The sequence below is a fragment of the Mesoplodon bidens genome (assembly GCF_964165515.1).
Source record: "Mesoplodon bidens genome assembly, chromosome: 17".
Taxonomy (NCBI): Eukaryota; Metazoa; Chordata; class Mammalia; order Artiodactyla; family Ziphiidae; genus Mesoplodon; species Mesoplodon bidens.
Window position 1 is genome coordinate 14094919 of NC_138174.1, and position 241882 is coordinate 14336800.

Genomic DNA, 241882 nt, shown 5'->3' on the forward strand with positions numbered 1-241882 from the left:
GTGTGTGTGTGCATGTGTGTGTGTATATATGTGTACACATGACAATAATAAGGTCTGACAAGTGCTCAATTCGGTAGCTGATCTTTCTTTAACAAGAACAAAACTCAAGTGACAACTCCTCTATATAGCTTTCCATCAATGTCAAGATAAAATAACTTCTTCCTACTGTATTCCTAACTGGATCCTTTACAAACTTCTATAATTGTAGTTCCACGTATTAACATGTCTGTCTCCCCATTCGACTGCTTCTTGAGGGTTGGACCTTTTGTTTGTAGTGTATTCTCTCGTTTATAGACATATCTCTCGTCACTTAAAAATGTAAGCTAGGGAGGGAGGGAGGGAGGGAGAAAACTGTATGCAGCGTGTTTCAAAAGCAGTACAGTTCTTAATACTTTATTTAATAGGCATTCATAATTTATATTTTCTGATTTCCTAGAGAACTTGACAGCCCCAATTTAAAAAAATATATATGCACCTAGCTATAACCAGAGATCATTAAAATGCAACATTGTATTCAATTGTTTAACTGGGTCAAAACAATTCTTTCTTCCATCTCATTTCTTGCCAAGCTGTCCAACACCTTTCTTTACTAATTGAATAGCTCAAAACCACTTGCCAGAGGCAGAAAAAAAAAAATCTAGTGAATGAAAATGTCTGCATCAGCGACCTGACACTCAGCAAAGCTCCTGGGAATCGGTCCTTGAGAGCCTAATCGTGTCCAGAAGCAGCCCCTGACCCGTGGGAAATCCTGCTGACAATCTCCAGTCGCAGAGGAGGGCGGGACACGGAGAGAAATTCCCAAGATTCGGAGCTCAGGAGAGAAGGAAGTACTCATCCTGGCTACCAGCTCTGGGGTCCTGCAGTTTGGGGTGAATGTTTCTTATTGGTGTTTGTGAAAGTTTCAGGTGGTGTAACTAACACTCAGGTTTTTCTCTTTCCTGCACAGTGCCTTGTGGTACATCTTTTCAACGCTCCTCCTACTGGCAGCGCTCTTCCTCCAGCACCTGATTGGACACACATAGGTCTGAACTGTTGCACAGGGAGATGTAATTTAAAGTAACCACATCCAATCAGATGAGTGTTGTGAACCTTTATTAAAAATATCAGTCCATGAAGAGCTGTGGGGAGTCCTTCTTCATGAGGTGACGGTCTGACCAAATAGATCTTCAGGGCCTGTGACAGCTCAGGTTTAGAGGTTTTATATATATTATCCAAGGAAGCTAATCGTCAGAGAAGGCTAGAGCCATTGGGGACAAAAAATTTCCAATTCAGAGTCAGATGCAGACTCTTAACATTATGTAAAAGATGTTCTTATTGATTCCTTAATACATAACCGAGCACCAGACTTCAAAATGTGAAAATATTGAGTGAAAATAAAAATCACATTTACTGAGCACTCGCTTTTTGCTAGGCATTGTGTTGAGGGTTTCTCATTAGCTAAGTATTATTATCACCTCCAGTTAACAGATGAGGAAACAGAGGTTTAGAGATTACCCTTCTTGTCCAGCTAGTAAGTGGCAAAAATGGGTCTCCAGCCCAAGACTGTTTTACAGTGACATATTCTGTTACTAGTCCATGGCTTTAAACTCCAAGCATAGCTAGGGATTAAGACCAAAATACAGAATGATTTAATCCAGAAAAGAAGCAAAGAAGCAAAACCAGGAAACAGGAAAGGTCAGAGCCCTCTTTTCCAGGACCCCGAGAGTTGGCTGGTGGGATTCCAGCCAGACCAAAGATGAATGGTCTGGAGAAAACTGCCCAGTCTGCCCTGGTCTGGTGTCTATCTAAGACCCATGGAGGAAAAAATACAATGGGTGACAGCTGGCATATGCTCAGGATGGAAGATCAAAGGCACGGTGGAAGCCACACAGAATTCTGTATCATCATTTTTACCTTGAGACTAAAACTGTCCTAATGAAATCAGAATTTTATTCTCAAATCCTTCTGGTATAACTCTTATCTCTCGGAAATCAATTATGGAGAGACTGAAAGTCTCCAATATATAAAGGAACTACTAGCCACCCCTACTGGACGCCTATTTATCTGGTACTATTTACGGCTCACTCCCGTTCTTCTTCTCAGCCTAGATTCCTACCAAAAGGTCAATCCCCTACGTTTCTAATTCATAACCCTTTACTAAATTGTGTGGCAGCTCTTTTCAAGAATCATCAACTGAGCCACTTTGGGTTCTTTTTATTTGAAAATAGATTTACAAGTGTATCTTTCTTTGGAAACAAGGTGTGTTCCTGTTTTAAGTCAGAATATTGTAGTTCCATTCATGTATTAAATGTATTAGAGGAGCATGCATGCCATTTAAATGATTACCCATCATTACATGTTGTGGAAATGTAGATTTTCTTTTCTACTAAAAAGAAATGAGGAAGCCACACCTATGTTACTAAATATTGCTGAAAAGACAATGCAGACCACTTCTTGAAGAAGAATAAGAAAATACCTGTTTTCTATTCTTTCATCTGTAATAATATTCACTTCCATTTCAAACTCAAGGTGCCTCATTTCCTCAGTAGGACATGCCTGATACTCTCCAAAGCCAATAACCTTGACGGTGGTGAGGGTGGTACCAGGATGGGACTCTCCACAACAGATAAAAGTAGTGAACCAGATGTATATGTATGAATAGGGTTAGTCTGGATGCTTGCTGTATCCTTCGTTATGGCTTTCTCTTTTAGCGTCTCAACTTATTTTTCAAATGCAAATGAATAGCCCCGAGACACACCTCCTGAATAATAATCTCTGACAGTAGACCCAAGCAACTGCCCTTTTAATGAGCAGTATAGTAGGGGAAAAGTTGAGTGATCATTTTCATGCCTAGGAAGTTATTGGTGATCTTTTAATGCATAAATTATATCTTGCATTGCCTCCAAGACACCACAGAGTGACGTAAAAGAAACCCAATCCTTGCAATATAAACAAATAGATTTCTAATCTGTGTTTACTTGAGCAGAGCAGACCCATGGATTTTGTATTTGGTAGAATTTCTCCATATGGAGTTAATTCACAGCACAGTCTCCAAACGAGTTTGCTGGGAAACTTCCTTTGACTCCCATTTTAAGGACTTTTGCATCCCACCTTTGACCCCTGCTGTGCTTTCTGTAGAAGACCCCGAGGAAAAGTTCTGGAGAAACTCCTTCCAGATGTACTGTGCAATTATTTGTGCTTATTCTTGTCTTAAATGTTTTCTTCTTAAAGACCCTTAGGAGCCATCCAATAAGGAGGATTTAGGGTTTAGATTTCAAAGGACATCAGATTTATGTCTTTTTGGGTAATCAAGGTGTCACATCATTTTCCAAGGAATCACCAAGTCTACACCAACTGATATTCTTAGACACAACTACAAACAAACCCATGTGCCAACAGAAAGCCCGTGGCTGAAGGTCCTCAGAAACAATATAGCTGTTACATTGATTCAGTCGTGCAGCCAGTATTTATTGAACACTAACAATGAGACAAAGGCAGTGCTAAGTAAGAAGGTCAAAAACATTGTCCCTGTGACGACAGCAGTCAAATGATACACATGAGGCGATGAATTCACTGCAACTTTGGTAATAGGAGGGTCTACAGAGAAGCTCACCTCATCTGAGGCAGGAGGAATCAGCAGGGGTTGTCTTTATGTGTGGCCTCAATTACGCATAGGGTTTAGCTAGGCTGAGAGAGGTACAGAATGATGTTCTAGGCAGGCAGGACAGGAGGGCAAATGCTACAAGGCATTGGATGTCTTGCTCTGTTGCAGAAACCAAAAGGAAGACAATGCAGTCCAGCACAATAGATGAAAGGAGAAGAATGACAGGAGACGGGGTGGTTAGAGACATACAGACTAGGTCAAACAAGAGAAGCAAGAAGTCACCGAGGCAGGGGAATGACTGGATCTGTGGTTTTACACATTGATTATGTCACCAGGCAGGAAAATGGGTTTAGAGGAGAGCAAGTGAGGACATGGGAAGATGCCTTCAGGGTGTGCAGATAAGAAGGGGTATATTTGTCTGCAACGTATTAATCTCCTAACGTCTAATAAATATTGGCTGCAACATAGTTTTTAAATGTGATACATAAATATACCTATACGTACGTACATATGTGTGTATGTTATATAACAGTATAATGTGTAACAACATGCAAATATATGTAGTTCTTTGAAATCTCTACCCTAGAGGTGACGACTTAACATGCAATCCACCCTCATTAGACATCCACTCACCAGAGAAAGCAGCAACAAATATCTTCAAATATTACTATTCACCCTTCACCGGAGAGTTGGGTCATTGGCAGAGGAATGCCAGAAAGAGTATGTCACTGGTGAAAGGCGTGACATTCAAGATTTTTGAATTGACTTTGGTCAGCTCTACAATCACTTCTACCTTGGCATGAACAGTGTTCTGAGAGTCTCAGGAGCCCAGCAGGCTCTCTCACCCTTGGGAGCGGTAACTTAGGTCTTGGTAACCAGACACTCGGTTCTCTGTCCCACTACTTAGCAGAGGGCTCTGCTCCAAAAGAAGGTGAGTTGAATCCTGCTGCTAGAATATTGTCACATCTCCTCAAGTGAGCGTTTCATGCTGGGTACTTCTCAAAGTGCCTTATGCACAAATAAGTGGAACAGACGGTAGGAAGGTTTTTGTGCTTACTTGTAAACAAATGTTTGTATACGGGGCGGAATCTCATCAGAGTCTTGCTTTCATCGTAACATCCCATCTGGTGGTCAATGTGAGGAAGAGATACTTACAGCTCTCCTAATCTCTATACCTAGCGATGTTTACAACAAGAACCTGAATGTGGGATTGGCTAAATTGGCTCAGATCCGTTCACAGTAGCTGGATTAAGACAGTATCAGTGGACAGATGTATATGTATAACTGATTCACTTTGTTATAAAGCAGAAACTAACACACCATTGTGAAGCAGTTATACTCCAATAAAGTTGTAAAAAAAAAAAAAGCAGGCTATGCAGTTAGTAAAGGTCTATAGGAGTGAGTGAATGAGTGAATCTCCATTTGCCCCAAACCTAGTAGCTTCTTTGCCAATTGAAAGGACAGATGAATGAGGGAATAAAAGGTTTCTGCTCCAAAAAAAAAAAAAAAAAAAAAAGACAGTATCAGTGGAAATGGAAAAGAGAGGAACTACCTAAGGGGTAGAATTGATGTGGAAAAGGGAGAGGAAGGTATCTAGGATGACCAAGGTTTCTGACATGAGCAACTTGGTTCACGGTCGTGTGATGCACAAAGAACACTGGGGACAGAGCTGGTCTAGGAGCAAGATTACACATTCAGTTTGGGACAGTGGGTTTGACATATCTGTGGGTTTGCTAAATGGAGATGTTGCATATGCAGCTGGGTATAAGATCTTTGGGGCTGACTAGATACCCTTGGGAGCCTTTGGGAAATGGATGTAATTGAAGCCATGGGAATATGAGATTGCCCAAGAAGGTAAAGGGGGAGAAGGGAGGAAGGCCCTGAAGGGCTCCACCACGGAAAGTCTGTGAACCGGAGCACATAAGTCAATCATGATTTTGTTACTCTAGCAAATATATGGCATTTTCCCATAGTTTTGGAACGGATAGAAAAATTCCTTTTCATGTAAGAAGTGCCTTAATTTGAAAAAATACTTTTTTGAGCCAAGTGAAGAAGAGAACCCTGGAGTATGCTTCAGTAGTTCACAATGAAATAGGAACACAGAACCACTACGCAGCAGAGAAAAAGAATTTAGTTTGCTCTTTAAAGAAAAGAAGAGGCCAGAGGAGGCAGCCCACTGAAGAGACCAGGTTGGTGTGTTTACTGGAACTTCACAGTGGGAGGCAGCTAAAGGCAGGTAGTCTGCTGTTCCATTGATAGCTGTTTGCAATGTGGCATTGTAAATCTCTCCTCCAGCTTCACCTGCCGAATCTTCAGTAAAACCTAAAAAAACTCATAAATGCTTACTGCGAGCAATTTTTTTTATAGAAACCAAAGAAAAACCTGAGTTTTATGCCAGGGGCAAAGAAATAAAGGACTAAGGCAGCATATAGGTATATAAGAGGTAGCCTCTAAAAACATCCCCCCCCCAGGGATTTGCAGAAATGTGGGGGCTGGCTTTGACCTCTAATAGGCTATGGAACTGAAAAGCTTATTTTCCATATATTTTGACAGATAGGTATATCTGTCCTCTCATAGCTGGGTTATACATTTTAAAATAATCTCTTTGTATTATTTTAAAATTATTTTTGAATAGGTAATATAGTCATAAGTTTAACAATACGAAGGGCACTTAAAGTAAGTCTCCCTCCCATCCCTGTATCTTATCCAGAGGCAACTATCATGGTCTGTTTCTTACTTATCCTTCTAGAGATATTTCACTGGTATAAAGCAAATACACGTATATTCTTTAAAAATGTTCGCAGAAATTTTAACATATTGTATAAATTCTTCTGCATCTTGCTCTTCTCTCTTAGTAGACCCTGAAGATCTCTCTGTATCAGTACAGAAATGCTGCCTTTTAAATGGCCGTACAGCTTTCTACCTATGGAGGTACCATCATTTATTTAGGGAATTCCCTACTGATGGTCATCTAAGTTGTCTCCAGACTTTTGCTATTTCTGAAAATGCCTCAATGGAAAGTTTGTCCATACACCGTTTTGCACGTACTACAAATTGAAATAATTCTTCTTGCCAAAAGAGCTGAAAGCTCACTGCTCATCATGACCAAGGCCAGGACCTGGCGGAGGCAGGTGCCGAAGAGAACACAGGTAAAGGTTCAGAAGGCTCAGCTTAGAACCTCAGGCAACTGCCGCAGCAAAATCAAAGCCAGCATGTTTCAGGGCAATTGGAGGAAAGTAAAACATTGTAGGGAGATAAACTCGTAAAGACTTAGGACTAGAGGTCTGAGTTTTGGAAGGAGGCATTCTAGAGCATATCCGACCTCACAGGACAAAGCAATGTGGATCACAAACAAGACAAACTGAAGTAGCAAGAACACTCCCTTTGAGCTTCCATGGAAAACGGTGATCAAGAGTCCTTCCATGGATTATTTTGGGTTATCCTCATAAAACTCTATTAAGAAGGTAAGATTATTATTCAGATTCTGCAAATGGGAAACTAAGGGTAAGAAACTTGCACAAGTTCACACAAAGAAGACATGATGGAATCAGATTCAAACTTGGGAAATCTGAGCTGGAAGGTCTTAATCAGTGATGTTTGCGTGAAGCTTTAGCCAAACAATGTAATGTAAATCCATTGCTGATAACTAGCCCTAATCCATCCATCTCTTTCTGTTAGCTTTTCCCTTAATCCCAAGCCTTCCTTAAAGACCTGGTGTTTGTCAGTAAAGTGGCTTGGAAACTAACAACTAAAAATTCGCCTCAAGCAAATAATAATTCATTCCAAGTAAGTGCAGAAAAACAGACAGCCCGTATAAAAAGTATCTCCTACTGAAGCTTATTTCTATGTGTGCTACAAGTTAAGCATTCATTTTTTTAAAAAAATATTATGATTGATATTATAGGCTAATGTATGCTAATAGAACTGTAACAAAGAGTACTCGTTTTAAGAATTTAAATGCATGGAAAAACTTAAGGGTCATAGTAAAAGATAATATATGTCAAAGGTAGAGCTCTCACAGTGTATGACGCATATTAAGTGATCAGTAAACACTTTTTAAATGAATAAATAATTAAAAGAAAAATACCAGGATATCAAAAGCCCTAAGAAAACATTGTGGGCGAGCCAAACTAAACATCTCAGAGAATCCTATGTATTAATAGGAGACACAGCATAATTTTCAAAATATGACGAGCAACAGTTCCTCCCCATATCCCAGGGAAATGGCAATTGTGAAAATTGTTAAGAAAATAAATAGAAGGCAAGTTGCCAGATCCAATTGCTGGTGGAAGTAATTTAGCCTCAGCATTGCCATAGATGGCCTCATAGCATGACATTCTCCCCCTGCTCTCGTTCACATTAGAAAGCTTCTTATTTTTCATCACTGCCATTTATTTTCAGATCTGAACGTTTACTTTAATGATCACTTGAGTGCACAAAACTAGAATAGAGAATATTGTCCTTTTTCCACAACAGGTGAACTCCTCCAGGGAAAAAATCAATTATTTTCTCATTGACCCCCATTGGTAGGTGTTAGTGCAGTGACCCAGATCGTGGCGACCTCTTGCTCTGCTCTGGGGAATTAGTCCAATTCTGTTCCCTCAAAAATTGCTCTTGAGGTGACAGGCAGTTTCTTCTTGATCCTGTGGGCTTGCTGGAAGCTGGTGGAACAATCCAGTGGTCTCATTTCCATGAAGGCTCTCTGGGGAGACCCGCTCCACGTTATGAGAGAAAGCCTGAATCAAAGAGGGGTACCTGCACATTTGATGTTCTGACAAATTCACTCTATCTCCAAGGGCTGCAAAAACAGTTCTTTTTCTTTTAATTAATTAATTTTTTGGTTGAAGTACAGTTGATTTACAATGTCGTGTCGGTTTCAGGTGTACAGCATAGCGATTCAGTTATACATATATATATATATTCTTTTTCAGATCCTTTTCCCTTATATGTTATTACAAAAAATTGAGTATAGTTCCCTGTGCTATACAGTAGGTCTTTGTCGATTGTCTATTTTATATTCGGTTGGCCAAAAAGTTCGTGTGGGTTTTTTCCATAAGATATTATGGAAAAACCTGAACAAACATTTTGGCCAACCCAATATACAGTACTGTGTATATGTTAATCTCAACTTCCGAACTTATGCCTCCTCTCACCTGCAAAAACAGTTTTTGTAAAGAGCACTTTGGTATTAACAAAAATGCTGAATGAATTTTGTCTTCCACCTTCCCTTCATAGCTAGCCTTCTTCTTGTTTTTTTTTTTTTTTTTTTTTTTTTTTTTGCAGTACGCAGGCCTCTCACTGTTGTGGCCTCTCCCGTTGTGGAGCACAGGCTCCGGACGCGCAGGCTCAGCGGCCATGGCTCACGGGCCCAGCCGCTCCGCGGCACGTGGGATCCTCCCGGACCGGGGCACAAACCTGTGTCCCCTGCATCGGCAGGCAGACTCTCAACCACTGTGCCACCAGGGAAGCCCTCTTCTTGTTTTTGTAACTTTGTAATAACGCATGAATGATACACAAAAACCTGACCGTGTTTAATGTATATAATTTGATGAGTTTGGACATATGTATACATCCATGATACCATCACCACAATCAAGGTAATAAACATATCCATCACCTTCAAATGCTTCCCTATGTCTCTTTGTGTGTGTGTGCTAAGAACACTCAACATGAGATCTACAATATGAACAAAATGTTATTACCTTTTTAAATAAATTTACTTATTCATTTATTTTTGGCTGTACTCGGTCTTTGTTGCTGTGCGCGGGCTTTCTTTAATTGTGGCGAGCGGAGGCTACTCTTTGTTGTGGTGTGCAGTCTTCTCATTGCGGTGGCTTCTCTTGTTGCGGAGCACGGGCCCTAGGCACGAGGGCTTCAGTAGTTGTGGCATGCAGCCTCAGTAGTTGTGGCTCGCGGGCTCAGTAGTTGTGGCACATGGAATTAGCTGCTCCACGGCATGTGGGATCTTCCTGGACCAGGGCTCGAACCCGTGTCCCCTGCACTGGCAGCTGGATTCTTAACCACTGTGCCACCAGGGAAGTCTCTGAACAAAATTTTAAGTGCACAGTACCTTATTGTTAACTGCAGGCACCGTGTTGTAGAGCAGGTCTCCAGCTGACTCATCTTGTATAGCTGTGACTTTATACCCATTGAACAGAAATTCCCCATTTTCTACCCACACCCACAGCTAAGTTTCTTGAAAGAGCATACTTTTCTTCTTCTTTATCTCTTACGCAGTCTTCTACACCTAACAATTTAAGTTCCACCCCACCACTCTACTACAACTGCTCTTTCCTGTGGTCATTATTAAACTTCTCATTATTAAGTCAAATAAATATGCCTTGGCTCTCCCAAAGTATTTGCCATAAACACTATTGAGAACTCCTCCCTCCCTCTTGAAATTCTCTTCTCTTTCATGGGTATCTGTAACAATATCTTCTTTTGAATTTTCTCCTACCTCTGACTGCTCCTTCAACAGGGATCCTGATTTCAGTGTTCTTATCCTTTCAATGATGATGTTCCCTAAGGTTTCTTCTGCATCCATTTCTTAGTAATGCCCCAAAACTCACTGATATTGTCCAAATCTATTATCTACAGACTCAAAATATCTCCTGAGCCGGAAGCCTTAATTTTCAGCTACCCACAAGGCATCTCCACCTGGATATCTCACAGGCATCTCACACACAAGTCTTATCTTCATGTTCTTTCATATCCCGTCTGTGTGTGTGGCACTCCCATCCACCCAACTGCCCCCACTAGAGACCTGTACCACCTCTCCTCCCATCCTTCCCACTCTCTGTATCCCGAGGATCTACTGATTCTATCCCCGTCCTTTCTAAGCTGCCCCATCCTCTCCACCTCCACTAACTTTGCCTACCTAGGTTGGGGCCCTAACACTTCTCGCCTGGATGACATTACCCTATTTGTTTGTCTCCTTTTCCCAGGCACTTGGACCACTGTAGGTGTTCAACAACTCTTTGTTTGTGGGATGAATGCATTGTGACAATTCCTCTCCCCACCTCTGCCACTCGGTGACTCACCATGCTTGCTCCAGGCACCTTTCTAAAACACATAGGTAGTCATGCTGCATCTCCCCCTATGCCAAATCCTTCCACTGCCTCCAGGATCAATTTTGATCCTCTTAGCATGGCACACAAAGCACTTTTTGCCCTTTTCGTGCCTCATCTCCTACCATCCCCCAGTGCACACTCAGTGCAGCCCTGTGAGAAAACCCACAGCACCAGTACTCTTCAAGAACCTTCCCCCAGCCCCTGTCTCTTTTTATTAAAGTACAATTAACATACAATAAGCATACAATGAAGTGCATGTATCAATCGATTCTGGCAAGTGTATACATCCATGTAACCACCACCCTCATCAATATACAAAACATTCCCATCATCTCAGGAAGTTCCCTGTGTCCTCACCAGTTAATCACCTCAAATAAATCACTGTCCTGGTATCTGTCACCATATATTAGTTTTGCTTCTGTGTCTGGCTTATTTTGTTCAGCATAATGTCTGTGAGATTCGTCGATGTTGTCATGTATCCTAGAAATTCATTCTTTTTCATTGATGAGTAGTATTCCATTGTTTAAATATATCATAATTTCTTTATGCATTGGTGGACATTGGAGTTGTTCTCAGTGTCAGATTATTATGAACTCCAAACATTTTAATGCCATTTTTTGTGGACATTTTTTTTTTTGCATGAACACCTAGGAGAGGAATTCCTACGGCTAACTTAAGAAAAACTGCCTAAATGTTTCCAACCACACATCTCCATACTTGGCAATATTTGGTGTTGTCATTTTTTGTTTTTTATTTTAGTCATTCTAGCGTATGTTAAGTGGTGTTTCACTGTGGCTCCGAGTCTCATATTCTATTTTTTTTTTTTATAAATCTATTTTATTTATTTATTTGGCTGCGTTGGGTCTTTCTTCGTTTCTGTGCAAGGGCTTTCTCTAGTTGCGGAGAGCGGGGGCCACTCTTCATCGCGCTGTGCGGGCCTCTCACTGTCACGGCCTCTCCTGTTGCGGAGCACAGGCTCCAGACGCGCAGGCTCAGTAGTTGTGGCTCACGGGCCCAGTCGCTCCGCGAGCATGTGGGATCTTCCCAGACCAGGGCTCGAACCCGTGTCCTCTGCATTGGCAGGCAGATTCTCAACCACTGCGCCACCAGGGAAGCCCCCGAGTCTCATATTCTTGACTATTGATGTTGAGCACCTTTTCAATGTGATTATTGGCATTTGTGTACCTTCTTTTGTAAAATATTCCACTTATTTTAACCATTCAAAAAATTGAGTTGTTTGTCTTTTTATTATTTCTTTGAAAGAGTTATTCAGAATATAAGTTCTTTGCCAGATATGTAATTTTCGAGTCTTTGGCTTACCTTTTTGTTTTCTTAATGATGTCTCTGAAGTGCAGAAAATCATCATTTATCATCTTTCTTTTCCTTATGCCCTTTAAATTTATCTTTAATAAATAAATTAAGGTAAAGGATTCCAGTTTACCTGGGAGAAGCTTCCTCCTTATCTTTGAGAGTCAATTGACATAATGGGACATGTAATCACTGATGTTCTTCGTTTTCCCCCACAAGCTTAGGAGCAACTTGAGAGCAGGGGTTGTACTTTATAGAGTGCTTTATATATAGTAGTAGAATGCCTAGCAAGTAGCAGAAGCTCAAGAACTATTTGTTACCCAAATCTGTTGAAAATTGGAGGAGTCAATTCAATTTCATCAATTAACTTCTTTATGCATCATCTTCTGTTCCTAAAAACAAGGAAAACTCCCCACTTACCTCAAAAGCATATACAAGCAATGAAAGCTTTATGAGGTTGTGAATGGAGCTTTTTTGGTCCCTTATGTGTACATCAGTAAGCAGCCTGTGAATATATACTTTTCATAGATTTTATATTATTGTTATTATTAATATTATTTGATGAATCCTGATTTTCACTTGAAAAGCTGTATACGTAATTCTTTATTTTTTAGTATAATTCTTTTTTTTTTTTTTTTTTTTTTTGCGGTACACGGGCCTCTCACTGTTGTGGCCTCTCCCGTTGCGGAGCACAGGCTCCGGACGCGCAGGCTCAGCGGCCATGGCTCACGGGCCCAGCCGCTCTGTGGCACGTGGGATCTTCCCGGACCGGGGCACGAACCCGTGTCCCCTGCATCGGCGGGCGGACTCTCAACCACTGCGCCACCAGGGAAGCCCTAGTATAATTCTTAATACATCAGATGCTCCTCATCAAATGCTGGGACATCTGGAACCAAAGAAAAATATGACCAGTCAGAATAGAGATCCAAGGGTTTGCCAGTTGACTTGATCATGTCAGAGTGATCAGCTTTTTATCCTGGTGAGGTTCACTAATGTCTAAAACCCTAAGGATTACATAAAAATGACAATGTTATCATTAAATCTGTCCAAGAAATTAGACCTTCATGAATTCCATTGAGAACTCCAACTTGATAATGAGAGCTAAGAAGTCATAACACTATTCTGACAGGAAGGCACAATTAAAGAAATTTGAAAAGCACCAGCAATACATGAACATGATGGGCTAATTGAGGAAGCAAAGTGCAATCTTCTCCTCCTGGCAGGAAGCCACAGAATGGAGAAGCCCCTGCTCAGTGGACAATGAGACACAATCAAACGGCATTCAGTGCATGATGAATTAAGCATCTGAGAGCAGAGTGACTTTTCCCATAGCAACAAAGCCTCAGAAAGCCCAGAATGTTATTGGCCAGAGTCTTGTATTGTTCTTCCAGGGCTACATCAATCCTCACCCTGGATGATTAAAAGTGTCAGAAGCAAGTGTGATATTCGGATATTCAAGTTAAATGATAAATGTGCATAGAATGAATAGAAAATATAGTTACATGTGTAAAATAGCCAGAATGTTCAATTTCCATATATGAAAAGTATATAATTTAGAAACTAATTGAAATGGAAGTTTTAAGGATTTGATGCTTACTCAGCATCGCCTAATAAAAGAATGTATCCATTATCCAATCTTTGCTTTTGAAAGAGTTGGTTCTGTTAGGGCGTTGTGAAAGGGTCCAAATCTTTCTCTCTAGTCAAGGCTTTATGCTGGTAACAGGAGTGTGAAAGAATCTTTCTCAATGGCCAAGATCCCTGAAAGAACAGAGGTATGAAACTGCCCCTGGCGCAGAAGCACCAAAGAAATGCAGCACCTTGTAGAAAGTGGAGAAGCAGCACATCACTGTCAGCTTGTGACCACTCTGTCATCATCCATGGAGACTGAACCATAACCTGGTTTTCGTTGCCTTCAACCACTTCTAAATATTGTCCATATTCTCAAACTTCACCCAAAATAGACTTGAGATTCTTCTCTCATGAGGATTTGATCATGATTGAAGTGCAATGAACAGGCAGTTAGAATTCTGGTTGCACAGAATTTAAGTTGAAAGCAGGAATTATGTCTTACCTGTAGTACCTTGTGTGCCGAGAATAACTCCTGGTTGGATGACTAGTGGGTGAATGAATAGGAGGCCTAAAAATGAAATGGAAACTTTACAGGACTGTTGGAGTTGAAAGGCTACATTTAGGAAATTAAAAAAGCAAACCCCATAACTGAATTAACACTCTATGACACATTGAGCTACTGATCAAAGAGAGAATTTATTCACAGAGCTTTTCAAATACAAACAAAATAGCACGTTTTTATTTTTAACAAAATGAATATTGGAATAAATGTGGTACAGCACAGTACAATAATGGACGAAAGAAAACAAGATCTAGTGACTGGAAAATGTCTCTCATTACTCTCACATCTGCAACTGACTTCTCTCCTACAGTGGACAGAAAGTTGCCCCTTTACTTCATAAGAATACCATAGCAGAAGCTACTCAGAGAAATATTGCATATTTTTTGAATAATATTGAAATACAAAGGCTTAATTCTAAAGATCTGCATAAACACTGAAAACACGTTGAGGGCATAAAGAGTTTATGCAGAGTATACAAAATACTGATAGAGTGGCTTATTGGTCCATTTATTAGGTTTAATGTATACTTGATAAAGTGATAATATGGTATTTTAAATGTGTATTAAAAAAGAAAACAGAGGAGTAATGCACTGCTAAACCTCTCATACAGACTGTGCAACAATTTAAATGTCTGTGTATGGGCATGTGTGTGGATGCTTACATCTGTATGTGCTCATGTGCTTTCAGAAGTGCCATGACTTCCTGGGAACGTCTGTGCGTTACCCTGCTTCCCAACCTAATACTGTTTCTACTAGCCCTTTTGATTCTCTGAGTCATCATCCTTAAAAAAGAAAACACCTTGTTTGCTGCATATATAGATTTGTTTTGTGTATGTGTGTGTTCTACATCAACAATACTCTGTGGAATAGAAACACCCAACACCCTGCAATATTTTTAGCCTTTGGTCCATTTTTCTCTATCATTCCATGCTCTACATTTCTTGCACAAATCTTGCACAATCCTTCCACATGGTATACTGTTTTTAATTCCACTGGGTTTCATTTCATTAGTGTTGTATGGTTTAGAACCACTATTCCGCCTTTTGAGAATAGCTGGATGCTTCAGTCCCTCCCAGCCCCTTCAGCCCATCTTCTCCTCTGTTTGCTCTTGGTGGCTCCATCTCAGTATGGGTACTGTTTCTGTTTCTTGCCTGAGAAGCAAGCCAGCCATGTGCATAGCAGCATGGCGGTGGCAGCACCTGCTCCCGTGCAGTAGTAGGCCCAACCGATTTCACACTTACCTAGGGATACAAGAGAAGGAGAGAAAGCAGGCACAGATCAGGATGATTTTACAGGAGGTTCTGTTATTTCTCCCAGGGTGTGTGTTCCTGGTGTACCAAAGTGAAACTGAAATACTCATTAGAAATGTGACACTCACTCAAATGGAATGCTAACAAGGGCTGAAACTTATCCCATGACAGAAGAGAGCTGGAATAGTTGGGTGCATTTCAGAAGGGTCTCAAGGCCTATGTCTCCTGCTAGCTAGTGACAGAAAACTTTTCTCCCCAACTGCGATGCTCACTCCCATGGCTGAAGGAAAGGAGGAATAATAGCAATCAGGATAGGAGGGATGAAGGTATTAGTTCTGATTTAAATCACCCAAACTCATATGCATAATGAGGTACCTTAGAAAAAAATTCAAAATATAGGTAAGTCCTAAATATAGATATAGTTTCTGCAAAAGGGCCACTCTAAGGAGGAGATCCCTTTGAAGAATAATGCTAAAGTGAAAGAATCTACCGAAAAACTCCTGGAACTACTAAGTGACAACAGAAATGTTGCAGGATACAAGGGTAATATATAAAATTCAATTGCTTCCTATATACCAGTAATGAACAAGTGGAATCTGAAAGTAAAAACACAATACTATTTATATTAGCATCCCGCAAAATGAAATAAGTAAAAATCTGACAAAATAGTATAAGATCTTTATGAGGAAAACTATAAAACTGATGAATGAAATCAAAGAACTAAATAAATGAAGAGATATTCCATGTTCATGGATAGGAAGGCTCAATATTGTCAAGATGTCAGTTCCTCCCAATTTGATCTACAGATTCAATGTAATTCTAATCAAAATTCCAGAAAGTTATTTTGTGGATGTCAGCAAACTTATTCTAAAGTTTATATGGAGAAACAAAAGACCCAGAATAACCAACACAATACTGAAGGAGAAGAACAAAGTTAGAGGACTGACACTACCTGAATTCAGGACTTACTATAAATCTCCAGTAGTCAAGACAGTGTGATATTGGTGAAAAAATAGACAAATAGACTAATGCAATAGAATAGAGGGCCCAGAAGCAGACCCACATAAATATAGTTAACTGATCTTTAACAAAGGAACAAAGGCAGTACAATGAAGCAAAGACAGTATTTTCAATAAATGGCGCTGGAACAACTGGACATCCACATGCAAAAAAAGGAAATTGGACACAGACCTTACATCCTTCAGAAAAATCAACTAAAAATGGAGCACAGGCTGAAATGTAAAACGTAGAACTATGAAAATCCTAGAAGATAACATAAGAGAAAATCTAGATGACCTTGGGTATGGTAATGACTCTAGATATAATACAATCCATGAAAGAACTAACTGATAAGCTGAACTTTATTAAAATTTAAAAAAACTTCTGCTCTGTGACAGTGTCACAAACTGCAGACGGAGAGAAAAATGTGCAAAAGACACATCTGATAAAGGACTGTTATCCAAAATATACAAACACTTAAAACTCAACAATAAGAAAACAAACCTGATTAAAAAATGGGCCAAACACCTCAGACCACAGACACCTTACCAAAGAAGTTATACAGATGGCAGATAAGCATATGAAAAGACACTCCACATCATGTCATCAGGGAACTGCAAATTAAAATGACAATGATATGCCACTACATACCTATTAGAATGGCCAACATCTGGAACATGGACACCACCAAATGTTGGCGAGGATGTGGAGCAACAGGAACTCTCATACATTGGTGGTAAGAATGTGAAATGTTACAACCATTTGAGAAGACAGTATGGTGGTTTCTTAGAAAACTAAACATACTCTTACCATACAATCCAGCAGTTGCATTCCTTGGTGTTTACCTAAAGGAGCTGAAAACCTGTGTCCACACAAATATCTGCACCTGGATATTTATAGCAGTTTTATCCATAACTGCCAAAACTTTGAAGCAATGGAGGTGCCTTTCAGAGTCAGGACTCAAATCTGGGTGCCAGGTTCTAAGACTAAGAACTCACTGACCCAAAATATCCTACTTGAATTAGTGGAATAGGTTTCCTCATTCATTAATCCTTTTTTTAAAACAACATTCAAGGTATTCTTTTTGCATGTACAGTAAGGAAGTCCTCTATATCTCTCATTCAACATTGTCTTTTCTGCCCTAATTGAATCCCCTTTTTAGTCAGTCTTAAGAAAATCAGAAATCGGACAATGCTCCAACAACAACCATTTTCTCCCTTTTCTTTTGTTTTTGTTTATCCATTACATTAGCTAAAACACATACAACCAGATGCTTGGATTTCACAGTCATTGAACATACAAACCATAGTTTGAAAACCATATGTTTTTTTTACATGTCAGTCATTTTTACCTTGTTCATTAATAACTTCTCTATTGAAAACTACAAAGACTGTTAGGTATAGCATGCAATTTGACTTCCTATCTTCACTGAAGTCTACTGAAGCGGTAGTTAGCATGTGCCCCATTTACAGATAAGAAGGTGAGGTGAGGCAAAGCTTGAGTCATTGGCTTGTAGTCACCATAAGTCAATAGCAACAAAGTTAGACCAAGAGCCTCCACATCTTAAAAGTACTCTAGGGCACTACCTATGTACCAGACAATAGGATATGTTCAGCCTTCAACTTTGATTTCTCCCTCTCCATATCCAATAATAAATAATAACAATTAAGAAATAGCAAACACAGATTGATTACTATTTGCTCTGAATTGTAGAAGAGCTTTTATGGAGTAAATATTAATACATTTAATCCTCATAAGAACACGATGTGGTAGGTACCTGAGTATCATCCCCACCATTCGCATGGGGACACTAAGGCCAAGGAAAGTTCAGTAACCTGCCCAAGGACTCACCTGTATAGCAAGTGACGAGTCCCTTGGGTCTCTCTCCACAATTTATTCTGTGTGCCTCCACTCCTCAAGTGCCTACAGCAACCCCCGGCAGTCTTACCTGCTGTCATTGCTTTCCTGTCTCCCTGCTTTTATTTATAGTATCATCAACAGCAAAGAGGGCAGCTATCTTTTCAACAATCAATCATGTTAAATCGCTCTCTTACTTAAAATCCTTTAATGATTTCTCAAACATGCAATCTCCTTCCAAAGGCCTGTGAGCCCCTGAATGAGCTGGCATCTGTCTACTTCTCAGACCTCATGACCACCTTCCCTCTTGTCTTCTTTCTGGCCATACTGGCTGTCTTCTCTGGACCACATCAGGCTTGTTATTGGCTCCAGTGCTTCTCACTCATTATTCCTTCCACCCAAAAAATTCTACTTCCAGATCATTAGAGAGCTGGAGCTTTCTCAGATGGAATCTACCTGCCCCACCCCCAACTTGTCTCATCAAAGTCACTCTATTCCTTCACCTCAATTTATTGCCTGTGTAGCACTTGCCATGGTTTGTAAATATTGTGTGTGCGTGTGTTTAACTTCAGTCTATCCCACTAGAATGAAAGTTTCAATTTGGGGAGACCTTTGTATATTTTGTTCCCTCCTGTACCCCTACAACAGTGCCTGGCTCACAGTAGGCACTCAGTAAATAAATGCTGAATGAAAGACAAGGTAAAAGAAAGAGAGAAAGAAAGGAAACAAAGTAGGCAGACAGCTAGTCTTTCAAAAATAAAGTATGGGATTTTAAGAGTAACTCCAGTCTTATTTGACACAGAACTTCTGGAGAGAAGTTCCCAAACCAACTGTGCATTTATAGCTTTGTACAGAGTGTGTTCAGTTTAAAAGGACAATAGATCCTGAAAGAGCACATCTCCACCCCAGGCTGGGTCTCACTGGCACAACGACCTCCATTAATACTGACAGATAGAATCAGTCTTTTCAAGGGTAACAGAGTCTCCTTCATGGACCAGATTTTCTGATAACCATAGGCTAATGTGGCTGTGAGCCTTGGGAATAATCTCCATTTTGAATTATTCTTTAGCTGGACTAAACAAATCTAGGAGGGAGAATTAATAGGTAGCTAAGAGATGGCAGGTGGTTTAGAACCAAAAAGTCAGCAAAATCTGTGGTCAGTCCATTCAGTATAAGGCTCATAACACAGAACACAATCAGTTGTTCATTAATAATAAGGTGTTGATCTCCCATGACCTAACATGAAAAGTGGAGTACATAATTCTTTATTAATTATTGGACACTCACTCAAGAAAAAGTAGTTGGTGAGGCTATTTAATAATAGTGTATGTGGTCTCCCCTGGTGGTGCAGTGGTTGAGAATCTGCCTGCCAATGCAGGGGACACGGATTCGAGTCCTGGTCTGGGAGGATCCCACATGCCGTGGAGCAACTAGGCCCGTGAGCCACAATTACTGAGCCGGTGCGTCTGGAGCCTGTGTTCCGCAACAAGAGAGGCCGCGATAGTGAGAGGCCCACGCACCGCGATGAAGAGTGACCCCTGCTTGCCACAACTAGAGAAAGCCCACACACAGAAATGAAGACCCAACACAGCAAAAATAAATAAATTAATTAATAAACTCCTACCCCCAACATCTTCTTTAAAAAAAATAATAATAATAGTGTATGTAACAGTAGCCACGTGTGTTAAATAAAGATTAAAAAAAAAAAAGCCACTAAAGCATTGACTATCAGAGAACCCAGGAAAGACAGTGTAACTTTTTCTCTCCTCTAGAAAAGTCAATAAAATATCGTAAGTTTAAATCTCAGGGGCTCTGAACTGGCAGGGTTGCTGTAGCAGATGGTGTAGTTGCTCCACCCAATTCCTTTGGATCCCTTTGCTGGTTCTGGGCTCTCATCCATCAGCTACTGATTGTACTTTGCTCCTAACAGCTTATACTTGCAACCCTCTTCACGGGACCCGTGAGTTGGGGGGCCACTTTGCTCCAACTCTCAGAAAGTTGAAGTACCCCTGGCAGGACTGGTAGCCAATGACGGGCTGGTGCAGGAGTCTGAAAGCCCTCTTTCTTGCCTCTAGGTGGGACAAACTCTGCTGTGGCGTGAATGTTCCAGAGCTCGTAAGAGTCCAGACTGAGGCTGGGACCTCACCTGAAATTGCACCCTTGCTTCGTGTCTATGCTTTCACTATCTTGCTTTCCCACTTCCTACTGATTTCTCCTCGGCTCATTTCCTTGATTCCCTTGGACAGGAATCCTCATCTCAGGGTCTCGGCTCTGGGGAACCCAATTTCAGAGAAGAGCAAATGAACACAGTCTTTCTTGTTTTTCTTTAACATAAGGGTTTGTGAAGTTTCTTCAGTTGTTAGAGGCTTAACCCACCCACCTACCCACCCACGCCCTGCCATTCCCTGAAACACCCAGAGCCAGGATAGAGCCTTCAGCACACCCTCACTATGCTACCATCTTCCCGGGGCCAATCCAACTCCTTGCCTTGGTAAGTGTGTATGTGTCATTTCTAATAACTGTTATGTTTCTGGAGCCTTTCTTGTTTGTGTCATAAAACATGTAGTCAACTCAGCAGACCAACCATCCATCATATGAAAATGGAAAGGTAGGACACCAAATAAAGGTACTTAAAAAGTGTACTATCATAGAAAATGTTTGAGGATGTTACACAATCTTGCTGCTAATTACATGTGCTAGTTTATGTGTGTGATTTATACATTTTGTGGTTTAAATTTAGCAACTGGCTAAGATCCAAAATGAGCAACTAATGATCAGTGTGATTTAAAAGAAAATTATTCCTCCATTTCAGATATGAAGATGTTGGTTTGCTAAGTAATTGATAAAGTAAATCATTATTAAATCAATAAGGATTTATTCTGGTATTTTGGATTGTATAGAAATATGGCCACCCCATCAATCTAACTTCAAAAAAATATACAAAAGCATATACCACACACACACATATCTTCAGAGAAACAAAAAATGGTCAAGATCAGTGTAGTAAGATCAAGATGTGTCAATAAACTTTAGGTAAATCTAAAGAAACACTAAGTCATCCTTCCCCTGATTCTTGATTCCCTTCTTCCCACCCTCTCTCCCTCCCTCAATTCTTTCATAAATTCAACAAATTTAAAAAAATTTATTGGAGTATAGTTGATTTACAATGTTGTGTTAGTTTCAGGTGTACAGCAAAGTGAATCAGTTATACATATATCCACTCTTTTTTTTTTTTTTTTTAGGATTCTTTTTCCATGTAGGCCATTACAGAGTACTGAGTAGAGTTCCCTGTGCTATACAGCAGGTTATTATTAGTTATCTATTTTATATATAGTAGTGTGTACATGTCAGTCCCAATCTCCCACAACAAATATTTCTTAACCGCCCACTCTAACTAGGAATCACTGGATGCTAGGGACCTACTTTGGAAAAAGATAAATACAGCCCCTGCTATCAAGGAGCCATCGTCTAGTCAAGGGTGTATTAAACAATAATTACTTAGATATTTATATAATGATAGTTGTGATATGTGCTTTGAAGAAAAAACATCCAGGATGCTAAGACAGCAAACCCCAAGGACTTTTATACAGTGAGGTCCGTGAAGGAGAGCCTTAAGTTAGAAGCGAAATTTAAGCTGAGACCTGGCAGATGAGCAGGGGCTAACCAAGCCTGAATGTGGGAGGCCAGGGAAGAGTCTATTTGCACCAGGGGGATGGGAAATGTAATGGAGAAACGTAAGCAGATTTGGGTCTCGTGAAAGTATCATTCAAATAAGAGATGGATGCCACTGTGCATGTAAGCAAGAGATGGGGTTGGGTGTGACCACCTCCAGAGTTTGAGAGCTGGAAGCCTGAAGACCTTCTCTTCAAGCGTTCATCTACACTGGTGTATAGACATGTGAGATAGTCAACATCCATCGGTAAGTCTTGAGCACCTACTCTTTGTGTTGCAATGTTACAGGAGACCAATGAGGGGACAAGACAGATAGCGTCTTTGGTTGTACAAAGCTTATGTTCTAGTAAGACCGATTCTTGAGTATCACTCACATCAGTTGCATTATTTTGAAACCATTCCTTGTATATTTTACACATGTCTGTTAGAAATTCAGTTAACAAAATTAACTAGATATCAAAGGGAATTTTTTTCATGAAACTATAAATGTAAATGTACCTCGAATTTCTTCAAAGGAGAAGAAAGATTTTTCTTCTTCCTGAGCACGATTCCTTCCATTGTTAAAACCCACACGCTCAATAATAAGAAATTAGCACTGTGTTTTACAGTAATAGGAGAAAAAATCTTTCTGAGTACCTTAGGCGACTAGAAAAGAGCAGATGTTTAAGTTAATATGTTTTAAACCTTACTGTAGTCCATGAGTAGTAACGGAACCAAAGGAAACCAGGAAATACGGGACCATTCTTCCCTGGCCTCTCACTTCCCCTGTCGTGGCCAAAAATTCTTGTTATTTTAATGCAAACCGAAAGCATTTTGCTAGAGGGCAAGTTTTGTCGGTGATCCTTTCAGGAAATTAGAGAAGCACATCTGTTAAACTTTCTCTTTTGCTCTCTGTAATGCTCCATCAAACAGGACTCCAAGCACACTGGGTTGGCCAACTGCTGCTTTCAACGACGGGGAATGCCACTCTTGACAGATAAAATAGAGGTTAATGGGACAGAAAGCAGCAAACCACAGCCACCTGCAAAATCAATGGGAAAAGGTTCTGTGGCTGCATTCCAGGGCGGCCCCAGGGAGAAGATGGGTGGGAGAGGTGTGGCTGATTCTTTAGGGTGCCTCAAATTAGTTTTTAGTGCATCTTCTGTTAGTAACAGAGACAAAAGAAAAGGTACAGAGAACCCAGCTTTACTACAAATACCAATGAAATTCCAGTGATCAGTTCATCTTTTGAGGACACTGATTGTATTCATTCACTCATTTGATTACTCTTTCAGAGCCTACCATGTGACTGCCTGTCTCATTCCTGTATCCCAAAGCTCAGTACAATGATGCCTGGACCACAGCAGACAATTGATATATATTTGTGGTGTGAATGGCTATCAGACACTATACCTGTGCTGAGAACAGAGATCTGAAATTAATAATTATATAATAGCTGTCATGGACAGCCTGTGAGCCAGGTGCTAAACAGTTTAGAAGTGGCATCTCATTTAACCATTTTTGCCTATGATGCTTTCAAGAAATTAGAGAAGCAAATCTGTTTATACTTTCCCAACATCCTTCCCATTTTGAAGATGAAGACACTGAGTTAACATGCAAGGTAAGTCACTGGCCCAGTATCTCAAAAAAAATGATGAAGCATGAACTTGAACTTGAGTCAGTTCCAAAACTTTTTCGTGTGCTCAGATATGTTTTAGGAAGATCTGTATCACACTGTCCCTATTTGTCTCTGCTAGAACTTACATGCCACAAAGAAATAAGATATATTTTGAGTGAAGTAAGTCAGAAAGAGAAAGACAAATATCGTATATTAATGCATATATGTGGAACCTAGAAAAATGGTACAGATGAACCAATCTGCAGGGCAGAAATAGAGACACAGATGTAGAGAACAAACGTATGGACACCAAGGAGGGAAACTGATGGGGGGTGGTGGTGGTGGGATGAATTGGGAGATTGGGATTTTCAATCCCTGGTCGGGGAACTAAGATCCTGCCAGCTGTGTTGCATGGCCAAAAATAAATAAATAAATAAATAAATAAAAATAAAACCAGTGGGAGAATTTTATACTTGTAAGTACAGAGAGCAAGAACTCAATACGTTGGTAAAATATGGCATGCAACATGAGAAATCTGCATAATGACAATTTTTGTTGTGTTATTAAAACATGACAGCCCATGAAACAAACAGCCTGTGGATTTAATCCACCTAAATAAGGAGGACATTTTAGCATGGATCATGAAATGCTGTGAAACGGCAACGGGGAGGGATATGTGTGCAGGACACCCAGGAAACTGAGCACGGGGCTCTGTCTTCTCCAGGATGTTCCCTGGGGGAGACCAGAGCAGCACGTGAGCACAGAGGACCGATTTTCCTCCACAAAATTCCTTGGGCCTGGGAAGATGGAGGGGTTATACACTCTTTCCTTCCTACCGAAGGAAAAGGGTTTTCCAACTGATATATAGAAGGATTTCACACAAGCTAAGCATGTGCTCCAGAAGAGGAAGACCATAGGGATTTTTTGTGCGATCAAAGTCGTCCCCAGGCAGCTCCAGCCGTGGGTGCTTGAGGCAAGACAGGAAGGCGGGAGGAATCAGGACTACAGTAAAGGGATTAAACCTGAACAGGACAGAGGCATTTTTACATTCAAGCCTCGTCAAGAGCCAGTGCCTCAACCTCCATTTCTGTGTCCTTCTGACTTCATTCTTTCTTCACTCCTTCTGACACCTAGCAATCATCACAGATTTTAGAGTCAAAGGTATACTGGAAAAGGATCATCTAGATCAAGGGTTGGCAACCTTTTTCTCAAAAGGGCCAGAGAGTAAGTATTTTAGGTCAAAAGCAGTCATAGACACAGAGTAAACACACGAGCATAAATGTGTTCCAATAAAACTTTATTTAAAAACAGGCAGAACAGATTTGTCTCATAGTTTGTGGATTCTTGATCTGATGAGGACCCTGTGGCCCGGGAGACTAAAGTGACTTTCCCAGATCTTTTGAACGTGTTCTCTTCAGTAGGAGAGTCTTTCTCTTTGTTTATAATGGAACATTTCCCAGTTCCCAATCTAAAGCAGGGTGCTGATGCTGGGTTATTCTTAACCAAAAATCTAGGCCTATTTGGGTAATAAGTCTCTGCACTACACAATTACCTGCTTGCACATTTAAAGTTAATTTCACACAGCTAAAGCAATAATTACAAAGTTGTGAGGGGAAAAAAAGTAAAGCAACAACCTCTTTTAACAGCAAACCAGTACATTTAGACATATGGACTCCATGTCCATTTAAGTAAATCACTAGTGTGAAAACAGCTCTAGATACAAATGGGCAGGGTTAGATGAATGGATAAACAAAATGTGGTCCATCCACAATGGAATGTTATTTAGCCTTAAAAAGGGGTGAATGCTACAAGACGGATGAACCTTGAAGACATTATGCTAAGTGCAAGAAGCCAGACACAAAAGGACAAATATTGTATGACTCTACTTACATGAGGTACCTAGAAGAGGCAAATTCATAGAGACAGAAAGCAGCAGAGTGGTTACCAGGGGCTGGAGGTAGGAGATAATGGAGAGCTATTATTTAATGGGTATAGATGCTATTTGGGATGATGAAAAAGCTCTGGTAACAGATAGTGCTGATGGTTGCACAACACTGTGAATGTACTTAATGCCACTGAATTGTATACTTTAAAATGATTAAAATGGTAAATGTTATGCTACGTATATTTTATCACAATTTCACAGAAAAGGAGCAGTGTTATGTGGGATAGAGAACAGAGCTGAGATGGGTCCATCAGAGAAACTGGAGGCTCTGAGAACTAGAACTCCAGGTGACTTTGCTGGGTGTGGCTGCCTGGGAACCGATGCTTTTTCACTTCCACTCACACCTGGGCTCCCAGGGGTTTCCCTTGTGCACCACACCAAACTCGCTCATTGCTTCCTTTCATGTCAGATCCATCCAGGGTCCTTCCTCCTAAACTCTACACGAAATCAGGGCCCTGCATCCTCTTATCCTGAAACCCCTGTCAGAATCTCATAACCACAAAAATGGTGGCAGAGATGCCTTGCCTACACGGCATTCCCACAAAACAGAGGAATAGCAAGAGAAATAAAAATATCCCAGTGCCTTCAGAAAAGTGATTAAATTTCAGTTTAAGTTCCGAAAAGTAGGGTGAATGGAGCAGCATCTGAATTCTTATGATCACACCAATCAAATGGACCTCTGTTCCATGGTCCGGTGGATAGTTCTGTTACTATACATTTGCACGATTTACCCATAAAGACAGTTTACGCCTTGTCCAGTCTGGCCGCCTGAGTCTCTGCTGGCGCGGTTGTTTATTAGTTCTTGCCTCTTAGAACCAGATCCACCCTCAAAGTTTCCCTAGAGATAATGCCGCTGATCAGATGATAAGGCACACACATTGGCTCCAAACACAGAATGTGTACCACTGGCCTTTGTGTTCATGCTGTGAACTGACACAGAATCCCAACTCCATGTGGAGGTGGCTGAGATAACCAGCGGTGCCTTATTCAGTGCCTGGCGATAAAGATTATCCTTTGGTTTCTTTCTATAGCTGCCATTTATAAAGGCTGAAACTACCTGAAATGCAGCTCCTTTGACTCACGGACGGCCCCAAAGAGAGTGTGAAAGGACCCAGGCTGTCTCTAATTGCTGCTTCCCAGTGTGGCCTGTGCCTGCTGCCAGTCTTCCAACAATCCCACGTGAAGAGGTGCCGGTTCCCAGGCGGATGGCATTTTATCTACCCTCCCGTTTGCACCTGTCACGCTTTCATCGGCCACCAAGCAGCCTCTGAATATAGTCTCTGTATCCAGTGAAATGGAAATGTGTGGCCGCAAGGGCTGGGTAGCTGCCCTCAGCCCAGAAGGTTCCCTTGATGATAGCTCCTTGCTTGTAAGGTTGCTCTTGGGAACGGACTTAATCCAGTTTGGTCAAGCACAACCTTGAGACTCTGGGAAATTACAACACCCACTGAAAAAGCAAGAGGGATGGTAAGGCGTAGCTACTCTCCAACAGCCCCATTTCCAAGTTATAAGGAAAGCAAGTCTCAGACCACATCCTGCTACACATACCGACACTTGTTAAACAAACACTTATCAAACAGCAGGCACGAATCAGCTCAGCAACCTGTTCTGAGAGCTAGTCACATCCTAGCTCCCTATCGTTTTAAGTGATGGGGCTACCATCTTGCATGAAAGACACACTGGAGGCAAATGAAGCGAGGTCCCGGGAAGAATTCTGTTCCTTCTGGCAACAAATAACCCCAAATCCTCTGAACCAAAGACTAGAAACGGAGTCCTTATTAGGGATGATCAAGCCTTGACTGCCATTCCTCAGGACAGAATGCACACAGCTGGAATGCTGTCCTCATTGTTAAAAATACTAAAATATGTATCGCTGTACTGGTGCATAAACAGCCACTGCCCCAAGTTCTCCACATGCCCCACTGGCCCCTTGCTCCTCTGAGAACCCTAGGGAATCCTATGTCCCAGGAGTAAAAAAGCTAGTGCTTGGCTGAGCAGGGCCCCTTGGGAGCCTGCTCCAGTATTTGTTTTGGTTTGGATTAGTCAGAGCCCATGACATACTGGTTGTTAAATACTTTAAATATCTTTCAGACTTACAGTAATGGCTATATGCCTGGATGGCTGTTTAAATCCTTTCCTGTAAGTACAGGGAGTATCTCTAGCTCTTTAAGCCAATCCATAATCTTGAATATCTTTAATTTCACCGATGACAGTCCATTTTTAACATTTATCATGCTAATAAGTAAAACACCAATTCCACCATTAAAATCTAATTCCACCATTAAAACATCAGTTTTAATAATAAAACACCAATTCCATTATTAAAATCCATTTCTGACCATGGCTATAATAATCGTGAGCCTTCTGGTGTTGGTCGAGATATGGGTAATAGTAGCCTTGAGTTTCCAGTCTGGATCCTGAACCTGAGCTGTGACTTCCTATAACTCACACACACATCTCAGTCTGTCTATTCTAAAGTATTTTAAAATGAATGACAGGCATCGTAACAGTGGTCTTAAGAACTCTGAAGAATCTGAGATTTTATTCTACTTGTAAGCTAACAAGTTAGCCTGCCCCACTTTCATGGATGCTGGCAAAAGCTAGGAGACTTCTGGATCGGAGATGGAGGACTGGATTATTATCTTCAGCACAGCAACCAGCATGAGCTTCACATCTGGTGAAGAATCCATCCCACAGGGGCTGACGCAGTAAACTCAGTAAGTTTGTGTCACCGTTAAGGAATCCTAAGCTTACGGATCCCCAATTTTTTTTATAACAGGCTGCAAGCAAATCCACCCACACTTCGCCCCAGAGGGAGACATTATTATAGGAAACAATAAATAAAACCTGTCCGCTGCTCCAGCAGGAGTCATTGTCTTCCAAGGCTGCTCACTATACAAACATCTTTGAAAAGACAGTTCAGAACAACATGCTCCCCAGGCATGGTGGAGGATTGCCCACTAAAGAACCTGGTTAGGATTCTAAGTGGAAGCGTATTCCATTCCTTAGGAAGGTTGAATGCTCATTTTCACAGATACGATTTCAAATTAGAATTGGTGTATGGGAGTATTTATTTGCAATAATGCCTATTGCAAGTAGATATGTTTCTCCCTATAACCTCTCTCTGACAAACACTTTGGTAGATAATGAAATCAAGTCAAAGGAACCCAATGGCTTTCCAGCTTCCTGGGGAGATTTGAGGATTGTTGGGGGACTAGGTCTAGAATTCAGGTTTCAAAGTTTCCAATGTCAGACTTCCAAATGCTGCTTACCACAGGCTCTGAGTCTTCATGTGCCAGGAATCCACTTGAATAATAAATAAAAACTATGAATACTCTTTCCAGAAAAAAGCACATATGTGCAAGCATATAAACTTTGCACAGTTTTCAGTGGGGTAACAAATTCCCTGAAGCCTGTTGATGGATGGACTTTGGGTTTCTTGAATGGTCTGGAGACCTCAAGTTAAAACTCATCCATAGAACAAGGGTTACTGTAACATTGAACTCAATTACCAGTGTCATCAAAACACCTAGTTGCTAACCCAGGCGGCTTACATACTAAGATATCATGTAGCAGCTATCCAAAGCATGACCCCCCAAATCAAGAGGTTGAAAAAAAACCCTGTCCAGAACATACAAAAATCAGTGCTTCGAAGAGGCACAGTGTTGGGCTTCCCTGGTGGCACGGTGGTTGAGAGTCCGCCTGCCGATGCACGGGACGCGGGTTCGTGCCCCGGTCCAGGAGGATCCCACATGCCGCGGAGCGGCTGGGCCCGTGAGCCATGGCCACTGAGCCTGCGTGTCCGGAGCCTGTGCTCCGCAACGGGAGAGGCCACAGCAGTGAGAGGCCCAAGTACCGGGAAAAAAAAAAAAAAAACAGAAAGAACTCAAAGTTTTTTTCAGTCTTGGTTATTTAGTAAAAGGGCAAATCACTCAACAAATGTCCATGGCTCTTGGGGATGACTCCGTATGACAGCACAGCCACTAATGATTTTTTTTTGTCTTGTTTATCTTTTATATATTCTGGCTAAAGCAATGGAAAAGTATATGATACATCCTCAAACTTTTTCAACATGATTAAAACAGGAAACGTGTTGGTGTTTAAGGCAGCAAGGAGGAACTGATATTTATTTGTACGTCTTCATGTGCAAAAGCATCTTCCACTACCGCCTTCAATCCTTTTAACAGGCAGATGAAGCAGGTACTGTTATCTTCTTTTAGAGACTGAAGGACTGAAGTTCTGAGAGCTCAAATAACTTGCCCAGAATCAAACAGGTCTCGGAGAGTAAAACTGAGATTCAAATCCAGTCCATGTTTTTTCCTTTAAGAGGAAAATTCATTTATCTGGAATAACTCATTTGTACAGAAATTTCTGAAAAGCTCTGATAAATGAGTTTTACTCTACAAATTCTCTATATTAATTAGTTTTTGTCGACATTCTACCAGGTTAAAAATCAGGTGAAAAGTCACATCAGCTCTTTGATTACTTTGTTACATTTTTGGTTTTCTTCTAAAACCACTTTTGATGGATTATTAATCAATAATGTTTACCAGTGACCCTTTCCTCACAGGAGACCTGTTAAGAGGTCTATCTTCTATTTCTATTACAGAACAAAGGCAAAAACACACAGGAAGGTCACTAACATAGGAGTTAACACAGTAATGTGAATTCTCAATTCTGGGGCAGAAATATTGCTCCCAAGATTAAGAGCCACGATATAAAAATTTGAAAGAACTCTCTTCTAACGTTCATATAGATACATCTCCCAGGAACATTAGTGAAACGTCTTTCCTCAGTGTTACTATTCCGAAGGAAGAGATAATTAGATAAGAGGATGGTCTAAGACAAATCTGTGTGAAATCTCTCAACTGTAATGTCCTTGAGGGCAGGGAGCTGGTAGGAGACTTCCCAAAGGGGTTGTATTACATTATCAGAAGGAATTATCAGCTTGGGATGTTGGGGGTGGGCAGTAGATTCTTCTTTTTAATTAATAGATTTATCCCTAAATCCTTAATGATCAGAAACACTTAATAAATCTACATATTTATTCAAGATGATGTTCATGTAGCCAATTGGTCTTAATTGCTGTTTCTCAGTCATTGTTAACATAATGGATTAAACAAAGTTCATTGCTGAGAGAGGATCTAAAACATCAAAACCCGTTAAATTTAGTGTTAGTGCATTTCTACCCCCCGATTAATATTCAAACAAAACATGCTAGGAAATAGTAAAGAGCACATAATACAAAAGAAAAACGAGAATGAACCAGTTCAATCTCCTAAACTTCCTTCAGTAAACTGAGTCTAAAATGGCACACCACTCAGGTATATCATTTTTTGTTCTTATAAAAGGATAACATTGAAAACAAATGAAGAAGGATCTTTAAAAGACAGACTAACATATTCTTCCCAGTCGTTTGGTGGCCATATCTTAGTATTTCTTAATGTCTCAATATTAAGATATGGCCACCAAACGACTGGGAAGAATGTTATTTCTCATCCTGCAGGTTTTCTAAGTACATTTCCTTTTTTCCACTAGCATTGAATTCCACTGCTGCAAATCATTGCAAGTCACTTTAGGTTTTTACAAGGCACTGATACAACAATGGGCAAGATCCTGCTCTGAAATAACCAGACCAAAAAAGACTTTAGGAAGGAAAGATTTAAAGCAATTTCTTTTTTCATCTACCAGGGCTTTTGGTTTTTTAAACTATGACCTTGAACTTGATTACTTTCTAGGAGATGGTTAAGCCATTAGTCCCTTAGAGAGTAATGTCGTGATTCTCACCAGGATATCAGTGGCCAAGTAGATACAGAAACATGATGGCAGCTGCCTTTTTAGTGGTCAAAAATGAGCCATAGGGTTTCTTCCTTTTCATCTTCTCTCTTCCTTCCTTTTCTCTCTCAGCCTCCCTCTCTCTCTTCTTTTAACCATATAGTGGACAGCAGATATGTGACATGCAGGTAAGAATCATATCTACCTAATTCATAATTTTATTCTAAGTATCTGGCACAATTTTTGGAACCTAGAATGTGCTTAATAAATATTTGTGGAATAAATAAATATGTCTATTAAATACTGCTATGAGCCAAACACTGAGATAGGCACCAAAGTTGCAAAAATCCTGTCCCATAGGAACCTGCAAAGATGTGTTTAGGGAAGCAGATAGAATTGGATCTATGATTACACAGAATGGGGTGCTTTTTCCTAAAGCAGGGTCAGAGGCATTTACTCAGCTATAACTTAAAGTGGAAATGTTCACGCTGTAATGTCATTGTCATGGTCCCAGGAATGGGCGGGTTGAATTTATGTCCCTGAAATGAATTGATTCTTCTCCCTACTCTCTGAAATGAACACAGAAAATCCTTCATCTCCTGAAAGTGAGGCCCCTAGGAAAGCTGAGTGACCAACAAAGCTGATTGTTTTTTCCTTGGAGGTGCCCAGACACTTTGCTCCGTCACTTCATCACCAGCCAAGTTGGACTTCCTCTGCCTGTGGCACTTCCCCAGCATCCTTTCCAGCATCACCTTCCAGAATGTTCTCATGGGTCCCCCCAGGCCTACCAGTTTAGGTCTTGGTTTAATTCACAGCAGCTGCCCGGCTTCCCTCTGTCACCCTCCTGCACTAGAGCCGAGTGAAGGAATACAGGCTCATGCGGGACCTTCTAAGTGACTTCCAGTGATTAGCACGTAAGTGTCAAAAGTTTGGAACCAGTTCCAGATAATAGCCTCGGAGGAGGTGGGAAATCAGCACTGCTTTAAAGACTTTACCTTTGGCTAAATCTCAATGTGTATTCAACACCTTACCTCTAACCAGTCTCCCAAATAGCAGTCTCAAAATAGTATCATCAATGACCTTTAAGCAATGACCAGAAACGCATCAAGTGTTAGGGGTCTCTTCCCAAACCGAGCAACAGATGCTGCCTGCTGCTCTTTGGAAGCACCTAGCAGGCCAGCCCGGCTCCCGCACAGCTCAGACGGCTGCAGCCCCTGGGCAAAGCCTCCGCTTGGTCTGCATGAAGCAGCCTCAAAAGTCCACGTAAGTCACAGGAGTCTATTCACTTCTCACCAAAGGGAAGCTTATTTTATTCAATATCACAGAAGCTGAGAGGAGCTTCTCCTGTTACTGTCTGCAAAAATAGAAGCTTCTCTGTGGACATCAGGAAAACTGGGTCACTCCGCTTCAGAAACACCCACAAACGCCAAACTTGAGAAAGCTCAAAAAAGAAAATTTCTACTTTCGTTCCCATTTTGGCCCACTGACCCCCCCCATAGCTTGCCAATCATTTTTTTTTTTCAAGTGCAGTTTGATTTGAGAAGAGAGAAAACACGAGTCAGGAGTCAAAGAGCTCAAGGAGACATGCCCAGAGAGATGTGCAATGGTCATTGCTCAGATCAGAGGAGAAGAGATTTCTTCACTGGCGTGAAAATTTGTAAGAAACAGACTCTCCTCTTTTCTGACACTGAGAGGTTCTGAGTTTTCCGAGTTTATGGTACTGTTCTTGAGAAGCTAAGAGCATAATTTCAAGGACAGGAAACATGATGGCTTCTTAATCAAATGAAATAGCAAAGTGAAAGCAATAATCACTCAAATTTACTTGGCAAATGAGCAAGACAAATTAATTGAAACTCTACTTTTGATCATAAGGATATAGTTAGAAAAGTCTTTGGTGGATGAAAATATCTCTGAGGCAGGAATTAAATCAACTGGACAACCTGATGACAAAGCCCTTATGCTTAATGTATAAATCCCAACTTGCTGGCATGGAATATAAAGGAAGAATAGAGATGATCAGCAAATATTCATTAAAAAAATGGTCCTGTACAAACAATGTGAATAATAATAGCAAACATCTACTGGGCTTTTATTACGTGAAGATGCTATGCTACACTGTGTATTATTCTTATCACTTGTACTGTTTTGCTCTCTTAAAAATTAATAAAGAGAACCATTATGGTTACCACTTGCACAGCATAAACCATTACTGTTCCTTTGTCCACAACCATGGACTTCATGACAGAAGGAGCACAAAGCACCAAAGTCTGACAAAAATAGAGACTGAGATGCCTTTTCTCCTCTTAGCCTCATCTTCCACTTACAAATGTCACTACTTCTCAGTAAATCTGGTTCTGTAAAACTCTGAACACATCCATGCTGGGCCACAAGAAGCCAATTCGTACATGGTGTTGCCTGACAGCAGCTATTCATTCAAGATGGGCACGTGACAAATTGGTCCAACTAGACCGAGGAGAGAGACTTTTATTCCATTACTGGGGGAGAAGCTCGCCCTCGCCTATTTGACATGAACAAGGATGCTTGGAGCCACAAGTGCCAAATGCAGTCCTCTTCCGACCAAGGGGAGAACTAGCCTCAGGATGAAGGACTTTGAGATGGACAACATCTTTGAGCCCCTGGCTCAGTCAAGTCTGAAGTTCACCTTGGCTCTGGCCTTCCTGTAATGAGGGATCTTAAATGTCTTCTTTGTTTAAGCCAGTTGGCATCAGATTTTCGTAACCTAAAGTTAAAGCCTCCTAATTTATATAAAACAAAATGAATGAATGTTTGTTAAACTAAATTCTAGCAAGATACAAAAAATTAATTTTTCTATATAAATTAAGGCTTTTTTAAAAAAGTATGGTCGCTGACCACTTATACCTGAATCACCGGGGATCCTTGTTTGAAACACAAATGAGAGAAGCATAAGATCCAAGGCATAGAAACTAAAAATCTATACTCTCAACCAGTCTACCTCTGATTCCAATGCTAAAGGTTGAGAACGACTGTCAAGGCAAGCTATACAATTTCAGTGGGGGAATTTAGAAATTCATTATGCAGCCTGTTTTAAATTCTTGTTTCCTTGTTTTTAAAATGTGTGTATTCAAACCTGCTCCTTGCTTCCTCATAAATAAGTGTGATCGAAAGGTAAGCAGAGTAACACTCTTTGATTTGTGAAAGTGGATATTTTTGCAAAATTGCTTCAAGGCTCAGGACTGGATAAAATATGAAAATGCTTGAGAAATAATCAATAGCCTGATAAAACTGCTTTTGATGAATGTAAAACAAATTCTCCCCCAAGTGCCTTTCTAAGGAAAGCAGGCATTTAAAAAAGTGGATTCTATTAGGCTCGCACCACGTTATGTTACTACCACAAATGTGAGTTTTTTATGTAGTCCCTTCCTTGCCTGAACAGTACTCATATTTTTGGACTCAGTTTAAATGCTCTTTCCCTGGGAGGCCCTTCCTAGCCCCCCAAGGATTCCTACCTCCTCTGGTGTGTAATCAGGCTCCTTCCTGGCTCTTCTCCCTGACCTGCCTGCAACCTACCTCCCTGTCACCCAAAAACACACCCACATTCACTCTTTACCTACCGAAATCCTCTACAGCCTTGAAGTCTCAGCTAAAAATAATACCTCCTTAAGAAGCACCCAGGTGAGGTCAGGGCCCCTCGAATGGTGAAATAGAAACTAAATGAAATACCAATCGGGCTGCTTTTGGCTGCAAGTAAGAGAAGGCCTGACTCAATCTTTACCCTGTAAGGAAATGAATTACTGTGTGTCAGCAAGGCTGGAAATTCTAGGGATGCCTGCCCACAGGCTGGTTTCTCTGCCCGCCTCTGCCCTGCAGCCTGCTCCTTCCTGCTATTCCACCTTGTCAGGGGTGGCTGCCAGAGGGAGGGAGACCATGGCTTCTGATGCCTCTTCCTTAGGCATGTGATTCCATCTTTCTCAGAAGCCTCTGGAAACACCTCCAGTCTCACTCGCCCAATTGAGCTTAAGCTTTCCATGCTAGTGTTAAGAGGTGGGATGACCAAGCTTAATTAATGGTGCTTTTCACACCTTATGTCACAACATGACACAACAAGAAAATGGTAGTATTTACAAAGGATCCTAGGATAACTGGATGGGGCTGCTCGGTGCAAAGTCTTGGACTGTCCTATATCCTGACCGACTGAAGGAATCAATAAATGAGCACAAATGGAATGAGGACATTTCTGGCACATCAGGGGGACGCTTTGCTTGAGGTCAGGGGTCTCAAACTACAGCTCCACTACCCGTTTGTGTAAATAAAGTTTTACTGGGACACAGCCACACCCATTCATATAGGAACTGTCTTATCATGTACTTGGCCATATGGCTTGCAAAGCTGAAAATATTCATGATCTGACTCTGGCTCTTTATAGAAACATTTGCCACACTTTGGCTTAGACTGACCGACTAGAGTGGAATAATATGGGCAAGACAACCACAATGCCCATTACAGCGCCTGATCCTTTTTAACACACTTTCCATATATATATATATGTGTGCGTGTGTATATACACACACACACACACACACACACACACATATATTTATATATTTAAGTATATGTGCCTTTCCTGTTAGTTTTTAAGTTCCATGAGGGGCATAAATAGTGTCTTTTAATTTATTTATTTATTTTTGCTGTGTTGGGTCTTCGTTTCTGTGCGAGGGCTTTCTCTAGTTGTGGCGAGCGAGGGCCACTCTCCATCGCGGTGCGCGGGCCTCTCACTATCGCGGCCTCTCTTGTCGCGGAGCACAGGCTCCAGACGCGCAGGCTCAGTAGTTGTGGCTCACGGGCCCAGTTGCTCTGCAATAGTGTCTTTTTAAATTCGTTCCTGATGCCATGTCCCCAGCACCTTGCACAAGGCCTGGCACGTCGAAAGCACCCTATAAATATTCCTTTGCTGAATAATTGAATGAATGCACTCCTTAAATAATCTGCCAAAGTGGGAACAAAAGCAGCAATGATTTCTTTTGGGATATGCTCTAAAGCAGCGGTCCCCAACCTTTTTGGCACCAGGGGCTGGGTTCCTGAAAATTGTTCCTCGGATGGGGGGCGGGGAATGGTTCAGACGATAATGTGAGCAACGGGGAGCGATGGGGAGCGGTAGATGAAGCTTCACTCACTGGCCCGCCGCCCACCTCGTGCTGTGCGGCCCGGTTCCTAGCAGGCTGGGGACCCCCGCTCTAAAGACAGCAATCACAGATCAGTAACGGCACGCCACGAAGTTGACCCACATTCCACTATAAGGAGGCCGTGAACCTTAATAACATCAACACCGCCCAACTCTCGGGAGGAAAGATTCATCCACACGCTGTCTATGGAGAGGAGGAGAAACAAGCTCAGATTCTCAGAAGTGGCGGAGACGGTACGGCCATGGCTAGCAGCGCGTACGCCGCTAACACCGGGCTACAGAGTCATCCTTACAGAGAACGCTTGCCCTCCCAGGCACAGGGCGGCTCCCAACCCAGCCCTAGGCTCTTCCAGTTTGCTCCGTAATCTCTGACTCCACTCACTCCCTGAAGTTCAGCTCTCATCAGTGTTCCAGAGGACAGTAATACTTTAGTAAAGACAGAAACCACAGGAAGTTCGGTGGGAGAGGTGTGGTGACATCTCTAAGCCACGGTTTCCCTTTAGGTCTTCTTTAGGAAGAAAAGATCACAGAGTCTGAAAAATTAATAGTAACCTGGAGAAATGGAACTCGATAAACCCAAAATACTTCTTCAGTGGATCCAAAACTCATTTTATCTGTAGATAATGCCAGTTTTGATTTTTTTTCTCATCATCCAGTCTAAGAGAAATTTAAAACTAAAAAGGCCAAAATTAAAACAACGCTGTAATTTTAAGGTTGCTAAAATGGCTTTAGTGAGTTTATAACATAAGAAAATTATCATCACTAGCAAAGAAAGAGGCAAGTGTTTTGTTTTTAACGTTAATTTTGACATTCAAAGTTTTAATCCTCAATGCTGAGAAGCTGTAAAATCCTGGGGTGCAGTAGCGAAAACTGCGAAAACAGGATCTGAGTTTCATTATAACCTGCTAATTAATATGGCAAAACACAACAGCAAGACACCAGCAAGAACAGGATTCTAACCAAGTTGAGGCCTGTGTGAAACAGCAAAGAATCCCTCAAATACCAGAGAAAGAAAAATGCCAAATGCTGTATTTCAATATCTCCCCTGGACACAGTTTGCTTTCCAAAAAAAAAAAAAGGATAGGCTAGCGGTTAACTTTGTGCCAGCATTTTCCCCTTCTCTGCATTTACAACAATCACAAACTAATCTAGCCTTGGGATAGCTTCGCCTTCCATGAGGGAAAATGGGCAGAGGGAAATCTCTTATTTCTTATCCATGCAAACTGGGTGGTATTTCAGGCACCATCTCCTCTACCCAAAGAGCCAGTAGTGTTTTGAGGGAAGCAGGTGTTTGTCATCCACTGAGTCAAACAAAAATTGCTTCATTTTCAAATTCACAGACTTTTTATATGATATCACATCTGCCCATTTTTCTCAGTATCCAACAGAATGTTTTTCTTATAAGTTCTTTTATTTATTTATGTTTTGCTGCATCACGCGGCATGCGGGATATTAGTTCCTCGACCAGGGATGAACCCATGCCGCCTGCAGTGGGAGCACGGAGTCTTAATCGCTGGACTGCCAGAGAAGTGCCTTTTTTTTTTTTTAATAAGTTCTAACAAAAGGTTTTTAAATGAATTGGGATATAGTAATACTGCCATTAGACCAGTTCCCTCAAAATTTTTCTACTTAGAGAGAAATATTTAATGTGAAAAGCAGATAGATGTTTAAGTTAGTAACTCACTATGCGCTTATTGTCAAAAACTTTTAATCTGTCTATCCATATATTAGGGAAAAATATGTTGGCTATCATTTGGCGGTATCATGGGCTCATAATCTTCGGTCTAGTTAACACCAATTCTAGAAAAACATCCTAAGAAAATAATTCAGTCAAAAGAAGACTTATATTCATTAAACTACTCCTTACAATATGTTTACGTAACACAAACCGAGTAGACAAAATACCCAACTAGAAAGAAATAAGCAAGTGGTTAAGTAAATGTAGGTTTCTCAACCAACTGAAATATTAGCTAACCATTACAAATTATAATGGTGCAAACCATGTCGTATTATGCAAAACATTTTTATAGGTCGCCAAGTAAGTAGAATACATTCCCTGCACAACTGAGAAATATCTGAAATTTTCTGATTAGTACACAGAAAAAATCATGAGCCCTTCATCAAGGTGTGAACTGTGGCCTACTTAACCACAGACCCTATTTCCTGGGTCTCTATGGTCCCCTGATGAGCTTTCTGCATCCCTCCCCTGTGCTTTGCTGAACTGTAATCCTTGCCTGCCAGATAATCCACAGGCATCACTTTAAGACCCAGCTCCATTCCCATCTCTTTCACAAAGTTGTGTATTACCCTGGAGTGAAACTGCTTAGATTCCTTAGCACTGACTGTCATTTTCTTGATCATAGTATTTGCTTTATCTTCTCAGATAGACAGTGAATTCCATAGAGAGAGTTATTTTTAGTGCATGAAATGACTCAAACATATGATTTTGAATGAATGAATGAATGAATATTAACTCCTCATAGCAAGGACCATTTCTTTTCTTTGTATCTACAGTACTTCCCATAGTACAGGCCAACAGTAGATTATACATAGCTCTTTACTAAACAGTTGAATAAATGAATGTATGTGTATTGTTACACATGACTGCTGGCTCCAATCCCGGGATGCGTTTTTCTTCCCCATCCCTTTTCCACCTTCTCCTTCTATGAAAGATCAGAGAAGGTTCTCTTCTAAAAGGAGTACTATCCATGAAGAGAACTTACCCAGGTCATACTGGCCAGAAATGTAGCCACAAGTCTGCCGGACTTCCTCACTGTCCCAGCCCAGGGGGTACAGGGCACAGCCAGCACCGATCAACAAGCCTGCAAAGAGAAAAGACAACAGGACTTTAGCAATGCCCCTCTGCAGCCCTAGATAAAGGTACAAGGGAGAAAAAATCAATATAGGCAATATGACAATGGAACATGGGGTCTGCTTTGGGGAAAGCACCATCCAAGCTCCCTTTAGTGATCTAAGTACAGTTTAATTCCAAGAACAATTCCAAGTCTGCTTAAAAGGGGGTGGGAGGTGGGAAGAACAACCTTGACAGACAGCTCAGTTTGGTTACAACTTCTCCTTTTAAAGCACTAAAAGCCTTGCAAATCCTGTTTAGGGAGTACAATCCAGAAGCCCTTTTAATCACTCTTGTAAAAAGCCAACCCATGGGGCTTCCCTGGTGGCGCAGTAGTTGAGAATCTGCCTGCCAATGCAGGGGACACGGGTTCAAGCCCTGGTCTGGGAAGATCCCACATGCCGTGGAGCAACTGGGCCCGTAAGCCACAACTACTGAGCCTGCGCGTCTGGAGCCTGTGCTCCGCAACAAGAGAGGCCGCGACAGTGAGAGGCCCGCGCACTGCGATGAAGAGTGGACCCCACTCACCGCAAATAGAGAAAGCCCTTGCACAGAAACGAAGACCCAACACAGCCCAAAATAAATAAATTTATTAAAAAAAAAAAAAGCCAACCCGTTCTACCCTCAATCCATGCAAACAAGTAATTCGAGTGCCCGCAAAAGGGCCTCACTGGTTATGCATCATCATTCATTAGATTGCTTTTTCCAATTTAAGAATCAAAATAGAATGCTTCAGCATCATCAAATTTTACCAGGGGCAGAGAGAGCATAAAGATTTTCATGAACCACTTCAGCACATTGATTGAACTCGTGCACCATGCTACGGTTACCATGCTCCCTTGAGAAGTTGAGAATCACCAAGTGTCCACGCATCTTGGAAATACTCAAGAACACAGATGCTTACTGTGACTTCAGTTCTTCTTGCAGCGAAGACCAAAAGGTTTGAGGATTCAACTAAAGCAAGTGACGGTTTTATTTTAAGTCAAGGTATCATGGTAGCTCACCCTGAGCGGACAGCTTTCGATTGGTGAGTCTTTAGTTTTGCATCAAAACCTATCAATAATATGGCTTTATGAGAAGCTGAATGAGACTGACGCACTGACCAATCAAATCTGAGGGCTAATCTGAAAGTACCATCTTGTCACATCAGTCAGCGAGTATTAACATCTCCCGTAAATCCACAAGTGTGCTGAGCCAGTGGGACCAATGCATACACAGTCTGATTGTCTGCAGGATTGTGGGTTAAAAGGCGCTAAATAAGGGAGGCCCCTAAATTAGAAAACCTGTTAATGTGGTGACGTATATAGGCCGAACAGTAGTGTCCCCAAAGGCATCTAAGGGAGATCTTCAGTATTTCTGGATTGAGTCTCTTCCTGTCTCCCTTTTTTTTTTTTTTTTTTTTTGCGGTACTTGGGCCTCTCACTGTTGTGGCCTCTCCCGTTGCAGAGCACAGGCTCCGGATGCGCAGGCTCAGCGGCCATGGCTCACGGGCCCAGCTGCTCCGCGGCACGTGGGATCTTCCCAGACTGGGGCACGAACCCGTGTCCCCTGCCTCGGCAGGCGGACTCTCAACCACTGCGCCACCAGGGAAGCCCCTGTCTCCCTTTTGCTTCTCCCTTGCCCTTGGTGGATGACTTGAGTAGTTGTAACCTGTACAAATTGTCTGTTTCCTCACAGGCATCTAAGGAGGAGCTGCTTTCCACCCCACTCCCCCAACCTCTATGCCAGCTGTGTGGAGAGACGTCCCCCAGAAACTGACATGTTTTCCACCCTGTTGCCCCTCTCTCTGATCCATCCCTTAGACCACAGTAAAATGAGCATCTAATGCAGAACGGCTGTGATCCGAGGGAATGCCTGCAAAGAATCACTGCAGCTGCGAATCACAAATTCCAGGGTACCTGTATGCAACGGTGTAAATATGAATTGTATGGAGGCTGAAGAATAATTCAAAAAGCAATAATACGAGGTTTGCTGACTAAGCAAATATCCCAGTGACCAGTTTCCTTAGGCTTTTTGCCTTAGGATAAAATTTATAGCATTCTGAAGACAATTCCAAACTAGTGTTATACACCGTCAGATAAAGAGAGAATTAATGAGGATGCCAGAGTTTGTGTAAACTGAATTCCATGAATGTTGAATAAATAATGTGGCATCATTTCCATGATACTCAGTTCTTAAATTAATAAGTAACACCACTTTTTGAGATCTGGTGAGCAGTTTTTAAGTGATGACACATGAAGAAAGCCCGTTAGATATAAAATGTTCAAGGGTAAGTAAAATGAAAAACAGTAAAATTTAAACCATCAGTACTCCCTTTATCTGATAGGCAAACAAATGATAAACAGTCTCAATTGCTAATGTTCTTACAGTATGGCAGAAAAATATGTGCATGTGTTCATGAAAGAAGCTGCTTTTTTTTTGTTTTGTTTTCTGTTTTGTTTTTGTTTTTATCAGAATTTATTCTTAACTTCTGAAAAGAATTGCTTTTATTTACAGTTATCCAATGCAGGTTGTTGTGTCTATATGAATTTCTTTTAAAATTTTATTTATTTATTTATTTAATACAGCAGGTTCTTATTAGTTATCTATTTTATACATATTAGTGTATATATGTCAATCCCAATCTCCCAATTCATTCCCCTCCCCGCCCAAGAAGCCGCTTTCATCCAGTATAAGGATCCCAGCATTTTGCGAGACTAAACAGAGAGGAACTTTTAAGTGCCTATTATGGAGCAAACAGGTCTGTGATTCTCTAAGTGGTACAACACTTGGTAGTCAGGGTTCTTTTGTGTAATAGAATATTGGGCTATCTTTGTAACAGTATGAAATATGGAGTCAACCATATAAATTAGAAATAACTACACATAGGAAATCTGTGTTAGGTGTAAGAATTAAAAAAAGAAAAATACCATGAACATATGCTCACATTAAAAAAGTATTCAGTGGAGGGCAACTAGCTTATCTGGATTTTAGTATTCCTATTTATGTAGCTGTTGTTTTGTCATCTGCTAATGTTTGCTAACAGTAAAGATACTGCAGATTCTGAAGATGTGGGGAACATTTCTGGGAGAAAGGTGCATGTTGCAAACTCCTCAGGCTAAGTGATTGTTGTAGTGATTAGGTTCTGTAAGTAAATATCTGGCCTCCCCACTACCTTGCTACTATTATACATTAAGGTGAAAGCAAGTCTCAGGCCGAACTCAGCCAACTACGAAACAACTGTTTATGAGCAGGCTGGCACAAAAAGCGATCAGATGACCAATACTCTAAACTCAGTGAAACCCTCCCCCCAACTCCATCAGACAGTCACTCTAACAAATACCTTCAAAACACAATGAATACAACAATTATTCAGATAGCAGGATCAGGGACACTTCAGGTCAGATGAGACACTATCTTCCAGTTGATGGAATGGGAGGGGGGGCAGGAGTCGAGTTCTAGACCTGCCCTGCCCCACGCAGTAGCCACGAGCTACATGTAGCTATTTAAGTTTAAATTTAAGTTAGGGAATTCCCTGCTGCTCCCGTGGTTAAGACTGGTGCTTTTACTGCCAGCGCCTGGGTTCGATCCCTGGTCGGGGAACTAAGATCCTGTAAGCCATACGGTGCAGCCAAAAAAAAAAAAAAAAAAAAGAAAGAAAATTAAGTTAATTAAAATTAAATAAAAATAAAATTCAGTTCTTCAATGGCACTAGCCACATTTCAAATGCCTAGTAACCACATGGCACTAGCGGCTACCATATTAGACAGTGCAAATACAGACCATTTTCATAATCACAGAAAGTGCTATTGGAGAGGGCTGCTCTAGACCTAAGACACCACTTCAAAAGGATGGGAAAAAACTTGTCACTCTAAAATGTCCCTTTGGAATGTGGATTATTTCTAAGTAAAAACAATCAAGGCCCAAAAGATTCAGGAAGAAAGTCTGACCTTTCCCTTAACTGCCTAAAAGAATGGAGACAGAGGGCCTGTTCCAGGAATAGAGCTATCACCAGAGATATTTGCAAAGAATACGGGTAAGTGTGGTGGAGGAAACTCTACACGGGGATTAAAGATCAGAGTCCACTCTATGTCCCACTGTCTCTGCCCAGCCCAGTAAACATTTATTTACCAAACACTTGCTTCTCCATCTCCATGTAAATTGCCTTCCTCCCCTCTGAAGCCCCAAAGGACTAACCCCCAACATTCTCTTTGTCTTAGCTGAAGATGATATTTAAAGTCAGTGACGGTTTTGCCATTTCAGGGAATCACCCAGTTTTTCCTGAGTCTCTCCCCATGTACACGTTATTAAACGTTTGTTTGATTTTCCTCCTCTTAATCTATCTCATGTCAAGTCAATTTAATTCTTAGGCCAGCCAGAAGAACCTAGAAGGGTAATGGAAAATTTCTTCCTCCCCGACACTGGGCTGGCCAGATTCTTACACCTATGCCTGATACTGCTTGTTAACAATCAAAATCATCCTTACTCTTTTAGATTCTCCCTTTGTGGGTGGGGGTGATGGGTGGCTAGAAGCCAGGAAACTACATTTCAAAAACTCTCCTGCTAGCAGAAGTTCTGGCTCATAGTCTGTCAATGAACAGGTAAAAGGGAGGAATAAACCATATTCCCCATTGGCAGCTGCAGCCAGATGACATGCTCTTCTGCAGACAGTAGACATGATATTTGGGGTGTGGCTTCCTGGCATCCCTCTAAGCCTCAACTCTCTAAGGGCAGATCATCAGCTGTCCTCATTTTTTTTTTGGATAATTTTTGATTAAAAAAATATTTTATTTCTTTATTTTTGGTTGTGTTGGGTCTTCGTTGCTGCGTATGGGCTTTCTCTAGTTGCGGCAAGCGGGGCTACTTTTCGTTGTGGTGTGCAGGCTTCTCATTGCGGTGGCTTCTCTTGTTGCAGAGCACAGGCTCTAGGAACGCAGGCTTCAGTAGTTCTGGCACGTGGGCTCAGTAGTTGTGCCTCACGGGCTCTAGAGTGCAGGGTCAGTAGTTGTGGTGCACAGGCTCCAGGCATGTGGGATCTTCCCAGACCAGAGCTCGAACCCGTGTCCCCCTGCACTGGCAGGTGGATTCCTAACCACTGCACCACCAGGGAAGTCCTGCCCTCACTTTTGATCCCTGCACTTCCTGAGCTCTTGAATTCTTCAAAGCAGCTTCTCTGACCTTCACTTCCCCAGACCTCCTAGTAGGTCTGTGAAACTTTAAATCCCTGGGTTACATTCCCTGCTGCTTGAAATACCTAGAGTGTAGTTTCTTTTATTGGCCAGTCCCTGGCTGGTACGTGCCCTACTTGTGCAAGGGCAGAGGGGCTGATACGAATCTTTCTATCTGTCCATTACTTAAACATCCATTTTCTCAATTAAAAATGTTCTCTAATTCAATTTATGCCAATTACTAAACCTTGGGGTAAGTAAAGTGATATTAAAAGGCTTTGTGTTAACTTCCTCTGTGGTGTGATCTCTGGTTAGGGAACATGCTAATTAACTTCTAGAGTGTGGATTTCAAAAGAGGATACATCAAATGTTAACTAACTGCCTTTATATTGGCATCAACTAGAATTGTATCGTCTATACTGAGTTACTAATATTGTAAAGTTAGAGAAAATTAGGATTGGCATATATACACTACCCTGTGTAAAACAGATAGCTAGCGGTAACCTACTGTATAGCCCAAGGAGCTCAGCCCGGTGCTCTGTGGTGAGCTAGGTGGGTGGGATAGGGGTGGAGATGGGGGTGGGAGGGAGGTCCAAGAGGGAGGGGATATATGTGTACACATAACTGATTCACTTCTTTGTACAGCAGAAACTAACGCAACATTGTAAAGCAATTATACTCCAAAAAAAAAAACCCCATAAAAATGAGAACATCCTTTTAATGGAAGAAATCTGCCACTGTTCAGTTTTAGCAGTGTTAAGTCTTAGACCATGTTGTGGAAATCAATGTTTGATGGAAACATAGTTTGAAAATCCCTGAATTAGATACCACTTAGATATGATACTGTGTGCTGAAATGAGGCTCAGAAAATTTTCTGGAACGTGAAGTGGTTGCCCAAATGAAATCTTCGGGACTTAATGAGTTTTTATGGCTCTAGCTGACTAATTTGCTCCTGGGGAGTAAACGGTTCAATTAAAATCTCTGGCTCACAAACTTTTATATTATCTACGTGGATTTTCTCTATTACATTTATAAACCCTGTGGTTACCTCATGGGGCTTAATTACGTGGTATTTTAACCGAATTCCCATTTCACTGCCATTACAGACATCATGAAAAAAAGTCACACTCTGTGAAAATCTGTGCATATAGGAATGGAAGTGAGGAAAGATGCTGTGAATCGGAGGAAACAACCTGAGGAAGGTGGTAACAGAGGTGGGTGGTTGGAGGAGACGTGAACTCATTTGCAGCTACAGGCTCATTTGCAATTAAGAAGAAGTCTATTCTTGCAATCCTAAAGACTTTGCAACTTTTAAAGGGTCATGAGTCAATCACAAATTAGCGTAAATTAGTTCAGTCTTTAGTTTTCACAGGGCACCTCGCTGGAATCAGTTATAGGACAGCATAGACCATTGGAAAGGTCACCATGTAGGAAAGAGGTCTTGGGGATTTAGAAAGACACTGCTTCCTAAAAAAGGAAAAAAATAATCATCCAAACAAATGACTCAATAGTTTATAAATTAAAACACACGCACACACATTTGAATCATGCATTGACTATTAGGCCATTTTAACCTGAGTCCTCTAGGGTTTTGGCCTCACCCTGTTCAAGATAACTAAAATGTCTGAAGAGCCAGGTTAGTGGAATGACCTCGAAGGAGAAGCCTGTGTTAATGGAGAAGAGCGAGCCCGGATAAATGCAGAGAGGTGGATGCTGGGAGCTGCGCTGTGATACTGTATTATCAAAGGGGTCTGCCTTTAGCCCCATATGGGCTCCTGGGCCTCAATCTTAGGACACACTCTGCCTGCCCGTAAACTGCCTTGGGGAGAGAGAGGGTCCTAGTGGAAACGCTATTCATTTTCGCACCACGCTGGAGATACCGGTCATGATACTAATTATTTTTTTAGAATTTGAGTGTGAAGTCTGAAGTTTGTAAAGAGCTCTGTGGTCAAAGTAAGAACCCGAGGCTGGGAATTTTCCCTTCTGCAAACCATTTTCTATTCAGTCAGTACTCCACACTTAGCCAACGGAATATTAACATAACAATTCGGCTCCTGCCAAGAAGGCAAAACAAACCTCCAGTCAGCCAATGCCAATTGCTCCCCGCAGGTGGTAAGAATAGAGTCCTCAAGTTAAACTCATAAAGTCTTATTTTTTTTCCAGGCCACTCTTGAAAGAATTTATGTGATCTCACTTTTTTTCCATGACTATCGCTCCAATCGTTTCCACGGTTTGTTATTTTTTTTAATAGCCTGACTTTTTCCACCTATTGCCCCTGGAGTGGTCACATAAGCCTTTCCCATCAATTCATCTTTTATGTTTTTGGGGATACTTTTATCCGTCCTCCAGTTCCTTTATCTTCCTTTCTGTGGAAAGCACCGAGGGAAATTGTTTTCTTTACTTTTCTCATGAAAGCTGCTTGGTCTTGTAGCCCGTTATCTGGACTTTTCTTTGGAAGAGGCTGGCGTATCTCCAAGTCACCACATGTTAATTTATGTACACGATATTCATCCATTTTCAGCCCTCGATAACCGTCCTTTTACAAAATAGAACAGCAAAATAAATCCAGTAGTGGGGAGGGCACAAGGGCAAGGGCCAGTATTATAACTCTTCGGACTTTGAATGCACTATGAGAAGGAAACTACTGAAGTATTCTAGAAGAAAGAGGCTTGGTTAGGCTCTTGGAAGCCATACCTCCTTTCACAGTGCTTTCTGAAGACTGAGACACAGAGGATGCAGGAGGCTTGTCCAAGGACACAGAGCCCAAATCCACCCCAGGGCCCCCAGGGCCCAGCCCACGGCTCTTTTCCACCTATCGCGATCCCAATGCGTGGTCCCAGGATTCCTCCTGAACCACTAACTCCCAGTTTCCTTACCCTCAGGCCTGTAGAGTGATTTGCCCTGGGTGTGGGAAATCACGTCGCTGTCCACCTGACTGTGTAATTCTCCCAGAGGCCCTGGGTGAACTGACACCAGTGACATTGGTGAAGGGACTGCGTGCCCAGCAGTATATAGACAGAGTTGCCTGGTAAAGAGGCTCCTGCAATACACCATCTCCTGCAAGAATCAGAGTAGATTTGGGGGTTGTGTCCTGTTTGAATGGAGACAACAGTGAAACCAAGCTGCCCCAGGTCTGCGTGGATCCTGTGAGGAACTATGCTGTTTACCGCATTAATACACAATGAAGCTATGCATCTGGGGACTCAGGGAAGGGGGCTGGCTGAGTCGGGAACTATCAGAGTATCAGTAACAAAATTCCTTTGGAAGAAATAAGGGGCAGGATTGTGGGCTGAGGAGAAAGGGACCAGAGAATGAATCTTTTCATAGGGCTGCAAAAAACATTAACATATTGATTTTATTTATAGCCAAAGAGTCTGGAGAAAGGGCATGGCTAGGTTTTAACTGACTTGGAAGAAGCCTGCCGCAGAGAAAGGGCAGATGGCTTGGGAGCCAGAGGCCCTTCAGGGTGGAGCCAGGCTCTGCCCTGGTTGATGGTTGATATTCATATGTGAAAGGGGGAGGGTGCCCTGCAGATCACTGGGGAAAAGCGCACAGAGAGGGCAATATCTCCCTCCCTATTTCTGATATCCTGATATCATAAAGTTACCCAAGAGAGTGGAGAACTCAGGTAGAGGAGTCTTCTAAAAGAGTGATGAGATGCCTGGGGCTTTTACTTCAGCTTTCCTATGTTAAATTCCATTTTAAAAACCTGTTTCAGTTCTAACACAACAAGATTTAGAAGGAAGAGTAAAACCTCTCGTCCCACTAGTGTCTTTAACCAATAACATCAAGTGCACAAGGATGGACGGATTCTGTGTTCCAAACCCCATTCATTCATTTTTACTGGACTTAATAAAAAAGTATCAGGGTAAGACATGATTTATCTTCCTATTTATTTCTAAGGTCCTTAAGTATTTAATCAGGGACCCCATGACAACACTAAAGTAGAATGTCGGACACATTTTTGAAACGTAGTAAACTCTACAGGTGATGAAATGAATGGTTAGTGAAAGGCTTTCTACAAGTTGACATCGCGGAGGCCTCTGTGCAGTCGGCAGCCTGCCACGGTGAGCCACTTGAAGCCTCAAAGCTTCAGCAGATGGGAAGAGTGATTAAAATACTTCTGAAAATGTAATGCAGAGGCTATCAAATGAAAATCCTGTGTAGTACTGAAAACAAGCCTATAATGCACCGATAGGCCACTTTTTCTTTGAGTTCCAGATATTCTGATGGCAGATATTCCTTATACTTGGCTTCCAAACAAAAAAATTAAAGCATGAGGCTGCCTGGATTTTTATCTTGACAAACTACCGCAGCAGAGGCTAGACATAAATCTAGGTTTTTACAACTGACGCTAAAGCCACAGTGAGAATCTGATACGGCACAGGTTTCACAAAGACCAGTACAATATCGTGGGATGATTCAGAGCACAGCCTTGGAAGTCTGACCAGTTCTCTTTTGGTTTCGGGATCCTGAGTAACTTCCTTGCCTTTCTCTCGAGTATGTTTCCTCATTAGTAAAATAGGAATAGAATCCATATCATAGAGCTGTTTATAAATAAGGGTTATTTTATATACATATGCATACACACATATACATACATGCATACATACGTGTGTGCATAGGCCCACATATACACAAACTCTATATATGATTGTATATATCTAGCTTATATTATTATTTGAATATAATATGTACAAATTATATATGCACATATATATCTTTTGACTAGAATATATAAGACACTTGTAACAGGTTTCTACTAGCTTTCTGGCTTAGCATATATACTATTCTCACTACTTATGTACTCATAAGGCATGTTTTTCACCACTAAAAAATTAGGGAGTATGAAGATACCATAAGATCATTGATGGATGCCATCCATGAGATGGTACAGGCGGCTGATGCACTTAAAACAGACAGTTCTTGAAAGATATTTTTTTCCTTCATCCACTGTCTGAGACATCAGGAAAGAAAAACCAAATCTATTTTCTTCAGGTCTTTTTAAAATACCATCAATTCCACTAAAAAACAGTAAAGCCATCTGGAATAGCTGACAGACAACAATTTGGAAGCAATGTCTTCAAGACAGCTATAATGATTTTCCTTTTCTGTTTTCCTTCCCTCTTGAAATGTCAAGGATAACCCAAACTTTTTACTTTTCCATCTGTGATTTACTGATCGGTCCCAAACAAATTTTGAAAGGACTCGAGAATTTGTTTCCAGTTAGTCCAATACTGGTTTTTAAAATTTTAATTCGATTTTTAAAGTACCATATTTTGTCATGTGTTTTTTCGATATTTAAAAATATAAAACATTTTAAAACATACATTAAAATGTGATCACAAAGGTCTTTCACAATGAGAAAAAAATACTCTAAGTGTTTAAAATACTATCGTAAGCAGTCACAAAGAAATCACTGGGATCTTTTTCAAATAGGTTATCCTAAGAAACTTATTAAAATCAATGAAAAAAGAAGTCCCAAATGGATAAATGCTGCTTCTCACATAACAAAACTAGCAGAAGATAGAGTCAGGAATTCTCATTCTTACCCTGCTGATCTAGCTAGTTACCTGAAAATGAATTTTACGCAGACACTTTAAAACTGAACACCAGATGTATCCCCAAGGTCTAATGAGATCTATTTAGAAATATATTTCTATATATTATATATATTTGGTAGAGAAAACAATACTAATTGATGTCTGTTTCATTAATTGAGCTGGTGGGCTTTTGGGTCTGTGCAAAGCATGGTGCTTACACTGTGGAAAAATTAAACACCTGAAGAAGGTCCATTCATTCTAGCATCTGCAAGAGAGAGAAGTAACACAGAAATATTTCAGGCTTGTACTTGTGTGTTGCTAGCAGCAAACCCAACAGTTAACAGAGAAATCAGTTAATTTGGGGTGGGAAGCAAGAGAAAGTGGCCTTTGAAAGATGAACGGGGTGTTGATAAGTACATGGAGTCATGCCAGGTAAAGAAAGGGGGCCTGGAGATGGACAGGTACAAGGCAGGCTTGAGGAAAATGAAACTAGACTAAGTTGGGAACCAAGGGAGTGGAGGAGAGTAATGGCCAAGGGGCTGGGATGTGGTCAGTGACCCCTGAGGACGTTGGTAACTCTGGGCCAAGGAAGTTGATCTTTCTTCAGGCAGCAAAAGGACCTTAATGGTTTTGAACTGGGTTCTCAAACGTAAGCACTGAAAGGGACCCTCCAGATGACCTAATCTAGTGCTTCTCAAAATCTGCCATCAGAATATTCCTAAGGACCGAGAGAAGTGAATTTCATACCTTACAGAGTCAGGTGTCCTACTTGAATCAGTCCTCCCCTGAAATAGGTCTTCTTTTTTCGACTTGAGAAATTACTGTGGGGTTTTCCATTCTACTCCACAGATAGCCTTATTTTTTTGTGCAAAAATGCTTTCTCCAAAATGGAGTTGGAGTAAAATGGATGCTCCCATAAGATATTCGGGGTTCATCCTGTGGCTTCACATATGCATAGCAAAGCACCCCTTTCTCTCTCTTTTTAAAAAATTTTTATCTTATACTGGAGTATAGTTGATTAACAATGTTGTGTTAGTTTCAGGTGTACAGCAAAGTGATTCATCTATCCATATACACGTATCTATTCTTTTTCGAATTCTTTTCCCACTGAGGTTGTTACAGAGTATTGAGCAGAGTTCCCTGTGCTATATGGTAGGTCCTTGTTGGTTATCTATTTTAAATATAGCCGTGCGTACGTGTCAATCCCAAAGACCTTTTCTCTTTCAGTGTACAGTATGCAGAGCTCAGTTTTGGAAGAATGAATCTATGAGTCCAGGCTGCAGCTCAAAAAGATGAAGTTAGTTGGTAAAGGAATCAGAAATGAAATGCTCAAAGTCATAGTTGGTAAAGGAATCAGAAACGGAATGACATCGTTTGGCCCTCTGTTCAAGGCTTATTCTGCAACATCACATTGTCACACAAAAAAGTACCAGTGCTGATGGGCACAGGGCACATCACATTCAAAAAGGTTCAGAGGTCACCTAGTGCCACCCCATGAGTGAGAGGGAGACTTCTCCAGTTGGTCCCATGGACCCCATCACACCCCACCGTGCCAGCCACTGCTCCCCATAGACTGCAAACAGAGCAGTCTCTGGTGAAAGAGATGATTTCGACGAGGCTTCCTCCAAGGGAACTATTTCCAACATCGAAATTTCCAGCTTATTTATGAAGGGAGAACAGAGCCTGAGATAAATGCCTCCCTTCCCAAGTGGAACTGAGTAGCTGCTAATCAAAGGCTGTCAAGCATGATTTGTACCACCCAGGGCTTCATGGAAGGCACAAAAAGAAAGAGCGTAACACCATGTTTATCTCCCTCTCATTGCTGGTTCTGGCAATAGTATTACAGTCAGACAGGCTGAGTCAAAACAATTTTCTAAAAATATGGATCAGCTGAGACCATTTAAAGCCTCCTTTTATGGAGTTAATGTTAGGACTTTCCCCTCGGGCTGTTCTGTGTATTTTTTCCCAGAGCCTGCTCCTCCAGCAGCATCTAGCCATCTAAAATACACAATTCTTTCTCCTTGCCAGGGGATCCCAGCCTCCCAAAGACTGATGAGCAAGTCTGCATCCTTCCCAGGAGCCTGGGTAACTATTCCAGAGGGCTCCATCGTTCAGGGTGGGATGTGGTATAAGCCTCCGTCAGAGTTTCCGGTGAGGAATAATTGGTTTTGTTGGTGGACCTGGTGCTGCCCCGCAGGTGGGACTGGCAGTGAATCTGTCTCAATCCTTCCAAGGATGAGCTTCTACTTTCCCAATTTTTATGAAAGGAGAGAGTTCGACTCTAGAGGGTGAACTGAATGCCATGATATTATATGGACGTTCAATTTCAGGGGGAAACAAAAGCAACCCCTCATCTGTATTAAGCTTTTCACCGAACTCTGTTTTGTTTTGTATTTTTAATAAATGTATTTATTTATGGCTGCGTTGGGTCTTCGTTGCTGTGCATGGGCTTTCTCTAGTTGCGGCGAGCGGGGGCTACTCTTCGTTGCGGTGCACGGGCTTCTCATTGCGGTGGCTTCTCTTGTTGCGGAGCACGGGCTCTAGGCACGCGGGCTTCAGTAGTTGTGGCACGCGGGCTCTAGAGCAAAGAGCTCAGCAGTACTGGCGCACCGTCTTAGTTGCTCCGCGGCATGTGGGATCTTCCCGGACCAGGGCTCGAAGCTGTGTCCCCTGCATTGGCAGGAGGATTCTTTTTTTTTTTTGAAGCACATTCTCTGCATTCAAAGACCTTATTCTTTTTTTTAAAAATTATTTATTTATTTTTGCTGTGTTGGGTCTTCATTTCTGCGCGAGGGCTTTCTGTAGCTGTGGCAAGCGGGGGCCACTCTTCATCGCGGTGCACGGGCCTCTCACTATCGCGGCCTCTCTTGTTGGGGAGCACAGGCTCCAGACGCGCAAGCTCAGTACTTGTGGCTCACAGGCCTAGTTGCTCCGCGGCATGTGGGATCTTCCTGGACCAGGGCTCGAACCTGTGTCCCCTGCATTGGCAGGAGGATTCTTAACCACTGCGCCACCAGGGAAGCCTCCAACTCTGTTTGAAGGGCTGCTGGTGACAAGACTAAGGGGACACTGAAGGAGGTTTGTTTTCAGTGTAGATCCCATTTCATTTCTATTAAAACCAATAAACAAAGGAAATGCAACTGCTTTCAAACAAGCTTTGTAAACAGACTGTTTGCAGAATTTATGCTTCTTAAAGCTGTTTGCTATCAAGGAATGGGATCTGACTTGAGAAAGGAACCCCATGTATATCTAGTTCCACCTTCTCATGCTGTGGCCCTCGAAGCCCTGGGGGGCTCTCCGTGGTGTCTAAAGAGCATGCGCTCAGGTGGGAAGGGGCGAGGAGACCTCAGGGTGGAAAGCATGAAGGTCCCAGGCTCCACTACTGCTCCCACCAGGGCAGCGTTGCTCTGATCTGCACTCATGCTGGGGTTCTCCGTGATATTTTATATGCGCGGAAGGTGTTTTTGAAACTACCCTACTCTAGTATTATCGGTTGAATTATGTCCCCCTTTTCCAAAGAGATATATTGAGGTCCTAACCCCCAGTACCTCAAAGTGTGACCTCAGTTGGAACTAGGGTCATTGCAGATGTAATTAGTTGAGATGAGGTCATCCTGGAGGAGAGGGGGCCCCTAATCCAATATTGGTGTCCTTACAAGAAAACAGCCATTAGAAGACGCCCAGACACAGAGGGAAGACGGTCCGGTGAAGACGGCGGTGGCGTCTGGAGTGGTGCTGCCACAAGCCAGTGAACGCCTGGGGCCACCAGAAGCTAGAAGAGGCAAGGAAGAACTCTTCCCTGAAGCTTTAGAGGGGCCTAACCCAGCCAACGCCTCGATTTCCGACTTCCAGCCTCCAGAACTGCAACAGAATACATTTCTCTCGTTTTAAGCCACTCAGTATGTGGTCCTTTCTCACAGCAGCCCCAGGAAGCCACTATACCTGGGTCAAACATATTCTCTTCTCTCACTGTTTAATTTTTTTACCCTCTTAGGCAATAAGTTGATAAAGGAAAGGGCATTAAAAGAAAAAAGTGGAAAGTTATTTTCTCAGTTTACTAACCATCTCCTGCCCCTCACCCTGCCCCCATCCTTATGTCTCTTAAGAAAAGTCATCCGAGAAGAGACATACACAGAGGCTCTGATTTCTCCAGGCACAGCGCTGAGGTTGAAAGAGGCTGCCTGCACTCAGAGGCCACAGGTAACACCATAAATCTCTGCCTTACTTACCACTGGGTCAGAGAACGAAGGTCGATCACGGATCCTCATCTTTATAACCTGGAGGAAGCATAACTCACAGAGCAGACACAGTTAACCATGCGTGCCTGACATGTGAGATGCAAGCTGTGGGATCATAATTTATATTTAAATAGCTTCTTTCACCAAAAGGCTGAAAGACATTTACAGACTTTTACTTAATTAATCCTCGTAAGCCATCCATGAAGAAGGTAAAGTAAGGTCGTATATTCCCCTTTCCTCTGGCCTCTCAAGGTCTGGCCACTTTTTCTCCTCTTTATTCTAGGTTTCAGGATTGCTGAGCTGCCCTTCTCCCAAATGCAGGCTTTTATTTTGAAGCTGATGTTCCTATTTCCATATAACCCTATTTCTGGGAGCTCCTGCTTAGAAGAAAATTAGCCCCATTTCCTGCCCCCCCTTTTTTGGGGGGGTGCTCTGAAAGGTCCAATCTATTTTGAAATTACCATTTATTTCAAGCTTTAACTCCCGAAGTATCTTGAGGTCTGGGAGACTAAGTGTTCACGAATGTGTGCATGCACGTGTAGGGAGAGAAAGAGAAGCAACAGCCTTGCCAAGTGGCATTAGGATGCCATAAAAAGTGTTTTCGGGGTGGAGACAGGATCTCAGCATCTCAGCAGACACCACATCGTATACACATCTTTCGTAACTCTTTTGGGTCCGTTTTCAGATTGTGTTCCATTTGAACTCCTCCTGCCGTTGCCATGGCTGGGAAATGTGGAGGAGAAATACTCAAGGAAGCTGAAGAAGAAAGGACTTTTTAGCCTCAACGCTCTTCCAAACAGGGCTGCTCTTCCTTCGCCTGTTTTCCTATTGATCCTCTGACTAAGCAATTGCAACTCCTGAGCACCCTCCTGGATGTTAGGCCAAGATTCCAGAAAGCTTCGTAAGTTTCTTTGAGCTCTTTGGAAAAAGAAATTGTTAAAAAGAAAACAACAGGGCTTCCCTGGTGGCGCAGTGGTTGAGAGTCCGCCTGCCGATGCAGGGGACACAGGTTCGTGCCCCGGTCCGGGAAGATCCCACATGCCGTGGAGCAACTAAGCCCGCGAGCCATGGCTGCTGAGACTGCGCGTCCGGAGCCTGTGCTCCGCAACGGGAGAGGCCCGCGTACTGCAAAAAAAAAAAAGAAAGAAAAGAAAACAACAGTGCCATGAAACACTTGGTTCTCTGGGAGGCTCTGCCTTTCATTTACCTTCATGAGAAACATGAATACCCGTATTTCTCGATGTGCTAAGGGCTAAGGCTCTTCTGCACAGGGTAGAACAACAGGGAGCCATAAAGCCGCTTCAGTCTGTACTCACCCGTATCTGAGGTGACCCTGTGAACGGCTGCATTGAACCGACTTGGAATCTTTGCTGGTACTAGTTTGCCTGCTTGGATATTGTGGATCGACAGGATTTAGCCAAGTACCACCAGCCTCTAATACAGCAGCGCACTTTGTACAATCATTTGACGTGTGTGTGGCCAACCCACCTCACAACTGGAAGTCTTTCCTCGAGCCAGTAATTAGTGCAAGGATTCAAGTTTTTAAAACCCTATGGTTTCTCAGACGCTATAAAAATTCCAACCCCGGGCTTTCAAAGTTTCAGCACAAGTGTCTGCAAGCCAAAAGAGCTTAACACTCAATCTGGTTTATTCTGCTGCTTATATTAAAATCTGTTACTAACCACATTTTTATAGTCCTTGCAGCCATCTTGTTGAGAAAGAGTACAGAAGTCACAGTCTAAAGCGGTTTTGATATACTAATTTCTGCTCAAAATAATCTGAAGGATTCAGAGGGAAACTAAGTCTAGCCTCTTTGAGCAGAAGGATGTTAAAACAGAAGGTTCTAAGACAGCAAGAAAATCATATTAATTAGCAGTTATTAGAAGAGGAAAGTGATGCTAGGAAGGAGACAATTAGAAGGGGGGGAGCACAAGTTCTTTCTAGACTCGTATCAAAAATATTTATGGGGCTTCCCTGGTGGCGCAGTGGTTGGGAGTCCGCCTGCCGATGCAGGGAACACGGGTTCGTGCCCCAGTCTGGGAGGATCCCACATGCCGCGGAGCGGCTGGGCCTGTGAGCCATGGCCGCTGAGCCTGTGCATCCGGAGCCTGTGCTCCTCAACGGGAGAGGCCACAACAGTGAGAGGCCCGCATACCGCAAAAAAAAAAAAAAAAAATATATATATATATATATATATATATATACATATATATATACATATATATATATATTTATGTAGGTATGTCTTAATTGCAAGTTTATGATAGCAGAATTGGGAAAGCAGGGCAGGAATTATTAATTCTTCTGTGTGGAAGTGGGAGAAGCATGGTGCCTGGAAGGATAGTGTCCTATAAGATCAAGCTGCAGAAAAGAAAGAAATTCATTGAGAGGTCAATATGTTATGGCATATGCCTAATGCTGACTGTTGTGTCTTGGGCAAGATGAATTCCATTGTTATCAACACCCAAAAGGAGGTGGAGGGGCTCTGGAGATCAGAGGGCTCTGACTGTCAGGGTTAAAGCAAGGGAGCACATACATACAATATGATCCAGGAAAGCAAATCTAAGTGAAGGGGAAATTAATAATAGTCATATTTAAAAAGAGGGATGGCGATAACGTGTACTTCAGCATGATAGCTTTTTCTTCAGTTGGTATTTTCTGTTAGCATTCACTTGTAAAAAAAAAAAAAGTTGACCTGAATGCCATCAAAATGTAAAGTAAATATTCAGTTTCTCAGTAACACTAGCCACATTTCACATCTCCAATAGCAACACAGGGCTAGTGTCTACTGCATAGACAGCACAGATATAAGACATTTTCATCATTTGCAGACAATCCTGTTGGACAGTGCTGCATTAGAGGGAACACCTTTTAGATCTTTTACACTGTTACAAGAATGGCTGACATTAGTAAGGCCATTCTGTATCTTCCCAGCACCAAAATGCCAGTCAGCATCAATCACTGTGTTTACTCTCATCTTTCTTGATTTCTTCTCATTATTATGTCTCAGTTTCACCTATTTTCAAGCTTAACCACTAATGAAAGAGATGAGGGTGAAATATTATAGAAAAAGATCACTTAAACATAAATCAAGCCATCTTATAATGAATATACAGAAAACTAGTTTGGATTATTCCTTTGTAGAGCTATGTGACATTAAATTCTGGTCTCACAACTATGTTGAGTGTAACTGAAAATATTCATAGCAGACAAACTGAGTATTCTGAGTATTCTAAGTCCGACAGTTATAGAGTCCCCAAAGCCCTCTCAAATGTGAGTGATTTTACAACATTTATTTGGACTTTGAAAAAAGTGCACACAAGTGCCAAAGTCACTTGCATGAACCCTCTTATATAAATAACGATGAAAGTGGAAACTAGAAACGAAGAAAACAAAGTTCAGTTTGTTACTCTTTCTGTTTCTCTCCTTTAAAACTGAGAACATCACTGTTTGCACTGAAGAGGAGAAATTCATCAGCTTCATCAGGATACAGATTAGGGACACTTGGAGTCAACAGGGGGAAATGACCTCACCCTCTCATGCTGTCAGGTTCAAAAAGGTTTGGAGAGGGCTGTGTTCTCCATCTGTGCCTATTCGTACCAGGGGTTACATTACACTGGTCCTGAAGCAGAAAGATTAGCAATATGAACATTTCTGAACTTTTGGGAGATATACACACTCAGCCTTTTGTTTCTGGTTTTTTAAAATTTAGGTTTCACAAAAGAATCATGAACTCTATTGCTCAATCATTCTCATACCTTTCATGATTTGCCAATGTTCTGCCCTGCCCCCGTGAGCCATCAATCTGTTTCTTATCATTTTTATATTGCTATGAACAATTCACCAACATGGTTTGGTTAGGGTGTGGGACTACAAGACATAATTGAATTCCATAAGGCCAATTACTTCTCCTCCAGCAATACCTTTAACCCTGTCATCAAAATTAGGGGGCATCGGGCTTCCCTGGTGACGCAGTGGTTGAGAGTCTGCCTGCCGATGCAGGGGACATGGGTTCGTGCCCCGGTCCGGGAAGATCCCACATGCCGTGGAGCGGCTGGGCCCTTGAGCCATGGCCGCTGAGCCTGCGCGTCCGGAGCCTGTGCTCCGCAACGGGAGAGGCCACAACAGTGAGAGGCCCGCAAAAAAAAAAAAAAAAAAAAAAATTAGGGGCATCAATCAGGAGAACCACTTGGAAAACAAGGAAGGATCTGGGCATACACTTAAAAAAAAAATCAACCCAAATGAAAAGCTAAATGAGAAATGGATTATTCAGATAACAGGTTTCTTAGTGATATTATTGATATATATAGACTTCTGCTGTCCAATATGGTAGCCACTAGCCACTAGCACTTGAAATGTGGCTGGTCCAAACTGAAATATGTTGAAAGTGTAAAAGACACACTAATGACAAAGACTTAGTATGAAAAAAAGAAAAGGGAAATACCTCATGAATCATTTTGATATTGATTACATGTGGAAATAATATTTTGCTATATTGGGTCACTTAAAATATATTATTAAAGCTAATTTCATGCTTCTTCTTGCTTTTAAAAATATAGCTCTTAGAAAATGTTAAATGACCTATGTGGCCACATTGTATTTCTGTTGATGACATAGATATAGATCATGATCACAGGCTCTATTTGTGATACAAAAGAGCTTAGAAAATGCTGACTCATGAAAAGCAATTCGAAAAGTCATTCTAAAAGCAAGGCAAAAGAATCCTCTGGCAACAAAAGCAGAAGAGTTGCTGGAATTGGAGAAGACATTGTAAATATCCCCACTGTTGAGAGCAACACAAAGGCCTGGCCAGCAGCTGAAGCTACTGCAATCTAGTAGTATCAAAAAGACATCAAACGCAGATTTCAAAATCCCTGCCTTGTCTTTTGAACTGACTGTGGGAAAGTAGCTCTCGCAGTCCGAGCAGCTGGGGCTGTGACTCCTGAGGTACTCAGATCCTCACTTTGATTTTCTCTTGATCAAAGATGGCACCTCATTATTGAAACAGAGCCAAAGGCTCCTGGGAAGAATTCTCCCAGTAGGGTACACAACGACCCAGGGAGACAGCAAGATAATTTGATAATTACATCCCAGGGTTTCCTGAATAATATTTAAATCCCCAGATATTGAGAAGTAACAAAAAATAGGGATCAGTAGAGTATGAGACCTGGGAGAAGCCATACTTTTATCAAGTGGCAATTCAAGTCACTCACAGAGTTGGACAATGAAGGCTTTGCCAGTTTAGACAAGGGAACATCCAAGCAGCTCTCCTTTTCTTCCTTTATTTCCAAGTTTACACCCCTGCACTCTATAAACTCTTGTGTTCTATAAATACGCAAGAAGGGAAGTTAATGAGCGCCAGCTTTCTCATCCAAAAAGAATTTTTCCCCTGCTTCCTCTCCCATCCTTCCAGGCTTAGAGATGACCATTACTCCCCTGTCACAAAGTTTGTAATTTACTTTCAGTTACTGCATAATTATCAGTGTGATACTGTGCATACACCACCAGTTGGTTTAAACATTCCCGTCCAGGAGTCATTAGCTAACATGTTATGAAGAATGTCCAAGCCAGGATGGCAAGTGACATTCAATGAGAAAGCGCCACAGTCTAGAGGCAGCTAAGACGAACCCTGCTGTTATCTGCAAATCAATCAAAGGCAGAAACCAACCCTGCCAACTGCAAATACATATCAACGATAGGTTTTTACTGGTGAAAGTAATGTTTTGTTAATTAGCATGATGGGTGTAATAATAGGATCTCATTAGCTGACCCTTTGGATTTTTCAAAGTATGTGCATGAGCAAAAATAAGCCAGCTGTACCCCCTCTGCTGCATGAGGTTATAAGTATTTAGCCTGGCCAGTATCCTGTTAGGCCTGAATCTTGCACCTCCTAGATGCATGGTGCCTGTGGTTGGATCCCTAGTTGGGAAGGATTAGAAGGATTAGAAGGTTAGAAGGATTTCTGACTTACGATGCCAAGTAGAAGGGCTGGAATCCTGCCGTGTAAATGCTGTTGTTTTTGTCCCAAGTAAACCTTTCATAAAAGAGAAGGTCAGCACACCTAGACATACAGAAAGCTGAGACTTTGTGGAGCTTCAAGGACAGTGTCTGATCTGCCTTGTGTCTGTTTTCCTAAAGGCTGTTTATCAAATAAGTGTGCGACAGAATTTTGTCTGAAATTTACATGTTTGTAACCTAGTGGCCAAGTCATAAGGGAGTGGCTTTCTCTCACCTACTTGCAATTTCTGAGTTGCTATTATTTATCTAACAAACTGAACCTCAGTGTTATGCATGGCCCAACTGGCTTGGTCAGCAGACAGCAGCCCCAGTCTTCACCCTGATGCAACAAATGAGCCTTCTTTCAGCCCTTGAGTGTATAATCCTTCCTGCCTTGAGTGGCTATGAAGTCCCCTCTGAGTTCTTTACTTGGCCCATTCTGATTCACCCTTCAGGTCTCAGCATAAATCACTAGCTCTCAGACTTGACTGCACATCAGAATCAGCTTCTAAATAATCCCACAGCCCAGGTCGCACCCCATACAGATTAAATCAGCACATGTGGAGCTGGGAGCCAGCCATCAATATTTTTTAAGGATTCCCTGGCTGATTCCACTGGGTAGCCATTTGGGAACCATGGACTTCAATGTTATTTTCTTCAGTGAAGACTTTGCTAATCACTCCACCTAATTTACGTCCCTCTGTCATTTCATTTCCTCTGTCTCAGAGCTCTCTGTACATTTTCTCATTTTATAATTAGCTGTGCCATTTGTGTTTTGACACCACCTGCCTCCTAGACTGTATGCTCTATGAGGGCCAACAACTTGGCTGTTTTTCTTATCTCAGTATCTCTACAGGGCCTGCTACATAGAAGGTGTTCAGGATATACTTGTGCAAAATAAGTGAATAAGTGAATTCAGTATTTATCTTCTCACTGATACTTTCTCCCCCAATAAAAACTAGTCAACTAACCAAATATTTGAGTGCTAACTGAATGATCAGTTTTCTAACAGGTACTTTGGAATGATGGGAGGGAACTTGTAATCTATTTGTAGGCAGGATTAGTGCATATGAAATCATCAGAGAACTGGATAAGGCTGACTATATAAAAAGCAAGGGCTTAAAGCAACAGTGAGTGCAAGGCGATGAGTAGCCCATGCATATGGGCATTTGTCCTCCTAGACTCATGTGAATGAACTTGGGCATCGACAGTCAAATTATAAGCCATATAGTGCAGACTGTCTCTATTCATCCCTACTGTGCATTCTGTCTCTCAGATTTTTGAATTCCACCACCTGGCAAATTCTCCCAATCTTCATGCAGCACTCACCTAATTCAGTAGCCTTTTGTTTATCCGAATTGGAAAACTAGATGCACTCGCAAAACTTGAAAAAAAATCACCGTCTTGAAAACTGATTGTCATCTTTATTTAATTTTGATCAAGCCCTGGGATAATATTTAAATGATTTGCCTGATGAATCATAGGGCTGTGCTAGAAGAAACAGATTTGTTTGTGCACTCTAAAATATTTATTCTGCTCTAAAATATTCTCCTCACATTCTATCTTCCACCCAAATTCTTGACGATGTAAACATTTTCTAGGCTGTCTCTACAAACCACAATTCCTACATCTAGCATGGATAGATCACTTCTAAGCAGAAACTCAGATTGGGGAGAGGGGGCCATGAATGTTCTTGCTAATTTCAAGAACCAACATATAAGTAAACAGACTAAAAGAGGCCCTTATGCCTCATACATACGCAGGTGCCACAAATTAAGGTAATGTTCGTGGGCCACAGCAGAGAGTGAGGATGAAAACATTTTAGGGAGCTCCAGGGTGAAGGAAATCATGTGGTAAAAGTATTAAAGGATATGCAAGATTAGTCCAAGCTGCCTGGGGGCAGGGACAGCCCTTTTTCTCTAAGCTAAATTTGATTTAAGGCAAGACTCATCCTATTAAAGCAAAGGATGGAATTTGTCCAAACTATTTTTGCAACAGGTAACATTAAAGAGGCCTCGTGGGTGTGACTGACATTAATTTATTATTCTGTATTGTAAGTGAGTTCCCCAGGGTTCAGGATGAATGGGAAATGACAATAGAGCATTCAGCGCAATTTCCCTCTGTGGTCCAGCTCAGTCTTGTGTCTTAAAAGACAACAGATACTCTTTCCCATCAGGGCTTGAGACTGTTATGTAAAACGTTGTCCAGTTGGGTGCCTTTTCTTTTCAATAAACAGTACACCATTTGAGGAAGAATTGTGTCAGGATATTACCAGAGTGTGACTTTTAATATCTCCAAGGCTGGTTTTTGTGCACAGTTAAGATTATCTAGAAGTTATTTTCTTAAAAATAACTATTCCCGAAGTTTCTAAATCCACTTCGTAAAATCTTTTATTCTCTTTTGAAATTTGGCAAAAATTAACAATGGCTTTTAAGTGATCTTTGATCAACAATTGGTCCTGTTTATTAACTTAATCAAATCCCTTAAACATTTTAAACTACATTTACAAATTTACTACCTTTGATTTCCTTCATGGCCTCAATTATTAGAGTACAAACTCTACCACACACATAAACAGTTCTTATAAATATAACAAATTAAACCTTAAACTTAGTGGATCTTAAGTTATCTCAAATGGTTCAATACTGTTTATAAACTTATTAATATTTTGACTTAAAACCACAAGCCTGAATAGTCAATTATCCATTTTAAATTTAATAGCAGGGCTCAGTGCAGATACTCAAACACTTAAGATGCCATATACATTCAGATTTCTTAATACAAAAACATTTACTATTATGGGGTGATTTTTAAAAACATCACACATTTAATTTTAAGTCTTCTTATGAAAACAACCAAATCACCTCAGACAAGTGTGTGGTCACGCTGACATGTAGATGTTTGAGATTATATTTCTCCACTAGGAGTGACTGAATATCACCCACAGGTTTTAGCCTAGAGGTATACTCTGGGACTGCAAGAGATCCAGGGTAGTTTTTCTCACTACCATCATCAACATGCCGGGGAAATTCTGTTTTGACAGTCAATAGGCAACATGGATCTCAAGACCATGATCTCCGTAGATGGTCTTATAGCCCAGGTCTCTAGACTAAAGTCATATCTTCATTTAATTTTCCTCTTCTAACAGAATTTTGCAGCCTACATTAAGCTTAGAGCTAATATCCTTCGCTGTTTCAAATGTATTTATTTGGGTTTCATAGGTATTTCGTTTCTTCATTGGATCCCACAGATCTCCTCCCTTTAAAAAAATTCTGTACTGACCAAGGAGTTAATGATTTTCCTAGTCTCTCCAATATGGTTGTAGATCTTCTGCCTGAGAATTTCTAGGACAGAATCTGGTTCTTCCAGACCAAGCCCCTAAGTACTCCATATTCTGGATACAGCTCAGCACGAAGTTTACCTTGATGCAGACTAAGGCATTACTATACAGCATGCAAGTTTTCCTTTTTCCAGGTCTTCAGCTATAAAACATCTTCACTAACTTCTGATCCTTCCCAGGTAAGTGTCAATTGGAGCATATGTGAAACAACTCAGAAACTGAAAACTGGAAGAATCAAGTCTGTCATCAAAACTTAGCATTTGCTAAGGAAAATGACCCAAAAAAGCTTTAGAAAATATCTGCTTGATTGAAAAAAAGGTGTTGAGCTGCAAATACAATATAATGAGGTATGAAAGTGACGCTTTTCTACATAATAAATATTTGTTTGAAAAGGTGTTTCACCTTAATATTCACTGACCCATCCGTATATAGAAATACACAAGACATATACCTGACCCATCCATAAACAGAAATACACAGAACATATACCTTTGCACATGATTATTAATAATAACTGATTTTTGACCCATCAATTAAAAAAAATTTTAAGAACCACTTTACAGAAGTTGCAGTTTAATTAATCATCAATGACTATATAACAAACCAGTTATTAGAGTCAGGTAAACAGTACTGGATTCGGAAAGAAACAGGGGCATTTCTTTTCTGAGAACTCACGGAAGGTGGCAGATGACTGTCTGGGACACAGTGTCCAGGACTGCGCTTTCTTTCTGCATAATAACCAAGTGTGGAAGTGGATGGCAGAGACTACTTATTATCTTTGTACCTGCCATAGTATAAATCAGGACGTTTGCATGCAGCTATCTCAAATCTCTCTTGAAATACAACTGGAAATTAAATAAGCAAACATGACATACATGCAATCCTAAGAATGTCAAAAACTACTGAATAAACTATTCAATTATGCTGAGAAATAGCTGAGTTTTAGGTAAACTTATTTACAAGTCAGTTACATAAATTGAAATTGCTTTTTATTTATAACAATATCTTCATGGTCTAACAAGTAGACTAAAATAAAGTACCCTAACACAGGCAGAAATCTCACCCCAGACTATCAGACCAGAAGGCCAGGGAATTATGCCGTAGTAATGAAGATATCTTTTCATACTCAAATTAAAAACAATGTTACAAAGTTCCTGGTATAATCACTTCAATTAATTATAATTTATTTGATCCCTTTTACAGATCTTCCAGAATTCATGCTTGCCTATAGCCAATTATAAATGCCCAGAGACTTTTCAGTTCTCATTAAAGGAAACTAAAATGCTCTAATAAATAATGTACCCTCCCACAGTTTGGGTCCATTCTATTTTTGTTATGGTGCTGTCCTGTATCTTGCACCAAACACACAATAAACACTTGTTTCTTAAACTGATGCCAGATTGAACTTCTGTGGCTTGAGTCATTGAAAAATCAAAAATCAAGTTCAAATAGAAGTAGACCATGACAGACAACCAGTTGCCTTGTCAAAAGACACTCTCCCTGTCAACTTCCAAAAAAGCAAGCCAGTCTAGTTTGGAGCTTCCAATGACATGACCAGAAACAAAATATTCAGAGAATATTTTTAATAGTAATGGAAAGGGTGAGAAGTTTGTGTTATGATTTTTTTTTGAATTGGCTAAATTGGTCGACTTTAAGAAAACAAGGACTTCTAATTTGTCTTACTCCACCCAAATTAACCTTAATGTTTTGTAAAGAGCCACCACAACAATGAAGGATAGTGTACCATAGCTGGAAAGTGGCCTAATGCACCCTAAAATATGAAGAATTTGTAATTCGAAGCAGGTGACTTTGACAACATCACTTAGATCTATAATCAAAATGGTTTTTTTTTTTTTTTTTTTTTTTTTTTTTTGTGGTACGAGGGCCTCTCACTGCTGTGGCCTCTCCCGTTGCGGAGGACAGGCTCTGGATGCGCAGGCTCAGCGGTCATGGCTCACGGGCCCAGCCACTCCGCGGCATGTGGGATCTTCCCGGACTGGGGCATGAACCCGCGTCCCCTGCATCGGCAGGCGGACTCTCAACCACTGCGCCACCAGGGAAGCCCCTCAAAATGGTTTTTGATTCATAATTCTAAGTGGGTTTTCTCTTCAAGACGTATCTCCTTAGTTTATCTGACCTGACATCTAAATACTTTATAGTTCAAATTGAGAATCACTGAGATGTTATACATGACTGGCATTGGTGGACATTTTTTTTAATCACAGCGTTCTTAAGCCCTGATGAGCTTTGGAGACTCATATATGTCTTTGGACCAAGCTGTTCTGACTAAGTGCCTTCCACCAAACGCAATCAAACATGACAGTTCTACATACATAATAGCTCTTTACATTTCCTAAAGTAACCATTAAGTTACTTGGATAAAACTTACCAGAATGGTCTTTGGGTAATGGTCTTTAAAACTGGTACTTGGTAGGGAAGAGATAATGTGACCAAAAAAAAAAAGAAAAACAACCCAGAAAAATCAAAATAATTCATTCTGTAACAATAGGCTCCTTTTGGCATTAGTCATCTTCTAGAAAAAGAATAATTCAACATTGCTCAATGCTAGTCAACAGTACAGCAGGATCCCTAAGCCAGGTTGTAGATAGTTTGTCATTTTTGTTCCAGATAAAATAATCCTGTCCTGGAGCTTACTCAGTACCAAGTGCCAAAAAAATGTTTACGAGGGGAGCTTCTATTTAAGATAAAAATTCTTAAAAGATTTTATAGATTGGAAATCACTGTTCAGATACTCAAGTATTTTATCTATAAGTTTATGTGCTAAACTTGTCTACCTACCTGAATTACACATCAGTTTGGTTAACAAGGACATCATCTGAAGAAAAAAATTTCTAGCTGTGATTAAGAAAAAAAAAAAAAGTCAAGAAACAAAGTCTTTCACAACAGTTCAAAAATCCTGAGGCCAAATTTATTCATTCACTTGGCTTTCAAGCAGGCAACTGCTTTGTCCCCAGCAGTATTATTCAAGCTTACTTAAGAATGCAGAAGAGCTTGGAGAGCTCAAAATTCTATTCCCATTGCCATGGTGAAAACCACAGAGTATGAAGATAACAGCCCCCAGCACAAGTAGGGTGGTCTCCTATATTCCCTTGGAACCCCGCCACTGCACTTAAAAACAAATACTACAGCTTAGAAATGAACTCTCTGTTTAGGATCTAGAAAATATCACTTTAAATATCATTTAAGGGAAACAGAACTTTCCCACCTCTCATCAGCAGCAATGATACAAAACTAACAAAAAAAAACCAGCATGAAAGATAAGAATTTTCCTGTATCTGGAAAAAATGTACGAATAACATTCACAAATAGATACTTCTCACATCTTGGGGAAGGGCTGCTCCTTGTAGAATAACCTAAACCCAAGTATTTTGTACAGAACTACCCAGAGGACACTCCCACTGGGATGATCAATCAGTGCACAGTGGCTTTGGGATGTTTTCCAAGAGCAACGTCTCCGAAGAATGTTAACATTTCATTACTTCCTTCTTTTCTGAAGGTTATTGAATCAGGAAGTCATTGTCCCCGATTAATCTTTGAAGGGAAAAAAAATGGCAGGAATCGACAATAACTTCCCCACAGCACAGCACAGCTGCTTGGCTTCTAATCCCATGCCATATTTCACATATTTCACATTAAACCAAAGAATTATAAATAAGTGGTGTATCATAGGGAAACTTTCCCAGGTGAATGTCTCTGTCAGAAGGATATTTGAATAAAAGGCTAAATTTATTTTTCGTAAGGTTATGTTGCCTATAATAAACATATTTCTGCATGGGCGGTATGACATGTAAGTGTGAATAATCTGTGTACTCTGCACCCTAGGGGCAATTAGTTGCTCTAACTTGGAATATACACTTCAACTCTAGGTAGCTTGTGTTTCTTCGAAAGGCCACATTCCAGGGTGGTTGCTACAGATTTACTGTCATTAGTTTTTCCTCTATATTAACCTTAGAAAGTTTTATAATTGGCAAAATGAATGTAAGAGGTGGGAGGTTTGTTAGTGAAATTATTGGTGCTTTAAGGTAGGTGGATTGGCTAGAATAGAAAGACATTCTTCATTCTTAGGTGCACATGCTAGAAGAATCTAGAAAAATCTGATTAGCTATGGAGGATAAACTCTGAATTGGCTCCTGAGACTTGATTCCAAAACAGTGCTGTATCTAGGAAGGATTCATAGCACTTCAGTTGCCTGATTCCATCTCTCAAGTTAACTGAAGTCCTGGCCCTAGAATAGTGATGTGTTTATCTCAAGGAGACTCACTCCTTCACATAAGCTGTGATGGAAACACCTAAAAGGACAGAGAGCTGGGATTTTGATAAGCTTCAGAAAAGACACTATCATGTTAGGACCTGATGACTGATAAATACACGTGTGAAAAATTTTGTTCTAATTATGCTTCCATATTTGTAGTGGGATGGTCACAGAGGGAAGCTGTAACTCTCACCTACCTCTAAATCCTAGCAAACACTGCTAGCTGTTTCCAAAACTGTTTCTTTTTCTGGGGCACACACGCACTTCAACTACGTTTGCCAGCCTGTCTTCAGTTGAATGTGGGCATAAACCGAAGTCTAGTCAAAGGAATGTGAGAGGAAGTGATGTGGGCCATTTCATATCATGGCTTTTAAAAAGTTAATGCGGGCCTCCCTGGTGGCGCAGTGGTTGAGAGTCCGCCTGCCGATGCAGGGGATACGGGTTCGTGCCCCGGTCTGGGAGGATCCCATATGCCGCGGAGCGGCTGGGCCCGTGAGCCATGGCCGCTGGGCCTGCGCATCCGGAGCCTGTGCTCCGCAACGGGAGAGGCCACAACAGTGAGAGGCCCGCATACCGCAAAAAGAAAAAAAAAAAAAAGTTAATGCAGCACCTCCGTGCTCTTTTCCCCTTTGTGTCAGGTGGATATAGGGGTAGTTGAGGTTCAGGGAATGGTATACACCCAGGAGCCTGGGTCCTTGAGTCATCATAGGGAAGCTGACTAGTGATATCTACTTGGACTGTAATGGGAGCTAGGAATAAACTTTTATTGCATTTTGGCCATTATACATTCTTGGGTCTGTTAATACAGTTTAGTCTATGTAACTGAATCAGGAGACTGTCAATATTTACCAAAAGAACCTAATAATTGTGCACGACCAGACCGAATTAGAACATTGGACTCATTTTTTGCCGTTTTGTGTTAAAACCTGTTACTAAACTTTTGCATAGGAAACGTTAACAAAAGGCATAATAAAGCCAATCATTAGTCTTACGTCTGCTTAAACACCTAAATAGCACAATCCCTTGGCAGTTCAGGGTATTGTCCATGCCTGTTGGCATTTAGACCCTTGGGAGTGTCAGACAGTTTGGGGTAAATTAAACTGAAAGAAATCAGGAGGTTAACTTATTTCAAAACTTAAATAAGTTCCAAGAACCAGGCCAAATCAATGCCTTTGGCTTTACAGTGGGCATGATATTTTTCTTAAAACACTTATAATTCAAGGGGTCACTAAGATTTTAAAGTCTGGGCTTCTCCCTCTTCCTAACCCTTAGGTAGCAAGCACATGATCAGGTCGTTTGGTGAAAAGCACATACCTCAGCCCCTGGGACAGGCCAACTTGGCCTGGTTTAACTTGGCCTGTACTGTTTTGTAATAGCAATCCGAGATGGAAAACATCTGGAAAAATACCATGACTGAGCTGCTGGGACCAAAGACCAACATGAAATGTTCTATTGTTAATTTCTAGGAACTGACACAGAGTGTAGAATGAAATAATTCAGTTGGGCATGAATCCTGTCGGATTTCTGAAAGGCTTGTATATGACTGTATTGCCGCGCCAGATAGTAGAAAGAGAAGTAGTTCAGCAAAGTTGAGGAAAAATAAATCCTGCCGTATGTGTGTATGCGTGTACGTGTGTGCACTCGGTGTGTGCACACACATGTCAGACAACTCAAATCTGTAATCAATATGTTCCTGGTGGAGTCCTCTGATGGCAGGGACAACGTGCCATAAAAATACTGAAAAAATACAAAAACCAGCTGAAGAAACACTTAAGTCCAGAATTGTGCTTGGAAGAAGCATCCTGCTTCCCCACTGAACTGAATTCCAGAGACAATGGCTGTCTGGTTTATCCTTGCTCTCCACAGCAGCTGGTCAGGGTCTGGTACATAGTTTGCAATGACCAAAAGTCTACTGGGTGAAGAATAAATGAACTTATAAGTGAATGGGAGAATAAATAAAATAAGCAGCCAAGCTCTATAGTCTAAGGGCTGAATTTGACTCTTCTCAAGCGTTTCCCATTGGCAGTCAATTTATCTCCTTGACCTTTTGTAAATACACTAAGGAAAGAGGAGAGAAAAGAAAACGATACTTACCTAGCTTGAGTGGATATTTGATACTTAGGTATTTACAGAATAAGGACTAGAAAGACTTTTCAGATGTCACCTCTCTATTTTTCTGCCCATGGGAAGTGTTTAGTGGGAAAGAAATGGATGTCGGAGGTTGAAGAAATGTCCAATGGATGAGATTATGAAGGTTCACCAGGTAATATCCGAAAGCAGTGCACTGAGTAAACATAAACCACAGTGGGAATGGTAAAAAAACAAAAATTAATACGAGCTAAAGTCTTTGCTAGGATTATGAATATTGAAAAAAATCTCAGGGAAAAATCTGAACAATTAGAATCAGGTTCTAGGACTCCCACAAAGAATCTGCCCTAGAGCATAAACCCCAAGGGGCTGTTATCTTTATCTGTTTTGTTCACTGATGTATCCCAAGGGTCTAGGACAATGCATGGCACATTATAGATGCTCAGCATCTATCTGTTGAATGAATGAATAAACCTTAAAATGTTAAAATGCAAAAAAGGGGGAGAAGGCATTAAAGGCTATTGTGTTAGTTACATTACTTGGCCAGTTCACTTATTCTACATCTCAGCTGAAAGCAGAGGTCATCAATACTGTCCAACTGGGGTGCTACATAATGATACCTATGACTGAACGATTTAAAGGACAAAAAGATGGAGAACAGAAGGTTTTGTCTGTTCTCCCACCTTGAGCTTCTTTTCCCTACAACCTCTTAATACTTGGGCAATAAAGTCAAAAGTTTGAAACTGAAGAACAGTAAAATCAGATTCATCTATTTAACATGTGATGCATTATTTAGTTACAAGAAAGAAGAGAAAGTGCCAGCTTTCTCTCTTTTACAGCTCGTGTGAACGTAAGTCAAATACAGGGAAGTCGTAAAGCCACTGTGCAGGTTTTTAAACTTTTATAACTCCGGTGTCAGGAGCGTTAGAAATCATTTGTAAATGACGTGCAAATCAAATTTTCTTCCTCAAGTTTTTAAAACCTCAGTTCTGTTAGTCCCAACACCTATTTTTATCTTGTCGCCTATAATAGGCATATAAACATTTGTCACGTGCGGGCATTGAAATGATGAATACATTTTGGATAATCACATAAGGTTTTTTTCATAAAGGTGAAAACACTTTTGTTTTAAAGTGTCATTTGCAGATTTCTTCTGTCCTTGCCTAAATACTTAGGTTATTACAAATTTAGAAAAGCCCAAGGATGTATGGAGACTCCTCTCAACTCCAGGAAGAAACAAAGGTAGAACAGGCAAAGTTGCTTTTTTTTTTTTTTTTTCTTTTTGCGGTACGCGGGCCTCTCACTGTTGTGGCCTCTCCTGTTGCGGGGCACAGGCTCCGGATGCGCAGGCCCAGCGGCCATGGCTCACGGGCCCAGCCGCTCCGCGGCATATGGGATCCTCCCAGACCGGGGCACGAACCCGTATCCCCTGCATCGACAGGCGGACTCTCAACCACTGCGCCACCAGGGAGGCCCAGGCAAAGTTGCTTTTATTATACTTTTTATCAGTGTCTTTTCTCTCCAGCGAGATCACCCTGGCTTCTTCATACCCTCATGAGAATGAGACTGGGCTTTACCCTAAAGACGGACTACTCAGCCTTTCTCCCAAAGGCAGTGTCTGTTGGCAGCCGTGGTGCGGAATCTGTGGCGATCCCTCGACACTGACTTGCAGGCGGATCCACAAGGCTAAATTAGGTCCTAGCCGCTGCGTCATATTAAATGAGGTAAGGGTTGCATGGGAGAATCCACGGGAGGCCTCCATTCCTAAAAGCATGAACTGGAAGCCAAAGTGGGAGTTTTTGTTTTGCTTTTTTAAGATACATCTTTCTGTGCCCCTCTGTCATTTAATCCACAGCATCTCTAACTTTCCTCCCCCTCGAAAGGGCCAAGAGAAGGCGGGAAGGAGTCATCTCAATGACGAAGTTTCCTTCAGCAAAATTCTTCCTTGTTAGCCATTCTGCAAAAGTTCCTTAGCTGAATGAACCATTCTCTCCAGACCGCATCTTTAGTCCTCTCTCTTTTCCCCTCCCCCTTCCTTTCTTTTTAACCTTTCAGCTCAGAATTAAGTCTTTGTGATATTCAGCACATCAATGAACTCTCGTCCTGCCCCTCCCCGGGGGCGGGTTGGCTCCTGGGCCAGGGCAGGGGCGACTCTGAGGGCTGCATTCCAATTCAGTGTGGAGGCGACCAGGAACCCAGCCCAGCCGTCAAACGGACCCTGTGTCTGAGTATGATTCATAACACAAACATGTTTAGAAAGCAAAAGAAAGGAAGAAAAAGGCATGGGATTTGGAGTCATTGAGTCAGTATTGTTGGAACATTTAGAGCATTATGTGGGGAGAGAAAGAGGATTTATTCTTGTGTCCTGGAGGCACCCAATCCACAGGCAGACCTACTTCAAAAGAAGGCCAGTGACATTATACAACAGCTTCCAAAATAAGCTCAAGTTAAAACCAAACCAAACCAAACCCACAACTACTCTTCCCACCCCACTAGCCCACTTCTAACCTGTCATGGCAAAATAAATACATGAATGAGTGAACGAATGAAGGAAATAAACAAGACCTTTTCTTCCTTTTTTTTTTTTTTTTAACAAGTCCTTTTCGACATATGGCCAGCTTTGTCTATAATTTTTTTTCTCTTTTGGATAATGTAGGGAGGGGCAAAAGCTGAATTAGCTGCTTATGTTTTTTTTATGACATTTGGAAAAAAAATGCTGCAGGGATATTTAAACAGTCAGTGAACTTAAAGAACAAATTAATTTAGGTGTTCTTATTTATCCACATGGAGTATAATAGATTCAAAACTAAATAATTGATTGGCTAGAAATATGCTCTGATTCCTAAAATAAAATTTTTAAGGAAAAGATTAAAGCTTTTTAAGGATGCAGTAGAACTGGCCATGTCTTATTTTTGTATTACCCCCTTATTTTTAATAAATTTATGTACATTTTAATTTTATCCAGCAATCTCCTTATAATGGACATGGCCGAATATAAAAAACGGTAGAAGCTAATACCACTTTGAATGTGTGCAGTCACTGATGCCTACTGTATGTTTTAAATGATCAACGTCTCAAGACGCTCATTAAGGCAGAATGCCTTAAAGCTCCAAATAGCAGCTGTGCATTTTCTTCAGTTATCAAATAAAATATCTGATCTAGTCACAGAAATCTCATAATAGTGCCTTATCTTTGGGAAATTAAAGGGCTTTGCCTTTCCTATTTCATACCCTCAGTAATCTCTGGCATTAACATAAAATATCCACTGTGGCCAAGAAGCCCTGAGGACTTTCCGGCAAATAAACAGTCATATTTATCCTCAGTTGCCTGGGAGAGTAAAGGTGGAAAATGGATTCCAATATTTAATGATGCTGCCCAATGACCAAAACAAGGATTCCAGATTCGCTGTTTCTGAAATGTTTCAGCAGTGCTACTCTACCCGCTGCCCCCCCTTTTTTTTAAGTAATAGTTAGGGGATGGATTAAGTGCAGTTTGCCAACAGGTGTACATTTTAAATGTTAGGCTGGAAATCCACCCACTTAGTTTATTAAAATAGTCCCACAAAACGCAGGAGACTCTGCACTCCCTTATGTACGGACCTCAATCTTCCTTACAAAAGAGAACAAACACTTTTAAATGTGGAATAAATGATATAGAATAAGGGGCTGTTTCTCTACTCTGGGACGTCTTGCTTCTTGTAAAGTACAAGCATAATTTCACCTCCTCTCTTCAGTGAGTTTAGACTGATGTCATTGGTGGGGCCACAGTGGTCTGAGGTCAAAGTCTTTTATACTGTTGAACAAAGAAAGAGAGGCGCATTTTCAGGCAGCTTTGGATGAAACGGTTTCAAAATTAATTTGGTATTCCCACCCTCTTCTCTAAAAAACAAAGTGAAAAAAATATTATAGTTCTTATTTAATAAAATGCATTAAAAAATTCTAAGTAAAAAACTTTACAACCAATAAATTCCACATTCACTGTATGTGAAATAAGAGTTGAGTTAGTATTCTCAAATTAATTAAAATGTTTTAACTTCTACTAAAGTTGGTATATTCTTAATCATCTGGTCAAAGTTAAGTTCATAATTCCTCCTAAATCCTAATTTTTATTGAAATTTTTAATCATTACGAGTGCTGCACATACCAGACCCAAATTTTAAAAAACAATACATTCCCCTGCCGACAAGGAATTCAGAAATGATTTTTCTTTGTGTCTTAAGGGTCTTTCCCCAATTTGAAGCTTGCCAGTACAGATGAGAATCAACAAAAACATTTTCTAAAGATATTTTTAAAACCCAAGTACTTTTTATAACTGTTAGTAACTGTTAATATTTCTTTCACAGAAGTCAAAACGGAGGAGGAATGATTTTCAATAAAGTGACCGAAGGCACAAACAGGTTTTATAGAGAAAACACACAGCTTAATAGCCTGTGTGTCTCTAGAAGGGCTGGATCACCAGCTGCGTTTGCACCTGCTCAGTTGCCCCCGGCCTTTATATTATCAGGCGAGCCTCCTTCAAATTAGGCTCTCCGGAGTCTGTACCCACTGTCTCTGGCATCTCCCTTCCTAACTAATGCAAACCATACCCTCAGAAACAGGGATTATTTCCCAAAGACTTTGGAGTGTCTGAAGATTAACGGTCTGGGTTACGATGCAATCTTCGACATACAGAGTATGCCTGAGCCTATCAAAGTGTAATCTGTACCTCAACTTGAACCCCATTAGGGGGGTTTGATTAATGCACCATTCACCCTTTGTGTCTTATTTCTACAGGTAGCAATTAATGTTGCTAGTATTGTGAGGGGGAAAACAAGACTTTGCCATTTAACAGAACTGTTCTAAAGGAAGCACAGAGAATGTTCACATACAGAAACTGGGACCCACCTCACCAATTTTCTGAACACGTTGAAGTTACAGGATTCCTTTTATACTGAAGTATATAACCCAAGACCCCTCAAAGAACTGGCTTGTGAAAATCAAGAGAGGTGAGCTCTGTGATTTTTTTTGGGGGGGGGGAAGAAAACGCCTTAGGACTTTCACCAAGGCAGGAAAAGGGGTCTTGTCAAAAGTTAGAAAACTTTCAAAAGCCTATTTGAAAGTCTTGAAAAAATTGTATTTTCACTTTCATTGTAAGAGATACCTACGGGACCTACTGTATAGCTCAAGGAACTATAATCAATAACTTGTAATAATCTACAAGGGAAAAGAATCTGAAAAAGTGTGTGTGTGTGTGTGTGTGTGTGTGTGTTATAACTGAACCACTTTGCTGTACACCTGAAACTAACACAGCATTGGAAATCAACTATACATCAATAAAAAGAAGGGAAATAAATCTGGTGAGAGGTGGAAAAAGAGGATCTTCCTGGTGTGTGGCTGCAAATAACAACTGTAGGCAAGATAAAAATGACTATGAATTCTACAGTCTTCTGTCCCGTAGGTCTGACTTTACCTGTCCTGGAAAGAACTTACCTCCTTTCCTACAGTGCTGTCCTTATAAACAGCAATACCTTGTCTTTAAATTCTCAAAACCAAGAAATAGTTTGGAAACAGAACTGAAAAGGAGTTGTGCTTTATCATTTCTGTTTTGCCAGGAGGACATTCTTATTCCTGGAGGTAGCAATATCTAATATTTGTGTATCAGATCACAAAGAAAACCGAAATTACAAAAGGGGATGCCCATCTACTTTCCTATTATGTCCCCGACAGACAGGCTGTCAATCATGGAGAAAAGCCAAAAGACTGAAAGTAAAACTTCAAAATGCACCAAAGTGATGCTTGGATATCATATTTGCTTATTGGTTTAAAATTCAATTACAAAGATGTTTTTCAAATATTTTGCAAACTATAACTAATAATTTAAAATTACTCTATCCATTTTACTAAATGTTGAATTCATAAACCTCTAAGCCTTAAGTTCGTAACATACTAATCACACACATACTGTGATGAAATAGATTCCAGCTTTATGACTGATCCTACATACTGAAAGAATTTAAAAACCATTCTCAGTGTCATTTAGATGATTTCATTGGGTGAATGACAGTCCACTGTTCCAATGTTTGTTTTACAAGGTACGAAATCAGATGTTTCATACCAATAATTGTCATCATTTCCAAATGAACATTTACTTGGCAACATCCCTTGTTAATGGACTGACAAGTTCAAGGTTCCAAGTTCATTGTCACTGAGAAACAGTGGAGAAATGAATGGGGCCATCTTGGAAACTCACAGCTGTCATCTGTTTCTACTTACGCAAAGCAGTCCAATAAAAGGACCTTGGAGCAGGGAGGATGATGAAGCATTCAAAGGTGGCTTCAGAATGCTGTAGTTTGAAGGTGGGCTATATGAACAAAGCCACTTATATAACATATTTGAATTCTGTTCCCTTACCTGGCAAAATACACACCCACAAACCCAACCTGAGGAATATGCTCATGAAGGACAATCAGGCAGACTGGCTGTCTTAAATCTTGGCTAGCACAGTGACAGAAAGAAAGAAGTAAGCATAGACAATTGGTTTGGGTGTTTTGTTATTTATTTATTTATTTATTTATGCTTAAATCTTCAGGAGATAACCTTGTTTCATGTCCCAGTTAGCAGACTGTGTCAGAGATGATCATGGGTCAGTAACTTCTGGGCAAGTACCAAGACAAGTTATGAAAGAAGTTATGCTGCTCTCATGATCTACACAAAAAGCAGCAGACTACAAGGTCTGTTTTAACGTTAGGTATTATTAATTTAAAAAAAATGATGCTGCTGTATCTCATTTCAAGAAAATACAGTGGGTGACAGCCACAAGTTCCCTACAAAAATAAGCGTTTAATCCCAAAGCTCTCATTCCAGGTCCCTTCCCTCAGCAAGTTATTTTAGGTCAGGAGCCTCTTTTGTGTGGCCTTTACTGGAATCAAGAATCAGTAAAAGGATGCTCTGTGTGCATAATTCTCCACAGGTCTCTTACAGTACCTAGAGCATCTCAGACCTTACACACGCGTATACCTGGCTGGAATATCAGCACTTCAATATGCCAAATGACTTTAGTTAAGTCTTGCCTCAGGAATATTTGAAGATTATTTGAAACACAATATTTGTGTTTGATAGACTTTTCAAACACACAGTGCAATGAAATAGTCAAAGCTATACGGACTGTAGAGCATTAAGGACTTCTACATTATTATACAATCATCACCACTATTCATCTCGAGGACTTTTTCTTCATCCCAAACTGAAACTCTGTCCCCATTAAAAGATAACTCCCCATTCCCCCAGCCACCTCACCCCTGGTAACCAGTATTCTGCTTTCTGTCTCTGTGAATTTGACTAATCTAGGTAACTCATTATAAGTGAAATTAGGTTGGCTTAATTTTAAAAGGCTTAAGTAGAATAATACTTATCTCAAAAAATAAACACATCAAACTAATTAAGTTGGCTTTTATTTATGTGTAGCCCTCTTTTTGTTGGCTCAGGTATCTTTAAAATAGAAAAAAAAAGTCCTCACTTTTTGCTCTAAAATGATTACAAATCCATTTAGTTTATTTTGTATATCAAGATAACTCATTTGTCCCTCAGCTCCTATCATATACCAGATACTATGCTAGGCAGGCCAGGAGGATAAAATGGTGATCAAGACAGACTATATAGTTCCTAGCTTCATATAGCTTATGGTATAGTGGGAAAAACAGACAGTTAACAGAGAATTAGAAAGCTCTAATAAAGGTTCTGATAGGAGAAATGCAGCGTGCTTCCAGATACACAGAGAAGAAGCATCAAACTCAGGCTGGGAAAAGGAAGGCTTCTAGGGAAAAGTAATGTATAAGCTGAGACATGAAAGATAAGTAAAAATTAGGAGGTGGGAAAGAGTGATTCCAGGCACAGGAAAGAGTATCTGTGAAAAGGACCTCGAAGAATTTCAATGGAGAATGAGTCACGTATGAGAAAGAGACTCGAGAGAGATGAGATAAAGCGGGGGCGGAGCACACGGGACCTTCTGTAAGTCATGCTGATTGTCTGCATGCTTTTTCCAAAGCAATGAGGAGTTGTAAAAGGAATCTATGCAGTATTGTGACATGATTCTATTTCAGAATGCTCACTCTGGCTAGAACTGGATTAGAAGTGGGAGAAACTGGACCAGGTAAAACCAGTTGGGAAATTATGGTAGCAATCCAAGGATGGCACTGGCATGAGCTATAGCAAAGGCAATGGGAGGGAAGTGAAATCTCCTTTATGTTGAATTCCTGTAAACCAGTATAAACACACACACACACACATTTTAAAGAGCATATGCAAAATAGTTATATGAAACCACGGCTATTGCTAAAGGGGCTCATGAATTAAAATGAAAATATAACTGAAAATTATGTGAAAGTAGATAATAAAATCAAAGAGCTTTTAAAAATGATTTGACCTTAGATGTGGAAATTCAATGAAAATTAGAAAAACTGCATTTCCATCTTAGAGTCTCAATCCCACAATTTGGAGGAATAAAGTTTGAGAAAGTGTAAATAAATGAAAGTTGTCAAAATGAGAAGCACCAAGTATCAACAGTTATGGAGAGACTTCCAACTAAAGCTGTCAACAACTACCCCATGAGCTCAGCCTCATGGCCTCATCGCGCTGATAATAATAATGTGGACTGCGTAGGAAACATCCAGTGTGACTGTGAAGTACAAGGGCACATGAGTCAGGGAAATTGCAAAGTGGAGCTCCAGAAAAATTAACTTGTTAATGTGCCAGGCATATATAGGCAGTGAGATGAAATCCAATTTAAAGTTATGGGGATTTTTGCAAAGTTAAAAGAATGTTATTGCAATTTTTCAAAATGATGAAAATGTCCTGTATGAAATGTATAATTTCAGAGGTCTGGAATCGTTGTGGCTATATCTCATTTCTGTCTGCAATAAATTAATATGAAACTTAGAGAGAGGGCACTGCACGTTTTTAGAATATTTCCCAGACCTCTTAACAGTAATAGGGCAAAGTATCTTAGCATTTTTTGACTACTAAAGTTACAATTTTATTTTGTACCCTTAAATTGTTTTAGATAGATTTATTAAGTATAAATGACATACAATAAGTTCCACATACTTAAAATGTGCAATCTGATAAAATTAGGCATGTGTATATACCCATGGCCACAATCAAGATAATGAACTCCCCAAAGTTTCCTTGTGCCCCTCTTTAACCCCCTCTCTCTTTCCCCTGCCAGCATCTCTTCTTCCACAGACAACCACTGACTGGCTTCCAGTCATTACAGGTAAGTTTGCATTCTCTAGAGTTTTATATAAATGGAAACAGGCAGTATGTACTCTTTGGCTTCTTTCACTCAGCATAATTATTTTGAGATTCATCCATGCTTTTGCATATATCAGCAGTTCGTTCATTTTGTCTAGTAATCTTCCCTTGTATGGATATACTACAATTTGCTTATCAAATGTTTTATAACATTTGTGTTGCTTTCATTGTTTTATACTGTTACAAACAAAGCTGCTATAGGCATTTGTGTACAAATCTATGTATGGACTTATATTTCCTTTACTTATGGGAAAATACCTGAGAGTGGAATGGCTGGTCATATGAAAGGTGTATGTTTAAATTTTGAAGTAAGTGCCAAACTCTTTTGCAGAGTGGCTTTACCATTTTTCTTTCCCAGCAGCAGTGTATGAAAATTTCAGTTCATTCACATTCTCACCCACATTTTGTATGGTCCTTCTTTCTAATTTTAACCATTCTAATAGTTGCATGGTGGCATCTCATTGTGGTTTTGACTTGCATTTCATTTGATTTTCAACTATTCTTTCTCTACTGAATTGCCTTTGCACCTTTGTCAAAAATTGGTTGCCCATGTAGGTGCTTGTTGCTAATATTCACCATAAAAAGATACAATTAATTTTTGTATAGCGATCTTACATCCTGCAACTTTGTTAAGTTTACTTATTAGTTCAAGAAGCTTTTTAGGGGATTTGTTCAGATTTTCTATACGGACATACATTATATCTGAGAATAAAGACTTTTTCTTTCATCCTCTCTAATCTGGATGCTCTGTATTACTTTTTCTTACTTTATTGCACTAGTTAGAACTTCTAGTTCAGTGTTGGATGAAAGGGGGAGACAGGACATCCTTGCCTTGCTCCTGATCTTCAGGGAAAGCATTCAGTCTTTCATCATAAAGAATGATGTTAGCTATAGATTTTCCATCGATGCCATTAGGCTGTAGAAGTTCCATTCTATTTCTAGTTTGCTGAGAGTTTTTATCAGGTATGGATGTTGGATTTTGTCAAATGCTTTACTGCATCTATTGAAATAATCATATACTTTAATTTTTTTAAGTTTTAAAAATATAGTGATTTATATTGGGTTGATTTTTTAACTTTATATTTTATATTGGAGTACAGTTGATTAACAATGCTGTGCTAGCTTCAGGTGTACAACAAAGTGACTCAGTTATACGTGTACATGTATCTATTCTTTTTCAAATTCTCCTCCCAATTAGGTTGTTACAGAATATTGAGGAGAGTTCCCTGCACTATACAGTAGGTCCCTGTTGTTTATCCATTTTATTTATTTATTTTTATACATCTTTATTGGAGTATAATTGCTTCACAATACTGTGTTAGTTTCTGTTGTACAACAAAGTGAATCAGCCATATGCATACATATATCCCCATTTCCCCTCCCTCTGAAGCCTCCCTCCCAGCCTCACTATCCCACCCCTCTAGGTCATTGCAAAGCACCGAGCTGATCTCCCTGCGCTATGTGGCTGCTTCCCACTAGCTATCTTACATTTGGTGGTGTATGTATGTTGATGCTACTCTCCCTTCGCCCCAACTTCCTCCTTCCCGCAACCCCCTCTCCAGTGTCCTCAAGTCCATTCTCTATGTCTATGTCTTTATTCCTGCCCTGCCACTAGGTTCCTCAGTACCATTTTTTTTAGATTCCATATATATATGCATTATCATACAGTATTTGTTTTTCTCTTTCTGACTTACTTCACTTTATATGACAGACTCTAGGTCCATCCAGCTCACTACAAATCACTCAGTTTCATTTCTTTTTATGGCTGAGTAATATTCCATTGTATATATGTGCCACATCTTCTTTATCCGTTCATCTGTTGATGGACACTTAGGTTGCTTCCATGTCCTGGCTATTGTAAAGAGTGCTGCAATGAACATTGTGGTACATGACTCTTTTTGAATTATGGTTTCCTCAGGGTATATGCCCAGTAGTGGGATTGCTGGGTCATATGGTAGTTCTATTGTTAGTTTTTTAAGAAACCTCCATACTGTTCTCCATAGTGGCTGTTATCAATTTACATTCCCACCAACAGTGCAAGAGGGTTCCCTTTTCTCCACACCCTCTCCAGCATTTATTGTTTCTAGATGTTTTGATAATGGCCATTCTGACCAGTGTGAGGTGATACCTCATTGTAGTTTTGATTTGCATTTCTCTAATAATTAGTGACATTGAGCATCTTTACATGTGCCTCTTGGCCATCTGTATGTCTTCTTTGGTGAAATGTCTATTTACGTCTTCTGCCCATTTTTTAATTCGGTTGCTTGTGTTTTTGATACTGAGCTCCATGAACTGTTTGTATATTTTGGAGATTAATCCTTTGCCTGTTGCTTCATTTGCAAATATTTTCTCCCATTCTGAGGGTTGTCTTTTCATCTTGTTTATGGTTTCCTTTGCTGTGCAAAAGCTTTTAAGTTTCATTAGGTCCAATTTGTTTATTTTTGTTTTTATTTCCATTACTCTAGGAGGTGAGTCAAAAAAAATCTTGCTGTGGTTTATGTCTAAGAGTGTTTTTTGTATGTTTTCCTCTAAGAGTTTTATGGTGTCTTTCATTTAGGTCTTTAATCCATTTGGAGTTTATTTTTGTGTATGGTGTTAGGTAGTGTTCTAACTTCATTCTTTTACATGTAGCTGTCCAGTTTTTCCAGCACCACTTATTGAAGAGGCTGTCTTTTCTCCATTGTATGTTCTTGCCTCCTTTGTCATAAATTAGGTGACTATATGTGCATGGGTTTATCGCTGGGTTTTCTATCCTGTACTATTGATCTATATTTCTCTTTTTGTGCCAGTACCATACTGTCTTGATTACTTTAGCTTCGTAGTATAGTTTGAAGTTGGGGAGCCTGATTCCTCCAGCTTTGTTTTTCTTTCTCAAGATTGCTCTGGCTATTGGGGGTCATTTGTGTTTCCATATGAATTGCAAATTTTTTTGTTTCTAATTCTGTGAAGAATGCCATTGGCAGTTTGATAGGGATTGCACTGAATCTGTAGATTGCTTTGGGTAGTATAGTCATTTTCACAATATTGATTCTTCCAATCCAAGAACATGGTATATTTCTCCATCTGATTATGTCATCTTTGATTTCTTTCATCAGCATTTGACAGTTTTCTGAGTACAAGTTTTTCACCTCCTTAGGTAGGTTTATTCCCAGGTATTTTATTCTTTTTGCTGCGATGGTAAATGGGATTGTTTCCTAAATTTTTCTTTCTGATTTTTCGTTGTTATTATACAGGAATGCCAGAGATTTCTGTGCATTAATTTTGTATCCTGCAACCTTGCCAAATTCATTGATTAGTTCTAGTAGTTTTCTGGTGGCATCTTTAGGATTTTCTATGTATAGTATCATGTCATCTGCAAACAGTGACAGTTTTACTTCTTCTTTTCCAAATTGTATGCATTTTATTTCTTTTTCTTCTCTGACTGCTGTGGCTAGGCTTCCAAAACTATGTTGAATAAGAGTGGCAAGAGTGGACATCCTTGTCTTGTTCCTGATCTTAGTGGAAATGCTTTCAGTTTTTCACCATTGAGTATGAGGTTTGCTGTGGGTTTGTCATATATGGCCTTTATTATGTTGAGGTAGGTTCTCTCTATGCCCATTTTTCTGGAGAGTTTTTTTTTTAACATTAATGGGTGTTGAAATTTGTCAAAAGCTTTTTCTGCATCTATTGAGATGGTCATATGGTTTTTATTCCTTAATTTTTTAATATTGTGCATCACACTGATTGACTTGCATATATTGAAGAATCCTTGCATCCCTGGGATAAATCCCACTTGACCATGGTGTATGATCTTCTTAATATGTTGTTGGATTCTGTTTGCTAGAATTTTGTTCAAGATTTTTGCACCTATATTCATCAGGGATATTGGTCTATAATTTTCTTTTTTGTGATATCTTTTTCTGGTTTTGGTATCAGGGTGATGGTGGCTTCACAGAATGAATTTGGAAGTGTTCTTCGTTCTGCAATTTTTTTGGAAGAGTTTGAGAAGGATCAGTGTTAGTGCTTCTCTAAATGTTTGATAGAATTTGCCTGTGAAGCCATCTGGTCCTATACTTTTGTTTATTGGAAGATTTTTAATTACAGTTTCAATCTCATTACTTGTGATAGGTCTGTTTATATTTTCTAATTCTTCCTGGTTTGGTCTTGGAAAATTGTACCTTTCCAAGAATTTGACCATTTCTTTGTGGTTGCCCATTTTATTGACATATAATTGTTTGTAGTAGTCTCTTATAATCCTTTGTATTTCTGCGGTGTCAGTTGTGATTTCTCTTTTTTCATTTCTAATTTTATTGATTTGCATCCTCTCCCTTTTTTTCTTGATGAGTCTGGCTAAGGGTTTATCAATTTTGTTTATCTTCTCAAAGAATCAGTTTTTAGCTTTATTGATCTTTGCTATTGTTTTCTTCATTTCTATTTCATTTATTTCTGCTCTGATCTTTATGATTTCTTTCCTTCTATTGACTTTGGGTTTTCGTTGTTCTTCTTTCTCTAATTGCTTTAGGTGTAGGGTTAGACTGTTATTTGAGATTTTTCTTGTTTCTTGAGGTAAGTTGGAATTGCTATAAATTTCCCTCTTAGAACTTCTTTTGCTGAGTCCCATAGGTTTTGGGTCGTGGTGTTTTCATTGTCATTTGCTTCTATGTATTTTTTTTATTTCTTCTTTGATTTCTTCAGTGATCTCTTGGTTATTTAGTAGCGCACTGCTTAGCCTCCATGTATTTCTGGTTTTTACAGTCTTTTTCCTGTAATTGATTTCCAATCTCATAGCATTGTGGTCAGAAAAGATGCTTGATATGATTTCAATTTTCTTAAATTTTCCAAGACTTAATTTATGACTCAAGATGTGATCTATCCTGGAGAATGTTCTGTGTGTACTTGAGAAGAAAGTGTATTCTGCCACTTTCGGGTGGAATGTTCTATAAATATCAATTAAATCTATCTGGTGTATTGTCATTTAAAGCTTGTGTTTCCTTATTTATTTTCTGTTTGGATAATCTTTCCATTGGTGTAAGTGGGGTGTTAAAGTCCCCTACTATTATTGTGTTACTGTCAATTTCTCCTTTCACGGTTGTTAGCATTTGCCTTACGCATTGGGGTGCTCCTATGTTGGGTGCATAAACATTTATAATTGTTATATATTCTTGGATTGATCCCTTGATCATTATGTAGTGTCCTTCTTTATCTCTTGTAACTGTCTTATTTTAAATATAGCAGTGTGTACATGTCAATTCCAAACTCCCTAACTATCCCTCCCCCCACCCTTCCCCCGCACCCCAGTAATACATTGGTTGACTTTTGAATGTTATATCAGGCCTGCATTACTAGAATAAATCCATGGTTGTGACAGATTAAACATTTTACATATTGTTGGATAGGATTGGCTGAAATTTTTAAAGAACTTTGGCATTTATGTTCATGAGAGCCAGTGAACTTCATTCTTTTTTTGTAACATCTTTGTCAGTTTTATAGATAAGACTGGCCTAGTAGTAAGAATACTTCCTGGGAAGTCCTGTCTCCTATTCAATTTTCTGAAAGAGATTTGTAGAATTAATATTATTCCTAAATGGTTGGTAGAATTCAGAGTTTACAGAGAAGGTATTTGTCTACAAATTCATTTAAAAAATAGATACAGGGCTATCATCTTCACTGTTTTTCCTTTGGTTGTATGTGTTTTTTGAAGGATTTTTCCATTTCATCTAAGTGTCAAATTCATTGGCTTGCAGTGATTCGTAATGTTCCCTTATTCTTTTAATATCTATAGAATCTTTAGTGATATCACCTCTCTCATTCCGGATATTTGTAATTAGTGTCTTCTCTCCTTTTTTTCCCTGATCAGTGTGGCTAGAGCTTTGTTAATTTTATTGATCTCCTCAAAGAAACAGTTTTGGATTTCTGCAGTTTTCTCTATTGTTTTGTCTGTTTTGAATTTCATTGATTTCCACTCTGATATTTATTATTTCCCTTCTTTACTTTGGATTTCATTTACTCTTTTTTTTTTAACTTTTAAAGTGGAAGTGGAGGTCACTGATTTGAGTCATTTCTAATAGAGTAATACTCTATTACAGCAAGTTTCCCTCTAAATACTGGTCTAGCAGCATCCCACAAATTTTAATGTGTTTGTCTTTATTTTCATTCAGTTCAAAATACTTCCCTTTTTATTTCTTCTTGAATCAAGGGTTATTTAGAAATGTCTTATTTATTTTCTAAATAACTGCTAATTTTCAGGTATCTTTTTATTATCAATATTTATTTCTAAGTTAATTCCATTCTGGTCAAGCAACATATATCATATGAACTTCTAAAAGTTTATTGAGACTCATTTGATAGTTTGGAATATGATCTTGGTAAGTATTCCTTTTGCACTTGAAAAAACTGTGTATTCTGCTGTCATTGGGTAGAGTGTTCTGAAAATGTCAATCAGATCAAGTTAGTTGACAGTGTTGTTCAAGTCTTCCATATCCTTACTGGCTTTCTTTCTAAGTGTTCTATCAATTATTGAGAGGGGGTATTGAAATTTCTGACTACAGTTGTGGATTTGTCTGTTTCTCCATGCAGTTCTACCATGTATTTTTGCCTCATGTATTTTGAAGTTCTATTATTAAGTGCATGAATATTTAGGACTGTTGGGTCATCCTGATGAACTGATGCTTCTATCATTAGGAAATGATCTTCCTGCTCCCTGATAACATTCTCTGCTCTGAAATCTACTTTGTCGGCTATTAATATAGTCACTCCAGTCTCCCTTTGATTAGTGTTAGCATAGTGTATCTTTTTCCATCTTTTAATTTTTAACCTATTTGGGTCTTTATATTGGGCTGGCCAAAAAGTTCATTCGGGTTGGTCTGTACGATCTTCAAGTAAATATATAAAGCATATTTCTTGTAGGCACCATATAATTGCATTTTATTTTTAGGCAATCTAATCATCTTTGTCTTGCGTTTGGGGTGTTTATTTTTTATTTATTTAGTTTTTAAGCAGGTTTGTGTACACGTTTTGTGGTTTTTTTTTTTAATTTATTTTTGGCTGTTTTGGGTCTTCGTCGCTGCGTGCAGGCTTTCCCTAGTTGCAGTGAGGGGGGCTGCTCTTTGTTGCAGTGCACAGGCTTCTCATTGAGGTGGCTTCTCTTGTTACAGAGCAGGGGCTCTAGGTGTGCAGGCTTCAGTAGTTGCGGCCTGTGGGCTCAGTAGCTCTGGCTCACGGGCTCTAGAGCGCAGGCTCAGTAGCTGTGGTGTATGGTCTTAGTTGCTCCGCGGCAACTAAGATCTTCCTGGACCAGGGATTGAACCCGTGTCCCCTGAATTGGCAGGTGGATTCTTAACCACTGCGCCACCAGGGAAGCCCGTGTTTGGGGTGTTTAAAACATTTGCATATAATGTGATTATTGATATTAATTTTTCTATATCTCTTTATGACAAAGCTCCTCAAAAAAATGGTTATAGGCTCACTGTCTCCAAAACTCTTCTCCCATTCACTTTTGAACGTGCTTCAGTCTGGCTCTCATTCCTACCACTAGAACAACTCTGTCTTGCTAAATTCGGTCAGTTCTCAATCTCATTACACTTGATCTTTCTGTAGCATGTGACACAGGTGATCACTGTCTCCTTGAGATATGTTTCTTTACCTGATATACAGGAGGCCATACCCTCCCTTGCACTCACTGGACAACACTGACTCAGGAGTCCACGTTTTCTGCTCTGACCTACTGTTTCTCTACCAAGCATTTACAGTGTAAGTGATTCCAATGTCTTTTTCCCCTTTGCGTATTATATAGTGGTCAACTTGACACAACTGTTTTAGTCATTTTGGCACAAAGTTAAATATTTTCTAAGCATGGAGACTGTAATATACCATTATTGAAAGGCCATATGAAAATAAAGCATACAATGATGCTCCTGGTGCATGTGTATAACTTTCTAAAGGACAATTTGGTAATATGCCTCAAAAGTTTTGAAAAGTGTTTGTCTTAATACAGCAATTCTACTTTTAGAAACATATCCCAAGGAAATCTTTACAGTTCTAGAAAGAACCAAAATGCCCCCAAACAGGAGATTGGTGGAATTAATTTTGAAAGTTCAGTGTATTGGTATTGCAGTGGTTTTCAAAGTGTGGTCTGTGGACCACTGGCAGGAGATTCATAAGGTCAGATCTGCTTTCATAATAACTCAATGTTTTTGAGCCATTTTCACTGTGCTGATATTTGTACTGACAGTGCAAAAACAAAAGAGGCTAAAATTGTAGGTTCCTTAGCATAAGTCAAGATAGTCACATCAAACTGTGCTAGTCTTCACCACCATATATTTGTAACTGAAGAAAAATGCCAGTGTCACTTAAGAATATCCTTGTTTGAAATTAAGAGATAATTGACATAAAACATTCATTTGTTTTAGGTGTACAATGTAATGATTTGATATATGTATATGCTGTGAAATGATCACCACAATAAGTTAATATCCATCACCACCCATAGCTTATTTTTTTCTTGTGATGAGAACTTTTAAGATTTACTTTCTTAGCAACTTTCAAGTATGCAATATAGTATTGTAAACTATAGCCACCATGCTGTATGTTAGTTACATCCCCAGGATCTAAAACTGGAAATGTGTACCTTTGTACCTTTGACCACCTTCATCCGTATCACCCACTCCTCATCCCCATAACTGGAAATCAAAAATATCCTTGATGTACAAATAACAAATGCTGGAGAGGGTGTGGAGAAAAGGGAACCCTCCTTCACTGTTGGTGGGAATACAAGTTGGTGCAGCTACTATGGAAAATAGTACTGAGGTTCCTCAGTAAACTAAAAATACAATTACCTTATGATCCAACAATCCCACTCCTGGCCATATACCTGGACGAAACTATAATTCAAAAAGATCATGCACCCCTATGTTCACAGCAGCACTATTCACAACAGCCAAGACATGGAAACAACCTAAATATCCATCGACAGATGAATGGATAAAGAAGATGTGGTACCTATATATTGTACAATGAAATACTACTCATGGCAATGAAATAATGCCATCTGCAGCAACATGGATGCAACTAGAGATTATCATACTAAGTGAAGTAAGCCAGAAAGAGAAAGACAAATACCATATGACATCAATTATATGTGGAATCTAAAATATGGCACAAATGAACCTATCTACAAAACAGAAACACACTCACAGACAAAGAGAACAGACCTGTGGTTGCCAAGGGGTGGGGGGAAGGGAGAAGGACGGACTGGGAATTTGGGGTTCGTAGATGCAAACTATTACATTTAGAATGGATAAACACCAAGATCCTACCGTATAGCACAGGGAACTATATACAGTCTCCTGGAATAAACCATAATGGAAAAGAATATTAAAAAAGAATGTATATATGTGTAAAACTGAGTCACTTTGCTGTACAACACAACATTGTAAATCAACTATACTTCAGTAAAAAATTTTTTTAAAAATGAAAAGATACCCAAATTTCTCACTGTTAAAAAGAAAGACTATCCTTGATGAAGAAGTAAAAATTATTAAATTTGTTAAACATCAATTCCTGAGCGTGTGCCTTTTTAATATTCTATGGGACAAACCAGGAAGTATGTACACAGAAATATACTAGTTTTCTTGAGGTAAAATGCTTGTGTAATTGATTGCTTTGAGTTTCAAGCTGAACTAGACTTATTTTTCAGGATACATCATGTTTACTTGAAACAACAAATAACAAAGTATTGGTCTGAGTAGACTGTTTAGAAGACATCCCACAGTCTGTGACTGTGACAGTAATAGGTAAACTGGATATTTTGCAAAAAGCCCTGTTGTTCTTAATGGCATCGAAACCATCCTTGGGCTATACCACTGTCACCAACGTGAACAATAGTGGTGAGTATTGGTGCATCTAAGGATCAAAAACTGTGCTGATGGGCTTCCCTGGTGGCGCAGTGGTTGAGAGTCCGCCTGCCGATGCAGGGGACACGGGTTCGTGCCCCGGTCCGGGAAGATCCCACATGCCGCGGAGCGGCTGGGCCCATGAGCCATGGCCACTGAGCCTGCGCGTCCGGAGCCTGTGCTCCGCAACGGGAGAGGCCGCAACAGTGAGAGGCCCCGTACCACAAAAATAATAATAATAATAATAATAATACCACTTTAATCAAAACTTTGCAAATGCTAAAAGGGTGTGAGTGGGTGTTGACTGGCTACAAAGGCAACAGAAGGCGTAAAGTCGCAAAAGCCCTGGGTTGGGCCCCAGGAGATGGAACTGATCCAGGATCCACTGCTGATGAGTTGTGTGTCTTTGCCCAAGTGCCTTTATCTTTCTGGACCTCAGCTGCTCAGTGGGTGTGTAACATTGGGAAGGTTAGGCTTAAACATCTCAGAGGTCTCTTCGAGCTCTGAAATTCTATTTGTAATTTCTTTTCTTGTGTTGTGAATTTTTGCCTTGTCACCCCCTCCTGGACGTCTCTGCATCACTGATGCGCCTGACAACAGTCTCCTTCTGAAAAGTCTTTCCTTGGCTTTTATTGTGAGGGCAACTCAGGGTCTCATTCCAGGGACTTCCATCCTCAGTCGTGACCCTCAGGGTTCAGTTCCTGAACTGCCTCTCTTTCTCTCCTTTCTCCACTTAAATAGCTGAGCAGTTCTAGTGTCTTCTACTAGTACCTCTACTTCGGTAACTAACAAATCTCTCTCTCTAGTCCTAATGATGTCACATCGCACAAGGAAAATGAATTCTGGGAATGGATTTGGAGATTTAACAATACTTAGAGACGTTCTTTAACTCAGAGCTTTGTAAAAACCTGTTGAAAATAACTTTTCCAATTTCACAAATTAAAAAACGTAAGACAAGAGAGATCAGATTAATTATCCATCCAGCTATCAAAATTAACAGGAAAGTGCCCAGTCCTAGTGCAGAGCAGATTTCAACAAACTTTTGTTAAAGTATTCTTTGGAATCCCTCCCAGGTGGGGTATTAAAAGAGACAAATAATTTAAGTACTCAGGGGTCGGTAGTTACCCAGTACTTGCTCTTTATAATTTACTTGGCAACCCTTTCCAAAGAGTTATTCCATTGTCCATGTAAGTACATATTTGGTACAACCCACTTACTTGCTGCAGAATAAAACAAACAAAAAGTGGTGCAGTTAGAACAACCTGGCCTCTTCAAAAGGCAGCTCAGGGTCCTTCAAGAAGACCCACTACCTTAGAGGACATCAAAGCTCATTTGGGATGGAAATAGCTTCTCCAAAATGGGTCTGCAAAGATGGCAAAGTACTGCAGAACAGCTTTAGATTTAGGCTTTACTCTATGGTACTTTAAGTATAACAGATGGGTCTTCATAATTAGCATCACATTTGCATTTTTCTCTCCACAAAAAAAAAAGAGCTAATAATCTTGGAAGGAGAATTAAAAAGCATCATTCCATCGTTGTTTTATTGATCTTACTTATAATTTGTAAGTCAAGTCCTCTTTATGGTCCCCATTATTTCCAACCCTCTCCTAGGAGATAAGCAAATTTGCAAATGAGGAAATGAGCAGATAGTTCCTCAGGACCACAAACTCGAAAATGACTTTCGGACTAGAACTAACTGGAAGGCCCTGATAAAGTGGAAGAAATATGGAGACTCAGATACAACGCTAAGCCCGTCAATGTGATTTCCTCCAAAAGAATAGGCCTATTTATCTTTGTGTACATTTCTGTGAGACTCGCATCGTCTCTGTGCTATATAACTCCCATCGCTCAGAACCATTTAGTTTAAAGGGGCTGTTAAATAAATGAAATCACTGAACAAACTGCCCTCCCAGGCAAGTTCTCCCGGTCTATGGCTCTAGACAGCAAGTGACATGCACTAAGGTGGGGCATGGAGGCTGAACAGATGCCATCTTCAGCAGCAGAGCATGGAGGTGTGGGAAGAGACACTGGGACATTGAGTATGCTGGGAGAAAGCGTACCCCAGGGGAGCAGGGCCCGTGTAAACAAAGATTGTATCCCATCCCGTGTATAACAGGTAGCATCTTGATAATCCTCATAACTTCCCTGTGAAGCTGATCTCATCCTCATTTTGTAGATAAAAAAACTAAGAGAAAAGAAACATCTTGCCCAAAGTCCTTTAGTAAAGTCGCAAAGCCAGGATTTTCATCTAGGTCCTATTCAACAGCAAACTTCGCTATCATAACTCATGCACCATTTTGACCTGCCAACTCCATGTAATAATTTTGCTTTGGTAATGACTTGGCCTTGATTCGTTCATACACAAACCTCCGTAATCAATAGCATAACTTTGCAAGTCACCTGAATAGGAATCGGGAGTGTAATCAATGACCATGAAATAGAGAAGAGAAAACCCGTCCACAGGGAAACTAAACCTTTGACCTTAAGCTCTTGAGGGCTGACTTCTAACCAATTCAATTAATTAGCCACAGACTATTAAGTAAACAAATTAGGGTCCAAATCCTCTCAAACCACAAATCTGAGCTGACCCTTCTAGGCATACAGAGTTAACGTGCACTGATTTTGTGTGTGCCCTCACTGAGCACACTGCAGGCCTTCTGAGTATCCCCAAACACATGAAGCTATAAGGGAAAATTATAATCATATTTTGAAGTTCTCTTGCAATAATAATGCCTATGCTTTGCTACACCTTTTTTTTTTTTTTTTTTTTTTTTGCATTGGAAGATGATACATCTAACTCAGGAATCAGTTTAAAAGAATCAGTTTTTCATCAGACTCATTATTCCTCCCAGAGGCAAAATTAGACCTTAAATTCTTGAGTTGGAAGGATCCCATGGAAGACAGTGTGTCCTAAACAAGAAGCAATAGCACCACACACATGACTGCTAAGATCTGTAAACCAAGCACCCTGTAAAGGACACCCCTGCCACAACCTGTTGCTACTGGGCTTCGGGCCTCTTCAACAGCACACTGAGCCCGTTCACACAAGGCTCAGTCCCTCCGATCACTTCTCACTTGAACCAGTCATTTAAGGGCTAGGTTCTCGCAAAGCAGGAGAAGGAAAGAGAAGGAAGCAAGGAGTTGTATCCTCCACCTGGTAACAGTATGGGGGCCACTGCCCTTTTGCACCTTCCGTAAACTCTTCTTTTTTTTCTAAAAATAAAAATATTTTATTGAAGTATAGTTGATTTACAATGTTGTGTTAATTTTTTTTTTACATCTTTATTGGAGTATAATTGCTTTACAATGGTGTGTTAGTTTCTGCTGTATAACAAAGTGAATCAGTTATACATATACATCTGTTCCCATATCCCCTCCCTCTTGGGTCTCCCTCCCTCCCACCCTCCCTCTCCCACCCCTCTAGGTGGTCACAAAGCACCGAGCTGATCTCCCTGTGCTATGCGGCTGCTTCCCACTAGCTATCTATTTTACGTTTGGTAGTGTATACATGTCCATGCCTCTCTCTCACTTTATCACAGTAAACTCTTGATAATTTTGAAAGGACTGCAAAGTGAGAAACAGAAAAGATAAGGGGAAGGAAGAAAGGAGGGGACGGGAACCCATCTGGGCTGCTCTTCTATTCCCCCTCCCTCCCCCTGACCTCTTCCCTTTTATCTTCACTGTAATTCCTTGTACCACCTTATTCCCCAATCCTAGTCTCCTCCACTGTAGCCACGCCCCGGGGCACAGCAATCGCACCAGCCTTGTGGGTGTCTTTCCCACATCTCTGGAATGGTAAGAAGGCATAGATCTCAAAGCTACAGAATTGCAGTGAGAGCAGACTGGTTGGCGGCATTGAACATAAAAGTCTGTCTTTTCATAGAAACAGTGCTCTCTGAGATGACTTAAGTTTGATAAAACTGCTATTCTGGGTATATTTTGAGCTAAGTAGGCTTTCAGGGGCTGGCTTTAGATCTTCAACATCATATAACATAATATTCTGAGTCCCAATGCTTCTGTGTAGGAGCTGCCCCTGTACTGCATTGGGCATATTTATTCACTGGGTAGAAAAAGGAGGAAACACGCAAAATAGAGAAGTGCACTTGGCAGAGGCAGGGACATGCTAGCTAAAGAGCGTGGCACATGGGATACGTTCTGTAATTATGAAGAGTAAGACCAGGCATTACATGCACTAGAAATGCATCATTTGTTCCAACATCCCTACTTTTATTTTCTGTAAACAATGTACAGTTTTATGTAAAAGAAAAAAAATTGCTCTCATAATGTCTGGTGGCTGCTCTAGATTCAGTTCTGAAAAAACCCTATTAAGAGAAATCACATGGCTGTAATTCTTTTTAATGGAATTTTTCAAACCATCATTCATGAGAGAACTCTAAATCCAGAAAGGTGATGGATTCTAATCTCCTCGTGTTAATCTGACAAGATCATTCGGAAATATTTAAACTGCCTGGAACAGAAATCACTTACTGGAAGGCTATCATAAATTGCTTAATGAGTTTATTTCAGGACAAAAAAGAAGAGTAATGCTCCGTTTTTTAAAGGAAAAAAACCTAATAGGATTAGATTTGCAATGAAAGGAGCTTGAGAGGAACTCGGCCAATTGGAGCTGGCAAAACTGTGTGAGCAGATGCATTAGGAATCATCTGATCTGGGAGACACTGATCCCAAAGCTGTCATACCTCCTCAAACTGCCTCAGCCATGTGGATGCAAAAATGGAATTTTATTTCTAGTTTGCAGTTTCATGGAGGCAAGGGAGGTACCACTTACCTCACAGTCAGAGGGAGAAGCTTTTCAATGGCATCTGATGTCTCTCCCTCTCACAGAAACAGAAGTCCAGCTCAACTGGCAACTGACCTACTGGACCGAATGACCACTGATATTCCTTAGTATATTTCATGATAGTTACATTTAAATATGCATTAACCCATATGTGTTTGAAATGGACTTTAATGGCAAACCCAAGAAACTAATACCTAATTCTAAATCAGACAAGCTCATACAATTTTTTTTACTTTTATATAAGGGGCTAGAGCTATAATCAATTTTTCCTGATCTATCATAGTCAAGACTGCAAATGGAAATGGTATTAGGAATCATGGAAAAGTAATGTTGATGGGAAAAGCATTTTTTCAAAGTTGTAAGCAGTATGGTTTTGCCATTTAAAAAATATCATGACTGTGAAATATTCAACATTCACTTCAAGGTTTAGAATTAAAAGTGAACCTAAATATATGCAACACACTGCCCTACCTTTAATTTACATGGTGGAGCTGATTTTCAGAACAGAATATAAGACGGATATATAGATAATGATTCAAGTATCCAAGCAGCTAAGCTTACTGTAGACACCATTAGAAGCCACACTGAAATCTAAATGGGATTATGCCAACCAAGAGATGGTAACTATAGCTGTGATTTAATTACCAAGTCCACCCAAGACAAATGGTTAAGGGTTCAATGACTCTGAGGTGAAAAAAACCAAGAGGAATTTCAAATTAAAATGGAATAACTTTACCATCAGATCTACCATCCCTGTTTCTTTACTGTGATACCTCACTTATCCACAAATATTTATCTGGCAATCTCACACATTTGGAACATAACTAAAAAGCAATTAATCAAACCATAAAATTCAAGCAAAAAAACTCTTAACTGTGTCTTGAAGGAGACACTCTTACACCATTTACTTTATAGATTATTTGCACATAGCAGAAGAATTAAGGTCGTTCTTATGTGTGATTCATTTAGAAAAGTTCATATTTTCTTTGGCTAGTCCACTGAACAAGTCATGAAAGTACTAATTCATTTTAGAAAAGTATCCAATTAAAAGGCTTAAAACAATATCTACATGTATGTGTGTGTGTGTGTGTGTGTGTGTGCATGTATGGGTAGGTGGGTATCCATCTATCTATTGAGAGAGAGGCTTAGATGAAAAGAACTTCAAGCTGATATTGCCTGAATTCAATTTTCCATTAGTTACATACTTCTTAAATTTAGCATAGTGTCTAGAATATAGAAGTAATAATAAAAAAGAAAACAAATCTTCTTTATTGGTTATGGATTAAGTCCCACTCTGCTAAGCTTTTTTCAAACATTATTTCTAATTCTCAAAATGGCAGAGAAAGGTAGGTCTTGCCATGTCCCTTTTATCAGTGAGGAAGCTGGGCTCAGGAAAGGTAGATCACTTGCCCCAAGTTTAGAATGAAAGGGCCAGAGTCTGGACAGAAACACAGGACTGACTTATTCCAAAGTCCATGCTCTTTTCACGGTACTAATACTTGCTCCAGAAGCACTAAGTGGATGGCTTCTTGATTTGAACCACTAAATAGTGGGGTTTTGATAGATCTGATCTAAATGAATGCCATTTTTGTAGGTGAAAAGTAGTCAAATATTGGCAATTTCATGTGGCCATAGCTAATAAGTATACGTTTCAAAGCATTACGGACCACTTGGTGACGTGTTTATCTTCCTCATGTTATGTTTTACTTAGGTCAATTGTAAAATTAAATTAGATTATAAGCATACAGTAACTGGAGAGTGGGGTCCCTGTAATGAAAAGTATGGTTAATAGTCTCATGGAAATCACTGTAATGAAAAAAAGTTGATATTTGAAAGATCCTATATTAGAACTCTGAATTACCACAGTTTCACCATGAAGAGTTTAATATTTGATAGTATTTTATTTCTATCACCCAGAAGAGAGCTGGTTGTTGACTTCTGATCATCCAGGAAATCTACACCAAAGCTGAAGTGGAAATTGAAAGGTTTTTCTCCCAGTCATGAGTTCCATTTTGTTTGTTTATTATTTAGCAAGGGGGGAGGAGTAGTCACAAATAGTCTGTAGAGCCAATGGAAGAAATTATTATGCTTCTTTGTATCTCCGGTAAAAAAAAAAAATTACGTTATTCTGCAGCAACTAAGATACTGGGTGATTAACAATGGCAAAAAGAAAAACATCAAATGGCACTATGATTCTGTTATGAGTAAATACCTTTCTAAGCTGGGTATATGCTTTTTGATTTATGAAGATCAAGGTTTATCATAATTGATAATCTCTTCTGAGAAACAACCTGCATTCAACCTAATTACATAACCTAGCCAAGGAGAGAAAAGAAGCCACTATACCAAACATTGGTACTATTTGTAGATGACTAAATGAGGTTGTTTTGTACTGAAACGTATGTTATTCAGAAGATTAAAGTAGTACATTTTGCAAGTACACAAGTTGTTTACAGCAAAGCATGTTATTATAATGGTGGCTTGATTGTTTACATGTTCTATTAGCATATGTCTCTACTGCTAACGTTCTCTTTCCAGTAAGTCTCATAAAGTAGAGTTAAGGTAGGGCTTCCCTGGTGGTGCAGTGGTGAAGAATCCACCTGCCAATGCAAGGGACATGGGTTCAAGCCCTGGTCCGGGAAGATCCCACATGCCGCGGAGTAACTAAGCCTGCGAGCCACAACTACTGAGCCCACAAGCCACAACTACTAAGCCCGCGAGCCACAACTACTGAAGCCCGCGTGCCTACAGCCCGTGCCTGGCAACAAGAGAAGCCACCGCAATGAGAAGCCAGCGCACCGCAACAAAGAGTAGCCCCCGCTCGCCACAACTAGAGAGAGCCCGTGCGCAGCAACGAAGACCCAATGCAGCCAAAAATAAATAAATAAAATAAATGAATTTATTAAAAAAAAGAGTTAAGCTAAGTTTAGGTTTAATTTTCCTGTTTGTTTTCAGCTTTATCAGGTTACACCCTTCACTAACATTTCTAAATATTTAAGTATATTCAAACAGTTCTGTTAAATTTTGGGAGAAAAATCTTATTTAAGCACAACAATAAAACAACAGAAAGCAGAAGCACAGCTACAGGAAATGTGTGTGTGTGTGTGTGTGTGTGTGTGTGCGTGCGCGCGCGCGTGCGCACATTGCTCTCTCTTGAGAATAGATGACCTTAAGAAATATTTTTGGATCAGGGCCATGAACTGAATAAACATGGACTTCATACAGACCCAAGAGGACCCCTGCATAGTAAAGGAACAAAAGCTTTCTATAGAGAATGTGGTATGTACAGCTACATCAAGTTAAAAAAAGAGTGTAAAACAGACAGTGTAAAACAGGTCAATAGCATGACACCAGCTGGTCCCACTCCCCACCAGGCTGCAGGGGCAAGTGAGGCAATCCGCGGAATATCTGAGGTTTAATCCAAACAGAGCTTCACAGAAAAAAAAAAAAAATCAATACGGCGAGTTGCATCGAAAAATAATCTTCCGTCACCCAGATTATCGAGTACTAATCAAACTGATAGTTAATGTTTGGCTTTCAAAACGAACCCTTACATACTAAGCCAGTTAACCCAGGTTTTGATGTGCATCGTCAAGCTCAGAAAGACAGGCTTCCCTTAGAGAAGAGCAAGGGAGTCATACCTTTTGGCTAATGCAAACATAAAACCACTACTGCCAACATTACAATAATGTCTTAAAACCTGAAGCTGGGCGGTGAGCGAGACGCTCCTTCATCTGTTTACAAACACTGGAGCTGTCTCCCACGTCTGCTGGAGTGCGGGGCAACAGGAGGACTTTGCCCAGATCTTTGATACAGTCCACTAGGACGCTACCCAGACGTGGCCATCTCCCACTGCCTCAAATACTGGAGTTAAGATGCTGAAGACTGTAATTCTAGCTAAAGGAAGAGCAGCAGGAATAATGGCCAGTGCAGGCTAAGTTAAAAACAGAGATACCCGCTCATTTTACTAAATGGAAAGGCCATTCAAGTATAAGAGAGGGCATCCTAGTCCTTTTCACTTACACTGCCTCCCCTTGCCTAGCCGGCCCTCTTCTCTGTTGTTCCAACCCACCCTCCGGCTTTGTCCATCTGTCCTCGTTTCCTCTGCCCAGAGAGTGTAACCTTATTGCTACGCTGCAGAAAGGCAGTAAATGCACGCGCCAAAGGCAGGCTTGGGAAAACAGAGAGACCAGCAACAAAGAAGTCTCCCTGGAATCCTGACCTTTCGAAAGGTCAGGTGCCCTTTTTATGGGCACGTAGGAAAAAGAGAAGCCTTGACTTACCTACACACACCGGGCAAAGGAACATACAAGGCCGTTCTTTTTTAGACTTTACCCTGGGAGTCAGGTCATTCTTCCACCTAATATAATACATTTTCACTGGCTTTACTTGAAGAACTCCATTTAACTGCTAACCCTGTGGTTATGGCTTAAGACAAGGCTGGTTTCTTCAAATAAAATATCTAAGCAACCTATCATATGAGTGCAGTAAAAAAAAAAAAGCAGCATCAGGCTAATAAAGAAAGATTAAGCTACATCAGTTTCGGGTTTCCGAAGTATTTTTATTGTAAGCCTGGAAGTAAATAATGATGTGCATTTAAACTTATGTCGTGCCTTTCAATACAGAACCTCTTATCTTGAAAAGCACATAGAAACGTTTATGTATCATATTCTTTATAGTGCTGAAATTTTAAAAAATCTTATGTTAATGGTTTTATTTCATTTCCGTTAAAAGGCGTGGCATTGGCAACGCAAGTACAAGTTGACATACAAAGAAGTTACATGAAAATCAAGGCACACAGGTGGTGATGGAGTGTGTCTACTTCTGCTTCATCATTTGCTACCTGATCTGAAGTGAGTCCCTTGCCATCCGGGGGAGGCTGCCCATTCACTCATTCTTTAATTCAACAGATGGACAAGACAGATGGACTAATGTGACGTCTTCACCATAAATGGAGAAAGACCTCAACAAGCAAGTCATGTGTGTGATATACTTAAAGAAAGAATTCTTAAAGAAAATAAGAATCTAACCTTCTCTTCAATACACTTGAAAGTCAACCATCAGAGAGAATTGGGAAAAAGCCAAAGTCAAGACCAGAGGTTTTTTTTTTTTTTTTTTTTTTTTTTGCGGTACGCGGGCCTCTCACTGCTGTGGCCTCTCCCGTTGCGGAGCACAGGCTCCGGATGCACAGGCTCAGCGGCCATGGCTCACAGGCCCAGCCGCTCCGCGGCATGTGGGATCTTCCCGGACCAGGGCACGAACTCGTGTCCCCTGCATCGGCAGGCGGACTCTCAACCACTGCGCCACCAGGGAAGCACCAGTCTTCAGTTTTTTAATACCTAAATCATTTAATAAAATTCACTGAGCAGTCAGAGGACACACAATTCTCCACCTGTAGCTGCTACAACCTGGTGGGCAGCAAACCCTAACCCAACCTGAGTGAGTCATCGAAGAACACAGGAAATGGAGAAGTTGAAATTTCCTCAGCACACTCTGAAATAACTGAATATAAAGACACCCTCTGCTCTCATCAAACAAGAAAAAGTGTGCCTTTGCTGTCACATACCATCAATATTTTCACTGTGGAATTAATTAAATCATTTGGATGACAAAGCCCATTTTCCATTTTGTTAAAAATAATAACCATTATTTTAAACTTCCAGACAGAGTAGACAGGCTAGTCACAGCAGCAACGACTCCTGCTTAGAAGCCTAAGGAAGAGAAATGGTTTATGAGAACAATAACCCGATTTTATTTCACTAGGGATCAAGGCTTTCAAGTCTCTCGTTACTTCTCACGGTAGATGTAATGTATTTATCAAATGTTACGAAGCGTTTACTTCATCTGCTCTAGTCATCAGTGGCAAATAAGATTACCATGTGAGAGAGAAGAAAAAAGAAGTGTTTTTTTTCCCTAACCACAGGATCAATGTTGCTGCTTAAATGAACAAAAGACATATGAAAAACAAAATAAATCATAGACATTTGATTACATTTATGAGGAGCCATGGCATGTGTGCATGCCCACGTTCCTGCCTCTAAAAAACAATGACAGGGTAAAAGTCATCATCTCCTAGACACTCTACAGAAGACACAAATATATTCAAGGTAATCAACTGTTGATTATCAGAGCTTCGATTGCCAGAGGCTGAACGCGGTAAAAGCGGGATTGCATTACTCAGCATGGTTAATGAGGAAAAAAGAACAGTCTATTTGGGAACAAGAGGAGGATACAAGCTTCCTGAGGGCAAAAAAGTCATTGCTAACATATTTGGACTCACATCTAGACAAGTGTCAGCTTCTTTTAAAGTTTATGTTATCCGGCCTGAGCCAAGTCTTCCTGTGGGTAACTTTCAGAGTGGCAGAAAATTGAGCCCTTGGAGATAAACTTAACCTTCCAAATTTCAGAGGGCTGTTTAGAAAACGACTAACTCAAGGATTTGACTTTACTCCCCAATCTACAAAAAGCTGATTTTGGAGAGGAAAAATACAAGTTTTCGTTTTTAATAAAATGGGAAGATCAAGGGATCAACGTATTCCCTTACATGACACTATTTGACCGAAGACTCTAGAACAAGTCCAGAGATGTAAAGAGTTGTGGGAGGGATGTGAATTATCTAGCGTATCATTCTCTTTGGGTTTATCTCCACATTTTGAAAACAAACATAATAATGCCAACCCTAACTGACTCCTTCAGAAGTAGAGGAAGGGAGAACACATCTCAACTCATTTTATGAGACTATTAATACCCTGACGCCAAAAAAGCCAAAGACATCACAAGAAAAGAAAAAAGACCAAGAGACTCAAAGACCAATGGAAAAAAATTCTTACCAAAATATTACAACATTGAATCTAAAAATATATCATTAGGACACTATATCATGACCAAGTGGGGTTTATCCCAGGAATGCAAGGCGACTGATGCAATTCACCAAGGTAATTCAATGAGGTGAAAAGAGACTTTTCAACAAATGGAGCTGTATTAACTGGATATCCGTATGGAAAAAAAAAACACAGTTTTACATTAAAAAATTAAGTCATATTACATTAAAAAATTAAGTCAAAATGGCACGTGAACCTAAATATAAGAACTAAAATCTGAGAAGAAAATATACAAGGAAGTATTTGTATCATTGGGTTTGGTAAAGATTTCTAAAACAAAGATTTCTTAAGCACAAATAGTTGAAGAAAAAATTGCTAAAATGGACTTCAGCAAGGTTAAAACTTTATTATTTGAAAGATACAGTTAAGAAAAAATTACTAGCCACAGACTGGGAGAAGATTTTTGCAAACAATGTCCAAGAAAGAGCTTCTATCCAGAATATATAAAGAACTCTTGGGCTTCCCTGGTGGCGCAGTGGTTAAGAATCCGCCTGCCAATGCAGGGCACACGGGTTCGAGCCCTGGTCCAGGAAGATCCCACATGTTGTGGAGCAACGAAGCCTGTGCACCACAACTACTGAACCTGCGCTCTAGAGCCCGCAAGTCACAACTACTGAGCCCACAACTACTGAAGCCGGCACGCTTACAGCCTGTGCTCCTCAACAAGAGAAGCCACCACGATGAGAAGCCTGCGCACCACATCGAAGAGTAGACCCTGCTCACCGCAATTAGGGAAAGCCCGCGCGCAGCAACGAAGACCCAGTGCAGCCAAAAATAAACAAATAATAAATACATTTTAAAAAAAGAACTCTTACAATTCAAGAAGACGAACAATCCAATTAAAAGTGAGCAAAATATCTGAGCAGACATCACAAAAGAAGGTATATAAGTGGACAATAAGTACATGAAAATATTTTTCACATCACCAGTCATCAGGGAAATGTAAATTAAAACCACAAGAGATATGACTATCCACCTACTAGACTGGCAGTAATTTAAAAGATGGACAGTAAAATAGATAGCTAGTGGGAAGCAGCTGCATAGCACGGGGAGATCAGCTTGGTGCTTTGTGACCATCTAGAGGGGTGGGATAGGGCGGGTGGGAGGGAGATGCAAGAGGGAAGAGATATGGGAACATATGTATATGTATAACTGATTCACTTTGTTACAAAACAGAAACTAACATACCACTGTAAAGCAATTATACTCCAAAAAAGATGTTAAAGAAAAAGATGGACAATATCAAGTGCTGGAAAGGATGCAGAGCAGGTGGAATTTGCATAGACTCCTGGTGAGAATAAAAAATGGTACCGATACTTTGGAAAACAGTGCGGCAATATCTTATAAAACTAAAGATATACTTGCCATACGATCCAGCAAATCCACTCCTAGGAATGTATCCAAGATAAATGAAAACTTCAGTATGTACAAAGGCAAAACCACAGCGACAAAAAGAAATCAGTAGTAGAGGGTGAAAGTCGACTATAAAGGAACTTTTTTCAGATGAGGGACTTTGTTCTGTATTTTGATAGTGGTGATGGTAAAATTGTTTGGTAAACCATTTTGGTGCATTACCAAAATTCATCAAGCCATACCCTCAACATGGGTGAATTTTATTGCATGAAATACAGTAATAAATAAAATTGAAAATGATATAAATGTTTTTCTTTATCCATTGCCTTTTGGTAAAAAATGACACAGTCCCAGGGAACACCACAGAAGAACACAGTGAAGAGAAGATTTTGAGAAGAGCGTGATCGAGAATCCAGATCCTAAAATAAGTCCAGCCCAAGCAAACTACCTTCCAAACCTATGAATATTATCCAGTAGCATTTTATTTTGTAGAAAAAAATGTTCATCGGGGGAGAAAGAAAACGGTAATAACAGCTGTTTCTGGATACATTAAATTACATAATGGAGAAATAGCTCAGTCCTATAACAGATTTCCAGTGTCAGTCTGCATTAGTAAACCCTGTGGAACTGGGGAGGAAAGATTGAGAGGATGGAGAGGAGAATGCAGTGTCATGTAGGAGAGAGAACAGCTGGGAAATAAACCAGGAGAAAGTACCAGGCGAAAGAAGTGAAGGGAAAAGCAGAGGAAGAGTTGGATAATGGCAAAGGAAAAGGACAAAGAAAATTAAGGGCTGTGAGAATGAACATCAAGGTAAATGAAAGCAAGCAGAGTTGGAAACCAACTATTGATAGAATGAGTCAAGAGAGAAGGAAAATATGGAAACTACCCATAAGGAAGGAGAGAAATGAAGTAAAGGAGGGTGAAGCAGAGACGCTTTGGATGGGAATGTGAGACAGGAGCCTGCCAGTGTGTTATGTTGTTGGAAAATTAAAATATGTTAAGGAAATACCAGAGAAATAACTTGAAGAAGTGCTTTCCAGATGTTCTCAACATAATTTTTGTCCCTCTTCTATGAAATGTAACCTTCCTGGAGCCTTTCAAAATCTTGTCTGGCTCCCTTAAACTTAAATAACTCAAGGCAAGATTTCTCTTCCAAGGACATTTTAATTTACAGGTTTTTTTGTTTGTTTGTTTATAATTCTTTTCAAAGATTTCAGTATGCTTATGAAGTGACTTCCAACTGTGAAGCAGAAGGACCAGAGGAAGGTATATTATAAAGACAGACCTGTACTCTGCCTGGTTCCAGGATTGTCAGAAACTGTGTGAGTTGGACACGTCCCTTAATTTTTCTGTGTGTGTATGTGTGGGTGTGGGTGTATTTTAACAGAGCAATCTCTCCCTTGCAGTTCCATTTATTTGACTCTTCTTTCTTCCTTACCCCTTCCTTTATTCCTTCCTTCCCTCAGTCCTTTCTTTGTGGCTTTTTCTTTTTCCCTCTCTCCTTCCTTTCTTTTGCTGTCTTCCAACAAATATTGAGAGCATATGTTATGCTGAGTGCTGTGCCAGCTACTGGGGACACAAAGCCACAAGGGGTTGAGTTCTACTCAGGATTTGGACTGGCTTGGAGATAGCTAATTCATCAGTCACTTTCAGTGTTTCAACATTAAGAAGAAGCATCTTTTGGCCGTTCTATCCTCCAATATTACTTTTTTATAGTATAAAAGCAAGACTTTCTTTCCTATGGGAATTGTAAGGCTTTTTGAATACAGCATTTTTCTAGTTATACGCAATTATTTCTCTCCCTATTTCCTAAATGTCATGTCTTCACTATTCAGTTTGAAATGAAAAAACTCAGCCTGACAAGACAGCCTGAGGCTGTAAACAACGATTCTGTGAATTTAAGTATAACCATTTGTGGCAACAACAAAAGCTCCAACAACCCAAAACATTAATACTTTTAGAAAAATGTGCCTCATTTTAGCAAAGAATTGGATGTGCCAGGGATCATTCAAAGGGGGTTTGAAAATACACTAACTGGTGCTGGTATATCAGCATACCTTTCAACTCTGTTAGACTCCCACAATTATTGGAAAGAATGCGGTGTAGGAGGTTCTAGTTTTTAAAGAAAATATACCTTTATATATCTCAATCTCTCTTCTTCTTAACTTATTTTACGCTATTCAATGAATCTCTTGAGCACCTATTGAAATGTCTCTTTTCATGCTATGTCTAATTGATTTCTGCAAGCTAGCAGGCATTTCCACCCAAACATCACATGGGATGCTTGGTAGCCTACGTGACACAACTCTGGAAGACACGGCAGGCTCAGGAAATAGCAGAGCTCACAGCTACCTTCACACAAGTCAAGGCTCAAGGATTCCATGGCTGATTGTTTAAAGTAAGATTATGAAAAGTTTCTGACCAAATCGATAAGCAACTCCTGTCCTTTCCTTTGGGAGAAAGATCACATCCCTGCTTGCCTCAGAGTTTCTCTAGCTTCTCCTAGCGCTTTCCAGCGATGGCTCAAAAGGAGACACGTGAACAGGAACGCTGGTGCCAATGTTAAAAGTGCAGGCTTGCAAAACATCATGCATGCTGGTTTCAACTTGCAGAAGAGAAAACAACACAAACAGCAGCTAGCCCAAGAGTCACAGCATCTTTCAGCAATGCTAAATGATGATTTCTCAAAGAGCAAGAGCTGGTGCTTTTAAGTTCCTTGGTACAGAACCCAGGACAACATTTGTGGGCACTTAACAGTATTTGCTGGCAAAACAAATACAAACAGCGCTGGTTATTTTGAAAGTCGTGCTCTTAAGTGATTTAGACTATTAACAGTGCTCCTCGTAGGAGTTAGCTCCCTTGGAGTAGACATCTCGTTTGCTCTTTGGAAATATTAATGGGGAGAAAAGACTCTCTTTGTGGTCCTGTCAGTGCTTTAAAACCAAATGTCCTCATCCGTACGTGTTCACGGCTACTTGTGCAAAGGCAGGTGGCGGGGGGAGCAGAACCCCATGGCCAACAGCCCGTCTGGAGAACCCGAACATCATCACAAGTCACTGCCCCTCGGGCTAGCTCTTCCTTACAGCTGAGGTCTGTACTCAGAGATGCTAAGGCTAGTCCAGGCCCAGAAGGAAAAAACAACTGCTCCTTCGTTAGTTATACAGAGGGTAAGGACCAGAGGACAGCAGAGGTGAAGGAATAGTTGCAAAAGCCATGATAAAAGTCTACCTGGAGGGCTTCCCTGGTGGCGCAGTGGTAGAGAGTCCGCCTGTCGATGCAGGGGACACGGGTTCGTGCCCCGGTCCGGGAAGATCCCACATGCCGCGGAGCGGCTGGGCCGGTGAGCCTATGGCCGCTGAGCCTGCGCGTCTGGAGCCTGTGGTCCGCGACGGGAGAGGCCACAACAGTGAGAGGTCCGCGTACCGCAAAAAAAAAAAAAAAAAAAAAAGTCTACCTGGAAACTTGCTGCTGAAAGATGTGTATTGAAAAAGTCTCAAACCAGCGTACAATGGTACATCCAGCTGGAATTTCTTCTTCCCTTAAGAAAAGCTTACTTACAGGCATTTATCACGTCATCAACTAGTACTGTGTTTTCAATCCCCGAGTTTTCTTTAAGCGTTAGTTAGAAACCTCTCACAAGAACAGACAGAAGAGAGGTCCCGGATTTGTAGGAAAAAAAAAAAAAAAACAACACCCTGGAGTGGAGTTTGTCATCTGGGTATTACGCAGTCAGTCCTGCAACTCAGGTCGGTGATCAGCAGAGGCAGCGCTGACGCTTTGGGTTTCCTGCCTCCGGGGCCCAGGGAACTTGAAGCCGGTCTTCTCTCACTGCATCCTACACTCTCTATGGATGGAGCAGATGCTCAGTGGCTGATCCCTTTCCCCTCATTATCTCCCTCTTCAGAAAGCCTGGGGGTGATGCTGCGCTAATAAGAGGAAGAAGAGTTGACTCAAAGCTCAGAGACACTCCTCCAAGAATTCATTTGCTACAGCGGTCCCCGACATTTTTGGCACCAGGGACCGGTTTCCTGGAAGACAATTTTTGCACGGATGGGGTAGGCGGTCGGGTATGGTTCAGGCGGTAATGCGAGCGATGGGGAGCGGCTGTAAATACAGATGAAGCTTCGCTCGCTCGTCTGACGCCCACCTCCTGCTGTTCGGCCCGGTTCCTAACAGGCTGCCGACCGATAGCAGTCCGCGGCCCGGGGGTTGGGTGCTGCTGATTTACTATCAAAATGTCACAGCAAAACAGCGCGCCCGGGCTTCCCTGGTGGCGCAGTGGTTAAGAATCTGCCTGCCAATGCAGGGCACCCGGGTTCGAGCCCTGGTGTGGGAAGATCCCACATGCTGCGGAGCAACTAAGCCCGTGCGCCACAACTACTGAGCCTGTGCTCTAGAGCCCGTGAGCCACAACTACTGAGCCCGCGTGCTGCAATTACTGAAGCCTGCGCGCCTAGAGCCCATGCCCCGCAACAAGAGAAGCCACAGCAATGAGAAGCCCGCGCACCACAACAAAGAGTAGTCCTTGCTCTCCACAACTAGAGAAAGCCTACGCACAGCAACGAAGACCCAACCCAGCCAAAAATAAATAAAATAAATAAATTTAAAAAAAAAACAAACAGTGCTCCCTGGGGGAAGCTTCTTTTGGACTCCACCAAAAATCCCTTTGCATTGGTTGTCTTTATGTTTGTCTTTTTTTTTTTTTCCCTAACACGTGTTCTACTCTATCTCAAACACTGTGTCTTTGGGAAAGTTTAGTGAATTGAAAAGATCCATCTTTTGCTCCCACTCACATAATTGTCAGTCATATTTAAAGTCATCCCCCTCATTTCCAAATTCTACCAATTCTATCCATACACAGCTGCACATCATTCAGGACTTTTAGAGAAAGGGAACAAACCTGTATTAAGTAAAAAATAGATGCCACACACTAGGCCACGCACTTTTCATTTCTGTCTCCCTCTATGAAGTGGGGCGTGGATACAACTGTCACCAATGTGCAGGTAAGTAAATAAATGCAGGTAAGCCTCCCACGTAGTAAATGGCGGAGCCAAGCATGAAACCTGAGTTCGTGTGATTCCAAGTTCCAGTGGGTGTGCCTTCCTCTGCTTCCTGTGACCCTCAGAAAGCCTCAGGAATTGACGTTTTGTGAGGACGAGGTGAGAGTCGTCTCTGAAAGGTTTGGAATCATTCTCCAGGTTAGGGCTGGGGATGTTATCATGGTTATTTATCCTCAAGGAAAAACTAAGTGACACTAAGCCAGGCTGCAAGAATGTGAGCTATTAGTGGCTAATGCCCTCTGGTTCTCCAAGAAGGGTCCATGAGCTTTGAGCCTGTTCAGGAAGGGAAAGGAACTCCCAGGGGAGCTTTACATGGTCCACAAATGCATCCACCCATAAAGCCACCTAAGGCAGTGAAAGGAAATGGGTGGCATCACTACTGTCAACTCGGGTTGAGAGACGCTATCAAGAGTGGAGGATTGAAAAGCTTCTGGGCTATGACAAGAGTACAGAATCAGCTAGCCAAGCCTCACTGCCCTCCCTCCATTTACGCTCCTGGTATGCGTCCGGCCAAATGATTTCAAACTCAGTGACTTCAATCCCTCTACCATCATCCCTACAACGTTTCCCCAACCACAGAACGATTTTGTTCATTGGTAATTTACATGCTGTCAGAACTGGGGAGACCAAGATCCAAGAGCTAGAGTGTATCCTACTATGTTTACTCCACTGGCGCTGATGTAATTAGTGGAAACTGAGCAACAAGAGCCTTGGGGGGTTACCTATACTGACTATAAAACTATTCAACATAAAAACTATGCAATATGAAATAAGCTAATTGACCCAGACTTTCCTGTTAACACATACCTTGCATACAAATATTAATTTGGGGTAGGGGTGAGAGTCATAGTATTTTGATCTCTAGGTGGGCGCCTGTGGTAGTCCATGAGTTGCCGTGTAGGTGCAGAGACTCAACTGTTGGGTGAGAAGGGTCTGATGATTTCAGCTGGAGACTTTCAGTCAGGCAAATTAGGAGGGAGCTTGGCAGGGAGGCGTGGAACCACAGAGTTCTTATTCTTTGAAGTGGGGAATTCCCTTGCAGTCCTTGGTTTCCTGAACGGTTCTGTTGTAGCACACCCATGGCCATGTGCAAATGAACAAATCTCGATTCATGGATCCCAGATACAATAAGCCCATCTGGCTATAGGTTTTCTAGATATGCACATTGAGCACCCCTAATACGTGGATGCTGACTGGACATGGGGGCCCTCACTGTGATGAGGTAGCCCTCCGCTGTTGCAGTTGACAAAAGTACCTCCAGAATTGCGATTTGGAGTCATAATTCATATGGTCATGAACTCTACACAGGTAAAATATGCCAGGCACAAAGGGAATTATGAACTAGGGAGCTGTTCAAAAAAAGGTGAGTTTTCAAGTAGGTCAGTGATTTACATTCCTTTCTTATAAGCTCAGTGATGAAGCAGTTCATGGATTAGGTCTCAAAGGAATGAGGCACTAAAAACAATCTCCAGTACAGCATGGGAACACTAGTAAGAATAGGCGGATTATATCAAACTAGAAGTGATATTTTGGGGCCAATTAAATCTTTCCAGTAGTAATTTTTATACAAATCAGTGAATTGAGGGACTGATGCTAGCAAACACACTCTATATAAAAGAGCAAAGGATAAACATCATTTCACACCTGACCCAGACCAATAAAGTGAAAATAAAGATGGAAGTCAAATGAAATTGAAGATAAACTCATAACCCTAATAGTTGCTAAAGACTATTCATATTGAATTTTGGATGAACTGTACTAGTTGACGCCACGTGAAAAAATGGATGTAAAAAAAAATGTTTTAACCCCAAACTGCTACAAAAAATATAAAGAAGCCCAAATCTGAAGTTCTTTAATTTTATTCAGTGAAATGTAGTAATTAAAGGCATAGCTAAATATGATTTTATCTCTGTAATATTTGAAAGACGGAATGTAAATAAATTCAAACATCAGGAAAAAAACAGTCTTTTGTCAGATCTAATGTCTTGATTTGGGTTTTAAATATTTGGTCACTCCAAAAAAATATATGACCTATTTCCAGAGAACTGGAAATAATGAACTTGTTTCTCTCCTTAATCGATAACATACAATGGCTGGGGGGCAGGGAACATGGCCATAACTATTATTCAAGCTAATTATCCTGGGATGAGATCTCAGACTCACATACTGAAGGAGTCCTTCAGATAATTCAGTGTATATTATATCTAAGAAGACTGTCTTCTAATAGGGGTATTTACTACCTAACGAAGAACAAAGAGCCAGCCATCTTCGGGCATGGCTGCCGTCAAACAACATAAATCAGGGATCACGATTGATTTACTAATTTGAGTAGTTAGGACAGATTTGGTTGCTATGGCAATAAAGGAAGGGTTGTTGAAGATTTGATCAACTGAGAGATTCCTTATTCTCATGGGATTTCATATAAATTGGAAACCACAAAGAGAAAACGCCCACCAGGTTATTGACTATAGCTGAAGATAATACTTTACAAACACTTCACCTCTGAAGCATTCAAATGGCTTTACCAATACTAATTTTTAAGATGACCCAAGACAGCTAGCAGCATCCCCAGTCTCTCATTAACAGCATGTTCAGTGAGGGGGTTCCCAGGCACTACATGAGTGAGAACTCAAAAATTCTAGGGTCTTCCTGTCTCTGTGGCCTCTAAAGAACTCACTCTCCTAATTTAGGAACTACTTTCCCAACATATTCAAGGGCTTCAAATAGCCATTACCCGATTACTGCAATTTTAGGTTAAAGAAAATGAGAGTCCACTGTGCTTAGATCATATTCCCCTACACTGCTGCCCGTCACTCTGGCATCCAATTCCAGCAGGGACGGTTAGAAGCTGCATACATCGTGTATAAGGATGCTCCTCCAGAAAAGACAAACTGGGGAATCACTTCATAATCCATTATTATTATTATTATTATTATTATTATTTGGCCGTACCACGTGGCATGCAGGATCTTAGTTCCCCGACCAGGGATCGAACCCACACCCCCTGAGGTAGAAGCATGGAGTCTTAACCACTGGACCACCAGGGAAGTCCTCACTTCATAATCCTTGTCTGAAGATATCTGAAATGTTCATCTATAGGGGAAAAAAGGTCAAATCTATCCTACATGGTTTCAAAAGGCAGAATTTCAGGGTGGCCTCAAAGAGCTGAGGCAGCGCCTTGTAAAGATCCTGGTTGGAATGAATATGAACAAGAAGAAGAAAAGAATCACCTGCATGGAGAGAGTTCCTTTCACAGAAAAATGGTCCAGCAGAGGCCAGTAACGACCTACTGAGATGTGTGCTGGGAAGATGGCCTCCCATCGCTCAGACAACTGGGCTCCCGAGCTCGGTGGTGGCTTCCTCTAAGGTCCTGTGACTGTGATGGTGCGATGCTGCTGTGAAGGAAGTGCATCCCTTCCCTGGAGCACCGCCCCCCGTGCTCCCTGGAAAGGTTTTCCCTCTTAAATGCCAGCCTTTCGATCAAAGGGGGCTCTCTTTTGTGGAGAAAGACCACCACACTACTCTCTGTTGCTCAGCTCTCTCCCTTTCACCAGGAAGAGAGGTCTGGAGACGTTATTTAAGAAGCCCGAATATGTTCAGCTGAAATATCTGTATCTGAGTTTGACTGATTGATTTTCCTAAAGTTCGCGAAGTTGCCACCTAATTCACACTCCCAGATTGAGAAAAATGGAACACTCAGTCCCAAAGACAAAGCAAGAGGGGAAAAGAAGATCTCCTGATTCAGACTCACCTCTACCTGATATTGGCATAAATTCAAGTTGGCAAATATTAATTATACACTGGGCACATGCCCAGAACTGATGTGAGAAAAGCAGGGATGACATTTCTCTGTATCTGTGCCTTATGGGCTTACACAGAAGACTTGAAGTACCTTACGAGTAGGATGGATACATAGTGCCTATTTCACAGAGAAATAAGACATAGAATACTCAAGATCTTCCTCCCCCATAAGGTGCTTATTTAGGGGAGTCATCTAATTAAGTAGCTGGGGGCCCAGGCTTTGGAATCAGATGGTCTGGGCTGAAATAACTCTCAGTCAATGACAAATGGTGTGACCGTAGGGGATTTGGAATTTATTCTCATTTTATAGCATTTACCAAAGTAGTTAAAGCCCTTGCTCTTCACTCACATCTCCGTATAAAATAAATAATCAATGAGGTTACAAAAGACTCCACGGTTCATCAGCAAACACGTTTTCTGACCAAACCTCTTAAGCATTTATGGTATGATGATACTGCAGAATAAATTACCTTTGTTGTTCTTACGTAGGTTTTTCTAAGTAACTTTCTAGGAAGCATCTATTAAATATACAAGGACTGGGCTTCCCTGATGGTGCAGTGGTTGAGAGTCCGCCTGCCGATGCAGGGGACATGGGTTTGTGCCCCGGTCCGGGAAGATCCCATGTGCCGCGGAGCGGCTGGGCCCGTGCGCCACAACTACTGAGCCTGCGCTCCGCAATGGGAGAGGCCACAGCAGTGAGAGGCCCAAGTACTGCAAAAAAAAAAAAAAAAAGAAAGAAAAACATATATATACACAAGGGCTAAACACAGCAATTTTGCTCTATCTGTATTCATTTATTTGCTTCATTCTGTAAGTCCTCCATTACTTTTTATAAACTGATCTTTGTTACTTAGGGACAAAACAAGGAAGACAACATAGAGGTCTGCCCTACTAGAAGAACAAAAGGCGAATATGGATAAAAGTAGACGAAGAGCCAGCACAACTTTGATACTTATTTACAGAAGGAATCTGGGTCTATTCTTCATCCTCTCCTTTGTGCCCCTACTGTAAACCCTTAACTGCTTTAATTCGTCTATGACTCCTACCTTTCTTCTAGATCCTAAGTTTCCTGAGTTTGGGTACCCTGTCTTATTTGTGTTTTTATTCCTAAGGTTTAGGAATAAACTAAAGTTTAGTACAGGGTTAAGGAGCCCTCTTGCTTATAACATTAATGCAATGCTCATTCCTCTTGGTTCATACTCCTTCATTCGATGTCATTAAGGTCCTTCTCAAGGGCTACCGTCCCTGCAGTTGCTGAAATAGCACCCAACTGCTGTCTTTTCTACCAATCTACATAAATCCAAATCTTCACAGTTACCTTCAACACTGCAAACTTAGTATTCGCAGCTCTGTGCAAGCCTCTGTATTACTGATATTCCTTTGTCACTTTTCTCCTACAGCCTTTCTGAAGATTCTTTACTCCTTGATTCATTCCTCTTACTTATCCTTTTATTTTTTTATAATAGACAAAGAACATTAAACAGTTCCCTTTATAGCTGCTGTACAGTAAGCATGCATTCCTGCCTGGCCTTAATCATTTGATTCGAAACAGTGAGCTGGTGAGGGCGGTAGGGACTGGGGCTTAGCTCTTGTCATCAGACAGGTCATCTTGTATCGAGGGGTTCCTGAAAAAAAAATTCTGGTTGGTTTCTTGAACTGAGCCAAGATACATGCAGTATCTTGACGTTTCTGTCACCAGCATGATACTTCCATGATGTATCTCTTCATCCTTGGCTATGTCCTAAATACAATGTCATGGTTTGCACTCTGAAGTTTATCAGGATTATTCATAGTCCCCAGGAAGTTATCCCAATACAGCTTCCTAATCAAAAGTATCCAACATTACCCCCTTTTACATTCTCATTACCCACTACTTAGGACTTCTTTACACTTGATAAAAATTCTCAGAGGAAGCCATGTGTTAGATTCTTTTTTCTTCCATCAAAAACTCAATCCTGGGGCTTCCCTGGTGGCACAGTGGTTGAGAACCTGCCTGCCAATGCAGGGGACACGGGTTTGAGCCCTGGTCTGGGAGGATCCCACGTGCCGTGGAGCAACTAGGCCCGTGAGCCACAATTACTGGGTCTGCGCGTCTGGAGCCTGTGCTCCGCAACGAGAGGCCGCGATAGTGAAAGGCCCACGCACCGCGATGAAGAGTGGTCCCCAGTTGCCGCAACTAGAGAAAGCCCTCGCACAGAAACGAAGACCCAACACAGCCAAAAATAAATAAATAAATAAATAATTTTTAAAAAAGCAACAAACAGTGAGAGAGAGAGACATTAAAAAAAAAACAAAAAAACTCAATCCTGACTTCATAAGGGAATTCATGTTATGAAGCATCCTCTTTTCACCGTTTGTACAGTTGAAAGATGCCAAGATACAAGAAGAAAAACCCATAACAGGGTCAAAATTCAACATTCTCTTCAAGTTAATGCTGAAGTATTGTTTCCTGCGCTGGAAATGTTTTAACTAATTTTGTCTGCCTTGGGCTAGCAACCCTGTGTAAAGCCTAGAGCAGCAATAGCTATTCTAGGAGAAAAATCATATTTATAAAGATTTAACGCTAGGGTACTAGTCGCTGCAGGAGACATTTCTCAACTCTCTTGCCAGGAGAGCCGTCCTCAAAGCATTTCAAGTCGGGCTCTGTCTTTTGTCTCCTGGCCTCTGGACAGCTGCCTTCCCCCCTCTCCCCACTGCTCTCTCACTCCCGCCCTCTGTGCTACCAGCAGCCAGGAAGTAACTGAGTGTCCAAAATACTCCTGGGATTCAGATTCTCACGGTCTCTCAGTTCCTAGCAGTCCTGGCCAGACCACTTCTCTATCATATGCAAACCACCGACCACCACCCTCTCCCCCTCCTTATAACATGGCTCATGGTCCTCTGGTTCTTTCCTCCTTCAATACAACTGATGTCTTTCTTCACTGTGTTTCACTCATACAAAATGTGGGACACATCAGGTTCCCAGGATGCTTGTCTACAGTTGGGAATGACCCCTAAAATGCCCCCTACGATGGCCCTGCTTCCTTGTTAGCCTTGGGAGCAAGCCAATGGGTAAGTGCTCAGGATGGAAAATAAATTAGGGGAAAGTCGTCAAAAGAGTATAAGAAACCCTGTCTTTGCAAGACCACGCAGGCTAATGGAGTGACCGTGTACTAGACACGTGTGGTTTCTGATTGACCAAGTGAGCTCCATCTACCTCCCCACCAAAGTGAAACAGAATCAAAGTAATAATTAAAGACACCTCGCAAAGTATTTGCTGAGTATCTGCTGTGTGCTAGGCACTAGGGAAACCAACGATGAAAATGCCATACAATGACTCTTTCTACAAGGCTCTTACAACCAGCTGTGGTCTCAGACACAGACACTCACAATCACAATGCGATGGCATCGTTACTACAACAGAAACACATGCAAAGCGTTATGAGAGCACGGATAGCCAGCAATTAATTATGCCTCGAGGAAGAGTCACAGGGAATATTCAGAAAGTACTTCAAGAGGCAATATTTTCTGGTTTTTTGTTTCTTATAAATTTATTTATTTTATTTATTTATTTTTGGCTGTGCTGGGTCTTCGTTGCTGCGTGCGGGCTTTCTCTAGTTGCGGCGAGCGGGGGCTACTCTTCATTGCGGTGCTCGGGTTTCTCATTGCGGTGGCCTCTCTTGTTGCACAGCACAGGCTCTAGGCACGCGGGCTTAAGTAGTTGTGGCGCATGGGCTCAGTAGTTGCGGCTCGCAGGCTCTAGAGCGCAGGCTCAGTAGCTGTGATGCATGGGCTTTGTTGTTCGTGGCATGTGGAACCTTCCTGGACCAGGGCTCGAACCCGTGACCCCTGCATTGGCAGGCAGATTCTTAACCACTGCGCCACCAGGGAAGTCCCGCAAGAGGCAATATTTATCTCCCAGACTTAAAGTGAAATGGCATTTGGCGTTAAATAATCAAGCTACCCATTTCATCTCTCGACTCACTTTTAAAATACATATAATCCAAGTCAAAATAGGCTAGCTAAAATGAAAAATTCCTTTGGTAAATTCTGACTAAACTAAATGGGCAAGGTGCACTCTTTTTCAGTATCTCTCATATGAAATATAATGTTTTGTGCCAGGCACATTCAAATAAGTGCAAAGGAAAACCATCTAATATGTGTAATTTGTTAAGAAATCTCCTGTTAAATTTAGAGAATAACAAGATTCAATTTAATTTAATATTTTGCAATTTATTCTGTTTATATTCTAGTTTTTCACACTGTCAACTTTTTAATCACCATTGTGTGTCAGCTTTTTTCTATGATAATTAAACACTGGCTGCTAAGAACTAACTAAAGAGGAAACTTCTTTTAATTACAAACACAGACTTTAAGAAGTTCCGATAAATCAAAATGAAAATTTCTTTTCTTTTGGGATTTAACAGATTGCATTTCAGGTACACACACATTTCTAACTTACTAAGGGGAGGCGTGGGCACACCCGCAAATTCATGTTCCATGATATGGAGGACAGATTTTATAATAAATAGTTAAAAAGATAGACAGACATGATAAATAATACGAAAAAGTTTGATACTTGGTTCAACAACTTTCTAAACCTGAAAGCTAATCTTAAAAAGCATCTGAGTGAAAAAATACTGATTTCAAACCAAGTGTAATAATTACTCAGGTTTTAGGTAATGCTTTTCAATGTATAAAATATTATTACATAATAAGAGGAAACATTTCAATTAGGATCCAAAACAGGAATCTGATCATCACTGTAAATGCTCTCTTTTCCCTCGCTCTCCACTTCAGACCTTCAGACATTTGCTCAATAAATATTCATCGTGTATCTACAATGAGCCAAGCAGTATTCTAGGCGCCACGATCTATGAGTGAAAAAAGAGTCCTCCCGAAAGGACTCAGAGACCAGCCAAGGAGACACCAACAACTACAGTGCAGGTTTGGTAGAAGTAGAGGCTGGATGCTGGGGGAATGTCCAATCAGAGTGAGGAAGAAAGTCTTCTGGAGGAAATGATCCCTGTGCTGAATTTTGAAAGATGGAGGAATGAGGAAGCATTGGCCAGAAGGAAGAGAGAAGCCTATTTCAGGCAAAGGAGGCAGGAATTTCTATTATTTCCACTTTTCCACCTTGAAGACATCACTGAAATCCGTTCCTTCCTCTCCACCCTCACTGCCACTGCTTTGTTTCAAATCCTCAACATTTTCTCCTGAAAGACATTAATACACGCATTTCCTAGAGGCTTTGGGTACCATGGTAAGCTGGGCAGAAAGGAGAGGGATGTCACTTGACCACGGCAGACAGCAACGATGCCGTAGCAGCCCCGTTATCCACACACAGCGCATCCGGGAGGTTCTACAGAAATGGTCACGAGATAGTCCCGGTGCCACAGGTACTCTGCGCCTCTTTGCCTCCCAGCCTCAGCTCTGAACCCCCTGCATATAGATCTATCAAGAACACATACTGATCTCCTAAGTTGGATTTTAGCTGGCTTTATGTTATGTATTGTTAGTTATACATGTATTGTACCATGTGTATTACATGTATCATTGGAGACCAGGATGGTCAACCTTAGAAATCAACCAAGGCACTATAATTCACTTTTAAGGCATTAGAAAATGTCTTGTAGTGCAAAACTTCAAACTAATATAAACATGATTATCATTCCCATTCATGGTTATCCTAGAAAAATACAAAGTTTTTTCAATAAAAAGGGACTTTTTCTAAAAAATTTTTCAGCAACGCATCATCAAATGATCCTTATCCTTGTGGTGTGGATGGGATACATGGAAGGCACTTATTCTTTTCCACCTGGTCTCATAGGAAGGGAGTAAATAATCCAGACAGGTGAGGTGGTACTCCCAAACCACACAGCCAACTGGTGACAGGGCTGGTCTGAAACCTGACTCCCGGGTCTTCTGGTTCTCAATCCACTTTTCTTTCGCCTCATCTCACTGGTCCTGGACTTTTAATAGTTTATAAACGTGCCTTCTTCCTGTGGCTGAGTGCATCCTTTTTCAAATATATCCTATGCAGTCACTGGAGAAAAGAATCAGATTATAAAAACTAAAATCGCTGATTGGTTGAACCCAATTTAAAGCACCTTCCCCTCTTCAGTTAGTAGCATCCTTACAGCTTCCACCTCCGTTTTGCTTTCTTAAGGGCTCCTCCTCCCCCCAGAAGACTGTAAGGAAGACTGTGAGAGTCCCCCCGCTGCAGAAACAAATCTTCCTCCTTTCTCACTCTCCCAGCGTCTTTGTTGTTACAGGACTCCTGCTTTAAACTCTGATAAACACCACATGGCTCCCACTTGTTTTATTTATTTCCTGGGGAATATGTCAAGGCTCCGCAGTGAGGGCAGGAACTTCTTTTTTTCTCTTAATGAACTTGCAAGGTTTCTTCTCTTCTTTTATGAACCGTAGTCCTCTGCACTGGTCGCAGCTCTTTCTGCAACTGTAGCTAAAATCTCTTGAAGGTACTGGCACTCCAGCGATAAGTTCTCATTATGTGAGTGGTAATTACAGAATGAAGGGGACAGCGGAAGGCAGAGGATGGCGTGCGAGTGAGGAACAGACGTTCTCATGGAGCTCTCCTCTCAAACGTGAGCTCTAAAATTGGCCCAGGTCCTCTCTGCATCTACACCAGCAAGGTTCTGATGCCACCTCAGCTGTCTCCTTCAAACAGGTGTGCTCTAAGAACTATAGGTCTTCAGGGCAATGCCCAACTCTTCCAGAATAAGGACAGGGAGACACAAGATCAAATACACACAGACTCACGAACACACACAAACTGAACGCAAAATGCCACACTGAGACATGTATTATTAAACTTGCGGGCAACCATCACTGAGTTCCTTAGAAACTCCAGAGTGGGAGAATGAAAGCCGATACTAGTTCAGCTGAAGGATGTGGCATTTTTGTTCCCCCATGATGCTATTCACACTTCATTTCTTCCAATATAAATGTGTCCAGTTTCACTTTTTCTATAAGGTTAATCTACAAGATTTTACAGAGTTGAGCTTCCTAAAGTCTCCTTTCTTTCAGGGGCACTGACGGCAGTCTCCCCACAATGTCATCCATAGAAGTCCTTCTTGGGTCACTTTCCATGAACCTGTCACACACCGATTTTCAGTACGAAATAATCTTTCACTGGACAGGCGTAGAAAGTAAAACTCAAAACAACTGTATTACTTAGAACTGATGAGAGCCAAATACCATGTCCAGCTACAGAGTATATGCCATTGACATTATTTCTAAACTGGAAGCCGTTCACAAGTGCTACTGGGCTACAAAAAAAAAAAAAAAAAAAAAAAAAAACACTGAATGGTTGCAAACGCCAAGCACAGGCGCTCACATTGAATCAAGATGGCGGTTCCAAACGGAAATGGTATTTACATGAGGATGTAAATATCAATAGGTAACTCCTTGGCCAGTTGTTTGCTGATACAAATTCTCACAGATTTATAATTAGATATCCAACTTAGCACCCTGGCAAAGAGCAACTTTAAAGCTTAATAAAACCATCAATGCTACTTCAGAATCTCTTTGGATTCTTTTTGTATGACTAAGGAGTACGTTAAGTCCAATTTCTTTCTTCCTCGGCTCTTCCAGAGAAACAAAAAGAGAAATGGGGAGAAAAAATTTTTTTTCCAAAACTTGATGACCATCTAGTAGATTTCCACTTACACAAAATGTCCTCAATATGTTAGGACAGAGTTTGGAGAGAGGGTAACTACTGAACACACAGTCATTGATTGGAGGGTAAGGGTGGATAGTTTATCTTCCTGAATAACATTGCAATTGCAACATCAGAGGTATTCTGCCACAAGCCTACAGATATTTTATGGGTATGCCTTTTCTTTTCTTTTTTTTTTTTTGGCTGTGTTGGGTCTTCATTGCTGCACATGGGCTTTTCTCTAGTTGTGGCGAGCAGGGGATACTCTTCGTTGCGGTGTGCGGGCTTCTCACTGTGGTGGCTTCTCTTGTTGTGGAGCACGGGCTCTAGGCGCGCGGGCTTCAGTAGTTGTGGCGCACGGGCTTAGTTCCTCCGCAGCATGGGATCATCTTGGACCAGGGATCGAACCCGTGTCCCCTGTATTGGCAGGCGGATTCTTAACCACTGTGCCACTAGGGAAGTCCCCAGGGTATGCCTTTTTTACGACCTGTGTTAAACGTTCTGTATCGTGTGGTCTGAGAAAATACAATAAAAACTTTTAAGTAATATCACTTTAGAAAGAAAAGGAATAAATTGTCTACTTGTAGTAATACAGCTTTTCTATTTTATGGGCTTGTTTAAAATAACAATACAGGGGCTTCCCTGGTGGTGCAGTGGTTGGGAGTCCGCCTGCCGATGCAGGGGACACGGGTTCGTGCCCTGGTCCGGGAGGATCCCACATGCTGCGCAGCGGCTGGGCCCGTGAGCCATGGCTGCTGGGCCTGCGCGTCCGGAGCCTGTGCTCCGCAACGGGAGAGGCCACAACAGCAAGAGGCCTGCGTACCGTGCAAAAAATAAATAAATAAATAAAAAATAACAATACAAATTATTTTTCAGTTTCATGGTGAGAATTTCACTTGCCTTTATTTTTCCATTTTTCTTGGTCTAAGTCAATGTTCCAATTTTTCACGTAAGAAGGAACTTGGCAAGACAAGTGAGTAACAACTTTTTATTTTTATTTATACTTGGTCTTTATCTCATAATTTAAAATGTCATGTTATTATTTGCCCCTCATTTGTTTAAACAGGATCTCTTTTCAAAAGAAGAAGAAAATAGTGTTTCTTCGCCCTCTTTCTTACTCTTCTGGAGTCAAATTAACAAGTCAGTCTGAGTTAAATTTAAAGGATGCTCGTAGGGTTGATTTAATGCCATGGCACGCTAAACCTGAGCTGGCAGTGAACAAATAAATAAGCGCTTTTTAAACTCTGCTGGTGCTAAGTACTGGACAAAGGGAGCTGTCAGATGATGTCGCAGCCCACAGGGACAGACCAGTGGCAGGGCCAGGCAAGCACTGCAGACAGTGAAGTATCTCACACCACACAAGGCTAGAGGAGCAGGTGGAAAGGAGAAGCCTCGGGCAGGAGAGACCCCAGCAAGTAAGGGAGGGCCTCCTAGATGGAAGATGGTGGAACTCAGCCTTCCATGAAGGAATTTGTTTCATAGGTCAATGGTTCTTACATTTTAGGTTGAAATTGTTAAAAACAGAGTCCAACTCTGCTCTCCCAGCGAATGTTACACAATACGCCTCAGATGTGACCCAGAAATCTGTGTTTGTGATAAGCTTCCCATCTGATCTGGATTCATGTGGTCCCAGGACCACCCTTGGAGAACCACCAAGTAGACAGATGGGCGAGTTAATCTGGGTGGGGGGCGGCCGACCAGGCAGGAGGAACCATCTGTGAAGCTACAAAGTAGGGCAGTGTGCATGGCCACTGAGGGACCGGGAAATCATGAAGGCCTTGCTTGCCATGTGGAATGACTTGAACCTGATCGTGAGTGTGCTGGAGAATCCATTTCCAGTGTTAAAAAAAATGAGAAATAAGAACAGATGTGCTCAATAATTTAATGATAGTAATAAAGCTGAGAATCAATCCTTTCAATCTGATTAGCTGATCCATTTTGAGAGCCATGAAAAAATGAGAAATACCTCTTCTGCTGTTGTTTTTCATGCAGACATTAATGTCAGAATACAATGGTTTCATATGCCCACCAAAATTTGGGGGGGTGCCATGGTGGTAGCATCCCTCCTAACAGATGATGCCAAGTGGCCCATGGATACAGCAGACACCATCTACAGCAGCATGCAAGGGGGCTTCCAAGACAGCACCCACCTTCCAGTTGGCACCGTGACATATTCTGAGACAGCCCTGCCTCCCAGGGGAGACCACCGGCGGCGGGGAGATGTCAGTTAACATCACAGGGGGACGCCCACATGAAGTGGCAGCAATGGGCTATCATGATCAGAGTATAAATGAAGCAACACCAGTCCCTGGTCCAGTAAAAACGTCAGAGGACTCATCCCACACCACCTAGGGAGAGCCCAGACAATGACAAGTGACAGTGATGCCTGGAATAAAGGGCTGAGTTCACGGCATCCTTGAATAAAGCAGCTACCTCATAAAAAAAGCATCCCACGATGGAGGAAATGAAAAATCATGTAGGTGACAGTGTGTGCTTATATCTGTGTCCTGACTATATATTACCGGTGATTTTTAAAATTATTTCATCCAAACTAAAAAAAATTAATTACCTTTTCCCATAAAATAATTATTTACTATTCCTATTAATGAATTACAGTAAAAATATATGATCAATAATGTATTTAACCTAATGGATCATCTATCCTGTTTTTTTAGTCTGTATAAGAACATCTACTTTTATTTAAACATATATTAATTAAAAATAAAAATCTGAACTACAAAATAAAAGATAAGCTCTATTTTTTTGTTTCTATAAATTTATCTATTTATTTATTTATTCTTGGCTGTGTTGGGTCTTCGTTGCTGCACGTGTGCTTTCTTTAGTTGCAGTGAGCAGGGGCTACTCTTCCTTGCAGTGCGCGGGCTTCTCATTGCGGTGGCTTCTCTTGTTGTGGAGCATGGGCTCTAGGTGCGCGGGCTTCAGTAGTTGTGGCACACGGGCTTAGTTGCTCTATGGCATGTGGGATCTTCCTGGACCAGGGCTCGAACACGTGTCCCCTGCATTGGCAGGTGGATTCCTAACCACTGATCCACCAGGGAAGCCCAAATAAGCTCTATTTTAAATTCAATTATTCAGACACTCGAACCCGTGTCCCCTGCATTGGCAGGTGGATTCCTAACCACTGATCCACCAGGGAAGCCCCAATAAGCTCTATTTTAAATTCAATTATTCAGACACTATTTGAATAAAGGTTTGCAACTAAAATAAGATACCATGTGCCAAAGAGATATTTGGTCTTTAGCATAACTTCTAAATTCTCACTAAAGATCTAGTAAGAATTCGGCTAAGTAGCCTAAAGAGATTCTGCTGAAGGTAATGAAAACCGAATTGAGGGCAAAGTGCATTCTTATTGTGTTTTTTCAAGTTTCCAATACAATTTGTATCAACTGTAGCAACACTAGAAAAATGTCTGGTTAAAAAACTTTTCAATATATTTCAGGTATGAAGAATCTATAAACCATATTTGCAATGCGACACCAACAATAATATTTAATAATGTATGTACTCAATATTATAGAACCTGTAAGGAGCCTCCTCCTTCCAAGATGATGGCAAACAAAGGCTCCCAAGCTTAGAAGTAGTGTCCTTCATATCTAACGAAACACGCAGTCTTTGGGCCTCATTAAATGTGAGGTCTGCTGTTTCAGTGCAAAGGAGGGTGTTTGTGGTTACATACAGTGACTGTCTGATAAGCTGCTGACAATATCTGCAAATAGTAACAGATCAAACAAGGGTAGGAAAAGAGAAGTTGTGACACTTTAAAACTTCATTCTTGGACTTCCCTGGTGGTGCAGTGGTTAAGAATCCGCCTGCCAATGCAGGGGACACGGGTTCAAGCCCTGGTCTGGGAAGATCCCACATGCCACAGAGCAACTGGGCCCGTATGTCACAACTACTGAGCCTGCGCTCTAGAGCCCGCGAGCCACAACTACTGAAACAAACAAACAAACAAACCTTCATTCTCATTTCCCTTTGCCCCCGAGCACGCATTTTATGCTTTCAGAACCTTGTTTTCTCATGTTCAGCCCACCCAACTCTCCCCAACCTCCTCTGACGTCGTCACCACCACCAGGTCCCCGCTGGCCTGGCCCCTGCTTCTGAGCTGTGACACTCATCATGCCCAGATTCCTCCTCCATGACTCTGAAGCTTTTCTGTTCCATCTCAGTCGGGCTCTCTCCTTTGCCTAAACCACTGCTGTATATACAGTCAGCACCACATCGCTTGGTTTATGATAGCACTTCATGTGCCTCTGCCTCCCTCTCTAAGTAGGTTTCACGGGAAGGGACTTATTCCCAAGTATTTTTGGAATTCTGTTAGCATCTCTACCATGCAAACTATAGAATACCATGTTTAGCAGTAGGACTTGACCTGCAAGTGTGCTCTTTTTCTCAGGAGGTTTTGTGAAGGGGAACACGCCTCTGTTACTGAATCCCCCAGCTACAAATCGTAGGATGCTGTCAAGAAGGAAAAGAGTCTTCTGTTTATAAACCAAGGGCACCATCACAGGACATGGGAGTCCATCCCCAGATGACACGTTGCCTCTTGTTTGCTGATACACCTGCTCCCTAGTGAAGTGGGAAGAAAGTGTGACTTTTGAGAGGAAAAAAAAAGACCCAAGGATTTCTCGGTTCTAGTTCCAGCTTTTCTCATGGTTTATGAGAAGCCCCTTAGCATGGTGTCATGGAATCAACAGGTAGCTAATAAGTAATGAGGGTCTCACTGAGCACGAATCATCTGTCTATTGATTTCCCTGAAAGTTGGTAGCGGATAAACTTATACAAAAAGAATGTGGATGGAAGTATGGAGTTAACAAGCCAATCAATGCCAATTTAACAGCATTGAACTGGAGACCAATGTCCAATTTTGAGAGGAATTAAACTAAGAAAATGTTTCAAAATGAGGACCGTCTTCCCATTTATGAAATCGAACTAAAGCATGATCAGTGTTTACTGAGCACTTACTATATGCGCAGCACCATTCTAAGGAGGAACAGGGAAGAAGGCCTTTAAAAAGTGAGTGTCCTGGGCTTCCCTGGTGGCGCAGTGGTTGAGAGTCTGCCTGCCGATGCAGGGGACACGGGTTCGTGCCCCGGTCTGGGAAGATCCCACATGCCGCGGAGCAGCTGGGCCCGTGAGCCATGGCCACTGAGCCTGCGTGTCTGGAGCCTGTGCTCCGCAACGGGAGAGGCCACAACAGTGAGAGGCCCACGTACCGCAAAGAAAAAAAAAGTGAGTATCCTGTCCTACAAGGAGTTTTCACCCTGTGATTAATGGAAGTTCTGAGAAGTGATATCTGAATGAAATTTAGAATACTCACAGAAGGCATTGTGGAAGTAATTGGATATATATATATATTTTTTAAATATTTATTTATTTATTTATTTATTTTTGGCTGTGTTGGGTCTTCGTTTCTGTGCGAGGGCTTTCTCTAGTTGTGGCAAGTGGGGGCCACTCCTCATCGCGGTGCACGGGCCTCTCACTATTGCGGCCTCTCTTGTTGTGGAGCACAGGCTCCAGACGCGCAGGCTCAGTAATTGTGGCTCACGGGGCTAGTTGCTCCGCGGCATGTGGGATCTTCCCAGACCAGGGCTCGAACCCGTGTCCCCTGCATTGGCAGGCAGATTCTCAACCACTGTGCCACCAGGGAAGCCCGTAATTGGATATTGATTGGATTTTTCTTTAGAAAAGCAGAACTAAACTGTAAACATTTTCTGAGCCTCTGTGGGGTGCCAGGCACCATACCAAATACTGGAAATGTAATAATGAACAAATAACAACTGAAAGAAGTCACGGACTAGGAAGGGAACTAGACCTATGAACACACAAGTGTTAACTATACAACTTGTACACTAACAGTACATTACATGTACTTTGGATGGATATTTTGTCTTTTTAAAAATCTAGCTCCATTACCTGGGTTTTAAGATGAACCCACCTAGAATGGTCATGAACAGAGGAACAGCAAGACAACACAAATGCCTTTTTGCAGTGAGAGGTAGGACATAACAATTCAGAAAACATCTCTTGAGTGCTGGGAAAATCTTTGCAGAAGTTGACCCAAAAGTACTTTATCTCAATTCATGATCCCTTCCCCAGAGGAGTTCGATCAGCCACAAGGTCAGGCAGGGACTGCAGTTTCCAGAGCTGTCTCAGGGTCACTGCAAAGCTACTGTGTGATCACAATGTGAAATAGAAAAACAAAGACAGAAATTAAAAGGAAGGACAAGGTAGGAATAAATAACAGAGACATCATCAGCAGTAATCAGCGCTCTGTGTAGCTGGGTCAGTAAACATATATTAAGGGCAGATCAACATTGACAAGCCCCTGTGACTGACATGAACACACTTGAGATGCAAGTGCCAGGGCAAGGCAGAGACAAAAACCCATTAACATGGATCCAAGCTCATTTATGACCTATTTCACGGTCCGATTTTTTTAAACTTACAGGATAAAATTAGCCTTTTCCCATGTTATTGGAAACTCTGCAAACAAGTTAATTTGACAAACTGGAAAATATAGATAAAAAATAAAAATAAAGAGTAACTCCACCCATAATTCCACAAGCATTGAAAACTCCCATTAATATTTTGGCACCGATTCTTCCAAAGGTGCCAGTTGTAAGAAGGTCTTGAGAAAGTCAAGAGTATTAGTGAAGACCAAGAAGAAGAAAACCTGAAGCTGGACTTGAACTATGAGAGATATGTAACGTTAACCTCCTGGATGAAGATTTTTATGCATATTTAAGTGAAAGTGCTCACCACCCAAAATACATGATAATTCCATTGGAATTTTATACTAGCATCTTGATACAGAAGCATCTCTATCCGGCTATTTATATTAATATTAATATGTATGTTTCATACAGAGCATCCACTTACTGTAACTCTTTTCAACTGGCCCTGTCATTTGTCCACTGTTATCCAAGATACAGGGTCCCTTCTGGCACTCTTAAGAGGGAGGGATACCAAGGTGAACCGCCATTCACTGTTACCCCCAAAAGGATTTGTCTAATTAGCAGCTTGTGAATAGGTCTTAGAGAAAATGCCACAACAGGAACATCTCTTGTGTGGACAGAGTCCTTGCCTCTCACATGGGCTCCTTGGTTTAAGAGCCCAACCTTTTTCACTAGACAAAAATCCCTGTAGAAAGATTAGCCACTGGAGATGGTAAATCATAGCAGAATGAGGCAACTATGCAAACACAAAGAGACTACAAGCTTATCTCTTACCAATATTGCTGAAAGAACAAATCTTGAAATCATAGAACTTGAAATTATTTTTAAAGGTCAGAAAAAGGTACATGTTGCAACGTCATTTTAGTATGAAAAAAGTGGAATTAACTGAATATTCATAAACAATGAATGAATTATGACATAGCTATAGGGACAAAGCATTATTTAGCTATTAAAATATATTTCTTAGTGTGAATATTTCAATTTAATGTATTATATATTTATATGTCCATATGCAGATAATTATATGCAAATTATTGAGCACTGTGCACTGGTTTTCTCTCTTATTCTAGTTTACTTTAAGTTTGTCTAACCAACGTATTCGTCTTGGAATAAGAAAATTGTCAAAAATGTCCAAAAAGAGAGGAAAATGTTAATTTTATGATAGTAATTGAAAACCTCAAACAATTATATAAGGGACAATTAAAATACTGTATTTTCGTTTATAGTAAAAAAGGACTAAAGGAAACTACTTTAAAATATTTGTTCACTAATCATTCAGCCCCTATTAATTTAGCACCTACCTCATACCAAGCACTGTTCTATTCCTTGAGTATAAAGTGGTAAATAAAACATACAAGATTGTTGCTTTCCTGGAGTCTACATTCTAAATGAATAAAATACAATGACCAAATACTTAAAGAAGCAAGATCTTTTCAGATACTGGTAAGTACCATGATGAATGTGATGGAAGGTAAGTGGGAGGGATGGTGCTACTTTAGACCATGCACTTAGGGATTGCTGTTTTGAGGAAAGAGATCTGGGATGGAACCAAAAGAGTAGGAGAAAGCAGCCAGCACGTGAGGATGTAAGGACAGGGAGGAAAAAGTAACAATGAGGATAAAGACCCCTAAATTAAATGAGCTTGTCGGGGCCAGAAAACAGAAAGCAAAAAACGGGGAGATGGGTACAAGATGCATTCAGAGGAACAGGTAACAGTCAGATCATGCAAGGCCAGAGGAATGAGCTTGTATTTTATTTGCGTTAATGAGAATTTATTTTAAGATTTTAAAGAGAGGTGTGACATCATCTGAGTACTTTTTGGGAGAAGAAGAGACATCAAACATGACTCCAAAGTTTCGAGCTATGGCTACATGGCGGTGCCATACTGTGATGACCACTAAGAGGGGCACACATTTTAGAGGAATAGAATGTGGATCCAGAGGATCAAAAGCTGGTTCTGGCCATGTTTTGTTGGACATACCATGTGGAGTGCCTAGTAGGCAATTGGCTGTCTGAAGCTCGGTGGACAGGATTGGTGAAAAACTTGGGAATTACTGGCATGTAGAAAAATTTAAAGCATGGCTCCAGGGACTTCCCTGGAGGGCAGTGGTTAGGACTCTGCGCTTTCACTACTGAGGGCCCGGATTCAATACCTGGTTGGTCAGGTAACTAAGATCCCGCAAGCTGTGCAGCTCAGCCATCAAACAAACAAACAAACAAACAAACAAAAAAGCATGGTGCTGAATGGAATCACATATTCCAGAAGAACCAATCCTGCTCAAACTAACAGGTCAAGCAGAAGGAGATGTGAAAAATAGCTGGTGAGTTGGAAGATTAGGAGGCCATGATATCTTGGAAGATGAGCCAAAAGTATTTCAAAAAGGAGAAATCGTCAACATGTCAAAAGCTGCACAGAGATTTAGTAAATTGGGACAAAGAATTGGCCACTGGATTTGCAACACAGAGGTCATACATGACCCAGACAATGGCAGTTTTGGCAGAGTGATGGAGCAGTATGAGGAAAGAGAATAGGAGGGGAAAATAAAGACAGCAAATATAGAAAATTCAATTGTGTGAAAGCTGGTAAAGTAGTAGCACTTGGAAGGGAATGCAGAGTTTCATTTAAGAAGGGAGGTACAGGGCTTCCCTGGTGGCGCAGTGGTTATGAGTCCACCTGCCAATACAGAGGACACGGGTTCGAGCCCTGGTCTGGGAAGATCCCACATGCTGTGGAGCAACGAAGCCCGTGCGCCACAACTACTGATCCTGAGCTCTAGAGCCCACAAGCCACAACTACTGAGCCCACGTGCCACAACGACTGAAGCCTGCATACCTAGAGCCCACGCTCCACAACAAGAGAAGCCAAGGCAATGAGAAGCCCGTGTACCGCAATGAAGAGTAGACCCGGCTCACCACAACTAGAGAAAGCCCGTGCACAGCAACGAAGACCCCAACGCAGCCAAAAGTAAATAAATAAAATAAATAAATAAATTTAAATCAATAAAAAAAGGGAGGTACAAAAGCCTTATAAGTGAAAGAGAATGGATTAGATACAGGACTCAAGTGGAAGGTCATCCTACAGCCATTGTAACAAATGGGGAGTCAGAGAATACGGGACAGATGCAGGTAGCCTGGTAAACATTATAGAGGATGGGTGGGGGAACTTCCAAGTTTATCTTTCCAATTTTAACCGTAGTTACTCTGATGGGTTGGATTATTGGTGAATTTTACTTTAGAACACATTTTTGAATTTTCCAAAGTTTCTGTAATGAATATATACTACACTCATAACAAAAACACACATTGATAAATCAAAAAAAGTTTTTAGCTTGATTTGATTTATTTTAAAATGAGTTATAACTGACATATAATATTATATTCATTTCAGGTACATAACATAGTGACCTGATATTTTTATACATTATGAAATGAACATCACAATAAAACAAATATTGAATGAAACTTAAAACCACACTGGAAACATCTGAAAACTTTAAAAATTGTAATGTTACACGAGAGATTTATTTGAACATACATTAAAAAGACAGCAAAATTTTGTGGCATAATCTCTGCCCTGTTTTAGCTCTCCAGCTGTCGAAAACACTTCCCATCTCGTCTATTTCTTTCTAGGGGTTGTGTTTGGGGCAAGGGCTCCAGCAGCTGTACCATTGTGTCTTTGGAACTCAACCAGAAAATGGAACTTTTCTTTGCCCCTAACTCAAGTCTAACATTAAAATGTCACATACACAAAAACAATAGGTCTAGATTATCCCAAACTCCTGTGTTCCTGGTCACAAATTTTTAACAAAACTACATCCTGCTGCTTTCCATTCAATTCTGCCTCAGGCGAAAATATTTTATGTTGTCATGAAATACACAGCTTATTGGCACAGATTCTATTTCCTTTTACTTTTTTATTTTTTTTTGATGAAATACTGATGCAGTTTTCTTCGTTGGTTTCAGAATCCACATAGACTCCATTTAGGGTTTTACAAAAGCACCAAAAATCAGTGCGGAGAGGAAAAAGATGGAGCCTCCAATAGAAAAAGCTTATTGACTGAGAAACAGGAAGTAGCTAAAGACAGTCAGTCATCACTTGTGAGTATCTGTCGCCCTATTCCCGCCATGGAAGAAAACGTCTTGAGACACACTGAGCCCAGTTTGCCGTTAACATTTGTGAGATGTTTAAGGTAGTTTAAAATCTGGCATTCCATAAGGAAGAAGGGTATTACTGATCACAGCCACAAGAATTACTAGTTATCTTCTTAGTTCAATAATACGTTATTTTTCTCAGTTTAAACAGATTCACTTGATGGAGTACACTTACACAGGTACTTTGTTTTAGTTCTACTTTCCAAAGGTAGTTTTCTAAATTTCTCTTTAGTTTACTGCAGTTGTAAGAAAATTTAATGAAAGGAAACCCTGGCTGGTCAGAAAAATCATTTCTTCAACAAACTCAGGATCGTGAATTATAAACAGGGTGGATTCTCTTGGGGAAAATCAGCCACTGATGGAAAATTCACACTGTGCCTTCCTCTCTTGCCTTCCCTCTCCTCTTATGCTCCTCCTCCCTCCCCCCTTCCTATACTGAGATGATTTATTTTCCTTTTTGGATTGTTTTCAATGAACATGAATTTCTTCTAAAAGATCCAAGCATCACAGAAGGAGGCTGTAGCCAGTTATGAGGGTTTTACATACCAGCCTTCATCTCATCCACATTTATAATAAACTACTTTTGGGAATATCTCTCATTATATGCAGAAGGGTGAATATCAAAATGAGGAGGTGCAGGCCTGTATGTGGTAGGCGAGTTCCCTAGAGATCTGTGTATGTGACTGCCTACCATCACCTTCAGAATGACTGAGGGGACTTTTTTCTTCCCTTCCTTGCATCGCAAGAGAGAACTTACTGATATTTACAGTGATGAAAACAAATGACCAAACCTGGCAGTTTTCATCTAGAGTCAATTCACAATTATCCACCCGTAAGCCTGTGGATTTTCCACGGCCAATTTTCAACTCCAGAAAGGTTTCTACTGATATGTCCTATCCTTCAGGGTCATTAGTCAGTTACTGCTCAGGGAATACCAACGACATCTAATATCAGATTAAGCAAACTATGAGGGAAAATAAATCAGCAGGAAAATTCATACTGCATACAAAGCACAGATAGGAATGTTTTTGGTATACAACATCCTTTGTATTATCAACACCACCACTTTCTAACTGAACAATGGCATTTTAAAACTCTGACAATTTTATTTGTGTATCAGATTCAGAGAAATGGGTTCAGCTATTTTTCAAGTATCTTAAAATTAATTATCTAATTTATAAATGATTCAAGGAAAATCTGTTCTTCTCTCACCTGATAGCCATCTTTTATTCATTTCATTAGCAGCACCATGGGACAATGGGAAAGAAATAGGGAAAGAAAGATAAAAACCTGTTCACTTTGCTACTTAATAGGTTCCTGGAAGAATTCTGGTAAATTCAAGACCAGACTAGAAAGTAGACTAAAATAAGATTTCTCCATGTTCTACCTCGGAATTTCAATTATTTATATGTTCCTTGGTTTCTGCCACTGTGAATAATCAAGAGCTAGCCAACGGGAAGGCAGCGATGAAATTCAGTACATTTTCAAAGAACAGAACAAATCAGGATAGAACTAAAGGAAAATGAGGAATAGCTCCAACTTTTCAAAATCTAGAAATCGTAGTGAAAGAAATTTAGTTAGCTTTGACCCCCTATAACATTTACACCTGCATCACCAGTTTGGCACTTAGCACACTGGCTTGGGCCATTACTGTTGTTAGTAATAATACCAATCTTTTACAAAGGTCTAGGCTGTGAAAGGCTGTGCACCTTTCAAACAATGTTTCTAATCCTGACAACATTCCTCCAAGATAAGTATTATCATTCAAATTTTATCGATAAGAAAGCAAAGGTTCAGGGGTAAGTAACCTGCTCAAGGCCATCAAAGTCCCTTGGGTCAGTGGTGCACGAGGGTTGGACTCAAGACTGGTTGACCCTCAAGCCCTCTCCACACAGCTTTTTCAGTGTCAGGGGGGACTGGTTACAGGTCTTATTCTCCTTCCTAACAAGGCTGTAAGCATCTGATGGAGGGTGGGGTTGGAATCCTTAGTGGGACACGGACCTGGACGTTCCATATCTTTGCATCACTCACTGTCTCCTGGGCAGTGCTCAATAAGTGCTATTGATTGTGGCTCCATCTTGGTAGGGGATTTTTACTTGTTCTGGTGTCATTTTTGTTTCTACAGAAAGGCCAGCTGCAGCAATGCAGTTGCTATGTGTGGGGATAGTCGTGATTCTGCTACCAATGGTATAGGCTGTGTCAGCTAACGTAATATTTTTAAAAACTGTACACAGCCCTGTGCTATCGGTTACAGACAGGCAATATACATACCAATCCATCGCAGCACCCCCTAGAAGCAGGTGCAGGGGTACAAACGGTATCATCCCAAGCAGTCACTGAGTATCACTGCCAACACAATGACACCGGTCAGGGTGCCTTGCTCCACTCTAAAGATAGTCAGGAAGAGAGGCATTGCAACCTGTCACTACTAGTGGAAGTGTAATCTCTTGAAAAGCAGGGGTCATTCTGAGCCCCTTTTATAGAATAGAAAGAAATGCAGCATATCAGGGTCTCTCATTTCAAAAGAGAAAACAGTGTAGCTCCTGGATTGCTTTGCTTCATTAATTTATAACAAGTGGGTAGCCATAAAGAAAAGGTTGAAAATGTGTCTCTGCTTCTGAAAGATCACTAAAAGTTGTTTGAATATTCTTGTTAATTCACTCAGTGGTACTTAATCAGCAAGCGACGAAGACTGCAGTACAAACGCTGTCATCTTCTGAGGCAGCTACAGCTTCCACGGGGGTCACCACTGAACTCATTGCATGCATATTTACCCTTTTCATCCAAAGGGAGATGATGAAATTTGACGTGTTTCTGAGAAACTAAGCATACAATCTTGGAAGCTTTTGGAAACTATCACACAGACAAAAAGGGCCCCTCCAGGGAGACTTTCTTCCAACAATTGTTAAAAATGATAAATGGACCATCAGTCCATTCGAGCCATACCACGTGCCTTTCTTATGTTATTCAAGAAACAAATGGAGGGGCTTCCCTGGTGGCGCAGTGGTTGAGAGTCCGCCTGCCGATGCAGGGGACACGGGTTCGTGCCCCGGTCTGGGAAGATCCCACATGCCGCGGAGCGGCTGGGCCCGTGAGCCATGGCCGCTGAGCCTGTGCTCCGCAAGGGGAGAGGCCACAACAGTGAGAGGCCCACGTAACAAAAAAAAAAAAAAAAAAAAAAGAAACAAATGGAGATGGAATAGCGATTCCTCAGTTCTCAAAAACTTGGTAGTGCCTTTGGGGCTTGGTTTTCAGTGGGCAAAAGAGCGATCTCTCCATTTTTAGTAGACAAAGGGCCGTGCTTCAGGCTGGAGCTCTCCGGTCCTGCTCCAGCTGTACCACTGGCTTCCTCAGAGACCTTGGGTAAAGCTCTTAACCTTCTCGCATTTTAGTGTGTCCAACTGTGAAATAAGAAAGATAATGACGGGCTTCCCTGGTGGCGCAGTGGTTGAGAGTCCGCCTGCCGATGCAGGGGACGCCGGTTCGAGCCCTGGTCCGGGAAGATCCCACATGCCGCAGAGCAACTAAGCCCGTGCGCCACAAATACTGAGCCCACATTGCCACCACTACTGAAGCCTGAGCGTCTAGAGCCTGTGCTCTGCCACAGGAGAAGCCACTGCAATGAGAAGCCCGTGCACCGCAACGAAGACCCAATGCAGCCCCAAATAAATTAAATAAATAAAAATTTTAAAAAACAGTGTGTAGATATTTATCATAGTGCAAGTTTTCAAAAATATGTTATCACCAATACTCACTACTTAGACTCAACACATGTGACTCTGTAGATATCACTTTAGATTCTGTGTGCTTCGTCATGAATGTGGAAGATGTGGATAAAAACTTCCTTACTGGAAACGTGTTCAGTTTATGGAGCTCCTGTGCCTTCCTTTATCTGCTGGGTTACTTTCCTTTCCCCCATCTCTCATGCCCAATATTATTTAAAGACTCCCATCTCTCCTTTCCTATAAAGACAGATCTGCCAGGAAATTGTTCAGTCCTGGGGTTTTTGGTTTTTTTTTTTTTTGCTGTAGAGGGTTTTGTGGTATCTCGTCAAGCGGTTGTGGTTGGTGATTACATCACAACCTGTGTGCCAGACTCATTGAACAATGGCGTTAGAACCTAAATGCTAACCGTGAGGAGGTCTAGGGCACTGCTGTGCAGCCCAGAGGAACTGCTCTGCAAGGCTGATAGTTTCTTCTATCTCTAGTGTTAAAGTAACTCCCTGATGGAGCGCTGACCTGGAAGACAGGGACCTGGGTTCTAGTCCCAGGCTAACCCTGAGCAGGAACACGACCTTGAACAAGGTACTTCAGTTCCCTAAGCTGCTGATGTGCCTTCAGAAGTGTTGAACTTGTGCTATACAGTAGGTTCCTTGTTGGTTATCTATTTTAAATATAGTGGTGTGTATATGTCACCTGAAACTAACACAACATTGTTATCAACTATACTCCATTATAAAACAAAAAAGGTTAAACTTGATCTCTCAGCTACCTATTATTTTTAAATATGGGCACGTGTGTGTGTGTGTGTGTGTGTGAGAGAGAGAGTATGCACTATAGTATGAGTCCATGACTTCTCATAATCATGTTTTTTGTAAAGATACATTAAAGGATTAGAGAAAACTGCTGTGGTTTCTTTAAATGACTGATCCTGGTTTTCTATTCAAACTTTGGAGAGCTAAAGTGTAAACTTCTATTTAGAATCCACCAAAAAAACAAAAAACTGTCTACATAAATGAGAAAAGGTGACAGACATGAAATTAAAAGCAAGCATCAATTTAAATAAAACTCCAAACTGCTATTCCTGTACCAGAAGTTGAAAACAGCAAATACAGGAATGATAGCTAACAAAAAAATAAAGTAATGGAATAAAGAGGATCCTGTGGGGAAGCTGACCTCTCCTTCTACCGCTCTCCTTCCTGTTCATTGATCCCCAAAGACACAGGAATTGTTTAGGCCTTTTTAATGTCCTGAATAGAGAGAACAGAGCTGCAATAAGAGTACAAACCAAGAGGGAAATGAGCCCATACACGCCTGATAGGAGAACAAAGCAAGGCGGACAAAATCATAGTCTCAAAAGAGTAGATGGATGAATCACTTTATAAAATGTCCCAAAGAGAAACTATTCTAGTTTTTGCCAGTGGCAGGGTATTTCTCAGGTGTATCAGTCTCTGTGTTAACTCCAACTCCACTCTGGAAAAAGAATGATGCTGGATGCAATGAATACTGATGTGCTGAAGTGTTTAGGAAAAGGATATGACTCCGGTAAATAAGCAGTCACTAATGCTAGAATTACAGCTACATCTGTGGCCACATAAGTAGCTGGAAAGCTCAGCATCTGTCACAAAATTGCAACTACGATATGTGAACCGCTGACACTAACAATTAAAACAATAACACCACGAAGCCTCAAAGAAGCTTAATTATTCATTTAATTTGGAAAGTAAAGCTGGAGAGGACAGCCGCTAAAGATCCAGCTTTTCTTTACTCCTTCCTCCGTGTTTGGTTCTCGAAAGTTTTCTATTGTTCATGTGATCCTCTTCTGTATTTAATGAATCCTGATCTTCCTGGAGGTCCTACCACAAAGTTCCGTGTTCAGTCCCCATACTTCCAATTACAACAGGCGTGTGAGCAAATTACTAGCTCTCTGAAATGGACAATCAACTCCAATTTCACTAGAATAGGGCCATTCTGGTATTTAATACCCTCAAATAGTGTCATTAAAATAAAGATAGTGACTGCTGTGTGCCTCTAAATGTAGTCAACAAAAATCCTGAGTCTTAACCATGGCACATTGAAACTACTCAAACTTTACAGTCAAGAAGAGGGGGATAGCACAGGGAGATCAGCTCGGTGCTTTGTGTCCACCTAGAGGGGTGGGATAGGGAGGGTGGGAGTGAGACGCAAGAGGGAAGAGATATGGGGATATATGTATATGTATAGCTGATTCACTTTGTTATATAGCAGAAACTAACACAACACTGTAAAACGATTATACTCCAATAAAGATGTTAAAAAAAAAAGAAACAGAAGAAGAAGAGGGGGGCTTCCCTGGTGGTGCAGTGGTTAAGAATCCGCCTGCCAATTCAGGGGACACGGGTTCAAGGCCTGGTCCGGGAAGATCCCACATGCCGCGGAGCAGCTAAGCCCGTGCACCACAGCTACCGAGCCTGAGCTCTAGAGCCCGCGCACCACAACTCCTGAAGCCTGAGCTCTAGAGACCATGCTCCGCAGCAAGAGAAGCCACCGCAATGAGAAGCCCGCATGCCGCAACGAAGAGTAGCCCCCACGCACCGCAACGAACAGTAGCCCGCGCTCACCACAACTAGAGAAAGCCAGTGCACAGCAACGAAGACCGAACGCAGCCAAAAATATACAAATAAAATAAATAAATTTTTTAAAAAAGAGGAAAAGTGATGAGCAAAAATTACAATACAGTTTGCTATGCAGTAATGCCATGGAGGTGTTAGAGATTTTGAGCCATAAGCAAGGAGGGGGAAGGGGGGACTTCTGATCAAAGAAGAGATCAAAGAAAGATTTAGGGCAGAGATGGCATTTGAAGTCATTCTTAGTCTGGGCGAAGAGGGGAAGTGACATTTCTGACAGCTGGGTTAACATGAAGGGTAACTCAGAGGCAAAAAAGAGCTGAGGCAGCTTGGGAGATGGGGAGTGGCTGCAGCTAGCTGAAGTCATAAATATAAGGCCTGAAAGGGAAGTAGAGGATGGGTTATATATGGCACTTGTCTAAAGAGTCTGGATTTTATTGGGAAGTCAAGAAATAATTCAAGTAACATTTTAAAACTGGGGAGCCACAGGTCACCGTGGTTCTTTAAGAATCATCTGTCTGATGAGGATGGGCAGGCTCAATTTTGAAGGAAATCCCTGGTGTTCACTTGGTGTGTGTATGGGGGGCTGCACAATCATCATCTAAGAAGAACTTGGTGAGGACGTGGAGTGGAGGCAGTGGGAAAGAAGAGTGATACACTTCTTCCTAGAGTGCAGTGATCCAATACAACTTTCCGTGATGACAGAAACAGTCTATATCTGCCTTGTTCAATGTGGTATTCACAGCCACCCCCATGCCCAATCGGGATTTGAAATGTGGCTAGTGTGACAGAGGAATTGAATTTTTAATTTTATTTAATTTTAAATAGCTCTGTGTGTCTTGCGACTACTGTATTGGACAGCACAGTTTTCAAGTAATAAACACTGCACAGGTAAGAAGTCAAAAAACTAGAGAGAAATAATACTAAAAATGTTTAAGGAACAGAAGGTAGAAATTTACACGCTTTTTGTAACTTCCCCCCCAATTTTTTTTAACTTCCCCCAAATTTTGATCTGAGTCAAGTGCCTGTTAAAATACATTAAGCTGTGACCTTTTAGAAAGCAAGAATAGTTTTCTGTTCATCTTTCTGTCTCCTAGTCCTTGGTACAGACCTGAGTACTGTAAGTACTCAATAAGCAACTCTGAATGACTACATGAGTGAGTTAATGAGTATGTATGTATGCAGTTTAGAGCTCACCTTTCAAAGAGCTGAGTTTAGGCAAATGTCTTAATGGGTGAAGGTGGCAACTATGGGCTATCTCTATAGCTTCATTCCCTGATTGCTCCAAAATTCAAGATTCTAGAGTATATGGACAGAACAGTCCAGAGAACTGAAGTTTCATTTTCTTAGTGAAATTGCTAGTGTTAACTTTTCTCAAGAGCTTTAAAAAAGCCAAAAGGATTCATATGAATGGTAGAAACTTAACACCATCATGCATTTAGTTTAAGACTTTTAGAAAACTATTTTCTGCTTCTTTTTTCTTTCTTTTCTTTTTTTTTTTTTTTTTTGCGGTACATGGGCCTCTCACTGCTGTGGTCTCTCCCATTGCGGAGCACAGGCTCCAGACGCACAGGCTCAGCGGCCATGGCTCACGGGCACAGCCGCTCCGCGGCATGTGGGATCTTCCCGGACCGGGGCACGAACCTGTGTCCCCTGCATCGGCAGGCGGACTCTCAACCACTGCGCCATCAGGGAAGCCCTATTTTCTGCTTCTTAAAGCAATATATATTTCTTATAGAAACTTTGGAATATATTTAAATAATAAAGGAGAAAATAAAATTATCTACAATTCTATAACCAGAGGTACTCACTGCCGAGGTATTATTGTTATCAAACCGAACTTGGTTCTGCTCACCCACTCTCAGCAAAGCTAATATAATGACACAGGATTGCGGTGAAGGAAAGTGCAGCATTTATTGCAGGGCACCAAGGAAGAGTCTGAGCAGCTAATGCTCAAAAGACCTGAACTCCCCAAAGGCTTTCAGGGAAAGGTTTTTAAAGACAGGGTGAGGGAGAGGGTTGTGGGGTGCATGATCAACTTGTAGACATTCTTCTGATTGATTGGTTGTGAGGTAACTGGGATTCAACATCATCAACGTTCTGGTTCCAACCAGCCTGGGGTCTAAATACTAGTGGTCAGCATAGAGTTAATTTTTTCCAGCTGGTGGCGCTTTCAATATCTTCATTATAACTCAAGCATATGGCTTAGGATATTATCTGTAGCCCTTGAGGAGGAACTAAAGGTTCTTGACTTGGTTTAACAACTAAACTATTATTATTTTGTCTTGCTTGACTGTTTTCCATGGTTTCTGCATTTTCTCACTTCTCTGATTAAATTTGTTCTTCGGAACTCCTGGAAGGCCTAGAAGGTTAGTTTTTCTACAAACAGGAGGCAGGTGGAGGACATGGGGCAGTCTATCCCGAGGAAGCACCACTGGGTCCTGCTCAGTTACAATCCCTCCTTCTATTTGACACTGTTCAGTCTTGAGGGGGAACAGGTACAGAACAAGAAAGGGAATAAAGTTTTGGATAGAGAAGTTAATCATAAACGTGGCATGGGAACTTGATTTTAGGGCGACTCGGTCTTATTATTGTATTTCTTTTATGTCTTTTTTTCTGTACAAAATATATATATAAATATGTATATATACATATATAAACCTCTTCTCTAAAAGAAGTAAATCTTTATACCATGAGCTATGTCAACATTCTTCTAATTTTCATAGCTACATAATATTCCATCATGTTAACATGCCATGATTTATGTAACCATACCTTTACTGCTGGTCACATACATTGTTTCCAATCTTCTAGAATGCCATTTGGAAATTTATATTGTGACTTAAAATATCTATAAACTTGACTGGTAACTCCACTTCTAGGAAAATATCTTAAGGAAAAGAACTTCAATGGGCATCAAAGTGTTATTTATAATAGTGTAAGACTGCTAAAAGACTTCAATATCAACTAACAAAAGTTAGTAAATTATGTTACAATGAATATTATAAAACTTATGAAAGTTGTTTATGAAAGATTTGAAGACAGAAAATACTTACAAAAGTAAACAAAAAACCCCATATAGTATCAAATTACATAGATAATATAATTACCAGTTTTTAAACCAAAACCTATACATAAAGAGGGGGATAAAAGCCTGGGAAACATATAGCAAAATATAGGCAAACCTTGGAGATACTGTGGGTTCAGTTCCAGACCACCACGATAAAGCAAATATCACAATAAAGAGAGTCCTATGAGTTTTTTGATTTCCTAGTGCACATAAAAGTTAAGTTTACACTATACTGTAGTCTATTAAGTGTGCAGTAGCAGTAGGTCTAAAAAACAATGTCCATACCTTAATTAAAAAACACTTTATTGCTAAAAATTGCTAACCATCATCTGAGCCTGCAGTGAGCTGTGGTTGTAACAGTGAAGATCACTGATCACTGATCACTGTAACAAATATAATAAAGATGGAAATGTTTGAAATATTATGAGAATTACCAAAATGTGATGTGGAGACATGAAGTGACAAACGTTGGAAAAATGGCAAGAACAGACTTGCTTGACACAGGGTTGCTACAAACCTTCAGTTTGTAAAAAAACAAAAAACAAACAAACAAAAAACCAATCAGTATCTGTGAAGGGCAATAAAGCAAAGCACAGTGAAATGAGGTATGCCCGTATTAGCAATGATTGTCCTTGGCTGAGAGACTAGAAAGCAATTTTATTTGCTTCCACCCCCAATGTTTCCACATAGTAAAAGTTCTATAATAGACACAATTTTCTCTTCAGGAGTCCACAGAGCATAGTAGTTAAGACCACAGGGTGCTCTGATGCCCTCACTAACGTCCTCAAGGAAGACATCATGGCCCATGGTGACGTTTTTAGGAAGCTGCGAGTACTCCTATATAGAAAAGCAAGCGAGCATAATTTCTAAGCAAGCAGAGACTTAACAGGGAGTTTGAACACAGTGCCCGTTCTCAGTCCTCTTCAGAGAGGGGCACAAGGATGTGGTGAGCTTACTTAAAACCTCAGACAACAGTTACTGAATGTTAACTTCATCCACTTCTCATTAGGAAGAAAAATCATTACGTTACTGTGTCAGAGAGCCTCAGGTCTCCTGTAGGGGGTTCAGCCAACGGTGCCCCATATACAGGACAGATACACCAGGCGGCTGGCGTTTGTTTGTAGACCACAGTGCTGAACCAACCACCCATGTGAAAAGGCAGTAAGTACAGCTAAAGTGCGCTGGCCCCAAATGTTGTTACCGCTTGCAGGACTATTACCAGTACGAGCTGTCTTTTAGTGCTGTCTGTAGCAAGGCCCTACGCTAAGCAGTTCACATTATTTTTCAACATTCATTTCCCCTTTGGCAGATGAGGAAATGTTAATTAAGGGTAAGCTGTGACAAAGCGAGAGAGAGGCATGGACATGTATACACTACCAAACGTAAGGTAGCTAGCTAGTGGGAAGCAGCCGCATAGCACAGGGAGATCAGCTCGGTGCTTTGTGACCATCTAGAGGGGTGGGATAGGGAGAGTGGGAGGGAGGGAGACGCAAGAGGGAAGAGATGTAGGAACATATGTATATGTATAACTGATTCACTTTGTTATAAAGCAGAAACTAACACACCATTGTAAAGCAATTATACTCCAATAAAGATGTAAAAAAAAAAAAAAGAACTTGTTAATATCCCCCATTCTATATATGGGAAAATTGAAAGGCAAAGAGAATAAGTAAACTGCCTGAGATCCCTTTACTTTAAGAAGCCTCAAAGGTGGGAGTTCACCCCCGTCAGTCTGGCTCCAGAGCCTGACTCCACGTCCTCTTCTCTTCTTCAAAGCATGGCTTCACTGTGCTTTTAACCTCTGCTCCGAATATCATTTACATAATCAGCATGAAGTTTGTATAGTTATTTATATTGTAGAGCATTTCTAGCTAATGTGAACAGTTATCCCAATAGCATTACACCGAAAGAAAAATAATTCAACAAAACCCCTTTCCATAGCTAGAGATCACTAAACTATGGATTCTCTGGAGTACTCAGTTTGAAGTGGGTTATATAGTCATTTAAAATTTAATTGGAATAAAATTTGCCAAACTTATTGGATTGTAGTCCTCACAGGAGAATAGAAGTGTCCCATGCCAAAAGACAAACTGTTTCTCTGACTGAGATTATACATGTCCTTTTTCTAATGAATTAGCTCAGAATTTTCCTTTTTTTTTTTTTTTTTTTTTGCGGTACGCGGGCCTCTCACTGTTGTGGCCTCTCCCGTTGCGGAGCACAGGCTCCGGACGTGCAGGCTCAGCGGCCATGGCTCACGGGCCCAGCCGCTCCATGGCATGTGGGATCTTCCCGGACCAGGGCACGAACCTGTGTCCCCTGCATCGGCAGGCGGACTCTCAACCACTGCACCACCAGGGAAGCCCAGAATTTTCCATTTTTATTAACCAATTGTTTGTATCACTGATCACATGATCTGGAAATAAGAAAGTGACTATGTAACTGTGCACTGTCTGTACCTTCATGTCACTCCATTCCACATGTCATCCTGAGGCATTTAGTTAGAACACGAAATGACCGCATGCACCCTGTTCTCCTATCCCAAATTGTTCGTGTTCTGCACACTCATATCTGTCGGTGGAAGCGAGCGATGGAAAACAGCTGAGCTCAGTCACCTTTCAGGCTTAAAAGAAAAACAGGTGTTCAGAAAGGGACACTGTGGATCAAACAGGGGGAAGGTCCAGTCTCCAAGTCCATCCATTGTACATGCCTCAGGGCCTTGGGACGCATTTTATTAACATGAAAATACATCTCAAGTCAGTGGATCTATTCAGATTTCAGGTGGTGGGGCTCCCAGGACCTATGCTAAGTTTATATTCCCAGTTTACAACCACTTGTACTCTGACCTGTGATTTCATTTAATAGGATTCAGTGAATCTGATCACTCATGTATGGAATTTTTCTTATCATTTGTTTTATGATAAGCATACCTTTCATTTGGATTGTAATTACAGTTCTCAAAGCATTCATTGAGTGATCATAACATTGCAGTGACAGGCATAAAAAGAAATGATGCCCATTTTAGAGGCTAAGAGTGAAGAGACAAGAGTTGTGGTACAATATTGAGAAAGGACACATGTCCTTTCAACAGCCATATTGGGATTTGTTTATAAGTCAGTCCATGAGTCAAACATTACAGATTGCTTACTGACTGCCAAAACCTGCTGGGCATCCAGTTAGTGTTGATTATGTGCCTACTAAGGGCCACGCACGGAGCTTGGGCTGGGATGTAACTCAAGAGCTTGGGATGTAACTCAAGGATTGGTTGTGTAACTAACTCTCCAGGTTACGCTATTGCCCAGCCAAGGTCGGGACCAGAAGAGCTGTGGAAAGAGTTCAGGCTTCAGGAACCCAGGTGACCTGGAGTTGAAATTCTGGCTCAACTGCTTACCAACCAGGTAACTTTGGGAGTCATTTTACGTTTCTGAGCTTCAGTTTCTTCATCCAGAGCCAACGGAAACAACCTCTCAGAGCAAGTGTACAGGTAAAATGAGATAATGGATACACATAGTCTGGCACGAGGTAGGGATTCAATTAAGAGTAACTCTATAGGGCTTCCCTGGTGGTGCAGTGATTAAGAATCCACTTGCCCATGCAGGGGACACGGGTTCGAGCCGTGGTCCGGCAAGATCCCACATGCTGTGGAGCAACTAAGTCCGTGCGCCACAACTACTGAGCCTCTGCTCTAGAGCCCGTGAGCCACAACTACTGAAGCCTGTGTGCCTAGAGCCCGTGCTCCACAGCAAGAGAAGCCACCACAATGAGAAGCCCGCGCACCGCAATGAACAGTAGCCCCGCTCGCCGCAACTAGAGAAAGCCCGCGCGCAGCAACGAAGACCCAACGCAGCCAAAAATAAAAACAAACGAATAAATTTATAAAAAAAAAAGAAAGAAGAGTAACTCTATGGAAAGAGGAGATGAGGGGGGAGGAAGAAAAAGACGGAGAGCTCAGCCAACTCAATCCCTTGATACCTCGATGAGTCCAGTGTTCCGAAATGGGACATAACAGACCCTAAAGTAGACTCTTTCAAAACCCAGCACTTCAAAAACGCACGCATGCAGTGGCATTTATACCTCCCAAATGCAGAGAAGGACCAAGCGTCTGAATGCCAAAGAAAGACATCCCTTCTGCACACAACAGACTGGTAACTCAGCAGCAGAGAGCTACAGAAAAGAGTGTGAAGCGCCATGTGCGGCTAGGCTGAATACAGTCTCCACAGGAAGGCAAGCAATCTGTTATTAGAGAAAAGGCTAATGACATCCCATTTTAGAAAACATTTGCCCTGCTGGCCCCTTCAGAGATCCAGAGGTCGCTCGTGCCATAGGCATTTCCAGTGGCTGACTGGACGTGAGGCATGGTCATTACTTTCTAGGAAACCCTGGGTACAGTGCGGTCCACAGAAGACAGGACCAGAGCACCGGCAGCCTCACTGCTGGGCAGGCTGCAGGTGGTCGCGTGAAACCTCTCTACTACCTGAAATCCTAACCCACCTCAATCCAAAATGCAGAAACTCATCCCAAATCTAACTACTCCTGGCTGGAAACTGTGGAGCCAGAAAGAGAAAATTGGGCAATTAAACTTCAGTCGGGAATCTGGATTTAGTGATAGATCATTCCACTCATCATCTTGTGCAAATAAACTACCTTCCAAAGCTACTAACGGGCTTTCAGCCAAACACCCACTTAACTGCAGTCTCCACCAGAGGTAGAGCAGGGCACGACGTCAGGTTTCATGGCTGCCAAGCAAAAACGAAGCCGGCGATCAGGAGATCCTGAAACCACGGGGTTTAGTTACTGGCACTGACTGCAAACACTATGGGAGGGACAGGTCAGGATGACAGAGGTCTCAAAGAGCTGATTTTATTCTTGATTCGTTGGCTGTATGTCATTAACGTCACCACGATGGAGGGAGAGAAGTGAGAAGTGAACTCTACTTACAGGGACTCTACCAAACGCCCAGTAGGAATTTCATGTCATCCCTCAAGATGCTCTCATGCTACAGAGGCATGAGGAACAAACCCCTTAGAAGAGCAAAGTGTGCATTTTTCAAAGCACTTGGTTCAATGTTACCAGCATAACTTACTCCTCTTGTGCAGCAAGAAGCTGTCTTCTTACTTTTTACAGTTGTGGGAAAAATCAGTTCAGAAATAATGAAGTTTTACTATTTGTATAGGAGTCAATCAGTGATAAGCCTTCCTGCTTTGATTCCGTATTTAGTCTTCTGGTATCATGACAGCAACCCCAAAGATGAGGGGAGACGTACACAGCTATTTAACTTAGGGTTTCTCTTCTCCACTCTCTTTATAGTGTTAAGCGTGCCAGCAATGACGGTAATGGCCTTAACTGATTTGCTTTGAGTGGCAGTCTTTTCAAATTAATAACTCTGATGTCAGCTTCCCTGTCATGCTGCCAAGTTTAATTCGCACTTCTGCCACAATTAATACTCTAATGAAGACGCAGTCTGATTTTAGTGCTAGGACACACTTAGAAAGCGTCACTCTTCTTAGCTACAATTCAAGCCTCTGCAGTGAACCAAGATAAATCACCCCCGCCGAGAATCCCTACCAGCTTAAGACTAAAAAACACTGGACATTTCCATTTCTCTCTAAAACTTGATTACACCATGATGTATTTAACATTTTAGCATCACTTTATTTTCCAAGTGTTTTACTCTGTTTTGGGGGATTCTGCCCAAACCATTCCACAAAAGGTAAGTGATCTGGTTCCTACTGAAGACCTGGAGGGCAAGTAACTTTTCCAAGAGAGGAGTTATCCAACGTCTAATCAAGAATTAACTCAGTGTCCATCGAACTCCATCTTTGCCTCTAAGATCTGAGATGAATGGATAAAGATGTGGTATATATACACAACGGAATACTACTCAGACAGAAAAAAAATGAAATAATGCTATTTGCAGCAACATGGATGGACCTAGAGATGATCATACTAAGTGAAGTAAGTCAGACCGAGAAAGACAAATATCAATGATATCACTTATATGTGGAATCTTAAAAAAATGTGATAAATGAACTTACTTGCAAAACAGAAATAGACTCACAGATGCAGAAAACAAACTTATGATTACCCAAGGGGAAGGGGAGGGAGGGATAAATTAGCAGTTTGGGATTAACAGATACACACTACTATATATAAAATAGATAACCAACAAGGACCTACTGTATAGCACAGGGAACTATAGTCAATGTTTTATAATAACCTATAATGGAAAAGAATCCAAAAAAGAATATATATACATATATATATATATATATGTATATATATACATATATATACATATATATATATATATGTATATATATAGCTGAATCACTTTGCTGTACACCGGAAGCTAACACAACATTGTAAATTAACTATACTTCAATTTTAAAAATGTTTAAAAATATATATATATATAAAGAATTAACTGAAAACTTTGTTTTCTAGTCAATTGCCCCATTAAGGTAAAGAGCATCGATCAAGTGCCCACTCGGGCGGGGGTTTGGGCTAAGCCTGGCCAACAGGAGTTAATCATGTTCCCTTTGTTAAAGTGCTTCCCAAGTTTTGCACATGTTCCATCTACATATAGTACAGGAGATATCAGGATACTTTTTAATTCTAGAAACTCATATTAGGCACTTTTCCTCCTGTGATTTCTTGATTTCAAAGGTTTAAATCAAGGAGAGAAAGTCAGCAGAGACTAAAGCTCTGAGTTCTGAGTGTGCAGTTGTGGTCAAGAAGTCCTAAACACAGCCTGGCGCTCAACGCTTATGGTTTACAGCTACACTGGGAGGGGGCACGCAAGCCCCCAAGTATCTAGTTTGACAAAGGAAACAAAAAGGCACATGAGGGCTTCCCTGGTGGCGCAGTGGTTGAGAGTCCGCCTGCCGATTCAGGGGACGCGGGCTCGTGCCCCGGTTCGGGAAGATCCCACATGCCGCGGAGCGGCTGGGCCCGTGAGCCATGGCCGCTGAGCCTGCGCGTCGGGAGCCTGTGCTCCGCAACGGGAGAGGCCACAACAGTGAGAGGCCCGTGTACCGAGAAAAAAAAAAAAAAAGGCATGTAAGCACCGCCAGCTCTCTGTGCTAAGAAGTCAAGGATAAAGGATGTAGGGAACAAATGTCCAGTCACATCTCTGGCCGCCATGGACAGTGGCTCTTGGGTCCCCACCAGCAGCTACGAAAACCTCCCACGGTGAGATTGTGAGGTTTGCTGCTTCTCTAAATGTCTGAACTTCACTGTGACTAGGAAAAGCATCAACTGATCTCTTTCCTGTACCCGTGGCATGACAATGAGGCATTTTTCTTTCATTGTGCTGTTGAAAGCCATGGTGATTACTTCTTTATAGTCATGGTCAAAGTTGGTTCTCTGGTTTTGAAGAAACAACTCCCAACGGTCTGTACGTGGGTCACGGCAGCAGCCTCCCTGCTGATCTTTCTTCTTCAATCCCCTCTTCCTTCTCCTTCAAATATCCCTACAGAGGATGACCCTGAAGCCCAGGACCTAGGCACACCTTTCCAATATACCTGTTCAGTGGAACCACCCGCTACCACTCAGTCCACGGGGTCCGGGTGTCAATAGCTCTACCTTCCCCTCTTCCAGGAAGGACCTGGATGTGGTCTAGCCTATCGGAGCCCAATTCGAGGACATTGCCTGGGTTTCTGAGGATCTGAAGCAGCACGGAGCTTCTGGCTACCTGCTGATCACCAAGAGATGGGCATCTCCCTGAGAAAGGAGCTGACTCAGAGAGGGCAAGAAAGGGATCCAGCAGGCCCGGAGCCAGGCTATCTTTGAACTTCAGTGACATGGCCAATAAATTCTCCTTTTCTGATTCAGTCACTGGAGAACTCTTCCAATGTGCTGTTTTGCTGAGGATTCTTGCAGAGTTTCCTGGGAAATCCAAACCGGTCCATCCTTCCTTTCCAAACTCCTCTCTTTGCAATTTGGTACTTTTACTACCAGATGTGCCACCTTCTCTCTGCCTTGACCCTCCAGGTCCTGGCTCAGTGCTTTCCTTTATCATCTTCCTTTCCAAGTAAAAGTCCTTTGCCTCTTTCAATGCAAACGCATCTGAATTGCTCATTCCACCTCTTGTCAGCACTTATTCATTTCCTGTACTCCATCAGTATGCATGTGATGACAGATTAATGGAGATGTGGTTACCTCAATTAAATTATAAATTTATTATTCTCTTATTCAATTTAATATCCTCAAATCTTTTAAACTTTATGTTGCCCCTTTTGATAACTAAAAATTCTATTCCTCTTTTAATATCATCTGAAATTTCAAAACCAATTAAATATGATAACTAAAACCAAGCTCAATATTTACTGTAATATGAAAGATGCACTTTTAAATTCAACTTGGACTAGAAGGTTGGATGGTATCCCCAAGACCAGTGGTCCTGAAACTTCAGTGATCACCAGCATCACCTGGAAAGCTCAGGAAAGCTCAGACTGCTAGGGCCCCAGAGTTTGCTTTTCAGTGGGTCTGGGGTAAGGGCATGAGGAATGTGCACTTCTAACAAGTTCCCAAGTGAGGCTCTGGTTTAAGCACCACAGTTTGAGAAGCACGGCCCTCCACCCTATGTGTTGAGACGAGCATGGTCTTTGAATTCTAGGTCTAGAACTCCATCTCTGCCTCTATGATCCGAGGCAGGAGAGCTCAAGGCTCTGAGTATGACCTGTAGTCACACACAATAGGGTACCATCCAGACCTACCATGTTGCTGGGTGACCCTGATTGGGCAAATTCCTCACCCTCCCTAAGTTTCCATTTCCTAACGTGTAGCAAGAGGCAACAACAAGTGTGCTTACCTCACAGAAAGGGTTAAAAGTGGAGTGCTTCTCACAATACTCGGCACATAGTAAGTGCACAGTAAATGCTGACTATTATTCCTGGTGGTGGTGTTATTGCTGTCAGCAATAGGAAGTCAGTGGTCTTCTGATTCCCTGTCCAGGATTCTTTTAATTCAGCCACCATAACTCTTATGTGAATATACCTTTCATTATAATGCCAGACTCTAATATCATCCTTTCTCATATCTCATTCTATTATTTTTGTTTATGACAATGTTTGAAATTATCTTTCTTTGATCAGCCCAGAAATTTTTCCTTCTATGACAGAATGTGTTTTTTCCTTCGGCCTAATCCAATTAAAACTCAATTTTTAGAATGTCTGTGCATTAGAACAAGTAAGACACTGGGACTAAAATAGCCCCCATTCCTTTCCCCCTGACAATTATTTTCCTACAAAATATACTGAGGCTTCCCATAGGCTCTATCTATGGAATTCTCAACTGTACAACCATCATGGAGGATGGTTATTTGTGACATTTCACAAAAGCAAGAGGAAAACAAGATCCATTGCTTCCTGCTCTCTTTCATTTACCCCATGAAGAGTGCAGGCCGGAACCTTGCTCTTCACGTGGTCATGGAGTTTCCGAAGAGGCATCCACCACATGTTCAAAAGCTTGACAAGGCGCTGGCCCAGAGAGAGCCAGGGCAGAGAAGCAGGATGCTAAGGAAAACAGGAGCTAGGAGTCAGGCAATTAACATTTTTTTCATGCTTCACTATAATTAGCCAGATCAAAGGGGACCTGGGCTTACAGAATTCACCAGCCCACGTGACTCTCTGAGGACAGTTAGGGAACAGTCCTGTAGGCCTGCAGTATGACTAATTGTTCACAGGCAGAATTTGTTTTCTTATAAAACACTCCTTTGTGAATTTACCAGCTATTCCCATCCTGAAGTGCTGCACTTGAGAACACCAGCAGGACACCTATAGTTCCTGTTTCCTGAGTGTTTCCTGCGTGTTGCAGGTGACCTGTGAACACCTCAAACCCACCCCGCAAGGTAGGCACTGGTGTTCCAGGTTCCATGACTTGGCCAGTGCCTCATTGCTAGGAAGTCGCAGGAACTAAACTCAGATCTTTAAAAAAGTCAGTGATTTGCAAACACTCCTGATCATAAAAGAATCCCCTGAGCTGCTTATTAAAAATACACCTTTTAAGCCAGGACATCTGGAGTGACGCTGGGAAACAGGATCTTTAAAAAGCTCCAAGTGAGTCTTATTTTCCCTCAGGTTGGGTAAACCAATTGCAAAACATAAGAGAGCATCTAGGGCTTCCCTGGTGGCGCAGTGGTTGGGCGTCCGCCTGCTGTTGCGGGGGACACAGGTTCGTGCCCCGGTCCGGGAGGATCCCATATGCTGCAGAGCGGCTGGGTCCGTGGGCCATGGCCGCTGAGCCTGCACGTCCAGAGCCTGTGCTCCGCAACGGGAGAGGCCGCGGCAGTGAGGGGCCAGTGTACTGCAAAAAAAAAAAAAAAGTGGGGGGCATCTAATTACCCCCAACATATTGAAAACAGAAACTCCATTTCGTGGGAGTCTTACAGATTTCATGACATGTCAGTCTCCTCTAGTCTTTTTCTCAGAGACCCAGAGTAATAAACTCATTTCTATCACTATCCACATACATGTCAGTCCCCTGCCCAGGATGCTGATTGGTCCCCAACTGCTCTCAGCATCACAGACAGGATCCTTACCATGGCCTGCAAGGACTCCATGACCTGGCCCACTCTTACCTCTGGGACACCCTCGCTCTTTCCCTCATTCCTTTGCAAACACACAGCCCCTTGCCATCCCAGAAACACTCCAGTTCCTACCCTGTGCCTTTGTACTTGCTGTTCCCTCTGCCTGGAACATCCTTCCTCCAGAGATCCCCTTGGCCAAGTCTCTTACCTCCTGTAAGTCTCCACTCAAACACCAGCTACATAAGGTCTGCCCTGATCATCCCATTTAAAATTCAACCATTCTCAACTCCTGTAACTCCTAATCCCCTGTACTAACTGCCACTATTTTCTTTTCGCCATTTTCTATTGTATATACTTACCCTACATACATACACTAAAGCATATATATACGTTCTAACACACCATACAATAAGATACTGTGTAATTTACACATTATGCTTATTGTTTATTTGTTATCTTCTCCTGCTACAGAGTGAGCTCCACAATATCAGGGATATTTGTCTACTGATGTATCCCAAGCACCCAGAACAGTGCCTGATATGTAGTAGGTGCTTAATAAATATATGTTAAATTAATCAATATAATTGAAACAAGATTTCACACAACACTTAACCTTACTATGTCAATGTACTCCAATAAGGTCCATCCAATTCTCTTCTAATTTATTTCACTAAACTGTTAGCTGCAACTCATTACTTGGTCACCCAACAGTTTGAAAAGCACTGACATAATTAAGGGACTTCCCTGGGTGGAGCAGTGATTAAGAATCCGCCTGCCAATACAGGGGACACGGGTTCGAGCCCTGGTCCGGGAAGATCCCACGTGCTGCAGAGCAACTAAGCCCGTGCGCCACAACTACTGAGCCCATGTGACACAACTACTGAAGCCCGCACACCTAGAGCCCATGCTCCACAACAAGAGAAGCCACCATGATGAGAAGCCTGCGCACCACAACGAAGAGTAGCCCCCACTCGCCACAACTAGAGAAAGCCTGTGCGCAGCAACAAAGACCCAATGCAGCCAAAAATAAATTAAAAAAAACAAAAAGACTACATATGACACAACATTGTAAATCAACTATACTTCAATAAAATAAATTTAAAAAAACCCCAAAACCATAGCCTCATTCTGCACCACCATCTTCCAAATTACCTTCATTACAATACAACTTTCTAGGGAACATTGTGAAGGTTTCCAATATTCAGCACTGGTTTCCAGTATTCCTATTCCTTGACCAACACGGCAATTAAACCTTGTGATTTTGGACCAAAAAAACCCCACAAAGGCATAAAATATATATGAAATCAGACTTTTGTTACTACTGCTAATATATCTGCCAAGCTTTTAACAAGGGCTGAGGGTCCAAATGTTCGGTGGCAAACACGGTGATCAACTGTGAGAAAGGACCTCAGGGCCACAGGAACGGCGGGATGAAGAGAAGAGAGTAAACATCTGTCAAACTTAAGTTCCATCTGATCTCACACTCTGCTGAGCAGCGGAAATCAAAATCACCTAACTTTCTACCCAGCCAGGCTGAAACGATGATCCACAGTGAGAAACATTTCACATTCCTCATTTATTTTATTTTATTTTTCGCTTGTCACCCCTAAATTAATCAGGGCCACCGCCATTCAGCAGCTTAATCAACAGAGCTCCATGATCCTATTCTATCAGCTCCTTAAGAAGAAGGAAGTGGAGGGGAGAAAGCTGGGGTGGGGGAAAAGTAGGCAGAGAAGGAAGAAGGTGGCTAAGGAATGAGAGAGCAAGGTGTAGAAAAATAATGTGAGATCTCACATATAATCTGAAGCCTTGGCAGCCATGTAATTATAAAGCTAGCTTTTCTTTCACTTGACAGCGGAAGAAAAGGAGGTGAAGAGAAGCTTTTAAATGAAACGCGACATTCCCTTATTAAAGTCTGATTTCGCTTTTAAATGGCTTAGCGCTTTGCATCTTTACTTCCACACTCTGGGTTATCCAACGAGTAGACGTTTAATGAAAAAAGAAACTACAATATTTTGGAAGAACATTACGCATGTTTCTAAACACACAGTCTCTTTATCAACATTTTTTTGTTGATAAAAGCTTTTTATGTCATCCAAGCAGTAGTTGGGCACTGTTTGGTGAGCATAAATGTATTCTGACTTACAGGGAAAGTGCATGGTATGCCTTTTGTTTAAAAATAACATGATGCAGTGCTTCCCTGGTGGCGCAGTGGTTGAGAGTCCGCCTACCGATGCAGGGGACACGGGGTCGTGCCCCGGTCCGGGAAGATCCTGCATGCCCGGAGCGGCTGGGCCCGTGAGCCATGGCCGCTGAGCCTGTGCGTCCGGAGCCCAGGAGAGGCCACAACAGTGAGGCCTGCATACCGCAAATAAATAAATAAATAAATAAATAAATAAATAAATAAATAAATAACATGATGCATAATGTGTACAATGCATGAAGAATTTACTGCCCATTTCTGCTTCAATTCCTCTTTACAGGGGACAGCCCAAAGAAACTGTGCATCCTTCCAAGCAGAGCTCGGTGGCCCACACTGCACCGGAGCATTGCATGTTGGGACCTGTAGACCACAAACAGGAGGGCAGATGCAGTACATCTTCTGTGCAATGAGAGGTCAAACAAGTTTCAGGCTTTATTTTCCATCTCACAGCAAAAGATGATGCTACTCCTTTCCTCCCCACACCTGAAACAGAGCAGGACCCTATGGTCCTCCCTCCTCTCCCCTCCCACATCCTCTGCCTGCTTTTTGTCTGTAGAAAAACTTTAGTCAAGAATAAGTTTAATCAGAGAAGTGAGGAAATGCAGAAGCAAAGGAAAGCAGTCCAACAAGACCAAATAATAATAGTTTAGTCAGTAAGCAAAGTCAAGGACCTTTAGTTCCTTCTCAAGGGCTACAGATCATATTCTGAGCCATATCCTGTGAGCTGTCTTGTAGATACTGTAACCCCCGCCAGGTGGAAGAAGTCAACCACATGATGACCAGGCTGTAGCCATGACATAAGCTGCCACAATTCTGAGAATTGGCCTCAAGGAAATGCGAACAAACTGACCCTGGAACTGAAGCCTAACTGTACTTGAAACAATCAAGATGACGCTGATCAGATCACTGCATGAGCAATTTCAAGGTGACTGTCAGACCTGGCGGTGCTGCTTCTGCCTGGAGGCCCCTCCCTCCACCTATAAAAGCTCTGGCCCACCAGCTGTCAGTGGTGAGGAGTCGGCCTTTGGACACGAGTCCACCCCCCACCCCCCAGTTGCCAGCCTCCAAAATAAAGCAAACTTTCCTTTCCACCAACCTTGCCTCTTTATTGGCTTTAGAGCAGCCGCAGCTGGACCCCACTTTCGATAACACACCCACTTACACATCCCCTCCACCCCACGGGACTCCAGACATTTCCCCCAAAGTGGGAGGAAGATGCTCCAGCTGCTGCAGTTTGCATCTGCTTGATAAATATTATCACTAAGAGTCATGATAATGCCTAATGTTTATAAGGACATCTGCATATGGCAAAATATTTTTACATACTTTATGTACATATGAGGTGGATGCTATAAACCTCGTTTTATAGAAAAGAAAACTGAGGCTCATGGAATGCACAGATACACAGCAAGTAAATGACAGGTGCAAGACCCCAACCCAGGTCTGACTTTGGTCCAGGCCTTTTCCTCCCTCCCTCCCTTTCTCTTTTCTTTCTTTGTCCTTGCTTTCCCTTTGTCATTCCCTTCTCTTCTCTTTGCCTTTCTTTTTAAAGCTTTATTGAGGTACAACTGACATAATAAGCTGAACTTACTTGAAGTGTACAGTTTGATAAATTTTGATGTGTATATAAAAGTAAAAACATAGGCTTCCCTGGTGGCGCAGTGGTTGAGAGTCCGCCTGCCGATGCAGGGGACACGGGTTCGTGCCCCGGTCCGGGAAGATCCCACATGCTGCGGAGCGGCTGGGCCTGTGAGCCATGGCCATTGAGCCTGCGCGTCTGGAGCCTGTGCTCCGCAATGGGAGAGGCCGCAACAGTGAGAGGCCCGCGTACCGCAAAAAAAAATAATAATAATAAAAAAGTAAAAACATGACCATAATTAAGATAACAAAGTATCCATTGTCCCATCAAGTTTCCTCCTGATCTTCTGTAATTCCTCCCTCCTCCATTTCCTAATCTGCCATCCCAGACATCCACTAATCTGCTTTCTTTCACTATACATTTGCATTTTTGGGAATTTTATATAAATGGAATCATAGAGTATGTACTCTTTTTTTGTCTGGCTTCTTCCACTCAGCATAATTATTGTTAGCTTCACCCATGCTGCCACATGTATTGATATCATAAAGTCATTCCTTCTTATTGCTGAATAATATTCCTGTGAATGGATGTGCCACAATTGCTCATCCATTCATCTGTTGATGAACATCTGGATTGTTTCCAGGTTGGGGTGAAGATAATTACAGATGCTACAAACATTCATACACAAGTCTTTGTATGAATGCATGCATTCATTTCCCTTTGGTAAATTCCTAGGAGTGGAAGGGCTGGGTAGCATGGTACGTGTGTGTTTTACTTTTTAAGCCGCTGCCAAGTTGTTTCCTGAAGTGGTTGTACCATTTTACGTGGCTATCAGCAGCGTGTGAATGTTTTAGTTCATCCACATCCTCACGAACACTTAGTACATTAGTCTTTTTAACCGTAATCGTTCAAACAGGTGCTAAATGATATCTCACTGTGGTTTTCATTTATGGAATTAGCTTTTAATTTAGGAAACAAACATCACTTCTCTGGTGATAAATGACATTGAACATCTTTTTGTGTGGTTCTTTGCCAACATATAGCTTCTTTGTTCAAACATTTTACCCATTTTTTTTTTTTTTTTGTGGTACACGGGCCTCTCACTGTTGTGGCCTCTCCCGTTGCAGAGCACAGGCTCCGGATGCGCAGGCTCGGCGGCCATGGCTCAGGGCCCAGCCGCTCTGCGGCATGTGGGATCTTCCCAGACCAGGGCATGAACCCATGTCCCCTGCATCGGCAGGTGGACTCTCAACCACTGCACCACCAGGGAAGCCCCATTTTACCCATTTTTAATGGCATTTTGTTTGTTTTCTTATCATCAAGTTTTGAGTGGTTTTTTTAAAGAAATTTTGGATACAAGTTCTTTATCAGATATGTAATTTACAAATATTTTCTCCCAGTATTTTTCAAAGAACACATGCTCTTAATTTTGACAAAGTCAGATTTAGTCTTTTTTTTGTTTATGAATCATGCTTTTGATGTTGTATTTAAGAAATCTTAGCCTAACACAAGGTCACAAATATTTCTTCCTATGTTTTCTTCTAGACGTTTTATAGTTTGAGATTGTACATTTAGGAATATAACATGCTTGGGGTTAGTTTTGTTTTTATTTTAACATCTTTATTGGAGTATAATTGCTTTACCATGGTGTGTTAGCTTCTGCTTTATAACAAAGTGAATCAGCTATACATATACGTATGTTCCCATATCTCTTCCCTCTTGTGTCTCCCTCCCCCCCACCCTCCCTATCCCACCCCTCTAGGTGGTCACAAAGTACCGAGCTGATCTCCCTGTGCTATGCAGCTGCTTCCCACTAGCTATCAGTTTTACGTTTGGTAGTGTATATATGTCCATGCCACTCTCTTTGTCCCCGCTTACCCTTCCCCCTCCCCGTGTACTCAAGTCCATTCTCTATGTCTGCGTCTTTATTCCTGTCCTGCCCCTAGGTTCTTCAGAACCATTTTTTTTTAAAATTAGAGTCCATATACATGTGGCAGCATACGATATTTGTTTTTCTCTTTCTGACTTACTTCACTCTGTATGACAGACTCCATCCACCTCACTACAAATAACTCAATTTCGTTTCTTTTTATGGCTGAGTAATATTCCATTGTATATACGTGCCACATCTTCTTCATCCATCCTTCTGTCGATGGACACTTACGTTGCTTCCATGTCCTGGCTATTGTAAATAGTGCTGCAACGAACATTGTGGTACATGACTCTTTCTGAATTATGGTTTTCTCTGGGTATATGCCCAGTAGTGGGATTGCTGGATGGTATGGTAATTCTATTTTTAGTTTTTTAAGGAACTTCCATACTGTTCTCCATAGTGGCTGTATCAATTTACATTCCCACCAATGGTGCAAGAAGGTTCCCTTTTCTCCACACCCTCTCCAGCATTTATTGTTTGTAGATTTTTTGATGATGGCCATTCTGACGGGTGTGAGGTGATACCTCATTGTAGTTTTGATTTGCATTTCTCTAATGATTAGTGATGTTGAGCATCCTTTCATATGTTTGTTGGCAATCTGTATATCTTCTTTGGAAAAATGTCTATTTAGGTCTTCTGCCCATTTTTGGATTGGGTTGTTTGTTTGTTTGATATTGAGCTTCATGAGCTGCTTATGAATTTTGGAGATTAATCCCTTGTCAGTTGCTTCATTTGCAAATATTTTCTCCCATTCTGACTGTTGTCTTTTCATCTTGTTTATGGTTTCCTTTGCTGTGCAAAAGCTTTCAAGTTTCATTAGGTCCCCTTTGTTTATTTTTGTTTTTATTTCCATTTCTCTAGGAGGTGGGTCAAAAAGGATCTTGCTGTGATTTATGTCACAGAGTGTTCTGCCTATGTTTTCCTCTAAGAGTTTGACAGTGCCTGGCCTTACATTTAGGTCTTTAATCCATTTTGAATTTATTTTTGTGTATGGTGTTAGGGAGTGTTCTAATTTCATTCTTTTACATGTAGCTGTCCAGTTTTCCCAGCACCACTTATTGAAGAGGCTGTCTTTTCTCCATTGTATATTCTTGCCTCCTTTATCAAAAATAAGGTGACCATATGTGTGTGGGTTTATCTCTGGGCTTTCTATCCTGTTCCATTGATCTGTATTTCTCTTTTTGTGCCAGTACCATACTCTCTTGATTACTGTAGCTTTGTAGTATAGTCTGAAGTCAGGGAGCCTGTTTCCTCCAGCTCCATTTTTCTTTCTCAAGATTGCTTTGGCTATTCAGGGTCTTTTGTGTTTCCATACAAATCGTGAAATTTTTTGTTCTGGTTCTGTGAAAAATGCCAGTGGTAGTTTCATAGGGATTGCACTGAATCTGTAGATTGCTTTGGGTATTACAGTTATTTTCACAATGTTGATTCTTCCAATCCAAGAACATGGTATATCTCTCCATCTATTTGTATCATCTTTAATTTCTTTCATCAGTGTCTTATAGTTTTCTGCATAGTTTTTTGAATATGGTGTAAGTTATGGGCTGAAATTCTTTTGCATATGTATATTTTCTTTTTATTTCACTATTCTATATTTGACTATTTTTTTAAAATGTTTAACTATTTTAAAGCATTCTTCTATTCTGATTATTGTCATTGCTTTTTCTTTAGGAATGCCGAGATGATGAATAAACAAGAGATTTAAAAACACCGATAGTAAATATCATAAAGTAGACAATATTAAAGTAACAACAAACAAGTTACAAGAAATAGGAAAGGCTCTTTGCAAGGAACTCACTAGACTCAGTGAATCCTGATGGAAGGCTGAAGTCCACTCAATTTGGTTACTGATTGTTCTGCAGTGGGTAAAGTGAACATAGTAAATGAGCATTGTTCTAGAATCCTAGCCAATCAAGGCACCTCAGGAGAGACTGTAAAGCTACGTAAATATAGCATCACCCATTAAAGGTAGAGTTAAGTCTATCAAGTCATAAATCCCGAGCAGTGTTGGCTTATAAGTTAACATTCCTCATGTTTCCTTTATCTTCCTCTCCCCAACTATAATACACTGTTTTCCAGAAGTGCTACTTTTGCCCTGAGGTAAACAGGGGTGGAAATGTCCGTAGTAACCGTCAAGAGGGCTGCTTTGTCCCTTTCCAGGGGTAGGTTACTAGAAACTGAAAATCCAGAAACAATTGTTTCTCCTGCTGCCCCAAGATTTTACTTTTAGCATTGAGAGCCGTGAGTGGTGGGTACCTGAGAAACTGTATTTTTTACATAGGTCTGTAATCATTAGATCTATAACTTAAATTCTTCACCAAACCCTATGTTAGTCAAAATATCAGCATGCATCTTTCCAGAAAAAAAAAAAAAACAAGGTGGGGGGAGGGGGGAGAATGGGGAAGAAAGCATCAAGTTAGGAGACATAGGAATTAGTTGCAAGTAAGTATTCTTTATAGAAATGGATAACTTTGCTTCCTGAATGGAAAAGTTAAGTAAAACAAAACAAAACAGTCAAAGAGAAAAACTGCAATTTTAAATTTGTAGTTTAAACCTGAAATTAAATTACTGGAACTGGCATCCTTGATTATTATTTTTTAAATATTTTCTCATGAAGTATTTCAAAATCACAGAAAGCCATAGATTAGTATATTGAACATTTCTGTATCCACATCCTGATTTACCAAATCTTAACATTTTACCAAATTTGTTTCTTAAAATAATACAATATTACAATAAAGTTGTTCTTGACTAAAAATTTACAAATGAGAATAAACTGCAGAATATATTTAACATACTTCCTCCTACAGGCATTTAGTAATTTTCCATAGTCATCAGTAATCAGGCATTTAGTAATTTTGCATAGTCATCAGTAATCAATCATGGCACTCTTTGCCCCAACCTCTATTGATTGATTAAAATTGGTTCAAAAAAAATAAAAAGAAAAGAAAATGTCACCATCCCTGACAAATGCATAGGAGGAGCAAAACAAAGGGCTCAATATAGAAACAGGCGGGGGGAAACTGAACTTGAACTTTCTGGACCAATTAGGTTGACTTACGAATAAGTACAGAAATTTTGCTTTATGAAAAATGAACAACATCAAGCCACAGTGTCTTTTTTAAGATTTTTTTTTTCATGTGGACCATTTTTAAAGTCTTTATTGAATTTGTTACAATATTGCTTCTGTTTTACGTTTTGTTTTTTTGGCTGCAAGGCATGTGGAATCTCAGCTCCCCGACCAGGGATTGAACCCACAGCCCCTGCATTGGAAGGTGAAGCCTTAACCACTGGACCACCAGGGAAGTCCCACACATTGTCTTCTTTTTGTGAAATATCCATGTCTTCTTTTTGTGAAATATCCACGGTATTTAAAGAAAGGGCAAAGGGTAGGAGGACAATGAAAAGGGTTTTTTTCCTATGAATTTCAGTAACATTTTAGAATCAATCACTAATTTAAAGTCTAGTTTTCTCTGGGTCAAAGTTACAATGAAAAGGTATTTGCTACCTGTCTTCTGGTGCTCCACAGTAAGGTTTGGCCTGCTGTCAGGTGTATGCCTTATGGAACAAAAACAGGTGCAGCACTGCCCTTGAGAAATGCTTCTTGATAACAACAGTGACACAAGGTCCCTTCCCGCACCCTCCCTTGTAACTTCCTATCATTCCCTCCATGTTTTCCATAACTTTCTGGAGCACCTACCTGTGAGATTTCTCACCCCACCCAGCCAATGCCTGCAGGCTCTCTGAAAAGTTTCCATCTCCAGACAAGCGGTTCACAAGACTCTCCCTGAGACCATTGATGAATACCTATTGTTTTTTGGTCCTGAAGTGGTTAAAATATTTTTTATTTGAAGACAGTTAAGTATAAAGATCCTATCAAGTTTTAAATACCCACAATTTCAACAACTTCCCAACGCTTACCTTCTCCGTCACTCTCAGTGAATGCTCTGTCTTCATGTTTTCTCTTTTCTCACCCTAATTCTGGAACTCTGCATGGCATCTGTTTCCTTGATTGAAAACCAACTAACACCTTTCATTCTTTCCTTTCATAGTATGTAAGATGTATGAGAAATAAAGTCAGATTTCTCTCTGTCATCAGTTACAAAATGATTGAGCCGATCCTTTCCAATTTTTTAATTTTACTCTGTGAAGTTGTTTTGGAAAGTATTCATATCTTCAGACTGCTCTTCAAATCTAAAAAGAGTTAGAGGAGCTTGACTGGGCCAGGTCGGGGATGCCTGGAATCTGGAACAACACAGCATAAGAATCCACACTGTCTTCCTGCCAGTTTTGTTCTAAGGACCACCTCTTACCCTTGGAGGGTTTGGATAGCAGGCAGGGGTGGGAAAGGCCCACCCAGTTATGTGATACATTGTTCTGCCTTTCCTTTCTCTGCCATTGGCCACTAGAGAGGCCACACTTACCATGATTTATGGCCAAGATGTGCTGGGTACTGTTAGAGAAGAAATATCCTCACCATTTGCTGGATTTGCCCTTCCCTGGCCCCCATATCTCTTCCTTTGGAAGCTCAAAGGGCATTTTTCGAATAATAGTGAATAAGCTTAAAAATTTACTAATTGGAAATATTGGTTATGGAAGTGTGTCTAAGGTTAGATTCAGTCATTTTAGATCAAATCAAATCACTTCCAGTTGGAAGCAAAAGGAAATGACTCTCCTTATGGCATTCATGGAATTCTGACCTAAAGTAATTCTTTCATTCTAATCATCAAGATAAAGTTTTCTCAGCCCTCATCTCTTATACAAACTGCCAAATTTGTAGCATCTTCTACACTCAGTCTTGCTTCTGGGTTGTATTTCTATTCTACATCTTCCAGTAGCCTTGTTTATTTGAATCTGTCAAAACAGTCTTTAAAAGTCTTAAGGGCTAAACATATACAGTTAGAAAGTTCTGACAGTGAAGAAACAAGTACAGGGGTTTCCCTGGTGGCGCAGTGGTTGAGAGTCTGTCTGCCGATGCAGGGGACACGGGTTCGTGCCCCGGTCCGGGAAGATCCCACATGCCGCGGAGCGGCTGGGCCTGTGAGCCATGGCCGCTGAGCCTGCGCATCCGGAGCCTGTGCTCCGCAACGGGAGAGGCCACAACAGTGAGAGGCCCGCGTACCGCAAAAAATAAATAAATAAATAAATAAATAAATAAATAAATAAACAAGTACATACTTTCATTAAGATGCTTAGAAAGCTAGTTCATGGGGAAATGTGAAAATAATAAAAGTAAACTGTATTTATTGAGTGCCTATGGTGTGCCAAGCAGTGTAGTAGAAGCTTTCATATTAGTGTATCTATTCTTCACAATAATTCTAAAAAGTAAGTATTGTTTCCACTTTACAGGTAGGAAACGGAGCTTCATAGAGGATACACTTCATCATCCAAGGTCACATCTTCTAAGTCAAGACTATACCCAGGCCTTTACGATTACAACATGGACATGACCCTTTCTCCACCTATACTTAGGAAGTGTTTATCGAGTATGTATTATGTGATCCCTACTGTACTGGTATTTTGTGGGATAAATAATTTATGCCATTTAGTGCCTGGCCTCAACAGCTTTTAGTAGAATATATTCCATTTCTGCGAGGTAAGAGCCAAGTAAAAAAATTGGTGGTGGGTGGAAGTAGATTAGGACCCTCAGGCTTAAAGAGTAATCAACTCAACAAAGCTTATCCAGCTAGAGGATCAAACCTGGACTTTGAACTTGTCCCTTCTCCAATTTTATGCTTCTTCCACATGCTATAGTGCCAAAGCATTCTTTTTTTTCCTTTAGTTGAAGTATGGTTGATTTATAATGTTGTATTAGTTTCTGGTGTACAGCAAAGTGATTTAGTTATACATATCTCTTCTTTTTCAGATTCATTTCCATTGTAGGTTATTATAAGATATTGAATATAGTTCCCTGTGCTATACAGTAGGTCCTTGTTGTTTATCTATTTTATATATAGTAGGGTGTATCTCTTCATCCCAAACTGCTAATTTATCCCTCCCCCCTTCCACCTTTCCCCTTTGGTAACCATAAGTTTGTTTTCTATGTCCGTGAGTCTGTTTTTGTTTTGTAAATAGGTTCATTTGTATCATTTTTTTTAGATTCCACATATAAGCGATATCATATTTGTCTTTCTCTGTCTGACTTACTTCACTTAGTATGATAACCTCTAGGTCCATGCAAAGCATTCTTAACGTTCATTCATTCATTCTTCAAGAAATATTAAATTCCAAGTGTGTTCGAGAGGCTGTGACAGATGCCAGGGAAATAACAGGGAATATGCTAGGTGTGGCCACAGCCCTGCAGAGCTTAGAGCTGGATACAGACTCTCACACTCACTCCCCTCTGTATAGCTAATAATAAAGGCATAGTATAGAACTACAGTTTCTCCTGTAGTTTCTCCTTCCTGAAGTTTAAGTGATAATTAATTATCTATGAATATTACTCTATTCTCATATAAATGCTTCCTTTTAACTTACTCAGTTCCATGACTCTAGGTTATGCCAAAAGAAGGTGAGAAGGCATTGTTTAGATCACTGGGTCTCAAACTTTGGTGTGCATTAGAATCCCTTGGAAGCCTCGTAAAAACACAAGATTGCCAGACTCTACCCCAGAATTTGCGATACAGAGTAGTTCAGAGATGGGGCCCAAGGATTTGCATTTCTAACAAGCTTCTAGGCGATGCTGGTGCTGGTGTGCGGACCACACTTTAAAAACCACTGGTTTAGATCAACCCCAGAATGATCAGCCTCCCATGCAAGAAACTTAGGACATAGGGGATAACTCCTATCATCTCTTACCTGTGATGATAAGGACTGTTATTCTGATCATACACATGAGAAAGCTGAGGCCAGTGAAAAATCAAAAGCTTGTCCAGGAATAGGTATGTGTCTCCTGACTAATCATGAACACGGGAGGTCAGATTTCTCTGAGCAAAACTGAAAAGGTTTTACAGAGACTAAGAGCTAGATCCTTATGAAGTATTCAAGGAATTCTGCCCTCTTTCCAACTCTGAGGACCAGTCAAGAAAACTGATGAGCCCATCCTAAGCCTGCTCTTTCCAACTTGATGCTTGAAATCCAACAATTCATCTTCATAATCCCTACTCCCGGCCATTACACCCATCTCGAGGGGAAGCTGAGTGATGAATGAGGACTGTTTTAGGACTGAAGGTCAGGAGATCCACATTGTGGTCCAGTCTCAGGCACTGAGTATTTAAACTGGCTGAATTAAAGTAACCGGGTTCACTTCCTTCCTCTGTGAACTGAATAACTGCAAAGAGGACTTCTGAAGTCCCATCAAGCTCCAGCACTCTGCAATTCCCTCTGATTTCCCTGGTTAGGAACGAATTAAAAATAGATGAAAGGAGGGCTGGAGCCACAAGTGACAAAGCTCTGAGTGCAAGGGTCTCTTCCAAAAGCAGAGAACAAGAACCTCATCCTCTCTCTGCACCTGAGGCTCAGCAGGGCAGCGACTAGTCCGTTCTCTTCAAGTCTGATCAGTCTACTTGCTGTTTACAGCCCGCAGAGGCAATGTGGTTTGCCGTCAACACTGGTCCCTTGGTGCCACGTTCCTACCTACTCTGAAAAGCAGGTTAACATGGAGATCCAGTCACAAATGGGGACCACAGCAGTCAGAGCAGGAATGGTGTGCCACATGTGAAAATAAAATTTACCAAAGAAATGTGAGCCACAAAACCCCCCAGGGTGGCTCCTTATTATTCAGCCGAGGTTAAGTGACCGCCAAGGGATGGGAGGAGGGAGAGGCACACCCCTTGTTAACTCAGCAGAACCTCCAAACCAGCAGCAAAGCACGGACTCCAATGTAAAATGCATTTCTGCACTTAACGTGGCAAGGAAAGGATTTAATATCCCCGAAGCTGAAGAAGCCAACCCAGGACATAACCGATTGATGTAAAAATTTTAATTCCAGCCAGCCAAAAATCAAAAGAAAAACAGTGAAGTGGTAAAGGACAGGGACTCCTATCCCCCATGTAAAAATGCCACGTGTTAGAAACAAGCTCCAAGACTGTGTTTGAGGAACATGTGAGTTTCCTGGGCATTTGTAGGAATAGACCAAATCAGTCAATAAGTAGCAAATCAGTCCTAGGCGTCCCTTTGACAGCCTTCTGAGCCACTGCTGTTGAACTGCATTCATTTGATCCTGATGAGACCAGAATCCCCTTTAAATGGAATGGTTGCACTTCTAACGGCTCTGCCCACTTGGCCTGCAAAGACTCTTATTCTGTTTTACCCCTGGTGGTTTTTATGACAAAACACTGTCCCTGCCTGTTAGCTCCACTTCGAAGCAATCCAAGCCAGGGATGAGCCCGGCTGTCTTCAAGACTGGATGCGCCTCACAACTTCTGCACCCACTTCAGGCTTTGCCCACTTTCCCATCAAGGGTCGATGATTTTTTATTCCAGAAGCAAAATAAAGCTTGAAGTACACAAAAGCTATAAATTAGCATCAGGCAACAAGGTCATGTGTTTTAGAGCCCATGATCCAAACACATGCTGTGCCATATTGGCCTTTATAGTCACTCGAACTGACATAAAACGTGCCAGGTCTGACACTTTTATTTTCACCATTTGCCCTTATTGCAAGATAAAGGCTGTTGCCTCATCCTTCCTGGGAATTCCTCTCCGGTTGAACAGCTTCCTAAATGCTGGCCTTCGTTTGATAATCATTTTCAGGCATTGCTTTAAATCATCTTTCTCCCTTTCTAATGTATCTCCGCCTGACAGCAAAGCAGCTCCAGAGCTATCTGTGCCGAGGCAGGTGATTAAGTGACACGCTGATTACCTCTATATTAGCATCAACCCTGCCTTCCCAGCCACCCTGACGCGTGAGTGCTGATGAGGGAAGGTGGGGAGAGACCAAACTGAAGAAACTGCTTAAGTAAAAAGCATTATTAACTGAGCGGGAAAACCAATAATCAAAAACATCTGCTTTCATTAAAAAAAAATCACTCTGGGTATTCCACAGGAGAGACAAAAACTGTAGCTTGAATATAGCTTTAGATGAATTCAAACCTCAAAAGTTACATGTAATTACAGTATGCCCTTTCTCTTTATTCATGCTACTCACTTAATAGGTTTAAACTAAATTTCAACCGAGGCATTTTTTTGAAGCGTTTTGCAGTCTAGCATATCCTAGAAGGCTGTGGAGGCTAATTACGGGTTCTTATTGTCTAATCCTTCTGGAATGGTCTCCTAGCTGGATTCCTGCAAGCTTCACATTTGGTTTCGGGGCAGACAAAGCCCTTGAGGGGCAGCCACAAAAATCTAGCAGCTATGCCACACTTGCAGCAGCCTCTAGGAAATGAAAGCAAAACATTTCTCTCGTGGCAAAGGCTCCGTGCCCCTGAAATGATGTCATCTATTTGCAGGCCATCCTGCCTTCTGCCATGCCAGCCTCAAATACCAGACAGACATGACTATCATTCCGCCCCACACAAGCATCCTAGTGGTAAACCTGAGCCTGATTTTGCTGGCGTGGGGTAACAAATCCCTAGAGAGCTGCATCCTCCATGCAAGAGATTATCATAATTGATCACTGTATGTTTCTCACTTGCATACAAAAGATAACGCATGAACACGCAGACTTCCCATAAGGTCCCACTGATATTGAAGGCCCTTAAACACAGCCAGTTCGTAAGGAGACAAACAAGGATGCATTGGAGGTTAATGAACTCAAAGAAAACTCTGCGCTAAGACACTGACATGCTAGATAACCTTGGCCAAGGCACTTGGGCTCTGTAAGCCTCAATGAGCTGAACAGTAAAATTGAACAAAATCAAAACCTTGATGAAAATTTGACATTGAATTTAATTCACTCGGATGAACTTTCTGGAGTAAGTTACAATCCCGAAGACAACAGTCAAAACACGAAGCAAACATCAACAGTGCCAACATGGGAGGGAGCCGTATCACTTCAACTGTCCAACTTATTACATTGTCTCTTAAATCAGCCTGTGCAGCATTCTCTTAATGGAAAGCACATGACATGATGGCAATTTAAATCTTTCATACTGGAAATAGAGTGTGCTATGTCATTTTAAGGAGAGGAGAAGGTTTAAACAAATAAAACCATTCTGATCTCCCTATATGATCCCCAAACAATACCTTTTCCTAGAAATTGCTTTAAAGAAATCCTACCATGGTGTTAAAGGGAAAGCCTTGCCAAGTGCTCTAAGGATTACAAAGAAAAATACTGTAGACTGTGGCGGGGGTAATGATAACTTCTACACTTCTAAGTTATATAATTAGTTCCTGAGTACCCAAGACTATTTAACAGGCACTTTGCTGATTGGAAAGGCAAAACGATCATGAAGTTCAAAGAGTATAAATGAAGATACCACTAGTTAAGCCAGTAGAATGTTCATGGTATGGGAGGGAAAAAAACAACAACCCTATTCGCTTCTGCTCCAAGCATTCAAGATTTTCAGGAGGATCAGATGACAGAAATGCTTTTTTGCTTGCAAGTACCACATTGCTCCATCAGCTGCCAAGCAGTGGATATGGGCAGCCTAGAGGCTTTGTAAATCTCCTAACAAAAGTTCAACCATCACATTAAGAGCACGGGAAATTCAACTAAAGAGTAAATAACTTGGGCTCAACAAATAACACTTTACAGAACATAATTTCATAATTCAACCCTTCTGCCACAAACATGCTCAGGGAAGGAGAGTTATGGACAGAGGGTCACGTGACATAAGCAAAGACTGTGAAAATAACATTTGTTGGTTCTTTACCAACAGCTGTCAAAAGGCAACCATGAAAACTGATACGGCTTTTATATTTTCAAGTGCAGTTGTGTGCTTTCACTTTTTGATCTTTTATTATTGATTTATGTTTCTAAAAGCCCACACATCAGCTGTATACAAAATATAATGCCTCTAGTAGGAGTGTGAAACATAGAAATTCTGAAAATTATCCTTGAACCATCTTCTGTTCGTCCCTCTACCCTGGATGGTGGCAGTAGAGAATAATCCCACCTCCTGCCTGATAATCTGGCCTCCCTCCAGTATTTGCCCTCCCCAAACCATGTTTGTTCGTTCTGATGTCAGATTGCTCTTTTTCAAGAACACTAATTCTGGGCTTCCCTGGCGGCGCAGTGGTTGGGAGTCCGCCTGCCGATGCAGGGGACACGGGTTCGTGCCCCGGTCTGGGAAGATCCCACATGCCGCGGAGCGGCTGGGCCCGTGAGCCATGGCCGCTGAGCCTGCGCGGCCGGAGCCTGTGCTCCGCAATGGAAGAGGCCACAAACAGTGAGAGGCCCGCATACTGCAAAAAAAAAAAAAAGAACACTAATTCTACTCCTGTCCTGTTCAGAAACCTTCAGTGGCCCCCAAATGCCTACCAAATAAAGTGTGAATTCACACCCTCCACCATACAACCTAAATCGATGTTTTCCAATCACCACAGCTTTACTAACACCAACAATGGTTTTTCAACTTATTTTTGTTGCAGCATCGCCATTTTTTGCCAGTCATCTTACACACAATCCAAATAAGATAAAGCAGATAGAATAGGTTCTTATTAGAATGTATGTATTTCATACATTCAAATTTATATAGTTTTCATTTATGAAGAGAATGCTATTGGGCTGGCCAAAAAGTTCGTTCGGGTTTTTCCGTAAGATGTTCCTGAACGATCTTTTTTTTTTTTTTTTCCGGTACATGGGCCTCTCACTGTTGTGGCCTCTCCCGTTGCAGAGCACAGGCTCCGGACGCGCAGGCTCAGCGGCCATGGCTCACGGGCCCAGCCGCTCCGTGGCATGTGAGATCTTCCCAGACCGGGGCACGAACCCGTGTCCCCTGCCTCGGCAGGCGGACTCTCAACCACTGCACCACCAGGGAAGCCCGTTCCTGAACGATCTTTTTGGCCAACCCAATACTTTTTAAGTGTACCATGTATATAGCCCATGGGACCAAATGTGAAGAACTCCTCCAGACCTTGAAAATAAGGTAAATATGGTTCCCCTCTATGAGTTAAAGTTTTAATCAACAAGATGGATGAGATACATAGTCATCTTTAACAGAGAGACTTGGTTTATAGACCAGCAAGATACAAACAATTGTAACCCTGTAACCCTGTAATCCCAAGCTATGTTTCAGAAGAACACTAGCTCCACAAAATGTTAATAGGTGTTCCAAAGAAAGAGATGCATGGTCAAATACTACTGGAAACATTGCACCATATCTCCCACTGGCAGGTTGGTGGTGGTAGTTTCTCATTATAGCTCTGAAGAAACTGGTTATATGACCCACAACTTTTCACACTTACTGTCTTCAAATCACTCCCTACACCTTTTTTAGAAGAATACTCATGTGATGTTGTGATTTATAATAAACAGATATTTTGATCTTCATCCACAGTTCCAGGCTCACAGCTCCCCAAACCACTGGAATGTCCTGAGAGATAACAGCAATGGGGGCATATTTTGTTATAATATTTGGTCTCTGTTCCTCAGTTCCTGAAATCACTTCAGAGCCATAAAGATGAAATGGGTGTCACACTACTCATAACAAGACCCTTTGCACCACAACTGGGTTTATGTTAATGAGGTGACTTTTGGAAAGCATCTAAGGATGTGGCTGGTTGCCAGGGAAACCCAACTTTGAATAGAGGGATGGAACTCTCAGTCCCAACCCCTGATTTTCAGGGAGGGGAGAGGGGCTGGAGGTTGGATCAACCACTAATGATCACTGATTTAACCAATCATGCCTATGTAATGAAGCCTCCAGAAAAACCCAAAAGGAGGGGGTTCGAAGAGCTTCCAGTTTGGGGAAATAGAATGCTTCCACATGCCACCATGACGCCAGCACCAGACTCCACTGGGACAGAACCTCTTTTGTTCAGGACTTGGCTCTATGTAACTCTTCGTCTGGCTGATTCGTATCCTTTAACATCCTTTGTAGAAAACCAATAACCTAGTGAGTAAACAGGTTTCCTGAGTTCTGTGAGCCGTTCTAGCAGATTGACTAAGGATGGAGGCTGCGGGGTCACAGGAACCTCTGATTTACAGCCAGCAGGTCAGAAGCACGGATAACAGCCTAGACTTGTGATTTACATCTGAAGTGGAGGGCAGTCTTGTGAGATTGAGCCCTTAACCTGTGGAATCTGATGCCATCTCTGGGTAGATAGTGTCAGAATCCAGTTGAATTATAGGACACCAAGCTGGTGTCAGAGAATTGCTTGTTGGGTGTGGGGGAACCCCTCCCTCATGTTGGAACTGGGTACTGAATCTATAACCCATTAATACAAGTTTCCTGAAAAGTAGCTTGGAAAATATTGCTATAACTAACTTGATACTAACTAGTCTCATTTCATGCCATAAACATTCCTAAAACATAAAATTAAATCAAGGAAACAAGAGAATTGTCATCTTGGGGATTTAGGCTGCTCTGAGACTAGTAATCTGTATGTTTATATTTGATTCCAGAAGGTAGTTAAAACATGTGGGGGTCTAGTTCCTTACTAATAATATTTGAACACATGGATGTATCAGTTAGGGCACAACCTAAGCTGCTGACACAAAGAGCACCCCCTCATTACAGGAACTTACACAGGACAGTGGTTTCTTTCTCCCTTGAGGTATAACCCATGGTGGCAGGGTGGCTTCCCTCTTGAGTAGAAGGCAGCAGCTCCACCACCAGCACGTGGATATCTGAACAGCCGTAAACAGAAAAGGAAGGTGTGCACACCCACACAGAGTTCTGGCCTGGAGTACCCCACATTACTTCCATCCACATCCCATTGACCAGAATTTGGTTACCTGCCATACTAGCTGCAAAGGAGGCTGGTATAAACCCCCATGCTGGGGTGCTGATGGAAAACCATCAGCTTCTGCTACCACAGAGCTCTAGGAAAGATATAACCAACTAAAACAAGGGGGTCCTCTCTACTGTCCAAGTCCATGGCAAGAATGGGGAGTTTTTTGGTGTACGGTAGTCCCCCCCTTATCAGAAGTTTCACCTCCAGCTGTTTCAGTTACCCGGGTCAACCAGTCATAAACTATTAAATGTAACATTCCAGAGATAAACAATTCATATGTTTTACATTGCGTGCCATTCTGAGTACTGTGATGAAATCTCATGCCTTCCAGCTCCATCTCACCCAGGGCGCAAATCATCCCTTTGTCCAGCTCATCACACACGTTAGTCATTTAGTAGCCATCTTGGTTATCAGATTGACTGTCCCGGTATTACAGTGCTTGTGTTCAAGTATCCCTTATATTACTAAATAATGGCCCCAAAGCACAAAAGTAGTGCTGCTGGTAATTCGAACATTCTCTTACTGTGCCTAATTCATAAACTAAACTTCATCATACGTATGGGACAAAACATAGTATACCTAAGGTTCAATACTATCCACGACCTCAAGGCATCCATTGGGGGTCTTGGAACACATCCCCATGGATAAGGGGCACCACTGTGCTTTCAAAAGTACTGGTCTATTTACCCTGTTTCTACAGCAGATCGGACGACTTCTCTATTTCCAAGTCTGAAACTGGACAATAATGTCACAGATACCTCCCCACTTCTTTGTGGTCAAAGACAACATTCCACATCCTTCCAATTCCCAGCTGTCAAGTTTCCAATGAAGAATCCATATTTGAACCCCAGGTGGTAGTGACAGTCACAGTAATTTTAGGGTGGCATGTTGGAGAGTACATGTAATTGACTCTCATCCGCAGTATAAAATACATATGTACCCTTGTTTTGATCCCAGTTGAGAACACTCAAAAACATCAAAACCAGGCTCTGCTTTGCTTCGAATAAATTCTATAACAGAAAAATTAGATTTACAGCACTAAAGAAATAATGTTTTTTCAGTAATGACAAGTAAAACACAAGAGATAACATAAAACTAACCTGGAGGCAGTTGGCAGTAATCAGAACTACCCATAAAAATTTCCATTTTTTAATTCTTTTCAGCAGCCGACAGTACAAATGGAACTTGATCATGTTCCAGTAGTAAATATGTATTTTTTTAATGTTTTTTTTTGTTTTTGCAGTACGCGGGCCTCTCACTGTTGTGGCCTCTCCCGTTGCGGAGCACAGGCTCTGGACGCGCAGGCTCAGTGGCCATGGCTCACGGGCCCAGCTGCTCCGCGGCATGTGGGATCTTCCCGGACCGAGGCACGAACCCATGTCCCCTGCATCGGCAGGCAGACTCTCAACCACTGCGCCACCAGGGAAGCCCTTTGATGCTCTTTAGGTCGAGGAAACTGAAGCTTTCTTGTCAGTCCTCCTGCTCCCAGCCAAGAACAGGTTAAATGAAATCTGTAAACCACTTTGCACAGTGCCTAGTAGATGGCAGTTTTCAAAAGGTGGTAGTATTAAGCATTCTACATATGGTTGTGTGGTACACTCACACGATAATAGCAACAGAAACGATTACTGGGTTTCATAAATAGAATTGTATATGTCAATTTTAAATATTCCTTATTACAAAGTAGCTCTACAAGTGTCAATATGCAAAGATCTCAAAGAGATATTGTAAATGAAAAACTCAGGGGTCAAAATGCATAAATAGCATGTTGTCATTTGTTGAGAGGAGATGGAAAAGGAAAGTAGATATTCTGACATGCATGTACATGCATCACACACTTTTTGAATGATACCCAAGAAAATGTTAACAGTGGATGTCCTCTGGAGGAGACCTAGGTAGATGTGGGAAAATGTAGCAAGAGATGCTTTTACTATATGTACTTTATACCTTTATAACTGTGGACCATATACGTGCATCACTAATTTAAATACATTAAAAAATATAAAATTATATATTTTTTCCTTTGAAAAAAGAGAGTGTAACCCTTCACTCTCTTACCATTTAAAATACTACCTCTGGGGTTTCCCTGGTGGCGCAGTGGTTGAGAGTCTGCCTGCCGATGCAGGGGGCACGGGTTCGTGCCCCGGTCTGGGAGGATCCCACATGCCGCAGAGCGGCTGGGCCCGTGAGCCATGGCCACTGAGCCTGTGCGTCCGGAGCCTGTGCTCTGCAATGGGCGAGGCCACAACAGTGAGAGGCCCACGTACCACAAAAAAATACATAAATAAAAATAAAATAAAATAAAATACCACCTCTATTATTTTCCTAGGGCTGTCACAAAGTACTGCAAACTGGGTGTTGCAAAATCACAAAAATTTGTCCCCCACTGTTCTGGAGGCTAGAAATCCGAAATCAAGGTGTTGGCAGGGCCCTGCTCTCTGTGGAGCCTCGAGGGGGCGATTTTCCTTTGCCTCTTCCAGCTTCAGTGGCCCCAGGCACCCTTTGATTTGTGGCAGCATCCCTAATCTCTGCCTCCATGGCCACGTGGCATGTTCTGGGTGGATCTCTCTGTCCAAATGTCCCTCTCGTTACAATGACATCAGTTAGGTTGGTTTAGGGCCTGCCTTAGTCCAGTATAACCTTATCTTAACTTGATTACATCTGTAAAGACATGATTTTGCCAAACAAGGTCATGTTCACAGGTACCTGGGGTTAGGACTTCAACATATGTTTCTGGAGGACACAAGCCAACTCATAACACTACCGGCAGCCAGGTGATCACTCCCTACATTCTACAGACCTTGTTTCTCTGGCCCTTCTTTTTGGTGGGAGCTCAATACAGCAGAGTGCCTGGGTGATCCCGAGGCTCACACGTCTTCCTTTTAAAGATTTGGCTGGGGGCTTCCCTGGTGGCGCAGTGGTTGAGAGTCCGCCTGCCGATGCAGGGGACACGGGTTCGTGCCCCGGTCCGGGAAGATCCCACATGCCGTGGAGCGGCTGGGCCCGTGAGCCATGGCCGCTGAGCCTGTGCGTCCAAAGCCTGTGCTCCGCAACGGGAGAGGCCACAGCAGTGAGAGGCCCACGTACCGCAAAATAAATAAATAAATAAAGATTTGGCTGGCATTGTAAAAATGAAAATGTATCTCTTTGTGGCAGAAATTTAAATAAAAGTTCGGAAGAACAGAAGAGTAGATATTTTTTAGCTCTATTAATAGGGAAACAAGGTCACTATATACCACTAAAGGGAATTTCAGGCACTTGATGAGGTTGCTCTGTGAATTCAGGGATAGTGAACACACACTATATTTCTAGCCATCAATTTTTTTCTGGTTGAAGTTGACCTACATAGATATGTGTGCTGCTGAATTTTATAGCTAAATTGAAGCAAATAAAAAAATACATTGAAGCTTTGTTAGAAACAAAAACACCTTTCTTCTGCTGTGATTTTCACCTCTCCCTTTGAGAGCCATAATCACCTGTTGTTAGCTATTACAGGTAGTAAACAATTATGCTCGGGACAGGAGAAAGAAGGGGTAAGGGGTTAGGCAGAGAGCGTCAGCATTCTAAATAAACGACTGAAGTAAGTCGAGATCAGAATAAACTTACCCAACCATTCACAAAGCATTCATTAATATTAATTGATCACCTACTTCAGTCCTCTACTCGACAATCTATAGGAAAGGAAAAATGAGACACGGTAATCTCACTCCTCTCCTAATGCATTAAGTGTCTTTTTCATGGTCGAGATAATAAAAGATCTATCTGTTTTTCAGGTCACAGTCCGAAGTTCACAAGCAGCAAGTAGTAAACTTGCATTATCAAAACACAGCAGAAAAAAACCAAACCAAAACAAAAAAATATAACAGCAATCTCTAAAATGTTTTAAAAAATGCACTGCAAAGTGTCATTTTCTTTGAATTGTACAAACAAGTGATTGCTACAAGGGCATAGAAACCAAGAAGGAAGAGGGGCGGGAGCGACAGAGGTTGCTTTCATGGACAATCTTGTCTGTGGCAGCCATAAACTTGCACCACTCAGAGGGGAGCAGGGTCGCCAGAGTGGACACCAGTCACCGCATCTTCAGTCCCTCAACAACGATGCCAAAGCCATGCTTCCCTCAAGGTTGTCCCAGCCAATGACTGAGCAGTGTGAGCATAACACTGAGTCTAGCCATTCTCGCCCAACAATGGACTCTTCCCATGGGCAATCAATCCATCCTCAGAGACTTCCCACTGGTCTGGTCGAGTTCTGCACTGAAGTCTCAAGTTCTTCCCACCCAACCGTTTCTTCCTTCCTCTCTCATTTCACAGGGGTCAGCCCTCCAGCCCAGTCCAGTAGCTCTCTCCACCTTTCCCCGATTCCTCCCATCACTCACTGGTGTTTCCCCCAACTCCAATCTCTTGCATGTCTGACCAATTGAATGTACTTAAAATTCTACTTAAAATACTAAAATAGTGAATCAGTCAGTAATTAATCCAGTTCAGATTTATCTTTTGTCTACTTAAAACTTCAAGGGCAGGTGATGGTAGTGTCTTTGTAGGCAGTCACTTTTCCTAAAACCATAAAGGGTAATTCTTTATTTATCAACTCCGGAGCCTTGACCATTCCCTCTCGGTCCCTATCCTAACACATCCTCCATCCAGGAGCAGCTCTGACATTTCCCTGAGGTCATTACAAGGCTGTGCAACACGTTCCCTCTGACCGGCTTGTACTTCTGCACCTGTCATTTTGATAAACTGGCTGCCTACTGATGGGAGCCCTTTGAGCCTTGTGGGAATTTTTAAAGCTCATGTTCACTGTTCTCTGTTGGCAGTGTCTTCCTGCCTCTCACTCTATCCCTCCTCCTGCAAGGTACATAAATGCACTGCTGTCTGAAAATAAAGGGACAGGTGAGGTCACTGGCAGCTCTATGTTCACAGTCCTAAACACACACACAAAACAATCCTACGTGGCTTTAGCTGAGACACATAAGATGCTACATCTGGACTGTAAAACGCAGGTTTATGAACCAAGGAAATCAGAGTTACAAGTCAAAATAGAAAACTTAGATTAACACAATGAAAGTCCACCTTCTAAGTTCGGAGGTTCCAGCCTCTGTCTGCCTCAGGGAGATTTATTCTTCCACACACACAGTTTATTTCGTGCCAGAGGAGGAGCCCCTGCAACTGTCATGCGAAGAAATTTCAGTGCTTTAAAATTTCATTCAAATGTTTCAATGATTGTGATTACTTAAATGCAATTATTACCTTATAGCTTGGGTTTCTCTAAGTTGGAATCACAACCTCCACATCTCATTATCAATCATTACAATTTTTAATCAAGTCGTTGGTTTTCTCCCATGTTACTTAAAAATGAAGAAAGGAATACAACAAAAGCAAAACCCTCAGAACCCGAACAAGGCACAGTTATCCGGAAAATAGGTCTAGGTCCATTACTCTCAACCATTACTACAGAACTTCACTGAGTCAGAACACAATCCAGGGACAAGACCACTTAAAAAAGCAAAAAGAGGGGCTTCCCTGGTGGCGCAGTGGTTGAGAGTCTGCTTGCCGATGCAAGGGACACGGGTTCGTGCCCCGGTCTGGGAAGATCCCACATGCCGCGGAGCGGCTGGGCCCGTGAGCCATGGCCGTTGAGCCTGTGCGTCCGGAGCCTGTGCTCCGCAATGGGAGAGGCCACAACAGTGAGAGGCCCACGTACCGCAAAAAAAGAAACAAACAAGACCCATATATATGCCGTCTACAAGACACCCACTTCAGACCTAGGGACATATACAGACTGAAAGTGAGGGGATGGAAAAAGATATTCCATGCAAATAGAAATCAAAAGAAAGCTGGAGTAGCAATTCTCATATCAGACAAAACAGACTTTAAAACAAAGACTATTACAAGAGACAAAGAAGGACACTACATAATGATCAAGGGATCAATCCAAGAAGAAGATATAACAATTGTAAATATTTATGCAGCCAACATAGGAACACCTCAATACATAAGGCAAATGCTAACAGCCATAAAAGGGGAAATCAACAGTAACACAATCATAGTAGGGGACTTTGACACCCCACCTTCACAAATGGACAGATCATCTAAAATGAAGAAAAAATAAGGAAACACAAGCTTTAAATGACACATTAAACAAGATGGACTTAACTGACATTCCATTGGAAAACAACAGAATACACTTTTTTCTCAAGTGCTCCTGGAACATTCTCCAGGATAGACCATATCTTGGGTGACAAATCAAGCCTTGGTAAATTTAAGAAAATTGAAATTGTATCAAGTATCTTTCTGACCACAACGCTATGAGACTAGGTATCAATTACAGGAAAAAAACTGTAAAAAATACAAACACATGGAGGCTAAACAATCTGCTACTAAATAACCAAGAGATCACTGAGGAAATCAAAAAACACCAGAAACAAATGACAATGAAAACATGATGACCCAAAACCTATGGGATGCAGCAAAAGGAGTTCAAAGAGGGAAGTTTATAGCTATACAATCTTACCTGAAGAAACAAGAAACATCTCAAATAAACAACCTAACCTTACACCTAAAGCAATTAGAGAAAGAAGAACAACACCCCCCCGAAAGTTAGCAGAAGGAAAAAAATCATAAAGATCAGATCAGAAATAAATGAAAAAGAAATGAAGGAAATGATAGCAAAGATCAATAAAACTATAACCTGGTTCTTTGAGAACATAAACAAAATTGATGAACCACTTGCCAAACACATCAAGAAAAAAAGGGAGAAGACTCAAATCAACAGAATTAGAAATGAAAAAGAAGAATTAACAACTGACACTGCAGAAATACAAAGGATCATGGGCGATTACTACAAGCAACTATATGCCAATAAAATGGACAACCTGGAAGAAATGGACAAATTCTTAGAAAAGTACAACCTTCCGAGACTGAACCAGGAAGAAATAGAAAATATAAACAGACCAATCACAAGCACTGAAATTGAAACTGTGATTAAAAATCTTCCCACAAACAAAAGCCCAGGACCAGATGGCTTCACAGGCAAATTCTACCAAACATTTAGAGAAGAGCTAACACCTATCCTTCTCAAACTAGTCCAAAATATAGCAGAGGAAGGAACACTCACAAACTCATTCTACGGGGCCACCATCACCCTGCTACCAAAACCAGACAAAGATGTCACAAAAAAAGAAAACTATAGGCCAGTATCATTGATGAACATAAATGCAAAAATGCTCAACAAAATACCAGCAAACAGAATCCAACAGCACATTAAAAGGATCATACACCATGATCAAGTGGGGTTTATCCCAGGAATGCAAGGATTCTTCAATATACACAAATCAGTCAATGTGATACACCATATTAACAAACTGAAGAATAAAAACCATGATAACCTCAATAGATGCAGAAAAAACTTTTGACAGAATTCAACACCCATTTATGATAAAAACTCTCCAGAAAGTAGACATAGAGGGAAACTACCTCGACATAATAAAGGCCATATATGACAAACCCACAGCCAACATTGTTCTCAATGGTGAAAAACTGAAAGCATTTCCTCTAAGATCAGGAACATGATAAGGTTGCCCAGTCTCACCACTATTATTCAACATAGTTTTGGAAGTTTTAGCCACAGCAATCAGACAAGAAAAAGAAATAAAAGGAATCCAAATTGGAAAGGAAGAAGTAAAACTGTCACTGTTTGCAGAGGACATGATACTATACATAGAGAATCCTAAAGATGCTACCAGAAAACTACTAGAGCTAATCAATGAATTTGGTAACATTGCAGGATACAAAATTAACGCACAGAAATCTTGTGCATTCCTATACACTAATGATGATAAATCTGAAAGAGAAATCAAGGAAACACTCCCATTTACCATTGCAAAAAAAGAATAAAATACCTAGGAATAAACCTACTTAAGGAGACAAAAAAGCTGTATGCAGGAAACTATCAGACAATGATGTAAGAAATTAAAGATGATACAAACCGATGGAGAGATATACCAAGTTCTTGGATTGGAAGAATCAACATTGTGAAAATGACTATACTACCCAAAGCAATCTACAGATTCAGTGCAATCCCTATGAAACTACCAATGATATATTTCACAGAACTAGAACAAAAAATTTCACAATTTGTATGGAAACACAAAAGACCCTGAATAGCCAAAGCAATCTTGCGAAGGAAAAATGGAGCTGGAGGAATCAGGCTCCCTGACTTCAGACTATACTACAAAGGTACAGTAATCAAGACACTATGGTACTGGCACAAAAACAGAAATACAGGTCAATGGAACAGGATAGAAAGCCCAGAGATAAACCCACGCACATAAGGTCACCTTACCTTTGATAAAGGAGGCAAGAATATACAATGGAGAAAAGACAGCCCCTTCAATAAGTGGTGCTGGGAAAACTGGACAACTACATGTAAAAGAATGAAATTAGAACACTCCCTAACACCATACACAAAAATAAACTCAAAATGGATTAAAGACCTAAAACTCTTAGAGGAAAACATAGGCAGAACACTCTATGACATAAATCACAGCAAGATCCTTTTTGACCCAGCTCCTAGAGAAAGGAAAATAAAAACAAAAATAAACAAATGGGACCTAATGAAACTTGAAAGCTTTTGCACAGCAAAGAAAACCATAAACAAGACAAAAGGACAACCCTCAGAATGGGAGAAATTATCTGCAAACGAAGCAATGGACAAAGGACTAATCTCCAAAATATACAAGCAGATCATGCAGCTCAATATCAAACAAACAAACAACCCAATCCAAAAATGGGCAGAAGACCTAAATAGACATTTCTCCAAAGAAGATATACAGATTGCCAACAAACACATGAAAGAATGCTCAACATCACTAATCATTAGAGAAATGCAAATCAAAACTACAATGAGGTATCACCTCTCACCAGTCAGAATGGCCATCATCAAAAAATCTACAAACAATAAATGCTGGAGAGGGTGTGGAGAAAAGGGAACCCTCTTGCACTGTTGGTGTGAATGTAAACTGATACAGCCACTATGGAGAACAGTATGGAGGTTCCTTAAAAAACTAAAAATAGAACTACCATACGCCCCAACAATCCACTACTGGGCATATACCATGAGAAAACCATAATTCAAAAAGAGACATGCACCGCAATGTTCACTGCAGCACTATTTACAATAGCCAGGACATGGAAGCAATCTAAATGTCCATGGACAGATGAATGGATAAAGAAGACGTGGCACATATATACAATGGAATATCACTCAGCCATAAAAAAAAATATTACTCAAGACGAAATTGAGTTATTTGTAATGAGGTAGATGGCCCTAGAGTCTGTCATACAGAATGAAGCAAGTCAGAAAGAGAAAGACAAATACCGTATGCTAACACACACATATGGAATCTAAAAAGAACAAAAAATGGTACTGATGAACCTAGTTGCAGGACAAGAATAAAGAGGTAGACATAGAGAATAGACTTGATGACATGGGGTGGGAGGGTGAATCTGGGGCGAAGTGAGTAGCTTCGACATATATATACTACCGACTGTAAAATAGTTGGCGGGTGGGGAGCAGCAGCATAGCACAGGGAGATCAGCTCAGTGTTTTGCAATGACCTAGAGGGGTGGGATAGGGAGGACGGGAGGGAGGCTCAAGAAGAAGGGGATATGGGGATATATGTATACATATGGCTGATTCGCTTTGTTGTGCAACAGAAACTAACATGGTATTATACTCCAATAAAGATTTTAAAAAAAAAACTGTATGTCATTAACTTTTACGGAATACGGCATGTCATGAAATTTGAATAGACTTAGTACCTAAAAGAGTTTCATAGAGATAATGAGTAAAAACTGAGAGAAAATTCATGTTATATAGATTCTCTATTAATAAAAAGAAATCTAAATCATGATTTAGATTTTGGGGGAAAAAATCCACAGAGTTAAGACAGCATATAAATTCTTCGGAAATGAAAAGCGGACGTAGGGGTGGAGGAGTGAAACCCCTGCCAAGTTGCAAGGTCATAAAAGGAGTTGAAATAAAATACAAAGCTATATATAGAACCACATTTTTCATGGTAATATACTTTATGGTTCAAACTGGCAGTAGAGTAGGAGACTTGTGAAAAAATACCACATTAGATTCTTCAAATTAATTCTATGTGTTATTTGGTGATTCTTAATTTAAATTGACCAGAAATGACATAAGAAAAGTTACTACTGTTAAGCCTTATTAGAAAGTTGTTTGTTGAAACACGTTATTTATTTTTAAAATAACTGCTTTTAAGTATTGTACCCACCCAAGACATAATACATACGTTATTAGAAATACTATTGTATTTCTACAATAATTTATGCCCTGAAATATATGCAAATTTGTCAAGAGGAGGGGAGATTTATCTCTGCCCTAACCCAACAGAAAGGATTTTCTGATGAGAAATAAGGTCCTCAGGGATATATGTCATCTACTTAATATAATACGTTTTCATCCCATTGTGGGAGTTTTTTGGGTTAGCAATTAATATCGTAATTATAAAATTGATGTGTCCTTCTATTAAACAGGCTCCCATTGGAAAATGCTTACCTAACCACGTTGAAAAAACTATTGTAATGGGAAATAATAAAATTACATTCCTTTCAAAGAATTTGAAATTGTCAAACCTCGGTTTAGCTAATCGGGGATTACTTCTTTCCTGACCTGTACCAGCCACTGAGAAATGGCACTTCTCCAGTGAATGCTGCCAAACCTGAAATAAATCCATGAGCAAAAGGTTCCGCCAGTTTTGAAATCATAATTTTTTTATGAATCAAAGAACATACCTAATGTTTCCAAGCTCTTTTTTTCAATATTTATTCCTTCCTTTGTCTTCTGACATTGTTAAGAATGAAGTGTCATTCTGATATAAATTACTAATTTCATTTGTCAGAAACAATAGGTTAAGTGAAGCCAAAATGCCCCAAGATAGGGAACAGTATGCAATGCTCTACCTTAGATGCAAACTTAAGCCATTTTCCTTTTGGTAAAAAACAAGTCTACATACACCCACCCTCACCCCACTCACTCTACCTCATTCCCAGAAAGGCAACAAAATTTAAAGGTCTTACTTCACAGATAAAACAATTATCAAGGCAAGATAAGAAGGGCTAGGTGATGTTCGCAAAGTATTACGAGAGATTGCTTCCAAAGAGTACGTCTAGGTAATTAAATTAACTTAAATAGAATATTATGGAAATATCACCTGGGAAATTACTCACTACAAAGGATTTAATAATAGAATATATTAGGAATTCGAAGCAGATAATCCTCCCCAGTAGCAAACCAATGGGCAAGTTTAGGTATCAAAGACTGTGTCCCTGTATGGTTTGTTTGATTGTTGTTATTCTGATAATGTCAGGAGAAAATCTTTCAAAAACGACAGATTCTACAAGTAACAGTAGAATGTCATATTAAAGGACCATCTGCATAACTGTAAACTACAGAAAGAACCAGTAATCTTTTCTATTGTTTTCCCATTGTTTGGATGACAGCACATCTCCCCATGGTAGGTTAGGTTTGGGACAGCTAAGGACCTGTCTTAAGCCAACTCAGTCACTGCCAAACTTTCTTCCTTATTATTTCTTGGTTGGAAAATCACACCCCTAACTTCAGAATAAAATTAATGCCCAAAATTATGATGCAAAATTACTCATAAATCTATGTTATGTGTTAGGGGAGGAAAGAGATTTTTTAAATTATCAAAATTCTGCCCCTTAATACTATGTTCTCAACAAAAGGAATCAGAGATGGGTGACTCCAGGACGGGCAGGGAAAGTACAAGGTGAGACTTGGGACATCTTGTTATGCCAGAAAACAAACAAAAAAATGCCTGAAAAGAAGATGACAGTATGCCATGAGGATGCAAGAGCCAGCTTGAAAGCATCAAAAGCACTATTCATAAAGGGGGACATCGATAAATTAGACTTCATCAAAATCAGAAACTTCCGCTCTTTGAAAAACATTGTTGAGAAGAAAATGAAAAGACAGGTCACAGACTGAGAAGATATTTGCAAAATACATATCTGATTTAAAAAAAAAGCTTTTATCCAGGGTATATAAGAAACTCTCAAACCTTAATCCTACTCAAACAATCCTATTACAAAATGAACAAAGATTCTGAAGAGATGCCTCCTCAGAAAGAATACATAGATGGCAGCGAGCAGGCATATGAAATAATGCTTACTGATCAGTAGGAAAATGCAAATTGAAATTGCATATATGGTCAGTTGATTTTTCAACCAAACTGCAAAGGCAATTTAATGGAGAATCTTTACAACAAATGATGTTGGAATAACTGTATGTCCATAGGCAAAACAAACAAACAAACAAACAAACAAAAACGCTTTGACTTCCACAATAGACCAAAGCACAAAATCTAAAACAATTAAACTTCCAGAAGAAAACATAAAAGAGATCTTTGTGACCTGGGGTTAGGCAAAGAGTTCTTAGATACACCATGCAAACCACAATGAGATACCACTACACGCGCATAAAAGTAGTTAAAATTAGAAAGACAGATCATACAAAGTATTGACAAGGATGCAGAGTAACTAGAACTCTCACATACTGCTGGTGGGCATGTACAATGGTACTGTCACTTAGGAAAACAGTTTGGCTTGTAAAGTTAGGCACACATATACCATTACAGCCCAGCAATCTGATTCCGAGTCATTTACTCAAGAGAAATGGAAACTCAATGTTCACACAAAACTTTTAGGCAAATGCTTATGGTAGCTCTATCCACAATCACTAGAAACAGAAAAGAAAGGAAAACAAACATCCTGTAACTAGGATATATAATGTGGTACATGCCTACAATGGTATATTACTCAGCAAGAAAAGAAAACAAGGTATTATATGCAACAACATGGATGAATCTCAAATGCATTATGCCAAGTGAAAGAAGCCAGACTCCAAAGGCTACATTAGATACAGAAAGCAGATTAATGGTTCCCCAAGAATGGGAAGGTTGAGGGGTAACAGGGAGTGACTACTAATGGGTATGGGGTTTCTTTTTGGAGTAATGAAAATGCTCTAAAATTGATTATGATGATGGTAGCACAACTTTGTGAATATTCTAAAAACCATTGAATTGTACACTTTAAATGGATAAATTGCATGGTGTGTAAATTTTCTCAATACAGCTTTTTTTTTAAAGGTTATATATTGTATGATTCCATGTATATGACATTCTACAAAAGGCAAAAATCCACAGGCACCGAAAACAGATCACTGGTTGCCAGGGGCTGGGGTGGGTGGAAGATTTGACTACAAAGGGCTTGAGGGAACTTCTTGGTGGGTGATGGGACTCTTGTGTATCTTGATTGTGGTAGAGGTTACACAACTGAATGTGTTTGTCAAAACTCATGCAACAGTTAACCTACCAAGATGAATTTAACTGCAAGTAAATAATACCTCAATAAATTTGACATTAAAAATTTAAAAACAGGGCTTCCCTGGTGGCGCAGTGGTTGAGAGTCCGCCTGCCGTTGCGGGGACACGGGTTCGTGCCCCGGTCTGGGAAGATCCCACATGCCGTGGAGCGGCTAGGCCCGTGAGCCATGGCCGCTGAGCCTGCGCGTCCGGAGCCTGTGCTCCGCAACGGGAGAGGCCACAACAGTGAGAGGCCCGCCTACCGCAAAAAAAAAAAAAAAAAAATTAAAAAACAACTATATCTCCTATCAGAAAAACAGTCATTAGCTTTATGGATTTTAGTTTTGTTACCAAGTCCAAGCTCGCTCTGCTCACTGCATGACAGGCCAATAAATCGGGGGATGAGGTGTTGAGGCAGGGATACGACGTTATTCAGAAAGCGGGCAGACCGAGATCATGGACTAGGTTCCCCCCAAAACCATCTTGTCGGGGGTCTGGATGCCAGTTTCTTTTATAGAATCAGAGAGGGAAGCAAAGTAAAAAGGCAGAATAGAGAGAGAGAGTCAGGGAGGGAGTAAAGTAAAAAGGGTCATCAATCTTGCAAAACATCTGGAATGGCCAGCCTCCAGGAGGGGATATGTTAATTTCTTCTTTCTTGCAGCCATTCACAGGTGGGCAGGGTTCCCTGAGGCAGGCCATTATGTATGATTATAATAACAAAAGCAACGAAAAGCAAAGGCTAAAGTCAAAGAAACAGATCCAACATGGAGTCAAAATTGGCTCTTCCCTGCTACAGTTTCTATATTGGAGAGATAGTATAATTCACCTTCCCCCAGATACCATATTATCAGTGGTCTGTCACAAACAAAACATGTATGAATATACGGTTTGTCATTACATTTTTAAACCTAAGTGGTTGTATTCCATTTTTTAAACACTTTTTTAAAATAAATACAAGGGGTAATACAGTAATATGCAATGCCAGTCACAACTGCAAAACCTGATTCTATTTATTAGTTTTATAAATAAGATAAATTCAGTTTACATGTGCTTTTTATATTAAAAATGGACTTTAGATTCTTGAGAAGCATAGACAAAGGGAAATTTAACTGCTTATTTAAGAGCAATGTTCCAAAATTGAATTATTTCATTTTTGGATATTTTCTTTTACTTTTTTTTTTTTTTTTTTTTTTTTTTTTGCTGTATGCAGGCCTCTCACTGTTGTGGCCTCTCCTGTTGCGAAGCACAGGCTCCAGACGTGCAGGCTCAGCGGCCATGGCTCACGGGCCCAGCCGCTCCGCGGCATATGGGATCCTCCCAGACCGGGGCACGAACCCGTGTCCCCTGCATCGGCAGGCGGACTCTCAACCACTGCGCCACCAGGGAAACCCCCTCTGCTAAACTTCTTGACTGCATATTGGCTCCAGCTTTAAGCCTGAGGTCTTAGTTTGGCAAACGGGACCAGCCCTTCACCAACTGGCCCAAGGTGAGCATACTAGCCTCCTCTCTTGCCATCCTTCCCCCTTCCTCTGCTTTCCTAACCCTCTGTGCTGGAGCCAGCCTGTGTCCACGTCCCTGTTGCTGCCTCTGACCAAAGGCCTTTCCCACTTTTCTGCCTGGTAAATTGACTCAGCCCTTCAGGGCCCAGAGGGCCCACTTCACGGAAGCTTCGCCTGCCTCTTCCCGTCTCCCAGCACTAACTCACTGCTCCTTCTTTATGCTCTCAGCATACTTTGGGATGCCAGGATTGCAGCCCTTACCATCCTGCATTAGGACCTGTTTGCCAACCTCTCTCTAAAGCCTTAATTAATCAAGATGTGGTCCGTGGACCAGCAGCATTGACACCTCTGGGGGTTCTCAGGTGCTCCCCAAACCCACAGCACCAGGACAGACATTGCTAACAAGATCTCCTTGACTTTGGTACACGTTAGCCTTTCGAGAAGAACTTCTCTCAGAGTCTGTGAACTTCAGGATAGCAATGGTGTAGTTCTATTATTCTCCGAACTTAGCACAGGGCCCAGTACTGAGTGAATACTCTGTAAATGTTTGTTGAATCAAAGTTCATATGTGATCTCATTTGATTCTTTTTTAAATAAATTTATTTATTTTATTTATTTACTTTTGGCTGCTTTGGTTCTTTGTTGCCGCATGATGGCTTTCTCTAGTTGCGGCGAGCGGTGGCCACTCTTCGTTGCAGTGCACGGGCTTCTCACTGCGGTGGCTTCTCTTGTTGCAGAGCATGGGCTCTAGGCACACGGGCTTCAGCAGCTGTGGCACGCGGGCTCAGTAGTTGCAGCTCATGGGCTCTAGAGCGCAGGCTCAGTAGTTGCGGGGCACAGGCCTAGTTGCTCCACGGCATGTGGGATCTTCCCGGACCAGGGCTCAAACCCATGTCCCCTGCATTGGCAGGCGGATTCCTAACCACTGTGCCACCAGGGAAGCCCCTCATTTGATTCTTATAACAACTTTCTAAGATAGGAATTACACTCTCTATGTTCCAGGCGAGAAAACTGACGTTAGGGACTTTAAGAAAATTTCCTAAAACACACGGCCAGCTGATTAGCAGGATGAGGTCCAAATCTTCTAATTCTGTATTCTTTTCATTTCCCTATTCTATATCCCACGCATTATAAATAAGAACGAATATTTATCCAGTAATTCACAAGATACTTATTTTAGCATTAGAATTTTGCCAAGGTCGGGTTAGCAGACACCTTGCTTTCACGTTCACGCACCCGTTAACTCCTTCCTTGTATCTTCAGCTTCAGAAGATCTTTCCTGGTAGGTTCCGGTCATTTTCATCAATGGTTGTTCTATCGGTAGTTGTAATTTTGGTGCGCCCGTGAGAGGAGGTGAGCTCGGGGTCATTCTACTCCTCCATCTCGGCTGAGCTCGCACTCATTCACTCCTTTATGGAGTAAAATCTTGCTGAGCACCCACCACGTGCCATGCATTGTACTCAGAATCAAAGACATAGAGTCTTGCCAAATCTATTCCTGCCCTCATGGGGACACCACCAAATAAAGAGCAGCCTTCACCCAGTGTGAGAGGTGCCATGCTGGGAGTCCAGGGTGTGATAGAAACATGGAGAGACCTAGGATTCAGGCACAGAGTCAGGCTCTCTATGAAAATGAAAATCACATGTTAGAACTTAGTTTATTTCATTTATCTCTGCATTTTCTAAGACCACACCTGTGAGTGTGTGCACGTTGTGTGTACACAATGTGCCTACAATAAAGAGGGAAATACGAGGACAGGCACTTAAAACAACCTATAGCACACGCTGCCAAACAAACTCTGGTAAGGTAGGAAAGAGAAAAAGACCCACCAGGGTGCCATATGGTTTTCAATGCATCCAAGATTTACACACTCTTCCTATTATCATTAATGGCTGTTATGAACATAATTTGTCCCCAAGCACCAAGGGGAGAATAAATTCCTCACCAAGGGAAGAAACAGAGGGTATTCAAAGAAAAAATACTTTATGCAGAAAGCTGATGACAGCTAGCTGGTAATGAATGCAGGAGGAGTAATAATAATTTTTTAAATTCCTCATTAAATGAGTCGTAAAGGTCACAGGGCAATACTAGAAACACACACACACACACACACACTCTCACACACATGGCATCTCTGAATTATCCAACAAAGCAACGATAACAAAAATTGCTTTTTTTAAATGCAGGGCTAAATAAATTAAAAATAAAAAAAGACAATAAAAAGGAAGTGTAATTTCCAATAAGTTGAAATTACAAAGGCCACATAAAAAGCAAAAAAAAGTAGAAGGATGGAGCAAATAAGAAAACCCCTTCTCTGCTAGTCCATTCTCCCTGAAGTCACTAAATCTGCTGAGGACAGAAACAAAATATAGGGCGATATCTTTGTGCAGAGGCAAACAGCAAACACGCTCCTAAGGGACCAGAATAAATGAGTCCGGTGGGTTGTGAAGTGACTTATACAGTTCAATATGGGTGTTAGAGAATGAGACAAGGGACCAGAAGTATTCATCGATGGTAAAAGCATACAAGTCCAGAGGAATTCTGGAAAGCAGCATGGTTGCATATTTTCATGGCTTCTTCGCTAATAAGAATCAAACAGACAGGCCAAGGGGAGGTACGGGACTTGGAATGTCATTTCTACTTTCCTGGGAGCAGCATTTCTCAAGGTGATTGGAGGCTTTTGCTCATCAGATCTTGATCAATCCATTGCCATGTCTCTGTATGTTATTATTCCTACCAGGGTAACAGATTACAGTGATGATTTCAGATCAGAAACTCTAACCGCGAACTCATGGGATTGGAAACAAAATTAAGACTCAAGAATGGCATGTTCCTTTACTTGTCAGAGCCTGTGCCTCCTCTCCTGTAAAACGAGGCTAATGGCCACTCTCCCCTAGGAATGTCAAGTAAGAGGACAGACACTCATTGTGTAGTCCCCAGAGGCAACCAAAATTGTGTCATATGTATGTAAGTCTCATAATACCATGCAGGACCATGGTGAGCTCTCAGTAAACATGGGCTATTATTATCACTGCCTTGGAAGGCTTCCTGCCCTTGGAAGTCATTAAATCCAGGAAATTCTGAGCTGTTTTCCTCTGGGGAGTTTTTTTTTTTGTTTTTTTTTTTTTAAAGAAATACAGCACAGGTTTACCAAATCAGCAGGTAAATTGCCAAGGCTAAGGATAAACTCTATTTAGTATACTCTGAATATAGTACCTAGCACACCATTATAAATACACAGTGCTTAATGTAGCTACGTGTAGTTAACTACATAAAAATGGTAAAGTCTACTGCCAGGATTAAATGAGGTGACCTCTTTGGATTCCCTCCAAATGGAGGCAGTTAAGGAAAATGTGAACATTAAATACCTACCTACCTATCTATCTATCTCTATCTATCTATCCCTAATCCATCCAGACTATGTCATCCAGACTGGGCCAGAGCAACTTGTATCTGTGCATCCTCCTATTTCTAAACTGCAGGAAGTGACCCATGCAGTACAAACTCAAGAACAGTAAATAATGATCCTCCATTCTGCTTGTACTACGTCACCTGTAACCACGCCACCTAGAGGTGAACACTGTATCAAAAAGAATTACTATGGCCCCAAAAGAGACTCCCATAAAACTGCACTGTGATATCACATTATTTCAGTTGCCTTTGGGAAATATACAAGTCGAAACATCTAACCATGGGAAAATGAATTGAGTTTGGACCTTAGGAAACAGAAATGCTGATGAAAGAATTTTTGCTTATTTAAATATAAAGGCTTTGTGCATAAAGGGTTAAGAATACCACTTCTATATTCTGCCAGCGGACAATTCCCATCTGGAAATTGGAACAGTATGTTAACCCTCATGCAACAAAATGAGAAAAATGCTGATGGGGGCAAGGTTCTATAAACCTGTCTACATATCGTAGTATATCTTGATATTGTATAGCTAGCATCCCTCAATAATAAGCAAAATAAGAAAGACAAATACCGTATGCTAACACATATATATGGAATTAAAAAAAAAAATGTCATGAAGAACCTAGGGGTAAAACGGGAATAAAGACACAGACCTACTTGAGAATGGACTTGAGGATATGGGGAGGGGGAAGTGTAAGCTGTGACAAAGCGAAAGAGAGGCATGGACATGTATACACTACCAAACGTGAGGTAGATAGATAGTGGGAAGCAGCCACAGAGCACGGGGAGATCAGCTCGGTGCTTTGTGACCGCCTGGAGGGGTGGGATGGGGAGGGTGGGAGGGAGGGAGATGCATGAGGGAAGGGATGTGGGAACGGATGTATATGTATGACTGATTCACTTTGTTATAAAGCAGAAACTAATAAAAAAAATTTTTTTTAATAATAATAATAAGCAAAATAAATACAAAGGGCAACAAATTAAAGACTGTTTTCTCACACTGGGTGAATAGCAATCCCAAGGCATAAACATTCTTCCACATTCCAAAGTCCCGAGAACACCCCTAAGACCAGAATGATCGATACTGTTTAAAGATACCATTGGCTTAAAATAAAAACTAAACAGTCCTGAAATAAGCTTGCCGTCAAGCGCATCCCATATCCAGAGGGAAGATGAACCCAGGGAGAAAAAACAGAGGGCAGAGCCGTCAAATCGAGTTATAATACATCCCATCACAGGGTGATAAAAGTCTTCTTTTAAGGACACAATTCCAATCCAGTTTAAGTCAGAGAGTATCATTTCTAAACACTATAGTAAAAAAGAAAGTTTTTTTTTTTTTAATTTTCATTTTGAGTTCAAGTTTACTGCAAATTACATGTGACAATACAGTTCTTAAATAGTGCAAGTGAAGCTCCAACTGTAATTTCGGTGTCGTGGTTTTTATAGTTATGTAGTTGTTAAAATAAGCTAGAATGCTGGCAGAGACAACAGAAAACAATGAGGAAGAAATGGCCAAGGAAACAGAGCAGGAAAGTGATGGGCAGTTGGAAAGGAATTTTGATGGGAATGGTGAGGTTTATTCAGTCTGGATTAATTGGGTTATTTCCGAATGAAAACTGATTATTATAAAAGAATCGTCTGCATAATCTAGTAAAAATCTGTAAATTTTTGGCAGGGTCGACATGAAAGTAGGAGGCTGACAAGCCCTTCTTTGAAAATCTGATTACTCTTTGCATGAGAATTATCACTGTGAAGTGTGCAAATTCCAGGCCTGTTGACTCACTGTCTCGGCCACCTACACTGGGACTCCCAGCCCAAAGGGGCTCCAGCCCACTGTCTGTGGGGATTCCAGAACCAACCCAGCTCACAGAGTCATGTGGAGAATAACAGATGTGATGAGAAAGCTGACTGCCAAATAAAAAAGAGCCCAATCAACAGAAAAGCCACAAGGCCATTTTGTTTATATTTTAACTTGATTTTTAAACTATTACACCCAAAAATATATCTGAAACACATAAACAAATGCAGACAGGGCTTCTGAGAACATGAGAAACTGTAAATACTTTTTAGAGCAAGGTGTCTCTCAAGTTCAAATGTCAAGGCATGATTTTCTCCTGTTGGAAAGACTAGAAAAAAGGAGGAGGAAGTCTTCACAGGGAACCACTCACCACCTCTTTAAGAAGGTGGAAACTGTATTTAGCCAGAGAGGAACAAAGGAGCATCTGACCACTGATAGTCTAGTACCTCCTTTTCGCGATATGAAGGCAACTTATTTTCCTACTTGCTATACTTTAAGCATCATTTTGAGATAATACATCCTTAGAAAGCAGAAATGGTATCTCCATGACTCTCAATACAGGCATACCTGGTTTTAATCGCATTTTTCTTAGAAATTGAAGGTTGGTGGCAACCCTGAGTCAAGCAAGTCTACGGGCTCCATTTTTCCAACAGCATTTGCTCACTACATGTCTGTGTGTCACTTTTTGGCAATTCTTGCACTATCTTAAACTTTTCCATCATTATTATATTCGTTTTGGTGATCTGTGATCAGTGATCTTTTATTTATTTATTTATTTATTTTACATCTTTATTGGAGTATAATTGCTTTACAGTGGTGTGTTAGTTTCTGCTGTATAACAAAGTGAATCAGCTATACATATACATGTATCCCCATATCTCCTCCCTCTTGCGTCTCCCTCCCACCCTCCCTATCCCACCCCTCCAGATGGACACAAAACACTGAGCTGTGATCAGTGATCTTTGATGTTGCTATCGTAACTGTACTGGGGTACCATGAACCACACCCATATAAGACAGCAAACTTAATTGACAAATGTTGTGTGTGTTCTGACTACTCCACCAGCAGGCCATTGCCCCATTGTGAATGCAAAGGAAAAGTGTGAAGAAAATTAGAAGTGCTACTCCAGTGAACACACGGACGATAAAGTGAAACAGCCTACAGCTGATATGGAGGAAGTTTTAGTGGTCTGAATAGAAGACCAAACCACAACATCCCCTTAAGCCAAAGCCTAATCAAAGCCAAAGCAAGACTAACTCTCTTCAGTTCTGTGAAGGCTGAGAGAGGTAAGGAAGCTGCAGAAGAAAAGTTTGAAGCTAGCAGAGTTTGGTTCATGAGGTTTAAGGAAAGAAGCCGTCCCCATGACACAAAAGTACAAGGTGTAAGTGCTGATGTAGAAGCTGCAGTAAGTTATCCAGATCTAGCTAAGATCACTAATGAAGGTGGCTACACTAAACAGGTTTTCAGTATAGGCAAAACAGCCTTATATTGGAAGAAGATGCCATCTAGGACTTTCATAGGTAGAGAGGAGAAGTCATTGTCTGGCTTCCAAGCTTCAAAGGACAGGCTAATAAGTCTCCTCTTAGGGGCTAATGCAGCTGGTGACTTTAGGTGGAAGCTAGTGCTCTTTTATCCTCTGAAAATCCTACAGCCCTTAAGAATTAGGCTAAATCTACTCTGCTTGTGCTCTCTAAACAGAACAACAGAGCCTAGATGACAGCACATCTGTTTATAACATGGTTTACTGAATATTTTCAGCCCATTGTTGAGATCTGCTACTCAGAGAAAAAGATCCCTTTCAAAATATGACTGTTCACTGACAATGTACCTGGGCACCCAAGGGCTCTGATGGAGATGAACATGGAGATTCATGTTTATTTTCATGCCTGCTAACAAAACATCCATTCTGTAGCCCATGGATCAAGTGGTAATTTTGACTTTCAAGTCTCATTATTTAAGAAATATATTTCATAAGGCTATAGCTGCCATAAATAGTGATTCCTTTCGTGGATTTGGGCAAAGTAAATGGAAAACCTTCTGGAAAGGATTCACCATTCTAGATACCATTAGGAACATCCATGATTCAGGGGAATAGGTCAAAATATCAATATGAACAGGAGTTTGGAGGAAGTCGATTCCAACCCTCATAGATGACTTTGAGGGATCAAGACTTCAGTGGAGGAAGCAACTGCAGATGTGGTGGAAAAGCAAGAGAAGTAGAATTAGAAGTGTAGCCCTAAGATGTGACTGAATTGCTGCAATCTCATGATAAAACCTGATAACAGATGAGGAGTTGCTTCTTATGGATGAGCAAGGAAAGTGATCTCTTGAGATGGAATCTATTCCTGGTGAAGATGCTGTGAAGATTGTTGAAATGACAACAAAGGATTCAGAATATTACATAAACTTAGTTGATAAAGCAGTAGCAGGGTTTGAGAGGATTGACTTCCATCTTGAAAGAAGTTCTATGGGCAAATACTATCAGATGGTATTACATGCCACAGAGACATCATTCATGAAAGGAAGAGTCAATTGATGCAGCAAACTTCATTGTCTTATTTTAACAAATTGCTGCAGTAATAAGAGTGCTTCATTCATAAAACTTTTCTCTCACCCTTTCCACTATGGCAAGAACTATAAAAAATAGCCTTAGTTACTTAGTTGAGAGGGGTTTTTGTTTATTTGGCTACTGTTAAACACCATAAAAGCCAAGAAATTTCATACATGAAACCAGAGCTGGGGAGAGAAAACTCCTGGGCATCCATTTATTTCTTTAAATGGGTGGCATGTATTTTCATAGTTTCTGTAGCAGAGAATGGGAAATACTGCCTCTTATGAAATGTTGAAAGAAAACAATATGAAGCTGAAATAGACTGTCCAAGAGCCCAGAATAGGATATATAACATAAACTTAGGCAAGAAAAACACCCTTTTGTGGTGCATGAACATTGGGTGAGCTGGCATGGTGCTTTAGAAAACAGTTGCTCAAGCTACTCAGGACAATGACCTGCTCAGTTCTGAATATGTCACTTCTACCTATCGGTTTCAAGTCAGCCTAGAAAAATGCACAAAACAGTGTAAATAGGGCAAGGCACCGTACATATCTGCCTATATGAATACAAATATCTAACTCAAATCAGATCATTTTCAAAAGTTGCGTTTCTCAGCTTTCTCTCAATTCTGTAAACAGAATCTTTTATCCTAGAAATTAAATTTGGAAAACACTAGGAAATGGTTTTCATATTCTGCATTTCACTTTCCCTCTGCATGATGCTGAAGTCAAAGCTCCTTCCTACCCATCTCAGAAGCTCCAGACTCCGGCTCCCCTGCAGCCACTGCCACTGCTTGCCCTGTCCAGTTAAAGCGGAGCCGACACAGCCTTCAGGGAAGGACTCTTGCTTTGCCGCCCAGCAGCAGACCAGAATCTGAGTTGATTTTATTCAGCGACCTCCATTCTGGAGATCAGGGAATGACAGAGGATTCAACACACCGAGAGGGTTTTCTGGTGAGCCCTCACCCATTCTCTTCAGTCACCCTTCCGCAATCTGAGGAGTTAACCATTTTCACTGGTGCTTGAAACCATTTTCCATATTGGTTTTCATTACTGCCTGAAAATCAAAAACCCCAGTATAGCAAGATATGTCTGCCTTGCTCACCAATATACCTTCAGTCCTTAGCTCAGTGCCTGGTACACAGTAAATACAAATAAATATTGTTGGATGAATGGATGGATGGATGAAAATTCCAAACATCAGAATCATGCTTGATTTTTTTTTAACATCTTTACTGGAGCATAATTGCTTTACAATGGTGTGTTAGTTTCTGCTTTATAACAAAGTGAATCAGCTATACGTATACATATATCCTCATATCCCCTCCCTCTTGCGTCTTCCTCTCACTCTCCCTATCCCACCCCTCTAGGTGGTCACAAAGCACCGAGCTGATCTCCCTGTGCAATGCAGCTGCTTCCCACTAGCTATCTGTTTTACGTTTGGTAGTGTATATATGTCCATGCCACTCTCTCACTTCATCCCAGCATACCCTTCCCCTTCCCCGTGTCCTCAAGTCCATTCTCTACGTCTGTGTCTTTATACCTGTCCTGCCCCTAGGTTCTTAAACTATGTTATGTTTATCCATACATGTATTTGCAAACATATCTGAGTAATTGTTAAACATGGTGATTTAGGAGTTTATAAATATAGGGACTAACTAGCAATGAAGTGACGACCAGGATATGAGCAAACATAAATTATCTAGTTGGCCAGATCTTGGAACCTTTCGAACTACTCATTTTCAAAAGGGAAAAAAAAACTTTAGTTTTTGGAATCATAGATCAATCATTTTATATTGAGAACCTGAAAAAATGCAGATTTAATTATTAGCCGTATAGTCTAAAAGATTTACTCAAGAGAAAGATTACCAGAAAGCAGTGCTATATCACTAAAAATAAACTGTATTTAATTCACCTCATCTTTAGTTTTCTGTTTATTTGTTTGTTTTTGTGGCCACCCTGAGCGGCATGCGGGATCTTAGTTCCCAGACTAGAGATCAAAGCTGTGCCCCCTGCAGTGGAAGCGCGGAGTCTTAACCACTGGACCCACAGGGAAGTCCCTCCAGCACCTTTAGTTTTGATAAATCAAGGATGTGTCTTGATTTTTGCAAGATATTTGACAATGTTAATGTTCTTTATCGTCAAAATGAAAAAATGTAGATTGGATGGCAGGATGGTAAGGTGGATTCAAAACTGATGGAAAAATTATCACTGAAGAGTGTTATTAATAAATTCGTATCTTAATCCTTGTCTGTACAGAAGGTCCAACTAGAAACAACAGAAATCAGAGGAAAGCGCAAGCTTAAATAATGAAATAATGAAAATACTAACAATTCGAAAGGTTGTAAAATGGATAAATCACCTTCCAGAAGTCTTAAGCACCTATTCAAGCACAGGGTGGCTCTGACTATCTAGATAGGATGTTGTAGAATGGTGAGAGATAAATAAACTCTTGTGTACTTTTCATTTTAAAATTTTATAAGTCTGCAAAGTATCTATATAGAAGGAGACTGATGATGTACAATGAAAAACCGTAAGTACAGGTTCTCCCTCCAATTAAGCTTTACCAACTTAATCTTTATTTACTCCTTTTGTATTCATCACTCCAGCAAAAGTATACTATGTGTAGTTTCCCAAATGCACTCCACAATTTCCCACCTTTGCAGATTTTTTCTCTTTTCCTGAAAGACAGCATCAGTATTTTATATTAATTACATCAATATTTTAATTTTATTCTGTTATTAAAATGATCTTCATCCTCACAGGCCCATCATATACACTATCTTTACACTTTTCTTCATCACATCCACCCTCAAAAAACTATTTTTTATCTTGACCTTTCCTGGGCTTTTGTAATGCCATGTTTGTAAGTCTTACAAGGCATGTTGTACTGATATTTGGCATCTTTGCTCAGTGGTCTACTGGCTTCTACATGCTTTCTTAATTATCTCACTGACTCCCATACCTTTATGATCACCATATACAGACGAGTACAAAGTTTATTCCTTGCCATGATGTCTCCTCAAATGTGGCCATCACATGCCCGACTACTCGCAAGACAGCCCTAATGCCATCTCAACAGTGTTCAAAATTGAAAGCATCCATATCCCTCAATGCACCTTGACCCCCCTGAACTCTTTTTTGAGTTACTGACAGGACCACAGACCCACTCCCAACACCAGGTCCTGATGATTTCACCTCCTTAACACGTTCAAATCCAAGGCCTCTTCTCCACTGGGATTGCTGTTTTAGTTTCGACCCTCATTTTTTCTCACACAGATGGGACATTAATTTCCTAATGATCATACCTCTTTATAAACCTACTTTATAGAAGGGGCAAAAATTGCACTGTTTAAACCCTTTACTGTCTCCCCATCATATCAAGTTGAAGTCCAAGTTCCTCAAAACAGCCTAAGGAGGACCTGGTCTGCCAGTTAAGCTCACAAAGTTCAATAGTAGAAAATAAGGGTGAAAATCTAAAAGTGCCCTGACTCCAAAGCCCTCCTGAACCCAAATCCCTTGCTGCTCGTAGTGGGTTTGCCAGCTCTTCTTCAGCAACAGAACCCAGGGGGCAAAGTTGAATCTGGATCTATCAGCAATAAACACAAGCAAATCTGTCTTCGTTTTGCCTCATTGGTTCCCTTACATGATCATGGAAAGCTTTGGTGGCTTGAAGCAAAGGAAACACATTCCTTTACATTCCAAACCACAAACTCACAAAATCCAGATAATTGAAATTTCACTTCATCTCTGAGAAGATTTATATAATTTAAAAATATCCAGCAGGATTCATAAAAGTCATGGCAAGAAAAGAGCAGGTGAAAGTGGAACCTTAGATGACAGAATGATAATCAAAGGGCTAAACAAGAAAATATTCAGATAATTAGCATTTGTGGGCAACAATGGTTTAATCATGATTAAAGCAGATTTAAGATGGTTTCATTTTAAGTAATATCAACTGTCAGTCTGATAACAACTCTGTGTGTGTGTGTGTGTGTGCGCCTGTGTTGTTTCTCTCTCTCTTTTTTTTTTTTTTGCGGTACGCGGGCCTCTCACTGTTGTGGCCTCTCCCGTTGCGGAGTACAGGCTCCGGATGCACAGGCTCAGCAGCCATGGCTCACGGGCCCAGCCACTCCGCGGCATGTGGGATCCTCCCGGACCGGGGCACGAACCCGTGTCCCCTGCATTGGCAGGCGTACTCTCAACCACTGCGCCACCAGGGAAGCCTTGTTGTTTCTCTTTTAAGTGTTTAAAGCAAAAGCCTAAAATAAATGAGGCTATCTCTTGAAGAGGAATGTTTAAGGTAGGGAAAACCCTATAACTTCTTCTACCCATGTTTACATTCTTTATCCTCTTATCCAATCCAATTCAGTAAACAAGAATCTTTAACTCCCATTGGGGCAACCATATAACCATTCGATTCAAAGTGTTAACAACAACAAAAAATTAACCATTTTATATAGTCCAAATTTTAGCCAAGCCTTTCTTTTTAGGAAATCTCAAGAGATGCCTCATTCTATAAATCAGGCTTAAGAATCAATGTTTGTGATCACATACATAAAACATTATAAATATAATAATTAAATTAAAGGGAGGGAAAAAATTAATTAATTAAAAAATATATTAAAGGGAGGGACTTCCCTGGTGGCACAGTGGTTAAGAATCCGCCTGCCAATTCAGGGGACACGGGTTCGATCCCTGGTCCGGGAAGATCCCACATGCCACGGAGCAACTAAGCCTGTGCACCACAATTACCGAGCCTGCGCTCTAAAGCCCGCAAGCCACAACTACTGAGCCCGCGAGCCACAACTACTGAAGCCCGCATGCCTAGAGCCCGTGCTCCGCAACAAGAGAACCCCCTGCAAAGAGAAGCCTGCACACTGCAACGAAGAGTAGCCCCCGCTCGCCGTAACTAGAGAAAAGCCCGCATGCAGCAACAAAGACCCAACATAGCCAAAAATAAATAAATAAATAAATAGATTTATTTTTTAAATTAATTTATTAAAGGGAAAAGATATGAACTGGACAATGATATTTTACCATAGGACAAGGAATTCCTAAGTAGCATTTGTGTCCTACGTAAGTAATAGTCAGATGGCAAAATAGTAAGCTTTCACAGAAATACCTGACAGTCACCTAAAAGGAAACACAATCAAATATTAAATAAAACATTTAAGACACAGAGCAATTTAACAAGTTACTCATCTAAGGCTCAGAGTTGTAGTAGTGGATTGTTTGCTTTTTAAACTTTGTGTGTGTCACAGTGTCCATTGGGAATCAGATGAAAGAATGATTCCTCTTTCCAGAAATGGCTACAATGCACAGGAATGCAGGGCCAGATGTAGATTTCCTACGAATGATGAATTAAGAAGTCCTAATTTAGAGGTTCGAGTCCTATGCTCAATAAACTATTACATATTATGTGCATTGCCTATTACTCAAAAACCTCTCTTTAAAAAGCAAAAGCTTCCAGATGGCCAACAGGCACATGGAAAGACTCTCAACATCACTAATTATTAGAGAAATGTAAATCAAAACTACAATGAGGTATCACCTCACACCAGTCAGAATGGCCATCATCAAAAAATCTACAAACAATAAATGCTGGAGAGGGTGTGGAGAAAAGGTAACCCTCCTACACTGTTGGTGGGAATGTAAATTGGTGCAGCCACTACGGAAAACAGTACGGAGGTTCCTCAAAAAACTAAAACTAGAGTTATCATATGATCCAGCAATCCCACTCCTAGGCATCTATACAGAAAAGACAAAACCTCTAATTCAAAAAGATACATGCACCCCAGTGTTCACTGCAGCACTATTTACAATCAAGACATGCAAGCAACCTAAATGTCCATCAACAGATGAGTGGATAAAGAAGATGTGGTAAATATATACAATGGAATATTACTCAGCCATAAAAAGAGAATGAAGTAATGCCATTTGCAGCAACATGGATGGACCTAGAGAATGGATGGACCTTACTTCACTTACTTACTAAGTGAAGTCAGACAGACAAACACAAATATCATTTGATATCACTTATATGTGGAATCTAAAATACAATACAAATGAACTTATTTGCAAAACAGAAGCAGACTCACAGACATAGAAAACAAACTTATGGTTAACAAAGGGGAAAGGGGATGGGGGAGGGATAAATTAGGAGCTTGGAATTAACAGATACACACTACTATGTAAAACAGATAAACAACAAGGGCCTACTGTATAGCACAGGGAATTATATTCAATATCTTGTAATAACCTATAATGGAAAAGATTCTGAAAAATAATGTATATACATATATATACACATATATACATATATATATATATATCTGAATCACTTTGCTGTATACCAGAAACTAATAAAACATTAGCAAATCAACTATACTTCAATAAAAAAGTCAATGTCTAACCAAAAAAAATACATATAAAATATTAAAAAGGAAGGTTGAAATATTTTTCCTCTATTTCTAATTATTCAAACCATAGATGTTTCCAGGCTTAGTTCAAAACCTACATATGGGTCCATGGCACCTTCTCTGATCATTCCAGAGAAAACTGAGGTTTGGCATCTTGACAGAAGACATACAGCTTTACTACACTCCATCTGTGTCACAGCAACAGAAGGACCACGTTACAGAGGGAAGAGGGACATGAGCTTGCTCCAAGCTTTTGACCTCTCTAAACCTCAGCTTCCTCATCTGTGAAACGGGGCCAATCCTCCCTTACAAAAATGTGGTAAAGATTACAAACAAAAGCGTCCAGCTGACAGTGAGTATATAATAGATCACAATTCCTATTATTTAGATTATTCATCCATTTTAGTGTGTCTGATCTTGTCCTCCCAGCTCCACTGCAGAGCAAGCTCTGGCATCAGGATTTAGCTGGATGATGACATACCGAGGTTCCTGTGAGTTGAGACTCTTCACCAGAGGCTGGAAGCTTGGAGAAAGGGTACAAGCAGGATGTGGCTCCTTCCTTTACCAGGGAAGGAGGAGGGTCTAACACATTTCCATTCCATTCTCTCCTCCCCACTCTGCCTCATCAAATGGAAACACAATCATGGCCACATACATGGGTGACCAGAGAGGTACGTTCTCCTTCCTCTTCCTGAGGGTAGCAGAGCACAAAGCATAAACATGAAGGCAGAAGGATAAGATAAGCCCTGGTCTGTGATCCAGCTAATGCCCACAGCCCATCATTTCAGAAGCTGCTGATACATGTACTTGCGCTTGACACTTTAACACATAGTTAAGTGATGACCGTTTCTTAAATACACTTTTCCCAGGCCACTAGCGTTTCATTATCTATATAAATTTAAAACCACGATAATGGAAATCCACAGATGGTCCCATCATTTTAGTCACATCTTCCTCCTTCACTACAAAATCTTTATGTCCAAGGATCAAGAAGTACAAGAGGCCAGTTTAACCTTCAGAAAGTTCAAGGTCCCGGGGCAGGGAGGACACCAGGATGGTTCTGGAGGGAGTGAGGGACTTCCTCGAGGGTCCGATGTGCACGGTTTCTCCCTGTGGCTCACTTCCAGCCATTGGACAGCCCGGGGGGAGGCTGCCGGCTCCTCCCGACCTGCAGATTTACTTTCAGTGGCTGAGGATCATCTGTGCTAACAAGTCTGATTAGAAATCACCAATCTACTTTCAAATCTGCCGCATAGGGGCCAACATTCACTTTCCACTCAGGTTTATGTTCTGTGCGAGCAGCCCTGGAGGGCATCTCTCTTCCTTCTGCTTTATTACAATTCAATTTTGCTCGTAAACTAAACCTACTCCAGGGGATTTCTTAAACAGAAAGGTTTCTCTTACCTCTTCCTGGGACCGGTGACTCTTTGGCAATTCCATTTTGAACTTGTTCCTATGTCTCCAAAACCAAAGAGGAAATAAGCTCATTGGTCACTGCTCTAATTTATAATCATTTAACCAAAGCTCATACCAACTAAATTTGGGTCAAAATGATTGACTGGTGCAACACAGCTAAAGTCAGTAACATAAATACAAGCGCTGTGGAACAGAACAGATTGCTCAGGTTGGTGGAGTCTACTGCTTTAGATTTTATGCTAAGAAAATTGGTGCAGGCTGACTTCAAAGACAGTAAATTAAGCATCAGTTCACAAATTTACAAAGACAGTAATTTACAAACGCAGTAAATTAAGCATCTGTCACAAATTTGTGGTGTGACAGATACTAGTATTAGGTACTCGTCCTCACTGTTTCATTAGGAATCAAAGAAGCAAAGCTTTCATACTGTTAACTAGAAATGAAAGAATAGAATATGTTTAATTCACAAGCAAAAACAGGAAGGACTGGAATTCAAACTTCTGGCTCTTTCCTGCCTTACTGCAAGGCCGCTTCACAGCGCACAACCTGTGCAACCGTACAGGGCCACCATCGGGCTCAATGCTCTGCTGTCACCACCTGGCGATTCTTAATGTTTGAGCAAGGGGCCCTGCATCTTCCTTTTGCACTGGCATTATGTCACCAGTCCTGCATGAGAGGTGTGAACATTATTAATCTATTGTCCTTCCCTCCTTACAAACAGAATAGAAGTCATTCAATCATGTATTCATTCAATGGCTATTTGCCGAGACCTACTGTGTGCTAATGGGAGAAACTCTAATATGACAGGTATATTCATTATCCTCATGGAGTTAACAGGCTAAAGAAAAAAAAACAGTGAAAACGATAACATTTAAATAAGAAAAATGTTTAAGTTCTAAACTGACCTTTAAAGCTTCAACGAAAATTCCACGTGGCAGTTAAACAGGATGTGTTCCCAAAGTGAAGAAATACACCCACCTCTGCTGCTCCTCTTAAAAAGCACCTGTCCCTTCTCTCCCCCAGGCCACACACTGAGTGACAAGGCAGCACCCCTCTGAGCAAAACTGAGGTAGTGGACACTCGAGGACCGACTGAATTCACAGTTTCAGGAAGTCATTTTACAAATTTGGAAAAGTTAGCATCTTGGAAGAGAGCACAAGGGCTTCCAAGGACCAGTTAAAGGAATGAAACTCAACGCGCACACACTCAAGTGTTCCACTTGTCTCAAAAGGACCAAGTCCCACCCACCCCCATGAGCTACTGTCCCATTAGTGTCTCTGTGTGTCCCACTGTGATCTACCAGAGGCAGTATGGCATGGTGGCCCTAATGAACGAACATCACAACATCCACATTCGCTCATGGTTTATGGGTATCTCTCCAATCACCCCAAAACTGGTGGCTAGATTTGCTAATATTTTGATACAGAAGCGCGGTTTGGAAACACGGAAGCAAGAACATCCTGGCAGCTCACCAGGTAAGACATGCTCTCCATCGACAAAGACTGAACAGAAGAGAAGGCTGCTGAGCACATTTACCACCTTTAAAATATACCCTGGGGCTTCCCTGATGGCTCAGTGGTTAAGAGTCCGCCTGCCTTTGCAGGGGACACGGGTTCGTGCCCCGGTCCGGGAGGATCCCACATGCCACGGAGCGGCTGGGCCCGTGAGCCATGGCCGCTGAGCCTGCGCATCCGGAGCCTGTGCTCCGCAACGGGAGAGGCCACAACAGTGGGAGGCCCGCGTACCGCAAAAAAAAAAAAAAAAATATATATATATATATATATATATATATACACCCTGAAAGCATGTCTCAACCCATATCACTGACAACTTCTCCTTTTCCTTTCCGGGAAAGAAGCAACCAAGTTAGTTTTTATATAAAGGAAATGGGTGAATCAATCACCGTGGAGTGACAGGACCAAAGAACCCTATTCAAGACCCCTGACAAAAATGACTAAATCAACACAGAGTAAACAGCTGTGAAGTATCTCAGTAACTTTTTCGATGGTTGGCTATGTCAGTACTGTCTGCTGGTTCAAATGTAACTGAAACGGGAACAGGTAAAAGAAGATCATCTTTTGAAATGAACTCGATCAGAAATATTTGCACTTAAACAGGTCTCCATTTTAAGCACTGGGCCATTGGCATCCAAAACAGAAAATTCCACCACATCTGTATTTTCCTATCACGTATGATAGTACCGGACAGAGGAAGTGACCTAGCCAAAAGCAGAAGGGTAGTAATTAACAGTGTAACATAAAGAACACAGGCCAAGCATGTCATGGACCCCGAATTAGAAGCATGCTCACGTGAATACCTGGATTTAAAATTTTCCAGAATGATTTTTAGCAAATCAGCCATCAAATGAATGTAAATATTGTGATAAGTACAGGGTATGCTGAGAGATTACAGCTGAGGGGTGGGCAGTCACACACAGGAGATAGTGTTCCTCCCTCCAGGGCCTCCACCAGAAAAAAAAAAATGTTGGTAAAGTTTCAAGGAAGCTCAAGAAAGGCAGGATTCCTTCAAGCTGTGCAATCAGAGAAGACTTTATGGAGAAGTCAACATTCAAAGCAAGCCCTAAAAGGCAAGTGAACTTGGGGTCTGTGTCTAGGGGAAGCGGAACAGGGCCAGCAAAGGCACAAAAGTGGGACTGAGTGGAGAGTGCAGAAGAAAGATTGTGAAATTCAGTTTGGGCAAAGCGGAACCCACAGCAAGGATGCCAGTGGATGGTAACGTGACAAATGGGGCATGTGGGGCACGGTGTAAATGGCCTTTATCCTACAGGGAGCAACAGAGGAATCTAGAGCAGGAAGGGCCATGACCCCAGGGAAGAAGATGACTATGGAGGCACCACAAGGACGGCCAGGACGGAGGCAGGTATGCAGGAAGGGAGCCCAGGCAAAAGATGGACATCAGCCACCTAGCACGAGTCCTCTGAGCCGTTTGAAATAAATGTGACAGGGCACCATGACATTAAATTGGAACACAATTTAATGCCTTTTTAATTAATGGCTTTTTCATAATTAATAGCTTTTTAAATGGTCACTCAGAGGTCATGACTATCGTAGTAACATGGTTCAATTACACACAGCTACATATTACATTAACTTTCTCATAATACATTCAAGACAATGAAATTTCTCATCCTCCTACAGGCCAGCCTCTGATATCAAAATAAATGACTGTTTTACAGTATGTTCTTCTGTTCTCCTCTAGCCTCAATTTCAAAATACATTTTATCTTTCTCTTACAATGTACTTGGTACAGTTTTCAAAGAATTATATACAAGCATCAAAGATATTTTCTTTTTATTTTGCTCAGTTCCCCCCAGGATCAGAAATGAAAGCTCCAAAACCCCTGAATTGAGCTTTAATCTTAGAGACCATCACTGCAACACATTACTGCAAATATCACTGGCAAGGTTCATTTTGTGAAGATAAAATAACGATCTAGCTGTAGAACCCAATACTGAAGCTGGCTGTTGGTAGAATTTCAATGACATTTTTCTGAGGGAAAGTCCAGTGACCAAAGCCATGAATTTATAAACTCCTTGAAGTCACAGCCTTGTATTATATTTACTTCTTTTGTTTCCCACAGCACGAAGCTGCAGCAGGATTTTAAGATTAAATAAGGAAATCTGCACAAAAGTGTTCTGTATGTTATAAAATGATATATTAAAAGTAGCTAACATTAATTGACCTGGAACTCTAAAGAACTAATTTTCCTTTCAGTTGGTCTCTGTGGTTATTTGCAAAGGATAAAAACATGGACAGGTAGTAATCAGGCTGTGAATACGTCGGGGTGTGTCTGAGGAGAGATAGAGGGTTAAAGGAAGAAACCTCACAAAACCTAAAGATAGTATAGAAAAATACCACCAAGATGGAGAAAACCCACAACATGGGAACATGAGCTAAAACAAACAAGCAAACAAAAAACACTTCTCCAGATGTTGAGAATATCTATTCAGATTGCATCTCAAATTATGATCCACAGGGGTCAAATACAGCTAGTGACAAGGTGTTTACTAGCTCCTGAGTAGTAAGTCACCTGCAGATAAGACTATCACTAGTTCAAAAATTAGTCTGGGAAATGCAGCAGAGTGCAATAGCAAACTAAAATTAGACGAAACTATAATCAAAGTTATTTTAGCTCCTTATAGTTCTTTCTTGGTTTGCTTCTATTCATTATGTTACCCTCACATCTAGAATGCTGCCTAACAGAGAGCAGGGATTCAATAAATATTTGTGTAATGAACGAAGCTTATTAACTTTTTAAGTTAAAGTGTAAAATTTTAAGTCAAATGAACTATTGGTAATGGCCACCGTTTGCTGGGAAGCTACCTTTTCAGGCCTGATATTACATGACTTACACATATGTAAACTTCACAAAAACCCAATGAGTTAGTATCCCTATTGGTAATAGGTGAAGGAACGGAGGCTGAGTCAGTTGCTTTCCCAGGGCCACAAAGCTGATGAGTGGCAGAATTCAACCCTGTCTGTCCAGATCCTGTGTTCAATTGGCTTTACATAACAATACACAGCCAGAGAAAAATGTAAACACAAGAACAAAAAAGTACTAACATTTCATTTTACTTACAGTCTTACAGAAACAGTTTCTTCTGCAATCTGATTGCATGCAAAATTCTGAAGCATCCCATGTGGGGAAAACTTCTGTTATTCTAATCCTAGGCTATAAGTAATGCTACAAAAACAATCAGCCACAACTTACAAGCCTAACAAGCTAAACAGGGAAAGTATGGAGAAATGAAAACATTTCCCTCCTCCAATATCTTCCACCATCTTAAAGTCTCATCAGATTCAGATTTCCAGGTCTGCTCTAAGTGGACTGCAAGATGATTATGGTAAAACCACACCACACAAAGCACGACTGTCTGAAATTACACTGAAATCAAATGTACGTAAAATGGCGCCACACAGAGAAGAAGAGCTCACTGCTGTGTAATTTCATGAAACCTGCTGGGCACCAAGGTCACAGGCAGCCAAAGTGAATTTTAAATGGTGCCGACCAGGAGCCTATAATCAGGATAGCCACCAGTGGGTGGATGAGATAAATAAACTAACCAACTTTCTTCCACCAGGCGATCAAAATAGAATGCCATCTTTATGCATGAGACCAAAAAAATTTTTTTAAGTTAAAATATTCAGCCTTCACACCTCTGCTTTTTCACTACATTTCTAGCCTCTTCCTTCCTCAAGGTGCCTTTATGTTAGGGAACATCATGCAGTGTGATTTTTGTTCCTACCTTGAGTGTTCTTCCATCTATTCCCGGAAAATAAAATCTATTCCTATAAAGCACAAACTTCTCCGTAACCCTGGTCCACCAGCAGAGTAGCTGTTGAGCAGCTGTCACTGTCCAAGGGCAAGCTTAGAACCGACGATTGAGGGACTTCCCTGGTGGTCCAGTGATTAGGACTTCACCTTCCAATGCAAGGGGTGCAGGTTCGATCCCTGGTCGGGGAGCTAAGCTCCCACATGCCTTGGGGCCAAAAAACCAAAACATAAAACAGAAGCACTATTGTAACAAACTCAATAAAGACTTTTTAAAAAAGTGGTCTACATCAAAAAAAAAAATCTTAAAAAATAAAAAAAACTGATTGAGTCAGACACAGCCAGGAGCTTGCCTTCCAACCAGGACAGTCAAATAGTAAAAGAAAGTGTCAGGATATAAAAGCCATGTCTTTTTTTTTTTTTTTTTTGGCTGTGTTGGGTCTTCGTTGCGGTGCGCAGGCTTCTCTTGTTGCAGAGCACGGGCTCTAGGCGCTCTGGCTTCAGTAGTTGCAGCACACAGGCTCAGTAGTTGTGGCACATGGGCTTAGTTGCTCCACAGCATGTGTATCTTCCCGGACCAGAGATCAAACCCGTGTCCCCTGCATTGGCAGGTGGATTCTCAACCACTGCGCCACCAGGGAAGCCCCCCATGTCTTATTTATCTATTTATTTTATTTTATTTTATTTATTTATTTATGGCTGTGTTGGGTCTTCGTTGCTGTGCGTGGGCTTTCTCTAGTTGCAGCGAGCAGGGGCTACTCTTTGTTGAAGTGCGCGGGCTTCTCATTGTGGTGGCTTCTCTTATTGTGGAGCATGCGCCCTAGGCGCGCGGCCTTCAGTAGTTGTGGCTCGCGGGCTCTAGAGTGCAGGCTCAGTAGTTGTGGTGCACGGGCTCTAGAGCACAGGCTCAGTAGTTGTGGCACACGGGCTTAGTTGCTCCGCGGCATGTAGGATCTTCCCGGACCAGGGCTCGAACCCGTGCCCCCTGCATTGGCAGGCGGATTCTTAACCACTGCGCCATCAGGGAAGCCCCCGTGTCTTTTGAAGAGTGACTGAAGTAATACTTTCTCATAAAAGGTTCTCAAAGACACTATAAATCTATACATTTAACCCTGGTCTCTCTCATGAGCTCTGTGCCCATGTTGCCAACTGCCCACCTAACCTTCCACCTTGAAGTCCCCCCGACCCAGAACCACAAACTGTGGATTCAGGAGATGTTCTTTGGTGGATATCCTCCAGGCCCTGTGAGATGTATGTATTGAGTACGCTGCCAAGCAGGGCAGCTGCTGCCAGCCTTAGCCAAACTCGGCTGCAGACCCTGAGTCCTTTCTCCTGGGTCCTCAGCACTGCCGACTGATCGAAAAAGTCAAAAGGGCCGGGTATAGGGACAACAGGAGCTCTGGAATGTCTCACTACTGATCAAATTCCTTCGTAAAATGCTTTCCCATTTGTTGGGGAGTCACATGACCTCCTTGTCTAAGCAGCAGCAGGATCACTTTTCTTCTCCCCCCACCTTGCTTTACCTTGATAAAGCAACGATTGGCTCTGCCTTGATTTCCTTATTTTCCCTACCCTCCAAGTCCCTCAATAAGATAAAGTCTCACCCAACTGCACTTGGAGTGCTTGGGCTTTGCTGTCCCCTCCTTAGACTCTGCGAAATGGAACAGACAAATGTACTGGGGTGGCCAAAAAGTTCATTGGGGTTTTTCTGTAACATCTTTCCAAACTTTTTGGCTAACTCAAAAGATACAAAACATAGGGCGGAAATACAATCAACGTGACTTGGCAAGCCCTGTCTGTGCACCTTCTAGAAGGAGGCTGTGGTTATGAGCAGTAGGACGCCCGCAGGAGGCGTGGCTTATGAGGCAAGGTGACTACAGAGATTATCAAAGAATTGCCTGAATACCTAAGGATTATAGTTTTCTATTTAAATCAGGTAATGCAACCCCTAAAAACAAAACAAACATACAACACACACGAACAGCAGCAAAAACGATGTCCTACCGCACACTCAACTGTAGAATACAGTGACTCCATTGTAGGTCCAATCTAGACATGAAGAGAACATGGGCAGTCCTACATCCACATCCAAGTCAACAGTGCACATATGTGGAGGGGGAGAAATAGTACGGGGAGCTTGGATTGTTACGGGGAGCCAACTGTGGCCAGGAGTGAGAAAAGGCTCTACCGACTTTGACCGTGAACCTATGTCCCCCTTTCCAGCCACATGCACAGTGGAATGCCATGGTCCCGTAGGGACTCCTGGTCTGCCCAGGTGTGCCCAATTCCTCCCAACATCATCAGCTACAATCTGCTACCCATACGGAAGGTACGTTCATACACTGCAGAGAGGACCAACTGGGTAATCTTGTCATAAGGTAACACTGGGGCATGAGTTTTAGGAAAACTCTGGGGCTCACAAGTAGAGATAAACAAACACTAAGAAAGTCATGCCTCGGGCTTCCCTGGTGGCACAGTGGTTGAGCGTCCGCCTGCCGGTGCAGAGGACACGGGTTCGTGCCCTGGTTCAGGAAGATCCCACATGCCGCGGAGCGGCTGGGCCCGTGAGCCACGGCCGCTGAGCCTGCGCGTCCGGAGCCTGTGCTCCGCAACGGGAGAGGCCACAACAGTGAGAGGCCCGCGTACCGCAAAAAAAAAAAAAAAGAAAAGAAAATCATGCCTCATACACAGCAACGCTCACCAAGGAGGAGTATATCAAATGAGGACTGGATTTCCTCACAGAATCATACTATTTTAGAGCTTAAAGGCACATTTCTTTTTTTAAAGAGTTGATTGACAAACATATGGAAACTAACTTACAATGGAATGACACAAGGACATTTCGTGTTTCATGGCCTTTCATGCAAATGACTCATGGCACATAAATAATAATCACTGATAATATTAACTCATAGGTAATAACCAAGGGATAACCAGTTTCCTTTCTTGCTCTGCCTTATTACGCAGCTGTAACTTGACTAACATAAGCTATGACAGGAATCAATTAGGTCTCCTAACTAAAAGATTCCTTCACTATAAGTAATGTACAGCAATGTTCAATTACAAACATGTTGACAATAACACTTATTCTTTATAGATAAAATAAAGGTATAATTGAAAATGTTAAATTTCCTATGAAAATAAGATGTATAAAATCAATCTTACATCTCCTTATGTTTATGTATTTGCACACTTATTACTTCCTGCACTTTTAGGGAGAGAAAAGGAAAATATCTGTTTGTGAGAAGCCAGTAAAGTTCAATGACACGACACTGAGAGTCACTTTAGGTGTCATCAAAACTGCTCCTCTTAGGGCTTCCCTGGTGGCGCAGTGGTTGAGAGTCCGCCTGCCGATGCAGGGGACGCGGGTTCGTGCCCCGGTCCGGGAAGATCCCACATGCTGCGGAGCGGCTGGGCCCGTGAGCCATCGCCGCTGAGCCTGCGCGTCTGGAGCCTGTGCTCCGCAACGGGGGAGGCCACAACAGTGAGAGGCCCGCGTAACGCCAAAAAAAAAAAAAAAATGCTCCTCTTAGAAGCCCCCAGGTGTGCTGAGCAGTCAGTAACCCTCACTTGCGCAAAGGTGAATGTGGAACAGTTATAAAATTAGAGATGTCTACATTGTAATTTTATACAGTAAGTTACATCTACATACTGTGGTAACAATGTTTATTTCTTTTTTAAATGTTTCACTCTGTAAATCAAAGCAGAGCTGCTATAATGTTTGTTTTCTAATTTTCTGAGGAACTAGGGGAAAATGCCTGGTTTCTTATATACACGGAAATATAAAATTACTGAGACATCATTCATTTACTCATTTATGCATCTAAAAATAGGAGCAGCAAAACCCGTTTGCTATCTCAGAAATGTCTTCAAAATCATTTTCTCTGTATTCCCACAGCTTCGATGAGGTTCTCACCATCTCTGGCCAAGCCTGCTATAACATAAGCCTCTTGCTGCCTTCCCTGGTTTTGTCGTTTCCCCAAATCAGTCTTTACTCGTCACCTGCTACTGGATTATATAGTTCCTAAGTCAATTGCACCCACAACCACTCAAAAACGTCATTGAACTTTAGTTAAGTGTAGAATTCTTACCACAGGATATGAACAGGGACCTTCAGACCTGATCCGCTGTTACATCACCTCTGCCCCCTACCTTACAGTATATGCTGCCGTCCCCTGAATTCCCATCAGATCTTTCTACAACTTCTTGGCTTTGAGAATTTGACATTTCCCCTGCTCGAAATCCCAGGGAGCCTCTGCTCATCCTTCCGACTCAGCTCAACAGCACCTCTGCTATGAAGCCTTTCCAAACCCCTCCAGACACAAGGTCCCTCCCTTTCCTGTGCTCCTACAGCATTTTATGCACACTTCAATGGACCCTGGGTATTTTTTTTTTTTTTTTTTTTTGCTGTACGCGGGCCTCTCACTGCTGTGGCCTCTCCCGTTGCGGAGCACAGGCTCCGGACACACAGGCTCCACGGCCATGGCTCGCGGGCCCAGCCGCTGCGCGGCATGTGGGATCTTCCGGGATAGGGGCACGAACCCGTGTCCCCTGCATCGGCAGGCGGACTCTCAACCACTGCGCCACCAGGGAAGCCCGACCCTGGGTATTTTTAAACATCTGAGATTTATGCCTATTCACCAAAACCCCCCCAAAGTTCATAGTATGACGTAATCTGCCACTTGGCTAAGGGAGGAATTTGAATTATATATTGTATTTTAGCCAGGGTCCAGGAAAGCAGAAACCATCCTAAGTATTTCAAACAGAGAGGATTTAATATAATACAGGAAATTGGTTACACAGAAGATAGAGGAGCTAAAACGCCAGACAGGAGTTACAGAGGTGACCCAGAAACTGGCATCAGCAGAAAACTGGTACATCCATGAGACTGGAGTGATGTTGGGGGGAAGACGGCATTACTGATGACTAGAAGAACCGGACCATGTAACTAGGGGAGGATCATGACAGTGGCTCCTGATGGGAGCTGGGACCATGAAGGGCTGGGCGCTTTCCAGAAGGAGAGACAACTGCTGCCGAAGATTCTGCCCAAGGGAGAGCTAGAGAGGGAGAAATACCCTGGCTTCTCCCTGCCTCCCATCCTCCAAAAGTGCCTCCCACTGGCTGCACCTACCCAGATGCCAGGTGTCGAGGCTTCTGGGAAATGCAGTCTCCTGCGATGCAGGAAAATGACTGGCACACCGTGTGAGGCTGGTGAGCACCTCACTTGGCAGCTGAACAAGCCTCACCAGCCGATCACTGTATGCAACGGAGTGGATGTCTGTATCATGAGTCCTTTGGATTGTGATTATACTTCGCATGTTGGTTTCCTCCAGAAGACTGTGAGCTCCGCTATAGCAGGGACCTTATCTCAACTTGTATCCCAGCACCTAGCATGGTATTTGACATATAGTAGGCACTCAATAAATACTGCTAAATGTCCATAAACACTAATTCCCTGGATTTATAACATATTTTAACTCAGCATTTCCTAAAGTTTGTTGTGCTGGCCATTAATTCAAAAAGATGCTGTTGCCTATAACAGGTCAGTAGGACTCTGCCATTCCCAAATAAGTTTGTGAAACATAGTGTTAAACAAATTAAGCTGGTCTCTTGGTCCATTCGAGCTGCAATAACAAAATACCACAGACGGGCTTCCCTGGTGGCGCAGTGGTTGAGAGTCTGCCTGCCGATGCAGGGGACACAGGTTTGTGCCCCGGTCCGGGAGGATCCCACATGCCGCGGAGCGACTGGGCCCGTGAGCCATGGCCGCTGAGCCTGCACGTCTGGAGCCTGTGCTCCGCAACGGGAGAGGCCACAACAAGTGAGAGGCCCGCGTACCACAAAGAAAAAAAAAAAGATATACCAAACTACCGCAGACAAGGTGGCTTAGAAACAACAGAAATTTATTTCTCCCAGTTCTGGAAGCTGGAAGTCTAAGATGACGGTGTCAGGGTGGCAGGGTGAGGGTGCTGTTCTCCTTGTATCCTCACGCGGCAGAAGGGGCGAGGACGCGCTCTCAAACTTCTTTTATAAAGGCACTAATCTCACTCATGAGGGCTCCACCTTCAGGGCCTCACCATCTCCCAAAGCCCTCACCTCCTAATACCACCCTATTTGACATTAGGATTTCAACAAATGAATTTTGGGGGTGTCACAAATATTCAGACCACGGCAGCTTGTTTCTTTATTGCAGATAATACAGTTCATTCAGAGGTTTCAAAATGTGCTTGAAGGCAGAGATGCAGAATTATGCAGCATCTTTTCAACATATATGACTATGGAACACTTTTATCAAAAGACTGACATTACACAGGGACATCAGTTAAGGGGTCATTGCTTTAAGTGTCTTCACATGTGACATTTTATTTCTTCTTTGAAATAGTCCTGTGAGGTATAGAAGAACAAGGTCACACTTTTCAAATAAAAATGTTGCTAATAAATAATTAAAACTAATATATCGAGTATTAATCAAATATACAAGATGTCAGTTACTATTCTAGTCACCGTAGGGATAGAAGCAAAATGTACATCTTAGTTCTTGCTCTATTTGAAGAGATAGGGCAAACAAGAAAAAAAGAACCATAAAATGGTACTTTCTTTTTATCCAACAATATTTTTATACGTGGTTTAGTACATCATGGTATCTGATGTTGCCTGATTACTGAAAATGAGGCACATGGAAGGTAAATTATTCACTGAAGTTATAAGCAGGTCAGTTCTGGACCTTACATTAACACTTGAGCTTTATGAATTCTAAAAGAAAATCACTAACTGGTATGATGTCTATCATATAAAGAAAAGAAAGGATAACTAGATCCCCCAATAATTAGTCAGCAATATCAATGCACCAACACTGGGGTATTGGGGTATGAATCCAACCTCGTGATCTTCTAAAAGTGACCATTCAAAAGTCCCTGGGAAATCACCAGACTCCTTTAGAGGGATCTAGCTAGAACTCTCTGTGTTTCTATCATAAAATTTTATTGATCAAGGTTGACAAAGTAGAACATTACCCCTCATTTCTAAAGAGAGACACAAGGTCCTTGGTTTTGTTATTTAAGAAGTGTGTCCTCACCAAATGAACCTACCTACGAAACAGAAACAGACTCACAGACATAGAGAACAGACCTGTGGCTGCCAAGGGTAGGGGGTGGGGGAGGGATGGAGTGGGAGTTTGGGGTGAGCAGATGCCAACCATTATACACAGAAGAGATAAACAACAAGGTCCCACTGTATAGCACAGGGAACTGTATTCAATATCCTGTGATAAACCATAATGGAAAAGAATATAAAAAAGAACGTGTGTGTGTGTGTGTGTGCGTCAATCACTTTGCTATATAGCAGAAATTAACACAACATTGTAAATCATCTATACTTTAATTTAAAAAAAAAGAAGTGTGTCCTCTAAAATTAACATTATCTTTGGTCTTAACAAAAGATTATTACAAGGGCTTCTAACAATGGGGAACTTACGCTAGGGAACTTACACTAGAAAACTTGGCCAGCGTGTATTAATGAGAGATAAATTCTTCTGTCACATAATTTTTTAAAGACAGCATATTTGCTCTGGTTGGAGGTTTTGGCATTCTCCCCTAATGGCCTCTCTACTGCATGTTACTTTATTAACATTAACCTGTTTTGAGAATTGGCAAAAAGCTGCTATATCATATTACTTCAAGTGGTTCTATGGTACTACAAACATAAACTGGGGACCAAAGAAACAATAAAAATATTCACCTATGTTAAGAGACTTATTATTCATAATGGTCAGAAATTCTGAATTCTACATATAATACAAGGTGGAATTTCAATTAACACTTTAATATTATGATGACAGCATTCTCAGCTCAACACGTAACTAATGGGACAACTCTGGGTGTCGCTCTCTAAAATTCAGTGTTCACAGCTGTTTAAAAAAAGAGAGAGAGACAGAGAGACAGAGAGAGAGAGAGAACAAATTACCTGCCTCACTGGGGTGAAAGAAATGAGAACTGAATATGTTGCAAGGATCACTGGTCCCTTTAGGGAGCCAGTTCCAAATTAGTTAGGGAAACACTTAACACTATACTTAATACTATACCTTCCCCATGCCCCCAGGAGATTGGTATAAGCATTAACATACTCCAGGCTCTGTGAAGCTCTGCTGTAATGAAATTTATTAACTTTCCATAACCAAGTGTTTCTCCCATCTACTTGTTCCCAAAACGATTCTGCTTTTTCAGCACCTACTGGTACTCCCTCAGGAACCAGTGCTCCCCAGAACACACTTGAGGGTGATGCCTCATGAAAACAAAAGGATGAATTTTAATGACCTCCAGGAATAAAAGTTTTGAACTTAATGCTGTTATTCTTTCTGATTATAAGCAACGTACACACTAAGACACCCTTGCCAAGCTGGAGGTAGCTGCAGAGCTCAAGTACCGACCGTGTAACAGTGATGAGTTTGTTCGGAGCGCAAACTGGATGCATTTCGTGATGCTACCTATACAGAATGAGGTAAAGCTCTCTGGAGTGTGCGTTTAAAGTTTTTCTTTTAGAATTGGTTGTGAATTCACGTGCCTCAGTTGGTTTTCCTTGTAACTGAAAATACGTTTTTTACAAGGCAACGAACCAATCTGCAATCTATGTGTTAGTGAAGCTAACCAGTCCAGACGGACCCTGGCCTCAGAAGGATCAGGCTACAGCTGTGTTAGATGGTGGCAACAAAGGGAAGTAAGTTAAAAATCAAAGGATTCTCCTAAAATATGGCACAAATGCAACTACCTATGAAACGGAAATCGACTCACAGACATAGAGAAAAGACGTGTGGTTGCCAAGGCAGGGGGCGGGGAAGAGGGTGGGAGAGGGAAGGACTGGAAGTTTGGGATTAGCAGATGCAAACTAGTATGTACAGAATGGATGGACAACAAGGTCCTACTGTATAGCACAGGGAATTATATTCAACATCCTATAATCAAACATAATGGAAAATAAGATGAAAAAGGATGTATAGATATAAAACAGTCACCTTGCTGTACACCAGAAACTAACACAACATTGTAAATCAACGATACTTCAATTAAAAATAATTGTTTTTAAAAGGGGAAAAAAATCAAATGATTCTCTTAGAAAGACTCTACTCCACATAAAGTAAATGAAGATTTGAACCCTGTCAAAAAAAAAATGTAAATAATTCTAGGGAAAAAGTCTTTCGGAGCTGCCAATATGATATGCCCAAGTTCAATGGACTCCTCCTTACTCCTCCTTACTCGTTATTATGTTTTACTTCAGAGACACAATCTTGGAAGTCAAAGCTAATAACAGAAAATAAGAAAAAACTGAAAAGAAGTTGGCAGAAAAGAAGCCAAGGATTTGGGCACACTCTACCTGAACAGGAACCAGCCACAGCTCACTGATACAGGGTGAATGACACAAAACACAGCACTGGCAATGAGAGAAGGTCTGTAACTTGCAATTGGAGTCACAGGCAGAAATAGCATCTTCATCTAAGTGAAGCACGGAAAAGATTTGGTTCTTCCCCTTTCTGGGTGTATACACAGGCCTGACCATCCCAGTAACATCTAAGGCCACTAATATAAAGGAAAACACAGTTATAAACTGCTCTGTTCCTACACTAATTCTGATATCTGCTGCTTATATTACATCATCCCCCAAACAACAACTATCACGGAAAGAGACAGATAATCCAGACTTAGGTTTACAGAAGTCTGTGCTCCCACACCAGTAACATATAAGGTTTTGAATGAATAAAATTGTTCATGTTTCTCAAAATGTGATCCATGGACCATCTATGTCTAGAACTGCTGGAGAGTTTGTTCAAAGTGCTTCCCCTGGGCACCGCCCCCCCCCACCCAGACCTACCAAATCACACACTCTGGGGCAGGGCTTTGGATTCTCCAGTGGAATAAACTGTCAGGTAACTTTCAGGCTCACTAGAGAACTAAAAGAATATTGCACTGAATTCTGATGTCAATTACTGATGTGGAGAACTTGGAAGCTTCACAGAAAAGTCTGAAAACAGTGAAACACTTTCCAAAGTAAGACAAAAAACAAGTTCTTCTGGGGTGGTGGGGAAGTATGTTAAAAAATAAATAAATAAAACTGGTGACAATGATTACTTGGAAATTTAATTTTAAAACATTATGAGATATAAACATATAGAACTCAGTGTTTTAGATCATATAAAAGATCAGCCAATTCATCAACATCCCTGCCTTTAACAAATCCTGAGCTCGGAGTAGATGCTACCTGTGCTGTTCATTTGAGCTGTCTACACTGCATCTCCCTTTCCCTTCTTCCTGGCTGCCAAGCCCCACTCACACCCTTGCACTGTTTAGGTCTCCATCTCAAGCTTGCTCTCTGTCGTATCAGTGGGCCTGGGATGTCTGAGTGTGATGGAAGACATGGACTGTGGTCCTAGAAAGTATTGTCAGTCAGCATCATCTTCTTCCCTAGAGATGCTTAGGACCATGACTTCTTAGTCAAAGCTGATTTAAGTATCATCCTGCTTAGGAGCAAAAGCTCAGAGTGGCTGGTTCCTGAGTGCCCTCCTGGCCTAATCATTCTGGCTTTTCCAAGATACATGTGGCTTTAGGGAGTTGGGACCAAGAACTGTCTTGGCCCATCTCTGTGATCTGCAGTAAGATCTTTATGTCTTTCAGTTACCCAATTCCTTACCACAAATCCACTGCCTGAGAACTACAGAGGATGTTTTAAGGTCTTATTTTGAGTTCTCCATCTGTCAAATCTTGTTTCTGGTACAGGGCAATGATAAATAAAAGAATACATATATAATATATACATGATCATTATGATGTGTATATAATACGTAATAAGAGAGAGAATTCCAGGATAATTTTCTGTGACAAAAACCAGGATAGATCGATGTGTTCAGTCAATACCAAACTACAGAGATGGGGTCTTTTTACAGTCCAGTCAGAGAGGTGCAAATAAGATCATGATAAAAACTAAACATTAACTAAGTTCTGAATGTAAGCCATCTACCAGAAGTCACATCTTAAAAAATACAAAATGATTAACTTAGAGCAGGGTTCTCAAGGCGGTGGTCTCAGAACCAGCATCATCTGGGAACTTGTTAGAAATGCACATTATCAACTCCCCTGGCCAATCCCCCAAAACCTACTAATGAGGGAGCCGCCCTGGGTGGGCTCCAAAAATCTGTTTTAAAAAATCCTGAGGGGCTTCCCTGGTGGCGCAGTGGTTGAGAGTCCGCCTGCCGATGCAGGGGACATGGGTTCGTGCCCCGGTCCGGGAAGATCCCACATGCCACGGAGCGGCTGGGCCCGTGAGCCATGGCCACTGAGCCTGCACGTCCAGAGCCTATGCCCCGCAACGGGAGAGGCCACAACAGTGAGAGGCCCGCGTACCGCAAAAAAAAAAAAAAGTCCTGAGGGTGACTCTGATGCATGCTAAAGTTTGAGAACCACTGGCTCAGAACTCAAGGCCGCTTGCCTGGACTTTATATTATAAGGTTAGAGCTGAAGGAAACGGGAGGAGTTTGTGATCTATGAGGCCCAATTTAAAAAGGAACAAAAAGAGCTCCGCCTGCCCCCCCAACTGGCCCAAGAAATGGCTCCATTTCTTAAAATTAGAGCAACTTCTTTCAGTTAAGACACTGTCACTAAAAAGCCACCATGCCCATTAATACGCCAACACATTTATCTTGTCCTCAGCTGTCACTTACGTCAGGTCAGGTTCAAAGTGCAGCAAGGGGAGGAGAAGTCCCAAGCCCTCATCCAAAGGGATGAAAGACAGCCCAGGTGGAGCCCTACAGTGAGGGGACTCTGCAGAGGCAATGATGCCTTCAGCACAGAGACAGGGACAGGGATGCTCTAAGAAACACTTTGTCATCATTACCGCCTTGAGCAGCCCTTAACCATCAGTTAGTTGAGGAGATGGGTCTCCCCTGGCTTCTCAGGACAGAGCAGTGTCTACACTGGGAAGGTAGTTGTTTGCCACTGATTAGTAGTCTACACTCATTTTATACATATATGTGACTCATCCAAACTAAATGTGGAATAATACCAATTTGGGACTCTTTTCCATACCCCCTCATTAGAGCACCAGCAGCTTGCAAAGATGAAATCTACAAATTCAGACCCTGACAATTGCAAGCACCAGCGGGCAGAACTTAAGATCGCCTTAATACGTCTTTACAGTGTCCTTACATGCTTCACTTACAGAGCACGTAAATAAGATATTTTACTAACACGTACGTCAAAAGTTTGGTATGAAGTTTCAAAAATTCTGTTAAAGTACTTAATGACTACAACAGTATTTGAAAGCACATGATTTTGTGTTCCACAAACAAAAACAACATTACAACCTCTATTTTCTCATAACACCATTATCATACTCTCTGCATGTTAACATTTTTATTACACGTGATATTTCTCAAAGGCTTTCTACATGCCTTTTAAAAATTCAATTGAGGCTAAAACTCAACCCAGACTGGTTTTTAAAAATTATGACCAAGACATGACTTAAAATATAAGATGGAGATGGTGGCAATTAAAGTTTATGCTCAAGTTACCACAAGAAAGGCAGAAGTCATTGATTCCTTGAAGTATTTCTTTTATAGGTAGTAAATGTCCATGGACAACAGTCCCACTTTGTGTTGTTCCACCCGTTTACAGGTGACATTTTAACCTCTAACCAACCATAGCAAGACAATTCAAAATGAAGGTTGACACTTTGTCCTTTAACTAGTTCCAAAGTACTGCAGGGGTTTTACTGCCTGATGTTACACCATATGTGCAAACTCCAGACACAGCAGGCATGTTTAAGCAGGATGCCTCTGTACTTTGCCATTATCCTGTTTCCTGCTGTTCTGGAGCAATCCTAACTTTAGCTAAACATAACCTTTCTGGGTGAATCATTTTTAGTAGAAGAATCTGTCTTATAGCAGAGCGCCCTGCACTTTGACTGTATTTCGGAAGCATGGCCATTGATGGAATTCATAGAACCCAGTGGTTTGGTATTTTGCAGTCTTTATGAAACCCACCCATTTTATGAAAACTTTCATAAAATAAAATTATTTACCACTTTTTTTATGAATAAAAACTCAAAGAATTATGAAACGAACAACAGGAGTAATTCTTTCTGAAGCATTTTTTTGGTCAACTGGTCTATCACTAAATGGTAATGTTTAATGGCAGATTTTTCAAAACCTTTTCCGGAATTCAAGTTATTTTTTAATTCTAAAATGACTACTATCTTGGGTAATGGGATGTATTTACTTACTCGGGCCCTCAAAAGGTTCAAATCAGAAAAGTCCTCTCAGGTTTTACATTCAGAATTATTTTCTGCCAGGATTTGAGAAATGCTAATACTAACCTATATCCTCAGCTCAATGTCAGTAACTCTTACCAAACCAGAGTTCGTGAAAAGCATATACTAAGGAAAAAACAGTCCTTTAAAAAGTATACATATATGTATAACTGATTCACTTTGTTATAAAGCAGAAACTAATACACCATTGTGAAGCAATTATACTCCAATAAAGCTGTAAAAAAAAAAAGTATACATAACTTCCCCAATAGCCTTTCCCCTTGAGTTTTATGTAAAGTAGAACATTTAGCTCTTTATAATTCCCTCAAATCTATAAATCTCACCAGTCTCAGATTTACTTCCTGTTGCCTTCCTTCATTATACGTTTAAAGGTAATCAATAAAAACTGATTTCCCTTTGTAAGCACTTTCCTGTTCTGCCAGAAATAACAGTAGTCCCTGCCCTAAAATGAAGAAGAAAAGGAAAAGGAATATTTACCAGAAGAGGAGAAAAAGAAACCGCCCCAGCATTTTTCCTGAGCCAAGTGAAACACAAACAGCAAATCAAGTTTATTCTTAAAGAAAAAAAACCTTTAAAATATTCCTGGCCTTAGTCCTATTCTTCAAATCTGTGGTATCAACAAGTTTTTAACTCTGGGTTTGTATTTCCACTCTCTACAAAAACCTCATTATACTTCCTAATAGCTTTACTGTACTGTCTTTCTGTAGGAATCCAAACATCACACGCAAGACTTGTGCTCAATGCTGAACAGTGAAGCAGTAGAGGAAGGATAGATAGTTAAGTCCCCCAGCTTGCCTCCTAGGGCAGAGTGGGATGCAAAACCAGCGGGAAAAAACAGATGAGAACAAAGTTACATCTGGTAAGGAAATCAAGAACTGCAAACAATGTATCTCTGACCCAGAAACGCAAAACTTTCAGCCACTTGAATTTTTAGCACAAGAATTTTCTGACTCAAAACGTTACTTGAAGGTTTTATATTAAATCATCTGAAATCATCTGTTGGGGTTTCTCCAATACAGACTCTACTCCAGAACTCTCCATTTTTAATGTTTTTTCTTCTCCTGCATTTCTCAGCAAAGACCATGAGAAAACACCCAACAAAAGAGCAACAGACTTACTTTGTAATGAAGTTACGAATACATTTTATACGTTTTCCTGGCTTCCTGTTTTCTTGAACTCTGTACTATCTACAGAGGTTGTCCTATTTCAGCACGGCAGATTATAAATCACACAAGTTCAGCCCGTCAGGCTGAAAAATGGAGGTGAAAGGCACAGCAGAAAATACATGAAGTATAATTAAAACCATATGACCAGAGATACTGAAGCAATACTTGTTGGAGGCAACCCAAGTAAAAATCAAACCTTTTCTAGTGTTAGTGAGACTGGCCAGTCCCTTTGAAACAAACACACATCACTTGCTAAATACTCTTTTTTTTTTTTCTCCTTCACAGCAAAAGCACCGGGAGAAGTTCAGCCCTAACAAGCTAATGAAGCCTATCTTTGTGGCATAGTTAAATTCATAGTTGTTCATGTAAAACTGATCTCTCATTTAAGACAGTAATCATTTATTTAGAAATAGAGTTTAAGATGGGGCAGGGCTCAATTTTACATCCACCAAAAAGGATTAAAGGCTTATGAGGACAATGTTGAATCAAACATCTTTTCTACTTTTCTATGAAGTTTTCATCTCTTAAGACCTGAGGATTCCAAAAAGACACAGACACTGTACTGGCTCGTTGTTGATCATACACAGCCAGCAGCTATAGAATCCAAACTGTCTCCTGGACCACATTAGAAACGACCTAGACACTACTGCTTCACAGACGCGGTACGGAGCAGGCCAATGATGTACATTTAAGGATGTACAGAAATTAAGAGCTCTTGAAATTGTAAAGCATCTTTGACTTTGGCAATCTGTCCCCAGAGCCTATGTCCCCTGAGCGTTCCAAGGGTCCATTACCATAATCTCAGTAGATAACTAGAATACAACTTTCAATATTGCTTTGGGGTTCCAGTAAACAAGGTAAGTTTAGTGAAGTCAACTTACCCCCCAGAAACTGAATTCCTCCAGCCACTCTTCCCACTGTCCGGGAGATGAGCTCCGACACACAGCAGCCCATGAGGGCGGTGAGCGCCACAAGCAGGAGGAGGCCACAGCCCAGGCCTGTCACGATGGTAGAAATCCTCCATTCTGCGCTGGGGATGCCCTGGAAGGAGGCGTAGCGCCCACATTCCTCCACCATCACCATCATCTGCCGACTCTCATCGTGCACGGGATACGAGCACCTCCGGAAAGTACCGAAGGACACAGGCTTGCCCAGCTGAGATCCCCAGAGCCAGTAAGGCATGAAGAACCCCACGCAGGAGGTGGCAGCGCAAAGAAAGGAGAGCAAAGCCCAGATGACCCCGGTGCAAGTCAGACTGGATGCCATCTTTCACCAGACGGGGCAAAGAGGACCCAAAGTAACTGTTCTGGGTCTGCAGGAGGGAGTGAAGGTGTGAAACCACCGGGGACCCACAGGTAATCCACAGTTCTGTGATGGGAGAGTGTCTATTAACGGAACAGATCTTCAGTCTTACTGGGCATCAACTTCCCATCCTGTGCAGTAAGGAAGATGGTCCCTGGTAAAACCATAAGAAATACTGAAAGTTAACTGTTTTTAGAGACGCGATTAACACCGATTCAGTTGGTCCACAACTTTCAATTAATAAACAGTCAAAGATGCCTCCATACTTCAAAAGTGAGAAGAATCCCTTCTCTCTATAAGCTTCTCCGTAATTCAAATGTTGTCAGACTGGCTCAAACCTTCCTTTTGTCTTTATCTCCTATAAATGTCCCCAAATTAACTCATGCACTTAAAGAAATGCATGACTTCTACTTGCCAAGCCAGTGAATTCATTTCATATACTCACATTAAAAGTAATGTAGCATATTTACCGGCAGTAAACATAATTCCGAATGTTATAATAAAATGAACCATACCGTGGTTTGTTCAGTTGGCTTGCAAGTTCATGCTCATAACTTGTCGCAACTTCTCTGTGTCCCTTTAGGTGCATTAACACTCTGCACGAGCCCGAACAAAATAATTAGGATCACTTTCACAATTACAGACTGCCCAGGCATACAGAATGGATGGGACCGTTAGGCGTCCCCAGTCCTCATTCAGTAGCGTTTGTGAATGCCTTCAATCTCAACTGTCTTCTAGTGTCAACGAAAGAAAGCCTGTGTACGACTTATTTTCATACCTGCAATTTTGATTCACGGCCTCCAATTAAATTACTGGAACCATCTCTACTGCTGAACGAGTGTCAGTGTCTAATCTGAAAAAGAATCCATACCTGCCAGGACTCTACATGGAACCCCAGTCATTCTAGAGATTCCACGTGCATTCACTTCCATACCTCCCTCCCTCTCAGAAAGAGTTCCAGAACCACTTCCCACACTTTTCAGAGAGAATGCAGAAGCCCAGAGCCACGCACCCCAGTTCCATCCCCAGGACTCTTTTAACTCCAGCTTAATGTCACCCACCCCCCCTCCTTTCCCAACCCTCGCCCCTGCCCTTTCCTTCCCACTCACTACCCCATTTCCACCCCAGTGTGTCACTCCAGGGGAGCTCCGGCTACTTTTTTTTTTTTTTTTTAATCTTGTCAACTGCGGTCAGCATCAGCATTAGCGGCTGAAGTTGGTCTGCTGGGCCCTGAGGCTGGGGAAGACGGGTGGCACGGTGAGGTGGGGTGGAGACCGCCCTCACCTCGCGCTGGGGCAAGGCGCCCCGGGGTTAGCCAGCCCCCGGCAAAGGCCTTCCCCACCCCACCCCGAAGACACACAGGGATCCCTCAACCCTCAAAGCGGGAGAGGGGCGTTTTCCAGCCGGCCCTGCGCGGAGGGAGCGGATGAGGATGGGCAGGCAGCACCCCCCTGAGGCAGACGCCAGCAGCGGGCGCGGCGGGCAGGGAGAGCCGGCCGGCAGCCCAGCTCAGGAAGTCCGGAGCCCGGGAGCAGCCCAACTCCGGCGTCCGGAGAGAAAGGAGCGGAGCCCGCGCCCCGGGGCAGCCGCGCGCGGGACTCACATGGCTGGCGGGCGGCGGCCACCTTCTCTCCCGGCGCCGGGGCGCACTCACAACTTGCTGTCTCTCCCGGGCGGAGCATCCACGGCACGCAACACCGTCCTTCCCTCTTCGCCGCGGTCCCTAACAGCCGCGGAGCCCCCGGGTCCGACGCGGGAGGGAGAGCAGGGGCCGGCAGCAGGCGGAAGGCTCCGGGAGGACGCGCGGCGCCGCCGCCCGTGCAGCCCCGCTCCCCGCGGCTCTCAGGCGGCGGCTCGGGCGGAGCGCTGTGGCCGCGCGCGGGGCGCCGTGGCTCGCGGGCGGAGAGGCGGATCTGCCTTTGGCAGGCGAGGCACGCAGCGCCTCCTCCCCTCCGCCGCCCGGCCCTCCTCTCTCCTGTCCCCTCCCCTCGCGCCCGCCGGGACCCAGAGCGGACGCGGCGAGGGCGCGGCGCGCCAAGGAGGGGACCCTCCCGGCACGCGGGGCGGGGCGGGGCGGTGGGCGCGGCCGCCGAGCGCCGGGGTCTCCTCCCACCCGCTGGGCGGCTGTCTGGGCTCCTCCAGCCCCGAGCCCTCTCCAGCCCTCCTGGCCCCGCGACTCCTTCCAACGCGAGAGTGGCGGAGGCAGAGAGACCGAGAAGTAGGGGCGAAAGTTGCTTGTCCTCTCGGGTGCTCTCCAGGGGCCTGGAAGATGAAACACGCTCCCTGTTCGCTTTTCGGGGGTCTGGTATTTGGGGTTTAAGCTCCGGTTTCCGACCGCCTTTAGGAGACGGAGATGGAAAGGAGCGCCTTAGAGACTGGGCGCAGTGACCCTTTTGAGCTTTCAGGAGCTGTTGGCACGTGGTCACTTTGGAAGGGGGTGAACAAGGCCAGTGTGGGCGTGGGAATGAGAGGCGAGAGCGGAGAGCCCGAAGCTCAGGGATTCCGTCAGGCAGCCGCCTTTCCAGCCAAGCCAGGGAGAAAGCAGGGGGAGATGACAGCGAGCCTCCCCCAAGAAACATCCTCTTCGGGAACCTCTCTCAATGCATTTCTCCCTGTCTGTCCCCCTCTCTCCTCTTTCTCTCTCTGTCTCTGTCTCTCGTTCTCCCCCTCTCCTCTCTCTTCCCCTTCCCCCTTTCTCTTCCATCCCTCCGTCCAATCAATCTTGCAGTCAATACCGCCATTGAATTTCTTTACTGAGAAACACGGATTCTGATTTCCCCTCTGGACTTAAGGTCTTTTTTTTTTTTTTTTTTTTTTTTTTGCTTGTCATTAGCGCTAACCTCTCTGGCAGTTTAGAGCTACATTCAGTAGACTGTGGGTCTCTGCTGAAGACGGTATTTTAAGAATCCTGCCATCTGGGAATAGCAGTTTGTGAAGTAGCTACTTCCTCAGTACAGTTTGTGCCTTTTCAAAGCAGCTGAAAGTTAATAACTGGGTAGGTATATATTTCATAGTAAATTTTCAAATTGTACCCTTTTAATTAGCCATGGTGGAGTACTTTTTTTTTAAATTACAGCTGGAGATGTGCGTTATTTCATTATTATTTTGAAAGGCTTTGTATAATTAGTTCCAACCCTTTATGAGGTCATAGACCTTTTTAAGAATATGGTGAAACTGATAAGCCTCCCAGAAAAAGAAAAAAATGCACAATAGTATCAAGTTTTCTCACAGTGGTTCTCAAGGGAGAGAAGAAGGGAGAGTATGACCCCTCACAGGGGATAATAGGCAAGGTCTGGAGATATTTTTGATTATCATGAACTAGCATCTGGTGGGCAGAGGTCAGGGATGCTGCTAAACACCCTACAAGGCACAGGACAGACCCCCAGAATTATCCAGCCCCAAATATCGGTAGTTCTGAGGTTGAGAAAACCTGTTTCAATAAAATGTCAGATGGTTCCCTGTTCTCCTGCATCCCATCCGTGATCAGAATCCCTGAACAAATGCTCTGATTTAAGTTATTTTTGACTTGTACAAGTCACTGGTTAATGAGTTCAGTGACTGTGTAATAATGATTGGCCTGACTTTCTGTTATGTATCATGACCTAGTTATTACACAGAACCTTCCGATCTGTATCAGGTATAGGTAGAAGGTGTGACTCCATAAAGACAAAATAATGAGAGTGAGATTTGGACTCACCCTCCACACACCCACTGTGGATATTGGTCTAGGACACTTTCTCAATTTGGAGTTTGAAGCACCGAGATGGCTGGCTGAGATTTAAGTCCTGGCTGTGTCTCAGTCCCTACCACTAAGTCTTCTTAATAGACTATTTTATCTAGTCCTCAAAATAAAAGCGGAAAAATAGGAAGGAGGTACAATTATTACTTTACAGAGAGGTTAAGTAATTTGCCTGAGACCTTACAGACATTTCAAAAAAAATCTCATTGTCTGCATTCTATTAAACAGAGTAAATGCTATTGAAGAGATTCTGCCTAAGATGAAGACGAAGATAGAGGAGGAGGCTGGTTGTTTTCTTTTTTAATCTATCGGGAAGCAGTATCAATTACTCATGAAAGCATAGTGTATTACATACTAGGACTCAAATTTCTCACTTAGAGGAGTGAATTTGGACAAGCAGTGCCCTTTCTGGGCCTAAGTTCTCTCATGTGTAAAAAGAGGTTGGAAATAGATGATTCTACCTCATGACTTCTAGCATCATGATTATATAGATACTGTTATATTTGAGAAGAAGTTTAGGCCCATTTAATTTTGTTCAAGTATATAATTTTACAGATGAGGAAGCAGAGGCTCAAAATCCTTCCTGTGTCTTAACCAGAGCTGAGCCTCGAATCCATGTATACTGATCTCTCATTTCATTCCACCATGTAATTATCTTCCCAAACTACTGAGTCATCTGAGTTACTCCTTGAGTTCTTGTTTGCATACTTCGTAGGCAAAATGCATTATACTATTTTTTTAAAACCCTTGCATTAAATTTGCACCTTCAAAAGGATCTTTAAATTACTTCCCAGCCAGAAGTTCTCACATAGCAAATGCTGCTTATACCTCTTATTCCAGGTTTGAGTTTCTAGCATGTTTGGATGGTAGTCCCGTTAAGTCATAAGATGAGATCATGAATGTAAAAATATGTGGAAAGCTATAAAGCATCTATGACAATACTCTTGGTTAGCTACCAAATATTAATTCCCAATCCCTCTTTCTTATTCACTAGATACTTTTGGTAGCCACATGACCCTGTTCTAGACAATGAATCAGCTGAGGAGTCCTCTAGGGAAGACTGTATTCTCAGATTAAAGAAGGAGGCATGAGAGAACAGTTCTCTCACCATCTTGGCCGCCTTTTGGACACATTATTGAAAAATAAAATGCTTAGAGTTGTGGCAGCCTTTTTGTAATTACGAGGAAAATCACAGAAATAAATCCTAGCACCCTAAGATTGTGGAGCTACTCACCTCCTTTTGAATTTTTTAGAAGTAAATTATAGACTGTAAGTAGATTTAAGTCATTGTTATTTAAATTTTCTGCTTTTTAGTATCTGAAAGCATTTCTAATTGATAAAGCACTGTACAGATAAGACATTTGCTCAATGATGAAAAAAACACACATTAGTCAACATTGTATCCCAGTGCTTGGCAATAGAAGATAGATACTCAATAATTTGAATGTTAACTGAGGGAATTCATAAACAAATGAATATTATTGTGATTGTTTTCCTGTTCTAGTGCGGCCTACAGAGTGGGTATTTAACTTTTAAACAGAGAAAGTGTGCTATGTGCAATTAGGGAAGGAGTATGATAGTGAAATATAGGAAACACCATGGAATCAATCACTGCTGACCATCGGAGATTGGTTAAAAAGGGGCTTCTTCAGTTCACATATGTGGCAATCACTATAGTTTGGCTGATACAGTGTCCTTTCCCAACCCTCTTCTCCCATACCTTTCTCTCCAATCGAAGCAGTGAAAGCTAAAATCTCCATTTCCCAGCTGGTCTTGAAATTTGAGGGGCATGTGACAGCGCTAGCCAATGAGAGGAAAGTGGAGGGATGCTGGTCCCATCACATCCACATCCTCTTTCTTCAACGTTAGAAAATGGATGTGGTACACTCTGTAGCACAGCAGGCACCTTTCAACCATGAGGTGAAAAGCATTAGGACAAAGCCCACATGCTAAGAATGATGGAGTAAAATGGTGAGTCTGGATCCATGGTATCTTCTTTAGGCCACTACATTATTCTCAGACTTCCCTTAGGTGAGACCAATAACCCTGAGCTGTTTAAATCTGTGATTAGCAATACATAAATACCTGCTAGACTATTCAAACTAACTGTTCTCTTGCAGTCCAAGAGCTAGCAACACAGTTAAGTGGATTTGAGCATGGACGCTAAGCAGTGCAGAGAAGAGAGAGGGCAGGACGATGTCACTGGAGAATTCATTCTCCAGCAATCGGTGGCTGCAGTAGGCATTCCTCATCTATAGCATGTAGTAGAGATGATGGACCCTCCTTACAACTTGGCAATAGAAACAGGAATAGCTATGAAGATAGTTGATAAAATGTCTCCCCTTAAAGTCTTAACTTTGAGAAATTCAAGGAGACTGAAATTCTAAGCATTATAAATGGCCAGATACAAGGAGGTACACCTCAAAGACAGACCAGCAAGAGAGAGATGCAGGAAGATGTAAGATGCAAAAGAGAACTAGTGGATAACGAAAGGAGAGACTCCATATAGAGCCAAGGAAGAGAGATTTTCCTTAATTATTCCTGGCTGGGGAGTTTATCAGTTTATTATCAGAATGGATCATTTGTTCCTCGACAGATGCTGGGAGATACCCCAAGAAATGTTCCACTAGCTAAAAAAACTATAATCAGATTTTTCAGCACAGAAACAGCAAACGGTTAAAATAAGTCGAGACCATGGTAAGTTCTTCCTTTTTGCCATTTCCTTCCTTCCTAAACTACCCCTTCCCTTCATGAATGCCTTCTTAAAACAGATTTAACGAGGTATTGCTATGGTGTCCATCTTATTTGTAGCGAAAAAACAAAATCTCATGGGACAAGTGACCTTTCAGATTTCCTGGTCTCCATTTCAAGTAGTCTCTGGATGAGATCATGGATTGCTTTTAGGATGCTTATTCTTCCATTTGTATACATACATTTACCACAGCTATCCTAACATCCTGTTTAAGTAAGATTGCCTATTTCATTTTCTAGGATAGAAATAGGATAGGATAGGATGTGTTTGACAGACTCAAGACCCCTCTTCCCTGTGGAAATTGCATATGTCTCGTTATGTACAAATTCTAAACATAGTGATTTGTATGACTATATTCCCCAGGAGCCCTCATGGAAATAAGATGCAAACAGTCTGTGGCCTGCTCCCAGAGGTGCTGTCTGCATTATTCATTTAAAGTTTGTGAATTACTTTGGAAGTATAAACTGCCATATAATTTCTCTATGTTATTCTTTTATGAATTAAAGTAGCATACAAATTTTAAATCAATAACTTATTCATAAGAAGAAAAAAATGTGAAGTGTTAAATCACATTTAACACAGCAAACACTTCACATTAAACCATCAAAATGAGAAATGTCCATAATATATATATTTTTGCTACATGACCCAGTATGCATTTTAAAGCAGTGCATAATTATGTTTAATACTGAATCAGTGTTATGCTTTTGCTACTTTTAAATTATGCTTCTTTTTGCTTCTAGTATCAAAAGTCATCTCAGGCTTTTTCAGTGTTACAACCATGTTGTCTGATTTTTAAAAATTTTCTCAGAATATGTAGAAAGAGGAATATAACAATCTCCATAGAACAGATAAAAATTTTGTGTATATGTAGATAATAAAATTTTCCACCAGTGTCATAACTTCTGAGAGAATTCACAAAGATTTGTACTACAGTATTTTAAAAATCTTAAATCCCACCCTCCTTCACCAAAATAAGATCATTGCAAGGATTGAATATACTAATACAACAGTCTAACAGAAGAAAGCCAAACTTAAACGCTGAATTTGGTATTATAATACTAAGAGGGGTTAACAAACACTGATTTTTCTAAAGTAAATAATTTCATATTACAGCCATTATGAAATGGCAGAGGGGAAATGTGTCTTCCCCAGTTCCCTGGATTTCCTCAGGAGAAATCTAGCTGAAATGTACCCGGCCCCTCTCCACTCATTCAAACCCTTGGGGCAACTGGTGTCTCCAGGAAGAAACCACCTGCCAGTGTGAGTGGTCAGGGCTGCTTCTCTCTTGTGGGTGAATCTCCCACATGGGAGACCTGCCCTCATCCACGTTGCTGAGAAGAGAGGGTGGGTGAATCTGCTGAGTTCTGGGCTCCATTAGCAGACCCTTTGCCCCTCACTAAGCCACATCCTCCACTTTAGCCTTTATCAGTAATAATCATAATATTTTAGTCTCCATCTGCCTCTTTTTCGCCCTCAGTTTGTTCAGATTGCAGCTGGGGAAGAAAAATGCTATTTATTGGCTCCCTTGAGAGACCCCACTAAGAACTATCACAAATTGAATGTGTGCATGCTTAAATATTACTTAAATATTACTATTTTGTGACCAATATGCCAGCAACACCAGGTCTTTACTAACAGGGATCAAGGAGAAAAGAAGGGAACTAATTTTCAGCAGTTAGCATTGAGTCAAAAGGCCAAAGATTGTCTCTTAAATGCTGTGCTTGGTTGAGTTGCCAACTAGAGTGAAGGGATGGATGAAAAGAGAAAGCTTTTTTGCTAGTGATGTCTCTGAAAGATCAGTGTCTCCGTGTGTCAAAAGCAAAAGAGCATGGGCAAGGTGACAAGAAGCAGAAGATATAAGAGTAAAAATAGAATTGAGAGCAGTGTACAACATCAACCATGTCAACAGGTAGACATCAGAAGTGGCGATGGGGGTAATGAACAGCAGAGTTGGGGAGAGGCGAGGGGGAGAGGGAGGAAAAGAGGCTGGGAAGGGGAGAGAGGGAGAGAGTGACAGAGACAGAGGAAGGGAGAAGGAGGGGGGAGGAGAGGGGCAGAAAGAGAGCCACACAGAGAGGGAGACCCACAAAGAGTGAGAAGACAGGTGTCCTGTTCCTGGGTTTCAGTTCTGTTTTGCTTTGTCTCCCGGAAGGGAGGGATCAAGAACAATGCTGTATCTTCTACCTTGAAGGCACAGACATAGGATACTTGCCATGTCTGGTGAAGGATGGGAAAAATATGGATCCCGTGATGCAATTGCTACTACGAGGGCATTAATGTGTCATGAGGAGGACATGTCCACTTGGAATGTCAAAGGGACAGTCACTATGTCGACTGAAATAAAAACGCACGATGGAAGAGCTGTGCATTTCAGGTTTATTTGGGGACTACTGAGGACTATATAGCCCAGGAGACAGCCTCTCAGAGAGCTCTGAGGAACTGCTCTGAAGAGGTAAGCGGGGAGGTTAGTGTATATGTGATTTGGGCAAAGGGGGTACATGCAACCAAGCACGTTTCTGTAGACGTTTGCTGCTAGTCACAAGGAAGAGACATCTTAGCTAATGGCTTTAGTGCTTTTCTAAGTAGGGGAAGATGCAAGAATCCAGGTTCACACAAAATTTCTCCTGAAAGTATCTGACTACCTGAAGGCCTTCTCTACCAGTTTTCCCAGAGCACGGAGTGCCTCATTCCTGATCTCCGCCCTGAACTCCTTTCAGGGTGTGCTGAAGGTCAGTGACTGCAGTGGCCAGTGACTTCATTCTTGTAGAACCAGATGGCAAATGACATTTTTTAGTTGTCAACTATATGCAGGGAGATGATGAGGTACACCTGGCTTAAATCAAACATAGTTAACTCTTAGCATGTAAGTATTTTCTGGTTTGTGGATTTCTAGGTCTTTAATGACTCTTCATTCTTACACCCATTCTCTGCCGTTGGCTGAAAGGCTAAGCTTAGCATTCTTACCAGAGGTTAAGTAAGCGGGGAATAAAAAAGGAAGCTTGCATCAATCAGTATTGTTTTTGTTATTTGATGGTTTAAAAAAATATGAAGTTTCCTTACAGAAGGATTCTAAATAATATATGTAGACACCCCCGCCATCCCCACTCAGGAGGCGGAACTTATCCCCTCCCCCACTCCGTGGAGGGTGGGTGGACTCAATGTCTCACAAAGAATGAAGTATGGGAAGGAAAAAAAATTAGTAACTTTCCAGTGGAGAAGCCTGACAGATAACACCTTAACCAGGTGACCTAGATGAACATTACTGGCTACGTGTGGATTCCAGGTTCCCCCGATATGATGTGACCAAAGCACACTTCACTTCCATGGTACTTTCTTTCCAAAAACCCATCACCCCACTCTAATCACACCCGACCAAACCATATTGGGGGACATTCTACAAAATACCGGATCAGTACTCCTCAGAACTGTCAAGGGTACGAAAAAACCAGGGGAGACTGAGACACTGTCACAGATCACAGGAGACTGAGGAGACATGGTAACTAAATGCAATGTGGTCTCCTGGATGGGATCCTGCAACAGAAAAAGGGCGTCAGTAAAAACACTGGGGAAACCCAAATAAAATCTGGAGTTTAGTCCATAGTAAGATGCCAATGTTGGTTTCTTAGTTTTGACAAATGTACCACAGTATGTAAGATGAAAACATCTGAGGGGAAACTGAAACTGGATGAGGGGTATATGGGAATACTCTCTTCTATCTTTGCAAAATTCTGTGCAGTTCCAAGTAGTCCAAAATAACAAATTTATTTTTTTTAAGTATTAAGTATTTGTTGTATGTCCATTTCTACGCTGGACGCTCTTGAGGACGACGCTTCATATTTGAAGAACGTGTCACACGTGAAAACACGTTTTCGTGTTCTTTCATCTAAACTTCCACGGCAGCCTGCAAGGCAGGCAAGATGGGATTATCTCCATCGACAGTGTAGAGATGAAGCAGCAGAAATTAAGAGTTTCTGTCCTTCTGCAAGTCACTCAAGGCGGAAGAAGAAGAGCCAGGACTCGAGCCAGGACTGGTGGTTCCACCTCCAGGACTCTTTCTATACCTCATAAATTCCTCACTTTTAAATTCTAGTCCTAGTGGTTCTGGGCTTCCCTGGTGGTGCAGTGGTTAAGAATCTGCCTGCCAACTCAGGGGACATGGGTTCGAGCCCTGGTCCGGGAAGATCCCACATGCCGTGGAGCAACGAAGCCCATGAGCCACAACTACTGAGCCTGCGCTCTAGAGCCCGCGAGCCACAACTAGAGAAAACTTGCGCGCAGCAACGAAGACCCAGCGCAGCCAAAAATAAATAAATAAAAATTTAAAAAATGATAATAAATAAATTCTAATCCTAGTGGTTCTGTTGGGCGTGATTGACATGAGATTGTTAGATTGAATGTACTCACGCTATCCTGACCCCTCTGTGTGATGATTTGAGTGTGGAAAAGAGCAATGAATGTTATAAGAAAAAAAATTGAAATGAAAAAGAATAAGTCAAAGTTCCAATATTTACTCCCAGACTTCATCATGAAATAATAAAGTTCCCTCTGCCAAGAAAAATCCCTGTCATCCTTTAGGGATTGGCTCAGGAATTACTTTGCGAGTCTGTCCTACGGGCTCCCCACTGCATTCACGGTGAACACGTCTCCAAAGTCTGTACTTCTGTAGCACTTTTCACTGCTTCTTTTGCTTATTTCTTTGTTTGGGATAAATATTAGAAATATACATTCATATTTTTGCTACATATAAAATGACTCTCCCATTTCTCCTTTTCTTAAGCCACATTTTCTATCCAATTTAATCCTCAAACTTAATTAATTTAATCCTCATTTTTTTTCCTAGCCAAATGGCTCATTGTGGATGGGCAGGTTAAATTCCTTAAGTTAAAAGTCTCAAACTCAAACATCTACAGGAACCAGGGAAGGAGTATAAATGGGTAAAGTAGATCCAAGCATAAGAAAAGTCAATTGGCCTTCTGTGTCTCTTATTTTCCCACTTTTAAAAAACCAACAAAAATGGATATTTTTCTACTATAAGAAAATTGGTACTTGATGATGCATGGTAACTGACATTTGACCTCAGGATTTGTAGGGGAACAAGAGAGTGATCTGGGGACTTCCCTGCTGGCGCAGTGGTTAAGAATCCGCTTGCCAATGCAGGGGACACAGTTCAATCCCTGGTCCAGGAAGATCCCACATGCCCCGGAGAAACTAAGCCCGTGTGCAACAACTACTGAGCTCGCGTACCACAACTACTGAAGCCAGCACGCCTAGAGTCCGTGCTCTGCAACAAGAGAAGCCACTGCAATGAGAAGCCCGCGCACCACAACAAAGGGTAGCTCCCGCTCGTCGCAACTAGAGAAAGCCCATGCACACAACAAAGACCCAACGCAGCCATAAATAAATATATAAATAATTGTTTTTAAAAAGGGAGAGTGATCTGAATTGTGGCAAATAGGAAAGTTAATGCTTGAATAACTAGAGATGCTCTGAGAATTATGGAAGATCCTTTGAAAGACTCAAATGTTGCCTTGATTATTCCTTCAGTCTACCATATAGAAGCAACCAGAGATGCTGTCAAGCACTTAAAGGTCCAGCAGAGAAGTAGTTAGGTAACAGGAGGTGGGAGAACTGAGGACAAATTTCCAGGGAAAGATATGAAACTGTCATGTTGACTCACAAGGCTAACTATGGGCAAAACAGTGACAAAGGCTATACTTTCTAACCTTCCCAATTCTCCATGTCTACTTTGGGGCTTCCCTCTTTTCATAAAACGTTCACTACCCTGAGGTAAGGCTGCCCCTGCTATGCTCAAGCCTTCTCAGGCAAGTCCAGCCCCTTCCATCTCCCATTCTTTGTGGCCATTTCCCATTCTTCCAAGTTCTCTCAGTTGAAATTCTATTGGAATAACATTACCTCTTTCATTGGATGCATTTTAAGTAGGACTCTATGTCTATGATGTTGAACACTTTTTCCTATGCTTCTTGACAATTAAGTATTCTCTTTTGTGAATTTTCTGTCCAAATCCTTTGCCTAATTTCTATTAGGTTACATAGAGGGGATTAAACAAATAAGTAAGTATATTAGGGCTAATGAAAACTAAGTTTCTTACTGTTTGAGAAGGGAGTTACAATCGCAGAAAGGAAGAAAATGAAAATGAATCCTGTGTTGTTGATTGGAAATAGAAGGATTGAAGTGAGGTCATGGTTTTTGGTATATATAGATGGACACGTAGATATCTGTGTAGGCAGGGAAAAGTATGAGATAAGCCTGGAATATATTATTATGACAGAAAGAAAGCAAATACTCAATGATGGAATTGTATTAAGACGTCACAGAAGCCAGTTTGGATAGCCTCCCTCTGGTCAAGTCTGAGACAATTTGAGCATAAAAATAAATAACAATAGCAATAGATTATGACTCACTGAATAAGATAAGAAACTATGAGTCCTAAACAAACAAGCAAGTTTTAAACTTGTTTGAGGGAATTCCCTGATGGTGCAGTGGCTAAGAATCCGCCTGCCAATGCGGGGGACATGGGTTCGAGCCCTGGTCCAGGAAGATCCTACGTGCCGCAGAGCAACTATGCCCACGCACCACCACTACTGAGCCCACGTGCTACAACTACTGAAGCCCACGCACCTAGAGCCCGTGCTCCACAAGAGAAGCCACTGCAACGAGAAGCCGGTACACCTCAACGAAGAGTAGCTCCCACTCGCCGCAAATAGAGAAAGTCTGCACGCAGCGACGAAGACCCAACGCAGCCAAAAATAAATCTAAATAAATAAATAAATAAATAAACTTGTTTGATGAGAAATGGGATATTTACATAGTTTCAAATTACTTTCCATGAAACACTTATTAATGGAAAGGAGAAAGGCATAATATTACAGTGAAGAATTCTGGCAGACACCACCTTAATCAAATGATAAAAGTGAATATCACCAGTAATTGGACAAATTAAAATTCTGTACCACCTGATAGGATGCAATTACAACACAGCATCAACTACAGTGATGTTCCTACCGATAAGGCATCCTGAATCTCGTTATGAGGAAAATCAGAGAAAGTGAAATTGAGGGGCATTCTATAAAATGACTGGCCGATGATCTTCAAAAGTGCCAAAGGCATAAATGGTTAAGAAGGGTTGAGAAGCTGTCCCAGACTGAAGGAGAATAAGAGATGTGACACATAAAAACAATCACGTGATTCCAAACTATGTCTTTGGTGAAATTAATGGGATCTGAGGACTTCTTTTTAAGACCATCAAACAACTTATTGCGATTCAGCTTGTGCCCGAAGGGCCAGGAGAGGGTTGGGAAGAGAGTAAACAATTGGGGTGCCAGTGGCGTCCGGGACAGTTCATGATGGTCTGCCCAAAGCGTCCGTGGGAGGGTCTGCGGTCACCTGGGTCCACTGTTCCCGAGCTGGCGGGCCTCCTGCGGGGCTTCCTTCCTTCCTTCCCTCCTCCCTCCTGTGTCTGTGCTCCTCCCCGCATCCGCTGCTCCAGGCCCGGCGCCTGGGCCAGACAGGTAGGGGGTGGGGAAGTGGGCGGGTGGAACAAGCGACGAGCAGGGACTTCACAGTGGACGCAGCGGCCAGGACAGCAGGTACTGGCCATCCATGCAGCCCGGGCGCCCTGGTGGGGAGGGCTCAGCTGCGCACCAGCCTGTAGAGGGCGCCCTCCACGCCACCGCTGGGTCCCAGGGGTCCCCGGCGGTCCCGGAGGGTTGAGGACCTGGAGCCAGAGGGGCTGCCCTGGCACATCGTGGCCAAGGTCTCAACATAGGATGTAGGGGTTGCTGTAGCTGCGGTGCGCCCAGCCAGGTCACAGTTGTTCGCCGCCAGCACCCTGGGCACGTCTCCCAAATTCTCACCTGAGAACTCTCACGTCTACTCCCTGTACTGATGGGTGTCCTTAGAGGACTTGGTGGTGCTGATGGTGAAGACACAGAGCTGGGAAATCTACACAGCCAGTACATTTTCAAAGTTATTTTCTTGATTTTGATGTCTTTATTGTGGTTATGTTTGTGGGAAATAGACACTAAAGTGTTTGATGTGATGGGGGTGAGGTTGGGATTTGATTTTACCTTATTACAAGCTGATCAGTTAGCCTGTTACCATTTCAGGGATGCTGGCAGAAGACGTTAAGAGGCCTGGGTCAGAGACAAAGTATTTTATTCCTCACGGCACAGGAAGCAGTATGAACACCATCATTTGCATCTGTCCCGGTTCCCTCAGAGTCCCATGGGGGCAACACAGAGGGCCCACATGGCACCTGCACATGCAGTGGGTTGCAGTACAGGGAGAAACACTGACCTTGGGGAACCTGCTGTTTTATAGCAAACAGCAAGCCTAATCTTTGCCCAGAACATTGCCTCATCCCTCAACGTTGCTCATTGGAAACAGACCCCTGATACGTACCCAAGGAATAGTGTGCACCACAGGAATTTTTGTGGCGGTATTCCTGTTATTCCTACTATTGCAAGGTTGTGAACAACTCAAGTGTCCATCAGTAGTACATAAGTAAATTATGGTGTATTCAGAACTGAAGGAAAAGGAATGAACTAGTGTTCCATAAAAGAATATGGATGAATCTTACAAATCTAAGGTTAAATGATTGCATTCAGACACAGAAAATATACAGCATACTGTTTCATTTGTAAAGAGTTGAAAAATGGACAAAACTATGGGACACAGAGGTCAAAAGAGATGGGGTCCTGAAAGTAGTGTCTAGAAGGGGCTTGAGGGGGGTTTCTGAGATGCTGGCAGCTGTTTTTTCTTTATCTGTGCGGTGGTGTCATGCTTGGGTTCACTTTGTGATAATTCATTGAGCAGGACACTTGTGCAGTTTCCTATGTTGTTACTTAAACTAAAGATTTAAACGTGAAAAGAATGCTAGTGCGTGCTTATATACGTGAAATAATATAAAGATGTGTAAAAGAAATGCTAATCACTTTCCCAGCTTCCTAGTCTCCTGGGGTATCCATTTTTAATAGACCAGTATGCCTCCTGTTATATTGTCTCCTCATTAAACAAGCAATACAATCATGTATACACAAATATCTCTGCTTTCCCTTTTTTTGTTTTGATCCATTACGTAATACACTTTATAGATTTTAAACTCTAATATTTTTATTTGACAATTTGTCACGGACTTTCTGTAAGTCAATAGCTATAGCTAGAACTTTTAGTCTAGTTTTCTACCCACATTTCTGTAATTTTACACAAATAAGTACATATCCTGTTGTCTGCTTTCAGTGAAGCCTTTGTTTTCTATGCATCCCCCCTCCCACACATGATCTCTCTTACTTCTTGAAAAATCTGGTATTTTCCCCCCTACTTACATTACCATTTATAAATGAATAATTTGTGTATTTAATCATTCATGTACATATAATGAAAATTTATATACAAATGTATAAAATATGTTCATATTAATAATCTCAAACTTATTAATTTTGTTTAATATTTCTACTCTATCTTGTTCCCAAAATACATTTAATGTAGCACTTTCACCTATGTAATAATCAAAGCTCCATATGGTGTATGGCCCTTCAAAATACACAAACATACATAGTTATTATAAATACAGCATTTTAAAGGTAAAAAAAGTGTGACTAGCTTTACTTTTCATCACAATTCGATTACTTGGGCAAATAGTACCTTCTTTGAATTAAACATAAGGCTTTGCCAGGGTGTATTGTTTACACCAACTGGAAGCAAATGGAAATATTAGGCTCAATAACGTGCACTAATTTTTCTGTCCAATATCTGCATTTTAATCTCCTATCTCTGGTGGGGAAAAAATCTCATTATTAAATCATTAATGTCATTGCCTATAAGTTAACTAGATGTTCTTTTGTTATACTTAATTTAAATTATCCCTTATCTGTTGCAGGATACCATAATTTCAACAAATAATTAAATTTACTTTCTATTTTTTAAGTAAATCACCCTGTAAATTGACATCTATTGCTTCAGAAAACAAGGTTAATTAACATGTGGAATTAAAAGAAATGCAGTGGCATGTTATGGCATTTTCATTCTTTTCTTTAAGAAAAAAAGAGCTTCCAAAAATTTTACATTGCTTTATAAAGTTACATGGGAATGAGGAACATCAGTGACTTTAAAAAGAAATTTTCAATTTAAAAATCCATCATTGTAAATTTGTGTCAAGCATGGCAAAGTATGTAGACATATACTTCACCAGTAATTTTTATTTTGATATCAATTTCCTATCAGAGGCAGGTGATTTATAAGCTTTTTAGTGTTAGTAACAAAATTAATAACAGTGCCTATCCTTTACCTTAAAAAATAGAAAATAAGCTTTAGAAATAGGACATCAAGGGATAGCCTGGAATTGTGCAAGAGAGGATTTCTCCTTTTTTTTCATTAAAAAAACTTTTAAAATAAATTTATTTATTTTATTTATTTATTTTTGGCTGTGTTGGGTCTTTGTTGCTGTGCACGGGTTTTCTCTGGTTGTGGTGAGCGGGGGCTACTCTTCGTTGCGGTGCGTGGGCTTCTCACTGTGGTGGCTTCTCTTGTTGCGGAGCATGGGCTCTAGCTGCGTGGGCTTCAGTAGTTGTGGCTTGCAGGCTCAGTAGTTGTGGCGCACGGGTTTAGTTGCTGCACGGCATGTGGGATCTTCCCGAACCAGGGCTCGATCCCATGTCCCCTGCATTGGCAGGCGATTCTTAACCACTGCGCCACCAGGGAAGCCCCGCATTTCTCCTTTTATATCATCATTCATCTGGTATGTTTTCTGGTCAGAGGTCCCAAAGAGAGATTGGGTGTGGTTTCTGCTAATTAGGCTTTGGAATCATGTTTTGATTAAATAACCTCCCCTTAAGAAAAATCTGTTTACTCTGAGATTAGAGCACACTGTTTTTGCTCCTTCAGACGTAAAGAATAGGGCTGGCTCAATAACACGCACCCATATTTTATCAGGCCTCTCACACCAATATGTTGGTTCATCGCAAAGGTTGCTGTTCACCTGTTGTCACACCTTCCCAAGCTTTTCTCTGTACTCTTCTCTCCTCTGGTACAAAGTGCCAGCTGGTTTTGGTGGCTCTGTTCCTTGGCCTCACGATTGAATTTCTTGTTCAGAATGAACCACTCCATCTCTGACACTAGGCAGCTCTTGAAACAGATTGGCCCCAAACTGCAAACCAAATAACCCCAGGGTTCAGCTATTAATTAGGAGAGTATTGTTCATAATCATATGCCAATTGCTGGAGAGCAATTCCAGTTTTACTAACCAGTCACTGTTGACAGCTTTGCTTTCAAACCTCCTGTAATAGAGTCTCACCTGACTTAGGTCTTGCTGTTTCTGTGAGATTACTGCTTTAAGCTGACAAAAATTGCATTGCATTAATATTTAAAATAAAAATCAATGATAACTCTAGTACAGTGACAGATGCTGCTGCTGAATGCCATTGAATTTCTCATTAATATTAATTTGTAGTTTGTAGAGAAATGGTTTAACAACCATTGAGCTACACACATGTAATTCAAATATTGAAAAACTGAGCCATAAGTCTGTAATCGTGAGATAAATTGCTCATAACTGTCTGTATTTGATTATTTTCCAATTTCTGACCAGCATAAATTTGTTTTAGGTTGCCAGGAATGACACAAAATTTCCCAAATGAGATTTGTATCTAAAGGCATGATAACCCTGATATCAACATTGTCATCATCAATCATGATTTACTGAGTATATTTTAAGGACCTGGGACTGAACTAAGACTGATTTTCCTTAGTATGAAAAAAGGATGCTGTTGATCCAAAATTAGTAGGATGCTTTTTTGAATTGTTTCTCTTGATCGTGGTAATTAACTTCCACTTAGCTATAAATACATATATCATGTTTGCAACATCAGATGAACACGTGCCCACCAAACAGTAATTAAAGATCCACCATCCTAACTGGATGCATTCGTAAATTCCAAACAGAAAACTTGCTTTTTATAAGAGAAACGTTTATTTGTTCATTAATAAATATTTATTGACAGTATGAGGCATTATACTAATTTTTGCTGTGAGGTATATGGGTAAATAACACATGTATTGTACCATAAGCTAGGAAATTAATGAAGCGTGTATGCAATAACCATAATACAAATTCCATTTTTTATACATTTATTTTATTACAACCTCCTTGGGTTTGTGAGAACCAGAGAGAAAGAATAACAAAATTATTGCAGACATGAAGCTTCTCTTTGGGGCCTATCACATATGGATGTGCTTTTACTGAAAAACACAGAGCAGTAGTACACAAAAGTCAACACATATCAGAAGCTTCTGGAGGACTTGTTAAAACAGAGTTTGCTGGGCCTCACCTTCAGAATTTCCAATTCAGTGGGCCTATGGCGGGGCCTGAGAATCTATATTTCTAACAAGTTTCCAGGTGATGGTGAAATTCTGCGTTGAGGAATCACTTTGAAAAACCACTGGATTAGAGACTCCCAAAATTGTTTAGTAGTAAAAGAAAATATGCAGGGAGCGTTTTCTTTCTTCCTTTTAAAACCTTTCCTTTCCTTTCTTCCCTCCCACCCTTCCGTCCTCGTTTCTTTCCTTCCTTTTTAATATAGATCTTCCTCTTCCTCAATCTTAAGAGACTCTGGGTCTGTGACGAGGATAAAAAGTCAACACTTTTTAGGGGCTTCCCTGGTGGCGCAGTGGTTAAGAATCCGCCAGCCAATGCAGGGGACACGGGTTTGATTCCTGGTCCGGGAAGATGCCACATGCCGCGGAGCAACTAAGCCTGTGTGCACAACTACTGAGCCTGTGCACCACAACTACTGAAGCCTGCGCGCCTAGAGCCCGTGCTCCAAAACAAGAGAAGCCACTGCAATGAGAAGCCCATGCACTGCAATGAAGAGTGACCCCCGCTCGCCACTGCAACTAGACAAAGCCCACACACAGCAACGAAGACCCAAAACAGCCAAAAGTAAATAAATAATACAAATAAATTTATTAAAAAACAGTCAACACTTGTTAAAAGCTTCACTATAATTTGCTGAATTCCAGATGAGTTAATTTTCCTTTCCACTGTACTGGGGAAAGTTAAATAGGGGAGAGGATTGAGTGAACATGGTAGGTAAGCACAGTATAAAGGGATTGGTTAAATAAAGTGGAGAATTTGCACTCTTCGATTTGATTCACATACAGACACTAAAACTTCCCTCCATATAAACACCCAGTGGGCATCCTCAGATATCCAAAGGTGGCAGAATTTAAAACATTCTAAAAGGTCAGTTCTGGACTTCCCTGGCGGTCTAGTGGTTAAGACTCTGCGCTTCCAGTGCAGGGGGCTCGGGTTGGATCCCTGGTTGGGGAACTAAGATCCCACGTGCCACACGGTGTGGCCAAAAAAAAGTCAGTTCTGATTGCTGATAGGCTGTGCACTTCCAGGCCTGGGGCGCATTTGGAGCCAAGGGTGGCACTGCATCGGGGCAGTCACGAGGAATGACTGGATTACTGTGACCTTTCCTCCGCTTGCTACACACATGGGTGTTTCCCTACTTTTAAGCTACTTCAAGGTCCCATGTCATTTTTCACTCGCACTATCCTTAATCCAGTAACACATCTTTCTGTTTCCCAAACTGGAAGATAAGAACACCACAAATAGGTATGGGGTACCTTCCAGGAGCATCAGTTTCAATGAAAAAGTGCACTGCCACATTATCTCCCAGGAGAGACTCTAATGCTGTCTCAAGCACCATGGAAGTGTGTGTGTGAATGCATGTGTGTGCATGTGTGTGTGTGTGCTTTATACTTTTGTGCTGGGAGGATAGTAACCGTCCTTCTAGTCATCAACAATGCTTGCAACTATTTCTTCTGATTGCTAAATGGTCAAAACTGGGTGTGGAAGATAGAAAAACTAGCTCTGCAATAAATTATGTAACTTCCATTACCTAAATTGCCTTCATTATCTGTGCCTATGGAACATGGCTGGATGATATCAGACTGAATTAACAGATTTAATAATTCTTGTTAGTAGCAGGACAGCCAGTCCTCCAGAATAAGCTCGGACATAATCAATTACTGAGCTAGTTAACTTGTAAAAGGATAAGCAAACCTATCAAAACCTGGAATCACTTCCTGTTCTTAAAATGGTATCTTATACATGTGTTAGTCAATAAATAAGACCAGAAATGGTTAATACAATTGAGATATGGCAGATGACTTTAAAATATAACAGCATCCTCCTTGGGAGTGGCCTTTAGAGATCTGGTGTTTTCTTTCTGCTCCAAATCATAGACTCATGCCATTGAAAGGAACATCAATTCGATGTCACACCAAGTGGAGAAGTGTCTTCTGCACCTCTCAAGGGATTGTCGGCTGGCGCCTGCTTCACCCCGTCTACTGACAGTAAATGTGTGACCATTCCCTTGTCGGTTATTTTGAAATGATAGAGGGTTCTTCCTTTCTAAAATTTTCACCAAAATGCTAATCCTTCTCCCATGAGTCAGGTCTCTTTGATTCCAAAGCCCATATTGTTTTACAGTATCACACTGCCTCCTAATGAACGCCTATATGTGCCAAGACATTTGCAAGATAATTCAGGAATAGAAAAATTAATGAGACCCAGCACCTCTTCTTAAAGGTGTTTATACCCTGACCATAGAACAGATAGTACACGCACATAATTCCTTCTAATTCAAGCGCCAAAGAGAACCTTTAACTTCTATGAATCTTTGTTCAGATGAGGTAAAAAGGATGATACCCAAATGGAAGGAGGTTTCATGAAGGAGAAAAATGGTAGGTGGGGATACAGAAGTAAAGTGGGGAGAGCATATAAGGCAGAAGAGTGGGCCTGTGCACGGTGGGGATGAAAAGCCCTGGGCATGTTTAGAAACAAGGGATTAAATGCTTGCAGCGCAGCATAAGATAGGTATAGGGAAGCAATGAGAGTAAAATATAAGGATATATTTCTCAGATGGGTTGAGGTCAAATTATAGAGCAGCTGGAAGCCAGAGACAGCACCATGGACTTGATTCTCTACACTGGTGTGCTCCAACATGGGACATAACCCCAGGATGGATGTCAGAGAGTGCAGAGCTCAATGGGGTGCAAGATGATGTCAAAACTTTTATTTAGTTTTCATTTTTAATGTTAGAAATGAAAGAAATGATGCATTACTGAAATGCACTCTATGGGTTGACTCTAGTTCCCTCACTGTCCATATTTCAAGGTCATAGATCTCATGTTATGTACAGTATGGGAGG

The 241882-nt window shown here is 41.3% G+C and overlaps 1 protein-coding gene across 2 annotated transcripts; it reads right to left on the bottom strand.

Moving 5' to 3' along the window:
* Positions 1 to 14207: 14207 nt before the first annotated feature.
* Positions 14208 to 222182, bottom strand: LHFPL6 (LHFPL tetraspan subfamily member 6). 2 transcript variants are annotated; one of them, XM_081214787.1, is made up of 4 exons: positions 221756 to 222165; positions 219732 to 220306; positions 39071 to 39169; positions 14208 to 15332 (listed from the first exon to the last, which is right to left on the bottom strand). In XM_081214787.1, exons 2-4 carry the CDS (start codon positions 220114 to 220116, stop codon positions 15214 to 15216), a joined length of 603 nt encoding a protein of 200 aa, XP_081070913.1. In that variant the 5' UTR covers positions 220117 to 220306; positions 221756 to 222165; the 3' UTR covers positions 14208 to 15213. The 2 variants fall into 2 exon arrangements, with proteins under 2 accessions (XP_081070913.1, XP_081070914.1); XM_081214788.1 differs by lacking the exons at positions 14208 to 15332; positions 39071 to 39169 and adding exons at positions 198061 to 198356; positions 199070 to 199124 and having other exon boundaries at positions 221756 to 222182.
* Between the last annotated feature and the right edge of the window lie 19700 nt (positions 222183 to 241882).

Coding starts and splice junctions, on each gene's coding strand:
- LHFPL6 (XM_081214787.1), bottom strand. CDS start 220,116: ATGGCATCCAGTCTGACTTGCACCGGGGTCATCTGGGCTTTGCTCTCC. Junction 39,170..219,731: donor AGGAATTCAGTTTCTGGGGG/GTAAGTTGACTT, acceptor TTCTCTTTGCAG/GCTTGTTGATCGGTGCTGGC. Junction 15,333..39,070: donor TTCTGGCCAGTATGACCTGG/GTAAGTTCTCTT, acceptor TTGTATCCCTAG/GTAAGTGTGAAATCGGTTGG.